We start from the raw sequence: 236960 nt of genomic DNA, 5'->3' as shown, positions 1-236960 counted from the left end.
TGCATGGTGCAACAATGCCCAGAAAATACAAATTAGAGGATAAGGCCTCATAATTATTTTTTTGTCTCCTTCGACTTCAAAGGAAGCTGGCGAGTGCGTGTACAAACAAACAAAACGCAACCAACCTCCCCACACCAACCGAACACCTGATATGTTTTATACGCCTTCAAATCTTTAGAACTTCACTTGCGACTTATTTCACCATTCTGCTTTCATTACAAAATGAGAATTATAGTGACCGTTTTTTTTTTTTTGGTGGGGGGGTTGGGGGTAATTTTCGTTACTTTCAACTTGATTTTTTTGTGAGAAAGTTCCAAAAAAACCTTTACTGGTAAGAAAACTAAGACTCTGTTTTCTTTTGTTCTTTCTTTGTTTCTTTCTTTCTTTTGAAGGGTAATGATTTTATTATAAAAGAAGAATAAAGGACAGAGCCAAGTCGGAATCCATCAACGATCTTTTGGCAGGGCTTGGGAAGGAATACTTGCTGCTTTCAAAGCCTATAAAAAGACGAATCTTTAGTACCTGCACCCCCTCTCCCATAAGACTTGCCTCATCCCAATTCAACAGATAAAACTTCTGCTTCTCTTATGCTCCCTGCCATAAAAAATCACGCTTTAGCCTCTCCAACCTGTCTAGCATGTGGATGTGTAGGGGAAGGTCTCCACCAAGGTCTTAATCAACAACGGGTGGCCCCGGCTTGTGAAGACAGGGAAGGTCTCTACCAAGGTCTTAATCAACAACGGGCGACCCTGGCTTATGAAGACACCAATGGTTGAATCCTCTAATTGTTGGAATGTGACAGAGAATTCATAATTGAGCTAAAAATTCTGAAAATGATAGAGATCTGCGGAGTCAAAAAGTTAACATTTGAAATGGTTGATATCAATAAATTATTTCACCCTCTACTCAAATATTTTTTTGGGGTATACTCTCGTCCAATTCTTTGCAATTTGGGTGTTGAGATCTCACCAACTTGATAATCGACTTGCACCATCCCTTCTGCTCTTTTTCTTGCCTCTAGAAGAAGAACCCACCCCATGGTTAATAGAAGACACGATACTTTTTTAGTTCTCTCCTCCCTTCTGCTGCTTTGTGTATCTGTCTCTAATTGGTTACCTAAGCCTTCTGGTTTCCCCTTTCTTCCACAAATTGAAACAGGACAATAAAGTCTTCCTCGCAATCCCTGAAGGAAACTCTGACCATCTTACTGATGTGCCCAATTGCCTCCTTGATCCAACATATATCCCTAGCCATATATATGACCTGCTTACCCCCGAATAGGTGAAGCAATCTCATTCAGGGCTATCTTCTTAACACTCCTAGCCTTCTCGCATCTAGCCATTCAGAAACATCTCCTGCATTTCCAGGACTCTCCAATAATCTGATCTCCATGATTAATTCTGCTTCCTTGGCCTTTCACTTCCAAACCTTGATTGTACAACGTCATAGGTCTCGCGATAGGGAGTTCCTTCTCTCGAACTTGCCTTCCTCTGAGCTTGGGTGAAGATGACCAAGGAAGCATGTGCTCTTGAAGCCACACAGGATCCTTCCTCATCTCTTTGCTGGTGAGCTCCAGACCAGGAAGTCTATCAAGGGGGAGAGACTTGTTGCCCGTTTCAAATAAAGGAGGTCTTGCACATGCTCGGACTATAAGAGACTCATCCACACAAATTTCGTAGCAGGTTAGTTCCACACAAGCAAATTCAGTTGCATGTGACTGGGACGTGTCACCAGGTCCGGGTTGTATTTTGCTCTCTGCACTGTCAATCTCCTTCCTTCAAATCAACTATCAGTCAACGTAGCAGCTGCCAGGCTCACCTCCTCTACCCTCTCCATTCTCACAAAAGCAAACCTACGTATTACAGCAGACCCCCTCATCCAAGGTGTGAGCACCTCCTTCACCTTCCCATTTCTATCAAAGATCTTGAGAAGATGCATTTCCAACCACTTCTTTGGAAAGTTCTCAATGTACAAGGTTGGGAGTTCTACCAAAGCACGGTTCTCTCAACCAGCTATACTCACTCCTGCTGATTTCCCCTTCCTCTTGGCCTGAACCCGACTCCCTCTCGTACCACTATCCCCTTTTTTCTGAAAGATTCTCACAACTATCACCATTGCCAGTAGTTTCCAGAATCCCTTGTCGCCGTTAAAAACATGCATTTGTCATCGTCTCAAGTTCCCTGTGTTGTTCATCTCAACCTCTCATTCGGTGTTGAACAGCTAAGGCCCTGTTTGGACGCATGAAATACGGTGGCTTAATCGGTATTAGGAGGGATGAAATTTGCTAATCCATGATGTGACGGCTTCAGAGCTGTTTGGATGGCCGACGTCTCTCCACGTCTTAAGAGGGACTGGCGTGTGCAGTGGAGTCGGTGGAATGTGAAATCCCACCGAGAAACGCCCTATCGCGAGGTAGAATTCATCAAGCAAGAAGAAACGAAGCTTTCTCCGGTGCCGTGTGAAACAATAGCCAATGTATCAAAATCTCTCCCATTCTCCCTCTTTTTATTTCTGCTCTGTTGGAGTATCTTCTCTACGCGATCAGCTCTTCTCAACAGAAGTGAAATCTTTTTGTACAAAAAGGCGACAGAAAGCTAAATACATTTATAATTTTACAAAATTCTCCAATGGCTCTTTTCCCTCATTGCCATTTTTCAGGTCCTTTTCGCCTTTCAAATCCATGGCTCAGGATAGTACCATGAAAGGCTCGGAGCCTGTTCTTCTTCAAAGAAATTGCAATGCTCATCTCCTCCAGTTAGGAGATTATTCTCTTCCATCTTCATCATCTGATGATACGCCTTTTGGGTGTTTGAAGCAATGCGAGGATGGTTCAAGAATTGAAGATAATTGATTGAAGAATGGGAAGAAGATGCACAGTCGAATCTGAGAATCGACGGAACAGGATGTTCATTTGGATGAAGAATTTCACAGGAGATAGCACTGTGTGGGACGTTATCTTCGTTTAAGATCGCGCTCGAATCATTGTCCGACGATCCATCTTTGAAGTCGCTAAACATCATGAGCCCGCCAACACAATGCTCATGGCTCTGATCAATATCGTCCTCCATCTTGCTCTGTTCCAATACCCTGCTTTTGGATTCAGATCGAATGATTTCCTGTTTCTCACGGCAGCCGTTCTCTACGTTCTTCACTCCGGAGAAAGCTTTGTCTTCTTCTTGCTCCCTGGTCGCCTGGAAACACGAGACATGCGTGAGAGATCTAAGCCGCTCATCATGCAGTCCTGTCTGTGCGCAATGATCATCAAGTGGACCACAGTTATAAACGGAATCACAATTTCTGTGAACAGACCATTCATCCCAATGCCGATACCATGCAATCAACGGCTCGGATCTCCACATTGGGTGAAGATGGAGGATGCATGTGACGGCACTATGTGAAATCCACTTCAATCCAATGGGTAATCCAAACAAACCCATATGGGATAACACATCGGATGATTGCAATCTCATGAAACCCAAACAGGGCATGTGTTGTGCATGGGATAAATGAGAACACGCAATGCAGCCGACCATCCACTGCAACTCATAAATGCAGTGGCGGCCGTAATTCCATCCTTCCTATTCCACCGTATTGCACGCGCCCAAACAGGGCGTAAGATATTTGATCTCAACCTCTTGTGGAATCTCATTCTGTTTTCTTTCCATTGGTGTTTCTCTTCTGTCTTCTTTTACATGTAGTTTCTCAGTTAAATTTCTACTGCTGGACTGCTGGCAGAACTTTCTTCTAAGAGGCTCTTGGCACTTCAACTAACCAGCACTTACGTGCTTCGTGCTTCCTTTATTATCCAAGACTTGCAAATGATTTATGTAAATTTGTTAAGACAATTTTTAGTTAGTTAATTCTCATTAGGATCTTTCTATTGTAATTTTGTTTTGGCTCTTTGTTGCATTCTTTGCCTTCGGGCAAAGGAGCCAAGGTGGGTTTCACCAGTAGTAGAACCTTAGGCAATGCAGGCAAATATTGGGGAAACATGGGGAAAATGGTGGAATATTTCAATGAAACTTCAGGAGATGCTAAAATACACATATTTGCATGTTTAGGAATAAAAAAATTTTGCAAAAAGAATGCATACATGATAAGTTTCCATTTAATGAGAGCCTAAAAGTATGTGATGTAGTAAGAAATCAGTGCAACCATCCCATCTATCCATCCAACCATCCAACCTTCCATTCAAACATCCATTGATATTTCAAAATAATCACAACATAAGATATTTCGCCGAGAAATCGTTGACAACCGGAAAGGAAATGAAAGATAGTGGTCTCAATATCGTCCACATTGTGATAATGATAATATCGCAATATTATCATCGACCATTTAAACATTGCATACAGCCATGCACCCATAAAGGAAATTTGAAGTGATTTTTTTTTAAAAAAAATAAACAAATTTTTTTTGGCGATATCGATACATTGGTGATATTCTCGAAATATCGTGATACACTGGCGACACTTGGTATTTACATAGTTAAAAATATTAGTGATACACTGGCGATACAAGTGACACCTGGAATTTACACAGTCGAGAATATCACCGATACTTAGCGATACATCGCTGGTACCTGAACTTTCTAATACTACAAGTGTTATCAGTATCGCCAAGCCAGAGATACAGATAATATCAGGGATATTTCCATAATATCGAGGACACTCTGAACAATGGGTTCATCAACCAACAAATTGGCAGTTAGAAGGCACACAGTTAAACCATTGGGGAAAGAAAGAGCAATAGGTATATGCTTACATGGATTGCTAAGCTGGTCACATCCTGTTTTGCTTTAGATATGTGCCATTGTACCTACCATGCATGCTTATGAGCCTCCCTAGCCTTTCTTATTCATGGTTAATTGAATCGTCGTTGTAAACGCTTTAAGGTTACTCACTTTAGAAATGATCAGATACAGCAGCTGTATCATAAGTTTATGATAGATCCATTTTTTTCCTACCAAATGGCCACACATTTGGAATCACCATCCGCACAAAAGGTTGGACACACGATTTTCACCTGATATGAAAATCAGAGGGATCCTTGTGTAGAGCAGGACACGGCATCAATATTAATAGACGGCCGATGATATGACTTAATGTACTGGTCTGGCCCACTCAATAAGTGGAAATGGACTGATGTTCATACCATTTGATCATTAAGTTTTGGCCACCAGGAAAATAAAATGTTAAAAGGCAGCTTGTCTGATTATTTCTCATGTCACATATGCATGATGATGCACTGGAGATCATTCCTCTTTAAATAGTTAGTGATGACTTAGAAGGCACTATCATAAATTATGAGTAGAGAAATCGATTTCCATTGCCAATATTTTGCTCATAAAGCTTAGATATCTATTTCCATTTTCAATATTTTGCTCAAAAACCTTGGATATTGATTTCTTTCAAAAAAAATGTTAAATGTAGATTTCTAATGTTATGAGAATAGTTCTTATCATGTGACCGTTGACCTTCTAACATTTCCATAGAAAATTGAACTCCAAACCAAACAATAGAATTACTCCTATTTAGATAAAGAGAATCCTATTTGACCACTGATGTAGGACCAATGCATGAACTCAAATAATATAAGAGATCAATCAGCAAAATTAAATTAATTGATGAAAATCACAAAGCTTGCTACCATCATCATAAATACCAAAATTCTAAAAGGATATCATGCATAGTTTAAGCCTAGGTTGTTAAACATCATCCTATAAGACCATTAAATATGGGAAACTATGATCTAATGGATGTAGAAACATCTACATAGCATGAAGTTAAGCTCATTTTAAAGAGGATAGTCTAATACTACCTAGGGTGAGATTCGGGTTTAGGGAGATTGGGAAAAACTTGGAAATAGGGTTAATAGGGTAAATTAGATTAATGGGTTAAAGGGCTTAGGTATTAGGAGAAAGGAATTAGGATTTTGGATGTAGGGAATGTAGGGATTTGGGTTTGATTGAAAGTTTTGAAGATATGGGGTTTGGTAATTTGGGGAAATTGGAATATTTGAGATTTTAAGGCTTAGGGTTAGGGTTTGGACAAGAGAAGATAGGGATTTGTTGTATGGGTAGTGGAAGGCCAAAGGAAAAAGTGTGGGATTGTATGACCAGCCCTAAGGGTTCACATGCGTGGGCTAGGTAGGGTTGGGTTTTGGATTTTTATGGTTCGGCTTGTCGAGAAAGGTATAAAGGAGGAGAATCGGAAGGTTATTGATGGATTTGGAGAAAGGGGAAAGAAAGAAAAGAAGAAACTTTTGAAGAAATACCTTGATTGTTGATGAAGAAATGTGACTGTGGGGATAGAAGGAAGCATCACACTTTTGTTGTTGAAGATAGGCCTCTCACTGATCTTCGTTCCAAGTCACGTGGAAAACATCATTGAATCACATGAAGATCAAGGAGAAAACAAGAGAGTTCTCTTTTTTTAATCAAAAAAGCAAGCACTGTCACCTCCCCCCATATACTTCAAGGCTTTTCCAAAATTACAAATTAAACCTTGTTTAATGACTTTTGACCAAAATAACCTTAAGTCTAATGAAAAATCAAATAAAATCGTTCATAAGGTGTCCAAAGCATAAATCAATCATAAACTAAATTCTAAAACTTTTTTTTTTTTTTTTGAGAAATAATTCTAAAACATTATTATGTCTTATGATGACAAGAATGGTCCATGATCAACGGCCCGATCGCCACGTCCCTTAAATCCAATAGTCCAAATCACTCCCTAAAGCAACCCATGTGCATCTTCCCAGTGTGGGGTCTTCCAGATCCTTGCACATGCACATGGGGTCTCTAACATGAACATGGGTACTCGCCTAGCCTAGCCACAGAGAAATCGGTGTCGTCCGCCTCCTCTGATACATATGCAAAGGTTTACGTGATATGATGTTCTCATCAACTACTTTCTATGGGCCAAGTCCAAGTTATTCCAATGGAAGCTAGCGGATCTAATGGACAAATCAATGCCCTTCGGGAAAATTGTGAAATATCTCTCGCAGGTTCCAAGAGAGGCAAATGGTGGGGCAGACGGCTATGCAAAGAGAAGTGCCTCTAGCAGAGCTTTCAATTTGAAGATAGGGCTGACTGAATCCCCATGGTGTCATTCCGAGTCTTTTGGCATTTTCATTTCCCCACTTGTGGTTATAGAGTTGTTGCTTGCCTCTATTGTAATGTTTGTGAGTTTTTAATCAATTATATTTCATTCATCAAAGAGGGAGGAAAGGTGGAAGAGAGTCCAAAATATGAAAATGGAAAAACCCTATATAATCCTTAGGAAATAGAAAATTGTGGAATCCAACAGTAATCCGTTGCTTGTTTACGAGCATTCTTTTCCAGGGTCAAACAGCGAGACCTATCACTCATAACTGTGGAAATCTACATTTAACGTTTTTTTTTTGGCCAGGCGGTTGAAGGGATGGTTTTACTCATTTTTTAGGAAAAGCTAGGAAAAGAAAATAAATCTTCCAACCCCATCCTCCCCCCCCCCCTCTCTCTCTCTCTCTCTCTGGCTTCACAAACAAATGAAACCATCACATCAGGGGATTTTGTATTCTTTCCATGGTGTTCCACCTTCCTGAACAGGTAGATCCTGCAGTTTTCCATTTCCCTAAGATTCTATAGGCATTTTCTGTGTCCATGTTTTGAGTTCTCTCTATAAAAACAGGCCAGGTTTTTGTTGTGTATGGCTATGCTGCCCAGGTCCTTTGCTTTGTCTATTGGAGATGCTCAGTGATAAAGTGAGGAGAATGAATGGTATTAAATAAGGTAATTCGCTAATATGCTCTTTTTTCTTCTTCTTTTTGAAAGATCTAATATGCCATCTTTGGCATCATATTTTTTCCCTGTAAATGCCTTTGGGACTTGCACTTTTTTGCATGTATTGATATCTACTGGTGTTGCAGTTTTCTCATGTTTGTAACTAGTCAATTCCCTGCTATGATCTTAAATATGTACCTGTCTTGCCAGGTATGCCTCCTTGGTGAAGGTGTCCTGTGAGTAGCTCGCTTGGCAAAATGATTTTATTGGTATAAACAGTAAGCCCCTCTGAAATGCTTTTTGGAAAGATTCTTAGATATTAACATTCAGGTGACTTCAGATGTTTATCCTTTGCGTGCTTCCGATCCATTTGAGAGAGAAACTAGAACACACTCGCTGCATCTTGTGTTTTCCCGACCCTCGATGGTAGCTGAGGCTAGGCTTGTATTTTTGAAAGAATTATAGGCTTTATTTTTACTGTTCCAATGTTTTTAGATCCAAGGTCCTTTCTTTTGGACTAGAAAAGAAATTCACAAATTACACCCTCATGGTCATGGGGAAGGATTATTTCTTTCAGGAATTCAGTTACATGATGAAACAGTCAAATCTCTCTCACATAGGATGTATTGTTAGGCTGTACGAACAAGGCAATTTTTGGGCTATGCCGAAGGAAACAGCAACCTATTCTGTTCAGCTGCACAACTGCAAGGTCTGTTCAGCCTTTTTATGCTACACCTTATTAGGAATGATCTGCTTTTTCTTGTTTTACTTCTTTTTTCTGTGCAGTGCATTTATGGAGTATGGCGGATTAGTATTTATCAATTTGTTCTTTTCTTTTCCCCTTTCTGTGGTGAATGTGTTAGCAATACATTCACTACTTTTGTTTTCTAAAACACACCACCCGACTAAAAAAAAAAAAGAATATAGAACCACATGTTCTAAAGAAAGAAGGCCAATTACAAAAAAAAATGAGTACAAAAGATACATATGCCACATAACACATCCACAAATGTGAATCACAAATGTAGGGAAATCCAAGCTGTGTATTAGGGTATCATAATTTATCACTAGTCTCAATGTACTAGGCGTCGTGGCAAACACGAAAAGCCATGTGAATTTAAGGGGTAGGAGTCGAGTGAGGTGGAGAGAGGGAGATGATGGTGGGCAATGGGATTTCAGGTAGTGGTGCTACTCGGTATTTTAAGTATTGACGATATTGACCAATATATCCCATGCTACATCTTGTATCCCACGTGCGATACAAAACTCGCTAGTAGTGGGATATATCTCACATGTTCGATTCGGTGAATATTTTTTATTTTCAATCCTTTTTTTTATTATATGTAACCTGATCTAGTGATTCTTCTTTTACTTTTGAATGTATTGCTTCTGTTTTCACACATCTTCTTACATTTGTAAATTATATGAATAGATTTTGAATATACTTTCATCAGTTCAGTTAGACAACACATAGATTAGGATCCCATATCAAGAAAACCTGTTATGTGTACTTGTTTTGTGTAATATTTTGATTTATAAGTGTGTATTGATGTCTTTTATAACAATCACTGAAGTTCATTGAAAAAATTGACCAATTTCCCACGTTTCCAACAACAACAATGCATTACGTGATACAACCAATATACCCCATGTGATAACCAATACATATTTGTATCCTAAGGCTGCAATACATAACGCGATACCGATTTTTTGAACACTGGTGGTACTTCAACCTTAGGAATGGTAGGGATGGTGGGCAATTTAGGCTTGGGATAAGTGGGCACCTCAGGCAAAGGTGCTAATGTTGGCTTAGGAAAAGTCAGCACCTCAGGCAAAGGAAATGATGGGTAGGCACCTCAGGCAAAGGAGGCATTGTGGGCTTTGTGAGGGTAGTTACCTTAGCCAAAGGAGGCAAGGTGAGCTTCGGCAATGTTGGCACCTCAGCCAATGGAGGCAATCTGGGCTTTGGTGATGTCGACGCCTCCATCAAATGGGCCAGTGTGGGCTTTGGCACCTCAGGCAGAAGAGGCTAGTGGGTTTCAGGCAGAGGCAGTAAGGTGGGCTTCAGCAATGTCGGCACCTCAGGCAGTGTAGGCAATGTGGGCTTCAGCACCTTAGGCAGAGGAGGAAAGCTGGGCTTTGGCAATGTTGGCACCTCAGGCAAAAGAAGCACAAGTGGGTTCCAGGAAATGGTGGCAACGTGGGTGTAGGAAGATCCGGAATAGTGGACAATGTTAGCTCTGTCTTCCCACCTAGAAATTTTTAACTCAACGGAGAGTTCTTCAGGTAGTATGAGGCAACTACAACAGCGTAGAGGGAGTGCGAGTCGTTTATAGAAGGGAATACATTGAAAGGGATTGACATTTGTCTTTGGTGGGTGTTGATTTAGAGTTCACGTGAGTTCGGGAAAGCATCCGGGTTAGGTGATAATGTGTTGTTAGTTCAACTTCTCTCTCTCTCACACACACACACACAAACACACACACACACACACACACACACACACACACACACCTGAAAATTTTCAATGGTGTGGTAGCTTAGGAAAGTATGGCATAACAAGTAATTAAAGGGAAGCTACTTACTTTTGATGCAAGTCTATGAACTTGTCAATGGTGTAACGTGAACCACATTGAGGAGTTGAGGTTATCCCAGCCACACACGTGGTGCGTCTGCCAATAAACTAGCAGCGAGAAGATGGACAGTCAAAAAAAATGAGAGAAGGGAGAGCAATGACCCGCATGGATAGCAGGGTAGTTATCATCATTAGATAACTACCCTGCATCTCCTACAATCCTCCCTTAGCTTTTCTTATTAATGGTTAGCTGAGTTGTAATAAATGCACTAGGATTACTCACTCCAGAAATATGATAAGATGCAGCAGTTGTATCATAGGATTATCACACAACCATTCTTTTTCCCAACAACTAGGGCTGTCAACAGGTCATGTTCGGGTAGCGTACGGGTCCAAGGGTACTCATACTCGGCCAGATTGTGCCCTGTGTCCTGTCGGGTCGGGTCCCAATGGTCTGGTACTCTATTTTGAGAATCCAGACATGGAACCAGGTGGGGTTGTGGTAGAGCTCGGGTTTGGTTCCGGTTCGCAGAATCACATTTTATTTTTTTTCAAACGATCTCAACATCCAGTTAGCACAATCAAGGTATCTGGACATGATATCATCTGACATGAAGAATAGCGCTACTGACAAGCACGATGCACTGTGTAATCTGTGCTGTTCATCAGGTGGTTCCCAAAATTGAAGCACGTGCAAAGCTCAAGTGGACCACACGGAAACAGTGAATCGAACGCCTGCCGTTGAAAAAACCTGGTGGCCACAGAAATTTTGGATCAATCTGATATTTGTGTTTTCCCTTCATCCATGTCTGTCTTAACTTATGAACAGGTTAGATGACAAATAAACATCATTGTGGGACCCTAGGAAGGTTTCAATGGTGGACATCATTATTCCCACGTTTCCTGTGGTGTGGTCTACTTGAGCTTTGGATATTATTTAATTTTTGGATCATGCCCTAAAATGATATGGAAAAACGGATATACGGCGTGTGTAAGACGTGCATCGATGGTGGGCCCCACAAAGTTTACTCAGTGCGCAATCCCACTTCCTTGACGGGGATGTATTCTCATGGTGGGGTCCACGTAGTAAACGGACCTTTGCAGCGGCGCTGAATGTACACGGTGGGGTCCACGTGACGAAGGGCTATTTGCAAGGAAAACATACCTTGGAGAGCATTGCTGATCGCCGCAGATTAGAGATGCCATGATGGCCGCGAGAGAGGCCCGCCTCTGTCACTGCACTCCAAGTGATGGACGCTGGTGGTTGATGTTGACTGGTGTTGATGGAAGGCGGTGGCGGAACTGCGGAAGAGAACCAACGTGAATGACTTCTGTACGCGTGTAGTGGGATTGAAATAGGGAAGCCGAAGAGCCGCGAGAGGCAGCGGAACCGTCACACCCAATCTGTGGGGCCCACCATGTTGTACGTGTAACATCCACTCCGTTCATCAGGTGAGAACCCATATGTTCACCGTACATCCAAAACATAGCCTGATACAATACTCTGTAGCACCATAGCACTGGGAACTTATATGAAGTTGCGCCTAAAACCTCTCAAGTTCTTGCAATGTGGCCTGCCTAGGTTTTCAAACAGGCTGATTTTTGTATTTTTTTTTTTTTCATCCATCCTGGTAGGGCACACCTGATGAACGGGTTTGATGAAATATACACACCATGGGTGACCGTACACAAACGTATGGTTGGCATTGCATGCCCATTGTTCCCTGTGGCGTGGCCCGCATAAGTTGTGGATCTGGCTGAATTCTGGATTGGGGACGGAGACATACTTTCTTTGAAACCTTCTTGGGGCCCACTGAAGTTTTGGATCAGGGCTGATATTTGGTTTTGCCCTGTCATCCTGGTGGGACTCACCTTATGAACGGGTTGGAATATAACATCGTAGTGGGGCCCAGGAAGGTTTCAATGGTGGGTATGTCCCATCCCCACTGTTCGCTGTTGGAAGGTTTCAATGGTAGGTGTTCCCATCCCCACTGTTCCCTGTGGTGTGGCCCACTGGAGTTTTGACTTGGTTTGATTTTATGGCACAAGAAGGTGGACGGAGCATGTCATACACAGCACGTCCCATATGTAGAAAATGTACGGTGAGCGTTGATGACCTGCTGTGAAAATCAGGACGATACACTCGTAACCATTTCTTTCTTAGCTACGTGTTGATTGGGACAATATCATCCATGTGACATGTTTAAAAAATGAAATTGATTGAATAGGGGTGCACATGGAACAAGTAGGACCGGTGAACCGGACCGACCAAAACTGGTTAGTTCAGTTCAGTTCTCGGTTTAGGGTTATGCAAACCAAACCGGACCGCGAACTGAACCATACAACCGAACCATGGAACCAGACCCCTTAGTTAATAAATATTTGAATTTTATTTTTAAAAAATATATATATAAAACTATACCATTTATCAAATGGATCACAACACAAACAAACATTGGCAGCAAGATCATTTTGAAAACCCATAAGGGTCATAAAAACAAACCATGACAAGATTACTCTATGTGAAAAATTTTAGTAGAAGAACTTGGGCTGAATTATTAAAAAAAAAAAGAAGAAGAAAGAAATCATGCAATTGGGCTTGATTATAAAAAGCTCGGAACCATAAAACTGAACTGAATTCGAACTGGTTTTTTACGGTCTAGTTCTAATTTGGTTATTGGGTGCAAACTGTCCGGTTCTGGTTCTAATTTTCCTGGAACCGTTGAGAATGATTAGGTTCTGGTTTCACCCCATAACTGTACTGAACCGAACCGTGTACACCCCTAGCGCCGAAAAGACTATTGTATGATAGAGTTATATTTCCGCAGGCCATGCCACAAGATGATGTGTGGATCTGGTCCACCCATACTCTGGCATTGAAGGATGGCCTATAATTTAAATTAAAACCCATTAGACAATCCTACCCACTATTTTCTCTATAGTTTATATATTGATTGTTAACTGTTGTTGTCATAACCGAAGGTATGCCCCTTGATGGGGTTGAATGGTATAACAGAATTCATAAGCTTACCCTAATTAATTGGGGCACCTGATTGAAGTCCCAGTTCATATGCCCCCTATAATGTGTGCGCCCAGTAGGCAGCCTTATCATGTTCCACTGCAACCGTCTCTACCATATAACTGATCTTTAGCTAACAAGTTATGAGGCTGGATTCTTTACAACGGTTGTAGAAAAAATTACTCTTGTGCAGCCTACTGTAGCATGTCCATGGAATTCAATCTATTCAAAAAGGGTCACCCAACATGAAAGTGAGATGTACCAGTAAATAAATAAAACCACTCTTAACTATCATGTGCAGCACCATATGAATTGAGATGTGTCTCAGACGTTCAACGGGAGACCTGCCCTAGATTTTCAACCATCTCTATCTAAGACCAATGAGAGATGTGCCCTATGTTTTCACTGATCTCCATTTCCTCCATCACGTGTGTGTGTGGAGTTGTGCATTATCACAACCCTACAGTGTGGGCTGACGTGAAAGTTCTTACCCTTCAAGAGAAATTGATAAGGAGAGGCTTCCTGGCTTCCTACATTTGAAGTTTATATTTTCTCTCTCTAGTTTGAAAGATCATCTTTGACAATAGTTGGGATTTTCTCATCGTGCATTTGGCTAAGTAAAATTAAATTCATTATTTTAATTTTGGTTATATAAATCTAAGATTATCAAAGATTCTAATCTTTAAATTTAAAATAAAATTTAAAAAATTTGAAAAACTTCAAAATCTGATATCTTTTCAAATATTTCCAACATTGGCTTGATTTAGAAATCCTATCATCATGATGTGCTGGCTGGATGCTGTGTTAAAAACTTAAAATAGTAACACCAAAATTATTACGGGATTAACCATTTTTACGAGCCCATATGACTTTTAGTTCACACAAGCACAAAGTTCAATGGACCTTTAAGGAGTACTTTTGCCATTTCATGAAATAGTGGCTTTTATGGTAAGTGATGCAGGGGAGGACGTGAGGTCGAGCACCGTCTTCCTCAGGAGGATAATTATTCCGAATGCATGGAACTTCTCCGGACTCCTTATAGAGACTTCTTGAATCCACCAGAAAAGAAAGCATAAAATAGAAATAAATTCTAATAAATTTGAAATTGATTGATGAATAATTAATGATTATATAATGTGTGTCCTTACATTATTAATGTAGAATTTCAGTAAAGATTGATAGGTTGTACGCTCCATAACGATTCCCGGATCAAAAGTTATGGTTAATTTACCGTCCATCTTCTTTTGGCTCAACCATGCTGGGAACGTATATGTGATACGTCTTGCATCAGTAACTTAGGTAGGAGTTAAGATGAGTTATTATTTTATAAAATGAAAAGGAGTTTTCTCTACAATATACACAAATGTATTATAATTGATCACATTGAACATTGTGATCTTTTATTACTGAACCATGTACCGTGAGCTTACAGTTTGGACGGTTCTAGCTGAGCTGCATATGGATCACATCTAGATCACGCTCCGTCAGATATCAGAATTTGCGAGTACTCGGTCTCAAAACGTTTTCCAGGGGAACCGATTCTCTTATCCGTTTCAACTTTCAAATAGCGAACCACGTTCTCTAATGTCCGATTGGCCTCCAATCAGACGGTTAGGAATCGAAACACAGCAACGGTCCATGTCCAGCTGAAAAAGTCGGGTACTTAGTTTTGGACGCGGATTGTCGTACTACCCCCGCCCGTCCCTAGCTCCGAACGGGCAGTTCTGTAGGCGGGCCCACCGTGATGTATCTGTACATCCAAGCCGTCAATCCCTTTTCTCAGATTAGTATTTTTTTTTATCACGGGGGCCTGTTTGGGCGGTGGGATTAGAAGGGATTGGTTTTGTGCCAATTCCACTCCATGAATGGGAAGAATGGAAAAAGTTGGAATTGCATTGGGTCCCATGCCAATCTCACTCAATGTTAGCAAGTTGTGTTGGTCCCACCATGATGTGTGGGCTATATCCACACCGTCCACCCATTTATCGTGACTATTTTAGAGCATGGGCCAAAAAATCAGTTAAATCTAAAGCACAAGTGGACCCCACCATAGAAAGCAACGGGAATTGAATACTTACTGTTGAAAACTTCTTTGGGGCCACATAAGTTTTGAATCTAACTCATTTTTAGGCCAATGCCATAAAATGAAATTACAAAACAAATGAACGGTTTAGATATAACACATGTGTGTTATTCTAGTAATTTCAAATAATGATGGGTATATCCATTCGACGTACCACTGTATTATCAATAAAGCATGGCATTAATCTTATCCCATGCGAACAGGGGACAATCCCTGTCATGGATAATAATTATGTTTTTTAGAATCCCATCCCACCCAATCCCTTCTAATCCCACTGCCCAAACCGGCCCTTAGTTTTTTGTGTTCCAATCCACGAGGGTTGGTGAGCAAGATCAACGGTCTTAATCACCGATGCCATACGCGTCACTGATACAAACTAATAAATACACGAGGATACCAAACGTTTACTCTTCTCGAGATCCCACAGTTCCAATCGAATTCGGGCGCGGATTAGATACTGACAGGGTCAGTATCCAAATTGCTACTGAAGTGACGTCACTAAGCGTTGTAGACCCCACCATGATGCATGTGTTGTATCTATACCGTCCATCCATTTGGAGAGATGGTTTTATAGAATGATAAAAATAATGAGATAGATCTAAAGTTCAGGTGGACCCCACCATAGAAAAAAGTGGGACAGTGACATCCACCGTTCAAAACTTCTTAGGGGCCACAGAAGTTTCCGATGAAGCTTATATTTTTGTTTTCACTTCATATATGTCTATGTTAACTTATGAATAGGTTGGATCTAAAAACTACATCATGGTGGGCTCTGTAAATGTTTCAACGGTGGGTGTGACTGATCCCACGGTTTTCTGTGGTGGGTCGACTTAAATTAATATTTATCTCATTCTTTTTCTCATGCCATAAAACCATCTCTACAAATGTTTGGACGGTATGGATACAACACACACATCATGGTGGGGTCCACAGAGCTTGGTGACGTCACTTCAGTAGCGTTTTGGCTACTGACCTTGTCAGTATCTAATCCGCGCCCATCGAATTCGGTTTGCCTCTGACCCGACACTGGATGGAGCGAGTCGCCGCTCAGTGGCGCCCACATGCTGAGTGCTCCGATGATCGGAGCCGTCCATGATTTGGACCATCACTGTCTGAAAAGTCGATTTTAAGCACGTGGACCCTAGTGGATGTCGACACCCGCTGGTCTTGGATTGCAAGGGAGGCAAAAGCAACTCATTCCAATGAGAAAGTGAGAGGTGGGAGAGAAGTCGCGCGCATATGAATCCACATATAAACGATGGGCGGGAAGCAAAAGCAACGCCTCCACCTTTGATTGAGAGGCCTGGTCCGATCTTCCCCAGCTCCTTTTTCCCATCTGCATCTCGGTACTCTCTCTCTCTCTCTCTCTCTCTCTCTCTCTCTCTCTCTCTCTCTCTCCTGTTATTTTCTCGAGTAGAAATGTCGAAATTGCAGTGGTATGTATCGGTCTCTTTTCTTCTCCTCTTCTCCCTCTTTTTTTTTTTTTTGTAATTTTTCTTAAATTTTTTTACATGCATTTGAATTCATTTTGGAGTTGTGTATTTAAGAATGATAAATGAGATGGATTTTGTGTATTGATTGATATTGAAAGAGAGAACCATTTAAAGAGTTTGAAAGATTTTGAGGCTACTGTTAGAGAGCAAACCAAGTAGTTTAATAGAATTGGGGATTTTTAGATGGATGCGCTAGTTTTGGCTTTTGATGCAGGAGAATATTCTTGACCCTAGGGTTATGTTGGGTTTGAGTAGAGGAGAAGCATTTTCCACAAGCTAATGAAAAGGCCTCCTAACCACTTGATATCTAACATGTCTCACATGCGTGAGATCCAGGCTATTTATCTTGCGGGTGCATTTTTTTGCATGCTCGGGCCAAAATTGGACTATTTCACTCTTCATGTGTGCCAAACTTGAGGAAAATGGATCATTATGAGAATAAAGGTCAATGGTCCATATTTGATGCGTGTGTGGCATAAGTGATGAATGGACGAGCCTAATTTTTGGTCCAGGTAGCTGATGCAACCAAACGGCCGTGCAAGCTGCTCCATCAAAGATCTGAAGAATCCAACCATTCAGGTTGTCTTGATTCAAGATCTGGACTAGATCTATATTCTATAGTCACCGTTGTTGCCATCATCACCATCATCTAAGCCTTGTCCCAATTAATTGGGGGAATAGATCTAAAGTCTAATGATAAATCTAATGAGATCGACGGTCAATTTGCACCGTGGGGTCATGGGATCAATCAAATATATATATATATATATATATATATATATGGTACTATGGGGTCGACCTCATAGGAACTTTCCATGCGGTCGAGCTGTGTGGGCCCTGCCATGATGTGTGTCAAACATCTACCCCATCAGTTAGATGCACCATTCCATGGTAGCCCATAGGCTTAAAAATCAAGTCAATCCATGACTTGGGTGGGCCACACTACAGACAACAGTTGAGAGGGGTTACCCTCCCATTAAAACATTCATAATCATTTATTGGGCCCACTGAAGTGTGGTTCACAAATTCAGCCCATCTATTGTGTGTCCCACTTGGATGAGGGGTCAGACCAAGTTTCAGGCACATCCAAAACTCAAGTGGGCACCACCAAGTGCTTTTATGTATTTTAGGCATGTCTTCACATGGTTTCAGATGGTATGGCCCACCTGAGTTCTTTATATGGCTGATTTTTGGGATATCCTATAACCTCAAGGGGACCCATCAAATGTACGGCATTGATGTTCGGCACACATCACAGTGGGGCCCACACAACTCGACCTCATGGGAAGTTCCCATGAGGTCGACCTCATAGTATCATTTCCCACACACACACATATATAGTCATAAGGTTAGATTGAGTGTTTAACAAGTCTCCTTTTGTATTTTCATCACTCCTTTGGTGGGCTACTTTTGGAGCACCAAACGATGTAAAAATGACATGAAATTGGTCCAGTTTGATTGCCTATTGAGTTAGCTCTCAAAGGATCTCGATATCATGCAATTTTGATGCCGTTTGAGTGAATTTTGTCCAATTTACACAAGGCCCATATGGTGGTGACAGGATTTTGAGGGCATTTTGGTCATTTCCTATTATATTAGGATTTTCTTTAGTTGTCATATTCTATATAAAAGAGCCTGTTATTTAAAACAGTTGATTATGATATTATGGGGTTCCTTTGGTTAGATTTGGTGAAAGAGAAAAGGGGTTGTGATTTCTACTCTAGCATTTCACTAGTGGATTGCTGGGTTCTTTCCTGCAATCTTGTTTTTCTTTCTTCGATCAATTTCCATCTCGTTTCAGACTGCGTTAAGAATGCTCACAGTGAACCACGATTGATTAATGGCTTGGATCTCGCACACATGTGGAATGTTGGCATGTGTATTGTGAACTCCTCGTCCATCTCTCACAAGCATGTACACTTCTCTCACAAGCATGTACACCTAGCATTTGTCAAATGTAAAAGGCATATGAGAGGGCTTTTCTCTTTGGAACCTGTGGAGGGGTTCTCTGTTGTTCTTGCAGGGTGGAGAGGCTATGGAGAGTGTTTTATATAGAAGAAATTCTTCCCATGTTTGCAAGGTGGAGAAAAGAGGTGGGATTGCATGATGGAGAGAAAAGCTGAAAGTCTTGTTGCAAGATGCAGAGAAGAGATGGGATTGCAAGATGGAGAGGAATGTCAAAGTTCTTTTTGTAAGGCGTAGAGAATAAATGTGATTGTAGGATGGAAAAAGGAGTTGAGGTTCTTGTTGCAAGGCTGAGAGGATACATGAGGGTTTTTCTCCTCCTTGCTTCACATGACGCATGAGGGTGTTTATGGCGCACCTAATGGATTGTGGATGTGGGCTACCCTATTGTACACCCTGCCTAGCTTCTTTTGATCCTATAATTCTTTTTCCTTCTTTTCCTTTTTTGGTCTCTCTCATCCCTCTTATGCTGAAAATCTTTTAAGAAATATAAGGTTTTTTTTTTTTGGTGGTGTTGGGCCTTTGTAATGGTCCATGCATGAGAAGGGGATGAAGTGTTCGTGATAATCACCTCGCATATGTGGGACATGTGGACTAGTTATTCTTTTCAAGTGTGGGGTGGCATATGTACAAGTTGGGTATTTGTGTATAGTGAAAGGTCAGCTCGTGTTTGTATAAGCTTGTGGTATTTATTCTAATCCATTTTTTTTTAGTGGAGATGAAGAGTGATTCGAGAACTGGATTCGTAAATCCATATGATTTTTTTAGGTGTCAAAATATCCTCTATTAAACTAAATGGAACAAACTATATTTAGTGGTCTGAATCCATCCAAGTGTTTTTAATTACCAAGGAAAAATTAAAATATTTGATGAGCGAGAAGCTTGATGAGTTAGTACATTTGATTAATGGGTCGGGGAGAATACTCAAATAATGACATGGTTGTGGAATAATATGAAACCATCTATTAGCGCGAATGTAATATTTTTGGATATTACAAAGTAGTTGTAAGATGCATTACGAGAGATGTATTTATTCAACAAAAATATTTCTAGTACATATCAATTATTTGAAGAAATACTTGAGCTTTAACAAGGAGATAAATTATTGGGTGAATATTGTTTAAAACTTGAAGGAATATGTGAGGAGCTGAATGTGTATCAAACCCTTACTACTGATTTAAAGAAGTAACGTCAACAACCAGAGAAGTTTTGTGCAACCACTTTTTTATCTGGTTTGAAATATGAATATAAACTGGTTTATATACAGATATGTTATCTTTGAACGATGTATCATGCATATGCTTGCCTCTAATATAAATTGGTTTATATACAAATGTGCTATCTTTGAATGAGGTATATGCTTGCCTCTAATGTGTATATCTTGACTCTACAAGCGGAGCCAATGATAGATGTGCTTTAAGATCTTTTAGTAGTTGAGGCTGAAGTGGTGATTGTGGTGATAGATGTAATCAAGGTAGTCATGGTGAAGTGGGAGGAGGTTATGGTAGATGTTGTGGACTTGGAAGTGCATCCATTGTGGGCTTACAAATCATTCTGTAAAAAATTATTGAATCTCCATAGAAAGCCAACATAAGCTAATCAATTGTTCCAAAAAAATAAAAATAAAAAAATAAAAAAAAGCCAACGTGGGCTAATCAGACATCTCACATTGGAGAGAGCAGTGGACCTTATCCGGTTAGTTTTGCTGTACAAATTAACAACCACATGTCTTGCGAAACAGTTATGCTTACTTAAGAAGAGTATTCCAAATTATTGAAAAGTCTATAGAGTTTGTTTGTTTGTGCTACTTGCACAGCTACTTTCACTCCTACGATTACATCTGTGACCTCGGGGTTGGCTTGTTTAGGATCGAAGTTCCTTGCTCCATAGGTCATATACTCCGGAGCATCTGACCATATGGCAAATGCGTCCAGCGCGTTGCCTTTATCAATAGTGTTAACAGGTGTGCAAACTGCGCAAAACAATTTATGGGTTGAAGCAGTCACCATGTGCATGGTTTGAAAATTTTAGTAAAATTGTGTTGAACTAGGGCTTTGTTCGAAGTCATGCTGATCATTCCGTCTTTTTATGAAAATACACCCCATGTCTTATTGTGTTAGTGGTTTATGTTGATGATATTATTGTTAGTTGTTACAAGAGGTGGCAATAGGGGGATTAAGGAGCTTAAGAAACAACTTCAAAGGCATTTTCTCACAAAAGATCTTGGTCAACTTCGTTACTTTCTTAGTATCTGAAATTGCTAGATCCAATAAAGGAATTTATGTCTCAATAGAAATACGTTTTGGATTTGCTCACAGAAACAAGTCTTCTTGTTACTAAGCCAATTGATATACCAATTGATCCGAATTACAAACTTGTTGGTAATCAAGGATATATAGTTGAAGATCCAAGGAGGTATAAAAGATTGATTTGGAAACTTATGTATTTAACTATCACTCGGTCAAACTTATCTTATGTTGTGAGTGTGGTGATCCAGTTTATGAGCCCTTGGATGGTACCTCACATGGATTTAGTTATTTAGGTTCTGCGTTATTGATGCAAGACAACTAACCACTTGCTTTAAAAGCTCGAACTGATAGAGAGTGGCGAATCAATCCCCCCACTTCACATGGGTTCTGCTTCACACGAGCCACCCACCCCGAGTGTGTCCCTGCATCCTACAGGCTACCTCACTTGAGCTAGGTGTGAAAATGCCCTTGCATTAATCACCTCCGGTGAGAAGTCTCGGACACAAGACCTCCCGCTCTAATACCAATTTGATGCAGGAGAATTAGCCACTTGCTCTAAAAGCTCGAACTGATAAAGAGTGGCGAATCAATCCCTTTATCTCATAGCCTAGGCCCCACATCACATGGGTTAGGACCTCAATTGAACCCCCTTGTGGGCCTTACTTCACACGTGTTTCGCTTCACATGGGCCACTCACCTTGAGTGTGTCCCCGCATCCCACAGGCTACCCCACTCGAGCCCGGTGTGAAAATGCTCTTGCGTTAATCACTCTCGGTGAGGAGTCTCGAACACGAGACCTCCTGCTCTGATACCACTTTGATGCAGGACAATTAGCCACATGCTTTAAAAACTCAAGTTGATAGAGAGTGGCGAATCAATCCCTTTATCTCATAGCCCAAGCCCCACATCGCATGGGTTAGGACGTTGACCGAACCCCCTCGTGGGCCCCACTTTACATGAGTTCCGCTTCACATGGGCTACCTATCTCGAGTGTGTCCTCACATCCCACATGCTACCTCAATTAAGCTCAGTGTGAAAATGCCCCTGCATTAGATATCTTAAAGGAGCACGAGGACAAGGAATTCTGTACATACAAACAATCATCTTTAGATCATATGGTATTTTGATGCAAACCAGGTAGGTTTTTTAATAGATAGGCGGTCTACTATTAGGTATTGCATGCTTGTGAGAGGAAATTTAGTCGTGTGGAATAGTAGGAACCAGAGTGTTGTAGCCTAATCAATTACTGAATTAGAATGTAGAACAATGGCTTATACGACTTGTGAGTTAATGTGGATCAAGAAATTATTGCAGAAAATGGGGTTTGCAGTTAATCTACATATGTGGTTGTTTTGTGATAATCAAACAACATTCCACATTGCAAGCAATTTGGTCTATCATGAAAGAGCTAAACATATTGAAGTCAACCGTCACTTTATACATGAGAAGGTTTCTGGTGATTAAATCTCTACAGCATATGTCCGAATCAACTTTCTGATGTATTCAGAAGGCCCATCATCACAATCAGCCTACACATATAATCCAAGCTTGGCATCAACAAGAAAAGTGGGAATTTTCCTTTGTTTGCATTTTTTGCCTTCTACTTCTACGTTATGCAACACTAGTGAAAGATACAGAATTGGAGTAGATTAAACTGAGGGTACGTACCGGATTAAGCTCCAAATTCTTCCAAAATTGCCACATGCTAAATTAATACAACAGATGGACTGTTTATATGTGAAATCAGCCTACTAGTATGCGCAAGTAAAAAAATTTGAAATTGATTGAAGAGGAGCTATGGATATAAATCCAAATATGTTCTTGTCTTAATCAACTAAAGAGTAATGCAGCACATTCTGAAGAGGGATAGAAGCAACACATGTTCAAAATTAGGGCCTTTAATGCTAAAGTAACTTTATTCGAGTCAAATAATCATCAAGTATTTGTGAAAGAGTCTTTATAGGAAACCCTAATATAATTTGGCCATCCATTATTTGTAATCCTAACCATCTATTTCAATAGAATATTAAAAATAGCTAAAATATCCTTGATTCCCATCACAAATATATATGCTTTCAATGTTCATTTTGGATATCTTTTGGTAGTTACATGTCACACCTGATGATTGTCTTATAGTGCCTACTACCTCGATGTTTGTGCTTTGAGCTGTTCTTTTGTTAACTAGTGCTAAATTACGTCTCTGTTGATTGGTTTGATAGTTCTGAGAATAATGTACACTTTAGGTTGATTTTTCTTCCTCTTCTTTAAACTATATGACAATTGGTGATTATTTCTTTCTGAACTTATTTAACATTTTCATTCTTCTACCAGATTTAAGTGAAAATCTATTTATTGGTTCAATAATGTATTTTCACTTTTCAGTTCAGGGAGGGTGATGTTTGCAGCACTTACTGTTGGGTGTAGGAAGTTGTCACATCAGCTGTTTTGAAGTGCAAATTCAAATATGGAAGTAAAACACCTCAAAAATGTTGGAAATCATGTTGGCAAGGATAGTGAGGCAGCCACGAAAGGTGGGGATGACAAATTGAGGAAGGAGTTCACATTGGGGGATATTGTATGGATTAAGATCTATGACTCTTCATGGTGGCCTGCACAGGTATGCAAAAGTTCTTTCCAGGTTGATAACTTTGTGATTCTTCTATCGCTTGTCATGATCTGATGATATCATTAAATGGGGAAGGATAAAAAAATAGTGGTAGGAACATCTACTGCAAAGGTGCAGTCCTTACAAGGTTTCCTTCACTTCTGTAGCCATTTAGCAATTGAACCATATGAAAATGCTAAAAAAAATTGTGGAATTTTTTTTCTTCTCATGGACATTTTCATCATTTTCAATGCTTAAGGATAGTTGGAAAAGCGTGTGTGGACATGGAAAAACATAGTGACCATCCAATTATTATTTCTCTTTGCACTATTGATATTTGGATTCTTTTTTGGGGGGTTGTTTGATTATGCTGCAGAAAACCCCGGTTCATTTGACAACAATCACCTCGTATGTTGTGTTAGAGAATTCTGATTGTGGATAAAGCCAATGATTACTTTGTAGGATGGTTTTCTGTTTATGTGAAAACGATTTCTTTCCCACACGGATTCCTCATATCCAAACACACCCTGAAAGACAAATGAATAAAGGAGAAATACGTAATGATTTATACCTTTGATGCGCGCGCGCACGCACACATATTTATGTATGAGAAATCCTCACACACAACTAGTTGGACCATTCAAATTAGTCCAACTAGCTTGCATTAAATAGCAAAAATCCCTCTCTTTAGCCTAATTCCCCCTCATAAGAGACTGTGACATCAAGCCTTACATAGCTATGATGGGAATACATGTCATAGATCCAAACCATTCATCAAATAGAGTCCATTAATTAACTTTTATATGTAAAAAAGTAGTAAATGGTCATCATCACTAGAGCCACACATGCTAGTTGAATCTGGACAGTTGGAATGGATTTCTAACATCCCACTTTTCTTGTAGAAGAGTATCCTACTATTGATCATAGAAAAATAATATTTTATACTTTGTACATACTTACAAAGTACCTTACCTAATTAACGAACCAATTTCTTACACATGGTGCATCGCACGAATACATCATATGTGTACAACTTCTACAATTATCCCATTTTTTAAAAAACAGGCCTCAACTCCTCTCTCTCTCTCTCTCTCTCTCTCTCTCTCTCTCTTCATTATGCCCTCTCTCCTCATTTATGCTCTCCTTCTCCCTGTATGCTGGGAAACCAGGGGATTGCCTACAAAAGCAAGGTGGGGCTTGCTGTGATGTTTGCGATAAATCTAGGCTGTCCGTCAGTTTTTCTAGATCAGGTTACGACATAGGCCCAAAATTTAGTCAGATCCAAAACTCTGAGTGGACCGCAAGACAGAAAAAGGTGAGCATAAAATGTCCACCGTTGAAACATTTTTGGGGTCATGAAAGCTCTTGATCAGGCTAATATTTTTGCATTTTTAGTTCATCCTAGTTGGAATGACCTTATGAACAGTATGGATGGCAAATAAACATCATCGTGGACCCCCGGGAGGTTTCAATGGAAGGCATTCCCCCACCCGCTTTTTTCAGTCGTGCAACCCACATGAGTTTTGGATCTACCTCTTTTTTTGGCCCATTTCCCAGCATGATCTAGCAAAATGTGGGCCCCACCTAGCTTTTGGTCTGGAAGTTCCAACTGAAGGCTTTGGCAGGCATTCCCTCTCTTTAGCTACATATAATTCTCCCTCATAAGAGACTGTGACATCAAGCCTTACATAGCTATGATGGGAATACACATCGTAGATCCAAACCGTTCATCAAATAGAGTCCATTAATTAACTTTTATATATAAAAAAGTGGTAAATGGTCATCATCACTAGAGCCACACAAGCCAATTGAATCTGGACAGTTGGAATGGATTCCTAACATCCCACTTTTCTTGTAGAAGAGTATCCTACTATCGATCATAGAAAAATAATATTTTATACTCTGCGCATACTTACAAAGTACCCTACTAATTAACGAACCAAATTTCTTACACATGGTGCATCGCACGAATACATCATATGTGTACTACTTCTACAATTATCCCATTTTTTAAAAAACAGGCCTCAACTCTCTCTCTCTCTCTCTCTCTCTCTCTCTCTCTCTCTTCATTATGCCGTCTCTCCTCATTTATGCTCTCCTTCTCCCTGTATGTTGGGAAACCAGGGGATTGCCTATGAAAGCAAGGTGGGGCTTGCCGTGATGTTTGTGATAAATCTAGGATGTCCATCAGTTTTTCTAGATCAGGTTATGACATAGGCCCAAAATTTAGTTAGATTCAAAACTCTGAGTGAGCCGCACGACAGAAAAAGGTGAGCATAAAATGTCCACCGTTGAAACATTCTTGGGGCCATGGAAGCTCTTGATTAGGCTAATATTTTTGCATTTTTAGTTCATCGTAGTTGGAATGACCTTATGAACAGTATGGATGGCATATAAACATCATCGTGGACCCCCAGGAGGTATCAATGGAAGGCATTCCCCTATCCACTTTTTTCAGTCGTGCAACCCACATGAGTTTTGGTTCTACCCCTTTTTTTGGCCCATTTCCTAACATGATCTAGCAAAATGTGGGCCCCACCTAGCTTCTGGTCTGGAAGTTCCAACTGAAGGCTTTGGCAGGCATTCCTCGTCCATTGGAAACTGGAGTTTTAGCCCAGTGGGGCTCGGATTCGGCGGTGACTCCTCTAGTACCGGCATAGGTACTGTTCGGTAATCGGCAGGCCTCATCATGGTGCAAGTATTTGATCCAAGTCGTCCATTCATTTTTATACCTCATGGTAGGGCATGTGCCCAAAAGTGAGATAGATACAAATCCCAGGTGGACCAAACCACAAGAAATAGGGGTGATTGAATGCTCATCATTGAGAACTTCATATGCCCCACTATAATGCTTATTTGCCATCCAACCTGCTGATTAGGTCACACAAGTTTGAATGAAAGGAAAACACAAATATCAGCTTCATCTGGAACTTTTGTGGCCCCTAGGAAGTTTCCAATGGTGGGCGTTCAATCACCACTACTTTTTTACAGTTTGGTCCCTCTGAGATTTGGATGTGCCTCATTATTTTATCTTATGCTACAAAATGAGATGGATGGTGTGGATGAAACACATGAATCATGGTGGGGCCCATAGAGGACCGATCAGCACCAACTGATACTGGGAAACACAGTGCTGTAAAAAACACTTTATGAGAAGGTCTCAAGAACAGGAGGATGGACTAGAATCTAAGGTCCAACTAGTCGACAACGCCCAACTGTTCATGTGTATATGACATCCAACCCGTCTAATAGATTGGCCGTCATGAGCATCACCTTTTGAAAACTGTAATAGTCACTCATTGAGTGGGTCAGACATGTTTTGCTATTTGAAATGTTTGAATGATATTTTAAATGGTGTGAACTATTTGATGTGGAGATATTACTGAGCATTTAAATAATGATCCAAATAGTGGGAGCCAACCTGTTGAAAGGGTTGGATTTCACATGCACTTCATACTTTGTAAGTTGTCATGTGATGGAGTGTAGCTTTTCATCCAACTAGTTGAATTTAAAAGCTCCTTTTGGGGAATGTAATCTCAAACGGAACACCATCAGCAAAAGGAACAAGTGGGAGATTGAAGCCAAGCATTGATTTTTTGACAGGCCCACCGTGATTGATATATAGTTCCAATCTGACCATTAGATGTGTAATCTCATCCTAGGCCTTGGGTAAAAAAAAATTAGATTGCTTGGTGATTCAAGTAGGCTATTGTAATTGAACAGTTGAAAGTCTACTTCAACCATCAGATGTCATGACAAAACTTATGCTTGGGGCCCAACAATCAGGCTCATTTGTGATGCAAGTGGGCCACACCTCTCTCTCTCTCTCTCTCTCTCTCTCTCTCTCTATATATATATATATATATATATATATATATATATATATATATATTCCTACTGCCAAACAGACCATTAATTGGCTTGAATACCAGTACTTTTTTGTGTTTATAGCTTTGACCACTGATATTGTAGAAAATATTCGTTGGATGCATTTCCCCCCTTTTGTTAGGTTGTAGACGAGAACACCATAGGTGGGGGTGAAAAGATCGAGAAGAAAATGGAGGGTGGAGTTCTCACTCGACTCTATGGAAGCTATGAGTAGTCAGTTGTCTTGTCTTGACTCGACTGTTTTATGTTTGCATTCATTGCTTCGTATGTATGTAATGCTTATTGGATTTTGTTCTTTTTTTGTTTTTTGTTTTTTTTTTGGCAGCTTGTATGTGGACCCCATGAAATACCACTCTGAGTTTGAGAATGTGGGTGCAAATAATAGCACATTGTTTTTAAGCAGTTAGTTATCCTTTTTTCCCCCCTTTTCTCTTTTTTCAAATCATCTCTAGTTTCTTTATTTGTTTTATTGCTGGGTTTTTTTTTTTTTTTTTTTTAAAGCTAATCGTTCTATATCTTTTTATTTTTTTATTTTTTATTTTTTATTTTAATTATTGGCCATTCTATATGTTTAAATTGTCAGGTTCTTAAGCAAAATAACTGTAGTGTCAAAGAGATTCTAAATAAAGCTTTGGAGCAGGTAATATTTTGTTGCCTGTCAGCGACAAGTTTCATGAGGCCCTCTTTTGTCTCTCAGGAAACAATCTTGTGAGGAAAAAGCTGATAGTTTATTCAATGATGTCGGGTAATGCCTATAGGATCTTTCTCAAATCAAATCTGGTGCTAAATCAAAGAGGAAAGCTTCTACACGTAAAGGTTAGCCAATCATTTCACCTACCAGAGTTCAGATGTTTTGTTTTGGCTTAACCAAATTTACTCTTTGCCTCTCCGCTGCTCCCTTCTTTCTACACACTGCATTTTTGGTTCATGTGAACATGTTTTTGTGGTTTATTGTTGGTATTCCGCTTATTTAGCAGTGGCAAGAGCTATTTTCTTTCGCAATAGACTTTATCAGTGCTTCTTGGAAATGATTCATCTACTATGATATATCACCGAAAGAATTCTAACCAGTGCTGTCATATGCGATCACATAAGTGATTATGTGACGCATACCATGGCTCAAATATCTTAAGCCGTGGAATCATGGCATACTTTAGTATGCTATGGCATAATGGCCAACAGTCAAATTTCTTGTAGATTGTAATAAGTTGTAAGTTATAACTTGTATTATATGCATCAACTCATCAAGATTCAAGTTATCAATATAATTTCTATATTTGTAGTCTTCAATAATTAATTCTTTCTCAGTGTAACTTGTTGATTATTTAAATTTGTTTTGTTATATATAATATAATATAACTCAACATATAGATGGTAATAGTCAAACTACAATGAAATAGGCAAATAAATCTAATCCAATCATTTACAATAATTATACATAGTTTTTCTTAACTTTTTAGATTTTTTTTTTTCTATTTTTTACATTTTTTTTAAATAAAAAAAAAAACCCATCAACCTGAGCAATCGCTTATGCAACTATGCGATGGCATGAGCGATTAGCCCAGGCTGATGGCTTATGCGATTTGACAACATCGATTCTAACCACACACAAGCATTTGATTGTTAAACTTCGTTATGCCTTGCTTCCGAGTGATGATTACTGTGAGTCGGTAGTCTCGGTACAATGTAAAGCTACCCATTTTCAATCAGGATACTGGCAACTATTCTTCTGTAATGCATCACTTTTTTCTTGAACCATTCAACCTACTGTATAAAATGTTTTGCAGACCTTTATGCATGGCTTGCTACATGGATGTGTGTCCTTATGTAAATGACCATGATTGAACATTTATTTGTAGGTTATTGGATGAGATCTAGCCTCTCTAGGACAGGCAAATATGTGTGTAGATCAAGAGCACTATAAAATATCAGATCCAAAAGCAAACAGGAGAGCTAAAGATGTATACCTACTTACCTTCAAAGAGAAACACAAAGAAGAAGATCCATAGCCACTAGTAGGGGTGCATATGGGATGGGTTGTGTCATGTCGAGGGGGTCCCAGACCCAGCCCATTTAATAATCGGGTCAGAATTTTGGTCCCAGACCCAACCCATTAAAACTTGAGCTGCTCCAAGTCATAAAAAACCAAACCATTTATTTAATTGATCAGGTCTGGGCCGGGTATAAAAATTACAAGTGGGTTGCACACAAATAATGTTCCAATGTGATTACCTCCCTAATCTTTCACTTTCCCTAGGTAGTATTAGTTAATCAACCAAATGCTTAGATTTTCCTATACTTATCTTAATTAACTACTTTTCCTAGGTTTGGGTTGTGTTTGGGCCTGGGTTGGGTCCATTTTATTATTAGCCCAAATTGGATTGATTTAGAAAACAAGTCCAGGTTTGGTTTATTTCGAGAGGTCCTGTGATGCAGGACAATTAACCACTTACTCTAAAAGCTCGAACTGTTAGAGCACACCGAATTAATCCCTTTACCTCATAACCTAGGCCCCACATCTCATGGGTTAGGACCTCGGCCGAACCTCCCTCGTGGGCTCCAAATCACATGGGTACCACCTCACACGGGCTGCCCATCCCAAGTGTGTCCCCGTATCCCACAGGCTACCCCACTCGAGCCCGGTATGAAATGTGCATTAATCGCCCCTGGTGAGGAGTCTCTAACACGAGACCTCCCCCGTGGGCCCTGCCCACCCCAAGTGTGCCCCTGCATCCTACAGGCGACCCCACTCAAGCCCGGTGTGAAAATGCTCCTGCATTATCCTGGACCTGGATCCATTTAGTAATTCAAGTTGAATTCTTGCACCTAGACCCATTAATTGCTAGCTCGGGTCTAATGGCTACAATCCACTTGTGTGTGTGCGCATGTGTGTAGTGCAAGGTGTTCTATAACAATAACGTGTGTAGTGCAAGGTGTTCCATAATGGTAACGGCGGTTGTAATGTCCACCACCGTTACTGTTATGATATGGGCCGTAAAGGCCGTTACAACTCTTTTTAAATTTTTTATTTATTTATTTTATTTTTATAAAGAATTGTTACAGGACCGTTACGGGCCGTTATGGCCATTTCGGCCTGTAACTCATAACGGTTATGACCGTTACCGTTACATAACCGATTTTGAATACCTTGGTGTAGTGGAAGTGTATGCTCTCTTGTTAAGACCAAAGAGCATTCCTTCATTGCGATCCTTGTTTGACGTGCCAACTGAACCATTTGTGCATACTCATGTACTGATGTGAGAACCCTACAAATGGCCAAGTCCTAGTCCATCGCTGGTATAGCTGTCATATGGTACCATGGTGACTTTCCTGATGTGCTTCCCAAGCTCCAAGCCCATCACTAGTCACGAACACTTTCCTGATGAAGTTTAATGGAAGGATGGTCTAGCTTGATTATTGGACCGTCCAAGTGTCCAAATCAATAATTAAACTGTAGATATATGTTACAAATGGTTGTATATGATCATTCGTCTTGAAGATAGCTATTCTAGATGCGTTGACATCTTTCTGAGGAAATATTGGTTAGAAAATGACCCTTTACTTGTACAGGTTATCAAGAAAACCCTCTACGCATCTGTTTTACACATGGGGTACAGGAATCACATGTGAGCAAATTTGTTATGGTTCCTGATAATACAACAAAGTCTTTTCCCTGCTTTTCTAGAACAGTTAGTGAACTTTGCCATGTTGAGTGTGGAAGTTTTTACATGGGAAAAAACCACTAAAAAGGGAATGAGTTTCCAACACAAAGAGCCTCATAGCTTAACCCTCTACTGGCACATTGACATGCCATTTGCCTCTTTCTATTTGCGCAAACAAAATGTTTAGCCTAGAGCTTGTATGTCAAATATCTTTGAAAACAAGTTTTAGTCTCCAAGCTCTTGCAATTTGTTGTAGTCATCAATGAGGCTACGTTCCTAAAGCCCCCTTTGACTATGGCAGGGAGAATTACTATGAGAAAAACCTCGGAAATTCCCCAAGGATCCTGGCATCAGCTCTTAGCCTTCCATGCAACGCATTGTGCTTTTAGACAGTCTGGCTGCTTTATGGAATATGTGCTTGGATACAAAATTGATGTGTTTTGTCCTTTCTAAACTACTCACATTGTAGCCTTGTGTAACTCCCATTTTGTCATTCTTGAAATTTCTTGACCTTTTATAGCACTTGCTTTTGAGACTTCAAGATCAGGTGCTTTTGCATTGAAGTCATGGATAATATTTTTATAAACTACTAGAGCTTCGTGATTGATGAAAATTGGATCTTTATGCACAAAAAGCTATAGTTGAAGCTTCTAGAGATAAAATGCCTAAGCAAGATAGGATTGAGACAACTCAGGCAATGGGTTCTTTAGGAAAACTGCAGGATGGAGTAAAGAGTAATCTCTTGGAGGCAAAGGCTAGAGATGAATCATGCAAGGACAAAATATCAGTGCAAGATGGAGTTAAGAAAAAGAAGAAAGCAGATGGCCAAGACTCTGTGAGTGTCGTTCCTATTTTATTATTTGTGTTCCTAATAAGCTTGTCACTCGCAGTAATATAGCTCATTGAGGTTGGGCTAGACTACTATACATGTTTTCTACCTCTTGAAAGGTGTTGTTTTGTCTGCTGCACATGTGGTGTACATATATGTCAATCCAGACCAGGTAAAACATGGCTCCATTGGTGGTGGTGCATATCCTAAAATTCACTTATCTGATGATCAGAACCAACCAATTGCTGGCCATCAAATGGGTTGTTAAAAGAAGAAGAACAAGAAGAAGAAAAAGAAAAATGAAAAGACAATTTCAGCAGTTCAAATTCAGTGTCATTACCAGATGAATAACATTGTTTGATCAGTGTAATTTTCAGGGTCTTCTCCATCTACAGTGCAGCCCACAATTTAGATAGTCTATATCAACCCTGTTGGCCGTGTTTGAGGTGGATGAGTTACCACCCTTTAAGAAATGGTGGAAAATGTACCAGTTTCTTAGCTCATTGAGGTTACTAGACTTGTTATTGCTAGGGAACTCATGCATGAAAATGCCAACAGGATATGCATGCTGGTAGAAAGAGAAAGCAAAGAGATCCCTCTGCAGAAAATGGTGTTAGTGTTGCCTCGAAAGCAGGTCGCCCAGGCTCTGTGAGTGTGGTTTCTGTTACATTATCCCATTAAAAAAATCAAATGCCATCATGGTTGGGGTTACATAATTTAATTGAGATAGTTTAGACATTTTATCAGCTAGTGGGCTCATTCGTCAAATGGCAGGATGTGCTTTTGTCGGTGAGAGTGAAGAAAAGAAATCTCTCCAAGGAAAGCACTCCAGGTGAAGCCTTGAAGAAGCCAAAGGAACGTAGTGTTGGGAAAAACCACAAGACAAATGGCCTGGATCCTATATGTTCCCACTCAAATATTCCATGTCCCTCAATAAGCTAATGTTCTGGACTGTTGTAGCATATGACAAATGCATGCTTGCGAGCGCCCATCCGCAAACACCAAACACAAGCACCCTGCCAATGTGGCACACAAGTGTGAAATCTGGGCTGTCCACAAATCAGGTCGCAGATCCCATGGGAAGGTTTCTGTTGCCCAAAAATCAGGTTGGGATGCTCATCAACCGGGGCACATGTATGTTGAAAATATGTGGCCCACTTGAAGGGTGGTGGACAAGCCTGTATGTTGGGTTGAACACCTTCGCTGCTGGACTTGATGAATGGCCCAACTCTCTCACACAAACACCATGTTGGCACGGGTGTTGCGCTATTGTTTGTCTGCTGGTAGTGTTCCTTTTAGACTTATTCAAATCTAACTTAAGACTTGCTATTAGCTTAGAAATTCCTTTGTAATATGGCAGGATGGGGTACAGAGGTCCACCACGGAAGCTGCTGTGGTTGACGTCTTGAAAACCCCAAAACAAGGGGATAGGAAAGACAAAAAAACAATCAGCAGCCCAATCTCTGTGAGTTTTTGCGTTCTTTTCACAATGCGTGCATTTCATTCATTTCGCTTTGTACTAGTACATTGAGATAATTCCAACCTGCTAACAGGCAACCAACTCATTAAAGTGCTCACAAGATATGAGCGCAAGGCGAATGCGAGTGATGCAGAGCCTTGGCTTGATTGCCCCATGCGGGTCCCCATTTCAAAGAGTTGGGCTCTGCAAGGTTGCATTGAGTCCATGATTCCCACCACAAACTTTTTTGTCGGTTTTGCATGTTCTTGGGTTCCATCGATTTTGTTCTAGGGTTGCTGAGTTCAGCGACTAACCCATTTGATGCCGATCGAAACAAAGCAAAGGGGGTAGTTTAGTGCGTCTCTCCCATGCTAGTGATGTTGTTGTTGAAGAGAGCAGCCGACTTCGGAATGCAATGGCTGCATGGACCATGACATTTCACAGACTGGTTTCTAGCAAGACGGGTGTTGTTGTTTGGATAGCAAGCTGAATCCTATATATTTCATTAGATAAGGATATATGTAATGACTACTTCGTGGAATCTTTGGTTTTAAATACATGTGGGAATGGCAGAAAATGACACTTCAAGCAAGGATGCATAGTTTGTTTGGACCACAAGATGTGGTGCATCTGAGACCCACATGTGATCTAGACTGATATATCCTAACGCTTCGATTGGCTGTTGCTTGTTCATTGATTACGATGGTGTGGCCCACCTGATAGAACATCCTGATTTTTTTTCTCAGGTGATCTTCATGGTGGGGCGTACCATTTTCACAGTAGTGGTGTCCTACACAAGTGGCATGTTGAGTACCACATGAGTTATGGTACCTTGCCGGTAGGTGATCAGTCTAATAGAAAAAACTTGTCTAAACTAAATTCAAAACTTCCTGTTCATCGGATGGTCCTGATTTTGTGACATGGCATCTCTACGGCTTGGATGGGCTGATTAGCGACTCTTTTCTGATACACGAGAGTTTCCTAGAATACATCCTAGACGTTGCTATTATGATAGGTATGACTTTAGCCTTTAGATCTGCGGTCATGTTTCAATTATCCAAACCGCGTATATGATGGTCCTCACCCTAGGTAGTGAGTAACAAAAAAATAAAATAAAATATGAGTTAGAATCTTCCAACCCATTGATAATTTGACTTCCATTGAATATGGACCGTCGCTTTAACCTTCGAATAATCCAACGGTTGAAGCGCTTTTTAAAGTGCACCCTAGCGACTGCATTCACAAGACAACTTACCAATTCGAATTGCCTGACTATATTACGTATAGAGGGCGTTACCTGTGAGCGGATTAGGTGCGGCCCCGACAGTCGGGCCCACCTTGATGTAGGTGTAGTATATCCACACCGTCCATACGTTTTTCTAGATTATTTTACGGCATGAGACCAAAAATGAAGCAGATCCAAATCTCAGGTGGACCACACTACAGGAAATAATGGCACAACATTATTTTTATTTGCCATCCAACCTGTTGTTAATGTCACGCAGACTTGGATAAGGGGGGAAAAAACAAATACCAGCTTTATCCAAAACTTTCGTGGCCCACAAGTACCGTTTCTTAGTGTGATCCACCTGAGATTTGAATCTACTTCAGTTTTAGTCTCATGCCCTAATATGATCTTGAAAAACGGATGGACTGTGTAGATATGCTACACATACATCAAGGTGAGACTCCACCTCACCCAAGAAGGTGCGGCCCTCACCGTAGGGCCTACCTTGATGTAGATTTAGTATATCCACACTGTCCATCTGATTTTTCAGATCATTTTAAGTTATCATCCCAAAAATGAAGCGGATCCAATAATCAGTTGGACCAGACCATAGGAAACAGTGTTGATTGAATGGCCTGTGGCCATGATGTATGTGTTTTATCTCGGCCGTCCATCCGTTTTTCCAACTCGTTTTAGGGAATTAGATCGATATTGAAGCATATGCAAAGCTCAAGTGGACCGCACTATAGAAAACAGGATAATGCCGTCCCTTCCTAGGGCCCAGAGTGATGTTTATTTGTCATCCAACCTGTTCATAAGGTCACATAGACCTGGATGAAGGGAAAACATGATCCAAAACTTCTGTGGTTCCCATGAATTTTCAATGGTAGGCATTCCATTCCAACTTCTTTTTTTGTGGTGTGGTCCACTTGATCTTTCGATATGAATCAATTTTGGGCTAATTTCATAAAATGAGCTGAAAAAAAGGATGGACAGCGTGGATAAAACACATACATTACGATGGGCCCCAGAGAGTCTTCAAGAGAGTCTTCACACCATGGTGAAGGGTGGGGAGCGCCTAACTACAAAACACAATCCGCGCCCAGTTCAACCAAAGTACGAAGGAGACTCGACAAATGGAATTTTGCTTTATGGGACTGAAAATTATTAAGTCATGACCCTTTATGTCTTCACTGAGAGAGTACCAAATAGATACACATGCATGTGACATTAAATACGTGGCACATACATACCTTAATCCAAACCGTCCAAATAGTGGGCTCCATCGTATCTGTGAGATAACAACAACAAATATGATCGTAACTGCTCGGTCGGTCTCACAAATGAATGGTAGAAATGAAAATCGCCACCAGCAAGAATTCAAGAAACAAGCGTCTACTAAGGTACAAATTTCCAGCAAACGTTATTTTGAGGCTGACCCTGGTATTAATTGGGCCACACGATTTAGACGGTAAGGATTGATGTAGATGTATTCCACGTGATCATGGCCGCTTTCAATGCGCATGGAATGGTTTGAATTTTTTAGCAACAGCTGTAACATTCTGGAGACGAGAAAGAAAATGCTGAAAAGGAGAGTCACGGAGCCTTTTTCAACTTTCACTATATCCAATGACCAAGCAGGGTAAGCCGTGGGGGTCCCAATCAGTGTGGGCCCCACGATATGTAGGGTAGGAAATGGACAACGACATAAAAGGCCTCCCCCCACGTAAGGCAGCTTCGATTTCTTTTGGCAGAAGGTGTCCACGGAACGAGACATTGCTGTCTTTGGGACTTGGAGAGGGTGGGTGATGTGGGTCCCATCCATCCGTACACCCAAGCTCTTCCGGGCGCACCATATTGTATGTGTGAAATTCACCCCGTCAAACAGGTGATAACCCTTGTGTTCACCGTACATACAAAAGATGAGCCTGATAAAAGACACGGATGGCCACACTCATGTGGACAATGTAAAATTTGTTGATTGAGTGACTTCAATCTGACGTAAATACAGGGATTATGATGTATGGATAGCAGCTTTGATTAAATTGAGAAAATTTTGATTTTTTTACTTAGTTCTCTGGATACTTTTGGGCATGTTCAATTAAATTGAACAAGTGTTGATCTATCAATGGTTCGCGTTAATTTTGCATAAGCGTGTGGTTTTGCTTTTTATTTTGTAAGAAAGTTATAATATGTTTAATACGTGATTGGGGTATGATTATTAGGGTATGAATCATATTATGCTGGAGAGAGCTAGATTATGAAAAGGGATTTGCTTGTAAAAGCGAGGGTTTCAAACCTGCAAGTTATTTGTATCTTGTTACTCCTTGTTTACGGTGGATTCATTATCACTCAGTATTGTGGTTTTTTTTTTTTGCAAAGGGTTTTTCACGGGAAATCTTTATGTGCTTTGTAATTGTTTGAACATAAGAAATTTGCGCCTAAAACATCTAAATCCGTGTCTTGTGGCCCGTCTGAGTTTCATATTTGGCTGACTTTTGTATCTTTTTTGTGAGTCACACCTCATGGATGGGTTTGATGAAGTATACACATCACTGGCACCCACACAAACCTATGATTGGTGTCTCTTCTCGATCATTTCCCATGGTGTGGCTCATTAGAGTTGTCGATATTATTGATTTTGGGCTTCAGGACCTATCATCAAGGAACACACCCTTATGCGTTGGAGTGGATTTCACATGTATACAACATGGTGGAATCTCACCAAATGAAATTGAGCAAGCTTAGCCATTATGATACAGAATTTCTTGTTTACAGTAGCCATTGTCAAGATAGATACGTAGCTATATATATAAGTTTACGTTAAGGTGTAAATAAATCAAACTGAACCAAAAGTAGTACTGCATTTGAGTTTGAGTTTGATAACAAAAATAGTGGCTTAGGTTTGGGTAGTTCCTAAATCTAACTGTTTGAGTTTGGTTAGTTTAATATTTGATAAGTTTGAGTTTGGTTTATTTAGGTTTAATTAGTTATAAAAACCAAACTCAAACTCAAATTAGGGCTTGATTTGAGTTTGATTATAAATTTAATTCCAGGCCACTTATTCAAAGCTCTTTTGGCTTAAGAGTTTTATTTAAAATATGAGTTTCATACCATTTATTATATGGCACAAGCCCTCAGTGGTACACATGGATAGCCATTTATAGATAGTTAAGATCATTTAAAATTATTAAATGAATAAATATTATTTATCTGACATAAGACGTACTATTTAGATGTTCTGAATAGCTCCACACATTGCCATGTGTGAGAAGGTGTAGACACCCCCACCTAAATCACAAAGGCAGTACTACTCCAGAACTGACTAGTTGAATCTCGATAAGATTGCACCTAGATTTGCACAAATCATGCTATTTAAGCTTAATTTACAATTAGGGCTTAGATTTTATTATGATCGTTCTCTCTAAGGGTGGGGATTTTCGTGAGGTGAGAGAGTTTCTGACACTTGTAAGGGCCTGTGAAGGGATTTACAGTAGTTGTACATCGCAAGGGGTGATTGGGGTATATCTGTGATCAAAAGAGGTGAGTGTTGTATAACTTAAAGATTTTGATTATATTGAATATTTATCGATTTGTGTCGTGGCTTTTTTTCCTGATAGGGTTTTTCACATTAAATATTGTTGTGTTCTGTATGGTTATTTTATTGGTTATTCTACTTTATTGTGATTGTTATATCTTTCGCAAAGTGCATAAATTGATGGTGGTACTATATATGAATTTCTAATACTTAGGATTGATCTGAGTTTATTGGGAGGTTTAAATCCCAACAACATATGAGACTATAATCCTCTCAAGGGGATATTGCACCAAATCCATGAGTGAACCAGAAAAGATTTGTCCTAATCTCTAATAGCTTCTCTTAGACAGTTGATCTCATCACACTCAATCGAGCATATTTAATTCCATTGTTGCACGCACACAAATCCTAATAGTTGATTGTAATGCACACTTCTCTACTTTTAAGAACAATTTGGTTTTATTTTTTCAAGCTTTAGTGATCAAAATTCATTGAAAATATTAATATGTAATATGTATACCAAAAAAGATTTGTCCTAATCTCCAATAGCTTCTCTTAGACCGTTGATATTATTACACTCAATCAAGCATATTTAATTCCATTGTTGCACACACACAAATCCCAATAGTTGATTGTAATGCATATGTCTCTACTTTTAAGATCAATTTGGTTTTATTTTTCCAAACTTTAGTGATCAAAATTCATTGAAAATATTATTATGTAATATGTACACGTTTCTTTTCCAAAATAGTTCGCAATGAAATTTGACCGTCCATTCGACCCAGTGTCGTAGTTAAGTCTCATGCGCATCATCACTACCATGTGATCTTTATAATTTTTCTTTATCCAATGTTCGTTAACCTGATCTTGATTTAGTCGTTTTCCTATTGTGCTTCTGACCTAGCTGAATTTGTACACATGGCCTTAAGAATGCACATCAATGTATCGTCACATCATAACCTTACTGTGCAATGTAGAGTAATAAGGACACACGAGTTGCCTAAAGGATAAGCATACTCGCATAACGATTGGATTGGAATCGATCTATCACTCATAGGAAATTATCATAGAAAATTAATGTCCTACCGCTTGGTGTGATGGCACATTTTGATGCATGCCTAAAATAGTTGATAGAATCATAGATTCATCTAAGTAATCCCACCAAGAATTCTTCAAGTGGCTCTCATTCATCTACATATGTCCAACTTTCTTTTGCATCTTTAAGAAGCACATCTTCATCTGTACAGATCCACCCTTCTTCCTAGAGATTTTAATACATATCTTCTTCAAAATATGATTAGCTAAAAAGCATCCAACTCTATGAGTTAGCTTCACCTTCTAGAATTGAGGCCTGTGATTTGGCATGAATTTTGTACCTGTTGAACCCTAAATAGACTGATTGTGAACCCATTTCATGGTCATGGGCCATTTATTGTTAGGATTATATTTACGATCCATGGCCTCGGTGAATCGATCAATCTTCTCTCATAAATCCTGCATTAAACAATTGCATTTCCAATAAAAAATCACGAACTCTACTCCCACTAATGCTTGATTGCCGAAACATTGATTGCTGGATTGTCGTCACCCAATTCACAATGGAAGCCATGACTTAAGGAAAGGCCTCGCTCTGATACCAAATAACGTGGCAGAAGTGTGGATAAAAAGAAATTGAAGATATTGAATTCGTAAGAAGAGAGAAATATCTTTAAAATGAAAAGTAAAATTAATATTATTGATGAAAAGTCTACTTAAAAGTCCTCTAATGTGACTTATAAAAGTCTTAAACCTTAATTTTATAACCTTTTCAAAATAATAAACTTTCAAAAATAATAAATTTACTTAAAATAGTAATAATGTCCAAACTTATTGAAACTCTTCCTGATGGCTCAAAAATAACTTTTAAGCTATTACAGGACTTGTCAAACCTTAAATCACCTTAAACACTCAATGACTTACTAAAAATAGTAAATTTTAACTAAAAACCAAAAATTAACACTTAAAATAGCTTATGGTGCACGTGTTAAACCCTTAGATCGAACTTTCCAACTTGAGTTCCTTCAATCTTAACCATCCATGAGATTGACCTTGACTTTGTCCTATATCAAAATGTCCACTAAATCAGTAGTCTGAATTATCTAGTTTGCCTGATTTTGAGTAAATGACCAACATATGGTGAGTCCACTATTTAGGCAGCTCTTAGTTAAAGGCAGATGCCATGTTTCAGACTGATTTCACACCAGCTAACCTTCGTGATGCGACATGTCTCTTTCATGGCTCAGATGTCGTGCACATGTGATCCTGGTGGGCAAACCAAATCACCTGGGTCAAACGGATTGATGGTTGGGCTGGAAAAGTCACCTTGGCAAACGGTTCTTATATTGACCTTAGGCCCAATAGGCCGCCAGTTTAGTCAAAGGAGACAAATCTATTTCTGGGGGCTTTTTGGGTTCGAGAATTTTTTGAAAAGATTTTAAATTTTGAGAAAAAATATTAATAAAAAACTCTATTATAAATTAATAAATTATTTAAAACTGAGGTCTCAAGTGTAACAAGTTGGACAACAAGTTATAGTCTAACCAGTAGATAACTTCCAACCTTTCACGTGCACGCTACATCCAATCTGTTCAATACGTTGGCCCCACCATGGATTGTCTTATGCAAAAATTAGCCACATCCACTCATTGAGTGGACCTTACTTGTATTTTTATATTTTTCAATGGCTAAATGTTGTTTTCTGTGGTGTGGTCCATGTGATGAGTAGATGAGGGATGATTTTTGAATTTCATGATTGTCATGTTGGAGATAGACTACTAGAAGGGTTGGATTTCACATTGACTTAACCGGTTGGAATATATCTGATGGGTGGACTATAACTTGGGGTCCTGCAAATTGGAGTTGGACCTTCCTATAAAAATTTTACATTTATAATCATATAATGAATTAGTTATAATTTTAAATGATTTTTGTGTTATTATTGAGATAAATTTGCAAAAAAATTGAATACCTACCAACATTTTTAAAATCTCGCAATAATGTAACATTAATGGTGTTTAGTTGATTTTCATGAAAAATGTTACAAGACTTCTAATATATTGGCACTATTTATTAGTGTTTTATTCCAAACCTATCTAGTAGTTGGTCCTTACAAGGAGCCTAGCTTGCTTGGACCGTGGGATTAAATGGTATGAAATTGCATTAGATGGAATTAACATCATTTTTACGCAATGATTACATGTCTAGAAACACCATGGTAATTTTAACAGTCCAATCCCACATTTGGGATCAAATTCCTCCCTTGACATTTGGGTTGGGTTGGGTTGGGTTGGTGCTCAACCCTAGCCCAATCCAAGGTTCCTATACCTTAACCCAATCCAACCCAACCTCGGGTTGGGACTTCTCAACCCAAGCCCAACATAAGCAGGCTCGGTCAAGTGGATATATGCTAATATTTTCATTATTCCATCGGTCTATTATATTTTCAATACACATCTTTTTTTTGTACCTATGATTTTATTAATTATATATGTAGTTATTTATCGTAAAAAACTTTATTTTTTCTAAACAAACAAGCTAAAATATAAGACAACTACTCCTTTAAAAGTTATGTTGTGTAGCATGCAATCTATTTGGTGGAAGAAATCTGACATATCTTGTTAGCTTGAGTCATTGGAAGTGACGTTGATTAATAAAATGTGACGGCTTTAGAATTTCATGTGCCTTCAACATGAACTATCTGCACTTAATTATAATTTATAAGTAACTTATAACGGGTTGGGTCGGGCAACCCGAGACCTCAACCCAAGCCTGACCTAAGTTTTGTCGAGTTGGTGTTTGTATAGCCCAAGCCCGAAACCAAACCTGACACATCCTACCGGAGCCCAACCCAATGTCCAGTCGGTCAGAGGTTGGTCTGATTGAACCCGACCAACTTTCAACCCTACCTGAGAAATACACTATATTAAGTGAAGCCTGTGTTTGGTGGACCATGGAACCACATTTCACGACTGATACAAGACATATATACACATATGAAACTTAAATGTCACGTGTAAAGGGCACATATGGATGGGAGTGTGAATAAAACACATGCGTCAATGTGGGACCACATATATAGTGGATTTTGAAATCCAAAAAAATTATACAATATCTACTATTAGCTCTAGATGACACAATACCGGGATTAATCTAACCTTTCCTGTCATTGCCAAATACCAGATGAAATTTGCACGGACCAAATGCAATTCCACACCACCTAATACCACACTCCAAACAGGCAAAGAGAAAAGATTAAGGATTGTTAGATGCACCCTCATAAGAAGGATTTGATGCTTAAATTGCATTTTGAGCCAAACTGCTCTTCAAGAGATGTCGTTTGGATGCACTTTCACAACCCCCTTCGCTCACCCATTCAATAAGATATGCACCAGAAAGCCCACTCGCTGGTTAGCGGACGTTATAGACCTTTTGCAGGTTGCATCCAAACGGGCCCTGAGTGATGCAACTATCGAAATCTTTCAAAACTTTTGAAAAAATTAAAAAGCTAGCTTACTAGAAGTTTAGAACATAAATGTGAAATGATTGACCATTAAGCTATCATTCTATCATGTTATCTGTCCATGGACCCAATGGTTAGAATCGTCTGTTTTAAGTCATACTTTGCGGATTCGTGATGGAATCTATCTCTTTAAGGGTCCCATCATCCACATGCAACATGCATGCATGGCCAATTACGAATTCACTTTAACAGTGTGTGTAAAGCTATGAGAACTGGAATAAAAAGCATGCATGCACGCATTCAACGGCGTGAAATTCAATTTCTAGGGCATGAGGCCGGTTCCTCTGCCAGTCCTTTTACAATAAGCTTATTTTACAAGGGTTTCACATGAAATCAACGGTGGTGTGTTTATGTTGTCCAACCTATCAAATATGATTTTCTTATTATGAAAGTTGGATGCTTCAAAAATCAATCCTATCCAACCATCATGTGGGCGATCACGTAGGCCGATTCTAAAGGTTTTTGGTTGGCTATTCATTTTATATGGTGCGTTGGATGGGAAAGAGATTGCATTCTGACAATGCCATAGTAGCAACTTGCAATTGGACAGGGCTTTTTGGAGCCCACCATGTTGTATATGTTTTATCCATACCGTTCGATCATTTTTCCAGCTCATTTTATGGAAGGAAACCAAAAATGAGACAGATGCAAATCTCAGGTGAGCCATACCACAGGAAAAAGTGGAGACTGAATGCCTACCATTAGAAACTTCTTGGGGGCCACCGTTGTTTTGGATCAAGCTGATATTTGTGTTTTCCTTGTCTGTGTGACCTAATCAAGAGGCTAGATGGAAAATGAACATTCCAATGGGCCCTAGAAAGTTTTTAATGGTGAGAAATTCATCACCACTGTTTTCCTGTGGTGTGGTCCACCTAATATTTTGATATGCATCATTTTGGGCCCACATATTAAAATAATGATCCAAGATTGATGAATGGTGTGGATATAACACATACATCATGGTGGGGCCTACAGAGCACCATTTAAGTAGCAACTTTGCTACTACAGTGTCAGTTTGCACTCTGCCGTTGGACGGTGCATACAGGACAAGGTTGCCGCGCATGTTCGACAAAAAAGGCATAAGCAAGTGAATATTGACTTTTATAAGCAGATGACTCAGTTGTAGAGAAACCAAGCTTTGGGAATATTGAGTTAGGAAACATCAATAGTCAAAAAACATGCGGATGAATGAGGTCAAAAAAACCCACTTCATGAATTAATTAGTAAAAAATCAATAATAAGAAAACAATGTGGATGAATCTGGTCAAAAAAATCAGAGGAGGATCCAACGGTGATGGGAAACGGACCTGAAAAATCCCATCAGCAACTGCAAATGTCAAAGTAAGTGGTGGTCGCTTGCCATCACCATCAAGATTGGACAGAGTATGGTTTGTGTTGTCTGTCAGGTTGTGATTTCCCTCTATTTAAATAACTATTTCATCACAGAAGACCGTAGAAATTATTTGGACGGTCAGCCTTTGGAGGGAGTACCGTACAAGTTGAAGGTTACTCAATCATCCCTATCGTCGTGTTAGTGGGACATACCTCGCATGGCTATGGCTCAAAAGTCTTCAAGATTAAAGAATCATAGTAAGGTTTTTATGTTGTAGATATATAATTATAAATGCCTCCCTTCTATTTTATTAAAATTGTAAATACCACCCATCTATTTTTATTTTTATTTTTATTTTGTCATGACAAAGACCACCTCTCATTCTTTAAATGCTGAGCTTGTTCAAGCTGGTATGGAATTGCATCTGGTCCAATGTAAACTTCATCAGGTGTTTAGAAAAATGGAAGAATTGGATTAATCCAGCTATCAATATCATCCAGTCCTACTAAAGAAATATATGGAAATTTTTAGTACATTTTGAAAGAGTGTGAATCATTTGTGTCCAAGGCATTGAAAATTCCAGTGCCATTGCTTCTCATTGGTCCACATCATTTCCAGTGACTCAACTTTTAACATGTGAAAATTGTCTAGGTCTTACCATAATTTTTGTATTAGATACACACAGTCAATCAATTTTTCTAGATAATTCTAGAGGATGAGTCCAAAAATGAGAACATCCAAAGCTCGTGTGGACAACGCCGCACATAACAGTGGGGATTGAACAAACTACTGCTGAAACCTACCTAGGTCCAACGGCGAGGCTTATTTTCCATCTAACTTGTTCATAATTAATGTCATGCATACCTGAGTGAAGTTAAAACACAAATATTGGCTTAATCAAAGCCTTCTATGGCCCCAAGAAGCTTTCAACAGTAGCGTTAATTTTTACTGTTTCCTGTGGTATGGTCAACTTTGGCTTTGGATCTACTTTATTCTTGGGCTCATATCGTTAAATGATTTGAAAAATGAATAGGTGGTGTGGATTTAAGAAATACATCATTGTGGGCATAGAAATTTCACACAACAAGAAATTCTGTGAGTGGTGCAGGACATTAAGGGAGACAAGAAAACCAGAAGTATTGGCATGTGGAACTTTTGTAGGCCCCATCATGATGTCTGTATCAGATCCACACCATCAATCCATTTTCCATACCATTTTAAGGCATGAGACAAAAAACAAGGTAGGTCCAAAGCTCAATTGGGCCATACTACAAACAACCGTGGGAATTTGACACCCACCGTTGAAAACTTCTTGGGGCCCATAGAGGGAACTGATCAAGCTGATATTTGTATTTTCCCTTCATCTAGGTTGGCCTTATGAAGAGGTTAGATGGCAGTGGACCCCAGGGAGGTTTTAACGGTAGTCGTTCAATCACCCTTGCTTTCTATGTTGTGGTCCACTTGAACTTTGGATGTACCTCATTTTTAGGTCATGATCTAGGATCTAACACATAAATCATGATGGGATCCGGAGAATTTCCACGCGTTATAAGTTGGATTGTGTAGTACACAATCTATTTGGAAGAGGAAATCAATGTATTTTGTGACATAATGTTATTGAAGGTGACGCTGACCAACGAGAAGTGATGGAAGTAAGTTTTTTTGTGCCTTCAACATAGATAATTTGCACTCATTTTAAAATTCATTACATTTGTAGGTCCATGTATGTGTTTTATATACGTTGTCCATTCATATGCACCCTTTACATGTGGCAATTGAGTTGTATATGTATACAAATGACCCCTAACAATTGTGAAATCTAGTTCATTTATTACAATTCAATGGCCCACCAAATACAGATTCCATATGATGCAGTGTTTTTTTTCCAACTATTTGGATCCCAACTGGAAAATTGGACAATCAAGGTAACATAGTATTTTTAGGCATATAACCATTGTGCAATAATAATGTTAATTCTACTTAATGCAATTCAATACCATTTAATCCTGGCTTCCTGGTCCAGGCAAGTTGTTGCTTTTCAAATTTTGAATTATTTTGGCAGGCTTATCATATCAGAAATTCAATTTCACTTGATGGTGCTTATCCATTGACAATTGTACTTTTACCTGCACAGGGAGTCCACTGTTATTGATAAATGACATTCAATTCATCTAGACACCCAAAAAATCAATCTAATCCATTACTGGATCAGGGCTCACCGCAGAAAATAATGGATAACCACCCAAAAATCGCTATTTACACATGGTAGGCCACTTGATGGTTGGATCAATCTGACTTTTGGACTGTCCAATTTGCATGGTGGGTTGACCAAGTTGAACGTTTGGATGATATCACACACTATAGTGGGCCCATGTATCTAAAACTAGTGTGTATGAGATAAGTAACACCATCAGCCGCTCAAGGACAATGACTTTAATGGACGGTGCGTCGGTGCGTATTTTTTGGGGAGTCTGATTCAATTCTTTAAAACATAAGGGGTAATCTGTAAAAATCCAATAAAAATGAGGCGTGCATATATAAGTGTCATGTTACTGAATGGACGTAAGGGGTGATGGCGGGCCGACTTGGGCCCTTGAATGTTAGGCCCAGTTTCTAGCGGGCCGGGCTTGGCCTGCCAGGGCCAATGATGAATGGCCCGCTCTTGTTTATGTGTTGAATGTTGATTAACCCTCCATTGGCAAGCTCTAGATTATAGAATTAAGATCTTGCAATCAAATCAGGACCACAGATAATCTAACATGACCCAAATTGATGGTCCAAATCAATCAAGATGGGGCCCATGTAATTCGAACCCGTCCAAAATTTGAGGCCACGTACCACTGGGAATAGCCTAAAACCAGATTGATTGGACGACTCTACCTTGATTTTTCTTTGAAAAAAGAAGAAGAAGAGATTCTAGCTTTGATTTACTGAAGGATTGTTTCTGGGACATGTCGACTGTTTATTATTCTAGCCGTCCATTTGATGGGCAATCGTCAGACAGTCAGGATCATCCCATCAGTATGACGTTTCACTGTTCTGGTCTTCACCGAGGAACGTGATTTGTATAATCTAGATTTAGGTACACATATTCCTGATGTACGGTTGATGTGTGCATGCATACGAATTGTCATTCTCTGCCGGATGATCGAGTACGTCCTCACCTGTGAAAGCAAGTGCCTGAGCAGTCTTGTACGCTAACATGCACCTCTACGCACGCGGCATGGGAAGTGGATTGCGTCTTACCCCGCCCGGACGATAATCAGTCAGGGCAGGGCTCTGTGTGGCCCATCCTGATGTAAGGGTTTTATCCACGCCGTTCATATCTTTTTTAAGATCATTTTACGGCGTGAATAAGAAAATGAGGCAGGTCCATATCTCCAGTGGACCACACCAAATGAAGCAGTGGTGATAATGATACTCACTGTTGAAACCTTTCTAGGGGCCACCGTGATGTGTTTTTTTTTTTTTTTTAATACTATCCAACCTATTCATATGGTCATGTAGACCTGGATGAAGTGAAAATACAAATATTATCTTGATCCAAAACTTCTGCAGCTCTCAAGAAGTTTTAATGGTGGGAGTTCAATCCCTATTTTGTGGTTCACTTAAACCTTGGTTCTGCCTAAGTTTTGGGTTCACATACTAAAATGATATGAAAACATGGAAGGATGGCGTGGATAAGATCATTACATCACAGTGGGCCCTACAGATCCCTGCCCGGACGAATTATCATCCGGGCGGGGTAGAACGCAATCCGCTGACCGCGGCAGGACGGGAATTTCTACAACATTTTGGATAGCCCACGTAACAAAAAGCTCTGTAGGGCCCACCGTGATGTGCGTGGAAAATCCACTCCGTCCATCATTTGAGCCAGCCCATGTTAGTATATTAGCCTAAAATTCAGGTGAATCCCATCCAACCCATTCATATGGTGAGTCCAAGTAGGATGAAGGGAAAGACCAAATATCATCCTCATCAAACACTTTCGTAGCCTGAAAATGGTTTCAACGGTAGACGTCTTTATCGCCACTTTCCCTGTGGTGTGGCCCATTTGAGTTTTGAATGGCCTTATTTTGGAATCACATACTAACATGCGATGACAGACAAGATGGATGGAATAGATGTCATACACTCATCACGGTGGCTCCACAGCCTTTTTTTTTTTTCACAGGCTCGCATTGACACGTGAATTAGGTGGGACGCACCTTATAGATGACGTGGCGAAATTTTTAATCCTCTGCTGTTTCATGCATATCTGGCCCACTTGATATGTGGTCTGGAATAATTTAGGCCAGATAATATGCACAGTGGGGCCCATGTGATGCACGGCTCGGGGTCCCCCAAAATGCCTGGCTGTCGTTGTGGGCGCGCGTTGAGAGGTGGATTAGTGCACAACAATGCTTATTACCTGCAGGGGGTAACAATGGGCCGGGCCAGTGGTAGGTCTTGGCCCAGATTTTGCACGATTTCGGTCCAGGCCAGTGCTAGTTAAAATTATGATTTTTCATGCTTGAGCCCGGCCCATTGGCTAGGATAAATGATAGGGCTGAAAGTCAGGCAGATTCAACCTGACCAACCTGTAATCGACCCAACATTGGGTTGGGATCGAGCAAGATGTAACGGGTTTGGTCTCAAGCTTGGGTTATATAAACACCAACCTGATAAAAGTTGGGTTAGGCTCAGGTTAAGGTCTCAGGTTGCTCGGCCTAACCCAAAGTCGATGGATATATAAGATACAAATTATAATTGAAGGTAGATCGTTTGTGTTGAAGGCATAGGCAGTTCTAAGGCCGTTGGGTATCTTTAGGCAACATCATTTCTGATGACTCAAGCTAACAAGATACGCTGGATTCCTCTCACCTAAATATAAATTTTAGCTTGTTTGTTTATTAAAAATGAAATTCTTTACAATAAATAACTACATATATAATTAATAAAATCACATATATAAAAATAAGATACATATTGAAATATAATAACAAAAATATTAGTATGTATCCACCCGACTAACCTGACCGAGCCACTTAGGTTGGGCTTGGGTTGAGAATTTACCGCCTGAGGTTGGGTTGGATTGGATTGAGTTAGGGTTGAGGTATCCTACCGTGGGTTCGATAAATAATTCAGTGGAGTGGTCTTCACCAACATCTACTGCAACCTAGCTTGATTCTACAATTTACCTTTGATGACCCACAACGGAAACCATACCACCCGAGTCATCTGATCCGTTGCCTTCAAATGGTCGACAGTAATAAACAGAAGGCTATATTTACGATATCATTTTTAAATGGACAAGATGGACAGTCCGGATCCATCTATTAGTTGTGGTTTAAGTGTCCCATGCAACTAGGCACGCTATAACTTTGAATAATTTCTCAATTTTCACACGCAACGTTGTATGTAATATTTGGACACGATGCTTTCTTTCCCGCCAATGGATCACTTGCATGGAAGATCTAAGCCCTGCAAGAGATGGGCCACGATCACAGGGGAAAACTAGGGTGGTCCAGTCATCATGCAGGCTACACCATTAAAATCAATGGACAGCTTAAAGAACAGGCTAGGCTTACCAAATGATGATTGATCCGACGCTCCAGATGAGCCACGAATGTGATTCCACTGATCAAAGAGATACAATCCGATACAGCCTTTTATTTCAGGCGATTGTGTCATACGTGCGGAAAATCCAATCGAAGTAAAAAGGTAGGCCACATCAGGATCATCAGGCCAATCCACTCACTCATATACACTGAGTAATACTAATGGCCATCCATTGATTTTTAACGGTGTGTCCCAATTGATAAATGGATTGCCCTGATTTTCACACCAGGTGTCCATGATGGTGCGGCCCTCCTTTTTCCCGGATTCGATTTTATACACATGCGACATGTATGGTACATACGCTGTATTGGATCATCTCTCTAGTGAAGAACATCCGACGCGGATGGGGCAAAAAAGCAATGGCTAAGATGCTCCGATCAGCATGATTTTTAATCTAAACTGAGGACCATTCCTAATACTGCCCACGACAGCTCCGATCCAAGTTCCCATTCCACGTGTACGGTGAGAAAGCAGATAGTACGGGAGGGAGACCATGCTACTGAATGGTATGGATAGCTAGCAGAAGATTGTCGGCTGAGGATCGACCGCTCTCTCTCAAACCCATTCTCCTTCAAGAAAAGCTGGTGTAGCCGCCGTCATACGCCGGAAAATGATTGCTCCACGTTCCTCTTTTGGGAATATTCTCCCTGTTTTTCTACCCCTACCTCTGTAACTTTCATTAATTACCTTTTTACCTCGCTGTCAAATAGAGAATCGAAATCCTTCATCGTTCCCGTTCCCACCTATTTCCTCTCCTTTTCAAACTCGTTTCTCTCTCATCTCGATTTCATTACTATAAATAGAAGGATTTGCATTTGCACTTGGCCTCCGTTGCAGAATCTCTCAATCGCGTATCTTTAGTTGTGATTCTCTCTATAAAAAAGAAAGATCGCATCAGAGAAAATCCCGCATTTCCCCCTTTAAATCGCTGCATTTACTCTTTCTGGTAATTTTTTCTTCCTTCTTTTCCTTTTTTTAAAGAGTTTTTTTTTTTTTTTGAAAAATCTTCTACTCGTGTTTTTCGTTTACTTTCTCGCTTTTTGACTTCTGGACGGGTCTTTTTTTATTGGCTGATAGAGAGAGGCGGAGGAATTGAGAGAGAGAGAGATAAAGAGGAGGAAAGATGCTTCCTTTCCAGAGCTACTACGGGTTTGGGAGAGGGGAAGGTTTGTTCCCAGGGATTGGATCGATAGAGATGGACGGTGGTGGTTCGAGTCTGGGTTCAAGATCGACCGCCGAGACGAAAGCGATGGCGGCTTGTAAGAGCCACAGTGAGGCGGAAAGGAGGAGGAGAGAGCGAATCAACGGTCATCTCGCGACGCTTCGAACGCTTCTACCAAACACCACGAAAGTAAGTTTCTTGAAATGTACATGCATGCTTAATGATTCAGTGGTCTGAAGTGCACGGAAGGTTTCCCATGCAGATGGTTGCATTTGGACTTGGTAGCACTCACACCGACTATCTGAACCGTTCATTAGGTCCACTGTGCAATCTCAGCAGTTAGACCTATCCTTCGGAATGATCCTGTTTATCCATTTTCGTATGCTACTTGATTGGATGGATTGGATCATCCGATCACCTAATTGATGCTCCAGATACATGAAGTGGATGCCAACAGAGTCCAAATGCAACTGTGTGCATGGTAAGGCTTCCTGCACACTTAGCAGGAGGTGGGCCCACCATGATCATCTCCTGATATGAAAATCAAGCCTATCCATTCATTGGGCGGGCCACACCAGTACTCTCAGCTTACCATGTCCGTTCATTGATTTTCATCTTGTGTCCCCATTCCATGAAATGATGGGCGGGCCCACCTTTTTCTCCGATGGGAGATTCTGGAATGTATCGGATCATTTCTTTCTTAAAATCGCGACAGCTCACGTGCCGTACACTACGAACTGTATACGTTATTATCTCTCCGATGTTTTTATAGATGGATTTGGTACTCTGGAGTAGTACCGAATCGGTTACACCGTGAAACAATGAGATCCATTATTTTATAAACAACACAACCTGGTGGGACCATCATTTTCTGTTTTAGCTATATATTTAACAGTTGCAAATGCCTCATTGGATCACAGGCCTTCAATTTTAGACGGGCCCGCATGTAGAGATGGTGCCACGATGGCAACCGTCTATTTTCTGGGTGCTAACATATGGGGAGCGGATGAATCTTACCAGTGAATATTGAATGGATATTATCAACTGTACGTAGTTATCTCTGCAAAACAATGGTCAGGATTGTCATTCTTTCGTTATGTTTTGGATGCATCCCAGTCAAACAGTACCCATGAGATGGACGGTTCCTGAGTCGCGACACAGGCAAAAGGTTTTTACTAGACATTCCAGTTCCATCTGTACGTCATTTCCGTCATTTTCCGTCGCGTCTGCAGACAGATAAAGCGTCGTTGCTCGCGGAGGTCGTCCAACACGTCAAGGAGCTGAAACGCCACGCGGCTGATGCGGCACCGAGTAGCAGTAACAACATCTGGCCGTTCCCTGGAGAAACGGACGAGGTGACGTTGGACCCGGACCCGCGTTCGTCTCTCATAAAAGCATCCGTCTGTTGTGACGACCGGCCCGACCTGCTGTCTGATCTTAACGGTGCGATCCGCTCGCTGAGGCTACGAGCTGTGAGGGCGGAGATCACGACGGTCGGGGGACGGACCAAGAGCGTCTTCCTGATCGAAGGTAGGGGAGGAGACGACGAATGCTCGACCATCCGTCGCGCTCTCAAGGCAGTCCTCGAGAAGCGCGCCGCTGTTTCTACGACTTCTTTGTCCGCCTCGGGCGCGATGTTGCCGGGGAATAAACGGCCCCGTCTCTCACGCCAGCTCGGCGTTAGTGGTTTTTAGGGACAAGAGAATCAACGGATGATGTTTGTTGTCTACGGGTGGGATTTGGTGTGGAGATTTGGGTTTGACTAGGATGGTAGTCTACTACCCCTTTCAAACTGATGATGGCTTGTTAATGTACACTTCAGGGGATTCATGTATGGTGATCGCGCCCGTCAACGTTGTGGATGATTGAAGAATCTCAACCGTTTGATTTTATTTTTTTTCAGTGTTGACACCCTGCCTGTTTAATTTTCAACCATCCATTTCATGGCCTAACTAATTGGACCATTGGGATCGTTCAATCAGAGTGATTTTAAAACTATATTCCGTCACTTTGGACCGGCGACGCGGATTTCTTTATATATTCATCGCCTACAAATTATCAAGGAAGTCTCGCCTGCTGGAAAATTTACCTGAGTAACGTGTTAGTGGGTCTTGTTCTGACCGTCGGGTTCACCTTGATGTATGTGTTGTATATCCACACCGTCCATTAGTTTTTCCAGCTCATTGTCAGGCATAGTTGTCAAATGAAGCAGATCCAAATATCAGGTGGACCACACCATAGGAAAAGGTGGTCATTGAACGCCCACCATTAAAAGCTTCCTAAAGCCCACAGTAATACTCATCTGCCATCCGCTCATAAGGTTACGTAAACCGGGATGAAGGGTTGCTTCCTATAGGGTGGTCCACTTGATATTTGGATCTGCTTCATTCGCAGGACTTTGCCCTAAAATGAGTTGGAAAAAACTGATATTAGCCACGGATAAACACTATATATATATATATATATATATATATATATATATATATATATATATATATATATATATATATATGGTAGTGTGTTGGGCATGTCAGAGTCATACTTGGCTTTAATTGATTGAATGCCTGTGAAGTGTCAAATTAAAAATATGATTAGACTTGTAAAGGTTGATGTGGCTGTCTAGCTACCAATGTACAGTGGAAGGTTAGTCAATTTGAATGAGATATTTTAGATTTTTCTTTCAATGGCAATCATGGTATTCAATTTTATCAAAGAATGTAATAATGGATAGACAATTAACAATAAATGTTAGTTTGTGGATTTTATTGATTTAAAATTAAGACCGGTATAATCACTGGGAACATAAAATAAACAGAGAAAAAAAAAAAGAAGATAAATAACTTACGATTGTTTGTGTAAACAAACAATTAATGTAGATGGTTAACAAGATGTGATTGAAGTGATCTTTCAAGTATGCACTCAATTAATCAGGAACTCGATGACAGTGGTTGACTAATCATGGATGCATACACTACTCTGATGTGTACTGCAGTGATGATGCTAGATAGTAGCAATCTAAGATATATTAAACTCTGAACTTTTCTGTAATAGAGTTAGGCCGTGTTTGTTAACGCTGAATTTTTGCACTTAACACGGAATGGGGAAAATTTTTCGTGTTTAGTGGTGTTTGTTAATGTGTTGTTAACGCAGAAGACGGAAAGCGCTAAGTGGTTTTTCACTGAATTCTTTCTGTGATAGGAGTCTGGCTTAATGGTGAATGCTGAATGCGCTCCGTGATTTTTCATTAAACAAAAAAATTTTGCTTTCAAAAGTACCCCTTTTCAAGTTATTACGGAAAATTTTTCTTTTTAATTGTTTGCACAATACAAAATCAACCTTTAACCTGTGAAACTTCTTTATGCCCTACCATGATTTATGTGTTTGATCCACATCGTTTGTCAACTTTTTGCAAATAATTTAAGGTGTGATCCACTAAAAAAAGCAGGTCCAATGATTAATTGGACCATAAGAGAGGGATTGAACGTTCACCATTAAAAACTTCTTGAGAGCTGGAGAAGTTTCGGAGGAAGCTGATATTTGTGTTTTCACTTCATCCACGTCTACATGACCTAATGAATAGGTTGGATGGTAAAAAAAAACATCACAGTGGCCTATGTAACTTTGATCTCTTTGAACCGTTAGTACAACAGATGCGGATTGCATACTACCCCTGCCCGTCCCTAACTTCGAACGGGCAGTTCTGTGGGTGGGCCCACCGTGATGTACCTGTACATCCAAACCCTTTATCCCTTTTCTCATATTATTTTAAGGCATCAGAACAAAAATGAGTTAGATCCAACAATCAAATGGTCCACATCACAGATGACTCTTGCATTTAATCCAACTGGTGCATTTTAATGCAACCAAGATTATTATTTGGTGTGGTCCACTTGAGCGTTGTATATGCCTCATTTTTGTGATCATGCCTTAAAATAATCTGAGAAAAGGGATTAACGGTCTGGATGTACATATACATCACGGTGGGCCCGCCCACAGAACTGACCGTTCGGAGCCAGGGACGGGCGAGGGTAGTACGCAATCCGTGTCCTCGTTAAACACGAAGAGAACGGACTGGCTACTCCACTGCCACCGGCCAGTGGCTGATGGTCGGTGCTCTGTGGGCCCTACCATGATGTATTTGTTTCATCCATGCTATCCATCTATTTTTTCAGATGATTTCATGGTATGGGACAAAAAATTAGGTATATCAAAATCTCAAGTGGACCACGTTACAGGAAATAGTGTTGAATAGTGTCGACCATTAAAAACCTTTTGGGGACCATAAAAGTTTGGATCAAGTTGATTTTTGTTTTTTCCCTCCATCTGGGCCTGTATGACCTAATAAAAATATTGGATGTCAAATAAAAAGTACAGTGTGCCTTAGGAGGATTTTAATGATGTATATCCAATCATTATTGTTTTCCTATGGTGTGGTCCACCTGAGATTTATATCCCTCTAATTTTTTGGGTAAAGCACTATAATGATCTATAAAGATGGATGAACGGAAAGGATGAAACACATATATCATGGAGGGGCTAACAGAGCACCGACCACGGTGGCCGGTGGAGTAGCCGGTCCGTTTCTGTCTCGGACTGGACGCGGATTTCCTGCAAAAACCTTTCGCAGCAAGGAAATAGGATTGCTTGGGCCTACTATGAATGTATGTGGATTATCCACGCCGTCCATCCGTTTTTACATATCATTTTAGTGGTTGATTCTAAAATACAAGCATGCTCAAAGGTCAACTGGACCACACCAAAGGAAACAGTGGGAATAATGACTTCCACCGTTGAAGCCTCGCTAGGGCCGACGGTGATGTTTATTTGTCATCCAACCTGTTCATAAGATCACATAGACATGGATAAAGGGAAAACTCAAATATAAGCTTAATCCAAAAATTCTATGGGCCTGAGAAATTTTCAATGGTAGAATTTTAATTCACACTGTTTCCCGTGGTGAGGTCCACTTGAGATTTGAATATATTTCATTTTTTGGCTCAAGCCATAAAATTATTTTTTAAAATGGATGTATGGAGTAGATAAAATATGTAGATCACAGTGGACCCCACAGAGTTTACTCGCAATCCGCTTCCCCCGGCAAGTTCCTACATTGGGAATGCAGGTGGGGCCCATTAGGATGTTTATGAGAAATCCTAACCGTCCATCTGTTTTGTGAGTTCATTTTAGGATGTCCAATATGCAATAAGTAATTTCTGCCACACTTATACATGCAAATTATTAATTTTTTATCTGTTTTTATAAATAATGATATTTTAATTTTCTATTAAGTAATTTATAGTTTATTTGAATTAAATAGAATAATTTTATTTTCATTTAATAAAAAATAATTTCTTTACACTGTAAAACATTTCCAAAAAGGAAATAGGGACAAATATGTTAAATTAACATATTTCAGACATTTCAGGTGTTTGTTAACAAACAAATTATTTCAAATTTAGTACTTAATTTTCAGACTTCAGCCATAATTACTAAACAGGTTTTTTGACTTTAGATTTCATATTTAGGCTTCAGTTTTCAGATTTAGCTTCAGATTTCAGATTCAGGCTTTAGGCTTCAGATTTAACAAACGGGGCCTTAGACATAAGTGGAAGTCTTTAGTCTAAAATTAAGATAGATGGCATTGTGTTAAAGGAGAGGTTTTGTGTGATGGATCAGTTGGTATTGGAGTTTTTCACTAAGTGCTACTTTTATAGGCTTAAAGAGGTAATAGTCATGTTAAGGTTTTTACATCATGAGAGATTTAGTTAATAGGCCATGCAAATCTCATTGATTTTCCATGTAAATGTAATTAATTATATCATGTCAAGTGTACAAGAGATCACATATGCTTCAGTCTCCACATAATTGGCCTTTTGTATAGAAATATTTACTAGAGTCATCACGTTACTAGGATCTTACATTTATAGAGTTTTTTTTTTTTTTGATGGGACTATAGAACTTGATTAATGTTTGCATAGACTTATTTTAATAAGACTAGCACTTAATACCGCAGATCAATACTTTTGATAGAATTCTAACATTTAATGTTCGTATGTGTATACATCTCTTACTCCTCTTGAAGTCCATCTAGACCATGTGAGGCATGACTTTCATGTGACACCTTCCGCACTGTTTAATTTAGTTATGATTAGTCGAGTATAAACACCTGGGTAAACATTTAATTCACTCTCAAAATTTGGGGTCATTTGTGTTATTGTTACGTGAGAAGCGGATTGGCAATGACTCTATGGAACCCACCATAATATATAGGTTTTGTCCATGCTGCCCATACATTTGTCCAGATTATTTTAGGGTAAGAGCCTAAAAAATGAGTCAGATCCAAGGCTCAAGTTGACCACATCATAGGAAGCAGTGGTGATAATAACGCTTACAAACCTTCCTAAGGCCCACTGTGATGTTTATTTGCCATCCAACCTAATTATATAAGGTCACATAAACTAAACTGGTTAAAAGGAAAACACAAATATCAGCTTGATCAAACAAAACTTCCATGGCTCCCACGAAGCTTTTTATGGTGGCCATTCAATCCCTAACATTCACTCTAGCCTTGGATCTACCTCATTTTTTGCCTCATTTCAAAAATGATAGGGTGCTATGGATGGAAAACATAGATATAACTCATCAATGTGGCCCCAAGGAGCCAATGAGTTTGCCCCAACAAAAGCAGGATGCAATCTGCTTCTTATGTGGCTACTGCATTGCTTGTACATTTATTAATAGAGAGAGTTGATTATCTACCAACGCTTGTACTACCAACCAAATATCAGGAACAGAGCTTAAAAGCGCACGTGGCTATTTTAGGACATGAGCTCAAAAGAGAGGTAGATTGAGGGCTCAAGTGGACTACACCACAAGTAGGGAGTGGAGGGCTCAAGTGGACTACACGATTGGAAGCCTTTTGTTGAAAACTTATCGGGAATACAAAAGTTTTGAATCAAGCTAATATTTTTGTTTACCCTTCATCCATATACATGTAACCACCTTTATGAATAAGTCCAATAGCAAATAAAGACCATGATGGGCTAAGGAAGTTTTCAACCGCAAGATTTCAAGTCCTATTGTTTCCTATGGTGTGGTCTTGAGCCTATGCTCTGCCTCCTTCTAAGTTCATGTCCTAAAATGATATGTCAAAATAGATGGATGGTGTGGGTAAAATATACACATTAGAGTAGCCCTGCGAAGCCCCTAACAAGACCATCCATCTCTAGTTGAGTACTGGTGGGAGCAGTATCCAATCTCAGATGAGAAATGACTAGGTACTACCTCCAATGCCATCTGCTCGTCCAGCTGTGCATTCTTTTCTGCAACTTCACGTATTTGAGAAGCTCAAGCAAACCAACTACAACAGGGATTAGGTAGTGACTACCGTTGAGAATTTCTGAAGGCTTTCAATGACGCTTGTTTGTCACCCAACATACTTACTAGGTTATGAAGACGGGGTGAAGGGAAAACACAAATATCAAGTTTTTAAAAGTAGGTTTTTAATCCCCTCTGATTCCTCTGGTGGGTCCACCCGAGCTTCAGATATGCTTCAATTTTCAGCTCATGTTGTAAAATGAATTGGTAAAACAGATGAACAATGTAGATTAAAAACATATATCATGGGGCCCACATAGTCCTGACAACAGCATAGATCTTGCAGTGCAAAAGATTGGCCCATCATGAACAGCACGTGACATGAAAATCAGGACCGTCTATTCATGGGGTAGGCCATTGTCGGTTAGATGGTTGGCTTTTTATTGACGCTGAAGGTGTGACCCATATAATGTTTAGATTAGTATAGTTGTCACATCAGGTTATCCTCTGCAATGATCAAAACCTTTTTAATGGCTTGGATTTCATACCCATGTAAGAAATTGACCAGAACGAATGCTTATTAAGGTAAGCTTACGGTGCAGGAAGCAGTACCTGATCATTGGTCCAATAGGGATAGCATTGGTCCAATAGGGATAGCGTCCCAACACGAAGCTAGAGTGCATGGAAAACATCTCCACCGTTGAAAATTAATGTAATAAATTCCTAATCTAGTCAAGGTTTTAATTAGAAAGGAAAGCTTGGAAAATAAAATGGAGAGAAAATAAAAATAAAAATAAAAACTGGAGACAGCTGGAATTTTCTTTTTCTAAAATTTTCTCAACCTTGGAAAATGCTTTCCACCAGAAAAGTGAAGTCCCAATCAAAATACAAGGGCAAATGTCATTTTCTACTCAAGTACTTTCCAAGCTTCCAATGAGGACAACGAGAAAAAGGATTAAAAGACGAAAAATCAGTTTAGAAGAAAAATCACACCTTAAGAGGGCTTTTCACCACTTCTTTTTCAGCCCCCTTTCAAAGCTTCTACTGAAAGTAACAATTCTATGGAGGGAATCCCAATGGAAACATATTGGGTGGTCTTTAGGTGGGTCCCACATTGGAAGTGAGACCGACAAGAATACATGGTGGATCATGGAATCTTACAAAGCATATGATTTGGAGCTGTTGTTTTGTTTTTATTGTTCCTAGTTGCACTTGGAGACACTTGAACAGTTAAATAGATCAATCCTGACTGTCCTTTCCATGCAGCAAACATTTATTGGAAAATATGGCATGCATCGGATTATCTGATCCACAGGTAGAGCTGTATATGAGTGGAACCGAGTCGACCTTGGCATATCTCAGCTTGGCTCGGCCAATAGCTAATCCTAGCTTGAAATCAGCTCGGCTTGTTTCGATCAGTATAGCTTGGGCAAATCAAGCTGAGTTCAAGCTTTTGTGACATTTTTTCGAACAAATAAAATGCGTCTTTAATTTCTCACATAATGCAAAACAATAATAACTTTTTATAGGTATTTTATCAAATACTCGGTGAGCAAAATCAAAATCAAGATATGATGATAATTTTATAATTTAAAGTTTTTTCTTATTTATAATGATTTGTTTTGTATCCATTCCTTCCTCACCACCATTGATCTCGCGAAAAATGTACACACTTTGAAACAAGACTTCGTTGAGTCATTTCATCAAACACTTGGTGAGCAGCATCAATATCAAAATAATCGAATCACTAAGCTGATTCGATCTGAGTCAATTCGGGTTGAGGTTCAATCCAAATTGAGTTGAGCTCGAGCAAGCTTGAACTCTGGCTTAAAATTTTTTCAAGCTCCAAAAACCAACTCAACTCAGTCTAAATCCAACTTCAAACCGAGGCAAGTCGAGCTTTTCCAAGTCGAGCGAGCTGACCGACCTAACTCAGGTTTGGACCACAGGTAAGTTGGCCTTATTAGTTATAGCCATTCATTAGAGATGGATCGAGTGCTTAAGATGATTTGTTAGAAATGATTCACCCATGAAATGTATGCTGCACCTTATTAACAATCCAGATCAATCAATTGCACTACTATGCATTGGGATGAAAGAAATGGGTCTGGTCCATCCGTGGGTTGAATCGATTGACGTAACCCTACCCAAGGCTATCAGTGGGCTTAGTCAGATGACTGGACCGCACCCAAATCACGGAAAAAATTTAAAACATCTGAGCCATGAATCTCTTTGATGGAAAAATGTTCACATAGAATATTATACTGTATTGCATGTGAACTTTTCAGGTGCTTTTTCTTTTTTCAAATGTATCACTTGTGTGGAACATATGAACCATGTAAAAGGTGGTTTAAATATTAATATCATGTGATGAGAAAATCACGGCGCTAAAATCATTACGTGGGCTGCACCATAGAAAATTAATAGGTGCGTACTGACGACTTATGCAATGTACAGGTATGGCCCACCTAACAAGGGGATTGACCTAGTTTTCAACTTATGCGGTTGTGATGACACGGCCCATCTTTTTCACCAATGAAGATTCTTCAAACAATGTATGTGGACATGTCACCTCCAGAAGTAGTGATGCTCCTTTGCCACTTTTGCTGCACCACTAGCTGTTTTTAACTAAGGGTCCATTTGGATCTTGAGTTGCTTAAGATAAGTTACTTATGTTACAAGTAACTTATCTTAGTTTCTATTTACTAAGTATGTTTGGTAAATAAACTACTTAGCTTTTTCTCTCTTTAGTCTCTCCTATTTATTGGCTTCTCCTCTCTTTCACAACTAATGAAAAGTAGAAAGGTAAAAAAAATTATCTGAAGTGATTAAGTACTTGTAAGTGAAATTTTTTTTACTTATACCTAATCATAAACCAAACTTATCTGAAATAAGTTACTTATTTACTGTTGTAAGTAGAAAAAGTAACTTATTTCGTAGTATACAAACGGGCCCTAAGAAACTGAAGAGATATTGGTGCGTATTTTTCATTGATGACATGTGTTACAAATGACTTAGAATTCATGCCATTGATTTTTGTTGTACTCACTACGGATGGACCGCGGCAATAGTTCTTGGTCCATTTAATAAAATGGGTTGCCATTGATTTTTGTTGTACCCACTACTGATGTACTGCGACAATATTTATTGGCCAGTTTAATGAAATGGGTTGGGCTTTGGTTTGACTGTACCTAATCAGACACTAACATGATGTATTAAAATCCTTTTAGTGTACCAGAACCCTTTTTCTCTTTTAAAAGATCAATAAAAATTAAACAACTCTTCTACAAATTGGGGCTTTCAAGGCAGAGACTTCTTTAATGCTGTCCCTGTTGCTGGGGGCTTGTGACTTAAGAGTCTAAGACCATCCGTCTAGTGGGCCATGCCATGGAGAGGCCAACAGCTCATGAACCACAACAATGGGATGATCCTTGCCATCTCTCGTCCACACATTTTCCCTGCAAAAACTTAATGTGGAGAGGTATGTCAACGTGATGGGCCTGGGCTGGTTTCGGCCCGCATTTTAGATTGTTTGAGCTGGGCTTATTTAAAATTTTGATTTTGTCTGGCCTAAGTCCAGCCCATGGACAGGCCCAAGTGTGGAAATGTCCAATTCTAGTGTAGCGCATTTTTCTATTCTATTTATAGCCGATCGATGATTTGGTTGTAGGGACCTGATTTTTGAATAGGGGCTGCTGCATGGTCCCATTTTTTCTTTCATTTCTTTGGGTTTTATGGAATTTTACAAAAAACTATGAATTAATATGGAATTTACATTCGGATACCATTTTCAAAAGGTTTTTCAAACGGTCACTTCATTAATATATATAATTATCATTAAACTACCTTCCATGAATGTCGGGTGCGTACAAATGGTTGTATAGCTTGGGTGGGGCCCACTGAACAAATGGTTGTATGGCTTAGGTGGGCCTCACTGTGATGCTTATATAAAATCTACCCGAATCACGAGGAGTGTCACTTGCACTTGGCCAATGGCACAGAAATCTACTCCACTTGTGATTTAGGTGGATCATGTGAATTACATGTGTTTGGGCGACAGGTCTAAATCTTTTTGTGGAATCTAATGGTTGAAGTGATTTTCATATAACTATCATGGTAGAGTCTGTAGAAATCAAGAGAGGACGTCTATCTTTCAACTATTTTCTTGGGTGTGGCTGACCAGAATCATAATATGGGACTAAATTTCTAATAGTTAAGGTGGATATTATGTAAAGATGGGCTCAATCAGAATCAAGATTAGGCTTTCCTTGCAATTCGTTTTTTTTGAAAAAATAATTCCTTCAACAAATGTAAAAGAGGCTAACCCTTTATATTTTTTGGGTGTGCACTGAGATGTATACAAGGAATCCACTTCAACCATTAAATGTGTAATCCTAGTTTTGGTGTAAAGTTTTTTTTTTTTTTTTTTTTAAAAGGTAACCAGTAATTCAGGTGAGCCACATCAAAGAAAATAATTTGGGAAGAAACGTGTTCCTTAAATTTTTAGGAGCCTTACTAAGATGATTATATGAAATCCACCCTACCTATTAGATTTTATATCAAAACTTAAACATATTGCCTGAAATTAGGTCCATCCGTGATTTAGGTTAGCCATAGCAAGGAAATAATTCGAAGGGCACTCGTTGCCCTTCACATTGTTTCTAATCACCTGGTCCACCCCAAATCACAGATAAAGGTTATTTTTTAGCCCTTGGCCTAGCATAAAGTGAAACACCTGGTGATGATTTGGGTGCATTTTACATGACCCAAGTAGCGAATTCCCACATCCTATCTAAGGGACCATTAAATAAATATAATAAAAGGTACAGTTAACAAATATAATAGAAGGATAATTATCCTAAGACACTTTTTAAGAACTGTTCAAAAAAATATTAGAATGCAAGTTTCATGTTAATTTGGTATTTATTTTTTCTGAACTTTCTCCCTCTCAGGCGGTCTCCTGTTTGGCCAGGCGAGTCCCATGGGATTAGGAGGGATGGAACGGATTTTAAGGTAATGATGGTGGTGTCAGTGGATTGGTTGAAGATCCATGGGATTGCTATATCCCTGGACAAATTCTTTAGGTCTGTTTGGCACACGCGACATATCCCGGGATTTTACCTTCCAATCCGTCCAACCAAGGGATGGAATCAATTTTAAGGTAACGAATGGTGATGCCAGTGGATTTTTTTAAAATCCATGGGATTGCTTATATCCTGGGACAAGTTCACCAGGTCTGTTTGGCTCGTCATGTATATCCCGAGATATCGGGATCTCATCCGTCCAAATACCGTGGGATTAGTCGGGCCAAACATGCCCTTATCTTCCCCCGTTGCTTTAACTCTCTCATCAAGAACGTTTTCCCTATCTAAATCTAATCAATCTTGATAGTCCCCATGCTGAAGAGATGAAAAGGCAAATATAATAATCCATCCAGCCGTAGTTTGAATGTTCAAAATGATAATTCAAACTTTTTTAAGCAAAGCGGTAGTTGAACCTGAGATCTATAAAGCTCACATACAAATGTTGTGTGTGTAACATCCACTCCGTCTATCAGGTGAGCCACTCGTTATTTGACTATCAGGCCAAAAATCCAACTGATCAACAGCTAAGGTGAGCCACCATAAGAACAATATGAAGAGAAAGCTGACCATATATTTGCGTGGGATTCTTTAAGGTCTTTAGGTTTCATCCAGCACGTTCATCAGGTGAATCTCACTAAAAAAATCACAATCCAAAAATCAACCTTATCCAAAACCCAAACAGGATATTCCAAAAACCATCCTGATCCAAAACTCAGGTGGGCCACACCTACAACAGACTTCCTACTAGTTTACCACCAAATACAAGGTCACACTTCACATGCCCCTTCACATCGACTGTGGAGACGGTTGCCGTATTCATGGTAGTTAATCCAAACTCCACCAAGGTTGCCTCCTTAGGACAGCCCTTGATCAGATCAATCCAAAATCATCGTGATCTACGGCAATTTCGGCCCACCTGCTTCGTGATCTACGTCCCAAATTTCCCATAGCAAATCTCCTCACGCCAGCTGAGTCGGTCGTTAAAGCAAGAACTCCTTCGGTTTCTCCGTCGTTACCTCATCTTTCCCAACAAACCAACCGTCCGCATTCAATCCGCTTCCGCATGATTAAAACCGCAACTTCCATTTCCACGCCAGCAACACGGAAATGGCAGCCCCCTTTCCAGCTCCGTACAACGACTCCGTTTCCTACACAACCTCGGCGCATCCTATCAATTCCCTTGCGTCTCTTCCTAAAACAGCATTCGGAACACTCAAGGTCAGTCCTCTCTCTCTCTCTCGCATATCTCTTTTTCTTTTTCAAGAAGCTCGGCAAGCTAGGACTGTACAGGTGGGGCCCACAACTTACCTAAGCTGGGCCCACCATGGAATTGGACCATGCTCTTATGTCTCTCCTCTTGGGTGATCCATCATCCGATGAGAATGGACAATAGCGACGTTTGGTCCATATTTAGCGAGAGCGAAATCAGACGGTTTGGATCATCTGATGGGGGAGAATTCTTCGGTATCACCTGGTCCCAGCAAAAGTAGGCTTATATGTGTTTTGTTTATACGGGCAATGCCGAACAAATGCTTGATCTGACGTTTTGTATTTTTGTCCATTTTTTATCTGTGTATACCATTCGGTGTGCTGCAGATCTGCGGCTGGAAATCGTCGAAAATTGAGACCCATTTGAGAATCATGGGTTCTGCTGGGTGAGTGAGGTTTTTCTGTCCCCTTTTATTTTTTTGCTTGTCTCTGCAAAAATGAGTTGCTTGCGTGAAAATTCTATCGGATCTGTTAATCTCTCGTGTGGTAATTTGTGAATTTATGGTTTGTTTTGTGATGATATGGAGATATTGGTGCGTTTCTTGAAAATGGGTATCTGAATCTAGGCATTTGTGGTTTGGAGCTGGGGATCTGTTAATGGGTGCCGTTAATTCTGGAAAATTAACTTGTTACAGTGCATGCAATACCATTTAGCAAAGAATATCAACCCTAGAAAGTCCTGATCGATGCACTTTGGTTATGGATCTGGATTGTCCAATTTGTGGACAACTTAAAAAATGAGCCATAGTCCAATATGGTCTTTAGGAACTCTGAAATTTGATCTGCTTGAAATCTTGGTGAGTTGAGTGGATAGGTGACTCGTCCAAATCGACTTGCTAGTCAGTAATGGTGCATTCTAAGTAAGGAATGGCCTGGATCTTGCCCATGCATGACTTGTTCACACCTAAGCCATGAATTCCACACATCTGAGTGCATGTAGCATTCCTCTTTCTTGATTGGTGGGTTTCCTATTTCTGAGAAGGTTGTGTATGGGGTTTCTATCTCTGAGAAGGTCGATGTGTGGGTATATCTATTTTTTAAGAAGAGAGAGAGTAGGGGTTGATGTGTTACAGTCTCTAATTTTGAAAATAGCGAGTTCAGGTGCAAGGGCACCTTTTTTTTTTTTCCTAAAGGAGAGAGAGGGAGAGTGTGGATTGTCCAATCTTCACGAAAAAATCACTTGAGTTTTTTGTGCCGCATGGTTGATTCGTTGTGTCAACAAGCAATCCAAAGGGGAGCACTTTTTCAGGCAATATGACTAGGAATCTGGTCAAACCCGAGTGGATCGGCTGATCTCCAAATCTGATCAGCGAGTTTTTAAACGTTGGTCCAAAATCTTGTTGATATCGAAATTCATAACTATTTGGTCCGTTGCCAATTCTTAGGGAGAAAGGGGCATATTGATTATGGAAATTCATAACTATTTGGTCCATTGCTACTTCTTAGAGAGAAAAGGGTATATTGAATAAATGGTTGGAAGTAAACCACATACCTGTTGTGTCCCATCAGTTGGTTGGTTTGGACTAGTTGACATTGTGGACGGATTGAGAATGGAGAAAAGAGAAGAAAATTACAAGAAAAAAAAAGAGCCTGAGAGAGAGAGAGAGAGAGAGAGAGAGAGAGAGAGAGAGAGGATTAATGTCCTCACCTCTCTCAAGTCTATTAACATGTTTTCAATATTTACAAAAATGCCGTTAATAACAAAAGCAAAAATATCCATTATGTCATAAACCTAGATGGGCCTAAGAATGGGACCCATATTTTCATTCGATAGTACTCTCCCTCAAGCCGGAACATATGTATCATGAATGCCCAACTTGAGAAAAAGAGATTCAATTGAGTATGACACAAAGCCCTTGTAAATATATTTGGCAGTTGATCTTGGGACTCGACAAATGGCATGCAAATTTCATTAGTTGCAACTTTCTCTTGGATGAAGTGGCAATTAGCTCTGATGTACTTGGTTCTCTCATGATAGACACAGGGTTGTTGGCAATATAAGAGGTTGTTTGATTATTATGGTATAACTTCATAAGAACCTTAACTATAAACCCAAGTTTACCCATTAATGTTTTTAGCCAAAGAAGCTCACATGTTGCATAGGTTATTGCTTTGTATTCCTCCTCAACACTTGAATGGGCTACAACATTTTGTTTCTTACTCTTCTATGTAACAAGATCACCACCTACAAAAGTACAGTAGCCAGATTTAGAATGCCTATCATATGGAGAACTAACCCAATTTCATAAGAATATCCTTCCACTCAAAGATGGTCATTCCGCTTGTAGTGGATACCATGACCATGAACTCCCTTTAAATACCTGAAGATACAAAGCATGGCCTCCATATGAGGAATCCTCTGCTTAAGCTAACTAATCATGCAGATAGGATATGTAACATCAGGTCGAGTAATTGTTAGATAAACTAATTCCTACAAGTCAATGATATCTTCCTCGATCATCAATTAATTCACCTTGATTCACACTATCTTTCTGATTTGTATCCACGGGAGTTTTGGCAGGTTTGGCTCCTAAAATATTTGTATCTTCTAGTAGATCCATCACATACATGTACTGTCACTGCTTGGGACAATGATGTTGTCTATATATACAACCAACACAGTAGTACCTATCTCACTTTGTGAAAACATAATGGTTGGCCTGGCTACGTTTCATCCCAAACTCGAACACCACTTTACTAAACTAGTCAAACTAAGCTCTTGAAGACTGTTTCAACCTATAAATTGATTTCTTGAGATGATATACCTTATCTAACTTTCCCTTTGCAAGAAACCCAGGTGGTTGCTCTATATAAACTTCTTCAACTAGATATTCATGAAAAAGAGCATTCTTCGTAAAGTTGATATGATGGTTAATCCAAATTTAGAGTAGTGGAAATAAATAGTTGCACTGAGTGATGTTTTGCCACAGGTGAGGTCTTTGAGTAGTCAACTTCAAAGGTTTGAGAGTATCTTTCAACAACTAACCGATCTTTTAAATGATCCACTAAATCATCAGGTTTGAATTTTATTATGTACAATCATTTGCATCCAACTGTGCGCTTTCCAGGAGGTAATTCAATTAATGTCTAAATTTAATTATGATACAGTACAACCATTTCTTCTTCCATAGCTCATCTCTATCTATCAAAACTCAGAGCTTCCTAAAGAATGATGCATACAACAAAGATAAAGCAAATTGTCTAAATGATGTGGATAGATAACTGAACAAAATAAAGTTGGAAATAGGATGTTGTGTATATGAACGAATACCCTTATGAAGAGCAATGGGTAGATTACCTTCATTTGATGGTGGAGGCAAGGATTCAAAAGAATGACGATCTTCTGATGGATTGATAGAAGTCATGATCATATGTAATCCATCTCCGTCTTTGAGAGATAGGGTTATAACATTTGTATCCCTGTTTAGTACGAGAATGCTCAAGAAAGATATAATCGATAGCCCTTAATTCACGTGTACACACACCACAACAAAATTGGGTAGTAGAACATATGAATCATCATTTACTTGAGGTTACTAGAGTTTTGTTATTGAAGAAGTGTTAACTGCATGCTACTTAATAAATTGGATGCCTGAGATAAAATGCATGAATTAAATTCATGAAGTAGATATTTTTTTAGCATTATCTGAATGAAGAACGCAAACCTTAGCATTGAATTGAGCCTGTGCTTCCATATGAAATGCTTTAAAGCAAGAAAACACTTCTAATCGATCTTTTATCAAATATAGCCATGTCATATGAGAATAATCATCCACAAAAATAACAAAGTACTTGAAAACAGATAAACTAGTAAGATGAACTGGATCCAAAATATCAAAATGTACTAAATAAAATTGTTTATCACTTCTCTTGTCTAGATGGGGAAGAAAATATGCTCTATGTTTACTCAACTCACAAGCTTCACACTCTAACCTAAGCACATGTGACAACAATGTGTCTAGAATCTTCAAACTACTTAAGGATGGCCAAGCCTAGAATGCCACTGATGAGGAGAGATGTATGTCCACAATACATCTCCAAGTATTCCATGATCGAGGTAATAGAGTCCATTTGCTTCATGTCCTCAACCTCCCATTCGTCTTTAGATATAGAATTCACAATAAGAATGATAAAATGTGATAAAACAATTTAAAGACTTGGTTAGCTTTCTCACTGATAACAAACTCAAAGAAAATTTAGGAATATTAAGTACTGATGACAATAAAAGCGATGGGGCTAGGATAGGCTGTACCCAACTTGGACACACAAGTTGAGGTATCATTTACTAATGTGATAGAGATAGAGATATAGATGGCGACTGTACTAACCAAGAGCACACACTATGTTTATCAATGATATGATTGAAAGCTCATGAGTCAATGACCCAGGGTACACACTATCAAATGATGCAAGACAAGCGGTACTTGAATGCGTAAGAGTAGTTGTGGGTGATGATGCGTGGGTGGATCTATCCTTCAGAAGTTTGGCATATTATTCTTTGGACATGGTAATTGTATCACCTAAAGTACTGGGCTGAGAAGTGGAGGAGATAAGCTTGGAGACATAACACTCAGCGCCATTATCACGGGAACAAACCTAATTCGCCCAGGCAGGCTTACTAATAAGATCCCAACATGTGTCTGCTGTGTGGTTATTGAGACCACAATGAGTGCACCATCAATTGCCATGGTTAAGTTCTTTTTCCCGAATACATCTCCTTTAGGTTATCCTAGAGTTGCTTTGCTGTCTTGAAAGAGATAACATTTACATTAATATAAGGATCCATACTATTCCATAACAAAGCCCCAATTGGGGCATCCTCTAGTACCCAATCCTTGTACTCTATTTAACTTTCGTCAAGTTTGGGGGAAGTCAAATATATTAATTTCCTTTACCTGTAAGGAATACCTCTATTGATGTTGCTGCCCACTGTAAGTAATTTGCCCCATTGAGTTTAGTTAATGTAATTTAAAAGTTCATCGACTCAGGTGGAGACAAAAGATTTTTAGCTTCATTCTTGATCTTTTTAAAAACATTTCTTGGCTTTATTCTTAATATTAATTGATTAAGGAGAAATCAAACACCCAAGGAGGAACAAATATCTTTAAACTTATCTCGCGCACATTTTAGGAACCGATGTATATCAATGAAAACTATCACTTAATGGAACTTTTTGTTTCAACACATACGTTGATTCTTTGACCCTTGCAATGCTCACCTTCAACACATATTTTCGATCTCCAATCCGATCACAAATCTGGCCATAAACATACGATGCCCCACTGTTGTGCATCATGATGGATTTATATGGAAGTAGGCCTCACACACAATCATAAGACACGATTACACGGTACATCATATGGTGGTTGAGAGAGATTTGAGTAGATCAACCCCTAGCGACCTTAGATTTTTACCTCAAAACAATGAAAGAAAAAATAAAAGAGAAGAAACATTGAAGAAGAAGGAAGAGATCGATGCCTGGATCAATTTAGCTTAGATACCATGTGGACGGATTGAGAAAGGAGGAAAGAGAAGAAGAAAAAGAGATGAAAGGAGAGAGTGAGGATCAATGTTCAAATGTCCCCACCTTTCTCAAGTCTATTAACATGGTTTTCAATATTTACAAGAATGCCATCAATAACAAAAGTGAAAATACCCATCACGTCCTATACCTAGATGGGCCGAAGAATGGGCCATATAACAACCCACATTCACGTTCGATAACTGACTCATTTGAAAATCTTACTAGTTATATGCTTGTTATCGTTTGCTAAGTGGTATTAGTGGCATGTGTATCCAACCCAAAATGCATTACTGACTTGTATAGCTTCAGCTGGAACTTCAATTAAAGTATAATGTTGAAACATCCATCCATAGTGATACAATATTTTGTGATCGAGTTTTGGAATCTTGATTGTTACATTTTATTTTTCTTATTCAATTAGTTGGTTTTACTTGTTAGGTACTTGGATGAATGGAGTGTCAAGCTTGTAAGTTTTAGTGTTAGTGAATGGACTTATTGAAAAGATCTTACTGCAACGTGAAAGGCCTTTGTGAGACTTTTGGGGCTGAGTCGTCTAACCTTGGGAACTAATGGACATATTAATTGCGACCCCTTTTTCTTTATTCAATCAGTACTAAGCATCGGTTGTTGAGGTTCAAATAGGGAAGAAAGGTGATTATTTTAGTTGGGACATTCCCAACCTACAATCATAGGCTTCTGCAGTGGTATAGCAGACAATGCTTTTATGGCCTCCTTATTGCAGCACATGAGGATTGTGTGGGGGGCATAGAACTGGTCCTCTTCAACAATGTCATCTTCTTCTTTTTTCTTTGAGAATTGAAAATTTGTGTCGAAAAAAAATACAACAAAAAGGAAGACAGAAAGAACTACATGAGAACAAAGAAGAACTTCAGGAGAAACAAAGAGGAAAACTAAAAATACAACCTGCCCCGGCCATTAGGAGCCCCATTCCCTAAAAAACAAAAACACCTTGCTAACAACAACTTCTAAGGGCTGACATTTATCCCTAAAGAACTGTTCATTCCTTTCCAGCCACACAATCCATAGGGTAGCTAGTAAAGCGAGAAGCCATTTCCATTTCTCCTTAGAGCTAGGGCATCCTTCATGCGAAGACGGCAACAAAAGCTCCATAGAGTTTGGCATCACCCAACAAACTTAAAATAAGACAAAATGTTGCTCTGCACCCCTGAGATAAAAGGGCAGTGGATAAACATATGAACCATTGACTCCTCATCGTTCTTACATAAGAGGCAAATATTGGGCAAAATCAACCCTCTCTTGCGCATGTTATCAACGGTCAATATTCTATTCCTGCTTGTAAGCTAGGCACTACCTTTAGGGATGTTCAATAGGAGTATCATTTTAAGGGATGTTTCAGTTATGGTCCTTCCATGGTGTATGTCAGTATTCATTATCCCAGATCATCACAACATATGACATCTTTCATGAAGTCAACCACTGAGGAAAGAACCTTATTAGGACATCAGTTTATAAAATAATTTGGTAACCCCTGATCTTGCATTTTTTGTAATTGGGAATAGAGCTGGGCATCGAATTGAGTCGGATTGAGTTAGGGCTGTCCCGATTTTGAAATAGACCTGACTCGAACTCGACCTAACTCGGTACTGAGTCCAGCATGCCTAACCCGATCCGAGTTCAGGTTTGGCCTAAACTAACTCGGATTGAGTCTAACCCGGTCACTGGTACCGAGTCGGGTCGAGTCAACAAAGAGTCAGGTTTAGTGCGACAGGTATCTGCGGGCTGTAATCACATATCAAAACCTAGGTGCACCTGCTAGAATTGCAACCAAGGTGTCCCGTATCGGTATCGGTTGGCGTAACGGTGACCTCCAAAACCGATACGGATACGGGGGCGTAACGGTGATACGGGGGCGTAACGGCCCGTAACGGCGCAAAATTTTTTTTTTTGCCAAAAAAAATGAAAAAATATGGATTAAATCCGGAATATTCTAAGCATTCCAAATATGCATTCATTTATAAATTGGAACATGTTTATGGTGGTATAACGGTCCACTCTTTAGTGAGAAGTTGTATCGGACTGTCTGATGAATTTATGAACCAGATAACTTGAATTTGACTACAAAATTCATATATTTAATTTTTTAACTATCTACTATCAATGATAGATATATTAGAATGAATGTAATATGAAAATATCTAACATTTAGGTGTTTGCAATTATTTTTGAGGGCCAAAATTCATGCGAAAAAAAATATAAAATGGTACCCCAAATATGTAAAATGCACATTAACATGTTCTACTATGATTAACACATCATATGGCATCATTAAAACAGCAAAAGAATCATTAAAAAATGATTTTTCGAATTTTCAAAAAAATGGCCGAAAAAAATGCGTAAATAGAAAAAAATAAAAAATATATATAAAATGGCACCCCAAATATGTAAAATGCACATTAACATGTTCTACTATGATTAACACATCATATGGCATCATTAAAACAGCAAAAGAATCGTTAAAAAATGATTTTTCGAATTTTCAAAAAAAGGGCCGAAATAAATGCGTAAATAGAAAAAAATATTAAAAATATATAAAATGGCACCCCAAATCTGTAAAATGCACATTAACATGTTCTACTATGATTAACACATCATATGACATCATTAAAACAGCAAAAGAATCATTTAAAAATGGTTTTTCGAATTTTCAAAAAAGGGCCAAAATAAATGCGTAAATAGAAAAAATATTAAAAATATAAAATGGCACCCCAAATCTGTAAAATGCACATTAACATGTTCTACTATGATTAATACATCAAATGGCATGATTAAAACAGCAAAACAACCATTAAAAACTGATTTTTCAAATTTTAAAAAAGGGGCCAAAATTCATGCGTAAATAGAAAAAATATTAAAAAATTATTAAATGGCACCCCAAATCTGTAAATGCACATTAACGTATTCTACTATGATTAACACATCATATGACATGATTAAAACAGCAAAATATATTAAAAAAAGTATAAATACCTATTTTTGACGAATTTCTGAAAAATGGCCCACCGAGCTTTGATTCAAAAAAATCTATAATATAATGTGTTTTTCTATCAAATACCTAGCTAAGGTTGGTCGAAATTAGTAGTAGAAGGACTTAGAAACAGTTTGGAAGCAAGAAGTTTCAAAAAAACAGCAAAAACAGAGCTAAAAAAAAAGTTACCGTTTCGGGCCCGTTACGCCCGTATCGGTCCCGTATCGGCCGATACGGGTACAAAAAATCGAATCGGCCGTTTCGGCCCCGAAACGGGTAACGGTTCGCACCGTTACCGTTACGTATCGGCCGATACGGCCGATACGTAACCGATTTGGCATACCATGATTGCAACCTCTCCATCAACTACACGACATCTCATATATGAAACGTCCAATCTAGGTTTTTTTTTTTTTAATGTACGAGTCAGGTTTCGGATTGAGTTGAGTTAATTCCGAGTCAGATTTCGGGTTAAGTTGAGTTACTAGGTGACTCAAACTCGACTCGGTTTGAGTTCGGATTGGACGAAGTCTACTCAGTTCAGATTGACTCACCCACTCGGTTTGGGTCGAGTCGGGTCTGAACGAGTCGGACGAGTCGAGTCGTCCGGTGCCAAGCTCTAATTGGGAAAGACAAAATTGTTCTCCATATTCTCCTACAAAGCCAACTTTGCCTTTTCTTCCTCTCTCTCTCTCTCTCTCTCACTCTCTTTCTTCTTCTTCTTCTTCTTTTTTTTTAATACATTATTTATTTAAATTTATTTTTATTACTTTGGTATTCATTTGGATGTTTATGGTTTAATTGAAGATACGGTCTGTGATAGGGTGGAATGGCAAGATCGGATTCGTGTAGCTAACCCCTATTAGTTGGGAGAAGGCCTAAATGATGATGATGATGGTGGTGATTTACTCGTAACTTCAATTTGCTAATTCTTTATATGGCACATACAAATGAGAGAGTGAGATCCCTGGGGATTATGTTCGATGCATATGTTTTCTTGTGTGTTCTCACTTTTGTTGCTCGCCATTTGATTTTTTGTTCTTCTCAATGGCTCCACCAACGGTTTCTTTTGAGCGTCATGAGGTCTAAGGCAGGGCGATCCTTTACCCCCCTTCCTTTTTGTGGTGGTGACCGAAGATTTTAACAAAATATTGGAAAGGGCCTAGTCGGTTGATCAGCCCAATGGCTTTAGGGTGGAGAATGCTAGCTTCAAGATTTCACTCTCCAGTTCGCCAACAATATGATTCTTTTTCGTGGTGTAGATGTTGAGATGGTGGATAATCTTAGGATGATTGTGAGGTGTTTTGAGGTGGTGTCGGGATTTAAAAGTACATATTTTGAAGAGTGAGATGATGCATATCCATACATCCAAAGAAGAGGTGAAGAGGTTAGCGGAGGTCTTTGGGTGTCGGGCTGGGTCTTTTCCTTTATCTTGTCTTGGGCTTCCCTTACGCATTGGCAAGCCAACCAAACACTTGTGGGATAAGGTAATTGAAAGGGTTGAGAGGAAATTATTAAGGTGGAAGAGGCATCAACTTTCTCTAGGCGGAAGACTCACACTAGTTGATTCAGTATTGTCTAACTTGCCAATTTATTCTATGTCATTGTTCAAATTTCGAAGGAGGTGTTGGAGAGGTTGTATAGATTGAGACGTAATTTTTTGTGGCAAAGCGCTGATGTCAAGAAATAATTCCACCTTTTGAGGTGGGAGGAGGTGCATATGTTGTACCAAGAAGGGGGTGTAGGGATAAAAAGTTGGAGCAAACAAACCTAACTTTACTTAGGAAATGGCTTTGGAGATTTGGGGTGGAAGAAGGGAGGATGTGGAGGGAGGTAGTTGCTTGTTAATATGGTGCTCAGGAAGGAGGTTGGTAGGCAAGGACTTGTCTTTATGTGGAGCCTCTAGGGTGTGGAAAGTAGTTAGTATAGTGTTGAATATGTTTAAGGAGTGGGTCAGGTTTTCTTGCGTTGACAGGGAAGAGCATTATGGGTTGGTGAGAGGCTTCAGGAGGAGTTTTCGTCGATTGCTTCTCAAGCTTTAGATCGGGATCCCTCTATTGTGAGTTGCTTTTCCGTTTCCGGTGTTTCTATCATGTGGTCTCCCCGTTGCAGGAGGAACATGATGGATGAGGAGGTGGAATGCTCGTCTATCTTTTGGATGTTAGACAACTCACATACCTTGTATAGTTTATTTCCATAGGTAGAGGATTCTGAGTTTATTGTTTTCCTTGTATAGATGGTTGTAATCTCTATATATTCAACGCCATTGGGTTGTCTCAAATACAGAAAAGCTTTCAGCTCCTCTTGGTTTTCATGGAATCAGAGTTTCACTGATCCAAAACCGGCACCACCTGTCAGATCTGACCGCCTCTGCCCCTCTGCTCCCCTGCATTTTCTGGCCCCTCTGTTCCAGATCCAGCGCTCCTTTGTTTCGATCCAGATCCAGTGCCCCTCTGTTCCAAATCTACATTCAGCACTCTCTGTTCCACATCCAACGCCCCTCTGTTCCGATCTGTCTTTTCCCGATCCAGAGCCCATGTTGCTGTTGCTATTTCGCCAGATCCAGAAACTGCAATCCCTTGGGTATCTCCTGCTGTACGGTACTTCTAAGACTTTCTGTGCTTTCCATTACTTCAGATCAATGGACAAATCACGTACAGAGGCCCCACGTTGTAGTTTTAATGGTACCAACTATTCTCTATGAGCCATTTATTTTAAGAATTGCCTCAAAGGTCGTGGTTTGTGGGGACTACTGGATGGATCTGTTGCTATCCCCACTTCCACAGAGGCCGACAAATTAGCAGATTGAGAAATGAACAATGGACAGATTATTACTTGGATTCTCGATTCGGTCGATCGCTCCATTGCTGTTGGCCTCACACCTCATCGCACTGCTAAGGTGATGTGGGAACATCTTTAGACGATTTATCAACAGAGTAATGCGGCCTGGTTATACTGCTTGGAACAGGATCTCGTTAACCTTACTCAGGGTGATGACAATATTCAATCATTTTACTCCAAAATTGTCACAATTTAAACAGAGATGACTATGATGGATCCAACATTTCCTCATGACTTTAAAATATTCCAAACTATGCGCGAGAGTGCGCAAGTTCGTCAATTCCTTATGAAGCTACGTCCGGAATTTGAGCATTTTCGAGCTGCTCTCTTGAACCATAGCCCCACTCCTTCATTGAATTCGGTTATTAATGATTTATTGGCTGAGGAACAACGACTGAAAGTTCTCTCTTCCTTCCTCAACTCCAGGCTCATCTGATATGGTGCTTGTTGTGTCCACCACTTTACCAACACGTGGTTCTGGTTCCTTTCCTTTGACTTGTCACAAGTGCAACAAGGTGGGTCATGTTGTCCCTCAATGCAAGGAATTGTGCGCTTATTGTCGACGGACTGATCATGGTATTCAGGACTACCGTATACGTGCCTATGTATCTTCTTTCGGCCGTGGACGTAGTGATCGTGGTCGTGCTCTTTCTGCTACTGCTGCCACTATTTCTTCCGAGCCGTCTGTTAGTGATTCTGCATCTACTGTTTCTGCTGAAGGTCTTTCATCTCCGTTAACTCCTGCGATGCTCCAGCAAATCGTTCAGGCCCCTTCTGCGGCCGGTATGTTAGGTATATCCTCATCTTCTGCATGGTTCTTCGATTCGGGTGCTTCCAATCATATGACCGGTGATGTATCCCATCTTCATGACATTCATCCCTACATCGGCAATCGGGCTATTTCTACTGCGGATGGCACTAGACTACCTATTCAGTCCGTTGGATCATTGACTTTCTCTCCTTCTGCTTATCGCCAATTCACCCTTTGTGATGTGTTTCATGTCCCTAACCTCCCATCCAATTTAATTTCAGTTGGTTAACTCACATCCAATAACTGTTTAGTTATATTTATTCTACACTGTTATTTTGTACAGGATCTGGATACGGGAAAGGTACTTGGGACGGGTAGGCGGCATGGTCGTCTGTACGTGCTGGACTTTGATCCATCTGTCACTCCGGCTCGTTGTTTCTTTTCTCCATCTTCATCAGATATTGTTCGGTAAATAAATTGTGGAAACTGTAGCACTTTCGCCTGGGTCATCCGCATTCCGATCGGTTACTTCAGTTAATTTCGTCTGGCATGTTAGGGAATATCTCTCTTAATAAAAATGATTTGGATTATTCTTGTTCTTCCTGTTGTCTTTCAAAAAGTAAGTGTATTCCCTTTTCTCTAAGTACTACAAAATCATCTTCTATGTTTGAACTTGTGCATACGGATGTCTGGGGTCCTTCACCAATTATGTCTCTCTCTGGGTTACGATACTATGTTATATTCATTGATGATTTCACACGTTACACTTGGATTTACTTTCTGCAATCGAAGTCACAAGTTTTTGAAAAATTCAAGTTATTTCACTCTATGGTGGAGACTCAATTTCGAATTCCAGTTCAAACCCTCTGCTCTGACTCAGGAGGGGAATATCTCTCAACCGATTTTCGTACATTTCTTCAAGGTCATGGGATTATTCATCAGACCACCTGTTCTGATACTCTACAACAGAACGGGGTGGCTGAACGAAAAAATCGCCATATTGTTGAAACTGCCAACACCCTGATGACAATTATGAGTGTTCCTCGTTCTTTCTGGGCGGAAGCAATGTTACATTCCGTCTACTTGATTAACCGGATGCCAACCAAAGTTTTGAACAGTAAATCTCCCTACTTTGTTCTCACCGGCTTACTTCCTGCATATTCCACATTTCGTGTTTTTGGTTGTATCTGTTATGTTTACCTGACTTCACATGAACGTAACAAACTATCTTCAAAATCGGTCAAATGTATGTACTTGGGATTTTGAGAAACTCAGAAGGGTTTTCGATGTTATGATCCGGTTTCTCATCGTGTTCGGGTTTCACGACATGTAGTTTTTCTTGAACACATTGCCTTTCATTCATCTCTTCCTCCTCCGCACACTCCAAACTCTCCTGGTCTAACCGCCTTTCCAGAAATTCCGTCTGTCTCAAGTACTCTCCCTCGTCCGTTGTAGGTTTACAAATCCACCACCTATTACTCAACCCGAACCTACTGTACCTGTTGCAGATCCCGAACCTACCTCGATACGTTGTTCCGCTCGTGAACATCGAGCGCCTGATCGCTTGATATGCTCTATGTCTGCCATGAATGCTACTCTGGATACTGTTTCTATTCCTACTTCATACTCTCAGACAGCCACTCATGATTGTTGGAAGAGGCTATGACAGAAGAACTTGCGGCATTGGATGATAATCATACGTGGGACATTGTCACTCGACCTGCTGACCAATAGCTAATTGGTAGCAAATGGATTTATTCTATCAAGCTCAAGTCTGATGGATCATTGGATCGATACAAGGCTCGACTTGTCGCTCAGGGATACAAACAGGAATACGGAATTGATTATGATGAGACTTTCGCTCCCGTGGCTAAAATGAAAACTGTTCGTACTCTTCTGGCTATATCTTCTGTTTGCTCATGGCCACTTGCTCAGATGGATGTGAAAAATGCCTTTCTTCATAGGGATTTCCATGAAACCGTATATTTGAAACCTCCTCCTGGCTCTTTAATCCCTGACAATAAGGTATGTCGCCTAAAGAAAGCCCTGTACGGCCTCAAACAGGCCCCCCGTGCCAGGTTCCATCGGTTTTCTTCACAGCTCTTACAACATGGCTTTCTCTGTAGCAAGGCCGACACAAACATTTTGTTCGCACCTCTACTTCGGGCATTATTGTTCTTCTCCTTTATGTCGATGACATAATCATTACTGGAAGCGATGTAGCTGGTATCCGCTCGCTTATTAATTCTGCACTCATCCTTCAAGATGAAAGACCTCGGTCATCTAACATACTTTCTTGGACTTAAATTTTCACGTTCCAACCGTGGGATCTTGGTCAGCCAGCGTAAATATACAAAGGATCTTCTCGCCTTGGCATCATTGACGGATCAGAAGACAGTTCAGACTCCCTTAGAACTTAATGTTCACTATGGCCGTGATGATGGTGATCTACTTACACAGCCTGACTTATACCGCCGTTTGGTTGGGAGTCTGGTTTACTTAACTATGACTCGCCCTGATATTGCCTACGCTGTCCAAATCACCAGTCAGTTTGTTTCTGCTCCTCGGACTCTTCATATGATTGCGGTGTTGCGCATCCTATGGTATCTTCGTGGAACTCTAGATCGATCCCTGTTCTTCTCCTCCACGACGACTCTGGACCTTCGTGCTTATTCGGATGCTGATTGGGCCGGTTGCGCTCTCACACAAAGATCTACCACTGGTTATTGTGTTTTTCTCGGCACTCTCTCATCTCTTAGAAGTGTAAGAAGCAAGCCACTGTTTCCAAATCGAGCACAGAAGCCAAGTATCGAACGATGTCTGTTGCGTGTAGTGAGCTCGTCTGGTTACGTGGACTTCTTTCAGACTTGGGCATTCCTTTACAGAATCCTACTCCACTCCATGTCGATAATCTCAGTGTCATTCAGATTGCCTCTAACCCGGTTTTTCATGAATGGACGAAGCATATTGAAGTTGACTGTCACTTTATCCATGAGAAATTTCAGTCTGGGCTCATTTCTCTTTCACATGTTGCATCCCATGATCAGATTGCCGACATTCTCACCAAGTCCCTCACTTCTACACGTCACTCTTTTCTAGTTGGCAAATTATTACTTGTCAATGAGTAGCATTAGTTTGAGGGGGGATGTTAGACAGCTCATATACCTTGTATAATTAGTATACCTTGTATAGTTTATTTCCATAGGTAGAGGATTCTGAGTTTATTGTTTTCCTTATATAAATGGTTGTAATCTCTATATATTCAACTCCATTGGGTTGTCTCAAATACAGAAAAGCTTTTAGCTCCTCTTAGTTTTCATTGGAGTGGTTTCTCCAAGTCAAACTAACTGGTTGTTGAGTAGGAAGGATTTGATGGTGTGGCCCTTGGTCAAATCCGACAAGTTCTTCATGTGATCTTTCTATAAGTTGCTCTCCAATAACTCTTTGGGTGAGAGGTGCGCGATCACATCTCATGTGTGGCCCTATGGGGTGCCTCCATAGGTGATGGTGTTTGCTTGGTTAACTGGGAGGAAAGTGGTGCTTGCTTGCTATAAACAACTTGCAAAAGAGGTTGATGGTTATCCCAGTTGTTGTATCAGGTGTATGAAGGACGTGAAGACAGTGAAACACTGTTCATCCATTGTGTGTTTTCACGCAAGGTGTTGCATAGGTTCCTTGTCCTACTTAAGACCTCTTGGGTGATGCCAAAGTCCATTTGTTAGGAGTTAAGGAAAGATGGTGTGGAGGTTAGGTTTGTTGGTGGTCCTTCGGAAGTTATGGTGGGCGGGGTTGTGTTGAAGCCTCCGACCCTGGTGATTGGTCTGTGATGGCTAGGTTGTTTGTGTAGCTGTTCAAGGGATAGTGGTGCGCCAAATTGTTCCATCCTATGATATTGCTTATCAAAACAAGTTTTACCAAAAGTATCCCTCCAGTTGAGACCCTGGGACTCTTGGTGGTGCCTCCTAGGGGCCAGGTGGCTAGCCGAAACTCACATTGAGAAGGATAGATGGGGCATTCTCCAAATGAAGATGATATGGCAATCTTTTGTTGCATGGGTCTGATGGGAATAATTGCTGTGGGGGCAGAGGTTATTGCTCAATTCTCAGTTGCTCTACAACAATGAAGTTGGACTCCTTGTTGAGTTGACTAGTCGTAATGTCGACTGAAGGCAATTTTCAAAGCACAGTATATGGGCTCTCTTCCTCATTGGAGGCACTAAGATTTCTGGGAAACGAGGTTCTCCTTTTTTTTTAAAAAGCAATGTTGGTTGGATCTCTCACACAGAGTCTAATAGTTTAATGAATGCATACAAGTCTTGGGATTATTGGTAGTTGCGACCTAGCCTTCTATGCTTAGTGTGTTGGCTGGTACGCTTCAATGTGATTGCATATGAAAACATAATACTTTTCCTTTCCCAGCAATTATAGTTTTTTTTTTGTTCACCTGTTTCATATGTAGTATTTTCCCCCCTTCATCCATTAAAAGAAAGATTAAAAAAAAAAAAAAAGGAATAAAAATACCTAAAAAAATTTCAATTAATTTCACTTAATACATCTGAATCTTTTGGTCATAGTGACTATGAATCAATGCGGACAGAAGTACATCATGTTTTGTCCATGTTTCTTGAACTGTGCGTTTTTTCTGTTTTAGATTCTTAGAACTTTTAGTGAAAGTTCCACTTTGTGGTCCCAAGCATTTGATTTTGGTAATTTGTTTGCAATAGTTGATTGTAAAGGTTTCTCCATTCGCAGGAGAAATCCTACAAGATTAGAGGCTTCCAAAGAGCCTCTGGGTCTGACCCAAGAATTTACCAACACTGAATTGGAAAGAGTAGAGAAAATTGATCGTGGTTTGGATCTTTTTGGGGAGATGAAACATCGGTTCCTGAGATTCAAAAAGCATCAATTCCTGTAAGTAGCAATCAGCATTACACTGAGGTTACTTGACAGAATGATTTGTTTGTCGGTTTATTGAAATTATGACTTGAAACAGGGAAAATTCGGTGCATTTTCAAAACCTTGCCCAATCACAGGCACCTAAGGTGATAAAACAAACTAGGTTTTCACTTTTCAGTTATTGTTGTGTTTCTATTACGGTTTGAATATATTTATTCATACTTCAGAGTTTAGACTTTAGAGGCATTATCAGGTCCTGATGCATCAGGATTTGAATGGTGTCCTGATGATGCCAGTCTGTGCAAGTGGACATCCAGACCACCAGTAAAATGGTCCCCACCAGGCATGGGGAATGCCCTAAATGTCTTCCAGATTTTAAGATCTTAGAGATCCATTCATGGACCTTTGCTGGATTTTTTCCAATTCTATTTATAGGCCACTGATCGAACAGTTGGGAACTTCCACTTTGGGAGATGTTTGGGGCATTCCCATCCACAGTGGAGTGCATTAGATCAATGATCTGGATCACCAAATCATCAGTACCCCTTGTATGGACTGGGTGCATCAGGACACTATTTGTGACCTCATGCATTGGGATCTGATAGATATTGACGTCCTTAACCTTAGGGAGACCATTTCCATTTTGCCTTTGATTTCTTTTGATGTGTTACAATACAATTAGGGCATCATGCTTTAATTGATTTCTGCATCATTCTATTTCACATAACCTATTTTCTTGTCAACTGACAAGTTCAATTACAGTTCATGGTGATTGCATGTGCAGACTCAAGGGTCTGTCCTTCCAGCATCTTGGGGTTTCAACCTGGGGAAGCCTTCACTATCCGTAACGTGGCGAATTTGGTTCCCCCATTTGAGGTATTGCTGATGATACAAAATTTCTATCTTAGGCCCTGTTTGGTAGACGCCTAAAAAAGAACTAATCTTATTTTAGTTAACAGTATGTATTAGAGATGGCAATCTTATACACCATTACTGTTATCATGAACTCATTGTGTATCAGAGATCAAGATCTCTAGTACATAATTACGGTTAACTAAAATGAGATGAACTCATTTTTAGTCATCTGCCAAACAGGCCCTTAACATTTTATTTAATATGTGCTTGAAACTTTGGATGCCACCAAATTGACAAATTTGTACTTAGGCCTTCAAATTTCTTGACTAGCATTGGCCTTCACCATTTTTCTTTTTTCTTTTTTCAGAATGGCCCTACAGAAACTAATGCAGCACTTGAGTTTGCTGTAAATAGTCTTGAGGCTAGTTCTCTCTCTCTCTCTCTCTCTCTCTCTCTCTCTCTCTCTCTCTCTCTCTCTCTCTCTCTCTCTCACACACACACACACACACACACACACACACACACACACACATGTGCACATGCACATGCATGCACACATTATTGGAATTTACACTAGCTTGTACCCAGACAGGCTAAAGGTGGTTGTGGGGAGCCAGTTGTTGAACTTCTGCTAAGCTACCATGAGAATAAGCTACCCTAAATAGCTGCTGCAAGGCAATGATGATGATGAAATACACGTGAAGTTTGCTAAGTTAATATGCATTTCTAAGGTAGCCCCTCTACATGCTCGCACATGTGCCAATATGGTACGTGGCTACTAGACTGGAACTGTCCCTCAGGTGGGTCCATCGAGCAGATGCACTGCTGAAAAATTTACACTGGTTGAAATATCAGGTGGGCCACAATTTGCAAGTCAAGTGCGTGGCCAGAAAAGTTTGGCCAACTTTTCATTGGACATCCTTTAAAAAAAAAATTCTAATATCATGGCTCATCAATGACTGGAAAGACCTTAATTTTTGGACCATGGAATCTATCTTGGTAGGAACTGCCTGATGAATTGTTGGATTTCACTCACATGTGCCACCTCAGCACGTGCAATGGCATGTAGAGGGGCTGCCTCATAAGTGCATGTGGGCTTAGCAAACCTTGCATAGTGAATGGATATTTGCAGCCTGCCTCTTTGAAAGACATGGTTTATCCACAAAAAGGTCAGTATCAAATAGTGGTTCCTGACACCTGCATAAGTACTTTGTTTGAAGGATTACACACAAACATAGAGATCATCTTCATCATCATAGCCTTGTCTGAGCTAGTTGCGGTCGGTTCATTCTTATGGCAGCTTGGCAAGAGTCTGGTGATTGGCTGCCCACCTGACATCAACCCTACATCCAAGCTGGGGACAGCAGGTGCAAATGCCACTGGGTGTGATTATCAACATATTAATCTGCACTTTATTGAAAATGACAAATGTTTATTGTTTTTGTAGGTTGGAAATATTTTTATCATCGGGCACAGCTGTTGTGGAGGCATCAGGGCCCTTATGAGTATGCAAGATGAAGTTGATTCTAGGTAAATATAAACTCATTTTCTTGAGGGGTTGTTCTGTCTGCATTACTCATTTCAGTTTGTATCTGTGTGGCAGCAATAGCTTCATTAGAGAATGGGTGATAGTGGGAAAGAATGCAAAGTTAAGGACAAAGGCTGCTACTGCAAATCTCGACTTTGACCAGCAGTGCAAACACTGCGAGAAGGTGTACTCCCTACACCATGCTCATCTTTCATAGATGTTCTCCATATCAGCTTCTTAATTATTTCCCTTCCACATGCATCTCCATCTAAGCATTTTGGAAATACATTTTGCATTTCTCCCTGTTTGGGGTATCTCAGTCATTATTTCTCATGCAACTGTAGTTTGGAATTATGCTCATGGAAATAATCAAATACGTTTTGCACCCCCTGTGAGTTAGATGTTCACTCTTATTTTTACACAATGGCAGTAGAGAGGTTGCTGTGTTTCCTGGGCCATTTGTAATTGAGGACCTTTTTGTATTATCACTTGTGCACTTCTGCTTGAGGTCTGTAACCCTTGGCTGCATGGATGGTTGAACCAGAGCATCCATCTGGTGTTGTCAAGTAAAGATGGGTGACTCTACAAAATCACAGCGGCTCAACAAATGTGTCCATCTGATTTCCTGTTAAATGTGGATTGTCGACTTTTTTTCTTTTTTCTTTTTTTTGGTTTTTTAACATATTAGTTGGACAACTATGATTGCTTGAACGACGTGTTTTTTATATACATCTATTGGGGTCCATTATGATGGATGGGCCAAGCAATGGAGACAGGACATATCCTCTTTGTCACATACGGGTTTGGCACAGTCACCTGGGTTCTCACCTGCTCTACCCATACTGAAGTGCAGTTGTATGTTCTATGTTACAGGAATCAGTTACCAGGTCGTTGCTGAACTTGCTATCGTACCCATGGGTAGAGAAAAGAGTGAGTGAAGGGATTCTCTCCCTTCATGGTGGCTACTATGACTTTGTCAACTGTACTTTTGAGAAGTGGACACTCGAGTATAGAGGACGGATTCAGGATGGTAGTGTGGAATACACCATCAAAGATCACTCATTTTGGCGCTGAATCCCTCTGGGGAGTGCGTGATATCCTGATCCGACCAAGGCCTGCCATGAAAATGCAAGTAACTTCCACGTCTTGGGAAATAAAGTTATCCCCACAAGGAACTTTCTGCATCCATGTTTTATGATGTATCTCTATTGTAATGTATCCGATTCTTGTATTCCTATCCAATAAACATAAACACAGACATATCTTATTTCATAAGTTTCCTTATGTTTGTGGTAATTGAATATAGAAAGCACTAGTGTTTGGAGATAATCTTTTTGCTGCTCACACTTGGTTTTTTTTTCTTTCCCTGATGACAATGACAATGGTTTCTACATCATATTTAGAACTCACCCCGTGAACAATCGCCCAGAAACAGAATAATGCCAGATGCAGTCTGTCTGGATGCCTTGGAGCCTTGCTTGATTAAATCTAGCTTCCTTCCATATGTAAATACATGCAGCACCCATATATTTATATAATTGGAGGGCTGCAGAAGAAATGGTATGTATTCATATTGGCCGTGGTCATTTGGGTGTCTTGAAATGGTGGGTATTGCACAAAGCTGGGGTAGTTTGCTTGCTCTCGACTCCCATTCATTTCTGTATGAGTTGCTTTTTGAGTCCTTTTGCTGTAAATTCTCTGCAGAAATGTATTTGAGATACTTCCAAGCGGAGCCTCGTTCTCTCATGAAGGCTGCTGTCTTGCACATCCAACGTGTTTAGGTGCCACTGCGAATTGAGTTTCAATGCAAATTTCTCCCCACAGGTGCTGACGACGGTGTGGTTGTTGGAAGCATACCAACGGCTGGATTTGTGCTTAAGATTACGGCCCACTCAAGTGACCAATAGGACTGAAATTTCAGCGTGATAATGAGTTGGATGAATGGTTTCAATTTTCAGGCATAAGGCACATGTGAACACGTGTGTGAGAGATGGTTGATCCTGGTTTCTGTAGATTTAATGAGAAATGAGAAACAGGAAGCGTAGACATTCCCGGATCGATTTTTGTTGCGTAGGACATCCAAGGATACCCTTTCCTCATGACCGCATCATTTTATGATCCAGGTGTCCCATTAGCAATGGGTCACTGTAATAAAATCACAGATGATCCTGACCTTCTCATATATGGCATTTGAATGGATGGCTCCAAGCAGTAGAAATCAATGATCCACGTTCAACAGGAAAATATCGATTGATCAGGGTACTAAGATTGTTTGGACGGCATACTGCAGATCATACACAGTATAGCCTATCGTGTGGACAGTTTTGCTCATCCAAGAGCCTTTGCACATGTGGGCCACCCAAGCAACAAGTCTCAAGTGTGATTGGTGCAAAACAACTTCAAAAGAAGAGGTGGTTCAGGGAGCGGGTGGACTTTTGGGCCTCCATTCATTATCGCCACATACATGTGGGAAAAAAAATAATCCTGATCGGACTATCCTAGCCGTCACAATAGTGACTGCGAATGGACCAAAAAAAAAAAAAAAAAAGGAGGGCCCACATTCAATGGCTGAAATTTTACCAGTTGGATGGTTTGGATTCTGAAATCAGCATGAGTGTTACGCAAAGGCCTATCCACGTGGTAGTCCTCTAGACCAGCTGACCTGATTAGCTTGATGGGAGAAGCCAGACTCCCCTCTCATGGTCCTCATCATGTAGATCCCTGTCCCAAGTATCAGGTTGATCAGTTCATCAGTGGTTAACAATCGTACAATGAGATGGATGGATAGAACAACAATGGACTGACTGTGTTAGATAGTGGCCTACAGGATGAGAGGCCTGTTTTGTTTTGGTCCCTGGCATATGCAATTATTGGCCTGTGCTGATGAGTGGCTTGGATTTCGCACAGGTCGAGTGGATGCATTGCAATAAATGAATGGGCATGCATCTGACATTGGACCACTTAGTCGGATCTGGTCCGAAACACGGCCAGATGTCAGTGGAAGCTCTCAAAAATGAACTGACGCTTGGATATAAATTTAAATGGATCATGTCTTGCCTCCCTAAAATGGATGAATCTAAACCCTATCACCTACAAATGATCACAATTAAAGTAATTCCCACAGTTTAAAATAATTAAAATCAATCAACTTAACCATTGTTTTCTGTGGTGTGGTCAACCTGAGATTTTGATCTGCCTCATTTTTGGGGTCATGCGTTAAAATTACTTTGCAAAGTGGATGGACGGCATGGATAAAATTGAGGACAACCCGTTATTAATGGGTCCAGGTCCAATATCCCATGCTCGTTTAGTGATTAGGACAGATTAGGTAGAAAATCTGCGTCTAGTCGGGTTGACCCGGTTGACAATTAAGCCGGGTCATGTCCGATGGGTTTAGTTAAATTTAATAATAATATCATATTTCTCGAGTATATATCAGCTATTCTACTAATGGAATGGAATGAGTATCCAAAATCCAATCGGATAGAGGTCCAGCCGTCCAGACCTAATAAACAACATCTCGACCCACCAAAGGATCCAACTGGGCAAACTTGTTGTCAGAAGTCTCTAATCTGAAATTTTCTGGGTTGTCACGACTGGTCGTGGGAGCAGCTCGACTAGTCGTAGCCCGCTCGACTCAAAGTCCAGCGAGCCATGTTTTTCATATCCGGACCCTTCGACCAGTCGTAAGGATTGTTTGACTAGTCGTAGTTTGACCAATCATAGCTTCCCTTCGATTAGTCGTAGTTACGTAGATTCATTCCGCGATTTTATGGATTGCGGAAATATGAGTCCTTTCGCAACTAGGATGCGAAAGGGAAGTTGCATAAACTATAAATAGGTGTTCCTAGGGCTTTTTTAGGGATGAGAAATAATTCTAAGGCTTTCTAAAGGGGTTCTAGGGAAATCAAATGGTATAGCAAGGGTGAGATTCGAGGTTGTTCGAATCGGGTAAGTCCTCTCTCTTTGTAGTTTTTATTTTCATAGTGGAGATCTGTCATTTTGTACCGTGGTTTTTTCCCGTAAGGGTTTTCCACGTTAAATCTGTGTTCTCTTGTGTGTGCTTAGTGTCATCGTATTACTATCCTAGATCTAGATCTGTGTGATTCCGCAACAAAAATCCCAACAAGTGGTATCAGAGCAATCGTTGGGGCACAGATCTGAATCTGAGGGATTAGTAATAATGGGAAGTACTAGGTATGATATTGAAAAGTACTCAGAGAAAAATAATTTTGAGTTATGGAAGATTAAAATGATGAGTTCTTTAATCAAGCAAGGCGAAGATGGTGCTCTTGAGGAGCGAAAGTTTACTATGACTGATGATGAATGGATATTCTTGATAAGAAAGCTTTATCATCGATCCATTTATGTCTCATGGATGAGGTTCTCTATAATGTCTTGAGGGAGAAAACTGCGGCTAAGTTATGGGCAAAGTTAGAGGATGTCTATGCGAAAAAATCCTTTGAAAATCGCATACACTTGAAGCGACAGTAGTATAACTTCAAGATAGCAGAGGGTGGAGATCTGGAGGCTCACATCAGCAATTTTAATAAATTAGTTTGCAAATTGCTGGATTAGGAGGAAGTAATGAAAGATGAATAACAAGCATGTATGTTGCTAAATTCTCTTCCGGCGTCATATAAGTCATTCAAGGACACCATGTGCAGCACGAATAAAATCCTGAGTGTCGACACCGTTATCTCAATCCTTCAAGGAAAGGCTATGAGAAAGCTAAACGACGACATGAGAACATCTTCTAATGCACTATTTACAATGAATAAGAATTTTGAACAAGGTACGGGTTATTCAGGTTATAGATCCAAATCCAAGGGTAAGGGCAAAAGAAATATAAAGTGCTGGAATTGTGGGAAGAAAGGACATGTGAAGAAGGATTGTGGAAATCCTAAACCGAAGAGAGAAGATCCTGAGGCTTCGTACAAGGAGGCCAATGTTGCCACGTCAGATGGATCGAGTGGATGTGATGATGATGTTTGATTTGTGTCCACTATCAGGCGGCCATACGGTGATCATAAGGACTGGTGGATGCTAGACACAGGGGCATCTTTTCACATGATTCCTTATCGGAGTTGGTTCGCCAGCTACAAGGAGTGCAATGGTGGACAGGTGTTTATGGGTAATGGCTTTGCCTATAATGTTGTGGCTGCTGGTACAGTGTGCATCAGGATGTTTGATAGGGTGGAGCGTACCCTGACTGATGTCAGGCACGTTCCTGATTTGAAGCAGAATCTGATTTCTCTTGGTGTACTTGAGGCAAAAGGATGCAAGTATACAAGAATTGATAGTGCTCTTAAGGTATCTAAGGGGGCACAGGTAATCACGAAAGCGCAACGACTCGGTAACTTATACAGGTTGATCGGGAGCACTTCAAAAGGTGGAGCTGCAGTGGATGTAGCGGATTCCACCTATGCATGTGTGTGGCATGTTGGGCATGGCCACATGAGCGGGCAGGACAGGAAGGCTGAGATGTGCGGACAGGGATACAGAGCAGGTGGAGCAGCCACCTGTGAGAAGAATCATACGGCATGATCGCATGATATCGGCGTGGTACATGGATGACTCCAATATCGCAGGGGATTCATTTTCTATTTTGATGGCTCTAGGTGAGCCTGGTGCTGAGAAGTAGAAAGTGATTATGGGCGATATGATGGATTCGTTGTACCAGACCGACATATGAGAGCTAGTGGAGCTTCCAATGGGCCAGAGAGCAGTTGGATGCAGGTGGATCTTCAGGACGATACAGTATAGATACAGGACGAGGTTGGTAGCGAAGAGTTATGCTCAAAGAGAAGGGATTGGCTTCTCAGAGATATTCGCACCGACGGTATAGTAGGTGTCTATTAGATCTGTGATTGGCGCTGATTGGCCAATGTGATCTTGAGCAGGAAAGATGGATGTGGAGTCTGCACTTCTGCAAGGGAAAGTGAAGAGCAGATCTACATGAAGCAACTAGAGCAGTTCGAAGTTAAAGAGGCTTAGAAAAGACTTTGCAGGAGGTCGTGGTTTGACCTATCGCCTAGGCAGTGGTTTGATTCCTTCATGGTGAGTCAGGAATTGATGACATGTAGATCGTCAATTATGACATACCTGAAATCAATGTACTGAAGACTCGGTTAAGTGGGACATTCAGGATGAAGGATCGGGGGGCTGCAAAGATGGTTCTCGGCATTAAGACTGAAGGAGGAGTAGGTTTTGGTAATCACAGGAGGAATACCTTGTGTGTAGTTATTGATCAAGGATGTGATGAGCCAGGTAAAGCTGAAGAGCGTTCCCTACGCGTCTCTCCTCAAGTTTTCCTTAGGACATGTCCTAAAACAGATGAGAAAAAACAGGATATTTTATGAGCCTTATTCAAATGTGGTTGGCAGTGTATGTCATGGTCTGGATTAGACCGGTTATTTCACAGGCTATCAATGTTGTGAGCAAGTACCCCGGCAAGCAATATTGGGTAGCGGTGAGATGGTAAGAAGACTACGTCTTTTCTTTTGGGAAGATAAGAGCAAAGGTGGCTAGGCATGTGGATTTAGATCCGACAGAAATGATCAATAAAAATGTTCCTGTAGAAAAGTTCAAGTTCTGTACAACTTCTTTGAGCTTGGCGATGGCGTAAAAGAAGGACGAAGTGTGCACAAGAAGCGTTGATTGAAACTATGATGCAATGAGGAGATAAGAGAAGAGGTCAAGAAGCTACACGGTTGAAGATCGAAGACTTTGTGGAAATTGTTGTCAGAAGTCTTTAATCTGAAATTTTCTAGGTTGTTGGACCGGTTGTGGGCCAGCCACGACTGGTCGTGGGAGCGGCTCGACTCAAAGTCCAGTGAGCCCTGTTTTTCATGTTCGGGCCCTTCGACTAGTCATAGGGATTGTTCGACTAGTCGTAGTTACACAAATTCGTTCCGCGATTTTGCGGATTGCGAAAATCTAAGTCCTTTCGCAACTGGGATGCAGAAGGGATGTTGCCTAAACTATAAATAGGTGTTCCTAGGGCTTTTCTAGGGTTGAGAAATAATTCTAAGGCTTTCTAAAGGGGTTCTAGGGAAATCAAATGGTGTAGTAAGGGTGAGATTCGAGATTGTTCGAATCGGATAAGTCCTCTCTCTTTGTAATTTCTATTTTCATAGTGGAGATCTGTCATTTTATGCCGTGATTTTTTTCCATAGGGATTTTCCACATTAAATCTGTGTTCTCTTGTGTGTGCTTGGTGTCATTGTATTGCTATTCTAGATTTAGATTTGTGTGATTCCGCAGTAAAAATTCCAACAAAACTTCGATTAGATTGATTTAGGGAACTCTAGCACCCGACTCGACGCCGACCCGTTGACAGCCCTACGGGCTACCTGACTCAAAACTTCGATTAGATTGGGGTGAAATTTTGGACCCGATTATCAAACAGGCTGCTAACACAACCCGACCCGACACAAGACTTTTGCACGCGCACATACTCGCACGCGTGGCCAACCCTACAATGGAGGCAAGTGCACTCGTGTGAGTCGGGTCGCATTTCTCGTCCTTTCTACGCATCGACACGATGCATCAGCTCTGATTATCAACCAGATCGGAAAGAGAGAGAGAGAGAGAGAGAGGTGCTGAAGCCATGATATCGCAGTTCTTCGTGCTCTCGCAGAGAGGCGACAACATCGTCTTCCGCGACTGTAACTTCCTCTCCATATCTCATTCCCTTACTTGCATGTGGCTTTCAATTCGTTTTCTTATAAACTCCTTATCTGTGAATTTCAATGTCTTGTTTCTTTGCATGATCTCATTAATCTCATCACTAATTCTTAGGCCCTGTTTGGTTTCCACTGAAAAAAGAAAAAAATAAAAGATTTCTATCTCATTTCAGTAACAGTACTTATATATTAGAATCAAAGTTCATATAGAAGGAATCTGTAGCTAACAAAATTGCTACTCGCACTGATCTCATGATAAAAAATGACATTGTCGCTAGAGTTGCTAAGATCGAGTAGTTAACAGATAGAAGCATTAGCTGTTTGTGGTTTGGACCCTTTTGTGATGAGTTTGGATGCATGTGAATTGGATTGCAATGGTTTACTCCGTAGAAAATGCCTCAGTTGATGATGTTTTCTTGTATTTATTATGAGGAATTTAAGCACTCAAATTGCAGTCAGATTCCTTTCAGTTCTGACTTGAAAAGTAATTTTGATTTGGAGCCAAGTCCCTCAATCTGACTGCTAAGGAAGGTATCTACACTTTTGTTATACCCATTTTACTGGGCTAAGGCCATGTATTAGGCGTCTACCAAACATGGCCTTAGCCCAGTATTGGAGATCAAGATCTCTAATACATGATTAGTGTTGGCTAAAATGAGTTGATCTCATTTTTTTAGGTGTCTACCAAGGGCCTAATAATTGCCATTTAGTTTAATTCTGCATCCAATCACACCTTCAATATTTGGATCTAACATATACCCAGAGACTTGTGGTCTGCAATCATGTTATTTCTCCCTCTTACATGCACATATTCCTCAAGTGCAGTTTTCTTAGCTGTAGAATTGTCTCTTCTCCTGTGTTTGGATGCAAAAGTGAATTGAATTTCTAACATTCAATTTGGTACATTTGGACGGATGTGGAGTACCGAGGTATTCCAGCTCCTCTACTTGGTGCAAGGGTAAATGCTATATTGGGAGAAAATACCATGGAATACTGTTGTATTCTACCATTCCAAATGGTCTCTTATTGAGGAATTAGCCTAAAATCGCAGTTACTTTCTCTTGGATCCAACTTGAAATTAAAGCCATTGATATTTGGAGCCAAGGCCCTTAAAATAACTCTCCAAGGAGATTACAATTTTGTTGCTTCCACTTCCTATAGTGATATTTTCAATTCAATTTGATAGTGCATCCAAATGCACCCTCCGGTTTCTGAGTGCATCAGCTGATACTCTGTTTTCATTTTTATTTTCTTTAGAATTTGATCAAGGGCTCTTGTAACATTTCTGTAAAGCTATATAATGTTTAAAGTAAAGGGCCTTTGGTCACATGAATGCAGATCGCAGTGAAGTACCAAAAGGGAGTGCGGAGATATTCTTTCGCAATGTGAAGTTTTGGAAGGGAGATGAAGGGGAAGAGGCGCCACCTGTCTTTGTAGGTATTTGTTTCCTGAATGCTGATTAGGCTGGTAGATTTTGGTTTCTGCAGGTAGAATGCTAAGTCCACTTGTGCCAGTAATATCAGTTTCCTACTTGAGGGCACTAGTGTATGAGATCAGCATCACTCATCAGGTGGGCCCCACCATGCAATTTCTATGGCCCAAAGCTTAGGCTGTTGAATGGTCAAGATCTTGGTCACATGTGCTCCACTGGCTCATGTGCGTACTTATGCGGGTAGCCTTGACGTCTCTTTACCTTGTGATACTTGTTTTTCAATGCCCCTCCTAGCAAATTGGAGATGGAGTTTCTCACTCAACAAAAAAGAAAAAAAGAAAAAAAGAAAAAAGAAAAAAAGAAAAAAAGAGAAAAAGAGAGAGCTATTTCTGCCTTCTTTCCCTTTGGGACATATTTTTCTTCAATACACATGTACTGGCTGTAGGAATTGATTTATAGGGCCTTGATCCTCAGCAAATTTATAGTTTGCTGAGACAGAGGAGTTCATTCATGTGCCCATGGTGTGGTGATCTGGACCATTGATCTTATGGGTTGCACCATGGAGATGGGTGCTTCACAATCTCCCTGACTGGAAGGTCTCCTAACGCTTCCTGCAGTGGCCTACAAAAATACCATTAGGAAAAGAATTACAACAATTCAATGAAAAGAGGCCAAATGTTGAAGGATTAGGTTCTGATGGATTTTCAGGCTATCCACTGTCCACTGTGGACGGCGTCAGATCAGCGATCTGAGTCTGAACCCTAGGCCCCACATTACTGAAGCTTGCATCTGAGAACTGTGCATTTGCTTAGGATCACAACCTATAATTCCTCTTGTTTTCTGATAAATAGCAATGAATTATTAAAAGAAAAGAGCAAGGACACTGCCAATCAAGGTAATGCACAAATGTCACCAACATATGAGGACTGTCTCGCTGCACAAATCTCTCTCTCTCCTTCTCTCTCTCTCTCTCTCTCTCTCTCTCTCTCTCTCACACACACACACACACACACACACACACACACACACAAAGTTCACTGATGCTTTTTTCCTTTGTCCATAGAATGTGGATGGTGTCAACTATATGCATGTGAAGGTTGCTGGATTGCTGTTTGTTGCAACCACAAGAGTTAATGTATCACCTTCTCTGGTTTTGGAGCTACTGCAAAGGATTGCGTGTGTCATTAAGGATTACCTTGGAGTTCTCAATGAAGATTCATTACGGAAAAACTTTGTGCTCGTATATGAGTTGCTTGATGAAGTCATTGTAAGTACTAATGCCTTTATAGAACATTGTCATCTGAAAATTCATTGGTTGTCTGAAGGAATGTAAGTTTGGATGCTTACTGACATATTAGCATAGGCCCAAGTGTAGTCTCAATGTTTAAGTATTTTTCATGGCTTTCTCAATTTTATGCTGGAAAATAATTCTGGGGGTAATTTCATCTGCTAAGACAACTTCATTTTTGCCACATTGCTAAGATCATTTCTGCACAGTACTATGGACATGCATGTTATTATATCATTTCGGCGTAAAATATCTTATTCCACCCTTTTTAGGGCCAGTCAACATGTGCCAGGTGCAATAGCAACCTTGTCTATGAGACAAGCTATATGTCTCGAAACTGTATATATTTATGTTCATTCTGTTGTCAATATCGAGAAGTGATAGTTGAATGTGGCTTTATACTGTCACCATCAAACAGTATCATCTGACCTTTAAAAAAAAAAAAATTCAAATATGATTGCTCCTTTTCTCCATTAGCCATTTTTAAATGCTATGATCATGACTCTAATGAATGTACAGTTACTACAGCATTTTTATGTAAAGCACGATAGAAGCTTAATTGTCGTTGTAGTAAAGTATAAGTCTTATCATTACTCATTACTGGTCAGGAAATGGTTTTCTATGAATTTCATTATCTACCTTGTCCATTTGTAGTACGTGCAACCTGATTATCTTTATCTGTTTTTAGGACTTTGGATACCCACAAACAACATCTACTGAGGTGTTGAAGTCTTATGTATTTAATGAGCCAATAGTGGTTGATGCTGCACGTTTGCCACCCCTTGGTCCTGCTGCCATGTTTATGGTATCTGAAAATCAACCATACCCAAAGCTTGTGTTTCATTGACATCTTAATTTTATTTTTGACTTGAATTTATGTTGTAATTGACTGCTGGTAATTGCATTTCTGCAGCAAGGATCGAAAAGAATGCCAGGGACCGCTGTTACAAAATCTGTTGTAGCCAACGAGCCTGGAGGCAGGAAGAGAGAGGAAATCTTTGTTGATATAATTGAGAAAATAAGCGTTACGTTCAGCTCTAGTGTGAGTATTTGGGCAGGGTATTTTAATCAATATTATGAATACCTTTTACTTTAATGACATATAGTTTAGGATGTTGAGTTTTTAAATACTACTTTGATTAGCAAGAATGTGTTGCATATGATTTAGATGAGGATTCTGATATTGATATTGTAAATGGGATTGTCCTGGTAAAGAAACATACACATCCTTTGGGGCCTATATAGTAGAACTTGGGTTTCTATGCTCTCCTTGTAAGCAGGACCAACTACAAGAAGGCTTTTCTAGGTTCATGGTATGTGCAGGAAAGAAATTCAGCTTCATGCTTCACCATCTAGGCTGGGTTGCAGCATCATCTGTCATGACCACTTGTCACCTGCTGAAGATGTTTTGTTTTCCATAGGTCTAAGGGAGCAGGCCCTGGCAGATACAGAATTATATGCTATTGTTATGAATTCTGCACTTCTCTGGAAACTGCACATACTTTTGCTTCCCGTGATACAAGTATTTATCTTATTTAATTTCCTCGTGTGTTTTTCTATCTGTCTTTCTTATGTACCAGTTGCTTTCTCTAGTATTCAGCTTCAATTTCTTGCCTGTTTGTTTGTCTTTTTTTTTTTTTTGGGCATGTATCTGAGTTTTTTAATTCACACCGTAAATTTTCCTGGTTATATGTGTAGAATTTCACCAAAAGATGCACCTTCGTAGCAGCATTCAAATGTGATTATGTCAGAAAACAACTCCTCTGTTTATAAGAATCCACCGATAAGAAACTTTAGTAAGACCACTGAACACACTAGAAAGAAATGATCAATTAATGACTCTGTACCATCAGAATAGATGTTAGGGATTTTTATTTTTATTTTTCGAAAGATAAAATCTTCATTAAGGAGCTGCAACCACTATACACAAATATACAACATATACAGGAAAAGAAAACAAAAACTACTGCCACCCCACCAGGAGTTGGGACGAGATATTTGACCCCGGCACCCACTCCATTACAAAGAGTTTAACTCTCCTAAAAACATCCAAAACTCTCCCATTTTTGTTTTTGAAACATCGATCATTTCTTTCTAGCCACCCTATTCATTGTCTTCCCTATATCCCCTCTATGCCATGATAAGAAAAAATTATCTATCGAACTCTGAATCACCCAATGCACTCCAAAAAGTTGGAAGAAATGACCCCTCTTGCAAAAGAATAATGAAGGAACAAATGATTCACCGATTCTGCATCTTTGAAGCAAAGCGGGCTCACATTTGAAAGAACCATATTCCTCTTAGAAAGGTTGTCTATAGTTCACAACTTATTCCTCCCAACAAGCCACCCAAAAGCCACCACCTTCAATGGGGCACCATATCGCCATATGAAAGTCGTTGGAGACATCCCTACATTTACCTCATTATCACTTAGAACCCAACATAGAGATTTCACTCGAAATTTACCAGATTTATGTTTAACCATTTGAGCGAGTTTGAGCTTGAAACTGCAGAGATGCCTTCAATAACACCTTGAGAAGATCTACCAGTTCTTGAACTAATTCATCGATTAGATTCCTTGGAGATCCAAATTACTTAACCATCCTTGTAAAACAACTACCCATCTTCACATCTACTTCCCTAGCTAACCCCCGCCAGCCTTGGAAACCTATTGCTTAACTTGTTATCTCCAACCCACATCCTTCCAAAATTGAATATTTTTCCTGTCTCCCAAGTTAAAACATATCCCTTCCCACACCCTATGTTTTTAAGGACACCACCGACTTCCACAAGTAAGAAACTCGATGCAAGAAAGAGGATTTGGTCCACCACCTGCTATCATCTACCCCATATTTCCTTCCTATCAACTCCCTCCATTGAGATCCCCCTTCTACGCTAAACCTCCACACCCATTTCCTAAGTGGCTTTAAATTCATCTCCTCTAAGGCTATAACTTCCTAAGACTTGTTCCTCCTTGGTCACACAGTTTGCACACCTCCTCCCACTTCAGAAGATAAAACTTGTGCTTCTCTTCCAACCCTCTCCACAAAAAAATCCCTCAGCTTTTTCAAAACATTTAAAACTGACTTTGGGCATTTGAAAAGCGACATAAATTAAATTGGAAGGTTCGACATTGATGCTTCAATCAAAATCATTCTCCCACCCATTGATAGATATCTAGATTTTCATTTGGACATCTTGCTCTCGCACCGCTCGATCACTTTGTTCCACGTGTCTTGCTGGTCTACCAATACAAAGTGGGCATCCAAGGTAAGTAGTCGGAAAGCACCCCTCCCTACAGCCGAAAACCAAAGAAAAATTCCAAATTTCTTCATTTGAAAGACCAACCCCTAAAATCTTGATTTTGATAACATTCACCTTCAAATCAGAGGCCGCTTCGAAACTAATAATTATCGAACGGAGGTTTTGCACTTTGAAATCGTCTGCCTTACAGAATAGCAACGTATTGTCCGCATACTAGAGATGTGAAATCTGAAAGTTCGAATTGTCTACCCCCAAACCTTCCACCAACCCTACCTCTTCTCCTTTCTCAATCATTTTGCTAAGAGCCTCCATAACTGTTATGAATAAGGATGGAGATAGTGGATCGCCTTGAAACAACTCTCTAGAGGTTGAGAAGAAACCATTTGGCGAGCTGTTTACCAGATTCGAGAATTTACCCGACCTCGTGCACATTTAGGAAATTAAATAATGAAAGGAAAAAAAAGAAAAGAAGAAGGATCAATGCATGAGGATTCAAGAAAAATGCTGATAAATTTCAAGTTTACTTGATACGTATAAAATTGATAGAGGTATCATCCTTGCATTTAACATTTCCAAGCATCCAATTTCATGAAAGACCCTAATTCAAACATCTTTATGTAATTATAGTTCACCAATATAATAATGAAGTTAGAAAAGGCAATTCTTTTTTTGCGTGCATACATAAACACATGCATGCATTGATGCACACCATGTGGTTTCATTTTTCCAGCCAATCTTTTCTCAGCTGTCTAGTTCAAATCATGGTTTCTGTTGACTAGGGTTACATACTGACTTCCGAGATTGATGGGACCATTCAAATGAAAAGTTACCTCACTGGCAACCCAGAAATCCGTCTAGCTCTTAACGAGGACCTGAGCATTGGCAGAGGTGGAAGTTCTCTCTACGGTATCCTTCTTGGTTTACCTTATTGCATTCCATCAACATGATTGATCCAGTATAAGGATTAAAAAAATCCAAATGTGGCTATGATTCTTGTATGTTAGAAGTCCTTTTTGCATATTTTTATTCTTTTAATATTAGGTGGCTAGCCTTGTTCAGCTGTTTTTCTGAGGTTTCATGCATTTTCCAATTCTTGCAATTGTTGTTTCTTGCACACGGTTGCTCCATTTACTAGTCAATATTTATTTATAGTTCTTTGTTCTCCAGAAGTTTTGAATACTGTCAAAGGTTTCACTGGACAAGCATCCATTGAATCTTCTGAATTGCCTCCATTCAATCTTGTGAATGCTTCCCAAATTATTATTATTATTATTTTTTTTTGCAAAGAGTTCTCCTCTTTCCCATTGAAAGAAGGCTAGCTGTTTTCCATTTTCATAAATTAACTGTAACGAGTAGGCCTACGGTCTTATATTTACGAGGTTATCTCTACATCAATCATGGTTTAGCATGTCATTAATGATCTGTGCTTTGATGGAATTTTGAATTTTATTGATGTTGGGTGATTGACAATTAATTCTATATTGGATTTTTTTGTTGGCTATCTGATGTATTAAAAACTGGTTTTCTTTATTAATTTTATTAAGAAGTTAAAAAACTCTGGCATGGTTTACAAAATCACCAAAGAGTCATGGGGTAGGATTGATTTCAATTGACAGTGGGGATTTTGTAGGAGGTTCTAGGTTAATGGGGGTTGAAAATGCATCCATGTTTCTTTGCTACAGGGCTATAACATGCAAAGTTGAGACATGAGGTTCAGAGCTTTTCTCTTGGTTCTCTATTGATTGGCTTGGTGCATGATTTTCAACTCAAAATTTGAGTCACAAATTTAAAGATCAATATAAAATGGAAAAAAAGAAAAAAAGAAAAAAGAAGAAACAATCACCTATGAAATTCAAACAATCGATGGGTGGGCAAGAGAATTCTTGTTGTCTTTTTCTTGTGAACAGGAATCAATTGACCAAATTCTTACACCAGATTCAAAATTCTCATTCAAAGAATTGCTTAAGCCTGAAGATCTATGCTAATTTCATGAAAAATATCTTTTATTTTTTGGAAAATATTTCATCATTTTTTTTTTCTTCTTTACAATAGATAGGTCAATATGTTTATAATCCATGTTCTGTATGCATTTTTTTTTTTTTGGCCCTGTTCTAAACATCATCTTGTGGATCAGCAGGAAGTTAACGTAACCATTGCATTTAGCAGTTTAGTTTCAAAAAATCTTTGTCATGATAGGATCATTGCTTTTTCATATCTTTCATGTCCATGGTAAGGGAAAGTTGGTATTGACAAGTTGGGGAGTTTTGGGTTTTCAGTGGGAACAAAAAGCACGATTCTGAAAGCCGAATGTTTAGGGGGTTGTATGTGGATCCAAGGCTGCCCTGTGCTCGTGCATTTTGATACAAATTTTGTAGTCATATGTTGTGGCTGAATGAACTTGGCTGCCATTCTTTTATGCCTGCCACGTATCCTTTATCTGTAGCCATCTGCACCACTCCCAACTCTGTCTGGTTCCATGTTTTGTGAAGCTGCGAGTTACAAGTTACAACTGATTGATATCAATAGAAGCCTGCAGTTAATGCTTCGTTGTCTTTCTAGCATTGCTGTTTCTTATTTGAGAAATAGAAATATGTTGAAATCTTACCAAAATAAAATTTAAGATCCACAAGCCTGATTTTCCAGAAATCTAAAGTGCTTTAGCTGGATATACTAGCTGTTACTGGTCTGATTCCTTTGGTCGTTTTGTCATCTTGATATTCTTATCTTACATCTCAAAAACGAGATGTCTAGTCTCTCTTTTGTTATTTACTGATGCAAGTTATGATGACTGCATAGATAATTAAATCAATGTTTCATTTATACTTGGTTATCTTATGGAGTTTTTGTTTTGGCTATAGATTATCGTAGTTCAGCTGGAGCAGGGGCTGTTATACTAGATGATTGTAATTTTCATGAATCTGTCCATCTTGACAGTTTTGACGTGGACCGAACATTGACACTGGTAAGTGGAGATTTACCGAGTTATCGTCATTTAGGATTGGATACAAACTAAAGCCCTCTTTGGATGACAATACACAAATAAGTTTCTGAAAACTTAATTATATGAATGCAGTTCTGGGAACACAGTTTTTTAAAACTCAATTTATCTGAAATTGTTTTTTGGATGACAATTTATGTTTTTCTAATTTTCTTATAATGTTGTTTGGATGTCTGAAAATCATCTTTATGAGAAGTTACTGTAGCATAATGAGTCCACATTATGCACCTATCTGATGATTTCCACATGCACCTGAGCTAGCAGATAATATAGCAAATATACTGGCCTAATTTAAGTTTCATAAAACAATCTATTTGATTTTGCACATGGGTGGCCAACTTGACGAGTGGACTGATATGATTGTCGAGTCATCTTTCTAGTGGGGGCCTCCTTATGCACGTGTAAGATGTCCTATTGATGCAGGACAACTAACCACTTGCTCTAAAAGCTTGAACTGATAGAGCATGTGAATTAATCCCTTTTCCTCATATCCCAGGCCCCACATCCCATGGGTTAGGTCCTCGGCCGAACCCCCCTCGTGGGCCCCACATCACATGGGTTCCGCCTCACATGGGCCACCCACCCGAGTGTGCCCCTGCATCCCACAGGCCACCTCACTCGAGGCTGGTGTGAAAATGCCCCTGCATTACCTATGCATGTGCCATTGCCGCAGGCAGATGGTGAGGGCTGCATTTTTGGCTAGCAAACCTTCACCTATGTTAATGCTTGGACTATACATCCATGATTGTTCACTATTTTAATAATAGTCAAGCATTATACACATGGCATAGTTGTATGGCAATCCAAACTGTCCGAATTGCTGGCCCAATTGTGGATGGAGCATAACCCAAAAATTATGCTAAGCAGATGATAGTAACCATATGATGCCGTTGGAATTTGAGCCACTCACTGTTTCACTTTTAACCATCCATTTGATAACCATCAATAGGATGGTTAAAATCAGTTGATCAAAGTGATTTTTGAGAAATGCTCTATACACAACTTGTACCACAATATGGATGCTCTGAATGGCTGTACAGTGAGTGCCATGCATGAGGATGAGTCGACACCTTTTTCAAAATGATGGTAAACTATCATAGGCGTCTGCACTCTCTACAGTATCAAATCACTCTTGTTAAAAACTGTTGCTTTGCCGAGTGTACGTTCTGCTCAGTCTGTGTGATTGAGATATAATCTGACGCTCATGTTTGTATAAACTACGTTTAGGAAAGCGTGGCATCCAAACACACACAAAATGGATATTTCTGACCAAAACGGGCATTGAACTCTGTTCAGCGCCAATTGAGGCATCATCTAAACATGCCCTAAAGATTGTGTTTTAAGTTGTTTAGTTCATTTTCCTCTCGGCGGTTTATAATCTTTACTCCATGTTTTCTCACAGGTACCTTCAGATGGGGAATTTTCTGTCATGAACTATCGTATGACTCAGGAATTCAAGCCTCCTTTCCGTGTTAATGCATTGATTGAAGAAGCCGGAGCGTTCAAGGTGCATGCAATATGATCTTTTCGTGTTTTCATGGTTGAGTACCACTTTGGCTTGAAAAGTGAAAACATTATCAACAATCTAAACCAATCCAATTGCTTTCACTTTACTGTGGCTGATTAGGCAGAAGTGATTCTTAAAGTACGTGCTGACTTCGCCCCAACTATCACTGCAAACACAATTGTAGTACAAATTCCACTTCCTACATTTACTACAAGGTGTTCTTTTCTTCTTGGTTTCCCCCCTGCAATCATGGTTGTCTGTTAAGGCTGATTGGCAGAAATCTGTTGTATATCTGGCATTTGAATATGTCATTTTGCTTGCAATGCAGTTGTCTTTTTTTTTTTTACCCCCTTTCTTGTTGTTGTTTGGTTGGGGGTGAATTGTTTGTTTTTTGAGTGCCATCCTAGCCTTCCCTTAGCAATTATTAAATGTGAGTAATTGGTTTGATGTATTTCAAACCGGTTATCAACTTAGAAAGCAATACTAGAACTGGCTTGCAGTTTTATCCATTTGTGTTCCAAATGGATTTTATGCAATAAGATATTTCATATTTCTATTGCTCTTACCTGCTGATTATTTAATATCTTTCCGTGGAGAATTTTGTGGTTAACTGTTACCATTTTTCCAGAATTCTGATTGATCTGTTTGTTATCCTATAAGAACAAGAGTAATTCTGACTTTTCAGGCCTAGCACATTGAATACTAGCCAAACTTTCTCTAATTAATTCTTTGTTGGTTGATTTCGCACAGGGTTAGTTTTGAGCTGGAACCTGGGGCAGTCGGAAACACAACTGATTTCAAGGAAGCAAATAAGAGACTTGAATGGGGATTAAAAAAGGCATACTTTCTTACCTCCATGCTCAAGATTTTCTTTTTCTTGTGGTCCAATGGTTAATCTATTGAAGAAATTCAAGTGTGACTCGAATATATACATTGGATATCTGATTTCATCATTTGTATAGAGTTTTTATTGTTTCATGATACTAATGATTTAGCGGATGTGAAATATTTCAGATCGTTGGTGGATCTGAACATACTCTACGTGCAAAACTCACATTCTCACAAGAATCACATGGTATGACTAAGATTCCAACCTATGACTTTGTAAGCAAATATATGAGCTGCAAGCTTCCATGACACTTCTTGTTTATTTTCATATTCAGAGTACACATTGGCCTGATTAATTTATTTTTTTGTTAATATTAGGAAACATCACGAAAGAAGCTGGACCTGTAAGCATGACTTTCACCATACCAATGTATAATGCTTCAAAGCTTCAGGTGAGGTGGTCTTTTGACTATGAAGGTGAATTCAACGTGTTTATTTTTTCTTCATTTCTTTCTTCTTCTTTTTTCTTGAGAGGTAAGCCGAGTGAACCATGATCGATGTTGAAAAACACCGTCTACCAAACACTTGAGTTACGGTCCCGAATCGTTCTCCCATGCGAATCAATCCCTTTATCTCATGGTCCAGGCCCCACTTCACATGGGTCTCGCCTCACACGAGCCGCCCACCCACTTGAGCCTGTGTGAAAATGCCTTTGCATTAATCACTCCCGATGAGGAGTCTCGAACATGAGATGTCCTGCCTTGATACTACTTTGATATAGGACAATAACCACTTGCTCTAAAAGCTCAAACTGATAGAGTGGCGAATGAATCCCTTTATCTCATAGCCCATGCCCCACTTCACATGGGTCAGGCCCTCGGATGAACCCCCCTCGTGGGCCCCACTTCACATGGGTCTAACCTCACACGAGCCACCCACCTCACACGGGCCGCCCACCCCGAGTGTGCCCCCGCCTCACACAGGCTACTCCACTCAAGCCTTGCGTGAAAATGCCCCTACATTACCGTCCTATTCTTATGGTACAGTATATCTATATTTTCTTGAAACTGTCCACCTATGTAGGCCATGAGTACCGTGAAAATGGTAGGCCCACCATGAAGATTACTCTTTTCGAAAATCAGGCCGATCTGCTCACTAGGTCAGCCACATCAATATGTTGAGTCCGATTGTCGGTTGTCCATTGATTCCTATGCTGTGGCCCACTCAATGAGTGGATTGGCCTGTGTTTTAGTCAAGTTGGCTTTATGACGGGGCCTGATTTTTGGGAAGGTTTCTTCAAGCTATTCAGAATTGCATGCGTTGTTCCAAGTTCAATTAGACAGTTTTTCCTGGCTTGGCATGAAGGCGGCAAAAGTAAATCTGGGAAGTGGGTTTGGCACCTGTGTTTTCTAGCACGTTTATAGAATATTTGGTCGGAAAGCAACAATCGTTGTTTCAGAAACCAAAGGGGTTTCATGGCGGAAGTTTTCAATAGGGCAAAATTGAATGTTAAGAAATGGGCGCAAGCATCGAATGTATTTGTCTCTGATCAGTTTCCTGCCTTGTGGTCAGAATTGTAGAGGGTCTTATGGATGTAATTTTATTTTTCTTTCTTTTGTATTCTTTGGCTTTGATCCTTTCTAATAAATTGATTATTGTCTCAAAAAAAAAAATGGTGGGGCCTGCCGTTCTCATGGTACTGATGTTCTACACAAGTGGCATGTTGGCAGGAAAGATGGTACCTTACCACAAGTTGTGGTAACTTACCTGCAGGTGATCAGTTCTATATTTTCTTTCAAAATATTTAACTCGAGCTTTGCTGGTTCAAGTAGGCAGTCTTAGGTCTCTGCAAATGGGCAGATTGGCCTTGTGAACATCCATTTATGGTGGTAATGATGTGGTCACATCACCTCCCTAATGGTACTTGACTTGGGCTTATCTTCTAGGATCTTTTTAGCTCTCATGTGCAACTCCATTTTTAAGCAGGGTAATCGGCGTACTTTTTGCGCTTACCCTTGAGATTGGGCTTTTGTTTTTTGTTTTTTTGTTTTTTTTTGTTTTTTAAAATTTTTTTTAAATTTTTTTAATTTGCATAAAATGTAATGTTTCATTTTAACCAAAATGCGTTTGGATGCTAAATTGAACTGAATTTCAAAAGATGCAATTCAATATAGAAACAAAACCAGTTGCTGGCCTGTTGGGTGAGCTGGTAGAGACGTGTTGCCACAAGGGACTGATTTGGGCTTTGAGTCCGACGTACCTTACCTTGTCTTACCACCTTGGAGGTCCCCCGATGACATTGGTGGCACCTTTCAAATTCATTGTGATGACCACACCCTTAATTGTGATTCCATGCGTTTCGAGTTGGAACCAAATCACAATTTGGGGGCTAGTCACTCATTTCAAATGCAGGACTAGCCCCATTTTCTTTCTTTCTTTTTCTTTTTCTTTTCTATATCTCTTTATTGAATTGTATTATTGCTATCCTCGTTCAACTGCAATCTAAGCATACGACATTTCAAAGTGCTGTTTTGAAGATTTTTGAGCTCCCTGTTAAACTACATGAGCTTTCTCATGATAAGGCTCTCCTAACCTTCTACATGAGATGTCTCTGAAGATGATCATTTGTCCTTGGATGCAGGTAAGATACTTGCAAATAGCAAAGAAATCCAAGACACACAATCCATACCGATGGGTGAGATATGTCACACAAGCAAATTCGTATGTTGCTAGGATATGATGAATTTCCAATACCCTTTTTATTGTTTCTGTTTAATTCCATCAGGAGAGTTAAAGAAACTCATTTCTTGAGACACTGTAAGTGGTCCTTGTTGTATGAATTACAATTTTATCAGTTAATCTATGTTTTGAAATGATCGACTGGGAAATTTGGATAAATGTCGAAGCTCGTTCAATTGATGTGTTTGCATGGCCTAGTCATGGTTTGAAATCTGTGGCAGCTAGTGATTTTGGTTCGGTTTCCTTGAGCTTGAGCTGTCTTTCCAACCCTCTCAAATGCACAAGGACTAGTTTCCTTCACCATAGATCCTTGAGGGTGGAGCAGAATGCTGTTATTTGTCATCTAATACATAATTGGTCAGGAAGATTCAAAACCACCACATCAGCAGGCCTTTGAGCCTGATCTCCCCTCTAGAAAGCATAGCGAGTGGCAGCCTAATACATCATGGGTGCATTTATATGCACTACTGAATTGAATTGCTACTGTTAGTCTAATAAATGGAAATGACCAGATTGTAATGTCCTTTTCTAGCAATCATACTGATAGCCCTGGGCCCCAATTTGAAATTACATTGCTTTGAAGTTTGATGCAGATACAGCAACCATGCAATGCCTGAATGTTGAGAGAGGGCTGCCTGGGGGAATTGATTGATGGACCACACAAAGACGGGCATGAGTTGGGTAGGTTCCCAAGTGACAGGAATCCAATTCTCACTTGCAGGAATTCTTTCCAAATTACCTTGTTCCGACCTGATTTCCCTTCTTCACTCTCAGGCTGTGTTTGATTTGGAGTGGTTTTTGTTGAGTCAGAAAGATTGAATCTACTTCAAATTTGGACTTGAAAGAACATTTGCAGCCTAATTCCAGATTAATGGTCAGGCACTGCCTTTGTTTCAGAGCCTCCTTTGCCGGAGGTTCTAGCCCTACCAAAGCCCACATTGCCTGAAACCCAGATGCCTCTCTACCTGAGGTGCTGATGGTGCCAAAGCCAACATTGCTGGAAACTCACATTGATGCAGTGGGGCCCACAGCATATCAGTGGGGCCCACTGCATCAATTTTGGATTCCTGTACTATTCACGGCATATCAGTGGGGCCCACAGCTTCCCCTACAGGAACTTCATGTCTCATGTTGGCAGCTGGTGTAAAACTGTTGCCATTTTGTGGAGAATGCTTTTATCATCATGACAAGGCAAGTAAGATGAATGGACTGGCTGACATATAGACCGTGGGCCCTACACAAATCCGGTGGTGGGCGTTCCATAGCCTGAGCCGTCGGAATCCCAGAGTTTAAATTACTATTCCATCAGTATCGTATTCTTTACCTTTCTTACCATACAAATGTCTATGCACAGTGACTTGTATCTGTGCCCTTGTTTGATACCCTTTATGTAGGACATCACTTCAAAAAATTTCCCTGTGGGGTTGAATATGTATCAGATCCATACCTTCCATCAGGTGTGCCGCCACATTTTCACCAGGAAATCTGAAAAATCATTTCAATCCAAACTTAGGTAGGCAACCCCGTAGGGAATAGTGTAAAATCATGTCTAAAAACTCTATAATCATATGGTGTGGCCACATGAGTCTTGAAATGTCCTTATTTCCAATGAATCCATTCATACTAGTGGGGCGCGTCAGATGAGTGAATTGGATGGTATTAAACTGCACAGTGGACAGTACCATAGGAAACAATGTAAAATCATATCTAAAACTCTAAAATCATGTGGTGTGGCCCACATGAGTCTTGAAATGTACTTATTTCCGACGAATCCATTCATAATAGTGTGGCACATCAGATGAGTGAATTGGATGGCATATACACCACATGATGGACCCCACACAAATTCTACGACCTAATTTTTGTGCCACGGTCTAAACATTGGGTGGCACGCGTGATGGACGGGGTGGATCTCATCCACATGAAGTCCTCCATCCAAATCAGAAAATGGTCACGCTCCCATATGACCACCCATCTAGGCCGGGCTCAGTCCGTGGGTGTCAGGCAGAAACTGTCCCAATACCCTAAATTTTGAAAAAGAAGCACCGGAGCCGTCCATGCAGAGGCAGATGGAAGGGACAGTCCACAGCACGCGTGTGCACGATCACAATCAGATTTACTCATCATACGGGATAATGACATGGTGAAGTAGTAAATTCATCAGGTGGGCCACACATGTAGTAGGAAAAAAAAAAACGGAAGGTTGAAAAGATGAGGAATATCCCAATTGATATGTGTGGCCCACCTGATAAGTTGATTACATGGAGCGTTCCAAGTCCCACCCACAAGTGCCACATTCGTAGATGCACCGGGAGTTGAGCATGCAAATAAAATCAATTTGTCTTCGTAATAATTTAAGGGAAATGGTACCCTGAGGTCGACCTCATTCGAACTTCTCATGAGGTCGAGCTGTGTGAGCCCCACCGTGATATATATCAATCATCTACATAATCAGTCAGATTAACTATTCCATTGTGGGACATGGGCTTAAAAATAAAATAAATCAATGGTTTGGGTGGACCACACCACATATAACAGTTTATAGGGGTTACCCTCCCATTAAAACATTCATAATCATTTATTGGGCTTCTTAGATGTGTTTCAAAATTCCATCCCATCCATTGTACGTGTCTCACTTAGAGGAGTTTTTATACTATGTTTCAGCTGCATCCAAAACTCATGTGGGCCTGACAAAGTGCTTTTATATGTTTTAGGCATGTCTTCACGTGGTTTTAGATGTTATGGCCCACCTGAGTTCCGTATATGGCTGATTTTTGGGATATACTATAAAGTAAAGGGACCCATCAAATTCACGGTATTGATGATATACAAACATCACGGTGGGGCCCACACAGCTCTACCTCATGGGAAGTTCCCACAGGATCGACCTTACAGTACCATTTCCCATAAAGCATCATGTAATAATCTTTCTAAGCAACATCATCTGCTACATGCCAAGGACCTTGGTATACGAGCCGTGGCTCGGACTAACCGAGCACCACGTAGGGAGTGTGTGCATGAAATCCACCTCATCCATCAGGTTTGTGCGTCATTTAAACCCTTGATCTAAAAAAATCAGGCAGATCCAAAACTCAGGTGGGCCACCCCATCAGAAAAAGTGTAAAATCATGACTAAAAAACTCTAAATTCACGTCCTGTGGCCACTTGAATATTAGAATATCTGATTTTTTGGGGTGTCCCTTCATCCTGGTGAGACACGTCATATTAGTTGATCGGATGGCATACACACACCATGTTTGATCTCATAGATAATTTGCACGGTGTTAATGGTGTGTATCCCCATCCAAACTAATCCCTCTAGTGTGGCCCACTGATACTTAGATTAATCTGATTTTGGGCTCATTCCACAACCATGGGGTATCTCACCCGATGGACGGTGTGGATCTCATGTCCTTCTCTCAACTACCACAAGTCAAAGTGCATAACGTGTATATTAAATAGTCCCCATGCAAAGAATTTCGTGTACTGAAACCTAGTTTGACATTTTCAGGACGTAGATAGATGAGAAGGTGACCAAACACCCCAAGAACCTCAAAAACTTCTTACTATCCCCAACCAAACTGAAATCTTGTAAACCCTTCCAACCATCATATCCTCATATAAAAACCCAACTCCACATATTTTCCATTCACCCACAACTCCTTTGATCAAATCATTCATAGCCCTTCATCTCATCTACCCATGGCTTCCTACCATTGCTCACTCTTAATTTTATTTCTAGCCCTATCTTCAGGGACCAATCTGGCCCATGGGGCCCGCCATCTATTAGATACCCCAGCGCCAGTGGGCCCACCTACAACACCAACATTGCCTACAATTCCAACACTTCCTCAGCCCACATTGCCACAACCTCCTCCATTGCCGACCGTTCCAACCCTTCCTCAGCCCACATTGCCACAACCTCCTCCATTGCCGACCGTACCAACCCTTCCTCAGCCCACGTTGCCCACATTGCCTCCATTGCCCACCTTGCCCACCATCCCTACTATTCCTACTCTCCCTACATTTCCTAAGTTCACATTGCCACCTTTGCCCGCTACGTTGCCTTCTATTCCAATTACGATTCCGACGATCCCTTCGCTCAATTTCCCATCTATTCCTTCCCTCTCGCCACCTCCGTCGACTCCTGGAAGCCCATGAAAAGCCCATGTAGTGCGATCGCACCGTGCAATTGTTCTCCTTCTACCTTGATTTTTATGTGTAATAGTAGTATGGTTTGTATTTGAGTTTGATTGGGACATTGTTATTGTCTATGTATTATTTTCATTTGTATTTGTTATTGTCTATGTATTATTTTCATTTGTGTGATTAATGAATTTTCTTTTACTTGAGAATGTTTTGGAGACTTTTGGATCTGTTTTATTTTCCATTTTGTTGATGCTTTAGGTTTATTTGAATTTGTTAGGCTATATGTTGCATGTGGTTGATAATGGGCTGGGATTATGGGCTTAGGCCCAGAAGATTCAAAATTTTGAATGGGCCGTGTCCTGATGGAAAAATGGGCCAAGATAGCCATGGGAACCACTTGAATAGACTGCAGTGGCAAATTGAGAAGAGGAGGTAGATCATGCAAACGGCTTTGGTGGATCCCTGACTATGGAACCTACCTTGATGTATATTCCTTACATCCATTCCGTTAATCCGTTCTGAAAGTTCATTTTAGAGTATGATGAAAAAAGTGAAATAGATAAAAATATCAGATGGACCACACCAGAGGAAACAGTGGTGATTGAACATTAAAAACTTCTTGTGGGCCATACAAGTTTTTTTTTTTATTATTCTTATTGAGATGATATTTGTGTGGTTCCTTCATCCAGGCCTTTGTGACCTTATGTACAGGTTGGATGGAAAATAAACATTCCGGTGGCCCCCAAGAGGTTTTTAATGGTATCACCACTGTTTCATGTGGTCTGGTCCACCTAAGATTTGGATATTCTTCATTTTTGGTATCATGCCCTAAAATGAGCTGTCAAAATGGATGGACGGCATGGATTTAATGTACATGCATCAAGGTAGGCCCCACAGTTAGGGATCAACTCGTCAGCGTGCGGAATGTCACCTTTTACAAATAGGCCTGGCAATGGTTTGGTTGGGGTCGGGTCAGGTTCTCAGTTCTTGGGCTGTTTACTAAATGGCCCAAGAAATCTGACCCAAATCTTATCCATGACCCATTAAAACAAGGCCCAGTTGGACCCACTTAAAAATCATCAAGCTCAAGCCCAACCCGATCTGACCCATTTGATTATAGTGGTCCAGGTTGGGTTCGACCAACCAGACCAAGCATGACCAAACTCAGATTTAAGAATGGATATGAAGCTGAACTTATGCCAGCCCAGTCAAATTAGTGGATATACATATACATACATATATACATCATATGTATATATCCATGGCCCAGCGATGTAGGGCCATGGCTTTCGGACCAAACTCATGCAAGAGGGTGGGGTCCAAGTGGGGCCGGCCCAGGTGAATGATGGAGGGTCTAGTTCAATCATCAACTGGGAAGCCATTATACAAAGGACTAGATGGTTTAAAGACGTTATTGAACAGTTGTAATTGAAATAAATATGCAGTTTAAAAGCACTCTTGGACAGAGGGTTATTTTTAGTCCAGTTAGGGTCAGGACCTAGGAAATTCGGGCCAAGCTAAGGGCCAACCTGGTCCTATAGGATCAGTTTGAGTAGTTTCAACAAAGGCTAGCCCAAGCCCAACCCACTAGCTATATAGCTTGGCCCAAACCAGCCTCAAAAGTGGGGTCCACTGGACCCGTTGCGACTGGACTCATCCAACTCATTCATATCTGACTCGATCCAAACCGAGTGCATGAGTCGGTCTGAATTGAGTTGACTTCGTCCAATCCGAACTCAAATGAAGTCAAGTTCAAGTCTCCCAGTAACTTGACTCAACCCGAAATCCAACTCGGTACTGACTTGACTGGTGGGTGTGTGTGTGTGTGTAGCTTAGATATGATGCTTCAGATTTGAAATACTGTGTAGCTTATGCAGAGGTGGCAATTTTGGCAAATGAATCTGGGTTTTGAGTTGTGATTTCAGACCGTGGATACCTGTTGCACCCGACCCGACTCGGTGCTGACTCGACCCGACTCGGTACTTGTAATTGGGTCGGACTCGGTCCAAATTAGTCCAACTCAGACTCGGACTTGGATCGGGTCTGGCATGCTGGAGTCAAGTTCAGGTCAGGCCTATTTCAAAACTAGATCAAGCCGAGTCAGCCCTAACTCAGTCCCACTCGACTCGAGCTCTAGTCAGGACCTATGAAATTCGGGCCAAGCTAAGGCCAAACCTGGCATGACTACAAAGTTGGCAGATGGGAGTGTCATTGGGCCAGCTTCGGGCCTAAAATAATTTTGTATAGCCCAGGCCTGGTCCGTTAACAGACCTTATAGGGCTGAGCTTAATCAGCCAAGAAATAGATCTTGATTTCGGGTGTGCAGTGGACCACAAATCACATAAAGAACTGAAATGCAATACCCTTGCATGCAAAATTAATATCATTGGAGCCCACAGTTTATTAATCTAGACCATTGATCTTATAGTCAATGGTATGAATGAGCCATGCCCTGCAAGGGGACAATGATACCCTCTAATCGGACTTTAAATGAGTGGTTAAGCACACATGGACAGAAAAGTAGCAAAAGTTTGGAGGGCTACTTGAATAAGGGAGAAAGGCTGGGTCTAGTCAAGCCTTGGATTTGCATGCCAAGTTGCACACTTCAACTCCTTATCATTCAATCAATTGATGCATATTCTTATGAGTAAAAATGGTCTAACCACTCAAGGAGTCAACTCGGACTCACAAACACGCTTCTAGACCAAATGGCTCCTAAACGATTGTCTAGTTCAGACCGATCTGAAGGAGAGCAAACACTAAACTCCAGGCCTTGCCCTCAGCACCATACTTTTCTGAGCTTCTACCAAGCTTATCTGACCTCAGCTCAGCCTCGGCCCGATTGATTGAAAGCTCGGCTCAGCTCGACCTCAACACTCAGCTCAGGATGACCTTGACCATCCATTGCATGATCATAGGGCCAATCACGTCAACACTTATCACCTACGCAAATCTCATGTAATGGTTGAGAAACGTACACAAAGACTATGACTGAGATCAAGAATTGTCTCTAGCCCATCTACACTATAAATATGGGATTTGTCTGCACTAAAAGATATGCAGAATCTCTAACCCAAAGCCTCTCGATACTACTAGACCTAAATTCCTAGCTTGACTTTGGCATAGGAGGGTCCCCTACTCTAGCCAGGGTCTCCTTTGTCTTCTTCCTATGCAGGTACTCGAGGGTCTAAAAAGGGTGGATCAAATTTTTGCATCAGCATATATCATCCATCGTATAAATTCCAGCTTCCATAGTCCATTTCAAAGTTCACTCAATTTTAAGAAATGTATAATTTATATTTATTATACTAAAAAATGGTCCAAATGTCCACCTGGATCATCCACCATCCATATTTTGTTGCCCAACCAGCTTAAAAAATGATTTAGCTCATATGGTCCTAACTACCCAATCAATGGTTAAGAAATCACTCAACTAATATGGCCCTAACTGCCCAACCAATGGTTACAAAAACAGATAAATCATATTGATTAGAGAAACAATCCCATCATTGGTCTACATCATTAAGACATAAATCTCACCCTTGGTTGCCTATCCCTTCCAAAAAAATCACTTTGGCCATTTTTTAGTATTATGAATATTGGATTTAGATTATCCATACTAAATCGCACGGACCCCATCTTTGATTTCCCATCCCTCTCAAGAAATCACATTGGTGGAGTGATCTTAACCCTTCAATCAATGACTAGGAAAGTAGATGATCTATATCACTATAAATAGTCCAATCATTGATTTAGATTATCCATCACATGGATTACACATTTAGTAGGACAAGTAAAATCACCTAATATTCATTGTGATTTTTAGCCATGGACCCTTCATATAGGTATACCCACAGAAATAAGGCACGTTTGTGCCAATCCGTCCACTAGATTGGTTTGACCAAGTTGATCTCCTGGTCCATAAATCAGGCTCGTCCATGTTCAGGTGGGCCACAATAATTATAAAAGATAGGCAGCTGAAGGAAAGAAAGGGAGAAAGGGAGAGGCCTTACCTTTTATAGTGTAGCTGTTCTTTTTGGCCGCTTTAGCTAGTTATGACTGTTTACTAGAGGATGGTACACCATGATTTACTTCATGCTTTAATCATGCATGCCTTTGTTTTTAAAATGCAGCCCACCTGAAAAGTGAAAGGAGCCTCATCTTTTGGCTCTTTTTGTGCTAGCATGTGTGAAAGGTCCGGATGGGTGGGCCCATACATCTAAAGATATTTACAAGATCTGCACACAAAGTCTAATATGGAAAACCCGTCCAATGGTCCACCTATTACGGGAGTGAAGAGGATCTAATCACCTATCTAATTCTATGATTAAAATGGATCTAAACATGATTAATAATGGTTTAGATCATCCAAAAACCGCCTTAGTGACAATAAGTATTATTTCATTTCTATTTTTTCTTTGAAAATTCTCTCAGATGGGATGTCTTTAACTAGGGTGTGCCTCCTTTTATAATAATTAAAGAAAAAAGAAAAAGAAAAAAGAAAGGAATGAGCAGATTAGGAAAGAATTTGAATGCAATATGACAAAATCCTTACCTTATTCGTTCTCTTTCACACACACACACCCCACACACATACACACACTCATACCATAGTGGGATTTCACTGTGTACTCAAACTCTTAACTTAGTGTTGAAACTCTTGTGAGTCTACCATGGGACAAGAGTTTAATCTGGCATCTCACATGCTAATGGTGGAGATGAACTATCAAATAATCCACCTACTTGGTTGTTGACATATAATTCGAAATATGGTAAAATTAAGAACATCAAATCAAAATATGAAAATATTGCAATTACACTAATAAAGGATGAATAAATATTCTTTTGTTTCTGGCCCATACAAAGATTCGGAGTTCCATGTTTCAAAGTTAGAACTACACCTTTCCTCCTCAACGCAGACATGTGAACATAGTTGTAGAGAACCAACCACAAAGGCATACCAGCAGAAAGAATGGCTCTGCAAGCATGTATCAGATTTTCTCCTCACTCTTATATATATATATATATATATATATATATATATATATTCTAAGTTTAAACACCTAACTCTAAATGGGTAATTATTGGTGACGATTAGAGTCAAGGTTGCCATGTTGGCCTATGCACATTCCAGTTGAGTCAATTATGACTCCACCCTAACTCGAACCCATCTTGCATTGTGTTGCAAAAAGGAAATTTATAAAATCTCAGTAGATTGAGCAAAGGTATACTAAATTTAATTGCATAATAATAGCAATTTTAATCTCATATTCTATAAAAGATATTAACTAAGACAATAGGAACAAATATAATAATTTGTCAATTTTAAGACATTTATAATTTATGTTTACCGAATATTTTTTTTGTGAAAAAAGTAGCCATCTTCAAATATCATGAAATTTTTTAGACAAATTATCCAATTTATTTTTCACTATTTATAAGTACTATTTCAACACTCTTAGTCTTTAATACTTAATTTAGTTTTCAGATCTTATTCTTTAGTTTATCGAACGGCACCTCAATGACTTATGATCCATCCGTCGCCTTTGATTGAGTGGAATAGCAAAACAAGAATTACGTAGCCAATAACAATTAATTGGGATTGAGCTCAGATGATGATGATGATTAGAGCTGTATACAAGTCAAACCAAGTTGAGCTTGGCACAGCTCGACTCAGCTCGGCTTGGTCCTTGAGCTTAACTGGCTGGCTCGACTCGGAGCGGTCAATAGCTCGGCCCAGTTTGAGCTGAGTTTGAGCGTGTGCGACATTTTCTCAAACATACGAAGTGCACCTTCAATTTCTGACAGTATGCAAAACAACAGCAACAATTTACAGATATTTCATCAAATACTCGATAGGCATCATCAAAATCAAAATACAATGATAGTTTTATCATGTAAAGTTTTCTTTGTAGTGATTTATTTCATATTCATACCTTCCTTGCTGCTAGTCGATCCCGCGGAGAATATATACACCCAAAACAATACTTCGTTGAGTCATTTCATCAAACACTTGGTGAGCAAGCTCAATATCAAAATAACCAAGTCATCAATTGATTTTATATGAGTTCGATTCGAGTTGAGGCTTGATCTAAGTCGATTAGAGCTCAAACAAGTTCAAACTTAGTTCAAAAAAATTTTAAGCTCCAAAAATCAGCTCGACTCAGCTCGAACTCAATTTTGAACAGAGTCGAATCAAGCTTTTTCAAGTCAAGTTGAGCTAGTTAATTGAGCTAACTTGGTTCACATACAACTCTAACGATGATGATGACTAATGTGATGATAAACTAGACAAGTAACAACAAAGGTGCATGTGTACATAAAACACTTATTTAGGTGTGTAAAATCAGTGATTTTATTGCGTTTACTTGAAGACATGCATGCCCAACTTTTACGTTTTAACATGTTATACATGAGAAGAACTTATTTATGAAGAAAACTATCATTATGATCTGTGCATGGATGGATGAGATATGGTCCACTGAAACCAATGGACACAACTAACAAGGCATTCCTCATTTCACATGAACACACATTCACTCGTGTTAGTGTATAATGTAACACCTAATAGTCTTTGCACACAAGGGCTATCAGTTCCGGGCACCTGATCTGAAAATCTAAACCATTTGGATTTTTGGACCATAAAATGACAGTTAAGAGGACACATATCACAACAGTCCACAAAAAAAGTAACCAGATTCGGGGCTAGGATCTTACAATCTGAGGTATATATGTTTGAGACATGGCCCATCTGTACCAATGGTCTGAATCAATCAAGCATAAAACCCACTTGTGAGAACTGAAAACTGCCTGGATTGAGGATCCTATCACTTCCAAACAGTGAGCATGAACTATGCAATGCATCAGAACGTGAGTTTAAGATGAAGGAATCACACCAGGGTCCATAAGATGAGGCCCACTTATTGAAACTATAACCCATAATAACAATGTACATTACTACTCTCTTTTCCACGTACCGTACTAAATTACCTGACCTTTTGTCTTCTTCTTTCTTTTAAAAATTAATAAATTAAAAATTAAAAAAATTAAAAAATAAAAAAATCATAGCTAATGAGGTAGCTGACCGATCGACAACTTAGTCAATCTGATCATGGTCCACTCAGCAGCGCTGGGTATGTATCATCCCACAACTAGTTGGAGAGTATTGGGAATGTGTGTACATAGATATGCAGTGCCATCCTCGCATATCGGACGGTCCCCACTTTATAAAAATCTCATGTCTAAATGATCAACAGTTCAAATTCCATGTACACATGCAGCCTAACCAAGTGATCAAATTACCCTGATCTTATACACATGAATCAACACGGTGAGGATTGACTATTGAGTGGCACTGATAAAACACGTGTGCCTCTTTCACATGTGTGTCTCAAGCGTGTGCACTACGCATTTATCTGCTGTCATGAGTGACATGAAACATGATTTGTGGAAGCACACGTGAAATAAAAGCTGGTAGAGAAATTAGAGAAATAAAAGCAGACGCCGGATTAATCGGTTCAGACACACGAAAAAAGAAAAAGAAATGAGTGTGTTGGATCCAATCATTACTTACCTTCTTCGCTTGCCCTGAAAGGATGCAATTTCCATACTGATTAGTGATTATTTTACTTCTGACGGTTTCCAAAAAGAAGATTCTTTTACTTGTTTTATTTGTGGAACGATACTCAGCCACGTTTGTAGATCAATAAGCTTATCCTATATAACTCTTTTGTGTGAGGCCTATCTTGATTTTTTTCATGGCATCTAACCCCTTCAAAAGGGTTACCCCATTATTAAATTGGAGCCTCTCAAAGATTAGTCTGATAAAACAATCATGTGGGCCACCATGTTGGAGGTTTTTGGATGGTTGTTCATTGACTTCTATGGTGTAGCGCACTGTTTTTTTTTTTTTTCACGCCATCCAACCGACAAGGTAAATCCTACCATGATGATGAAATTTCCAAAGTATCAGGCTTATAAAATCTTCAGGTGGGCCAGACCATTGGATCAACACCCAGATACCTTCAAACTCACATGGTGGCCTACACATTAGTGGATTACTGTGATTTTTGGAGTATTCCACTTTTATAAATTGGGTGATTCTTCTAGAACGGTCTGATGACATGCACTTCAGTGGGCCCCACCTGCAATGTTTGTAGTGGTTTTCGGGATCGTTCTTGGTGCCAGTCTTAAGGCCTGTTTGGCTGGACGGATCCCATGGGATTAGGAGGGATGAGATGGATTTTAAGGTAATGATGGTGGTACCAGTGGATTGGCTTAAGATCTGGGATTGTTATATCCCGAGAATCCCGAGACAAATTGATTGAGTCTCTTTGGCAGACCCTGCATATCCTGAGATTTTACCTTACAATCCCTTCCATACCGTTCAACCAAACATACCCCAGGCAGGGTTGAAAGGGATTAGGAGGGATGGGACCAATTTTAAAGTAATGATCGTGATGTCAGTGGATTGGTTTAAGATCCATGGGTTTGATATATCCCGGGATAAGTTCATGGGTCTATTTGTCTCGTTTGGCATATCCCAGGATTTTACCATCCTATCTCTCCTAATCTATCTTAATCTGCCCAGCCGGCCCTTAGGAGTTTCAACACCTGTGTATGCGTGTGTAAAAAAAAAAATAAAAAAAAAAAATTTCATAAAAAACAATGAAATGACATTTCACCCTCCAATCATAAACTATAGGGGACGAGCACACAGCAAAAGGGAATGTTGGAGAGGCTTGAATGGGTTGTTGGAACGGCAAATACTTGTCTCGGATCCGTCTCTTGCGTTCACATGAGAGGGAGAACTGATTACCTACAGCTCTGCTGCATTCTAAAACACCTCACTTACCATGCAACCCCGTCTTTTCTGCCAAAGTTTCAGATACGTAGCCATCTCACATGATACAAAAGGTGGGCCCCACCATACAGGCATATATACGTTGAGCCAGAGCATTGGCTGTCTATTGATTCCGTTGGTATGGCCTACCTGATGAGTGGAACGGGTGTATGTTGGCAGCAAAGATGAGGCTGCATGCTCACTTAAACTGCAGCTAGCTGTAGGTGATCAGTTCTGGCAGTGAGAATAGACCAACGGGGCTCACATTTGAATCTACAACCATGTGATTGTTGGACCGTTTAGGCCCTTTGAAAGGGACCTATTTTAAAAACGTGTCTGCCGACCTCACCAGAGTAGGTTAGGAGATGCTTTGCTTTCCATCTCAGCATAGCGTGTTAAGTGAGAATTCCATGTTTTGTAATGGGAGTCAGAATCCCTACTTACAGGTAGGCCAAACAAGTGAAGAAGCTTAAAAAGCACGAATGGTGCCGAGAGGAACGTTGATTAGGTGATGACCCTGTTACCTTAATATGGTAAGATTTGATTGTGCCACCTGCTAAATAGAATTATATATGCTGGCTAGGTACTACACCTGCCTATCCTAAGCTCCGCATAGGTAGGGGCTATGATGAGCCACTGCAATGTAACACCATCTATTCATTTTGCAACTTTTGTAGGGTCGATGATCTTTTATTTTTATCCAGAGGTTATATATGCCTCAATGAAGAAAAACTTAAAAAATCAACTTGATCGAAAACTTAAGTGGTTGCCAAAAAGTTTTCAACCATAGACATTTCATCTCAAATGTGTGGTCCACTTGGGAAACGGATTGGCTTCTCCCCTGCCATCATCATTGGCTGGTGGTTGGTACTCTGTGGGCCCCATCATGATGTAGGTCTTTCATCCATGCCAACCATCTATTTTTCTAGATCATTTCATGATATGAAACAAAAATGATATATATCCCAATCTCAGGTGGACCACATTATAGGAAACAGTGTTGAATGAACGTCGACCATTAAAAAGTTTTTAGGGGCCATAGAAGTTCCAGATCAAGCTGATCTTTGTTTTTTCCCTTCATCTGGGGTTTGTATGACTTAATCAACATATTGGATGTCAAATAAATAGTATAGTGGGCTTTAGGAGGATTTTAATGGTGGATATCCAGTCACTAAATTTTTCCTACGGTGCAGTCCACCTGAGATTTATATCCCTCTCATTTTTTAGATCAAGCTCTAAAAAAATCAGTAAAAATGGATGAAACACATGCATCATGGTGGTGCAATAGAGCACCGACCACCAACCATCAGGCTGGTGGCGGGGGGGAGTAGCCAATCCGTTTCGGTCCACTTGAGCCACGACCTACCTCGTTTTTGGGCTTATACTATAAAACAATATAAATAATGGCTGGACGGTGCCGGAAAAACCGCTTACACCATCACGATTGCCCCTCAAATGCTCTACCGATGCGGAGCTTAGGATAGGTAGGGATAGTACCCAATCAGCATCCGTTTGAAAGCTGCTAGGTGACTTGATGGGACATGTCTAACAGTAGCACACGGCTCATTCAAATCGCATCACATCCGCTCACCATGTAATTTATGCATATTTTTCTTTTATTTTTCCATTTAATTTAATTTAATTTTTTATAATATATACACCCTCACACTCACACACAAGGTGCCCAATGTAGCTTACGCTCAAGAATAAAACTCTCCTCTACTATGGATATAGATTATCAGGTGATTATCTTACTATAATTTATTTATTTGGTAATGTGATATGGCCAGATTTGATTGGGTATGATAATAGATGAGGGTTGCAAAGGGCTTTTAAAAGTTGTTAGATACAGTAGCTATTCAACCGGGGCCATCTCTAACCGCACCATTCTCTAGGTAATACTCTTAGTATGAGAAGGCATGCACATGTACCAGGAAAGCACTCGTGTGTGAAGGTGGTTATTCATCAGGTGTGGCTGCAGTGCCTTAGGATATAAGTCTGGCCCAGTTCCAATTCAAATTACAAGTTTTTACAAACCTGATGATAAGATGGGCCTGCTCTTTCCGTCAATGGCACGTATCTAGTACGGTTCTTATGCTGATTGGCCGTGATCTCGCTTCAGGAAGCTTGCCTAAGGGCCTGTTTGGCCGGACCGATCCCACGGTATGAGGAGGGATGGGATCGCAATATCTCAGGATACGCATGAGGAGCCAAACAGACGGGGTGAACTTGTCCCGGGATATAAGCAATCCCATAGATCTTAAAACAATCTGCTGACATCACTATTATTACCTTAAGGGCATGTTTGCCAAGCAGATCCCACGATACTAGGAGGGATGGGATGGGCAATATCTTAAGATAGGCACGACGAGCCAAACAGATTTGGTGAACTTGTCCCATGATATGCGCAATCCCATGAATCTCAATCTCAAGACAATCCACTGACATCACCATCATTACCTTAAAACTGATCCCTTGGTTGGATGGATTAGAAGGTAAAATCCCAAGATATGCACGGCATGCCAAATAGACCTAATGAACTTGTCCCAGGATCTAAGCAATCCCATGAATCTTAAGACAATCCACTGACACCACAATCATTACCTTAAAATTGATCTCATCCCTCCTAATACCGGGGATCTGCCCAGCCAAACAGACCCTAAATTGATCTCAACCTTTGGTTGGACGGATTGGAAGATAAAATCCCCGGATATACCAGGCGTGGCAAACAGAACCAATGAACATGTCCCGGGGGATATAGCAATCCCATGGTTTTTAAGATCCATCCCATCCCTCCCAATCACAGTGTCCTGGGATTCGCCCCGCCAAACAGGCCCTAAGGGTAGGGCCATAGATCGGAGTTCGTTTTGCCTCTGTCGAAACTGAAAATCCAGCGTGTGTCGCAGCCCAGAAGGGATTCACATGCTGAGTTGTTCAATGATCGGAACCGTCCATGTTGTGAATCTATACGATATGTGTAATTAAAAAAAAAAAAAGCTGAACCGATGATTGTGAGCAGCATTATCTGTAGATATTTTTAGAATAGCTTATCTATGGTAGTAAATAGCATATGAACGGTTAAAATCATTGGACCATCTCATCATGCGAGCCCGGTGGGTGGTGACACGTGCTATACCTGACCCGCCACATGAGTAAAAACGATAACTAGGTGGAAGGTTCCAATGTACCACATACGGGCTCGACGCAGCTGACATTCCGTTTCTTACAACGTAGCATGCAATCATATCCAAACGAAAGCGGATCTAGTGTTACGGGTAACATGGCAGTGGATGTCCGTGCAGTCCAACCTTGGTATATGTATTGTATATCCACACCGCCCATCAGTTTTTCTGGCTCGTTTTAGGGTATCGCAAAAAGAAAAAAAAATTAAAGCAGATCCATATCTCAAGTAGAACACACCACAGGAAAAATTAGTGATTGACCATTAAAAACTCATCTTGAGCTACAAAAGTCCAGATTAAGGTGATATTTGTGTTTTTTCTTGCCTGTGTGGCCTCTTCGACAGTTTTAATTCGGATGCTTTGTTATTAGCAAACAGAAAATTTCTATCACTTAACGATGATATTGGGCCACCTCATCACTGTCTGTCTACATTTAATGCAGCAGATAACGTGGCACAATCAAAATCAAGGAAATGAAAATTTACCTTTTGCCGGGAACAGAGAATCCGGCCTCCAATGATTTGGGTGTCAAATAAGACATAAGCGTGGGCATTCGATGGCCATTGTTTCTTATGAGGTGGTCCACTTAAGACTCTATATGCTTCATTTTTGGAGTGATAGTCTAAAATGATCTAAAAAATCTGATGGATAGTGTGGATATACAATGCATACACCTAGATGGCCCCACGGTCAGTGATGTCCGGATAACACCTAATCCGCTCCCAATCCAAACAGCCTAAATGGTGGGACCCACCGCAGATTGGTTAGAAATCAGTTCGGACAAACAGGCCTCTCAACTATGAGGCTTGTTTCTTGAATCTAGACGTTTTATTACCGTCATTTTGGTCCAGAACCCGCTTAGAGCGACTCCCGCCATTTGGTCGGTTTGGATTTAGACAACGTGCCACGTGTACGGAAAGTATACATCCCATCAAAGCCCATAGATGGGGGGTGGTGACGCGTGACCCTGAAATCTGAAATTTTCAGATAAGGGCACAAGAAAGTCCAAGGTGCAGCCTTTTTATCTGATGACCCAATCCGATGCACCGAAAAGACACAGAAGGAAGTGGACCCCACATGATAGGTGGACGGTGGACCATGCCTTTTTTTCAAACAGCTGTCTTCCAAAGCAGGGGCACCTACGCGAAAGTCCTTGTCATCCAAAATCTAGACCTCTGTCGTTTCCTTTTCCTTTTCCTTTTTGTCCTTACTGGTAAGGAGTAGAGATTATATGGTTGCCGACTTTCTTCCATTAATGTTCACACATCACGTTTTCCACCGCCCTCTCTCTCTCTCTCGTCTCATCTTGCCCATCTCAGATCTGAACCGTTAGTTGCCATGTCCGACCAGGCCTTTGTTCGTGTGCACATTTGCCCCGAATGGAAAGATTGGATTGGATGTTTGGACCCCACGCCCATACGTAACCTTGGAATGCTAATAAAAAGGTCCCAAAACATGCCATTGGACCCGAGTTGATAATAAATGGGTGTGGATTTGAAATTGGACTCGTTGTGGGTTAGGTCAAGGTCCTAAACAGGGACTCATATTTGTTGAGTCTGTAACTCAAACCTAACCTGGACTAAACCACCCAATGGTCTCGGATAGGGGTAGTGTAGCACACAGCACTGGCACTTGGGTACTGTGTGGTGCTGGAATTGAGGTAGATCCAAATCTTAGGTGGCCCATACCATAGGAAACGGTGGTGATTGAACACCCACCATTAAAAACTTCTTGGTAGCTGCTGATATTTGTGTTTTCTCTTCATTCAGGTTTGTGTGATCTAATTAATAGGTTCTATTACGTTCCAGGTATGTGATATCTAATTAATAGGTTCTATTACAAGTAACTATTAATGTATGTCTTGGAAAGTTTTTAATGGGAACATTTTTACCATTGTTTCCTACCTTCTGGTTGACCTAAGATTTTGATTTGGCTCGTTTTTTGGCTCATGCCCTGAAAAACTCACCTGACAAAATAGATAGACAGTTTGGATAAAAGACATACATAATGGTGGGTCCCACACTTTTTTTTTTTGTTAAATGTGTGGTATGACCATTATCTCTATAGCCATCTATTTTCTTTGGACATGCATGGTCTATTAATTATTGGATTGGCTTGATTTTTATGCTATAACATTTGGACAATCCACCACACATGGTGAATGGTCTAAATCTTACACGTATGCCAAGTTCACACATGCAACTAGTGGATCTTTCTTTAGTTATAACAGCTATATATATTCACAGCTATTCTCTTTTCCACTAAGAACAACTAGCCCACCTTATCTGCCTCATGTTTTATCCATCCCATGCTGGGTCTGTTTAGAGCCGTGGTCCCATTACAAATGTGGGCTGGGGCTCACTTCTCGGCACACGCACAGTGAAACCACAAAACCAATCGCAGTTGCGAATTAAAATACCATAACTGAAAAAAATAAAAAATAAATCAAACTAAGCTTTTTATTTACAAGTGCTAAAAATCATCACATATTGTTTAAAAAGATAACAGAGAACAATCTAACACCCTTGGTTTTGGAGGCAATTATGTTATTTGCTTTTAGAAATTTAGTAAAATACATGACATGTTTGTTACCCACTGGATGATCAAATTACTGAAAGGGCTTTGCATGAACAACTCAAAGGATAGAAAATCATGATGATCAAGTATCTTTACTATTTTCTTTTAAGTTCTTTAATAGGTGAATATAAACATTTAAAAACAAAATAAATTTATTTATGAACTTAGAGAACAAGAGACATTTGATCAAATGCATTTGAACTAATTTCAGGAAATCAGTACACATCTCATACCGAAGAAAATACAAATTGAATTTTGAAACTCAGTATTAATGGTAAAGTCACCAATCCATTAATCCCTTTGCTGAATCCTATTATATCTAGAACCCAAAATCACGAAATTCAGAGTTCAAATAATCGAGAGGTAAACACAAAGTACTTGAAAGTTAGTGTCAAAGAGAGAGAGAGGGCTTGCATACCACGCAGAAGCTTTGAGGTTCTACGTCCCTGTGGAAGCTTGAGATTTGTACAATCAGGAGTAAATGACGATGAGCGCAAGAGGGTAAGAAGAGATGAAGTGTTTGAAGGGTCATTTGGGTGCCTATGAAATCCTTTAATTGTAGAGGATTAATGAGTAAACATATCATAATAGATGTTTAGATTCGTGTAATTGCCTGTAAACCTTTAATAGGTTAAAAAGGTTTTTTAAATCTGTGTATTTTGCTATATTTTAAATTACAGATAATTCAAATACAGGCTTAACAATCCATATTTATTTATTACTATATATTGTTAACTTTTTAAAAGAAGCTTGTAGTTAACTCTTTGTTTCTTTCTCCCTCTTTATGACTAACAACTATCATTAACATTCACATTTATAACTAAGAATTAATATAAAATAAACTTAAAACATTTTATACTTAAAACTCTTCTAAAAATAAAGTAATTTAATTATTTTATAGGTATTCAAATAATCCCTAACTATAAATGGGAGAAAGAAAGAGAAAGGCATTTTTCGCTGTAGCAAAAAGAAATTTATAAAAATGATTTAATCAAAGTCAACGAGATAAGCTCAACAAAAACCTTCAGAAGAGCCTACTTTTACTCATCTGAAGTGACTTATCTGTTGAAGGAGAAAATAGAAGCACCTCTAATGGTGTGACAAAATGCATATTTACTTAGAAATAACGCACTTCTAGAATGGATTAAAACCAATAACTTAACCAAATTCGGATCCTTACTCTTGCTCCGGTGGTAGACTCTAAGGAGTATCAACACCTGGGTAAAGGGTTCGAGTATCCATAGGTGGTGAAATCCCAATACGGTGTGATTGTGTGGGTGAGTATGTGTGCGTGTGTAAAAAAAAAAACTTAACCAAATTCATGGGAAAGAAGGTCATGAGAGATATAATCCACCTAAACATAGATTCATTACATTTATTTTTATTTTTTGTGTTATGTCTAGCTATTGGATTGCAACCTAATTTACTTGCTTGCACCAAAAATTTGGATTTTACTAAACCCGTTGAGAGATTATACTCAAAAAAGTTGGCAATGAAACCATTTTAATCCTTTTCAGCTTGATAAAAAGCTGATTTTCAAAACAATATTGTGTTATTATTATAATATATTTTGTAAAATTGATGTTAAGCGGCATAGTAATGGGGTTGCCTAGGAATGTGCTACCATGAGCAGCCTTTTGCTATCGGCATGCATCATGACCATCTAATGCAGGATAATTAACCCTCCTTGTGGGCCTTGAATTTATGGGTTCCGTCCTACTCGAGTCACCCGCGTCACACGGGCCCCAAATCCATGGGTTATGTGGGCCGCTCACCTCACGTGTGCCCCCGCATTCCACAGGCTAGGGGTGCACATCAAGCCAGTAGACTTGTGGAACCGGACCAAAACTGATCCAACAGTTCGGTTTGGTCCGGTACTACACTGCACCAGTTTCGGTTTTGGTTCTAAATTTCCAAGAACCGTTGGATACGGTTTGGTTCCGGTTTAGAGTCATGTAAAACCGAACCGAACCGTGAACCGAACCGTGGATCCGAACCGTTGATTTGAATCGTGGCCCGAATTGTGGATTCGAACTTGAGATTAAAACGAAAAACCCTAATTTGTTTCACCCTACTACGTGGTGCGTCTCCCTCTCTCTCGCCATTTGCGTTCTATTGCCCAGGACCCAATCTCTCTCGCCCCTGCCCTCTCTCTCTCTCTCTCTCTCTCTCTCTCTCTCTCTCTATCTGGGTGCTGCTACGGTTGCCCAACCCCTAGTTAAACCATGCACTTATCCGCAAGTCTCTTAGATATATACAATTAAGCAAATGTATACATGTTGGCTACATGTTTCTTCAAGATGAAATTATTGGTGTGATTCTAGATTCATAGGTTCCTATGGTGGCGTTTCGAAGTTGGACTGGGAGACTCGAATGAGAACAGCTATGGAAGCAGCCAGAGGCCTAGAATACCAACATGAACATGTCAACCCTCCTTTGATTCACAGAGATTTCAAGAGCACCAACATCTTCGTGGACAAGAACTTCCATGCCAAAGTTTTAAATTTTGGCTTGGCCAAGCTTGTCATCCCTCAAAAGTGCAATTTCAGATTTTAAGAGCAGCAACATTTGCTGGATTTTTATAAGCCCAGAACTGTGGAACTGATCCGGAACTGAACCATTTTTCACGGTCCGGTTTCGGTTTGGTTCTAGGGTGCTAACGGTCCAGATCCGGTTCTGAAAATCGTAGAACCGTTAGGAACAGTTCGGTTCCGATTTCACCCCAGAACTAGACCGAACCGAACCGTATGCACGCCTTATCACAGGCCACTCCACTCGAGCTCGGTGTGAAAATACCCTCGCATTACCATCGTATCCAACAGTTCTGATCTTTGACTCTTGTATTTAATTATAAGTCTTTAAAAAGTTTACTTTTCCATGTTTGGTATTCATTTTCATATACTTTTCCAATGTTAGCTTATGTGGCATAGAATTTAGAAAATGAACAGTTTGGATCATCATATAGAATGCAAATGGTACAGCATTAGAGGGCACTGCATCCTATCACAGCTCTGTTTTTCAAATCTTCTAGCTTGGAAATCAGACCATCTCACTCCACCGGTGGGCCACAATACATGTATATGGATGACTAGAAAATATGGTTTTAGCCTCTGTTTATTTTGTACAAGGTCACCTCACTTTAGAGGAAACAACGGCTGCAATGGGAGGGATGCCCACAATAGAAATTTGCAGGCCATATGTGGGGGCCCAACTAATGTCTATATGCCATCCTATCCATTCATCAGACGTACCCCAGCAGGATGAAGGGACCCAACAAAAATCAGGCCATTTTAACTCAGATAGACTGCACTAGTGAATTTAGCTGTCTTAAGCGTGATTTTACAATGTTTCTTGGAGCATGCCCCAACTGAGTTGTGAAACATTCCTAATTTTTGAGATGTTTAGCAGAGCAGCTGATGCACGGTTGGGATTCCACATAAACCTTACGCTGGCCCTCTTAAGCTCCACCTTATTGGAACCAAAGAACGGTTGAATCAATCCCATGTCACTTCTTATATCTGTGGTGTGAGTGCGTGGGGTGTGTGTGGGGCTGAAATTGCATTAATTGGCTTTTTGGTTCTTAGAAAAACAGCCGATCCAAACCATTGAGGGTTACATACATCACCGTTAAAATTTACTAGATATGATAATCTTAGCTTATGAATATGTGGACTTCAAATACATGGTTAGGAAGAAAAATAAGGAATCATTCCATCCAAGGTGTGACCCAATAGACTAACGGTCTAGATCACCGTAGCATGGGCTCCACTTGCATAAACTGAATGCCCCAACATGCTGTGCACATTCTCGGGTCCAAAAAAGGGACGGTTAAAAACAAAAGTAGTGTATGCTCCAACTTGGAGTGCACCATTTGATGGTCCAGATCATCTCTTCAGTGTTATTTATAATTTCTTTAGTTAGAAAGTCGTGAATCCCGGCCGATGGGCAGTATCATCTCAGCCGTAAGTTGTTGAACACGGCGTCATTATTTCTGGCCATGAATATCCATTTAATCAGATCTTTGACTTCTATGCAAGTCGTCGAGTATTTTTATAATTTACTCGATTAATATTAATTTTTACTAGAATATTGAATATCAACATATGGTTTATTAAATTAAATTAAAATATGTGGTAACGTTGTTGTTGATCGACTTATCTTTTGACTTCATCCTTTATCGAATTTCATAAATATTTGATTAAATATTTTAAAATTTGTGGCTTAATATTAATTAATTATATTACAAATTTATTTATTTTTATATTTTGGGATAATTTTTATTAATTATATTAGCCATTTAAACTTTTATTTTTATTTTAGATATTATACGGAGACTGCTTTGTGGGGCCATGTATGTGTCTTATCCACTCCGTCCATCCATTTTAAGAGTTTGTTTTAAGCCCGAAGCCTTCTTCTAGTTTTTGAATTAGCTTGTTAGTACACACCTACACGTCAGTACACACACTCCATGTTAGCCACCCCCACTAGGGATCGATACCAGGAACTCAAGTGTTGAAACCACGTATGTGTGGCAGAAGCCTAACACTAAGGGCGTGTTTGGGCAGTGGGATTAAAAAGGGATTATGTGGGATGGGATTCATCTTGTCGTGTGCCAATTCCTCTCCATGTTTGGGGAGAATGGAAAAGCTTGGAATTAGATTAGATGGAATTGCATTGGTCTCGTCCCAATTTCACTCAATTTTAGCAAGTAATGTAGGTCCCACCATGATGTGTGGGCTATATCCACACTGTCCACTCATTTTTTGAGATTAATTTAGAGTTTGGGCTAAAAAATCAGACAAATCTAAAGCTCAAGTGGACCCACCATAGAGAGCAATGGGGATTGAATACTTACTGTTGAAAACTTCTTTGGAGCCACATAAGTTCATAAGTTTTGGATCTATCTCATTTTTAGGCCCATGTAATAAAACAAGGTTACAAAATGGTTTAGATATAACACGTGTGTTATTCTCAGTAATTTCAAATGATAGTAGGTCTAACTATTCAATGTACCACCGTATTACCAACAAAAAGCATGGCATTAATCTTATCCCATGGCAATGGGGACAATCGCTATCATGGGTAATAAATATGTTTTCTGAATCCCATCCCACCTGATCCCTTCTAATCCCACCGCCCGAACACGCCCTTAAAACAATGGGTGGACGTGAAAGCGACCCATGGGTGCAAGGCAGGGGATATTGATTCCAAAGCTCAAGTGGACCCTACCACATAAAACAACGGGGATATTGATTTCCACCGTTGAAACCTTATTAGGGCCCACCGTCTTATTTGTTTTCATCCAATCTGTTCATAAAGTTACATAGACAAACGGAGGCAAAAAAAAAAAAAAAACAAATATAAGATTTATGCAAAGCTTTTGTGGCCCAATGGAAGTTTTCAATGGTAGGAATTCAATTCACACTTTTTTCATGTGGTACGGTACACATGAGATTTGGATATGCTTAAATTTGGATTCATGCCTTAAAATGAACTGATAAAACGGATGGACGGCGTGGATAATACACATACATCACGGTGGACCCCACAGAGTTTACTGTGTACCATATAGTGTACTGAGTTAGTCAGTACGCAATCTGCTTCCTACGATATCCGATATATATTGGGACCGTTGACGGCCGTCGGAGTCATCCATCCACTCGTGCTCATACGTGGAAGCGACCCATGGGTGCAAGGTACGGGCCCTTTATCAAGCAATCCCTGCCGTTTATCGGGATCCATTGGAAATTCTTTTAACCTTTCATTCGTTTGTACCGTGGTGTCGACCTGATTATCGAATCGTTTGTCCACGTTGTGACCATCAGATCATTAGATAGTCCTGATTTTCACTCACGGCGTCTGAGGAGCGGGTTAGATCTCGCACAGGTGTTAATCGTCTCCACGGATTCCAAATCACACAGGAGAATGCAGAGATACGTGTTTGGCTATTAGACGCGGGGTCTGAAACTTTCTGCCTCCAACTTTGAATTTGGGTAGCTTGGAAACAACTCCGACGTGACATGACCGTAGTATGATATAAAAAACGGATACTCTGGCAGAGTATGACCATCCATGCACTTGCACTGAATAAATGCATACGTTGTAGTCGATGTATATCAACTCAATCCCTGAACCCCAGATGAGGGACATTGAAAACAAGATCGGATTAAGGAGGCAATCCTGGGCACGGCCTGGGTGGATCCCTGAATGTAGGGCCCACCGTGATGTATATGCCTTAAATCGACGCCATCCGTCCGTTTTGATAGCTCATTTTAGGGCATGATGGCAACAATGAAGCATATCCAAATCTTGGGTGGACCACGCCGCATGAAATAGTGCTGATTGAATACCCACCGTTGAAAACTTCTTTGGGGGGACGGGAATGTTTATTTGCCATTCAAGGTCACAAAGACCTGGATGAAGGGACCGCGAGAATATTAGCTTGATCCAAAACTCTTGAGGGCGACAAAAATTTTTTAATTATTAATTATCATTGTTTTCTATGATGTGGTACATCTGAGATTTGGATCTATTTCATTTTTTTTATCATGATATAGAATAAGCTTTTAAAACAGATGGACGGCATTGATGTAAGGAAAATACATCAAGGTGGGCCCCATAATCAAGAACCCACCGAAGCCCGGCCTGGCAATCGTCACCTTCAAGCGTCGGTATGGGTTGATGAATTTGGACCCTTGACCTGATTTTATTTAATGACAGCTAATTGGACGGATAGGATCATGCGTTCCGTCTATACGTGAACAAACCACAACAGCAACGAATGGGTTTCGTTAACGGTACGTCGCGCGTGTAGAGGCATTCTGCAGGCGTAGGAGTAATCATACTCTGCCGATGTATTTAATACGCGTCGATGGTCAAGTGGCTTGCAGTCCACCGTTGCAGTCCACCGCTGTGTTGATCCACAGGAGTAATATGATACTCAGGCTCTTGGAAGTTTTACACATGGCATATACTCACCGAAAGAATACCGATTATGTCTTAACGTCAAAACCCCGAGATTATATTGGTTGAATATACCAACCTTGAATGCGCGTACATTTTCTTGTGTAAATAGGATCTTCGAATATTTTTCATTTTTAACCGTCCAATGAATGTCCAACAATCCTATATACACACACACACACACACAACACTATTTACTGTCTAATTTGACAAAACTCGTGCAATTTCTGAGTGTCTGCGTATTATCCATAATACTCTGCGAGAGTATCAAAGTATTTCTCTTTTACACTAGTGGTGTCAGAGAAGTGCACTCGAGCGAGTGCACATATTCGGAATTGTGTCCTCTGGCGCTTGGAAACTTGTTATGTTTCTTCGCGATCCAAGCCGTTCATCAGGAAGATACCACTGTACAGAAGCCATATATAAAATATCATATATAAACGGTGCCCATTTGAAGATAAGCGTGTAACCAACCTAATGTTTATATCTGCCTCATGTTTTGAAGGTGGCATGCACGTGTAACCCGTTTGATGAGCGGCTTGGATCTCTCGAGATTCTACCTGAGAAGAGAGCGTGGAAAATGTGCATTCGCTAACGTTGATTGAGTACCTACTGGAACAGATGAGCGACTCAGGATAACGTTGCCACGTGCTGAGATGGTCTCGTTATTTCTACCGTCGATGTTCTCCTACCACCCTAAAAATAAGATGTTCTGCTGCATGAAGCTAGGTGGGGCCCACTTTGATGTTTGTAAGAAATTCACTCCTTCCATCCGTTTCTGCAGATCATATTAGTATATGAGACCAAAAATGAGGTCGATCCAAAACTAAAGTGGACCGCACACGAAAGGAAAAAGTGGGATGAGAAATATCTACCGTTGAAACCCCCCGGGTCCACCGTGATGTTTATATGACATCGACATAGTTCATAAGGTCGTTACTACTGGGATGAACTGAAAACAAACAAAAAAAAAAAAAAAATCGTCATCCGAAACTTCTGTGGCCCACGAATGTTTCAACGGTGGACGTTCAATCCTCACTGTTTCCTGTAATGAGAACTACTTGAGTTTTTAAGCTACCTCACATTCCGCCCATTTAATACCATGATATGGAAATACGAATGGACGGGTTGGATTTCTCACAAACATCACGGTGGGCCCCACGTAGCTTCGAAGATCCTTCCAAAGGCGTCCGGTGAGATTTGAGACTTGAAAATTTTCTTTTCGATTTTCGAAATTCAACGCGGTCAGCGTGTAGGTTCCAGCGGCGGCTACAGACGCTTCTTCGTAGGGCGCCACGGAGGCAAAACGATGACTGCGCTAGCCTGACTACGCGTACTCACGGGAACGGAATGGCTGCAACGAACTGAATACCAGCAGTAGAGATGCATCGTCATCAGACGTGTCACCATATTTCACCGTTGATAAGTCTTAAAATCTCCACCACACGTCAGTTCATCTTGGCTTGGCATAGTCGGATGAGTGGATTGGATGGTGAGATAGCTGATGGACCCGGTAGATCTCATCCACATAAACTCCATGTCTGCGGATTGGTGAGACCCTGGACTCATCCATGATGGTGTGGCCCTTACCGTGGGGCCCACTTTGATGTATGTATTCTCTATCCACGCCGTCGATCCGTTTTTCCATATCATTTAATGCATTATCCCAAAAATGAAACAGATCCAATCATCATGTGGATCATACTATAGGAAACAGTGGTGATTGACCATTAATGAGCCACCAAAGTTTTGGACCATTAATACGCCCCCAGGAAGTTTTTAATGGCAGGGCGTTCAATCACTACTGTTTTACGTGGCATGGTCCACCTGATAATTGAATCTGCTTCATTTTTTAGATAATGCCATAGAAGAATATGGAAAAACGAATGAACGGCATGCATACAAAAGACATAGATCAAGGTGGGCCCCACGGTAAGGGCCGCACCACCGTCCTGGGTGAGCCCGAGTCTCACCTAGAGAAATGCATGCCGCGTCTGTCATAGATAAATGGGATATGCTCCCACACGTGGCATAGGTGTAGTTTGATGCGACTTATTCTACCCAACCACTCATAGGCGCACATGCGGTTAATTCAGACATCCATATCAATAGATCCAAAGTCTCTTTGACTCGAAAGAGACAAATGCGTCATTCACAATCATCCTATCAGTGCATTGTGTGGGCCATTATTCATTCAATGGACGGTCCAACTTGACTAAGCTTGTGTACCAATCGAATGGTAGATAAAGTTCCAAAGCCCCATATTTGCCCAATTAAAATTTGCTCGAATTTATCCAAACACTACTCTAAGAATGCCCAAAAATAGAGGAATCGCATATATCACGCTTTTGGCACAACTAATCCATATATGTTACGCTTAAACAGGCGGTAATCGGTCCTTAGTCATGCAATCATGCCTCAATTGTAGACTCACAAAAGTTTCAACATGAGGTCATGGATTCGAGTACCCATTGCTGTGAAATTCCACACAGGTGTGGGTTTTAAAAAAAAAAAAAAACAATTAGAAGAGAAACTAAGGGTTCATTTGGCATCATAGACTTGGGAGATATGAGGGAATTTGATTCCTTGCATATGTATGGAAATTGTTCGTTAGTCACTTGAACATGATCTTATGTTTGTGGCACATTAGAGATTTGGAGTTTTATCATTTTCACCAAAATATATATTAGAGAGGGCTTGTTATAACCATTGTGTCAAACATTACAAACTTTCATTAATTAGATATATTAAATTAATTTAGTAATTAAATTCAAACCCCTATAAATATATCATGTATAATTACTTTTGGTTTAAAGTTGATTATAAATTTAGGGTGCCAAACATAATAGGAAGATTTCAAATCAAGGGTTCCAAAACTAAGGGATTTCAAATCCACGCCCCCAAACAGACCCTAAGAGTTCTCTCTCTGTCGCCCACCTTGATATTTTTTTATATATTCATGTTGTCCATCTATTTTTATAAATTATTTTACAACATGAGCTAAAAAAGAAATAGATCTAATTCAACAATTCCATAGCTATGAAATAGTATTGTCCGTTAACAGCCAACAAAAGTAAGGTGTTCAATTACCAATGCTCCAAGTAATATGGCTCACTTGAGATTAATTTGGATCTTCTTTATAGTATAGTCCACCTGATATTTGAATATTCTTCGTAGTATGGTCCACTTGTGATTTTCTAGGTTCTTACCTTAAAATGGTTTGGAAAAATGGATGCAATGGATACAAAATAAATATATCAAGGTGGGCCCCACAATAAGGGCCACACCTAATCCGCTCTCTTCTCTCTTTAGGCTAAACTCCTTTTTAGTTTTGCACCTCTTAAAAGATAAGACTCTTTAGACATGCCATGGCACAGCTGCATGGCAATCTAGACCACCGAACAATGGATAGAGCATAGACACAAATATATATATCACAATTGGAAGATAATATGATCCATCTGATTTTTTCCTTTGCATTTAGACCAATTGCTTTCTTAATTTTTAATCATTTTTTGTAGCTATAAATTAGGTAGTTAATTAGGAATATTGCTTGATCAGTGTGATTTACAGATATGTCTCATCCACATTAGGACCTGCAATTTGGATGGTTTAAATAATACATTAGTGCAAGATCTAAGGAGGATGAGTCACCCAAAATTTTCAAATGGTGTAAACTAACATCAGACCCTAGGCTCTTTTTTATATGATATATGTTCACATCCTTTCATTTTTTCAATGATTGTGCTCGCTGCATCACCAGACCATCAAATTTCAAACCTAGGCCATGAGCCTGCGAGTAGGTGTCATGAGTCTTGGCCGTGGTCCAGAACTTTGAAGAACATAGTCTAAAATTTTTGGAGATTTCCTTATAGACAACCCAAATGTGCCCCTCCATTTTTAAAATGTGTCAAATGAACATGTTCCACATTACCAACTTATAAATACTTCATTTTCCCAAGAGTTCCTTTTACCTGTTTGTTGTTCAAGATTTTGTGGGGCCAATGCAGACATGGATTGATGACTGGAACCATCGATTTTCTTTGTGTCTGAATAAATGAATTCTAGTGCAATAACACACTTCAAAAATGACACTGACCCTCAGATTAATGGGTTGCATGTGATCATTTCAAAATGTTTTTCATTTTTCCAATGTTTTATATTCATCCATGCCACTGACAAATGAAGATGAGACTGAAAAGCGTGTTACACACACACACACACACACACACACACACGGTTAGCTGGTTAGGACACACCCTACTATTAGCACAAACTCCACTATTAGCCTCCCCCACTGGGATATCCATACTAAGACCTCTGTGTTGAAACGATGTATCTTCACTTAGTCTACCACTTCAGCTATGGGTCATGGTGAAAAACTAGCTATTTTCACAATGTATCAACTCAGCGAAATTATTGCAAGATTTCAATAATATTATAAGCTCTTTTTTCTACCATTTTATCAAGAAATTTATTTATAATTTTATCTTGTTCAATATATAATTAAAATTTAAAATTATTTTATTAATTTAGAACAAATATTTTATTTTTTAACAAAATGTTATTATTCTAAAAACCTTAACATTTAAAAATCTCCATAAAAATTCTAGAGGATAATGCTTGCAAGGATGACCTAAACATATTGATGACCAAAATAACCAACTAAGCATAAAAGTTTCTCAAGTCGACTTTTATAGAGTAGAACAGAAAACATAGACACATACATCATCTAACCATTCCGGCAATTAAGCTCTAAATGTCGATATAATAAAATAGATTGGCCAACCTAGCTTAAACCATGGCTAACATAATCTCTCTATAATGCATCAATAACCTTAGTTATAAAACTCTAATAAACCCTAACATGGCGTAATAAAAAAGTGTACAATACATGCATTAGACATTCATCCTACATTGAAAAGGACATAAATTCTTACATGGCCTAATAAAAAAGTACCAAAGCTGTGGGCAACATTATCATTTCATGCAGGCACTTTTAGCCCCACCTGAAGTAGACATGTGGTTATTTTTCATTGGCCCACGTCAGGGTTAAGCCCCTCTGACCCCTGGTTAGCAATTCGTGTCCATTTCTCAGACAAAATAAAAGAGATTGTGGTCCTTGGGGTCTATTCATGGTTTAAAAAGTCATAGTGGCTGGTAGAGCAAGAACTACTCTCCAACGGCCTGTCGTGCTAATAACGACTGTTCCACCGTTGCTTTCTAATCTAACAACATTGCATGCCTAGGCCAAACGGGAAAAGATGAAAACTTTAATACCCTTGAAGAGTTTGATGGTGTGTAGGCATGGACCGTTGAATCATACATGTGGCGTGAATCGTACACCGTCCATATGGTGGTCCCACTTTGAATGGGCCATATGGCAAATATTATAAAGAAATGAATGTCCTGCCTTATTGAATGAATAGCTAGTTATTCGAATCTAACAAGCAAATATTCATTGATAAGTGTTTGGGTTTGTTTAATCAGTCGTGGCCCCATCCTAAAGGTGGGCCCAAAGATCAGACACTTGCGAGAGAAGCTACTTTTTTACAGCTACGGTGTATACTCTACACGTAGGATTACAGCCCCTTCAACAACTGGAAGAATGCTACCCGCCTCGCACATGCTCATCTACGGTTGTAAGTACAATTCAATCAGAAGTCTGATCATACCTTATAAGAATTGCACTGACTGGACAATCTCAGCCATCAAATCGGAGGACTTTTTCCTGTTGAATGTGGACGGTTGCTATTTTTTTTAATTTTTGAACCATCTATTGGTAGGAAGGACACTGATCGGACAGTTAGAATGATAAGCTTGTATTATATATGGGCCATTTGAGAGAACCTATTCAAGCGGTTCAATCAATTACACGTGGACATATTGTGGTGGTGGATGGTGGGTAGTGGGGCCCATGATATATCTATGTAAACAAGCAAGTTCGGTAGGAGATTAGTCTTTATCTACTGGGACCTAATTCTAAGAATGGCATTGAGACCTTATAACAGCCAATGGGCATCAACGTCATGCAATGAAGAGGGCCAAAGACCGGAGGTGAGTTGCGTGTAACCTGTGTTATACGTAGCCCGTGCAACCCAAAGCTCTGTGGGACCTACTGCAATGTTCATGTAACATCTACTCCGTCCATCGATTACTTCAGGATGTAAGCCCAAAAAATGAGATGGATCCAAATTCAAATAGGCCACACAGCAGGAATTGTGGGAAGGGAAATGCCGACCATTGAAACCTTCCTGGAGCCCACAGTAATTTTTATATGCAATCTAACCTGTTCACACGGTGAATCCCATCAGGATCTAGGGTAAAGAAAAATATATATATCATCCAGATCCAAAATTCCATGGTCCAGATGAGGTTTCCATGGTAGGAATTCAATCACTACTGTTTCTTGTGGTGTAGCTCGTTTGAGTATTGGGTCTGCTTTATTTTTGGGCCCACACTTTAAATTTATCTAATAAAGCTGATGGACGGAGTGGATGTACTCAAAAATTACTATGGGCTCTGTCTAGCAGGGGTTGCACGCAACCCACATCCACATGGATAATGTTGCAATGAAACAACGAGTGGCTTTAGCAAATGATGCTTCATGGACTTAGTAATTGTAACCATGGTCCGCGTGCCATTGAAATTTAATCGTCCAAAATGTGGGGTCCACCGTAGGTAGCTCAAAAAAATGGCACCAATCCAATGATCAAAACGACCCCATCTACAGGCTTCATTGACAGCCGTTTGTTTATAATAACATACGAGGACCATCTTAAAACAACCTACAAACCGTTGGATTTGGAAATGTTTCAATCAGTCGCGTGAACCCTGCTGTCTACGTGGACAAATGGTGCTGTTTTGGACGTCTTGGATCCATTACGGTACAGATCCCGAGAAAATCCAACGCCTACCCCGCTATCTGGAATGAGAACTGATCGCCTGCAGGCAACTGTACCACAACTTGTGGTACGATGCAAACTTTCCTGCCAACACGCCACCTCTTTAGAAAATCAGTCCCATGAAAATGATAGGCCCCACCATAAACATCAGCTTTTTCGAAACTCGTGCTGATCCGTTCACTGGGTGTGACAAGCCCGAAACCGTCGGTTGTCGATTCATTCCTTTAGTGTGGCCCACCTGACCGTAAGATCGTCCTGATTTGCGTCCCACTCGTTCTTCACGGTGGGTACTGCCTCTTTAATGGTAATGATGTCCCAAAAAAATGGAGTGTTGGGGGTAAGATTGTACGCTACCAACAAGTTGTGGTACCTTGCTTGCTGGTGATATGTTCCAACATGGATTATGGACGGTCCAGGTGGAAATCATAAATAGATGGGAGTGCACCCAGGGCAGTCGTATCGCTTGCAATGACTCGGCTGCTTGAGAGTGTGGCCACGGATCCGACTCTGCACACACGTGCCAATTGGAACACGTGTGCAAGATCTGCACCATCATCATGTACATCGGAAGAATCAGGCCCTTTCATCTATCGCGTGGGCCACATGTCACCAGAAACTGTTAGTCAATTCCTTTTCACCGTCCATTTTTTATCTGATTATGTTTGGACCACCTCAGATTCAGATCTGCCCAATTTCCATGCCTAGCAACATAGATGGTGGGGCCTACCAGATGAACGACTCAGATATCGAACCCACTCACAACATTGCCGCATGTGGTCAGAGTTGGATTCGGATAGCACATGTGACTTAGCGCACCCATCTTTAAGTACAAGAGCAGAAACAGTGACTTTATCCTCGATACGCCAATTTTCAGTGTATAGCATTATCCGTCACCATCAGAAATGACCACATACAAGCACTGGACGTGGACTTTATGTACAGCGTTGTCTATTATGCTAACGTGTCGATTATGCAGAACATCCGTACCACGCGGGTGGTGGGCCACACCATGAACGTCATGTAGGAAGAGGCATTATAGGATCTGGACGTATCAAAACGTGAAGTGTCCTGATTCAGCTATCCGAACATATGGGGCCAATGGTTCAATGAATCCGACGGTGATCTGATTAATCTACCAAAACTAAAAGTAAGCTAGGTTCATCCCACATCCTCAGTGGGCCAGACATGATTAACGGTCTGGATCAACGAAGACATGGCCCTACTAGTAAGTCCAGTGCAATAGTACGGTTCGTCGACCTTGTAGAATAAGGTTATCTTACAACTGCGTGTTTGGGGCCCAGTAACGTGTGTTTATGAAATCTACTCCATCCATCATGTGTGACCTCCAATGTTCTCCTTGGAGGTGAAAAATAGGGACAACCCAAAAATCAGACGAGTCACACCATGTAAATAAAATCATACTTAAAACGACTACAATCCCATGGCATGGCCCACATGTGATCGGAGTGGTTGATTTTTACGAGGTGTCCATTCAACCTGGTGGGGCCCATCGAAGAAATGATTGGATAGCATATAGAAAACACGATAGCACAGGGAAGGTTCTAGTGGTGGGCGTCACCAACCCAACCATTCCCCGTAGTCCTGAAAGATAAGACTTTATGAAAGGAGTGGATTTGGACCCTACATCACGGTGGGCAACACACGTAATTACAGAAGAAGCTTACCCTACAATAGCCGTTGAGAGACAGGCGTCCAGACGAAATGTACAAGAAAATCAAACGGAGAAAATAGTGTAATCTTGCAGCAAAGGACGAATGGCAGTGAATGAGAAAGCAAAGAATGTTAATTTCCGTTCAGAGCACGGGGAATTGCTTTTGGCAGAGAGGGATGGAGGGAAGGGAAGAATACTGAGAAGATAGACCAAGTACACATGCAAATAAAAGTGAGTTTTCTTCACTGAAAAAGAGAGGGCCCAGTCCATCGTACGGTCTCAAACGCTCGAAAGAGAGAGAGAGAGAGAGAGAGAGAGAGAGAGGCTCTCGCGTGAGCATCTTCCTTGGCTTGCAGACCTGCTAAAAACTGCACCGGTGGAGCGTGGAGAGACCCTAACCACACCCTTCTCCTTGCCTATGGTGATAGTTCACTGCCATTTTCTAACCAAGTATATTTCTCACAAAAATTTTAAATAAAATAAAAATAAATAAAAAAATTCTAACCCATATGTGGGCCTCATTTCAAAACCATCCCACCTGAATTTAAACCATCGGCAATAATAACTTCTAGCTAGCCAATTTGGGCTATACTCCAACCAAAGTGGTCCCCACGAATTGGATGTCTAAACATCATGGTGGGTCCCAGGCAGGTTTCAATAGTGAGTGTCTCCATTCGGTGGGGCCATCCCTCGTGTTTGGCCTCAACGAAACGGATGGACAGTGTGGATACAACACAAACATCGTGGTGGCCCCCACAGAGCTTTGGGTTAACCAAGCCAAGCCGAGAAAAAGACAGATGAGAGAAGAAAATAACATTCACGTCCTCCCACTGCACTGTATCTCAAAATCCAATGCACCTCCATTATCTAAACCCCACAGAACAGAGAGAGAGAGAGAGAGAGAGAGAGAGAGAGAGAGAGAGAGGAACTTCAAAGATAACAGAGAATATCATCCAAGGAAAAACCTATTCTTTGAGTTTGAGCATTTCTCCTAAAAACTACACCATTTTGATAGATACACGCACCCTTCTTCTTTTTTTAAACTTTCGACTAGACAATACTACAAACAGTACTGCTGTATTATCAGAAGTAGAAAAAAGAAGGCGTGTCTATCATTCAGGTGGGTGTGAATATCAATCCCCTACCTAAATCCTAATCCATTAATAAAATTCCAAAAAAGTAATTAAAAAAAAAAAAAAACTGAAAGTAGAATGAAATTACAGAAAAGCCACTCCTAGTAGTGCGGTGGAGGAGGTTGCTGTCTTGCAGTAGGTGCCCATATAACATGAGATGGAAGATGAGAGCTGTATATAGACATTGCGCCACCACCACTACCACCAGCAGACTCCATTGTAGGTGTTTGAAGAATGGCGGTGTCAACAACAGCAGTAGAAATCCCCGTTGTAGTAGCTGAAACTTCATCTTCAATCGGCAAGCGATGAAACGTTGGGGTTGTGAAAGCAGCAGCGACGATAATCACAGTCCCAGCTGCGAGTAGAGATCCCACCACAAATCCTCCAAAGATCTGGCCCTGGGCCCCAGCAAGCGATATGGAGAAACCGTTACCGTCCAATGAGAAAGGAGATGGCGATGATGATGATGATGATGATGATGATGGAGGTAGGAATGTAGCAGAGAGGGAGAGAATATCGAATCGGCCATGGAATGTGACGGTGGCTCCCGGCGTTGTGGATGGTTGGCGGAGGGTGACGTTAGCGACGGTGCCGGTGCCGGTGAGGACGCAGAGGCCGATGCTGTGGCGACGGGCGAAGCAGGAGATGGCGTCGACGACATCGATTCCGCCGGGGATTTGGAGGATGTGAGGTTGGAGGGCGGAATCGGCGTCGCGGGTGATGATGATTGGGGGTTTGGGTTTGTTCTTTGAGCCTGGAGGACGGCCTCTTGGCCTGCGGACTACCTCAATGGTTGCTCCCTCAGTGCCGCTTCCTTCTTTCTTTGTTTTCTTCGTGTTGGTGCCATTGTTTCCTCCGCTGCTGGGGCTCTCTTCTTCTTCCGAGGTTTGGCATTCTCTAATTGGGTAGTGTTGCTGATGCTTTGATAAATCTCCTTTCATTCTCACTACAAATGAGAGAGAGAGATAGATAGAGAGAGAGAGAGGTTTGTTTGGATGGGGTTGATGGAATTTCTTATATTATTTAAATATCATATATATCCGCCGGGGGCGGCGGATGTGGGTGAGCTTTGAAACCAAGTAAAGATAGATCAGGAAAAGTGATGTGGATTGGAGGTAGAGTGATTTTTTTTTTTTTTCTGTCTTCTGCTGTTGTTAGCTCAACTTCACTACACCGCCCATTTCTCTCTCCTATTTTTTCTTCTCTTTCTCTCTCTTTCTCCCTCTTTCTTCTTTCTTCTTTCTTCTTCCTCTAGGATCTGAAATGGAGAGAGAGAGAGAGAGAGAGAGAGAGAGATAGAGAGAGAATGGGTGTGTAGGCCGACCGGGTCGAGTGACAATGACCAGAGATGTCCTGCTTTTGAACCCTCTCTCTTCTATCCCTTGCTTAAAGTAAAATCGCCCACATCCTTTGACGAAAAGATTATACTTGATGAAATCTGTATTTTCTTCCTCTTCTCTCTCTTTTCCTTAGCCACGTCTGCTTTTCACTCCACCAGGTTGTCGTTTCGTGAGGTTTATTTCTGGATGAGAGTTGGTGTGATAGTCCGCAGGATTACTAAATTATGTAGCCCTCAGGCTCCAACAGGCTATGTTTAGCAGCCCACTGGGGCCATCCATGGATGGACGTGTCAGGAATCCTTTTTTGGCACACATTAGCGAGCATGGCACACGATTGGGATCCACGCAGTTTATGTCACCGAATAAGCCTCAACAATCAAACACATGGTAGGGCTGTAAACAAACCGGGTTAGCTCGGTTAGCTCGCTCGACTTGACTTGAAAAAGTTTGATTCAATTGGGTTTGAAATTGAGTTTGAGCTGTTTTTTAAGCTAAAAAAAAATTCAAACCGAATTTGAGCTTGTTCGAGCTCAACTCGACTTAGATCAAACCCCAACTCGAATCGAACTCAAGTCAAACTAGTTTACTGACTCAATTACCTTGGTATTGATGTTGCTCACCATGTGTTTGATGAAACGACTCTAGTTCAGTGACTCAATTACCTTGGTATTGATGTTGCTCACCATGTGTTTGATGAAACGACTCGATGAAGTGTCAGCGAGTGACAAGGAAGGTATGTATATGAAACAAATATCCTTTTTTTTTTTAACTTTATTTTGATGATGCCTACAAGGTGTTTGATGAAATACATATAAAATCGTTACTATCGTTTTACATACCGTGAGAATTTGAAGGTGCAGTCTATGTGTTTGTGAAAATGTTGCATTGGTGAACTTAGCTTGAATTGGCCCGAGCTGTTGACCGAACCGAGCCGAGCAAGCCAATCAAGCTTGAGGACCGGACCGAGCCGAGTCGAGTTGTGCCAAGCTCGACTCGTGTACACCTCTAACACATGGCCATATGTATGATGAAGAGCTTGAATTTAGATTTCATGTGTGGTTATGATTGTGTTTGTATGCTAGAGTCACACTCAACTCAGTATTTAATTGAACGCTGATGACCAGTGCTAAAATAAATGTGCAGATTTGATTTTTAAAATTCAACTATGGAATCAATTATTGATTGTGATCCGCGATCAAACCATTTAGGAAAGGGCAGGGATTAATCATTTTTAATAAATTACTTTTGCTCTGTGGCTTTAGGACTTTTATTTTATTAGCAATTGCAATTTAATTCTCAAAAAAATAAAGATAAGTAAATATTAATAAATAAATAAAAGTAAACAATGTTGATAATATTTGAATATGTAATTACTACAATTGATAAAATAAAACATAAACTAGAAAAATAAGCAAACAAGAGAAATACTTGGTTCAATTGAGCGAATGGTCAACATGATATAATGAGAGATACATGATCATCTAATTAAAATTCAATTGATTGACTTCTAACAACTTAGAAGTGTGGACATTTAATATAATTATACAATACTGTAGCATTGGCATTGGACAATAACAATCTATTATAAGAATTAGTTAGTTACATAGTCATGAGGACTACCATAAAAGTTGGTGGTGGGTCCAATACTCCTTCGAAAATACGCTTTGTCAATGAGTCGCCTCTCAAGCCGATTTTCTGCTGTAAAATGTAAGATTGGGTCGGATGTTTGTGTCTTCCCTCTTAAGAGAATTGATATAATACATCACGCCCTACTGTAATTTGATAACCACAAATCAGGTTACATCCATGACGTTTTAAAATCCAAAAATAAATCAAATTAAAAAAAAAAAAATTCTATATCTAAACATTTGAATATTAGAGTTGAATGCGACAATTGAAAATCTTCTTCTCATTTTTTGCTGAAAATATATTTATATTTATAATTAATGCTCCTTAAGACTATCATATCTTTTATAAAGTAAAATATATATATAAATAAATAAAAAAAGGATTAAAGAACACTTTAGCTTTTAAATACTTGAATTTTCCACAAAAAGTCTTCTGCTCTTTAAATAACACTTATGTCTTGAGCTAGATATTGATAGTCAAAATCATCTATTCAGCATTGTTTTTGTGGGCTGCGTATCATAGTCTACAATATTTAACGTTTTCATCATTGGACCAGTCAGATGATGGGCCTAATGGGCAGCTGCACGCGCTTCATTATAAATAGAAAACGAAGCCAAGAGAAATGATTGTTAGTTATTACACATCTTGAATTAGGGTTTACATGGCCTTCATCATCACATGGTAAATACCATCAAACGGCTGTTGCATGCTACAATTGCCTACGTGATATGGACGTGCATGTGAGGTATAGGAGCCATTCATCAGGCGATGAGATCCTCGCCATCCAAGTTTGTCCAAGAATCAGGCTGGTTTGACCATTAGGCAAGTGCCATGTGCACGTACGTCGAATCTGGACCATGCTCCATTTCTCAACGGTCCTTTTTTCTTTTTATTTTTCATATGCATGTGGCCCACCTGACTGCAAGACCGGCCTGATCTTACCTGGTGGGGCCCACCAGATGAGAAAGGAAAATTGGCGCGTGTGCAGATACAAGGAACCTTGTAATGCACGCATATCCCTAGCATGGAGTAGGGTCTATGGAAACCCCAGCCGCAGTTTTTCCACTTGAGAAACGATTACATCTAGCTATTGTACGTGACCTTTCGCATCCATCCACTTTAGTCTCGTTAATATGTAACTCGTGTGGAACATCTGATCCGGGAAAAAAGTGAACCACACCATGTTGATCACATGTTACTATGATCAAACCGATCTACTTATTAGGTGGCCCACAACAGTGCACTGAGTCACCATCAGCTGAGCATGATTTTTAAGTTATATCCGGTGCGATGAATGGATCAGCGTGCAATCACCATGGGTTGGCCCACCTTTTTAACAATGGGATGTCCCATACATGAGACAGATGGGCAGAAAAGAAATAGGTGCAGGTGAAGCTCTGGTACATATGCTGTACGTAGTCATCTCTATTTCCACGTTCTCAATTGTGCTGGTTTGATATTTGGAATCATTTGAATAGCCAAAGTCAAAGGTTTTTACGAGTGCATTGAATCGGGACGGACCGTCACCGTAAAATCTAAGGTACAATGAGACATGGCACTTTTTTTTTTTCTTCGTCTTTCGGACCCGACAAGGGGTAACCATTGAATGAGATGAGAGGAATCGAATTTGGTGCACACTCCCTAGAGTGTGGTGAGGCTGAAGAAGATGTCACATGCATGCTAGGGGTTATATATGTTAGAATTTGATGTTTGAATACACTGAAAAATATAAAAAATAAATTTATGGAAAATTATTTCACTATGCTGTATCACGTATAAAATATGTTTTCCTTAAAGCGTGATTCACCCACTTATCAAGCCAAAGTCAAAAGTTTTTATGAGTGCATTGAATCGGGATGGACTGTCGCTGTAAAATCTAACGTACCGTGAGACATGGCACTTTTTTTTTTTTCTTCTTCTTTTGGACCCGACAAGGGGTAACCATTGAATGAGATGAGAGGAATCAAATTTGGTGCACACTCCCTGTAGTGTGGTGAGGATGAAGAAGATGTCACATGCATGCCAGGGGTTATGTATGTTAGAATTTGATATTTGGATACACTGAAAAATATTAAAAATAAATTTACGAAAAATTATTTCACTATGCTGAATCACGTATAAAATACGTTTTCCTTAAAGCGTGATTCGCCCCCTTATCAAGCCAAAGTCAAAAGTTTTTATGAGTGCATTGAATCGGGATGGACTGTCGCTGTAAAATCTAAGGTACCGTGAGACATGGCACTTTTTTTTTTTTTTCTTCTTCTTTTGGACCTGACAAGGGGTAACCATTGAATGAGATGAGAGGAATCAAATTTGGTGCACACTCCCTGTAGTGTGGTGAGGATGAAGAAGATGTCACATGCATGCCAGGGGTTATGTATGTTAGAATTTGATGTTTGGATACACTGAAAAATATAAAAAATAAATTTACGGAAAATTATTTCACTATGCTGAATCACGTATAAAATACGTTTTCCTTAAAGCGTGATTTGCCCCCTTATCAAGCCAAAGTCAAAAGTTTTATGAGTGCATTGAATCGAGATGGACTGTCGCTGTAAAATCTAACATACCGTGAGACATGACACTTTTTTTTTTTCTTCTTCTTCTTCTTTTAGACCCGACAAGGGGTAACCATTGAATGAGATGAGAGGAATCGAATTCAGTGCACATCCCCTGCAGTGTGGTGAGGCTGAAGAAGATGTCACATGCATGCCAAGGGTTATGCATGTTAGAATTTGATGTTTGGATACACCGAAAAATATAAAAAATAAATTTATGAAAAATTATTTCACTAGGTTGAATCACGTATAAAATACGTTGTCCTTAAAGCGTGATTCGCCCCCTTATCAAGCCAGAGTCAAAGGTTTTTACGAGTGCATTGAATCGGGACGAACTGTCACTGTAAAATCTAACGTATCGTAAGACATGACACTTTTTTTTGTTCTTCTTCTTCTTCTTTTGGACCCGACAAGGGGTAACCATTGAATGAGATGAGAGGAATCGAATTTGGTGCACACTCCCTGCAGTGTGGTGAGGCTGAAAAAGATGTCACATGCATGCTAGGGGTTATGCATATTAGAATTTGATGTTTGGATACACCGAAAAATATAAAAAATAAATTTACGAAAATTTATTTCACTAAGCTGAATCACGTATAAAATATGTTGTCTTTAAAGCGTGATTCGACCCCTTATCAACTGCTGATGGGTTACAGCACGCACTTTGCAACACGATGCGCACGTGTGAAGTGCAAAGTGCGTCATCTAGAGCCACTATAGCCACACTGCCCTCGCCCACGCCCGTGCCTGAGCGCACGCGTGCATGTGTAGCACTGGAACATGCAACCCAAGTATCATCTTCTCCAAAAACTCCAAGTAAGAATACTCTTCACAAGATCTCATATAAACCACACAACTTTTCTTTACATTTCTGATGTGGGACAAAGCACACATACCACACTTTTTAATTCAAAATTTTCAAAAAACGTTTTGGCGGGAAATTCCTGAAATTTTAAAAATTTTGAATTTTCATTTTTTTAAAACCACTGATTTTTAACAATGCAAACTAAGATTTAGTTGGTGCACATGCACCTTTCCTATAGTGCATATGATTATCGGCTAAAATTATTGTCTGATGTCTTAAATATGTTTGTAACTGAGTTTGTTGATGGAATTAACGGCCACTTGATCCTATTGAGAAAATTTTCATTTTTGGGATTTGCTCGACATACATCGATGACACTCGATATGGTTGAGGCTCTCATTGATCGACTGACACAATTTTGTAAAATTGTGAGTTTTGTTTTCTATTTTGATTTTTAACATATTAATTAAAGGATTTGTAATTGGGAATTATGGTAAAAAGAAAAATGTATCTAGGGCTTTTGGGGAGCAAAGGGAGTTCAAAATTAGGTTTTTTGTCATATTCGGAGTATATTATTGATCAGTGAGCTTTTCCATCTCTTGTCAGCATTGATTTCATAGTGGATTGACAGTTGCTTTGTGCCATAGTTTTTTTCCCGTATAGGTTTTTCCAGATAAAACCTTGTGTTTTGTTTATACTTGGTTTAATTGATCTCTTATTATTTGATTATAACTCGGGATTAGTTTCACATGTTTCTCAACAAGTAATATCATAAATAATGTTGAGGCTTTTGAGTTTATTGAATTTGAAAACATGTTTTCTAAGAGATCTAATATTAAGTATGAAAAGAATGACTTTACTCAAAGAAATAATTTTGAACTATAAAATATTAAGATAAGAGATCTTTTAATTTAACAAGGATTGCAACATTCTTTCCTTGGCAAGGTGAAGCGTCATGTATTTATGATAGATGAAGAATGGAATGAACTAGAAAACTTGATACAATTGTGTCTAACAGACAATATCCTAAATCAAAATATTGCCACATATTTATGAACGAAACTGGATAGTTTGTACGTGAAGAAATTCCTGGACGATAATTTGTATCTTAAGAAACAGTTGTACAATCTCAAGATGACAAATGTATCTAATGTTAACGAACACATGAGCACATTCAGCGAACTGCTCTATAAATTGATGAATGTAAAAATTAAGATCGGAGATAAAGATTAAGGCTTAATTATGCTGAATTCACTTCCTACCATCTTATGAGAATCTTATATACACCCTGATCCACTATAGGAATACCATCGATATGAAATTTGTCATCTTAACCACTTATGAGAAGCAATTGAGAAGGAAAGACAATAGCGAGGGTACCTCTACAGATTCATTAATTATCAGGGGAAAACATGTTAATTCTTTATTTTCGGCAAATTATACCTATTATTTATTTACCTTTTGTAATTTACACTTACTATAATTTTTATAGACTCTAATTTTTATAGACCTTTTGAAATAACTTATAATAAAATTTTTGATGGAGAGAGGAGTACCGTTGCTTTGTAGAATAATTTATAGTTAAAATTTATAGGCATAAAAATGGTACTTCAGATATCTTTCACATAAAATAAGCATACTCTCTCATGGTCTCTTTTTACTAAGGGCCAATTTGTGTTTCAATTTACAAAGAAAATGTATTGTAACTAATATTTGTGTTTTACCTCATTCATGTATGCATGACCTTGCAAAAACTGTGGGGTCCACTATGACATATATTTCATATCTATGTTCGTCCATTCCTAAATTAGGGAGATTCAAAGCTCAAGTGAACCATACTACGAATAAACAATAGGAATTGAATGGCTGTTGTTGATAACATCACGAGGTTAAGGATGTTTTGGATCAAACTAATATTTGTGTTTTACCTCATTCATGCATGCATGACCTTATGAATAAATTGGAGGATAAATAAATATCACAGTGGGCCCTAGGAAGGTTTCGGCTTTTAACCACTAAGGTCTGTTGAGACCACCACTGCAGTTTCCTATAGTGTGTTCTATTGGAGTTTTGGATCTACCTCATTTTAATACGCATGCCCTAAAATGAACTACCTAAATGGATGGATGGCATGGATATGGCATACACATCATGGTTGAGCCCAAAATTTTTACACGTGGAGACACAGGAGAGGAAAAACACGGTTTTTGAGGAAGTGTTTCCTTCCACAAGCAAAGCGGGGAAAAAGGTAATTATTACTCATTTACAATAATTACAAAGGATTAGTAAAAATCAAACGAGCCTAACTGTAATTCCCTGTTACAATTTAAATTGGAAGTTGCTTCATTTTATTAAGAATCACCAAGATTCACAAACAACGGTCACAAAGAACTACTAAGAGCCATAACCAAGATTTTATTAGAGAAAATTAAATTTAAAATTAAAAAAAAAGGCAACCCCTTACAACCTGAACCATAGATGGATGGTTCAAGACAACTTGCCGACAGTCCACATTTCACGCAGCTAATTTTTGTGCCAGATCATGAGACCTGAAAAGGCAAAAATGCATATGGATGAGCAATTACCATGGAATACCTTCGTTAGTTGCAGAGGCACAGAACAATCGCGAGCACAAGATCCATCCATTCATTAATCAAATCCCACCATGGATGTAACAATATATATATATATATAGAGTCCAGGAATATTGAACGGTTGATCCATTCTATCAACCATCCTTTTTCATGAAATCCGGCAATCAAGATCGTCCAATATTTCATGAGAATTGCCCAGTCCATGCTATTTTCGGACTATGGAGGGTTTCCCATAGGATCCTTATATTTCTAGTTCCCCACCTTGCTTTTAATTTTCTTATTTCGAACTGAATTTTAGCCACGGTTCCAACATGGATAATCGAAAAATGAGTATCCACACCGTTAAAAGGTGGGCCACACGTTGTTATAAAAGCGCCCACAATTAGGGGTGTAAATCGAGTCGAACCAAGTCGAGATGGCCTCAGCTTGACTCGGCTCGGCCACTAGCTGACCTCAGCTCGAACTCAGCTCGGCTCGGTCCTCGAGCCTGACTAGCCAGTTCAGCTCGGTTTGGTCAGCAGCTCAGGCCAGTTCGAGCTGAGTTCCCCTGTGCAGCATTTTCACAAACACCTAAACTGCACCTTCAAAATCCCACTATATGTAAAACGGCGGCAATGGTTTTACATGTATTTTATCAAATACCTTCTAAGCAACATAAAAATCAAGTTTTAAAAAAAAAGGATATTTGTTTCATATACATGCCTTCCTTGCTACCAGCCACACTTCGTTGAGTCATTTCGTCAAACACTTGGTGAGCAGCATCAATATCAAAGTAACCGAGTAACCAAACTGGTTCGATCCGAGTTTGATTCGAGTTGAGTTCGATCCGAGTCGAGTCGAGCTGGGGCCAGCTTGAACTCAGCTCAAACTCATTTTCGAGCTCAAAAAATCAGCTCGACTCGACTCAAACTCAGCTTCGAACCCAGTCGAGAGCTAACCGAGCTAGCTCAGTTCGCGCACACCCCTACCCACAATAGATTTTGCCCCATTGATGTTTGCACTTTCACCACATAGGTGCATCAAGTATCTTCAAAAGTTCCCAGTACTCTATAATATAAAAAATAAGAGGCCCATCTAAGATGGAAAAGCTTCTCAATTTTTCAACGGAGATCCATTGAAGGATGGCCCACTCAAAAGATCATGTCTTGCCTTAAAGGTCAAAGACATTTTCTTTGTATTACCAACCAAAACACCGCCTTCAATTAGGGCTGTCATTGGGTCGGCAGATCCAGTCCATTGTGGGCCCACAGTTGGAATTCCCTGTCGGATCCAAGTACGGTTCCTCGGATCCGATTCCTAATACAATATAGAGGCCCACCTAAAGTACCATCGCAGTCTGCAGTTTGTATAAGTAGGGTCCATTGTTCAGTGATCAAGACCATTGATATTATGGGACCCACCATGGAAGGCCCATGCGGCAAAACTCTCCAAGATTAACATTGCTATCTTCAAGATTAGATCTAGATATTGGACAAAACTTTGATGTGAACGGTCAGACAGAGGCCTTGACCCACTAGAGAGGCAATGAAATGGTCCTAAAATTACCAAAAGATTTGGAAATCGTGACCACCAAATGGACGACTGGAAGGAAATTTGTCCATTTGGAGTACCAATCCGTGAAAGTGGACACTTTAGTTCGTCTTTATCTTGCTATTAAAAAAGATTTTGAAACCATTCAATTTGGAATACAGTAAAGAGGATTAGAGATGAGAAACTACCTCTTCATCCAATGCAGTTGCTCCATCTGTTATGTTATTACTATTGTTCTGGAGATCTATAATTTCTGCTCTTCAGTCAAAACTGTAATAAAAGTTCTTTGATTCTTTCTAGCTTATTCTGACACAGAGACAGTGGAAAATGTGGCCCCCCCTCCAAAAAAAAAGAAAAAAGGATGGGTGTCCGGTATGGAAATATTCTGGGCCGTTCCATCAATTGTGGGACTGCATTTGGATGATTTGGATCAAAACCATAATTCGAAAATCTGGAAACTGGGTTGTGTTTCTAGTTCAGTCAGGGATCTTTCAAATATGATAGAAACACCAACATAGACATTATGGGATTGATGACTCATACACATCAACAGATGCGGCTGAAACCCAGCATCTTTCCGCCAGCGTCCTCTGCTGCGTTTCCGAAGGAATCCGCTCTATCCAATCCTTGACACGAAAAGTGCTGCTATTGTTAGACAGACTCACATATATCTTATATAGCTAGTATACCTTTTATAATTCGTTTTCATAGGTAGAGGATTCTGATTTTATTATTTTCCTTGTATAAATGCTGTAATCTCTATATTTTCCTTCATTTTATTATTTTCCTTATATAGAGGCCCCACGTTGTAGTTTTGATGGTACCAACTATTCGCTATGGGCCATCCATTTTCAGAACTTCCTTATGGGTCGTGATTTGTAGAGACTAATTGATGGATCTATTACTATCCCTACTTCCATAGATGCCAACAAATTGGCTGATTAGGAAATGAGCAATGGACGAATTATTACCTGGATTCTCGATTCGGTCGATCGGTCCATTGCTGTTGGCCTCACACCTCATCGCATGGCTAAGGCAATGTAGGAGCATCTTCAGACAATTTATCAACAGAGTAATGCGGCTCGGTTATACTGTCTAGACCAAGATCTCGTTAACCTTACTCAAAGTGACGACAGTATTCAATCATTTTACTTTAAAATTGCCACAATTTATACTGAGATAGCTATGATGGATTCAACATTTTCTCATGACTTTAAGATTTTTCAAACTATGCGTGAGAGTGCGCAAGTTCATCAATTTCTTATGAAGCTGCGTCCGAAATTCAAGCATTGTGGGGTCGCTCTCTTGAATCGTAGCCCTACTCCTTCATTGAATTCGGTTAGTAATGATCTATTGGCTGAGGAACAACGACTGAAAGTTCTATCTTCCTTCCTCAACTCCGGGATCATCTGATATGGTGTTTGCTACGTCCACCACTACACCAACACATGGTTCCACTCCTTTGACTTGTCGCGGCTGCAACAAGGTGGATCAGGATGTCGCTCAATGCAAAGAATGGTGCACTTATTGTCGACGGACTGGTCATGGTATTCAGGACTGCCGTACATATGCCTATGCATTTCTTTCAGCCATGGACGTGGTGGTGGCCGTGGTCGTGCTCTTTCTGCTACTACTGTTATTATTTCTTCCGATTCGTCTGTTAGTGATTCTGCATCTTCTGTTGAAGGTCTTTCATCACCTTTGACTCCTGTAATGCTCCAGCAAATTGTTCAGGCCCTTTCTACGGCCGGTATGTTAAGTATATCCTCATCTTCTCTATGGTTCTTTGATTCGGGTGCTTCCAATCATATGACTGGTGCTGTATCCCATCTTTGTGACATCCGTCCCCATACCGGCAATCAGGCTATTTCTACTGCGGATGGCACTATACTACCTATTAAGTTCGTTGGATCATTGACTTTCTCTCCTTCTGCTTATTGTCAGTTCACCCTTCGTGATGTGTTTCATGTCCCTAACCTCTCCTTCAATTTAATTTCAGTTGGTCAACTCACATCCAATAACTGCTTAGTCATATTTCTTCACAATGTTGTTTTGTTCAGGATCTGGCGACGGGGAAGGTACTTTGGATGGGTAGGCGGCATGGTCGTCTGTACATGTTGGACTTTGATCCATCTGTCACTCTAGCTCATTGTTTATTTTCCCCATCTTCATAAGATATTTGTTCGGCAAATAAATTGTGTAAATTGTCGCACTGTCGTCTGGGTCATCCACATTCCGATCAGATAATTCAGTTATTTTCTTCTGGCATGTTAAGGAACGTTTCTCTTAATAAAAAAGATTTGGATTATTCTTATTCATCTTGTTGTCTTTCAAAAAGTAAATGTATTCATTTTTCTCAAAGTATTACAAAATCATCTTCTATGTTTGAACTTATGCATACAGATGTCCGGGGTCCTTCACTAATTATGTCAGTCTCTGGGTTACGTTACTATATTATATTCATTGATGATTTCAGAAGTTACTCCTAAATTTACTTTTTGTACTCAAAGTCACAGGTTTTTGAAAAATTCAAGATATTTCACTCTATGGTGGAGACTTAATTTCGGGTTCCAGTTCAAACTCTCCGCTCTGACTCAGGGAGGGAATATCTCTCAAGCGATTTTCGTACATTTCTTCGGGGTCATGGGATTGTTCATCAGACCACCTATTCTGATACTCCACAACAGAACGGGGTGGTTGAACGAAAAAATCGCCATATTGTTGAAACTGTCAACACCCTGATAACAGTTATGAGTGTTCTTCGTTCTTTCTAGGCGAAAGTACTGTTACATTCAGTCTACTTGATTAACCAAATGTCAACCAACGTTCCGAACAGTAAATCTTCATACTTTGTTCTCCACAGCTTCCCTCCTGTATATTCCACATTTCGTATTTTTGGTTGTATTTGTTATGTTTACCTGGCTTCACGTGAGTGTAACATACTATCTCCCAAATCGATCAAATGTATGTACTTGAGATTTAGAGAAACTTAGAAGGGTTTTCGATGTTATGATCCAATTTCTCGTCGTGTTCGGGTTTCACGATATGTTATTTTTCTTTAACATATTGGCTTTCATTCATCTCTTCCTCCTCCACACGCCCCAAAATCTCCTGATCTAACCACCTTTCCTTATATTCCTTTTGGCTCGAGTATTCTCCCTTGTCCGTTCAGGTTTACTCGCGTCGATCGCGTATAGCTCCACCACTTATTACTCAACCCGAACCTACTATACCTGTTGCAGATCCTAAACCTACCTCGATATGTCATTCTGATCGTGTACATCGAGCGTCTGATCGCTTAATATGCTTTATGTCTACCATAAATGCTACTCTGGATACTATTTTTATTCCTACTTCATACTCTCAGGCAGCCACTCATGATTGCTGGAAGAAGGCTATGGCAGAAGAACTTGCGGTATTGGATGATAATCACACGTAAGACATTGTCACTCGACTCGCTGACCAACAGCTAATTGGTAGTGAATGGATTTATTATGTCAAGCTCAAGTCTGATGGATCATTGGATCGATACAAGGCTCGACTTGTCGTTCAGGGATACAAACAAAAATATGAAATTGATTATGATGAGACATTCGCTCCCGTGGCTAAGATGAAAACTATTCGTACTCTTCTGGCAATATCTTCCGTTCGCTCTTGGCCACTTGCTCATATGGATGTGAAAAATGCTTTTCTTCATGGAGACCTCCAAGAAACAATATATTTGAAACCTCCTCCTGGGTCTTTAATCCCTGACAATAAGGTATGTCGTCTAAAGAAAGCCCTGTATGGCCTCAAACAGATACCTCGGGCATGGTTCTAACGCTTTTACGATGTTGTTACCAGTGCTGCCTTTACTCAAAGAAATCATGAACCATCCTTATTTTTACGCACCACTGCTCGCGGAATTGTCATTGTTCTCGTCTATGTTGATGACCTACTTCTGACTGATAGCGATGCTACTGACATCTCGGTTTTAAAGGAAGTTCTACAATCCTCCTTCAAGATGAAAGACCCCGGCCATCTCACATACTTTCTTGGGCTTGAAATTTCACGTTCTAAACGTGGGATCCTGGTCAGCCAACGTAAATATACTAAGGATCTTCTCGCCTTGGCATCATTTACGAATCAGAAGACAGTTCAGACTCCCTTAGAACTTAACGTTCAATATGGCCATGACGATGGTGATCTACTTGCACAGCCCGACTTATACCGCTGTTTGGTTGGGAATCTAGTTTACTTAACCATGACTCGCTCTGATATTGCATACGCTGTCCAAGTCGTCAGTCGGTTTGTTTCTGCTCCTCAGACTCTTCATATGACTGTGGTGTTGCGCATCCTACAGTACCTACGTGGAACTCTAGATCAATCACTGTTCTTCTCCTCCACGGCGACTCTGGACCTTCGTGCTTATTCGGATGCTGATTGGGCCGGTTGCGCTCTCACACGAAGATCTACCACTGACTACTGTGTTTTTCTTGACACTTCTCTCATCTCTTGGAAGTGTAAAAAGTAGGCCATTGTTTTCAAATCAAGCACAAAAGCCGAGTATTGGGTGATGTCCACTGCGTTTAGTGAGCTTGTCTGGTTACATGGACTTCTTTCCGACTTGGGCGTTCCTCTGCAGAATCCTACTCCACTCCATGTTGATAATCTAAGTGCCATTCAGATTGCCTCTAACCCGGTCTTTCATGAACGGAAAAAGCATATTGAAGTTGACTGTCACTTTATCCGCGAGAAATTTCAGTCTGAGCTCATTTCTCTTCCACTTGTTACATCCCATGATCAGATTGCAGACATTCTCACCAAGTCTCTCACTTCTGCATGTCACTCATTTCTAGTTGGCAAACTATTACTTGTTGATGACCCGCATTAGTTTGAGGGGGGATTTTAGACAGACTCACATATACCTTGTATAGCTAGCATACCTTGTATAGTTCGTTTCCATAAATAAAGGATTCTGATTTTATTATTTTCTTTGTATAGATGCTGTAATATCTATATATTCAACCCCTTTGGGTTGTCTCAAATACACAAAAGCTTTCAACTCCTCTTTGTTTATAGCTACCACGCGGAGAACTTACGGTTGATTTTCTTTCTTCCCAATAAAACCAGCACAAGTACATTACATACAGAGCACCCGTGTTATTCCCCTTGTTTAACTCAAATCCCCATCAATAAAATGTTGAGTTGTTATTTCCTGAAGTCTGGTAAAAGATACACCTGAATTCTTGTCGCTGGATTAACCCAGCCTCAGTCAGTCTCACAACTGCTAGCATGTTCTGTTAGCTTGCTACGCTCCTGATGTCATAATACACCACCCTCTTCCACTCATCTCTTGAAGCGGCCTCTGCTACATCTTGACCCCATCTCCTGCCTTGACAGAATCCATTCCATTCCTGCAAAGGGTGTCCCCGCCTTGCCATGAAGAACGTAATTCGAAATTCAAATAACCATAATTCCTAGGAGGTACGTCTAAACTGTCTGGAACACTAACGGGGCTGTTGCTCCAACTGAAAAGACCCAAGTCTCCAAATATGTATGCAGAATACTCGTCAGTGCTGCTCGAGTCCCCGCAGCTCTCGGGACAGCATTACCCTTTATCCAAGGAGCTGAAATGCGACGCATCATCGCTGGACAAATCTGTTTTTGGAATCCTATACACTGGGAAGAATCTTCTGTCAGTGCCATCTGGAGTCATCCAATATGGAATATCTTCGAGCCTACTAAATGCTGCAGGAGGCTGCCTTTCAAAACTGAAAGTTCAACCTCCCCTTGGGAATACTGTTTACGGTGTGGCTGGAAGGAATGTCTTGCATGCATCTGCTTCTCACGTTTTTGGTGTAGTCACAGGGCATTGCATTCTATTTTTGTACTTGGGGCACATGGCCAGCACCTATCAGCGATAATTGAGGATGTTCATATGCAAGCAAAGCACAAGAGGATCACAATTGAAAGTGAGAATCGATGGGTGGTTACCTTGAGTAGAAGAGCATGCATGCCTCTTTTACAAGACCTTCTCAAGCTCCATAGGTTTTTACCTACACATGGCATGACCAGCAAGTACAAGATGATGTGCATGTAATAGCAGGAACGAGACAACAAATCCACGTATGTTTCAATGGGGGCTGCTCTGATCAAATCGGATAGGATAACATTTCGTTTCAAGTGGAAGAAATGGAATAATTGGAGAAGGTGTGTTTTAGCACTTTCTCCACTCTCCCGTGGGGTATTTTGGAGACTAGAAATTCATTTTTATTCAAGATAAACTAAACTCTTAAGGTAACAACTGAGAGATTACTATGTATTTTTCCCACCATTTCTAAAATGGTGGGGACTCAGCCACCAAACATGTGGCCTAGATGATCAACCCAAACTGCTCCAACTAGGGAAAACGCACACCTCAAAACTCGCACAGACTAGATGATCATCGCCTCCCTAAGAGACAAGTTGTTGCAACCTAAAAAATGACAAATACATGACAATAACATTGCCCTATGAAGATCAGATGGGGATGAGTGCTCTTAAGTTGGTGAACTCAATGCATAGGCAGTGATTTACAACAAGCCACCCCAAAGAGTTATAGAGAAGCATGACTTGGTGGGCATTTCCTACATACATGAGGCATGGGAAGACTTGAGTAATCCAGGATCTTCGAGTCATTCTATTCCCAGAGCAATATAACATCATACTCTCACATTTTGGCAAGAAAGGATGCAATTCACAAGTACAAATCAGGTAATTTGGATGTAATAGACAAACTTTAGAAACTTCGCTGTCATAACTAGTGTGACTCATTAGTTCCTATTTAGTTCCGTGATGACTGAATGAAGCTTAGTTCCTAGATAAAATACCTGGGGAATTAAGCTTAGCTCCTTTTCCACAAAACAAAAAAAGGATATGACAATTCATTTAAGAGGACTGCCGGTAGTAAATCTATTGGAGCAAAGGAAATGGGTATTGTTTCCATTTCCTTGAAAGTGAAAGGAGATCTATTAAGCAAAGAGTGAATCCAAGCATGCACCTTGGTCTGTGAAACAATAAGAAATCAACTTCAACTCTACATGGATATGAGAATTTTGAGTCTTCCCTCAATCCCATGTACTTATAGAACTAGCAATGTGCCAGACCAAACTGGGAGATGACATTGCTGGAGTTCTCCATCAATCCAAAAGCTTATGAGGTGGTGCAAGGACCAAAAGGATAGCCATCAATTATGCCTTAGTCAGGACCAAAGACACCAACTGGTGGCAAGGAAACATGGAAGAGGAGAGCCATTTTAATTTTATATGCTTATATGAAGATCCCTCTGCATCACCTACTGCATGGTTGTCAAAATCCTACAACTTATGATTAACGATTTACGATTTGAATCAACTCTTAGTAAAAACAATTTAAATCCCACCTTGATTCCTTTTTTTAAATGAATCCTACGATTTACTATTCACATCCTGATTTACGATTCAAATCATACTTGTTCTCTTCTTCTTCTTCTTCTTCTTCTTCTTTTTGTTTTTATTTTATTTTATTTTGTTTTTTAGTTTGCTTTCATTTTATGTTTTTAAATTTGTAGGGGTTTAAAAATCATTTTTAAAAAGGTCAATTATTTTATTTTGTTCTTCATAACAGAGGAGATTTGGGGATTTTGATATTCAAAATCCCAAAACAAAGGAATCAAAATACTTCAGTACACAAAATTGAATGCCCTTTTTCCAATGGATTTCTACACTCAAGAAGGGTAAACTTATTAAAGGACATTTGCACATTTTTTAAGCTAAATTTCTTGAAAGATAAATAATAAAGGAAAGACAGGAATCTTTTAACACCATCACGATAACTATATCGTATACAAGTTCTCAATTGCCAATATCACTACATGTATTACTTTTCTTGGTGACCATTGAAGAGAAATGGAGAATTGGTGAGTTTTTTTTTTTTTTTTCTGATTTATATAATTTTTTTCTATTTTTTTAAAGAAAATCAGAGAAAATCATATGATTTATGATACGATTCAACCCCTATAATGATTTGCGACACAATAAAAATTTTGACAACATTAGTCCTATGGTTACATTTGCCACAGCTCCTGAAAATTCCTTCCTAAATCAGTTGCATGTTTTTTAAGCCAAAAAAGTCTGAATTCATGGCTTCAACTTTCAGTTACCAATACTAAATATCAACAACTAATGCTGATGATATTAGAACAAAATGATTTTATTTTTAATCAGACAGATCAGAGGGAACTTTTATTAGAGGAAGAAGAAAAGTAACAGATCTATAACAACGGGTAGAGAGGAGCCAGCTAAGAATGACCCCCTTGTCACTCTTTAACAAGAGTATCAGCTACCTCTTTCATATCCCTCAATTCATTAGGGAAGGAAAAAAAAAAAAAAAAACCTTCGATTCAAAAATAAGAGTTCGATCATTTGACATAACAGTTCTGAGATGGGGAAACCCAAAATCCTAAAATCTACTTTTATTGGTTTGATTATAGCAACTGACAGAGATTATGCTGAAAACAGTGTACATTGGATCGTTAAGACTTTAATGGACAAAGGTCATCTTAGTGTTGTCTGGCAATTTGCAGGAACAAGGGAAAACCACTACTTTTTTTCTTTTTTCTTTTTTCTTTTTTATTTTTCTGAATGGTGGAAAACCAATGGTTATCCCCCAACCCTAGTATATGAAATCACACCTAAAACCAAAAAAAGCATAAAAGAAAAAAAGAAAAAAAAAGAAAAAAAAAAAGTGCAATGTAAGGATGTAGTTGTCATGTGAACACAATTGGGTTGAATTTTCCTCTCAACAGAGCTGCTTATTTCATGTCCTACAGGAAATGAGCAAATTATTAACATTGGGCAGGAAAGGCAGAAAAACAATAGTCCAGCCAATGATGATTTCACTTGCCATGGCATGCCGGAAATGTGGTTCGAGAGAATTTCAATGCACCCTAAATCTTTATGCCAAAATTTCGAAAACCAACCTGCCATATAGGCACTTATTATCATTGCCTAGGATTTCAGTGGCTGTAAATTGTGCAAGTGCTTCTTCAAGAGTTGCAATGTTCCCATGTATCTCAATAATAAGATCCACCATCCATTCATGGCACTCAGACTGGCCATGGCATTTCATGTACTTCATCTGCATTTATCAGCCATCATATTTCTACCACTTATTCAGCATCTAGAAACAGATCCTATAGAAACCCAGAATAAATAAGAAGACAGTATGTGATTAAATGGTTTCTCAAGGATCAAGTACATTAGAGCAAAGATGACATCCAAAAATCATCTGTATAAGGGTGGTTTCTTCTGCCATTGGGACCGATGCATTCATGCCAGCTTCCTTAAGGCACACAGATTGCATTGTATCAATTGCATACCTGCCAAAATCACTCATTAATTGAATGGAAATACATGTGTCCAAGAAGATAAAAAGGTTGGAACTAGATGGCTAGATGGCAACAGTATAGAAACCATGTAACAGAGAAACAGTTGAAATCCAGCTCACCTTAAGAATTCATGGGCATCTTCTTCTCTCCCATGACTCAGACAACTTCCAAGGCTTTGTATTTGGGGGAGAATCCCGGTTGGTGTTAGGGGAGATTTCTTTTCCTGTCCCCTCAAAACAAGTCTCTCAAATTCACAAGTGAAACACCACCCGGTTTTTGGGCCCAAGGAAGAACAGTGTTATACGATGTGAGAAGTCATCAAACATCCAGTCTGAGAAAAATAATTTAATCTATACACGAATGAAAAAGAAAGATGGAGAGGGATTAGAGAATAGAAACGTGCATGTTTTGCTATGGAGTCCTTGAAGAAGATAAGAAGTAAGCGGCAGAGTGAAAGCCAAGCACTGGAGCATGGCATTAGCACAACAGCTGCAGGAAGTTAAAGTAGATATATCAAAAACACCAAAGGACTTCTTATATGTGATACAATAATACACCTCTGGCAAAATAAATATCAAATGGATTGCATGGTCATAATATCCTAATATTATCCAGAGAGGGAGAAAATCCGTAAGAAGAACCGTAGCAATGTTTCTTCTCAAGCAAGTTCTTGTATAAAATGAAAAGTAATTGCTGGATGCAATTACCAAGGAATTATGTCTCTATGCACGTGGCCTCTGTTGTACAACAATATTGCTTCTTCAACATCATGGTGTCTAAAGACTCCGAACTTTAGCCCAGAAATAAAGGTAGAATTATAAGTATCAAGGACAACAACAGAAAATTGAATTGCAACAATATGTTTGCCAGGACTCCCTGATGCAGTGACCTAGTTAAATAACAAAAATAGCTTGTTGCAGAATTGCCGAAGATGAAAGGATAAAGTCACATTACATATGCCTTCAAAAAAAAAAAGAGTAACACCATACACGAGAATTAGAGCATGCAAATGGATATCATATGAAGCAATTGTTTCAATACAGTAAGCATACCAGCACATCATCGATATATTACATGACAAAAAATATATATACTATCAATGTTGTAAGAGTGTCAGACATAGCAAGAAATACCCAGGAAATGATCCAACAGCTTTGTTTCGAATGAGAGCAGAAACAAAAATAAGCAGATTCCCATGAACACAGAACTAAATGCAAATGAAATGAGACCAAGAACTTATGAAGAAAAACACCACCAAGACACCAAGTGCACATCCTAGAAGTCCACAGATGTGCATGACATTGAAAGAATTTCATGTGTATTTTGATGAGAAGCAACCAAACTTCACCTGTTCCTGCAGTTTATGAGACCGCATGGGCGCAGTTCATACCTGCCCTAGTTGTAAAGTTTGATGAACAGATCATATAGAAAGAGCATCTTACAAAACCAAATCAGGATGAAGGCAGCAGATATCACAATATTCCTGAATACCATGCAATTAGAGTACAAGTGTCAAGTGCTATACAACTGAAAAATAATAAAGTACCTTGTTCTTTCCAGAAACCACACTCCCAAACCCTAAATGGTAGTGCTTTGAAAGCTTTGATGCTCTGAACAGCTGAAGAACTTTCTACATGGATGTTTTCAATCCATTACTACAACTTAGTGCAGAAATCGCTGTCTCGGATGAACTAGGCACTGTGTGAACAGCATTGACCGAAGACATAACATTCAAAGAGAAAGCTCCATTGCTAGTAGATGGATGATCAGTAGGAGAACTAGAAGATATAACCTTAGTCCTCTAGACTTCAGTGAACCCTCGTCACTACTTCTCTCCTTAGCCACAGAAGATGATGTTTCAGAACATGACCTTTCAGAACCCAAAGATGGTAGGTTCTCAGTGACTAAGTTCTTCAACGGCACAACTCTATGACCAGGCATTCCATTACCAGCACGGGAGCGTTTTGCATCATCAGTTGTATGGATCTTGTGATTGGAACTTTGTGAAAACTCAAGAGGGAACAAACTGATGAAAGACGTTGAATGAGACCCAAAATCAGATAGAATGCTATCACCTCTTTTCTGAACCTGGACTGAGTGGGATCATTGTGATCAGTAAATCGGGCCCTGCTTAATTCAAAAGTAGCTTCCAGAGATTCATGGGCTATATAAGGTTCAGCAATTGTACGCTCATCAAATGCTTGAGGGTGAAGAACTACTCACTCTGCCATTGACCCTTCCAGTACTGCCACCAGGTCTCTTCTTCTTTAAATTACTTGAACAAGGACTCTTTCCAGGAGCAATTGGACCATTCAACTCATATGAGGGCTATTTAGCAAGGTTGGACTAATCAACATTGGCTGTGTATCTGAGGACATCACAACAATATCATCAGATGACAGCCCCTCAGATACAGCAGAACGGCTTGAAAGAGGGGCCTCAGTGACAGGAATACGAACCAATCGATCCATGGCTGTAGTGGATGTATAGCAGCCAGTTGATGATGAAACAGTAGAAGGATCTGTTCCCATGGTAACTTCAAGATCATCCTTCTCACCTGGAGCATCACTTGGTTTAGAATGGAATCCATCTTCAGTTTCCAAGTTCGTCTTTTAATTCAGATTGTCTGCGACACAATGCCACATTTAAATCTAAGTTGCTCTTCATGCCATTAAACTGGACCGTGGTGGGCAGAGGGTGACATTCTTGTCAAATCACCACTTTCTCTAAAAGCTCGAGCCGTTAGAGGATGGCGTATCAATGTATATCAAGGGACTTTAAAACTCCCCCACACGTGTGGGGTGGAACTCCGCATGGGAATATACTAGCAAGGGTGGAGGGACACTCACACCATAAAAAAGCTGGCTCGATTTCCCGATCCGTGGGCCGAACGTGATTTTCCTGACCCTGTGGGAGAATATATTCTCAGGATTTGAACACTTTACCTTCCACTCTGATACCATGTCAAATCACCACTTTTTCTAAAAGCTCGAGCCATTAGAGGATGGCGTAACAATGTATATCAAGGGACTTTAATAATTCTTCCTCGTGGCCTTGTCTCAAGTGAATAATTTCGCACTTTCCCGAGCCGCAACAAGGTGAATTCCATGTTAGCAGTAGCACGTTCCGTGTTTGGTTCAGTCCTACATGCTACGACTATATTGTTATAGGCATGTAACCAGCATTTCAAAATATTCATCTGCCCAATCATTCAGAATGCATCTGAAACATATGGAGATTCCTGCTCACACCAACATATTCCTTGATTAATGACATCCGTCCATCTTGGAGTGTCCATTAACCCTTTTGAGTTGCCTAAAACCGTTCAACTGACTCACAAGCATCTCCTTTTACAACCACACTCCAAAATGCAAACCACAAGGTCAAAATCACAGTAGCTCATTGATACTAATGCAGCCTTTCAAGAGTGACAACCATTCCATCTTCTTCGACCCGACGGCCCATACACATCTTCTACGCCAATTCATAAAGGCTGGAATAGAAAGAAACGGAACAATCCCTAGAATTCAAATTCATAAAAAGGGAGGGCGTTTCAAATTCAAATTCATTTACCAGTGCCGGACCAGCTTGCACTGGGAGCACCGGATGTCGTGAGGCGATAGCAAATGGCGCACTCTGGCTGCTGCCGTACTCTGCCGCGGTCTCCAGCTCGGCCATCGCGGCCTCCTCGGAAGCGAGGACCGCCAGTTGCATGATCTCCCCCTTCCGGGCAGCTGCGTTCCTCCATTTCCGATGGACGACCGAAGCGAAGATAGAAGCGGAGAGAGAAGGAGGAGGTGTCGGATCAAGCAAGGAAACCCTACATCCTGGGAAGGAAGGGCATTTATCCAACCCCAAGAACGCATCTAGGGTGTGTGGAACCAGCGTGGCTCGCGGGGTTATAAGATTCAGCGTCGCTACGGTGTGGTGGTGATGTCTGGGAGGTGGGGGTATCAACGGGCCGGCCGGGCCGGTTCCTGCTCGGCCCGCATTATCGTATATAGGCCCAATACTGTCCTGGGTCCAGGGCAAAAGGGTCCTGTTCACATGTTTTTGCAGTGTCCGAAGCCCGAGTCTCAGAAAACCCATTTTCTAAAAAAAACCAACCATCTTCTTTAAGCAAAATCTAAGAACACAAATAAGGTTAATGGTCGTTTGGATGCCTATAAAAACCTTAAGTTATACAAGAATTATATTTAATCAGATTACCGAGGTTGTTTGGATGCATATATTTGCCTATAAAGGCTTTACATGAAATAAACAGATTGTAGTTTTTATCTGTAATATTAGACCTAATAAAAAGTCATGTTTTATACTACAGCTAAAATCTTTATAACTAAAAAAGCATTATACATGTTATAACACAATGGTTAATATACACTAAAAAATCCAATCCTTTTATCATGTAGTTCACCCATTATCAAATGAACTACATTAGAAAAGGATGGGATGTCCACCATTAGAAACTTCTAGATTCCATTTGAAGCCTATTGTGATGGGTGGAAGACATTCAATTCATTTAGCATGTGCATGCTTTAATGCTCCCTTAGAGCTTTTAAAAAAATCAAGTCCTTCTCATATGATTTGTGAATTTTGGAATGTTCACCGTCCAAGCTCTATAGTATGAATATCTATTTTATTCATTATAAACTCTTAACAGGCTAGCCAAACGGACAAAATGTTTACTTATAAATAAATTATCACTTTAAAAGCCAAACGGAGTAACATGTAAACCAGTGTAATGTCTTTACAATTAAAAAATTTACAAGCATCCAAACAACCCCTAAAGGGAGTGTTGTACCAATTAATGTGTTGGATTTCCTTCCAATGATAATGCATTGCTGCTAGAGTTGAGAGAAACTGAGATGGTATGCAAATACCAAAGTTAAGATATAGAGATGGAGCCTTGATGCTACTCGAGTTGAGAGAGAAAGGGATGGTGCACTGTTGTTGGAGTTGTGTGTGTGAGAGAGAGGGAGGCATGGTTTCTTAGATTGAATTGTAGGGAAAAGGTTGGAGGATCATTCTCTCTCTCTCTCTCTGCTTAAATCTAAGAACTGGGGTATATGGTGCCAAGAAATTTCATCTCTTCCCATCAAATGGGCCATTTATTATTATTATTATTATTATTATTATTATTGGAGTTTGGAGATAAAGAGAGAAGCATTGAAATTGGTAGAGTAAAAGAGGAGGGTTTAAATTTGAATATTTGGAAAAGTAGGAATTAGGGAAAGATGAGCTTATTATTTGAGAAAAGGAGAAAATTTAAGTTTAAATTTTAAAATTTTGAAAGAATTGACGAGCGAGCCAACTGGCTATTGGAAAGCTAAAACTAGAGAAGTAGGTATGAAGTTTATGCCTGAATTCGGCCCTCGGGCTTGATACTTCAACCCAAGCCCTGCTCGAGGCAGGGCAAACTCGTAAGTCTATTGGGTTAGCCCTGCCTATGGACAACCGTACTTGAGATGGTTTCAATGATCTGCAAATCTATGAATAATAAGGACATTGATTATTAATGCAATTGCCCCATATGGCACATATGCACATTCTGCAGGTGTTCACAAGAAAATACCCACTTAAATTTAGGATGTTCCTAATTTCCTTTATATGATATTCCTATGTTAATAAATTGTATCCTTTTTGAGAAATAAGTATTATTGGATTTTTCACTTAGAGGTTTATTATTTTAAAGATTTTGGTTGAGTAAGGGATCTTATTTTTAGATTCATTATATTATGTTATAAATTGTTTAAAAGATATCCTTGTAAGCACTCATCATAAATAAGACATAAGCTCTATAAACAAAAACACAATTTAATAATATTTTCTTTGAGTAAGTCCTATTTCTCTACTAAATAGAAAATTAGAGGATTGTTGACCTTACATCATCTTTCTTTTTTACTCAAATTTTAATATGATATTGTAATTAGTTTTTTCTTTGATCTAGTTGCATCAATCACAGTCATGATGGTAATAACGATGAAGTATGGTAAAAGAGGAGGAAACGAGAGGTATTTTGAAGAAGTAAAAGGATTTCCCAAGGAGTTGGAAATGTAACCGCTGTCAACCATTGAATTTCGAGCCCGCTCGAAAAAGATTGCAGGCATTCGCAGAATACAGGTGGTAGATGGGATCTTTAAGGGTGTGGCCCACCAATAACATAGAAATCAGGGTGGTCAACACGTGATCTCAGCCATGCATGTATGATAAACCCATGAAGTTGTAGAGCTACTTGATCATTACTTGTGAAGATCCAACTCATTCATCTAAAAAAAAAATGTCTGATGTGTGCTCTCATCCTCCTAGTAGAGTCAAAAGCAACCGCCTAGACAAGGCATGTTCTAACCCAGCATCATGCAACGGTGAGGATTATGTACATTCAAATTCTTCCCATGTGGAGGCCAATCCGGGAACATCTAGATAAACGGTTTGGATCATCATGTATGTGATGGGGCAGGGGACTTGATTGGGCAACTCTTCTTAGTGAACTTTTGAGTACTTGTGTTTGGTAATGAATCTAAATTGGATGATGGTGGGAAATGTTAAACACTTTGTGTTTGCCAACTCCTATCAAGTGTGACAAATATTGTCTACATTTTGAAAATCTTTCATTGTTATCCTGAAAAGTACACTAAACATAGGGGATTTTCGGAATTCTTGCAGATTTTTAAATTTCTTGTGAGAAATATAAATCCCTTAGGGTTTGTTTGTTTTCCAATTTTCTACTAATTGTAAAGTAAATGAGCTATCATTATTATTTTCAAGTATTTGTTTAAAAATGAATTATAATCTTAAATTAAGAGTCAAATACACTTATAAAATAAATAAATAAAATTATAATTATTACATTTTTATATTATAAAACTGCTACTTTTACATTGATGCATAGGTAAAACAATTCAATGTAGCAAAATCATTTATTATAGTTAAATATAATTGATGTACCTACAAAATTACATAAATAAATAATCATTATCCATTTACAACCATTTATCGTTGTAATTCAAAAACTAAATAGGCCCTTAAACAATTTGTTATATAAATAAATAAATTTAAATTTAAAATTTTTTACTACAAAAATTCCTCAAAGAATTTTCTTTTACCTAATAGCACCTCCAATAACCAGTCTTCTTTTAAAAATGATAAATACATTAGTCACCTTTTACATTTTCTTACGAGTGGAAATTGAAGTTGTGGGGCTCACACAGTATGTGCGTCATATCCAACCTATTCAAGAGATGTACACCTACATTATTATTAAATGAATAAAAAAATATAGTAGATCAATAGTAAGATGGGCAAACTATAAAAAATAATGTACAAAATTCAACATATACCACTTCAAGTGTAGCTCATCTAATAACATGATTGACTTGTTGTTTTGTTCATGTTATCACCATGGTGGTGCATAAATTTATTAATCCCATGGATCTTAAGACAATCCACTGACAATCCACTGACATCACCATCATTACCTTAACAGTGATCCTAGCCCTTGGTTGAATGGATTGGAAGGTAAAATCCCAGGATAAGCAGGGCGTGCCAAACAGACCCGGTGAATTTCCGAGGGATATAAGCAATTCCATGGATCATGAGACAATCCACTGACACCATCATCATTACCTTAAAATTGATCCCATCCCACCAAATCCCATGGGATCGGTCCAGCCAAACACGCCCTAAAAAATAATGTACAAAATTCAACATATACCACTTCAAGTGTAGCTCATCTAATAACATGATTGACTTGTTGTTTTGTTCGTGTTATCACCATGGTGGTGCATAAATTTATTAGGTTGGACATTATACACATACCATGCGGGCCCCACAACTCTTGAGTTTCACTACCTTTTATATAAAAATAAATAAATAATGAAGGCATTATTTGGTAAAATATAGATTCTTCAAGAATTTTTTTTTTAATAATAAAAATTCTTAAATTTTAAATGATTTATTAATTTATAATAAATATTTTTTACAAGATTTTCTAATAATATGCTACGAAAATTCTTTGATTTAAAAAATCTCTGAAGGCATTTTGGTGCTAAGAAATTATAGATTTGTTCATCCAGCGTGTGATGCAGCGCCTAGTTATCTTGTCACTCACCAAGATGCTTATTCCACACGCATGTGGAGCCATATCCAGCCACAAGCATGCATGCATGCCAATATTTATAACGTGTGAGATCTGATTTTTCCATTTGGTTGAAAATAATGAGTAGATGACCTGCTTCTGAAATCATGTTGTTTTACTTTTTAACCAAGGCATGATGTAAATGGGAAAGGGATGGATAACACAATTTCTTTTATTTTCTGTTTGTTTTTTATTTATTTTTTATTTTTTTATTTTTATATTGTGTACCACATGACATTTCTAAGATAAAAAGGTAAGCAATGAGGCCCACAAAAAGACATATATCATCGAGTTTCATTTTCGCACAAATTGCCACTGCAATCCCTTTCGTGGGCCATTGATAAATTGTCATGTGGGCTTATCAAATGCAAGCTAAATTAAAAACAAGGATTTTCCCTTGAGAAAGGGTGGCTTTGTCCTTTTCAAAGTGCAAAAAATAAATTCATTTGTCACGTTTTCATTGGGCAATGTGAGAGGTGAGAGCGTTTGCCTCCAGGATACTTCAAGATGGGTACATGGTATAAGCTATATAAGGCTTACCCATGTATGTATTTTATCCGTGACATTCATTCATTTTACCAATTAATTTTAGTATATAAGATAAAAAAAAAAAAAGAGGAAATCCATTAGCTTATATGAACTATACCATAAGAAACAATGTGGATAATGACTCCCCCAATTAAAATCATTTTACACTCGCCTTAATATTTAGTTGCCATTCAACTAATTTATAAAGTTTTTGTTTTGCATACCCGTATGAAGGGAGAATACATATACTATCTTGATCTAAAACATAGGTGGCCTCAAAAGTTTTCACTGATGGTGTTCAATTTGGACCATTACCTGTGGTGTAGTCAGCTTGTGCTTTGCTGGAAAAATGGATGGACGGCGTAGACTCCAGCTTTGAATCTGACTCATTTTTGTCTCATGTTTTAAAATGGTCTCTTAAATGGATGGACGGTGTGAATACAAAACATACATCATGGTGGGACCCACAGAACTTGGTGACGTCACTTCAGTAACAGCCTCGCTACTCAAACTGTCAGTATCTAATCCGCGTCCAGCCACATCTATGTCAGCATGACATCTTCTGTCCGTCGGTTTGACCAGATCATGCTTACAATGGGAGCTGAAAAATCTAAGCAGATCCAAAATTCAAGTTGGAAACGGTATATGAATCAGTGGAGTTGGAATCTTTGGGGGCCTATAGTAGTTTTTGGATCCGTCCAGCATTTGTATTTTTCCTCCGGGAATTCACTTCATGAACGGTTTGGATAATATATAAACATCACGGTGGGCCAGGAAGGTTTCAACGGTGGATGTTTCTATCCCTACTTTTTCATGTGGTTTGTTTCACTTGAGTATTCTATCCGTCTCATTTTTGGGGTCGCACCTTAAAATGAACAGGAGAAACTGATGAACGGAGTGGATTTCGTACTGACATCACGATGGAGCCCACAGAGCTTTTGGAGGGACTCCTAAAACGGGTTGCAGGAAACTCGCCTGCAGACTCACACGCCTAAATCCCGTCGCTGTCTCCTCAGTACTCACCCTTTCCACTTCTTCAAGTGTCTGCATATATCTTGAACGAGTCAAAACTCTACGACCCCTCTCTCTATCTCTGATGGCGGGAAAGCTCAGATGCGTCGTGGTAGCCGTTGATGGAGGCGAGGAGAGCATGAGCGCCCTTAAATGGGCCCTGCAGAATCTACGGCTAAGATCTCAATCAGATGACGCCGAACCCGGCTCCTTCGTAATCCTCCATGTTCAATCTCCACCGTCCATCGCCGCAGGCCTCAATCCCGGTGCTATTCCCTTTGGCGGTCCCGGTAAGAATCTCCGGCCTCATCATCTTTTCTCCTCAGATTCTCCCCGATTTCTCATCAAATTCTCACAATCTCTCTCTCTCTCTCTCTCTCTCTCTCTCTCAAAACATCAGCTGATGTCGAGGTGCCGGCTTTCACGGCGGCGATCGAGGCCCACCAGAAAAGAATCACCGAGGCGATTATAGCCCACGCGCTGCAGATATGTGCGGAGAAGAACATCGTGAGTGTTGATCTGGACCGTTGATTGGCTTCTTCTTTACTTCTTCAGCCATCTCACTTACGGCAGATGAATAATGAATTGCAGGCGAATGTCAAAACACAAGTAGTCATTGGCGATCCAAAGGATATGATTTGTGACGTTATTGCCAACTTGAACGCGGATCTCCTTGTAATGGGGTGTCGCGATTCCGGTGCCATTAAAAGGTAATTTTTAGTTAATGCTTTGTTCTTATTTTCAAGCTGAATTGTTGTTTTTAGGTCATTTGTATGATGCCAGTGGTATTGTCCAAATTTCTAGTGATCCCTTTATTTACTCAGAATGCTTTGAAAATGGATGAATTGGTGTTGGTCTTGAATTCAGCCATGCAGAACACGTGTGAGGATTGCGGGCGTGCTAGAACGGATTGGGTCTGATTCAAACTGTGACCACCGACCCTTGGCGTTGAGATGGAGCAAAGTCCGGTCGTCTGCCTTACCATTCATCTATTCAGCCAACTGTCGCGCTCGTTACTCAAGCGACTAGTGGAGTTCGGGGCTTTTCTTCCAATGAGTTACTTTTTGCCTTGAAAATTCAAGGACTTTCAAAAGTGCAACAGTTGTATGGTCAAAATGGAAAATATTGGAGAGAGATGGATGCGGAGAAGGTCCCGTGACTTACCACTACAGCAGGATCAACAGCCTAGCTGAGAGCAGTAGGGTGCTTCCAGGAGCAGCGTGCTAATGAGCGAGGCAAGGGCAATGTTGGAGATGACAACTAAGGTTGGCCCTGCGTGTGAAAGTAGGCTGACGGATTCCTAAGCTACAGTCTTCCTTCAGATCTGACATGCCAACTCCGGGATGCCAAACCTATGAATAATGTGTTCTTGAATAAATTCAATCACATCAGTGTGCCTGCCTTCTTTTATAGGCTTAGCCTCTACCCACTTTGTGAAATAATCTGTTGCAACAATGATGAATTTGTTCCTTTGAGGATGGAGGTTTTATCATACCGATCAAATCCATGGCCCAGCCCTGAAAAGGCCACGACTTTATGATTGGATTTAATTTTGTGGCGGGCACATGTTGCACAGGACCATGTTGCTGGCAAGGTCGACAACCATGCGCATATCTGATACAAAAGTCTGTCATATTCGATCAATAATACTCGCATTGCCGAACCAACATTCTCATTTTTCTGCCGGCCTGATAAGCCCTGCAAATGTCTTCGTGAGCTTTGCCCACAACTCTCAAATGTTTATGCATTTTAAGAGAATTCTGCCATATCCTTTTCGAAACAACTCATCATTGATTAAAACGTAATTATGTGCTGTTCTTTTAATTTTATGATCAACCTTCATATCTAGATTCTGTGAGTACCTAATCATGGGTAATCACCAATCGTCTGGGTCGACCTTTACTTTGCAAATCCTTAAGCAAGGCTTCCATTCATTTATGGATAGTAGCGATCATACTTGAATTTTCATAGTTCTTTCCACAATCCCTTCCAGAAGTCTAAGACTTGAAGCTAGTTGCGCCATCTCATTGGCATCGACATTGTCTTCCTTTGGATGGAATTTCTATTGTGGCTTCATCGAAACAGTATAATAATTTTCTAGCCGCCACCAAATATGGAATCAATCTTTCACTTTCACATTTATATCCCATGTTGACTTGATTAATGATTAGTTGGGAATCTCCGTAAATGGAAACTTTTCGAACATTTAGATCTCTCAATATATCTAGGCCGATAATAAGAGCTCCGTATTCGTCCTGATTATTAGTGTAGTCAAATTCTAATTGGAAAGCAAATTCTTGTCTTTCACCGGTAGGAGCGATAATAACAATCCCCGTTCCTGCCGATTGATATGTTTTTGAACCATCAAAAGAGTCCACACGATGATATATCTATACGAAATATCTCAACTACCTCTTATGGCATTATCATATTTTTAATTGGATGATCAGTTAAGAAATTGGCAATAACTTGCCCTTTGACAGCTTTTTCGGGAACATAACTAAAACTAAACTTAGATAAAGCCAGAATCCATTTCTCAATTTGGCCTCTTAGAATAGGCCGTGTGAGCATATACTTAATGACGTCAATAGAGGTGATTACATGAATTGTGTTAAACATGAAGTAATGTCGTAACTTTATAGCTGCGAAATACAAAGATAAACACAACTTCTCCACTGGAGAATATTGAGTTTCGGCATCATTTAATCGCCTACTTAGGTAATAGACAACTTGTTCCTTTCGATCGTCATTCTCATGTGCCAGCAAAACTCCAATTGATTCTTCGGCTGCTGAGATGTAAAGCTAAAGAGATCTTTCTTTGCAAGGTAGGATCAAAACTAGTGGCTTTGTTAAATACTCTTTTATTTTGTTGGAAGCCTGCTGATAATATTCCTCCCATATTAACATTTCTCCTAGTTTTAACTTAATCAAAGGAGAGAAGACGTTAGTCTTTCCTACCGAGTTTGAAATAAATTGGAGATAATTAACTTGACTAAAAAACTATGCAAAACCTTCTTATTTTTTTGAGGTTGTGCCTCTATAATAGTTCGAGCCTTATTTCGGTCTATTTTGATACCTCTTTGACGCACTAAGAACCCAAGGAAATTTCCTGCCGAGACATCGAATGCACACTTCAAAGGGCTCATTTTTAATTTGTGCAAGAGCATGCGCTCAAATGCTTGATGTAAATGGGCAAGATGGTCAACCAAATCATACAATTTGACCACTATATCATCAATATATACTTATAGAATATGGCCGATCATATCATGGAAAATAGCATTCATGGTTCTTTGATAAGTCACCTCGACATTCTTAAGTTCAAACATCATCATTTTCCAGTAGAAAGTGCTGATAGCTCATGGACATCTAAAAGCTATTTTTGCAACATCCTTTTCTGCAATATCGATTTGATTATAGCCGGAATAACCATCCACGAATGATATTATTGTGGCCCACAGCCCGATCAATCAGCTGACCGACAAAGGGCATAGGGTACTCATCCTTTGAGGTTGTATGATTTAGATCCCTGAAATCAGTACATACCCGAATTTTCCTTTCTTTTTTACTACTGGGACTATATTAAAAATCCACTTGGCGTACCTGATCGTCTGGATAGAACTTGCTTTCAAGAGTCTTTCCACTTCTTCTTTGACTTTAACTATGACCTCCATAGTCATTCTGCGCGGGGCTGCTTGACTTGTCTGAATCCTTCTTTAATCAGCAATCGATGCTTGACTAACTTCCGGCTTAGACCTGACATTTCATGATAATCATATGTAAAACAATCTTTGTATTTCTATAGGAGTTCGATCACTACCTTGCGCTCTTCCGGCAATAAGCAACCACTAATGTATGTCGGTTGGGGGTAACAATCATCTCCCATATTAACTTCGACCAAAGGATCTTGGACATCTGCCCACATATTGTCAAGTTTTCCCTAGGTAGCTTTTAAGTCTTCAAAAGATATGGCGTCTTTGGCAATTTCGTCATATTTTAACAGACACTCGGTTATATTGATGAAACGGACTCTTCCTACTTCATGATTGTCAAAAGCTTGCCTTATTTTAGCATACCAAGCCGTGAGTTTAGCTACTTCTTGCTGTTTCTTTGGGGTCATAACTCGTAATCATGGCAATTCTTCGATGATGTAAGATAGCCCTAGCCGATACACAACTAATGTTTCGGCACAGCTATTCCTTTCTTGGCAGCTAGACCTATATATTTCACCTTAATCATCATATTTTTGGACATCGAAGCTCCAGTTGGTTGACCAAGCCGATCTCGACCTGTGAAAATCACAAGCCCGACATCATCGTCATAGAGGTAACCCTTTCCTGTATTAGATTCCACACGAAAAAGGCTTACTATCAACTGGAATTATTTCGACTTTCCCTTTGTTCCAAAAATTTAGGAACTAACGAAGGGACGATAGAATGCAAAAATTTACATGAATCCAATCTTGTCCAAGGAAAGTGTTATAGTTCGACATTTACGGCACCAAGAAGAAGGCCATTAATGCTCTTTTACTCTTGATCGCCAGTTCAATTGGCAAAATTCCTTCAGCATCTGTCACGCCACCAGTGGAATCAGTTACAGTTACCTCTATAGCGATTAAATCAGAATAAGTCTTTACCAACTTCTTCAACATGTTTACCGGAAAAATGTTAACTGCTGCTCCATTGTCTATCGAGATATGGGGAACGGGACACCCATTCATATGTGTTGATATGATCAGAGTTTGAGATGCTGTGACATTGCATAAGAAGGTTGATTGAAGACTACATTTTCTACATGCACACTTTGTTCAATAGTGGTAGTAGCCGTACCCTCGCGGCTCGTCGGTCACTGGGTGGTCGTTTCGTCCTTGACCAGCAATGCTCTTGTTTCTTCAACAACGCCTTCGATGCTACTCGGTTGACCTAGTTTAGCCAAGAAATTAAGAGGAAGCATGAACACCATGTTGCAATTCACTTTCAATGGTGGGAGTGATCTAAATGTGATGGTTGTCGGCATCTGTTTGCTGGATTCTTTGCCATTCTTTGAATTTGTCGTTTGCTGGAAATCGACCTCTTCTTCCATTTTTTTATTATTTTATTTTAAAATTAAAATAAATAAATAAATAAATAAATAATTAATTAATTTTTGCATTTGCCAATATTTCTTTAATTAATAAATCATTTTCTAAGGAATTGTGGTCATTTACATCTTCTTCCAAGGAGCTTTTTTGCTTGGTTTTGACAGTGGGTTTTCGCTCATCTTGGTCAGTTTGCATGCTTGGACTTGGAGTGACTACTTCGGCTTTTTGTTTCTTGTTCAAGTTATTAGTCCAAGTCTAATTCCGACCAACAGCTTGTCGATCATACATAGCCGGTCTCTTCTCGGTTCGATCCCTTTACAACCATATTCACTTTCAACAGGCCGATCCTAAGCCAAATCTTTCTTTCCTGTGGAATTATGTTGCTCCTCCCAAAATCGTTGCCTTTGGATGACTAGTAGGGAAAAAGAAAATATTAACGGTAGACAATCTGAGGAAGAGAGGGATGATCATCCCCAATATTTGCTTATGCTGCATGCAATCCAAAGAGACTATCGATCATCTGCTGCTGCACTGTCGCTTCGCCCAAGCCATTTGGGCTGACATCATGAACAACTTTAATCTTTCTTGGTGTTTCCCAGGTGAAGTTACTCAATTCCTTCAAGCGTGGCACGGTGTTCATCTAGGAAAGGTGAAGACAGTCATTTAGAGGATGTAAATTCTTGATGTCAGTTGGTCAGTTTGGGGAGAAAGGAATAACAGATGTTTCAGGAATTACTCCTCGCCGACCGGGACTGTAGCTTCAAGGGCCAAGCGTCTTATGATTGAGTGGTTCTCTAATGTCAAGGATCTTTTAAGCCAGGATTTTTCATTTTTAGGGGTGTAATGGCGGTCTGCCTCCTCAGCAGCCCCTCTTTTGTCTGCGTTTGCTCTTTTTTTGTTTTTCCCTTCTGTTTTTAATGATATCTTCTTGCCTTTCAAAAAACATAGCCGGTCTCTCTAATCTATTATGGGTCTGATTTCGCTTTTCCACGAACTTTTCTGCTGCCCTTTGTTATTGCTAACAGTGTTTTTGAGTCCTTGTCATTTCTTGCGGGTATTGCAAAAATTTGGGATGGACAGCCTTGACCCATCGGTTGACCTTAGACATGGCTAGTTTGACCATTCTTGGTCGTTTTCCATCATACCTTTTAGAATTGTTCCACTGCTTCACATTTGGGATGGTCTTCTCAATGTAACTAGTTTTATATTTTCGAACAGTGTTATGACCGTATGTGTTACCTTGTCTCTTCGACGCACAAAATTCTTTTGCCAAATGCTATTGTTGAATATCCTCGTGACATCTTTCGCACAGTCTACTTTTCCTTGACTGCTGATTGATTACCAGAAAAACCTTGCCCCCTAGTTTTTTTTTTCGGGCTTAGCTGTCTTATTAGCATAATTTGGTTGATGACCATGTTGCTCCTTTGCCGATGCAAGATCTATTTTCCATCTTAGGGCATTTATGTTTTTCAGATTTGTGGTGAACATGGTCGGAGGAAATGGGTCGGTATCGACTAAACATAGCCTCATTCTCCCCTTTTGAAAACTTGAGCATTCCAGAATCTATGTTGTCCTAGATCATGTTCCTGAAAGCAATACAATTTCTAGTTGAATGAGTTCGTGAGCCTTACCATTTACAATACTCTATTTTCTTCAATTCTTTTGCCAAATGAATTCTTTGCTTTGACGAAAGTTTTATGATTTTGGTGGCTAATAAAAGATCAAATATTTCATCGAATTTAGTAATATCAAAGGAATATCGCCTATTTTGTTCTGCGATTCCTTTGACTGGATTGGGGCCTTGATGAGATGACTCATCATTGGCTTTCGTTAGAGCCGTACAAATGAATGGTTTGTTAAGGTTTATTTCGGCCAATGGTATCTTATAGTTTGGATCACGATAATAAGTTCCCGATGATGAATTTTTCTTTTGGTTCTCTTCTCGTAGAAGCTATTCGTATCTGGTTGTTCTTTCTGATAAATCGACTAAATCTTTAAAGTCCATTCATTCAAACTTTTTCTAAAGCTCATTGTCAGTCCTTCAACAGCTAGTTTGACAAACCGAGCTTCTGGAAGAAATACTCGACACTTGTTCTTCACCTTTTTGAATCGCGTTATGTACTTATCGGCCAGTTCGCCGGGTAGCTGCCAAAGGTAAGATAAATCGGCCAAAGAAAATTCAGGTTCAATCTGATAGAATTGAGCATAGTACATTTCTTCCATATCTTGTCAAGACTGAACTGAATTCGCTGACAAATTAATGTACCATGTAAATGTTGTGTCAGCAAATGAATTTGTGAAGCATTTCAATTTCACATATTCATTAGCCGAAAATTCACCACATTGCATAGTGAAACGACCAATATTCTCTACTGTGGATTGACTTGTATCTCTGGAGAATAATGAAAACTTTGGAATTTTTGTACCTCTCGGTACCTCAGCAAGCCGATCAACCTAGTTTGGGTACAACTTACGATAAATAGGTCGGTTAGTGCAAAGACCATGGCGTTAGTTGGTCACCTTGTTTATCAAATTGATCAATTATTCCCGGCTTGCTAGAGGGAGTCCGGAGTTGATCATTGGAGGCAACTGTATACCTTGGGCAGGTTGCTCCACTGGAACCTGCCCCCTAAGTGCTTCATTGTTCGGCATGAACGACCCTGCAGTGGGTATGCCATGGTTTATATAATTTTCATTCGGGTTGTTGAAGTGGCCGTTTTTTCAATTCCTCCTGATGCCTACCTGAGGTGGCATATTTTGACCTACCAAATCTGGGTTTGGCCGTATATTACATGAAGGGATAAATGGCGGCTTCAGGGGAACATTACCAAATCTAGGTATTTCTTGATTATGCTGATGGTAATCGGGAAACTTGTCATAGGGAAAATTACTAGCCTGTTTATAGCTTCAGTATGAGCCCTAGAGTATTCGTATTGCACCCTTCCTTGTTCAGTTAGTTCTCGTAAGCAAAACATTAACACTTCCCAAAACTCTATTAGAATCTATGGAGTTGTTTTGGGATGATGATCCTACCTTTGGAATGGCTGGAAGTGGAGGGTTAGGGATTTCTTGTTCGACCTACATTGGAAATGCTTCGGGGGTCTGTTAAGATCGTGTTCTTCGATATTCCGACTAACTCGAGTAGATCGCCTACTCATGTTGTTAAAAATTTCAATTAACAACTACATGCCTGTCCCATCGGGCGTGCCAAAATGGCGTTGGTCTCGAATTCGGCCATGTGGAACACGTGTGTGAGTTGCGGGCGTGCTAGAACCGATTGGGTCTCATTCAAACCATGACCACCGACCCCTGACATCGAGATGGATTGAAGTTCAGTCATTTGCCTGTCTGTTTGCCTATTGAGCCAACTGTCGCGCGCTTGTTACTCAAGTGATTGGCGGAGGTTGGGGTTCTTCCTCTAACGAGCTCTTTTTTGCCTTAAAAATTCAAGGACTTTCGAAGGTGCAACAGTTGTATGGTCGAAATGGAAAAGATTGGAGAGATATAGATGCATAGAAAGGTGTGTGACTTACCACTATGGCGGGATCATCAGCCTGGTTGAGAGCAGCAGGGTGCTTCTGGGAGCGGCGTGTTGATGAGCGAGGCAAGGGCAATGTTGGAGATTACAAGTAAGGTTGGCCCGAGCGTAGGCGGACGGATTCCTAAGCTACGGTCTTCCTTCATATCCGGCATGCAGGCATAGATGGAAGGGAATTACAGCTACTGGTTACAGCTAAGAGTTGGTCCGACGTATGCGTAGGGACGGATTAAAACTAAATTTACACTAAGGGTCTGCCGCTGTTGAGTAGGGGAGAACTAAACCTAGACAAACAACATTGTGCTGGATTTGTAGTTGGGTTTTGGATTCAGAGAGATCTTGCTCTGGATTTGCTTTTGCTATTTACAACTTTTCGGGAGAGATGGGGGAACAACTGCTCGTTCACGTGGCGCTTCAACATGTAACCAGCTAGGAAAAAACAGTTACATTCATCGACCATGATCTTATCTTTGTTGGACGCTTAGAACATGCCCTAGGGTTGACGAGGTTGGAACAATTGCTTACTCTTATCCGGAGAAAACCTAAATATTGAAAAAAAAACCCTGAAAAGATGACTTGTCCTTCAAATCTTTGCGCATGCTTCTCAAATATCTTCTATTTCACGTGGCTTAATTCGCACTGCTCATTTGGTCCGGACAAATTTTGCTACAAACAACGTTATGCTAATGCATTCACTCATCATTTTATTCACAAGAAAGCACTGAGTATAGGGTAATTGAAGAGCATTTTGTTGACAAGTATTGTAGAAGTTATCACCAAATTCCCAGTAGGGTATGGGGTTATGAAAAAAAGGGATCTTCTATGATGTCATCATGTGGACCCCTCAAGAGCCAACTTTAGTTATGTGGTTTGGGAAAGTTTTCCATGTTGAGTTACGGCTTGGAGTTCAAGAAAGTTTCAAGATTACTTTTTAAGTCAGTTCTGAAGTCAGCCTGGTTAGCAAGTTATCCTGTTTAAGAGTACGTAATTAGTTAGGATCATTAACCAAATAGTGTTTTAGTTCATTCCTAATTGGGAATGGTTGGTTTTAGGAAAGTTTTAGCTGTTAAGCAAGTTTTACAGCCAACTTTATTTTTGGGATGCAATAGGTTTTATTCAAGTCCTCTTATGATTGTAGGTTGAATTAGCATTGTTTTAGACTTTAAAAATTGGGTTTTATAGTTGTCTGGGATGCAAGTACTCTAGGGGAGCTGCTAATTTCAACATGATATTTTATGAATGAATGAATAGAAGTTCTTTTATCTTCTTGATCCGACAACTGGAATTTGATTGAGAAGAGATTCCTCTCATACGGTGAGAAGCCATACAGAACAACAGTTCTGGTGAGACTCCATTATTGGGTTTTTAGTCAGTGCTGCGACATCACCTCTTCCTTATCAATTAGATCAAGTCCTAGTCTCAAATATGGGTATGCCACTCTTTAGATTATTTTGATTGGGGTCTGCATCTGCTTATTTGAATTTTCAGTTTCTTGTGTATATAACCCACAAACATAGTTTGGAACTTCAGAGACTAGGGTAACCAACCTGGGAGTCACCCGAACACAAAAGTTAATTTCTGTCAAAGGCCTTCAGCTTGCCGTGCTCTCTTGGATATATTCACCAACTTTCCAGAAAAACTCTGCAATCAGCATAAGTTTATGAAGAATGTGGAAAGGTTAGGCAAAACATTGGGCAGTGCATGTGATCACCCACATTTGTCTATCAAATGCAAGGACAAACAACATTGTGACTGTCCCTCTTCCAAGAAGAAGTCATGTTTCCAGAAGATTCGGCATCCTTTGGTTTGAGAAAAACGCTACCATAAAAGAAAGAAATGGAAGTTCTTGCACCAAAAGCCTGTCTGTCAAAAGGCATCAGAATGCTGTTGTCTCTGCATTAGAAAAGGACACCTTGCAAAACAATGTCCTAGAAGGAGGCGTCCCAAAAATGCACAAATGATCCAGCAAGCCACCGCTCTTGTTGTTGCGGACTTTGATGATTTGGGATCAATATTTTCGCTCTGTGATGAGTATGATCCAGAAGCCCTCCTTGGTATTGAATATAGTTCTGAGGACCCTGATTCTGGAACATCCTCTGATGAGCAAGATGAAACTCTTGGAATTAACGGGCTATTTGAAGTACTTCAGAAGCCAGAAGTACTACCACTTCAACCTTCTCCCCTAATCCAAGTCCATCTTCTTCCTGCCTTCACTTCTTTCCCTATTCCTGTCATAGCTCTTGTTGATACTGGTGCCTCTGCGACAATCCTAAAGCCAACCATTCTTTCTCCCTCTTTCTAGCAACCTCATTCTCAAATGTTTCGAGCTGCAGATGGAAACATTTTCCATGTTGACAAGATCAGCATTCCTGTTGAGTTACTCATTTTTACCTCTCTCCATGTTACCCATAGGCTCCTTGGTTCCCCTCTTTCTGGTAAAGATTTGATTATAGGATTTGATATCCTTCACAAAATCCAGAATCTCCATTGGACTACAGAGGGACTTCGACTCCAGTCCCATTTCCTTGGTCTCCAATTCCCAATATTCATCTGGTCCAACCATTTGAAACCATCCAGCAAAAGCTTTTCCACAATTGCTGTGCAGCTTCACATTATGAATTTTCACAACGCCACCTGTGGCCATTGCAGACCCATCCTGAATTTTTCATCCAACTTCCTTTCAAAGAAGCTCTTGCAACCACTCCTACCAAAGCTAGTCACCAAGCAATGAACCCTGAACATCTTCGCCTTGCTCAAGAAGAATTGTTAGCCTTTCTTTCAGAGGGACTTATTGAGCCCACAATGTCTCCATGGGCGTGCGAAGCATTCTTTGTGAATAAACATTCAGAGCAGGGTAGAATAAACCCAGACTTGTCATTAATTATCTGCCTCTCAACAAAATTCTCAAAGATGACAAGTTTCCTCTTCCTTGCCGCTCCACTTTCCCAGCACATCTCTGATGCTCATATTTTTTCAAAATTTGACTTGAAAGCTGGATTTTGGCACTTCGGTGTTGCTCCTGACGAACGGTTCAAAACAGCATTTACCGTCCCAAATGCACACAATCAATGGACAGTAATGCCGTTTGGTTTGGAAACTGCTCCGTCCCTTTTCCAAAAGGCTATGGTGCAAATCTTTCAACGCATCCTTCATCATTCTCTGATCTACATTGATGATGTTCTTCTCTACTCTCCAAAATTGCAGACGCACTGTGAGCTTCTACAGAAATTTCATGACATCTGTGTTGATTATGGAATCATGCTTTCTGAAAAGAAAATGTAGCTCGCTAAGAAGGACATTGATTTCCTCGGCATGTAAATACAAGATGGCAAGTATGTTCCCCAACCACATATTGCCACCGATCTTCTCAAGTTTCCTGACAAGCTCACCAGCATTAAGCAAATTCAACAGCTTCTTGGCATTGTCAATTATATCTCAGATTTTGTGCTGCATATTTCAAAATTCAGAAGTCTGTTGGCACAACTCATTAAGAACAAGCCTACTCCTTGGATAGATCAACACACTGCTGCAGTCTAAGTCCTCAAAAAGATTGTCCCTCAGTTCCCTCCATTAAAAATTCCAAGTACACATGGATCTTGTGTCTTGCAAACTGATGCTAGTGATACACAATGGGGAGCAATGCTACTTGAAGAAATTAATGGAACTTGATATGTATGTGGCTACAAGAGCGGCCAATTCAAGCCATTTGAACAACACTATCACTCGACATACAAAGAAATCTTGGCAGTTAAAAATGGCATCTCCAAGTTTCAGCTCCATCTCACAGGACATCACTTCACTGTGGAAATGGACGTGTCCTCATTCCCTCAGATGTTGCATTTCAAGCAAAAAATGCTGCCTCAACCTGAGCTTCTTCGATGGGCTGATCGGTTTTCTCAATGGAATTGTCATGTCACAAAGATCAAAGGAAAAGACTATTCTTGCAGATTTTCTCTTAAGACTACCACAATGGAAACCCTCACCCACATTCATCCATTTAGTTACCTTCCCTTCCATTTATCCCCTTGGCCAGGCCCATCCAGGTGTCGGTATTTACTCATCTTGGATTCTCGAGTTGACATGGGACTTGTTCGACCCAGATTGGTTGTGACAAGCAGTGTTTTAAATATTGACGATATCGGCCGATATATCCCACGATATATCTTGTATCCCACCAATGCACAAGTAGTGCAATATATCTCACATGTTTGATCTGGTGAGTATTTTCGAATTTTGATCATTGTATTTTATGTAAATCATGTTAAATTAGTGTCAAATTATTACAAATCCATGATTTTTTATTTTTTCATTAAAAATCATGGATCAGGAGCTTCAATTTTGAGATTTGGAGCAGTTGGCCGAGTTAAAGAAAATTGGGAAAAATAAAAAATTTCCAATTTCTCACAAATCTTTTGCAATCTGTGTCCAAACATGTATGTAACTTAATCTAGTGATTCTTCTTTTGCTTTTGAATGTATTGCTTGTGTTTCCACAAGACTTCTTACATTTTTAAATTATATGAATAAACATTGAATGTACTTGCATCAATTCATTTAGACATCACATGGATTAGAACTCTATACAAAGAAAACCTATTATGTTTACTTTTTTTTTTTTGTAATGTTTTGATTTATAAGTATGTATTGATGTCTTTTTTAACAATCATCATTGAACTTTCATTGAGAAGTTCAACCAATTTCCCAATGTTTCCCCATGTTTCCAACAACAACGATACATTACAATATACAACCGATATATCCCATGCGATAACCGATATGTATCCGTGTCTCAAGAATACGATACGTAACGCGATACCGATATTTCGAACACTGGTGACAAGTCCATTGAGCTTGCGAAGAAGGTTTTTAAAAAAAAATATCTTATATGATACTTTCTATTCTTATTATAATATGTCCATATATATATATATATATATATATATATATATATATATATATATATAGTAAATCACTTTCTTGGCCCACATGGTTGACCCATAGTGTTTCAGGTTGACATGACCCAATGAACAACAAAATCTAAGTCAAATCTTGGTATTTCTCACGTCAATATGGTATCGGAGCAAGTTCTTTCCTTGGATTGGTAAGTGAATTGAATGGTAGAATTTTCTTGGATTTGTGATGGCTACAAAATATCTTCTGAATTCTTCGACAAAGAATTGCAGAATCCTTGGATTGGGATGTAAGTCTGGATTTGTGGTACTATTTTTCTCTGCAACAACAAATCTTGCATTTGAGTCGCGGCTAATTTGTGATGAATATTCAGAGGATAATGATTCCATTTTAGTTGAAAACATGGATTTAACTTTTTGGGTTTTGTACAACAATGCAGCACTTGAAATGGTTATTGATAAGTTTCTGATTTTATACTCAAAGAATTGCATGGAATAAAATTTGAGACTGTCTTAATCCTATGGTAGAGCTGGAAAAGGCTGATGAATCAAAAACATACAAGCGGATTTCCCCATCAGGGTATGTTTATCTACTTTTGGAAAGGTTGAGAACTTTTCAAAAATGAGATCTATGATGTTTTTTATTGCTTCATACTCCTTATAAGAGTCATAAAAGATTAATCAGAGAGTCCATCTAGGAAAATTCAGAGAGTTTTTCAGATTGAAATTCGGGACATGTTATTTTCCAATTGGGAAGAACTAATACACAGCAAGTCTGAAGAAAATGAAGAAAAAAGAAACAAGAGCAGGCATCAATGTACTTGGTTTGATGGAAAAGGAAGCCCCAGTACAGGATGCCAGCTCAAAGACAAGCTCTCTCCACGTGGGAAGAATTGATCTAAGAGCATTTTTGTCACTTGTTTTGTGGGCCACTTTTGGGTGCAAATGACATCCAAATGTCACAAAAATTTGCATTAGTGAATAGCCTAGCAAGTAATCTTTCCAACTGGCACAAGAATATGTGGTTCATACGAGTATTGATGAAGTTATGATCAAATTACCAATAGGGTAAAGGGTTATGACGAAACTAGGGTTTTTTTAGTGATGCCATCATGTGGGGTCCAGCAAGAGCCAACTTAAGTTAGTATCATGGTTTTGGAAAGGTTTCCATGTTAGCTTATGCTTGGAGTTCTAGAAGTTCCGTAATAGAATAGCTTTAGTTTATAAGTCTAAATTAGTTAGTTTTATTGATCAAATTTTGGTTTATTTTTAGTTCAATTTGTGTCTTGGTTGGTTACAGGGAAGTTTTACTTGTAAGCATGTTTTCCACCAATCTAGCTCTACTTTTCAGATGTAATATGTTTTAAAGTGCTCATGTGAAAATAAGAGTAGTTGTGTCGTCATAGACCTGGAAAGGAAAAAGTTCTTTCATTAACTGAGTTGGGAGACCAACCCCCCCACACAATTCGTGCTTCTGGAACCTCACACACGAACCATCTCAAATGTGAATAATTGGTTGGGAGTATGACTTTTCCACCCTACATACTGCTTCCCATAAGCCGGGCACTCTATATTAAGAAGAAGCTCTCACATACCATGCCCCTATGTGGAACCCATATTTCCTTTTAGTTGCTTGCTTCCATGGACTTCCATCCAAAACCTCTAATCTCCATAGCTACTTCCCTAGTAATGCCCGTGTTCATATCTTTTCGAGATTTTACCCATCCCCACTCCTCATTCGGTTTGCATACCACTTACCACTCTTAACAGATGGAATTTGTGCTTTTCTTCTGCTTCTTACCATAGAAAATCCATTGGAACTGCCTCAGAATCACACTAGTTGGACATTGGAATAGGGACATAGAGTAGATCAGCTTATTGGAGAACACTGGCTTGAGTGAATTTTGAATAGTTTAGTGAACTTAAAAGTTAGTCAAATGTCTTCAACATGCTCTTGGCAAGTTCCTAAGAAATTAGTCAGAATTAGGGCAATCTTTGCAGTATTCTCAATACAATCAATGTGCTGCTTTTGATTCCTCATTGGTAGATGGAATGATTAGTTTATGATTAAGAGTGTCATCAGAAGTTGGGAGATGTACTTCTATTTGAAATTATTTCCGGCAATACATCTTATTTCACTGCTATCCATTACTGCAGATGTCTATTTGAAGCAGATATTCATTTTGGGGGCATACTTGAAAATGCTTGTGAATAGTTGATGTCATTGCTCGTTCCTTTTTACTGGATGACATTTGCATATCAATATAATTCTCTAACACCACTTCATTAGCTGCTTTCGCACCACCTGGGCTTCATAGCACCCACTTTAGAATCTTCTGCAATACTTGATTTCTGTATGAAGCATCCTATTATACTGCAGGCTGAGTTCACCGAATTGTCTTTCATTCATGTTAGAAATACACTACCCATTGAGTTATTATTGTTTTCTGAAAACCTTGTTGCTGACTAGATAATGTTTGTTTTTTTTTTTTTTCGTTCTCAATGAGAAGCTTATAACTGCGGCTTCAACATACAATGAGAAGCTTATAACTGCAGCTTCAACATACGGCTTTTCCACTTCTCCCCCACTTGTGAACTTTAGGCTATGTTTGGAAACCATGGATTCCATGCCAAACAGCGGAAAAGGGTTCTCCTTTGACACGATGATTTGTGTTGCTTGGGTGGCAAAGAAAGTGGTGGATTCCACCAAGCAATTATTACACTTTTTCATTTCGGATTCTTGGCATAAGAAACTAGGTGAGTATTGTGAGCAGAGTATGAAATTTCCAGTTGCTCCCTGAACAAGAACTCAAAATTGGAATCCATGTTTCAATAATTCTCATGAAAATCATCTTTGGATAATTACTGGTTTTTTATATCCTTTCTTTTTCCTTGGATTCCACATGTCCAAACATACCCGTAGTCTGTCACTGTCTTGAGGGAACTTTGATTCAATCACATGGCCAGTTATGCTGGCATGTTTACTGCAGGCCTCTTGTCTAGTCACATGAGAACTTTATTGAAAATGGATCTGTTTTTAAATATTTGTGGAATATGATCTCCTTTTACTGATACAAGCTAAATTAGTTACTTGGTTTAAATCCTAACCTTACCGTCTCTTTCTGTTTTGATTTCGCTCAAGATGATTGGTTTCATCTTATGATTACAGGATGCTTTTGGGAAGTGTAAGCAACTACTGCATCAATCATGTCCAGTGCCCTGTTGTGGTAGCAAAGGGTACTTGATGAGCTACTATAGTGATGTCTCTCCCTTTTCTCTCAGCATCAAGCAATTCTCATGGTTTGTTGGTTTGTGCATGTAAAAATGCTGTTTCTTGTCCACGGCGTGCATCTTCAATTATTAAAAGGGTGTGGGCTTGGCTGAATGCTGTGGTTGTTGACTTCTTGTTGTTAATATTGAATTTTCATCCTTGTATTTGAAGGCCGATTGCTTGCTTTCGCTCTGCAAGTGGTCAGGTGTGAGGTGTTTTGGGGTCTTTTAATCTTTTGTTTATTTATTTATTTATATTTAGTAGGTTTGGGGATCTTTGAATCTAAAGTCTTTGTGGTGTTGTTTGCTGTCCCAATAAACTTTTGGACGGTCCTCATTTGTTGACTTTGGATAGGCCATGGTTCATGTAATAAAAATCTTGTGATATTTTTCTCCTTAGCTTCGAATCTTAGCAATCATATTGAATGGACACTCTTGTTTTGTCACATTTTATGAAATTGAAAATGATGGATACAAATTCTTTGAAGAAGAGTCAGTGCCGACACCCATTTGTGGGTGGGGCAGTGCCTTTAATTTTTGGTGTTTTTATGGAGACTGGTTGGGACTGGTGGTGGCCCAGAGTCATTGTTGGAAGCCCGAAAAACTCTACTCGACCTGATGTGTTAAATAATTTTTGAATGGTCAATAGAACCATGAACAATAGTCCACAAAGGAGTCTGTCGATTGGATATCTAGCCTCTCCATTTGATAGATGTCCCAACGGTTGATAGTCTGGTGGCCATGCACATGCACTTATGTAAATATGTTTTTGTGCGAGCCCAAACACCTTAACCAAACAAGCTTGGCCAACCTATAACAGTGAAGAAAATATCAGCCGCTAGTACACATTCAGTGGATGAAAATTGCACTAATCAAAACAGTTAAGATCATCCTATTACGATGGTCTATCCACATAGCAGCCCTCAAAATCATCATTCTCGGTCATTGCTGCAATGTACATTTTCTTTTCTCCATAACATTCCAGAGAGTAGTCTCACCATAGCACAAAAATCACGTCTGATACATTCATCAAGTGGGCCAGTCGTTTAACGGTGAATGTGGACCATGGCCATTCTATTTATAACTGTCCATTCTTTTTGTACAAGGGAGGACCACTGACTGGTGCATGTGGTCATATTGACGGTGGGAAGGATCCTGTGGAGCTAGCAAACCACATCTGATTACCTTTTAGGCTTTTACCTCCATATCATAGTCGTACCTTTCTTTGAGTGAAAGCGATTTGAATTTTGGAGAGAGGGATACAGTCATACAGAAAGACGCCCATGGCATGAATAATAAAGGCTCGTGAGCAACTGTCTCTCTGCCTTTTGACTCTGGGAACCATTTGTCTCGACTCGCTGGAGAAAAAGACGAAATGGAATTAGAGAGTTCGTCTGCTTCTACCACTTACATCCAAAAGTTCCCAATCTTTTTTTTTTTCAAAAAAAAAAAAAATTTTAAAAATTTAAAATCCAAACAATCTGATTTTGGTGGTTACAAATGGACAATTAAAAATAAAATGGCCAGTGGCCCAAATCCAATGCGTAGAGTGGTTAAGATCCTATCTCATGTTTCAAAATGTTTAGATTAAGTGCAGGTATGTTCACTGCAGAAGTGATCTGATTTTTCTTGAGAAATAATAGGGCACTTTGGGCCCTCAGTAGAAATTGTTTCTTAAGAAGGGTATGATTATTCAAAATGATTAAAATTGTTTCTTAATGGAGAGCACCATTTTAGGCACCTCTGGGATCTAAACCCTCACATTTTATATATCCAATATCAAATAGGCCATGGTCCAAAAATGACAATATTGATTTGGTGGCACATGAATAAATTCAAAGACGAAATCAGCAATGGCTCCCATTACACGACGAAAGGTCCATTTATTAGATATTTAAGAATGTCCAATCATAGCAGAATTTGGTCACGGGCCAATCAACGACTTTTCCCACAGGATGTGTGGTTTGGATCATCATACATATCTGCCAATGCATGGAACACAATTTAGCGGCACGAAAATGCAACGTTGTGGTATAACGACATCTTTTATCTATGTTTTCTGATTAATCAAACCATTACTTGACATTCAAAAGTCTAGAACAGGCTTTTTACTAGTAAAAATGGAATTATCTCTAACATACTGACATTACGTTGTGGTATAACGACATCTTTTATCTTTGTTTTCTAATTAATCGAACCATTCCTTGACATTCAAAAGTCTAGAACGGACTTTTTACTAGGTAAAATGGTCAAAATGCTGCTTCTATATATTTTTGTTCCAAACGGCAGTATAGACATATAGTCGAGTATTGTGGGGCCCATGAGGCATGTGCATGACGTCCTCTAAATCTTTATATTGGGAATCAGCCTGTTTTTTTATTCACCTGATCATCATGGTGGGCTCCACTTGTAAGACGGTTTACTTTCATAAGCATATCCACCACGCCTTTTTTTTTTTAATAGAATAAAAAACCGAAGGATTTTATTTATTTCACTCCAAGAAAGTGAGCTCTAGTGGGTAAAATAAAAATTCTTGAGGAATGTTGTGGTAAGCATTTCTTACTTCTTAGTGGTGATGGTGCTCCATGCATACGCCGTGACCATCCCTTTAATAGTCACGAGGATAAAGTTGGGATTTTAAATGCATATCAAAAGTTTAAAATTATGTTGAGGTAATTCTGTTTATTTGAAAATGTATAATAAATAATAATCTACAATTCAAATTTTATCAGAAAAAATATTTTATAAAACCTATTTAAATACTACTTAATAAGTTACCTTTTCTACTTAGCAGAAAAGTAACTTATTTCAAATAAGTTTGGTTTATAATTAGTTACAAATAACCTTTTTTACTTAAGTAAAATTTTTAGCTCTTCTCCTTTTCTTGCATTGCTGAAGAGAGGCATAAATAACTTATCTTAAGCGACTTAAGATCCAAACGCTCTCTAATGATTGAGATTTTTTTTTTCTTAAAAAAAATTTAATTGTTAATAATCTTCCATGCATCTTTATTTTCTCTGATCCCAATTCATAAGTTTGCTGGCCCCAGCACCTCTTCACACGTGCCTCTTTACGTGTGGTATCACGTGAGCCATGTGTAATGCGGGCTTCAAGGGTAAGACGACCGACGGGTGTGCCAGACACGTATGTCATCGTTAGCAAGTTTTCCATCCACTGTTTTTATACCAGTGTGGACCTCTTGATGAATGGACCATCGTGACTATTATGCCGAATCATCTGAATGGTGGGGTCCCATCTCATGAACGGCTCACATATTAACGTACGTGTAAACATAAGTGATAAAGAGGAGAATGTGTGGGAATAGAAAACAACAACTTTTCTATCAGGAAAATACTGGAAGTGGACTTTGATACTCAAGACACTAAAAAATTGTCCACGTGGCATATATTATTATCTTGGGATGTATGTGCCTTACATCCACGATATCCATCTATTTTGACAGCTCATTTCTTGGGCATGATCCCAACAATGAAGCAGATCCAAATCTCAGGTGGACCACACCATAGGAAACAGTGGTTCTTGACCATTAAAAAATTCTAGTAGGCCACAAAAGTTTTAGATCAAGCTGATGTTTGTGTGGTCCTTTCATCCAGTTTTTTGTGACATTATATTGTATGGAAAATACAAATTCCCGTGGCCCCCAAGAAGTTTTTAATGGTGGGTATTGAATCACCACTCTTTCCTATGGTGTGGTCCATCTAAGATTTGGATCTTATTAATTTTTTAAGATAATTCTCTAAAATGAGCTGTAAAAATGGGCCGACGGCGTGGATGTATGGCACATGCATCACAGTGACCCCCAGAGTCAGGGATCCACCGACTTGGGTGGATCCGGGGATCCACCGAAGTTGCACCCCATCATCTCAAATTAAACTGATTAAATTGTGGAGACCACTGTAAAAAGCCAATTCCCAGAATCAGATAGTTGAATGATCCTAATCTAGCCGTTGATAAGTGTCCAAACCAATCCTATAATCAGATAATCAAATAAACTTAAATTTCGGATTATGATGGATCTAAAATGTAACCCATAATTTGGACGGTTTAATTTTAATCATTTGTATATATGCCACGGATTCAATCTCAATTTGGACAGTTTAACTTTAGTTACTTACATTCTACGTATGCAATTTCTAGAAAATCTCTAAGTGCCTGCGCATCATCATCAGACACGCCAGTGTATCAAAGTCCTATCTTATCCATTTATCTCGATTAAATAATGCTAGCAAATCAACTTGTGACTTGTGAGGAATGAGTCCACCGACACAGTCGCACCGGAATTTCCCATCTTACCCTTTGCTGGTTGCTGCCATCTGTCTGTACTCTCCAGTTTTTGTAGAGTGAAGGGTATTGCGGTCATTTTACGAGGAATGAGAACTATGGTAAAGCTCAGGGGCAGTTAAGGAACTCGGGATTTATCCAAATGGTGTGGGGTCCACCGAATGACGTGGCAACTATAATGGTGGAAAACAAACAAGCTTCCGGGAAACTGATCTAGATCGCCGGGACATGTCAAGCATCTTCGCTTCTCCTTACGCCCGTGACCCTAGTACGGCCAAGAGACCACAGGCACGTGACAGGCCTGGAGCGTTCACGGGCAAGATTCTTCTCCACCTCAACCCAACTACCCCTGCTTTTGGCAACATCTACGGGCATGACCTCCTGTAACAGGCATCTAGCCATCATCAATCACCAGCAAGGGGAATAAGCGACTTTAATACCACCCCTAAGAAGCTCTGTGGGGCCCACCACGACGTCCATGTGAAATCCACTCCGTCCATCAGTTTCTCCAGTTCCCTTAGGACGTGATCCCAAAAAAATGATTAAGATGGAAGACTCAAGTCGGCCACACTAAAGGAAACAGTCGGGATGGAAACACCAATTGTTTAAACCTACCTGGGCCCACCGTGATATTTATATGCCATCCAACCCGTTCAAAAGATGGCTCCCGCCACGATGAAGTTAGAAAAAAAAAGAAGGAGCTTCTGTGGCCTCCAGGAGGGTTTCAATGGTGGGCGTTCACTCCCTACTGCTTGTTTTTGTGTGGCCCACATGAGATTTGGATCTACCTCATTTTTAGGCACTCGTCCTAACATGAGCTCCCGCAACTGATGGGCAGAGTGGATTTGATACAAACATCATGGTGGGCCCCAACATCATGAAATTCGCATCCTTTGCGACCTTGATTCCTTGATCTGGTGGGCCACCGTGTGAATTGACCATGGCCAGAAATAATCAGTGAACGGATAAGACTAGGTGTCTCAACGGTGCAAGATTTTTCCACTGAAATCATGCTTTCTATCAGCGGTCCATTTTCAGGCCACTAAAAGATTTTCTGACCGTGGCCCAGTAACAAGGTTAAGAGTCCGATCCACATTGGCCATTTGCCACGTGTACGGTTGAGATGGGAGAGAGGGAGAGCAAAATGCTTGATCGGCGTTGGTGAAATGTTTTCGAACGTTGGTGCGAGAGACTAATTTCTACCAATGTATCTTGGATGATTGGTGGTGGGCCCTACTTTTTGCCCCACCGCTTTTAATTAAAAACGTAAAAGAAGGAGGTGTATCACGTGAGAGTATAGGGTCGAAGGGACTCATTTGCAATAATATAAGAACATTCGAAGCGGATTGAAGGCAGCACAGTTGTAAGATTTTGGCTTCTTGCGATTGTAAATAACGCGTGAGAGGAATCCGATTTGTCTGGATTAAGGAATTATGAAAGGTAGCAGAGCCTTCCAACTTCCGACCAATACATGAAATTATTATTATTCTTATGATATTTGCATGTATGCATGGAATTTCATGATTGTAACAGTTATATGTAGTCCACCTAATAAATAATTGCTAATCTTGTGTTTGTGTGTCTGCACATCCAACCCATAGAATAGGTTGTTTCAATTATTGGGATTAGTTTTAGCAAAAATCAGCTACATCCACTTCTCCAGTCGGCCACACTTGTATTTTGTTATTTATCAATGGTTTGTAGTTATTATTATTATTATTTACTGTCTCCCACCCAATGAATCGATGGGGCAGATTTTTCCATAGGGTAATCCTCATGATAGATGAAATGTATTGAAAGGGTTGAATTTTGAGCAAACATGTTAGGTTGGAAGTTATTTTCTAGGTGGACCATATATTATGGTCCAACTGGTTGGACTTGCAGTATTCTGTTTCTGCACACACCCAGATCTTGAAATACATCAATTTATTAAAAAAAAAAAAAAAACGTTTTACAAGGTAAGATAACCAGGATCAATTCTAGGATCATTCACAAGCTCTACATTTTCTCTCCCAGCCCTATAAATGACTAGGAAATAGCAAACAAAAATTTCAATGGTAAGGTCCAAGGGTCTGTTTGGGTGCCACTTAAAATCGGGTTCATCTAATTTCGCTGAATAATAATTACGTATTTGTGATAACTAGCAACCACGGTGCCTAGTACATAATTATAATTAACTAATGAAATGAACTAATTTTAAGTGGAACCCAAGGAGGCAATTAGTCTTAGAAACTACAATAGTCAAACAAGCACCTCCATGTCACCCTGTCGTGTGTGGAAAATCTAACTTATCCGGAAGATTAGGCTCTTCCATGAAAATTACTAATGCAAAACTTAGGATAATTCACACATCAGGTGGTAACACCTTAATAAAACAATGAACAACTGCCTACCTAGCCTAAAGTAAACCTTAGCTAGTGTAGTAATCTATAGACCCAAGCAGACTTGCCGAGGCTAATAACTTTTCAAAGACGACAGCTAACATGGCTACACATGCCAACATGTCAGGTGCATTTGACATTCACGCCATCAGAAGGTGCATGTGGGTCCCACTAAGGCTAGCAAATAACAAGAAATTTTTCTTTAGCACTACCTTTCTTAAATTTAAAATACAAGTATAAGGTGATTATTGGTATTAGAGTTTAAGACTAAAACAAGTACCAAAAATATAAAATTTATATTTTTAGTGTATTACAAAAAATGCAGATGAACCCCACACCAAGGGCATAATACCTATCCTACCTGATTAGTCAATAAACAATCTTTGAGTCATGAAGTTTACTTAGTGGGGCCTACTTGCTAAAGGCTGAGGATCTCCTCCACGTTCCAGTTGGTGGTTTCTGTGGCCACGTGTACAATATTTAGCTAATTAAATACTATGGGTTGATTATATTGATGCCCCCCACGGACACTCCATTAGCCTATTGATGTAAAGTTCCAAAACCAGCTCAGGGAAATTTGGAAAATTGGTTATACTATTATTTGGAATCCAATCACATTCTACGCTTAGAATGTCTTATTCCTTGGAATCGTTATAGGAAATGCTACATTCAGATGGCGTAGAAGCTTACACCCAAGAAATGTGCCTTGTTTTGCGGAATCTAGGAACTATGTCCAACGCTTCTATTCCATGGCTACTTCTGCACCCTGTGGCCATTATCAAATGCGTTGGAACAACATACGTTCCAGCTTGTGGGGCTCACTTGTTATGCTTGCGTGGAATTCAAACCGTGAATATGGTTTTCTTCCTCATCAGAACCGTACATCTGAAGAATCATCCCTATCAAAAACTTAGGTGGGGACACCACAGGGAACAATGTACGCTTAGAACATAGCTGGTGTAGCCATCTAACCCAGTGGTGCGAACCTGATTGCTGGGTTTGACGACATAAAAACAACATGGTGGACCCCACATTCCATTTGAAAGTTTCTATAGCCCACTGTTCCCTTTGGGGTGTCCCATCTTAATCATGGATTAAGCTGGATCAACGAACCACGGAAATCACTGGTCCGTCACGACTGCATCAGTAGATTTAAACATCAATAAAAAGGTCCCTCTTTTCCTATTCACGTATCCGTGTCGGACCCAGTCTTCCATTGATTTTTATGGTGTGGCTCATCCAATCAGTCAATCCGCCTAATATTCATTCCAGCAGATTTCCATGATGGGTCCAACATTTTCCACGGCTCAGATTTCTTACACATGATAACTTGGCAAGATAAAGCCGCAGTACCATTAGCTTATCTACTACCGCGGGGCGGTACCTGAGCATTCATCTGATAAAATAAAATAAAATGCATGCCAGAAAGACAAAGGCTATTTACGTAATTTGACATCATCCCTCATCTTTATAAAACGGCATCACAACTCACACCTCATCTCATCCAACCGACTCCAAAGTCCTGACTCAGGAACTGAGTCAAATGACTCACCGAGTCATGGCCTTATCGACTATCTTCCTCTTCCTCCTCATCTCCACAAGCAATGCCATTGATCCCTGCACTTCTCCACCTTCCCAATCCGACGGCTCAGATCTCTCCATCCTCCACATCTACAGCCCATGCTCCCCTTTCTCTCCACCTAGGCCCACCTCATGGTTTAACACAGTACTAAACATGGCCACTAAAGATCCCAACCGAGTCACCTACCTATCTTCCCTCGTATCACAGAAAACATCCGTCCCAATCGCATCTGGCCAACAGATACTACAAACTGCAAATTACGTCCTCCGAGTCAAACTCGGCACACCGGGCCAACTCATGTTCATGGTCCTAGACACCAGCAGCGACACTGCATGGGTCCCATGTTCCGGTTGCACCGGTTGCTCATCGACCGTATTCACACCCACCACCTCATCAACATACCAATCCCTAGACTGCAACGAGCAACGGTGCACCCAAGTCCGAGGCCAGTCGTGTCCCGCCACAGCATTGGGCCCATGCTTCTTTAATCAATCCTACGGCGGAGATTCTTCGATATCAGCATCACTTGTACAAGACTCACTGCGTCTGGCTCTCGACATCGTGCCGAATTACGCATTCGGCTGCATAAATGCTGTCGCCGGTGGTTCGATACCGAAACAAGGGCTACTAGGACTGGGCCGTGGGTCTCTGTCATTGATATCTCAAACGGTCCCATTATACAATGGTATCTTCTCTTACTGCCTTCCCAGCTTCAAATCCTACTACTTCTCTGGCTCGTTGAGGCTCGGTGCTGCCAGTCAGCCGAAGATTATCAAGACCACACCATTGCTCCAGAACCCGCACCGCCCGTCACTCTACTATGTGAATTTGACCGGCATTAGCGTCGGGAAGAAGCTCGTCGCCCTTCCGATAGACATTCTAACATTCAATCCAAGCACTGGTGCAGGCACCATCATCGATTCCGGAACTGTTATCACACGTTTCATCGAGCCTGTTTATGCAGCGGTGCGGGATGAGTTCCGATCGCGGATGAATGGGACAATAACGTCGTTGGGAGCGTTCGACACGTGCTTTGATACAGAGGTGAATCCGGCGGCGCCGCTTGTGACGCTGCATTTCAGTGGGATGGATGTGGTGCTGCCGGTGGAGAACACGCTCATACATAGCAGTGCAACACCGCTGGCGTGCTTGGCTATGGCGTCGGCGCCGAATAATGTGAATTCGGTGTTGAATGTGATTGCGAATCTGCAGCAGCAGAACCATAGGATTCTCTTCGATCTTGTGAATTCTCGTTTGGGAATTGCAAGAGAGAACTGTAACTAGTTTCTCTTTCTCTGTTCTGTTATGTTATTTATGTTCAGATCTGCTCTGTTCTTCTTCTTCTTCTTCTTCTTCTTGAATTTTTGTAATTTTAAATGTTTGAAGATGAAAGATGTAGGTTAATGGAAGAGATAAGTGATTATTGTTATATTATTAATAAATGCCGGTTATGGGCGATACATTGTGTTTAACCTTAGACTCGGTGACTCGGTCCGATTCGTCTGGTCTTGTGTCGAGTTACAATATGGAAGTGGTGACTCGGTCGATTCGCCTTTGTTTTCCATTCTGAAAAGTTCAATTTGTGGGGCCAACTTTAGATAGGTCGTCGTTCCACAATCTTAACCGTTGATTGGAAGACACTTGTATGTTGAATTTGGGTCATTGGATATGTTTCATCTAGACCGTCCAATAAATGTCTCACAATCGACCATTTAGGTAAAAACAATTGGCAATATTGTTGGGCTATGATCCATCTTAGGTGGGGATCGCCATTTGTATGGTTCAGTTTTGTGTTACGTGTGGAATTTCTTAGTGCCTGCTCATCAACCATCACACATTGTCGAGTATCAAAGTTTTTCTTTATTATTATTATTATTATATATAATTTTTTTTTCACGTTCACTTATCTGGAAGGGGTGGTTGGGTTTGGTCTGGGCTCAGCTAGACCCTGGCCTGGATAAACACTCAAGGCCCAAGGCCCTACGCTGCCAAGCCGACCTGCCACATTAGGCCCAATCGGAGCCCAAAAAATTTGTTAGAGCCCTGCCGAGCCCAACATGGTCCAAGAAATGATAAATTCCCTATTCCCACTGGAATGTTCCTAATCCATTGATCAAGTGGGCCAATACAAAGTAATAAGCATTTTTTTTTTTTTTTGGAATGTTCCGAATTAGAGCTAGGCATCAAGTCGAGTCAGACCGAGTTAGGGCTAACAAACTCGACCCGCTTTTGAAATAGACCTCACGTGAACTCGACCCGACTCGGTACCAAGTACAGTATATGTTTCCTGGACTAATCCGGACTGAGTCCAACCAAGTCATAGGTATCGAGTTGAGTCAAGTTAGCACTGAGTTGTGTGCAGCTGGCTTCAACGGGCTGAAATCACAACTCAAAACCTAGGTGCACCTGCTGAAATTGCAGCCTCTCCATCAACTACACGGCATCTCAGATTTGAAATGTCAAATATATATATATATATATATATATATATATATATATATATAAAACAAATGCACTCACATCGCCGTGGATTTTCACCGCAATGAGTACTCTAACCCATGAAATCTCGTTGAAACTCTTATGAGTCTACCACTGAATAAGGATTTAGCCTAGTTGAATATTGGAATTGCATATTTGCACGATAATCTAACTATGAAATTGAGTTGGCCTGGGATGGGTTGGGTACAATGACCTGAGTCCAAGCTGAACTAAAACATTGATAGTCCAGGCATGCAATCTCTAAACCGGGCCTACAGACCAAGCTAGTAGGTCCAAGCCCAGACCAAAGCTGGGTCGGCCAGGGTATCTGGCTCATTGCCACCTTGCCTATTTATGGTATTTATTTGGAAGAGAGGGTCGCACTTGGGAGCGGATTAGGTGCAGCCCACCTCACCCAATACGGTGCCCCTTACTATGGGGCTCACCTTGATGTATATATTATAAATCTAGGTCATCCATCCATTTTCCAGATCATTTTAGGGCATGAGCCTAAAAAAAAAACAAACGCAAATATTAGGTAGACCATACCATAAGAAACATGGGTGATTGAATGCTACACCATTAAAAACTTCCTCAGGCCCACTGTAATGTTTTGGTAATTTTTATTTGCCATCCAACCTGTTGATAAGGTGACAAAAAACTGGATGAACTGGAAAAACAAAACATTAGCCTGATCCAAAACTTTTGTGGCCCACAATAAGTACAAGAATTTTTTAATGGTTAATCTTCACTGTTTCCCATTGTATGGTCCACCTGCGATTTGGGTCTCCTTCATATTTGGGCTCATGACCTAAAACTATCTGGAAAAACAGATGAATGGCGTGGATGTAGAATACATACATCAAGGTTGGCCCCACCAGTAAGGGCTGCACCATCTTGGGTGAGGCCGCACCTAATCCGCCCTCATATGACGTGGGGACATGACAACCTCTACTTTTCAAGGGGAAGAAAAATGGCTGGTGTAATATAAAATCTAATCGGGGTTGCATGAATGGTTCATATTTTTCAAAATGAAAAACAAAAATCATCTAATCAAAGGTTCAGGACTGTCTGATCGATGTGGCTTTTGTGATATGACCCATCTAAGTGGAGGAAGGTTTGACAAGTGGACCACTCTGGTTTTTGGACTAGGCATGATTACAGTGTGCCCATCCAAGGCTGCAGAGATTGTCTTGATGATTGTCCATGTAATTTTCTGTTGTTGGCCCATCCAAGGTAGAGATTATCTTGATGATTGGTTTATATGTCTCACACATGCACTCCAGGTTTCACACGTACGTCTGTGTCACTGCCAACTCAGCGGTGAAAAAATTCCACAAATATTCAGCTTTTATGTGGTGGATGAGGCCCAAAGGCCCGGTCCTCGACTCGGCCCTGTTATTCACTCTTCAGACCGAACTTTTAGACCCGATCCAGACACCATCCCATATCTGAAACAGTGCCCTTCAGCTGATGTGTTGAGGATCAACCCAAGCTCAACTCAACCGTTGAGGATCGGTTCCTGATGTAGAGCGGGTCGCAGATTGTTTCATGGCCAAGATGGATCAGAAAAGGCCCGGTCGACGACAGAAGTGATCCGGACCGTCGGACCTTAGATCGGGCGTATCTCGCAATCTGGAATGAGTTATCTGACGTAAAATATATGATTTTGGGGTAGAACGAGCTACTTTAGCCAACCAACCCGCTACGCCGGGTTGCGCAGCCTGGAATTGCGAAAAACCCCTTGATCGACGGTCATTTCCCTATTTTAATTTCGTTTTTATTATAAATAGTAAGTTTTAGTTTGATTATAACTCTTCATCCGTCGGCCTTTAGGAGTTGCGCCCAACGTGAAAAGAGCTTAGAATAATTAGGAGAACGGTTTGGTGAAGCCAAATAGGACACTTTCTATTTTTGGCCGAAAACCTTGCGCACTAGTAGACATCATGACCGCTTATAAATAGTAAGTTTCTTATTTATAATAAGTCATGATTCTAGGAGTTTGAGTTGTAGTTTGATTCGATTTCTTTCCCATAGCTTAGTACCCTTATTTAAAGGGTTGTGAACTCGTTTTTAATCATCAATCAATTAATTTCGAATTTATTAGAATTTATTTCTATTTTCCGCTTTCTTTCCTCGTGGATTCGAGAAGTCTCGTGAGGAGTCTAGAGAATTTGTGGATTCGAATAGTTATCCTCTTGAGGAAGACGGTGCTCGACCTCACATCCTCCCCTGCATCGGTTTGGTATCAAAGCGAGGTTTCTCCTGGATTGATGACTTCTAATGACGGGTCGGCAACAATCCCATGGGCGGTGCTCAGAGAATTTACCTTTAACGGCGCCAGCTTTCGAAGCAGCACGGCGAGAGAGCCATGCAAGGGCTGCAGACTTCCATCGATCGCATGAGCGGATCTCTTGGCGGAAAACCTAAGGCAACTCCGTGTTCTGGTGGCAATCCTCCACCTCCAATTAATCGCCCGATCGCAGGATAGTACCGACAGTGCATCCAAGGGTCATTCCCGAGGAAGGGGGCTCCAAGTGATGAGGAAATCGACGACATAATCTTTCAACACCCCGGACATGGCGGTGATCGAGTAGATCGAACGGATCGAGAATTCAAAATGAGGGTTGATATTCCTAGTTTCAATGGCCAACTACATATTGAGGATTTTCTCGATTGGCTTTCTCAAGTTGATGAGTGTCGAATGTTGCATCTCAGACCCCCTTTTACTCGATTTTACGTACATGATAAGGTTTAATGCCATATTTTAATCGTGTTTTTATTACAGGATGAAATCAGGAGTGTGTACTGAAAGATGATGTTAAGAACATGGATTTGGCGCTCCAAAATTACCAGAGCACGGGATGGACTCCAGAAAACCAATAGTGAAGATTTTACACGCCTGGGATTGAGGAAAGCAAGGCAAAGGGGCTCGAAAAGGGTCCAGAATGCAAGATCACATGTTTCCCGCCATCCGATCAACTCGAAACTTCATACACGTGATGGGGACCATAAATTAACCGTACATATTAAATTTCAGCCATTGACGATCTCGGGAAGTGGTCTAACGGCCAGATCAGCCCCTTAATTCATTAAGTGGGGCCCGCTGGATATCTGGATATACATCAATTTTGGTCCTGACGGTGGAAATAATATGAGAAAAAGGATGGACGGTGCAGATTTCTCAAAAACATTACAGTGGGCCCTGTGTATGCAGAGTGTGCATCGTGCACACTTGCACCAGCTGTGCACCGTACCCGTATCTCGGTCAGCGCCAGCGCTGACTCGCAGTTTCTTCGTCGAAAACGGCAGAGCCGTCCAGCGTCTCCGCAAGCCGACCGCGGTCGTCGGTTGTGGGGCCCACCTAGTGTCCAAATGGACAATCCAAACCGTCCATCCGCTTCCTGGGGCAGTTATAACCATCGCCTAGATGTCCGTTTGGTTCCATGCATGTGTACGGACGTTGATCGCTGAAAAACGCAAAACGGACGGTGAGTTCAAAACTCTGTGGGCCACCGCAACTCTAACTCGAAATTGGGCATTCCTAGCCGTTTTTTCATCCTCCATGCAATGGACGGAGTGGATTATTGAAATAATTATCAAAATGGGTCCCACCATTGCCACGGAAGTTGTTTTCGCGTCCGCGTAAAGGACGACCGCTGGCCGTTTTTGCGAAGGATTGTGGGCCCCGTACGTCACCCGTACGGCCGATCCGAGCCGTCCATCGTGTAGATGGGTTCGAGAACTACAAAACCATGCTGATATTCCACTCCCATGCGGACACACGTGTGCGGTACAGAGGCCACAAAAGGGCTACCCGGCGACGTTCAAAACTGATCTTTTTGTATTTTCTTCTCTGGGCCGTGTCAATGGACATTCAAAACCACCCATTCTTGACTGAAATTTCGTCCTGAATCCAATGGACGGGGTGGATTTTCCAGAAAACACCTCTGTGGGGCCCACCGATCACGGCTGCGAAAAATTGCACTTCGAGTCCTTCTACGACTCTGCCACCGACCCCAGCCATCCAGCAGCTATAAAAGGGGAGTTTTGGACGTGGGAAAGACATTCAGAACCAGGGGATTCCAGATCTGGAGCAAGGGAGAGAAGAAAGAGAAGAAAGAGAAGAAAGAAGAGAGAGAGAGATTGTTTGGTTTGACGTTTTTTAATGAATTTTATTTAATATTTTTTATAGATTTTATGGGTCACTAATCTCTCAGCTAGGGCTGAGATGAAGCCCCTAATTTGATTAGCTCTTGTATTGGTTGATTTACTTTGAATTTCAATTAATTTATTTCTTTCTTTAAGTGGGCTTTATGGGTTTAAATTCTATACTTCTCCATCTATGAACTTGACCAAAGTATATATATGGATGTTGTTTGGATGCTTATTATAGATGCTTGTGTCTGATCAAGAACATGTTTCCTATAGAGGAAGAAACAGGATGCTTTAATGAATTGTACATCCCTTATACCCGACCAAGGATATGGGATATGTCATTCATGGCATTGCTTAAAGGAATTAGACAGTCTGTATGCCCGATTAAGGACACAGATTGTGCTTTCTCTATTTAAGTGGTATCAATCTAGATCAAGGTGAATCAACAGACAAAACAAGGGTTAGGATAATTAGGGGTGGATTCGAAAGTCCTAGTGCTCTCTTTATGATTGAATTCTCTTCCCTGTTCTTAATTGTTTTGTTTCCCTAAAATTGTGCTTAGTAGTTCATTCCATTATTTGTTGGATTAGTTAAGGAGAGTCATAGATTTGAATTGTGACGACCAGTCCTCGTGGGAACGATCTCGTAATACGTACGGTACTACATCCGATTCGTATACTTGCGAGTTTAAATATCATTTAAATCGTGTTGGTTTAAACAAAACAACAAGTTTTTGGCGCCGCTGTCGGGGACTTTTCGTTCCAAATTGAATTTGAGATTCTCTCTTATCATAATTCATAGCTTAGGATTTTTTCTAACTTAGAGTTCTTTTCTTGATTTTAGAAACTAACCTATTTCTTGTTTTGTAGGATTCTGACATAAATTTCTAAGTTAGATTCTAACATAGATCTCCAAATTGGAAGTGAAGGAGGAGCTCCCTATTCTTTACATCAATCATCTCCTTTTCCGAGTTCTTTCTTCCCATTCTTATTTACATAGTTTTAACTTGTTTTAGAATCTCATAGTTCCTAGGTCTAGTTTTATTTCTCTTAGGTTGCTTCTTAGTTTAGTTTTCTTTCGTACATTACAATAACATAGTTTATGCTAGGACGTAGATCTCTGAATATAGAACTAGCACCGTTTGATCATGAGATTGAAAGAACAATTCGTGAAAGATTGAGAAATAATCCTGTTGAAATGGCGAATGAGACTGAAGTTAAAGCTCTCAAAGATTATTCAGCTTCTGTCCAATTTAATGCGCCTTCATGCATAGTGTTGCCAACCACTACGGCAGCACACTTTGAACTTAAACCAGGAGTCATACAATTGTTGCCATCCTTTTATGGATTGGACAAGGAGGACCTATATCATCATGTGAAAGAATTCTTAAACATTTGCTCCACCTTTAAGTTCCAAAACTTCTCCGACGATTCGATCCGCCTACGCTTGTTTCCTTTTTCTTTGAAGGATAAGGCGAAAGCATGGTTGAATTCTCTGAAGTTGGATCTATCACTACATGGGACCAACTGTCTAAGAAGTTCTTAAACAAGTTCTTCCCCGTTCACAAAACCAATGCCCTCCGTAGAGAAATTACTAACTTCACACAAAAAGAGGGCGAGCACTTTCATGAATGTTGGGAAAGATGGAAGGACTTGCTTCTTAAATGTCCTCACCATGGTTTTGAGAAGTGGCAACAAGTTCAATACTTCTATGACGGCCTGACACCCCAAAACTGTCGCATGGTTGGCGCCACCGGTGGAGGGTCATTCATGACCAAAAGTGATGTCGAAGCGTGGAACTTCTTTGAAACCTTGTGCGAAAATTCCCAGAAATGGGATTATTCAAATAGAGGTGACAAAAGTCCCCAACCACAAAAGAGAGGTGGTATATATGAGATAGGAGTCATGCCAGAGCTGAGCGCCAAGCTTGATAACCGACAAAGAAAGTTGATGCTCTGGTATTAAATAATGGACCACCACAAACAACTCAAGTCGAGGCATATGCCACATGTTCTAGTCCGTCCCATCCTATGCGGTCTTGTCCATCTGGTGCAGCATTCCCAGAACTTCTCTCTGAACAAGTTCATGCTATGAACACTTTTCAAAAATTTGGGAATGATCCTTACTCGAACACATACAACCCAGGGTGGGCTAGACATCCAAATTTTTCTTGGGCAAAAGAACCACAACAAGGAGTACCATCTGAAAATCCTCCCATGCAACCGCACCTCCAAGTTGGCAGTCAACAACTTCAACAGTTCCGCAATATCAACAACTGCCTACACAATCAAGGAAACCATCTCTTGAGGATATACTCAATCTTTTCATGCCGAGTTCTCTCCAATTCCAAAAAGACACCCAACAAACCTTATTGGCCACCAGCAAAGCTTACATGCAAATGTACAATCCATTGCCAAGTGGAAGTACAAATGGGTCAACTAGCGCCACATTGAGTGAGAGAGAGAAGGGCAAGTTCCTAGCCAACCCGAGGCTAATCCAAAGGGACAGATGAGATTGGCTCTAATTCCAACCAAGGGCAATATCATGAACAGGCCAAATCGATCACTACCCTTAGGTCAGGCAAGCAGATTGATAATAGAATAGAGATGCCTGGGGATGAATCAAATTCTAAAACAGAAGATCAAGATGAAGCAGAGAGCCATACCAATGCATCCAAAGTCCAAAAGCTCTCGACTCTCCAAGAGCCACTAATGTGCCACCTTATGTGCCCAAAGCACCCTTTCCTCAACGTCGGCACCAATAAAGAAAAGAAATAACTTTGATGAAATCTTGGATGTGTTTCAAAAGTGCAAGTCAACATCCCGTTGCTTGACGCTATCAAGCTGAAGTTGAGCAATTTTTCGACTATATGGACATCCTTGAAACAAAGAAGGTCAAGCTTGTGGCCTACAAGTTTAAAGGAGGAGCTTTAGCTTGGTGGGAACAATTGCAACTCGCACGAGGCAGACGAAAGCACCAATCCACACATGGCAGTGAAGCAGGTACTACGTGCCCGATTCCTCCTAGCGATTACGATCGGATATTATTCTAAAAATACCAAAATTGTTGACATGGTAGTCGGTCGGTGAGAGAATACGCAGAAGAATTTTACCGCCTGGCGGCGCGTAACAATTTGGTCGAGACTGAATTGAAGCAAGTCGCTCGATTCAACGGTAGATTGCGTATGGCTATCCAGGATCAGGTCCAAATGTAGTCCGTCTGGACGATGAATGATGCGATCAAGTTAGCTACTCAGGCAGAAGTGCAACTTGAACGTCCTAACACACGGATCTATCCTACTGCAAGGATCCTTTTAGCAGGTCTGCCCCAGGGAACTGCACAGCCTAAGGGGAAGGAGCCAGTAGGAGCACGCACTCAACCTCCTATGTTTGAGAACCGATATCAAGGAAGCGAGCAAGCTAGACCCCAAAGGGGCGTATCGACTGCTGCTGGTCCAAGTAGAATCTCGAACCCCTATGCTCGGCCAAGGCTCGATAACTGCTATCGTTGTGGCCAATCAGGCCACCTATCAATTACTTATCCCCAGCGAAAAGTGGCAAACCTCGTCATCAATGATGGTAGTGCTGATAACGCTTATGAAGATCCAGATATTGAAGAACAGGAGCATACCATCGAGGACGAGGCAGATGATTCAGGTTGGGTTAAGCAAGATCATGGTGAGTCGCTCGTCGTGAGGTGACTATTATATGCGCCAAGAAAAGAAGTACATCCACAACGGCATAACATCTTTCGAACTGGGTGTACGGTGAATTGAAAGGTTTGTGACGTGATCATTGACAGTGGAAGCAGTGAGAACATCGTCTCCAAGGTCATGGTGGAAAAATTGTAATTGAAAACGGAGCATCATCTCTCTCCATATACAATCGGTTGGATTGAGAAGGCCAGCGAAACAAAGGTAATTGAACGGTGCAACATATCCTTTTCAATTGGCAAACATTATAAGGATGAAGTAGTATGTGATGTGGTTAATATGGAAGCATGCCACATACTACTCTGTCGACCCCGGTAATCTGACAGTGACGCCACTCATAAAGGGCGAGATAATATATATGTCTTCGTCAAGGACGGCCGGAAGACCATATTGGCCCCTATGGATCCAGAGGGACCACCTGAAACTTCTAAAGTGGAGGGTCATTTTCTTCTAACCATACGGGACTTCGTGGAAGAATCCAAAGAAACAGGACAGACTTATGCATTAATTGTAAAAGGGGAAGAACTCGAGCCTACCAACATCCCTTAAAGACTAAAACCCCTGCTACATGAATTCAAAGAAATCTGGCTCGATGACCTTCCCGATGGGTTACCCCTCATGTGGGATATCCAACATCATATCGACTTTGTCCCTGAGTCCAGTTTACCTAATCGTCCCCATTATCGAATGAGTCCGAATGAGTGCGAGATTCTGCAGGGACAAGTAGAGGAGTTGATCCATAAGGGTCTTATTCGAGAGAGCATGAGTCCATGTGCTGTACCAGCTCTATTAACTTCAAAGAAAGATGGGAGTTGGCGCATGTGTATCGATAGCCGAGCCATCAACAAAATCACCATAAAATACAGGTTTTCTATACCACGGTTGGACGATATGCTGGACATGCTAGAGGGCGCAAAAATATTCTCTAAATTGGACCTAAGGAGCGGCTACCATCAGATTCGAATACGGTCGGGTGATGAGTGGAAAACGACCTTTAAGACTAAGGAAGGATTATACGAATGGATGGTCATGCCCTTCAGTCTTTCGAATGCACCTAGCACATTTACGAGATTGATGAACCAATTTCTGAAACCTTTCATTGGGTGGTTTATTGTAGTTTCCTTCGATGATATTTTGATATACAGTCAAGACGAAACCATTCATATGGAACACCTCAAGAAGGTCCTTCAAGTGCTTACTAAAAATAAACTGTATCTCAATTTTAAAAAGTGCAGCTTCATGACTGATAGCCTATTATTCCTGGGTTTTGTCGTAACATCCACGAGCATTCGGGTGGATGAGGAAAAGGTGAAGGCAATCAGAGAATGGCCGGTTCCTACAAATATTCACGAAGTGCGAAGTTTTCATGGACTGGCGACATTCTATCGTCGGTTCGTGAAAAATTTCAGTACCATTGTATCACAATCACAGATTGCATGAAGAAAGGGCAGTTTCAGTGGACTGAAGAAGCCGACAGGAGCTTTGCCGAAATCAAGCGCAGGTTATCCACGACCCTGGTTCTTGTACTTCCCAACTTCGACAAACTGTTTGAAGTCAAATGTGATGCCTCATATGTTGGAATTGGGAGAGTTTTGTCTCAAGAAGGTAGGCCGGTAGCCTTCTACAGTGAGAAACTTAGCGATGCACGTAAGAAGTGGTCTACATATGAGATCGAGTTATACGCGGTGGTCCAGGCACTGCGGCATTGGCGACATTATTTGATTCAAAGGGAATTCATACTTTACACGGACCATCAAGCTCTCAAATTCATTAATAGTCAAGCTAACATTAACCGTGTGCATGCTAGATGGATCTCGTTTTGCGAGAAATTCACGTTCGCACTAAAACATAAGTCGGGATAACGAACAAAGTAGGCGATGTATTGAGTCACCGTGCAACTTTATTAGTCACTATGAGCAATGATGTTGTCGGGTTCGAGTGCCTCAAAGATATATGCCGATGACGACGACTTGAAGGACGCATGGGTTAGATGCCAAGAAGGTCATCCGGTGACTTACATATGTAAGACGGGTTCCTTTTCAAGGAAAATCGATCGTGCATCCCAAACAGTTCGCTAAGGAACGGATAATCCAAGAGCTACATGGAGGTGGCCTTAGTGGACACCTTGGCGAGACAAGACGCGAGCTTTTGTGGAAGAACGGTACCGGCCGTAATTGGTACGTGATGTGGGAAAGGCGGTCCAACGTTGTTATATTTGTCGGACCTCGAATAGACAATCTCAGAATACGGGCCTCTACACCTCATACCTGTGCCTGATGACCCTTGGGAGGATTTATCTATGGACTTTGTGCTTGGTCTCCCACGAACACAACACGACATGAATTCAGTGTTCATGGTGGTAGATCGTTTCTCTAAGATGGCGCACTTTATCTCATGCAAGAAGATTCTTGATGCAACACACGTGGCGAATCTATTCTTCGGAGAAATTGTGCGGCTACACGGGGTTCCCAAGACTATTACTTCGACCGTGACACGAAGTTCATAAGCTACTTTTGGCGAACTTTGTGGACTCGATTTGATACACGACTTCATTCAACGGCGCCTACCACCCACAAACGACGGTCAAACCGAGGTTGTGAATTGCACGTTGGGAAACCTCCTTCGATGTATTTCGGGAGAAAAACGAAACAGTGAAATTTGACATTGTCTCAGCGGAGTTTGCATTCAACAACATGGTGAACCGCTCCACAGGGAAATCCCGTTCCAAGTTATTTATGGATGAGTACCTCGCCACACACTAGACTTGGTCCCTCGGCCCAAGCTCCCAGGCATGAGAATTGCAGCGGAATATATGGCTGATAAGATCATGGGCATTCATGCGGAAGTACAAACCAAGTTACATGCCTCGAATGAAAAATACAAGGAGCAAGCCGACAAGCATCGGCGACAAAAAGTGTTCGAGCTGGGAGACCAAGTAATGGTCCATCTGCGTAAAGAACGTTTTCCGACCGGGACGTACAACAAGTTGAAAAATAAGAAGATTGGACCGGTACCAATCATCCGAAAGATCAATGACAACGCTTATGTTGTTGATCTTCGAGATGACATGGCAATCTCACAGACTTTCAATGTCACGGACCTGACCAAGTATCATGAACCAGAGTATGATGAGAACTCGAGGATGAGACTAATGCAGATCGGGTCGCGGACAGTTTCATGGCCAAGATGGATTAGAAAAGGCCCGGTCGACGACAGAAGTGATCCAGACCGTCGGACCTTAGATCAGGCGTATCTCACAATCTGGAATGAGTTATCTGACGTAAAATATATGATTTTGGGGTAGAACGAGCTACTTTAGCCAACCAACCTTGCTACGTCGGGTTGCATAGCTCGGAATTACGAAAAACCCCTTGATCGACGGTCATTTCCCTATTTTAATTTCGTTTTTACTATAAATAGTAAGTTTTTGTTTGATTATAACTCTTCATCCGTCAGGCTTTAGGAGTTGCGCCCAACGTGAAAAGAGCTTAGAATAATTAGGAGAATAGCTTAGTGAAGCCAAATAGGACACTTACTCTTTTTGGCTGAAAACCTTGCATACTAGTAGACATCACAACCATCTATAAATAGTAAGTTTACTATTTATAGTAATTTGCGAATTCTAAGAGTTTTTTTTTAGTTTACTTCTGATTTCTTTCCCATTGCTTGGTAGCCCTATTTAAAGGGTTGTAAACTCGTTTTTAATGATCAATTAATCAATTTCGAATTTATTAGAATTTATTTCTATTTTCCGCTTTCTTTCCTCGTGGATTCGAGAAGTCTCTGTGAGGAGTCCAGAGAAGCTCCGTGGATTCGGAGTAGTTATGTGTTGAGGATCAACCCAAGCTCAACTCAACCGTTGAGGATCGGTTCCCCAAGCCCTTTAACCTAAACGACCTTGAGTTGGAGGATTTCCAATGTGAGCTCAACCCGACTTCAACCAACCCAACCTAGATCACCCGGCCCGACAATGAAGTTGCACCCTTATAGCTGGACCTAACCGACCTTTAACCTCAGCCCAACTCGGCAAGATTGCCTGCAACACTTAACCGCAGGAAGTTCCTGCGGTCAGAAGCTAGGTTCCCACCATAATGTTTGTGAGAAATCCACCCCGTCCATCTGTTTTTCTAGCTCATGTTAGGAAATGAAACAAAAATGAGGCAGATCCAAAACTCAAGCGGGCCACACAACAGGAAACAAACATTGGGTAAGGCCAGTGTGACTTAATTAATAGGTTGGATGACAAACAAACATTATAGTAGGCCTTAGGAAGTTTTGACGGTGGGCATTCAATCACCACTCTTTCTTCCACATGAGATTTGGATCAGCCTCATCTTTAGGCTCATTCCCCAAAACGAGCTGCAAAAACGGATGGACAGAATGGATAAAACACACTGGTGGGGCCCACAACTCTTGACAAGTACTGAGGTCTCTATAGGGAAGGGTTGCTATCCAATCCGAGTTTCTTCTGGAAGATCATAGCAACATATGTTTATGATTTTACTATCATAACTTAATAACTAAGTAGTGACCAAATAAAAATTTTAAAACTATTTTGAATTATAATCTTAAGTGTAATGACCTAGAATTTTAGTTAACTCTAAAATTATAATTAATGGTTATAAATTTAATTTTTAGAGTAAGAATAAAATAAATCACTTAACTGGTTGGTAGAGACACTCTCTTGAGAGAGAGAGAACAAGGGATTGACTCATGCCATCTTTGGATGACCACGAATATCGAAATCTTCCAATTTAGGGTTGTTACACAACCCACTTGGTGTATTCATGCATCACATAACAATCATATATTTTCTATTTTATTTATGACGTGCATGAACTATGATGGGTTCACCCATTGGGCTTGACCAATTCACGTTGTATTGATGAAAAAATTGTACATATTTTATGGAAGATGTGATAGTTGCTCAATTTCAAGGATAAGAGATTGAATTGGTGAATGATCTACAAAGGTAGTGTAACCCTATATTGAAGAAGATGAGCTGAACATGCTAAACCATTAACATGTTTAAATGAAATTCATGCTACTTGCTTTGTAATTTATATTAGGAGTTTATTATTGTCTAGCAACTTTAAGTTTAAAACGATTTAAAATATTTTATTTTTAGTAAGTTCAAAGTTTTGAATATGTTCACGTGAGATCCTAAATGGATAGACTTATTGGACTAATTAGTATTCTTTAGAATCGTTAGAGATGTATACAGTTGAGAGTTTGTGAATACTAGTGTCAAATGATGGTTATTATGTGTGCATGATGGATGTGGATGAGAACTTAGACGACATAAAATTTTATGACTCTGAAAAATAATACGGATACATGATTTTAAAAAACTCGATGTACAAGTCATTTATACCATAACTCGGATATTACGGTGCACACTATGTAACCGAATTTCAAGGCGCGAGATAGCCAAATGGCCAGCATTACATTTAAATTTAAATGCACCATAAACATAAGCAGATGATACATTAGAAAGATTATAACTAAAAAATAATTGGTGTCTAAAACATCAATGCTAATGTTAATAACATTAGTGGGAATCTCATAAAATATCTCCATCCAAACTCACCCACAATCCCTACTACAATAAATAAATATAAGTACGATTTAAAAAAAAAAAAAAAAAAAAACCTATAAGACCTCAATCACAACTCCCATCACCTTGTTTTACATGCATGCATTTGAAACATGCTATCACTTCCTCTCTTAAGCACACACGCACATCACACATACAAACTCTCTTCTCAACCCCACCATTGATGAACAGCTACGCCCTCATCTCTAAGCTTGCCGTACAGAGCCAGGCATTCCCAATATGCCCTCTTGCTCTTTTCCATATTCTTACCTTTCTGGCCCTGGTGCTTGCATTCCATGAATAACTCATCTACAAGATAAATAACTCTACTTTTCAACATCTCCTCTACCGCCTCTGCTTCTGCCTTCATAACCACATACTCATCTTCCTTAATATTCATCCTCAACCAATCCGACATCCCAATCGGCGGCGCCGCTGACACCACCTGCCCTTCTGAAACAATCTCCATCTTGTAAATTTCAAAGTCTCGGTTTCTCTTCGGGTAATGCTGCTCAAACCACATAGTGCTACTGCCTCTACCAGACAAACCCACGTCAATGAAAACACGACGTGGATACCCATCTAGTGAATCACCAGTTAAATCAGGCAGATACTTGGTTTTTTTGAGGTAGCCATTTGATCGCATTGAAGAAGTCCGTGGTGGTTCTAAGAGCACATCTTCTAGGCTATTGAGTGCTGCTTTCCTAGAATCAGATGAGATCGACAAAAGCCTTCTGTTAGTTAAAAGCCTTTTGCTAGTTGTTGGGTGCAATGCCGCTTCATCAGCCTTACAAATTTTCCGCATCGCTACAACCGTGGCTTCGAACTGTTGAACATAAACGATTTTATAGTTAAGGGGCACACGGAAGTTTTCTACAGGATCGCCACTCATTTGGATGGCTACGATGCCATCGTTCTTTAGGGTGCGGTCGATGAATCCTGCGGCGGAGAAGCCATCAGCGAACATAAAGTCGAATGTAGCAGTGGGGATTGATCTCTGTCGTACAAGATCACGTTCAGAGATCACATCCATATCTTTCTCTTTCAAGAATCGGAGACGGTGGTGGGTCGCCTCGCCAACGTAGACAGCACGATCATCTGGTTTAAATAAACCCAGGTCTGATAGGTCTCCAAAAAGCATGGGTAGGAAGAACGCATCATCGCCCGGCTGTGGCCGAGTAGGAATGTAAGCAGTGTTGGTGGATCTAACCACTGATACGATCCAAGGGAACGTGGCGATGACCAAAGCAAAAAGAATAGAGCGAGCGATGATACGTAAGAATCGGCAGGGTAGTCTGACTAGAAGCCGGTTATTGGTAGATGGAGTGGCAGTGGCTACTCTGTAGAAGTTTTTCATTCTGAAATGGTTCTTGGGTCGAAATCCATGAGGCAAATCCAAATCCATTCCTTCCTTTTCTGTTAGGAATCACGATTTGAAGATGTAAAAACGGGGCCAAATCAAGTGAGATTGTTGGAGAGTAGGAAGATAATTAAATAATAAAGATGAGAGAGAGAATTCGAAGGAGGCCGGTGAGATAGAGGGAAAGAGAATTAGCGAGTACAGAACCGAGAAGCGGTGTGATTTCCACCCACAAGAGCTACTCGTGTGCTTAGGGTTCTTGACCAGAGGAGCAGTAGCAGTTTTATTCTCTGAGCCTCCATTTCTACGAATCCAGATCGACGGAGAGGATGATGCAAGACCGAGGTCGAGTTCGGATCAGGTCAAGATCTCCATCGATCGAGGATGGGAAAGATGGAGATAGAGATGGAGGTGGAGATGGGAGCGAGGAGATGAGAAAGAGGCTTTTATGAGGAAGACGTGGGACAAAATTAGCATTTTCAGGTTGAATGGTAGAGGTTCGCTGTTAACAGTTTTTTTTTTTTGTTTGGCGGGAAACGTGCTATTCCATTGGTACGGTTTGTTTGGTTGTTGGCATTGGCTGGCTATCTTTTCTTCAGAAGCGGATTGGCTGATGTACCACACACCAGCTATATAACTGGTGTAGGTACGTGTCGTGCGAAGACGATCTCCGACGCTCCTTGAGCTCCGAGTTATACGAACGGTTCAAAGGAGATCAAAGTTACATGGATCCAAAATGATTTATTTATTATATCTACACCGTTCATCAATTTTTCGAGATCGTTTTAAATAATGAGCCAAAAAAAAAAAAAAAAAAAATCATATCCAAAGCTTAAATGGACAACACCACAAATAGCAGCGGGGAGAATGATTTTCACTGCTCAAACATTCGTAGGGCTCACCATAACGTTTGTTTTCCATGCAATCTGTTCATGAGGTTACAAAGAAAAGTATGAAGAAGAAAAACAAATAGGATATTGATCCAAAACTTCTCCGACCCCCAAAAGGGTTTCAATGGTAGACGTTCAATCCCTCACTGCCTTTTGTAGTGTGGTCCACTTGATCTTCAGATATATATTATTTTTTGTCTCAAGACTTAAGACGAGCTCTCCAAATAGATGGACAGTTTGGATATAACACATACCTTATGATGGGACCCACAAAACTTGCTGACGTCAATACACCGGATAAATAGATGGTGTGTGGTACCCCACTCAATCCGCTTCCGCTACCCTTTTCTTTTGAAAAATTTAGCATGGTAGGCAAGTCCGTACTATACCTTAAAAAAAAAAAAATCACCCTAAAGCTATCTCACCAAAGTAAATTTTTACAGTATAGAGATAGATTTTTTAACAAAAATACTTCTACTTCTCCGGGTAAAGTAGCATGTAAAAGTAGGAATATTTTTATTTTTCTGGATTCGTAAATATGAACGAATGAAAAAGGTAAGTAGTACGTTGGTACGTTGGGTCTATACTAAAAAAAAATACCCTTCTCTTTCTTTCCTTCTCGGGAGTGCAGCTTAAGTGAACACCAGGATCTAAAAGGAGGGTGGGATCCCTGACTGTGGGGCCACCTTGATGCATGTTACTTACATCAACACCGTCCATCTGTGTTGAAAAATTATTTTAGTATATGATCAGAAAAATGAAGCATATTTAAGTCTTAGGTGGATCGTCCACAAGAAATAGTCTTGATTGAATCCCTGCAATTAATAACTTCATGGGGTCCACCTGAATGTTTGTTTTCCATCCAACCTGTTGATAAGGTCACAAAGACCTAGATGAAAACACCCAACAAATATCATCTTGATCCAAAACTTCTGTGGCTCACAAGAGATTTTTAATGGTCAGCTACTTATTGTTTTTTTTACTATGGTCCACCTGAGATTTAGATCTGCTTCATTTTTTGGATCATGCTCTAAAATAAAATTTCAATGCAGATGGACAATGTAAGGAGAATACATCACGGTGGTCACCATAGTCAGGGATCCCACGCCTCTTTCTCGTACATAATCGTCGAGGACACCTTTTTAGACGGCGCGTAAAACACGAACACGAACGAGAAGGAGCTATGAGTGGCCACCGTGATGTATGAGTTTTATCCACACCGTCCATCCACTTTTGTGTCATTTTATGGAATAGGACCAAAAATTAGGAAAATCCAAGGTTCAAGTGGACCGCATTAAAGGAAGCAGTGGTGGCAATGATGCTCACGGTTGAAACTTTCCCAAGGCCCACGGTGAAGTTTATTTACCATCCAACCTATTCATAAAGTTACGTAGACTTGGATGAAGGGAAAACGCAAATATCAGCTCAATCGAAAACTTCTGTGGCTCCTGCAAAGTTTTCAACGGTAAGAGTTTAATCCTCGTTGTGTGGTCCACCTATATCTTTGATCTGCCTCAGTTTTGGATCTATATCCTTCAATGATAGGGATAAATGGATGGACTGTGTGGATAAAACCCATAGAGCTCCTGCCCGTTCCCAGCTGGAGACAGGCAGGTTAGGACGCAATCCGCGTCCCTAAAACACCTAACCATGCGTAGATTTCATAATCTCGATTAAAATGTACATGTTCTACACCACCCATGGAACAATGTAGAATTGCTCCTAGAACTGCTAGGTTCGTGTTGTGTGGCCCGCCCGAGTTTCTTTTATTAGGATGGTATCTGTTGATGCTGTTTTTGGCTTACCCCCTTTGTGGCCCGCCTGAGTTTCTTTTATTAGGATGGTATTTGTTGATGCTGTTTTTGGCTTACCCCCTTTGTGGCCCTTTGGACCTGCACAGGAAGAAGGAGAAAGGTGACCCTAACTTTACCAGGAGACCCTTCGAAGCTTAAGTCGGAATATGGGTCTTAGAATAAAGGTTTTAGGGCAACAATTTTCTATGTACCTTTCACGATGAAGGTATTATTATTTATAACGGTGTAGTACCCTGTAGGGCTTTTGTAATTAGAATAGATTTCAATCTCTTAGGACCCATGATCTTTGATGTTCCTAGATTTTTGGGGATCTTAGTCTGTCTCCCGAAAATCTTGGATGGAGATCCAAAGTTTTAGTAGGTAACTTCCGGATCTGGAGCAGTATAGCTCGACTGACTCTTATCTCTTTAGCACGGTCGTGCTGAGATAAGTTTTACAGCTAATCTCCGCCCTCTCTATTAGCCAACCCAATTTATGGGTCGAACTAAAGCTCGGGCAGCTATAGGGCCGACTGATCTTAGGTTAGTTTGGTCTTTTCTCTGTGAGGCTTTTGATTGAGCATTGAGGTGCACTTCCTCTCTTAGAGGTTTCGCTTTATGGCTCAGGATATTCAGGCTACGGTCAGGTTAGGCGCCTCACGATCCGAATAACGTCTCTTCATTCAGTGTTTGGGGGCTTCGGGTTTTATTCGGACTCGATGCCCAATGAGTCCGAGCCATTGCTTCACTGACTCTTCTAACCCTCAAACTGACTCAAGGACTTGTCATATTTTTCCCCCAACAGTATTCATATATTTCTTCTTCCTTATGAGTTCGACATGATTAATGGGTTTGATGAAAGATACGCCGCATTGTGGGGTGCCCCACGCACGGACATGTTTGGCATCTTATTTCATATTCCACGTTTTGTAGCCCCAATGAGTTACGTATCTAGCTAATTTTTGGGTTGAGGGCCTAAAAAGGAGAGGGGACTCTGATGGACGGAGTGGATTATACGTTTACAATATGGTGGATCCTACATTGCATAAAAAGGATCGTAGAGGATTCCTGTCACTATCTTTCTGCACTGGGTGTAGTTTAGTATTATTACTAGTTTTGGAGATTGAGATTATTATTACTAGTTTTGGAGATTGAGATGCTTATGAGTGTGGGCACTATGACTGTAATGGTGTTAGTAACTATGCGGGAGAGTGGATCTTTTGTTCAGACTACCAAGCCTAAATTAATGGCCAACATGCCCAAATGCAACTGGTGAAACAAAAATAATTAATTTTATTTTATTTTTTATATTTAGGTATTTCCAATATATTTCCTAACAAAAGAGGAGTTCTAGAGGATTCCAGTCCCCCTCTTTCTCAATTCAGGGGAGGATAAGTACTCTGTATTCCCTTGCGTGGAGATTGACAAGGACCCAGATTGCGTGGGAGTCGCCTGGCAGCGTTGATTGTGTTTGCTCTCGGTTTATTTTTTGTCACGTGTGGTGTGTGTGGTGTGACAGTAACAATCGTACGGCTAGATTTAAACTGAACAACTTTGACCTCAAGCGCCGAGATAGTGCGGTTAGATTCAAACCGATTGTGCGGCTAGATTCAAACTGAACAACTCCGATATTTAGATCATGGGCTAGGCTCGAACGGGCCCTAGCCCAGCCCATATAAATTGCCCTTCTTAAATACTTACGAGGTAGCTGTTTTCCTACAGTAAACGTGGCATTCATGTATCTCAGTCCACATTATCCAAACGTCCGGCCTATTTGGCATTATATGTGATCACACTGATCAGATCTCAACCATTGATTTCAGTGATGTCCTGTTGGCCATTTTCTTTTGAAACCATCAAATTTATGGCCATCCATTGGATGGTTAGGATCAAAGCACTTGGACACAATAGCTATCACCTTTGTGTGCACCAATTCAAGCTACATTGGCCACAACGATTCATTGTCTTCTGCATCCTGTACAGCAGGGGCCAATGGGCCGGACCCTAGCTCGACTCTGGTTCTATAAGCTGGGTCCTGGCTAGGAATGTCAATGGGCCGGGCAGCCCAGGGTGGGCACCTAAATTTCACCCAAGGGTGGGCCTATGCTTGATCTAGGTCGGGTATACGGCTGGAGGCCCAGTCCAATCATAGAGCCTAGGAAATGATAGGGAGGGGTGAGTACTGTTTTGAGGTGTTTGTCTTTGTACCCACTAAATTACAATGGAAACATGTACTATTACACCACCAAATAAAGTGAAATCTCATCTTAAAATGATAGAGTTGTGTAGATATCTAATACACCAACAATTCCAGATTATCAAATTGTTTAGCGTGTGTTTGGTTGAACCAAATATCATGATTAATCAGTCTAATTTACTATGAAATTTCATTAGATTTCATGAAATTTGGTGCACCCTTATCAAATAAAGTTTAAAATTGTTTTGGATTAATAAACTACATTAAATAGAGTTGAAGTTTTTTTTTTTTTGGCCTCCCACGTGGATTGCTTGCCATAGGCCTGTGACTGTGACGTAATATGATGAAAGAGCAATATGATGAAAGAGTTTTTTTTTTTTTTTTTTTTGTTAGCTTGTTAGTACACCCCCACTGTCAGTCAATCCCACTAGGGATCGATGCCCAGACCTTAGCGTTGAAACGAGGTATCTTTCACTCAGTCTGCCACTTGGGCTATGGATCAGGGTGTGATGAAAGAGCTCCATACACGCCTTTCAGACTAGGTCTGTACTTAAAAACAAAACTTTCTTTTGCCCTTTTCACCTTAAATAAAGATTTCCTGATGCTTTTGTCATGCATGTCTAATGATGGAATCCGGATCCCGTGATTGCCACAAATAGAAAAAAACTGATTTGTTGCAATATGTTGGCCACATCATTGGAGACGGATTGGCTACTACCCCTGTCACCATCCAATGGCTGGTGGTCGGTGCTCTGTGGGCCTCACCATGATGTATGTGTTTCATCTATGCCGTCCATCTATTTTTCTATTTCATTTTATGGTATGAGACCAAAAATGAAGTATATTCCAATTTCAAGTGGACTACATTATAGGAAACAGTGTTGAATGAATGTCGACCATTAAAAAAATTTTGGAGTCATAAAAGTTTTTTATCAAGCTTATCTTTGTTTTTTTCCCTTCATCTGGTTCTGTATAACCTAATCAATAGATTGGATGTCAAATAAACAGTACAGTGGGCCTTAGGAGGATTTTAATGGTGGATATCCAATCACTATTGTTTTCCTGTGGTGTGGTCCACGTGATATTTATATCCCTCTCATTTTTTATTTGCATTTAATGCTGCAGTAGTGCTGACAATGTCAATGATAATTGATAACATCAGCTGCAATATTTGGACTATGCTAATAAATAGCCTTGATTAGAGTAAGCAGCTTCTATGATTAGGAAATATCCAAGATGACCTAAATCTTCTATTTCAAATTGGTCACTAGGTTGCTTTTTCAGAAGACAATAACAAAATCTTTGTCAGTAATAATCATAGGATCGACGTACAAAAGTAGAAGAATCCATCTATGTGGTGATCAAAGTAAAACAGTGCAATATCATGCATACTTCGAAAGAATCCAGCCAGGTGGGCAATACTGCAGAATTTTCTAATCAGGCTGGTGGTGCCTTTTTAAGGCCATAGAGAGCTTGACACTATCAATAGACCTAATGAGGATTATGATGACCCCAGAGGAGGACACATTTCAACTTATTCAGAAAGGTTATCATTCAAGAAAGCATTTTTAACACCTGTCTGATATCAAAGCTATTGTTTAATTGCAATAAAAAAGATTAAAACAAGGACATGATATTTTGGCCACTAGTGCAAAAGTTTCTTCAAAATTAATTACATATTCTTGAGTATATCCTTTTGCTATAAGTCAAGAACGAATTTTTTACACTTGTCTGATATAAAAGCCATTGTTTAATTGCAATAAAGCAAGGACGTGATACTTTAGGCACTGGTGCAAAAGTTTCTTCAAAATTAATTACTTATTCTTGAGTATATCCTTTTGCTATAAGACAAGTCTTACACTGTTTCAAGGATTCATTAGAATGGGTTTTGATTTGGTAAACCAATCAACAGGTAGCAGCCCTTCCTTCTAGAAGAGAAACTAAATCTCAAGTAATAGTTTGTTGTAGAGCTGGTAACTCACTCTTTTGTCCTAGCTTGCTGCCACTGAGGAACCAAACTGCCTCTTTATTTTTTTTTGATACAATTCAACGGTGAGACATGGGTGTGTCATTACCTACTACACAATAAGACATGAGGAGGGATCACCTACATTTCAATTAATAAAGAAGAGCCTTTGTTTGTTCCCTTAATAGTAGTGATGCTACTTCGGCATTTTGAGCAAAACCAGTCCTCCTCTGGGACTGCTTCAAGTGGGGGGTTGCAACAGTCTTTAATTAGGGTACCTTCCTTCTGTCTCTTTAAATGACCAAGGTTTAGATAAAAGAGTGAACAAAGGCAATAAAAAGCTCATATGCAAATGAGAAACAAATGGTGTAATCACGAACGTAAATATGAGGACAACATATATAATTAGGGTACCCTCATTCTGTCTAGTGGCACCAAGATTAATTAGTATAATCTTTTCCTTCTTGTCTTCTTCCCTGCCCAAGGTAGGGGCTTTTTCTCCTTGACTTCTTGACGCAGGGAAGGATGTGATGAGGTCGATCACCGTCTTCCTCTGGGATAACTACTCCGAATCCATGGAGCTTCTCTGGACTTTTCACAGAGATTTCTCAAATCTGCGAGAGATGAAAATAGAAATAATTTCTAATAATTTGCAATAAATTAATTGATGATAAAAAAAAATTACAATCTTTTAAATAGTGAACTCAAACCTAGGATGGAGTTTTAGACTAAAACTCCGACTTGCTATAAATAGTAAACTTACTATTTATAGATGGTTATGACTACTACTAGACTTTATGGTTTTCGGCGAAAAATAGTAATGGTCTAATTTAGCCTAACCACATTATTCTCTTAATTTTTAGAAGCCTTTTTTATGTTGTGCACAACTCATACAAGTCAAAGGATCAAAAGTTATGATCAAATTAAAACTTACTATTTATAATAAAAATGAAAATAAAATGGACTTTCAACTATCGATATAATGGATTCTTGCAAATCTAGCATAGGCATCCCTGTATAGCTGGGTTGGTTGGTTAAACTAGCTTCTCTTACTCCAAAATCATATATGATATGTTGAAAAACTCATTCTAATTTGTTAGATACAATTGTTTTGAGGTTTTGATAGTCCTAATCACTTCCATCTTTGATTGGGCCTCATCTAGTCCATCTTCCATCTTTGATTGGGCCTCATCTAGTCTATCTTGGCCATGAAAGTGTCCACGACCCACTCTATATCACTTATAGGTGTCGCTAATTTTATTTTCCTTGACCGGAGTGTGGGCCCTTCTATATTCTTTAGGCTGCATGCCCTCTTAAGGGAAATAAAAGTCTTCTTACTTACCGTTCAAAAATAATAATAAAAAAAAAATAAAGGAAAAAAAAAAAAACAAAGACTTGGCAGGAATCTAAGAAGCTTGGAGTGTTTACAGATACCAAGCTTCCAAAGTCATTTTGAGATGCTGAGTTAACGTTACACTCATGGTACGCACACTCGGACCTCGCTCATATTTCGGACTGTCACAACTTGATTTGGGACTCGGGCAGTTCAACCTAGGGCTTTAAAAGTTAATCTTTTAATTATATTTATTACAAAATTATAAAAATAAAACTTTAAAATTCAATAAAATCTGAATAACAAATATCTATGAAAAGTTGCCAAGTGTATTGTTGCATGTGGCACTAGATCCAAGCCACCCATTAGGTTGGATCTGCAATGAAGCTACCTTCGATGAAACATCAGGCCAGCTGATTTGTAAAATTAGAAAATAAATGGATGTTTATAACTAGAAGTGACTGTTTCTGAAGTTGTGGGCCATACAAAGAGCAGATCATCTACATGGTCAGATCCATCAAACGGACGGTGCACATGTCACGACGTGTACACGGGATGCCTTGTATGCATTAGCAGCCATAGAAAATTTCGGAAGTAATTAGAAATTAGAGCTTTTTCACATACCTCATTGGTGAAAGTGAAAGAAACCTAATGTCTCCCAAGAAACTTTTTAATATTATTTCCTATATTTTCTTATCAATGGCGAAGATATTGGGATCTGTTTAAAAAGAAGTTTGGTAAAACAAAATTTTCATGAGAAATTTTCTTTGGGAACCTCACTTTCAACTGAGACAGGTTATTATTCTATTAATGGGCGTACATTTTGAATCTATTAAGTGAGGTCCACTTTCATTATAGCAGTTGTAAAATGTTTAAAAACTGTATTTCATCCCCTTAATGTTGGATCTACTAAATAAGCATATCATATCTCATGGACTTATTGTTGGAATTATGAGCCATATATAGCATATTTTCATATGCTAATGGCAATGTAACGGTTATGATCAATTACATGACCATCAGAGAGGGGCCTGCGCTTAGCGCATGTATACAGTTTTATAATGCATGGTGCCATCTACAACCCTTTGATAGAGTTGTACTGGGAGTTAACCTCTCCTCTTTCCACCAGGAGTAAGGACACCCTGCTGTAGATCTGCCTCATTTTTTGAGAAGCGTATTGGGCAGTGAGTAACTCACTACACGTGCTTAGTAAACTCTGTGAGGTCCACCATGATTTATGTATTTTATCCGCTGTGTCCATCCATTTTAACTGATAATTTTAAGGCTTGAGTTCAAAAATAAGGCATATCTAATCTTCCAATGTCTACCATTAAAAAATTCCTGGGGGCCACGTAAGTTTTGGATCAAGCTTATATTTGTGTTTTCCCTTCATCCATATCTGTATGAACTTATGAACAGGTTGGATGACAAATAAACACTAATGTGAGGCTTATAAAGTTTTCAATGGTGGAAATCATTATCCCCACTATTTCCAGTGATATGATCCACTTGATCTTTGGATATGCTTAAATTTGGAATAAACCCCTTAAATTAGATGAAAAAAATGGATGGACAGTATGGATAGACCACATACATTCAAGGTGGGCCTGACTAAGTTGACTCAGTACCATTACAATAAGAGTGTACAGAGTAACTCAGTAGGCAGTCCGATTTCCTTTTTTTAAAAAAAAAAATTTCTGGCTAATGCACTAAGATGAGCTATCAAAATGGATGGACAGTGTGGATAAAACACATACATCTTGGTGGGGCCCACAGAACTTTGACACCAGCTAGCCGGCTGGTGTTGGTTCACCAGCCAAACCGCTTCCGTTTATCCTATACAAAATCTAGCTTGATCTAGAGCTTTTGTGAGTCAGACCACGTGTAACAGTATAAAATCACGTGGAAAACCTTTCAAGTTCACGACTGTGATACCCGCCTAAGTTTTGGACGAGGTTGATTTTTGGAGTGTTTGTTTATTCTGGTAATGGACGTCAGATGAATGGATAGGATGGAATATATGCACGATGGTGGACCCGATATGTTTGGCATCCTCTATCCATTGTTCTCTCAAGTGTGGCCCACTTAAGTAGAAATAATTGGGGCTGATTTCAGCCCCTTCCCATTAAATGGAGGGGCGCACCTTATGAATGGAGTGGATTTTACACCGCGATGGAACCAATTACGTGGTGCTCGGTTTATGAAAGTTAGCCAGCTCTCGCCATACACACAACTGCAAGTGATGCATGCTTTTACAGAAAGCGAAAAACTTTGATAAGTAGAGGGTGATGGACGATACTCATGCACTTTGAGATTTAATAAATTGCATACGTGGTGGAAAAATAACTCATATCAACCATCCACTTGTTCCCGTTTTAGATTCATGAACTGAAAATTATGGTTTTTATCATCTAACTATCAAATTGGTTGATGATTATTCCACGCTTGAAAATGAAAATTATCCAGTGGTCCTGTTTATGACGAACAAGCATCAATCAGAGACTAGGATTGTTTAAATGATGTGATTTAGCAACAATGACTTCAATAATTTAGTTGGTCTAAATTTACTTTAATGCGGATGAGGATTGCATCCTACCCACTCCCGTCTCTAGCCATAAACGAGCAATTCCGTGGGTGGGCCCACCATGATGTATCTGTTTATTCATGCCAATGCCATCCATCCTTTTCTCAAATCATTTTAAAGTATGAGCACAAAAATGAGGCAGATCCAACACTAAGTGAATTGTACCAAATAATAAGCTTGGTTGCATTAAATACAAGAGTCATTTGTGGTGTGGTACACTTTAGTGTTAGATTTGCTTATTTTTGTACTCATATCCAGCGTTAGATTTGCTCTCTTTTTGTACTCATATCTTAAAATTATCTGAGAAAATGGATAGACAACAGTGATAAGCAGATACATCACTGCGGGAACTGCTCGTGACCGGAGATAGGGAGGGTAGGACGCAACACGTGTGCCTTTGTTGCATACCATTCATACAATTATTGACACTTGCTCATCAAGCGTCAATGTCACCCAAACATCCGTTCTGTCAGCTTATTTTGACATGTACTAGGAGGAGAGATTTGTTCAACTAATTTGATTTTGGACATGTGACTTAGCTACAGTGGGTCACCCGCTCGATATAAAATATTTTCAGCACTTGTGATTGACATATGATAATTTTAATGACTTTCACTGATTCAGGTCATTTGACAAATCTAACTTATTAAGTACTTGTTTTTTTTAAATATAATTTTTTTTTCAACTCATCTCTTCGCTTAATGTTAAAGGCTAAATGTTAAAAGTGATAGTGTATTAAAAAAAAATAATAATAATAAAATATTTAATTAAAATATTTTTAAATTTTTTATTTTTAAATTAAAATATTCTTAAAATTATTTTAAAATTATAATTCAGCACTTAAAGTACTTTTTCCAAGCTTATCAAAGCTCACTTAGTTTAACTTGAATTAATCTAATGCCAGGTGAACAATTAATGAGGGCCTAGGCACGCATAAGTATAATCTAACTCCCATTTCTTTAAAGCCCATGCGTGGACAGCCCTTTTGATGTACATTCCAGTGCACATGCTATTGTGGCATGCATGCATGTGCAATAGACTAATTCATCAAGTGCGCTATAGTGGACTGATTCTCTGGCTATAAAATCTGGTAGGTTAACTAATTAGGTGGGCCCAATGTAAAAAATAAAAAATAAACAAACAAACAAACAAAAACAAATGAACGGTTAGGAAAAAGCTTATTCTATCTACATTTTTTTCACACTGTTGGCCATTTGATGACCGGAGCTGATATTTGTGGCCTAAATATCTACACGTTGTGGTCCACCTGATGGACCGTTTGGATCTTGCATATGTTCACCAGAGTGATGCATACGTTGGAATGTACTTTAGCAGTACTATCACATCTATGGGATTATCAAATCTCATAGATGGGAAAGAGCATATCTCCGTATCCCCTTCCAGTCCATTTGCTAGATACGCTGGCCCACCAGATCAATCCGGTTTTCCTTTTTCTCCTTTTCATCTTAATGAATTTCAAAAAAAAAAAATAAAAAAAATAGTCTCCGTCAATTTAATTTATTAAGTAACGTTGGAGTAGAAAGCCCACCATTTTCAGACCACCATTGACTCTTGGTAAACATTTTCCTCCTTAATTTAATCACGATGAAAACGACTGCAAATACTAGAGATTTGTATCTGCTTTATTTTTGAGACTATGCCCTAAAATAAGCTCGCAAAACATATGATGCCGTGGATATACAACACATACATGGAGGACTGCCCAATGGTTAGGATTACACCCAATGACTAGATCTGGAGTTGTAAATAATCAGCATTTGGTATCACCTAACTTTTAGGTGGGTTTTTTTTTTTTTTTGTATAAGAGAGCATAAATTGAGATCGTTAGATACATATAAAAGGGGAGACCTAAATGTATTTATAATTATTATATTTTTTACATTATAAAATCTCAATCAATACAATTTTACATGGCTTATACGAATAATATGGTCAAATCTAACTAATATTATTAGATAAATTATTAGACAAGTAAAATAATGTAATTATTACCTATTTTCTTTTATTTTTAAAGGTAATTGGAAAAGGAAACACTCCCCTAACCAATGAGAGTGATATAGAATAACTCTACAGACCAGGTGCAATGAATTCCAAAAGGGACAGAGTAATAAGTAGGGGAAGAATCATTTAAGTGTTTTGGCCGGGTTATCAAGTTTGAAATGTGGGATTTAATCTATATGCGGAATAGGCCCACGGATCTGTCTGTGCATGGGACATGGCGATCAGGGGTCGGATAGCTTACCTAGCTGAGACGCTGCCATGGAAGCCGGATAAGAATTCCAGAAAACCTGTAGAGCTTAGGATCTTCCTCTCCTTCACACCCTTTCTGCAATTCACAAGATGGGACTCGAATTTCTGCTGTGGTGTAGGATTGGGGACCCAGCTCTCTTTTATAGAGTCTGTGGAGAGAGAGTTTGAAACCCATCACAACTCTCTCTCCCATGCTCCACGTTGTAGCATCCTAGTTCAACTCAAACTGCTGTCTGCGTGAGACAGCTATAGCATTCCAGCCCTAATACGCAGAGCTGCGCAGATAGACTGCGCAGCGCATCACCTGAAGTGGGGCCCACTGGTCTACTCAATCATCTAGTCCAACTGTATAACAATCCAGACCGTTGATCAGTGAGGCCCACTAAATAGAGTTCTTACAAGGCCCATCTAATGGACATAAATGTCAGGATCCAAGTAACAAAATTTGTGGATCATTCAATACTATATATCCATCGTGAGAGTATTATAGACTAGACTTATTGTACTCATTGATAATGACCAGATAATATAAAGTCTTGACTCGGCCCAACTGTAAACCCACTACCCATCATTAAGGGTCTTATAAGACCATTGGATTATAGAGAGTGAAACATATACGTCTGTTTCTATCAAAAGTTTCTATATTGTCCAATGATCAATATTGACCATCCTGTGGGCCGTATCAAACTAATTTAAGTATAATCCATTGAGAGGCAGGATTATAATAGCAATCCTAAAGTCTATATTTGTAGATTTGGATTCGGTTGTGTTAGCCACCATAGTGACCTCAATTGATGAAAACTTTACAAGTACATACTTATAACATTGGGATAAGAGGATTGCTTACAGTTGTGTTCACATTTTCATGCGTGCGGTAACGAAAACACAGACGATTACCGTTTGGCAGTCATGTGAACGAGTGAAGTAAATGGTGCTGGTAATGTAAAGCTGAAAGACTCATCTAACCCACAGGTGTTGAGTGTCTCAGATTTACATGACTGACATCACTTAGCTTCATGTTAAGGAGGATCGCAAGCATGTTATTATTACCACCCACAGGAGGAATAATAATGATGTAACAGATTCTCATTAAGATGTGATGGTTGGGCCCATCTTCATCTTGGATGATTCAGTCAATGCCTCCCTTAGCAACTGAATCAGTTATATTTGCCTGATATTTTGTTTACTAAACTGTTTTGGAAAATAATGAACTAATGTGAGTATATGTGTATCTCTTATATTTCAGTCTCAATTCCAACTAATACGCATCAAGTCTCTGCCTTAAATGGATCTAATTATATTCAATGGAAGAACGCCATTGAAGTTGTACTGGGCTGTCTTCAATTAGATCTTGCCCTAATAACACCAGAACCGCCAAAGCCATCTGATAATGCCACTGAAGCTGAATATAATAGATGGGTTACATGGTTTAGATCGAATGATACATGCCTGAAAGTCATTAAATATTCAATTTCTGAATCAATGAAGGGTGCCATGCCTGAAACAGACAAGGCTAAAGTTTTCCTAACTGAAATGGGAAAACGATTTAAGAAATCTGATAAATCTGAAGTGGGCATTCTTCTAAATAAATTGACTCGCTCATCCTACGATGGAAAAGGCAACATCCGTGAATACATTGTAGAGCAGATCGAAGTTGTTTCTAAGATCCGTGCTCTAGGGCTTGTACTCACTGATGATCAACTGGTTCATTTGATCATGAACAACCTACCTCCCCAATTCGGCACGTTCCTGGTAAACTATAACACTCTGAAGGACATGTGGACATTGGATGAACTCATCACTCAGTGCGTCCAAGAAGAAGACAGGATCAGACAGATGATAAAGGTTCAAAATGTTAACATGGTGACTTCAGGACAAGGGCATGGGCAAGGAAATAAAGGTAGAAAGAAGAGGAAACAAGGTTCTAATAATGGATTCTCTGGTCCTCCATCTGGAAACCATGAGAATCAATCTGGAAATGGATCTAAACGCAAACGGGTTAAAGGCAAACCGTGCTTCTTTTGTAAAAAGACGGGTCATCTAAAGAAAGACTGCGAAGGTTTTAAGGATTGGCTCATAAAGAAAGGTAATCATTCTGTTCTTGTTTGTTTTGAATCTAATCTGACCGATATGTCAGTAGATTCCTGATGGATAGATTCAGGAACTACTATTCACATATGCACTTCTATGCAGGAATTACTACAGGCCAGGCCACCAACTGATGCGGAGCGCTCAGTATACGTAGGCAATGGTGTTAAAGTTGACGTGGAGGCAATAGGAGTCTATAGGCTTAAGTTGAAGACTGGTCATTTTTTGAATTTAGTAAATACATTCTGTGTGCCGTCTATAAGGCGCAATTTAGTTTCAATTTCCTGTTTGGATAAATTGGGATATTCGTTCCACTTTGGAAATAAAAGTTTTAGTATTTACTTTAATTCGATTAAAGTTGGAACCGGCTCTTTAGTAAACAACTTATACCAGTTAGACTTGATTGCCTCTCACGTCTATAATATTAATACCTTGCATGGAAATGTAGTGGGATCTAAGCGAAGACTAGACTATGAGAATTCCTCCATGTTGTGGCACAGGCGGCTATGCCATATATCTCGTGAGAGATTAGACAGGCTTGTGCGAGAAGGAATTTTGCATTCTCTGGACTTTTCTGATTATAAAGTATGCATTGATTGCATAAAAGGCAAACAGACTAGAACGAGAAAGAAAGGTGCAACCAGGAGTGTAGATCTATTAGAGGTTATACATACAGATATCTGTGGACCATTCCCTACAGCCTCATGGAGTGGCCACAAATATTTCATTACCTTTATAGATGACTACTCTCGCTTTGGGTACCTATACCTTTTCAGTGTGAAAAATCAGATGCCCTGGATGCTTTTAAAATCTATAAAGCCGAGGTTGAAAATCAACTCGATAAGAGAATTAAAGTTGTCAGATCTGACCGTGGTGGTGAATACTATGGCAGATATGACGAATCAGGACGCAATCCAGGGTCATTCGCTAAATACCTGCAGGATTGTGGCATTGTTGCTCAGTACACTATGCCTGGTACTCCAGAGCAGAATGGAGTTGCTGAGAGACGTAATCGCACCCTTATGGATATGATGCGAAGTATGGTCAGCAATTCAACATTACCAGAATCTCTGTGGGGTGATGCGATCAAAACCGTAGTTCATATATTAAACAGGGTTCCCAGCAAAGCAGTAAGCAAAACTCCTTTTGAGTTGTGGAATGGGAGAAAACCAAGTCTCCGATATCTACATGTTTGGGGTTGCTCTGCTGAAGCCAAAATTTATAACCCGCATGAAAAGAAACTTGATCCTAGAACCATAAGTTGTTTCTTCATTGGATACCCAGAAAGATCAAAAGGCTATCGATTCTACTGTCCTTCCCACTCCATCAGGATTGTTGAGACTGGGAATGCCAGATTCATTGAGGACACTGAAAACAGTGGGAGCACAAACATAAGAAATTTTGTATTTGAGGAACAAAGGACTGTGACTCCTGTCATATTCAATCCAGATCACGTGGACATTAATAATGCAGTCGATCCTGCAGTCACTGCAGAGCACCACGTAAAACCTCATATACAAACCACTAATGAGGAAAATCAAGATCAGACCCAACAAGCTGAACCTTTAAGAAGATCTGAAAGAGAGAGAAGGCCTGTAAATCGAGACGATTACATCGTATACTTACAGGAACACGACTTTGACATAGGGGTGGAAAAGGATCCTGAATCCTTTACACAAGTCAAACAAAGTGCTGATCCTTCTCGTTGGTTTAATGCCATGAAAGATGAGTTGAAATCCATGCAGGACAATAAAGTATGGGATCTTGTAGAGTTACCCACTGGAATAAGGCCGATTGGTTGTAAATGGATATTTAAAACCAAACGGGACTCCAAAGGTAATGTCGAACGATATAAAGCCAGACTTGTTGCCAAGGGTTTTAACCAACGTAAGGGCATTGACTTTAAGGAGACTTTCTCACCAGTATCAAAGAAAGACTCATTCAGGATCATAATGGCTCTTGTAGCTCATATGGATTTAGAGTTACATCAGATGGATGTAAAGACTGCATTTCTCAATGGAGATCTAAATGAGAATGTGTACATGTTGCAGCCCGAAGGTTTTGTAGCTACTGGCGCAGAACATTTGGTTTGCAAACTTAAGAAGTCCATCTATGGGTTGAAACAGGCATCGCGGCAGTGGTACCTTAAGTTTCATGAAGTAATTTCTTCATATGGCTTTGTAGAAAACACTGCAGATGAATGCATCTACATTAAAACCAGTGGGAGTAAGTTCGTTATGATGATTTTGTATGTTGATGACATTCTATTAGCTAGCAGTGATACCAGGATGTTGAGCGACACCAAGAAATTTTTATCTCAAAATTTTGAAATGAAAGACTTTGGTGAAGCTTCTTATGTCATTGGCATTGAGATTCGCCGTGACAGAACACTTGGACTGCTCAGCTTGTCACAGAGGACCTATATTACTAGGGTACTCGAAAGGTATGGCATGCAAAATTGTGCTTCAGGAAAGTCGCCCATTGTGAAGGGCGACAAATTTGGTTTATTTCAGTGTCCAAAGAATGATTTAGAAAAGAATCGAATGAAAGAATTTCCGTACGCATCAGTAGTAGGGAGCATCATGTATGCTCAAGTCTGTACGCGACCGGACATTGCCTTTGTCACTGGAATGTTGGGAAGATATCTATCTAATCCAGAAATGCAACATTGGATAGCTGCAAAGAAAGTATTACGGTATCTTCAGAGAACGAAAGACTTCGGACTCACATACAGAAGGTCTGATCAGTTGGAGTTGATCGGATATTCAGATGCAGACTTCGCAGGCTGCGTTGATACTAAGAAGTCTACTTCAGGATACATCTTCATGATGGTGGGAGGAGCTGTGTCGTGGAAAAGCGTGAAACAATCTACAACAGCCTCATCCACTATGGAAGCTGAATTTATTGCTTGCCATGAGGCATCTAATCAGGCACTATGGTTACAGAGTTTCTTCTCAGGTTTGCGGGTACTGGAGCATATCCCGAAACCGTTGAGAATATTTTGCGATAATTCGGCTATTTCCTTCTCTAGTAACAACAAGCATTCGTCAAGGTCGAGGCATATCGACATCAAGTATCTTGTTGTAAAGGAAAGGGTTCAGAATCATCAAGTGTCCGTGGAATTCATCGGCACTAAGCAGATGATTGCAGATCCGCTCACTAAAGGGCTCCCTATCACGCCATTTCAGGAGCATGTAACATCCATGGGAGTCATTGATCCCACAGATGTTTTCAGTTAGTGGGAGTTGAGCGTACTTTGATTTTCACAGACACTTAGAGATCTCGTTTTATACAGTTTGTTTGGATGATTTTGATATAAAGATTTATTTCTGCTTATTTATATATATGCGCAAATTTTGAATAAGTGGAACTACAGTTGTGTCTCATTGGAGACATGAAAAAGCTTCAGGGCCTCTTAAGGATAGGCACATATTATCACACTAAAGTGTGTAATCCTTATACCACATTTCCTAATTCGTGATCTATGTCGTTAAGATTGAAAGTATTTGTGATCGCGCTTAGACTCACTTCGCCTAAATTAAATGTTGTGATGACTACCGCGTTTTGATACTGAGTGTTTTGATGGACCAGATTGAATAGCATTACTCATATTGTCCAACTGTTTTCATTGGTTAACCATTTAGATACTTTCTTAAAATATCAAAACTTGTTTACAAAATTATTATATATATGACTATCATTGACGTTGCTCAATGAGGCCCAAGTGGGAGAATGTAAGAACTCTATTTAGTGGGCCTCACTGATCAACGGTCTGGATTGTTATACAGTTGGACTAGATGATTGAGTAGACCAGTGGGCCCCACTTCAGGTGATGCGCTGCGCAGTCTATCTGCGTAGCTCTGCGTATTAGGGCTGGAATGCTATAGCTGTCTCACGCAGACAGCAGTTTGAGTTGAACTAGGATGCTACAACGTGGAGCATGGGAGAGAGAGTTGTGATGGGTTTCAAACTCTCTCTCCACAGACTCTATAAAAGAGAGCTGGGTCCCCAATCCTACACCACAGCAGAAATTCGAGTCCCATCTTGTGAATTGCAGAAAGGGTGTGAAGGAGAGGAAGATCCTAAGCTCTACAGGTTTTCTGGAATTCTTATCCGGCTTCCATGGCGGCGTCTCAGCTAGGTAAGCTATCCGACCCCTGATCGCCATGTCCCATGCACAGACAGATCCGTGGGCCTATTCCGCATATAGATTAAATCCCACATTTTGAAAATGTACCACAATACACATGGTGTACACAAACTCCAATATAATCCATCATAGTTACCACGTCTGATCCAGAGACTCAGATGATTTAACATAATAGACCAAAAAATTTTCCGAACCGAGGTTCCCGTGCCCGTGTGATCGCACCATTCGTGCGTGCTCTCTGGCTTCTTGCACATGCATGATTGATCCCCACGTATGTGTGCCCCAATCCCCATGCGTATGCATTCATACCCCCCATATGTGTGTAATCAACCCTCCCTATATGCGTGACCGTACCCCCGCACCCACATGACCTCACACACGTGCAAACCCGTGTGAGCTAGTTCGCATCCGTTCATGCTCTTGAGGAGCAACAAAAGATAAGACCATTGACGTCAACACCCCACCATGATGGGCCAGTGAATTCTACTTATAACTCGAGATGAGTCTTTCAAACCTTCTTCTACCCAGCAAATCGGATAGCACTTGTGCAGTTAATCATACCTCTATCTTAAGGTAAGCCACCGTGATCTTTACGTAATCAACTTGCTTTCGGATGTGCATAGCCAATCACGTTTTGCTATGTATCATTGTCAATCACTGCTGTAGCTAATTGTGCACATTAGAACCTTTCACTTATAGCTTCATGCATGTGAACTGTGAAGCCACATGGCTTTTGCCTTGTATCATGATACATTCTCAATAAAGTGGACTTTTAATATTAAAGTTCTTACAAATGACTGAGGTGAAGAATACACTTCAAAGGACTTTTAATATTTCTGCGAATCTAATGAAATGATTTACAAGGCTACAACACCCTAGAGTCATAAAAAATGCAGCAGTGGGATAACAAATAGAACATTAATCAAGATCGTGAATACAATGCTGCTCGGTGGTGACCTTCCTTTTAGCTTTTGGAGAGAATATATTTATTCTTCATGATACATTCTCAACAAAGTGCTTACTACTGAATTAAAGATGATTATTTACAAACTGTGAAAATGAAGAAAACTAAATTTTAATTTTCTTAGATGAGATCCTAAAAGATCCAAACTATGAGTAAGATGATTTGTATCCATCATTTTTGCATCGTAGCTCTTTGTCATGCCCAACCTTTATTTTTTAAAAATAAGTGGGGGATTGTTGGAGTATTTGAAAAAAATAAAGAAATGGAATTTTTTTTTTTAGAAAACTACATTTTCACTTTTTGAGTGCCAAAGTTTAGTCCCACATCGGATGATGAGAAAAGATTTAAAGAGTTTATATAGACTTCTTTTCCATGGACTTCTGAAATTGTACTTAATTATGCTCTAACCCATACACGTGCCTCTTCTAATCGGCTTGAGTGAGTCCCTCTCTTTGAATCAAGATGGGCTTGGTTTTGCCAAAAAGTCTCCACGCATGTGACATGAATGTGTGTCATAATCACATCCTAGTAGGATTAGGTCTCTCTTTCTCTCTATAGATAAGGGTTTCATCTTTTAAATCCTTTCTTTTTTCTGAAAAATCTTTTTTCCCCTTCTTTTCTTTCCGCATGTGAAGAAAGTGTGGAGGTGATTTTAGTATTGGATTCCGCACCATAGGTGTACACTATCGAGACCATACGTTGAGGAATTGTATCCTGGGGATGGTGCACTGCAAACTTATTGCATTAGAAAAATTCTTCTGAGAGGCGCGAACTATTTTAAAGAGAGCAATTCTAGCTATCACTTTATATTTTACTAATTTATTCTAATTTGAATATTTTCAGGTCATTGTTTTCAAGATGTTGCATATAATTCATCAAAATTTTCAAGCCCTGTGATTAAATATAACAACTACCTGTATATCTTATCTTTTATTCATTTATAAAATATAATTTTTTAATCAAATCAAAATTATCAACTTTATTGTACGTGCTTTTCTCCTCAAATTGGAATGAAATTTTGAACAACCTCATGACTGTCACATACTACAATTGTATTTTTCTTTTGCTTTTTCACTTTTGGATAAGTGATCATAGTATATTTTAAACTCATTTTTTTTTTCTCTAAGTACATTGAGTTTGAGGAGAATATTAGAGTATATTAGTATATTTCCTTATTTGTTGAGATGTGTATTTATTAAGATCATTTTACAACATAGACCTCTCTTCTCTTTCATAAATTCTGATTATTCTTATTCAAATAAATAAATTATAGTTTCCACAATATAATCTGATATAGTTTAACAAAAGATGTACAAATTTAGTTTATCATTCAATGGAGAATTTTTATCTTTTTATTTGACTAGAATCTCTATGCATTACATATAAAGGTTTACCATAACAAATGCCCAATGTGTTACATTTTAATGATTTGCATCATGCGCGTCACCTTAGAAGCTGGAAGTCCAAAAAAAGAAAGAAGAAATCACCTAATTCAATAGGAATATTTTAATCCTTTGGCTACGTAACTCTCTTCGATAGACTGTCTCCATCTAGAATAATCATAGGACTAAAATATGAATCTGAAACGGGTTTTTTTTTTTTTTTTTTTTCTCATTTTCATTTCTTTTTCCCTTATGGTTGTCTCGTCACACAAGGTTAGGGTTGGATCCTTGCTCTTGCTCGGGTGGTAGACTTCAACACCCGGTCTAGGGTTCAAGCATCCATAGGTGGTGAAATCCCACTGCAGCATCAGTGTGTGTGGGTGTGTAAAAAAAAAAAAAACGAGTTAGGATTACTTAAAAGGGATTTGCCGCAGTAGATACAGGGCTTGGAAGAAAAATACAGCAACGGTCCAATTTCAACTGAAAGGGGTCTTAATATTCACCTCTTACTTTTAACGTAGAATAGCTCCGAGTCATCGTCTAACCATATCCGCATTCAGAAGAAAGAATAGTTTTGATTATAGAAACATTAAAACCGTGTAAAATGTGAAAAATGCTAGCCGCAATTCCAATAGTCCATCTACTTTATTAAGTCTTGTGTTCCAACATAACAACCACAAATCTTGTCTTGTATCTATTTATAGAATATTATTTTATTAATCAAATTAAAATGACCAGTTTTATACGTGTTTTTTCTCCTCTAGCCGTAAATTATGAAAATTTGTACAATTACCGTTACATTCAACTATAGTACACGTGTCAGATATCCGAGCCATTCGTCAGGTAGAGTATGATGTGAACATGACATAAATAAAAAATAATGTTGGTACAGGACAAGGATTAGCTATTGACAGTTTCAGCCGAGAGTATATGTACTCAAGTGACGTCACCAAGTCCTGCAAGCCACTATGATGTATCTGTTGTATTCACACTGTCCATACATTTGAGAGATCATTTAGGGCATGATCCAAAGAATGAGGCAGATCCAAGGCTGGAGTGAACATACCACAGAAAACAGTGGGGAGAGTGACACCCACTGATGAAACCTTAGGAAGGTCCACCATGATGTTTATTCGAGATCCAACCTGTTTATATGTCAACGCAGACATAAAAGAAGGAAAAACACAAATGTGATCTTGGCCAAAAACTTTCGTGGCCCTTAAAACTTTTTAATGGTGTGTGTCACTCTCCCCACTGTTTTTTGTGGTCGGTCAACTTGAGCTTTGTATTTGACTTATTCTTTGGATAATGCCCTAATATGATCTCTCCAAATGGATGGATGGTGTGGATACAAAACATACATCATGGTGGGGCTCACAGAACTTGTTACCGTCACTTCTGTAGCTAGTCTCTCGCTACTCAACCTATCAGTAGGTAATCTGTGCGTCCCTTGATGGAAGCGGATTGGGTCTACTTATGACGTATGTGTTATATCCAAACTGTCCATCCATTTGGCGAGTTTGTATTAAGGCTTAAGATGAAAAATAAGAAAGATATAATTATCAAGTGGACACACTGCAAAAACCAATGGAGGATTGAACGTCTACCATTGAAATTCTTTTTAGGGTCACAAAGATTTTGGATCAATATGAAATTTGTTTTTCCTTTTCGTTTAGGTCTTTGTGACCTTATTAACAGATTGGATGGAAAATAAATGTTACGGTGGGTCCTACAAATTTTTTAATGGTGAAAATCATTATCTCCAACTGCTATTTGTGGTGTGGTCCAAATGATCTTTGGATATGATTTATTTTTTGGATAATATTCTAAAATGAACGCTAAAAATAGATGAACAATGTAGATATAATAAATACATCACTGTGGGGCCATGTAAGTTTGATCTCCTTTGAACCGTTAGCTTGAGGAGCGTCAGTGCACGTCTTTCGCACGACACGTACCTACAGCAGCTATATAGCTGGTGTATGGTACACCAGCCAATCCGCTTCCTCCGTTGATGCGATGCCAGAAGGTAAAATGGGACGCGGATTTCGTAAGAAAGCCTTTGCATAAAGTTCCTACGCTGCAAACTTAGATGAAACCTACCATGATTTGTGTCAGATATCCACTCCGTCCATCCGTTTTTTGAGCCAATTTTAGTACTTGAGCCAAAAACTGATCAGGATCGAAGGCTTAAGTGGGCCGAAATAAAGG

General features: G+C 40.0%; 8 protein-coding genes, 2 long non-coding RNA genes and 1 other non-coding gene across 36 annotated transcripts; 6 read left to right on the top strand and 5 right to left on the bottom strand.

Moving 5' to 3' along the window:
- Positions 1-16442: 16442 nt before the first annotated feature.
- On the top strand, positions 16443-34184 carry LOC131235330 (histone H3-lysine(4) N-trimethyltransferase ATX1-like). Of its 17 annotated transcripts, none has more exons than XR_009166099.1 (11): positions 16443-16788; positions 23532-23766; positions 27764-27855; positions 27968-28010; positions 28226-28282; positions 28401-28458; positions 31940-32139; positions 32692-32745; positions 32908-32965; positions 33494-33598; positions 33687-33828. XR_009166099.1 is itself a non-coding variant. In XM_058232475.1 (10 exons), the coding sequence occupies exons 2-10, from the start codon at positions 23614-23616 to the stop codon at positions 33819-33821; spliced, it is 933 nt and encodes a 310-aa protein (XP_058088458.1). In that variant the 5' UTR covers positions 16443-16788; positions 23537-23613; the 3' UTR covers positions 33822-34184. The 17 variants fall into 17 exon arrangements, 11 of the variants coding, with proteins under 11 accessions (XP_058088458.1, XP_058088504.1, XP_058088478.1 ...); XR_009166095.1 differs by having other exon boundaries at positions 32692-32781; XR_009166101.1 differs by lacking the exon at positions 32692-32745.
- Positions 34185-50898: 16714 nt separating this feature from the next.
- LOC131235320 (transcription factor bHLH30-like) lies at positions 50899-52911 on the top strand. Its single transcript, XM_058232461.1, has 2 exons — positions 50899-51201; positions 52245-52911. The coding sequence occupies exons 1-2, from the start codon at positions 50974-50976 to the stop codon at positions 52704-52706; spliced, it is 690 nt and encodes a 229-aa protein (XP_058088444.1). The 5' UTR covers positions 50899-50973; the 3' UTR covers positions 52707-52911.
- An 11276-nt stretch (positions 52912-64187) lies between these two features.
- LOC131235291 (beta carbonic anhydrase 5, chloroplastic) lies at positions 64188-85412 on the top strand. Of its 2 annotated transcripts, XM_058232435.1 has the most exons (9): positions 64188-64631; positions 65010-65068; positions 81557-81715; positions 81798-81846; positions 82463-82576; positions 82923-82976; positions 84003-84085; positions 84159-84267; positions 84957-85412. In XM_058232435.1, exons 1-9 carry the CDS (start codon positions 64521-64523, stop codon positions 85155-85157), a joined length of 939 nt encoding a protein of 312 aa, XP_058088418.1. In that variant the 5' UTR covers positions 64188-64520; the 3' UTR covers positions 85158-85412. The 2 variants fall into 2 exon arrangements, with proteins under 2 accessions (XP_058088418.1, XP_058088424.1); XM_058232441.1 differs by lacking the exon at positions 82923-82976.
- LOC131235313 (uncharacterized) lies at positions 77501-154373 on the bottom strand. The gene is made up of 2 exons (XR_009166054.1): positions 154264-154373; positions 77501-77643 (listed from the first exon to the last, which is right to left on the bottom strand). It is a non-coding gene; the product is annotated as an uncharacterized LOC131235313 (long non-coding RNA).
- LOC131235270 (AP-4 complex subunit mu-like) lies at positions 91588-105986 on the top strand. 3 transcript variants are annotated; one of them, XM_058232414.1, is made up of 13 exons: positions 91588-91753; positions 93110-93204; positions 94267-94470; positions 95180-95296; positions 95405-95533; positions 98535-98643; positions 100614-100717; positions 102156-102260; positions 102381-102475; positions 103011-103098; positions 103275-103335; positions 103467-103540; positions 105730-105986. In XM_058232414.1, the coding sequence occupies exons 1-13, from the start codon at positions 91696-91698 to the stop codon at positions 105826-105828; spliced, it is 1338 nt and encodes a 445-aa protein (XP_058088397.1). In that variant the 5' UTR covers positions 91588-91695; the 3' UTR covers positions 105829-105986. The 3 variants fall into 3 exon arrangements, with proteins under 3 accessions (XP_058088397.1, XP_058088392.1, XP_058088406.1); XM_058232409.1 differs by having other exon boundaries at positions 98535-98661; XM_058232423.1 differs by lacking the exon at positions 91588-91753 and having other exon boundaries at positions 93110-93208; positions 98535-98661.
- LOC131235304 (AT-hook motif nuclear-localized protein 17-like) lies at positions 141026-142665 on the bottom strand. Its single transcript, XM_058232448.1, has one exon. It carries the CDS (start codon positions 142189-142191, stop codon positions 141352-141354), a length of 840 nt encoding a protein of 279 aa, XP_058088431.1. The 5' UTR covers positions 142192-142665; the 3' UTR covers positions 141026-141351.
- Positions 154374-156783: 2410 nt separating the features above from the next.
- Positions 156784-165032, bottom strand: LOC131235257 (uncharacterized). 3 transcript variants are annotated; one of them, XR_009166029.1, is made up of 5 exons: positions 163554-165032; positions 161214-163462; positions 160687-161085; positions 157683-157744; positions 156784-157599 (listed from the first exon to the last, which is right to left on the bottom strand). It is a non-coding gene; the product is annotated as an uncharacterized LOC131235257 (long non-coding RNA). The 3 variants fall into 3 exon arrangements; XR_009166028.1 differs by lacking the exon at positions 163554-165032 and having other exon boundaries at positions 156787-157599; positions 160687-160844; positions 161214-162057; XR_009166023.1 differs by lacking the exons at positions 160687-161085; positions 163554-165032 and having other exon boundaries at positions 156789-157599; positions 161214-162048.
- Positions 165033-170734: 5702 nt separating this feature from the next.
- Positions 170735-188010, top strand: LOC131235229 (universal stress protein PHOS34). 5 transcript variants are annotated; one of them, XR_009166016.1, is made up of 5 exons: positions 170735-171057; positions 171168-171274; positions 171359-171477; positions 171635-172479; positions 187464-188010. XR_009166016.1 is itself a non-coding variant. In XM_058232381.1 (5 exons), exons 1-4 carry the CDS (start codon positions 170853-170855, stop codon positions 184836-184838), a joined length of 447 nt encoding a protein of 148 aa, XP_058088364.1. In that variant the 5' UTR covers positions 170735-170852; the 3' UTR covers positions 184839-184874; positions 187464-188010. The 5 variants fall into 5 exon arrangements, 3 of the variants coding, with proteins under 3 accessions (XP_058088364.1, XP_058088374.1, XP_058088356.1); XR_009166019.1 differs by having other exon boundaries at positions 171592-172479; XM_058232381.1 differs by lacking the exon at positions 171635-172479 and adding an exon at positions 184823-184874.
- Positions 188011-195734: 7724 nt separating this feature from the next.
- On the top strand, positions 195735-197175 carry LOC131235219 (aspartyl protease AED3). Its single transcript, XM_058232367.1, has one exon. The coding sequence runs from the start codon at positions 195791-195793 to the stop codon at positions 197111-197113; it is 1323 nt and encodes a 440-aa protein (XP_058088350.1). The 5' UTR covers positions 195735-195790; the 3' UTR covers positions 197114-197175.
- A 6864-nt stretch (positions 197176-204039) lies between these two features.
- LOC131238104 (small nucleolar RNA R71) lies at positions 204040-204146 on the bottom strand. The gene has a single exon (XR_009167519.1). It is a non-coding gene; the product is annotated as a small nucleolar RNA R71 (small nucleolar RNA).
- A 7459-nt stretch (positions 204147-211605) lies between these two features.
- LOC131226609 (uncharacterized) lies at positions 211606-213546 on the bottom strand. Its single transcript, XM_058222186.1, has one exon. The coding sequence runs from the start codon at positions 213175-213177 to the stop codon at positions 211942-211944; it is 1236 nt and encodes a 411-aa protein (XP_058078169.1). The 5' UTR covers positions 213178-213546; the 3' UTR covers positions 211606-211941.
- Positions 213547-236960: the final 23414 nt, after the last annotated feature.

The sequence above is a fragment of the Magnolia sinica genome, chromosome 2, assembly GCF_029962835.1.
Source record: "Magnolia sinica isolate HGM2019 chromosome 2, MsV1, whole genome shotgun sequence".
Lineage (NCBI taxonomy): Eukaryota > Viridiplantae > Streptophyta > Magnoliopsida > Magnoliales > Magnoliaceae > Magnolia > Magnolia sinica.
The sequence above is the reverse complement of the archived record's forward strand: the minus strand, read 5'-3'. Positions and strand labels throughout refer to the sequence as shown.

Coding starts and splice junctions, on each gene's coding strand:
- LOC131235330 (XM_058232475.1), top strand. CDS start 23,614: ATGGAAGTAAAACACCTCAAAAATGTTGGAAATCATGTTGGCAAGGAT. Junction 23,767..27,763: donor CTTCATGGTGGCCTGCACAG/GTATGCAAAAGT, acceptor CCCTTTTGTTAG/GTTGTAGACGAGAACACCAT. Junction 28,459..31,939: donor GAAAGCTTCTACACGTAAAG/GTTAGCCAATCA, acceptor ATGCACAAAAAG/CTATAGTTGAAGCTTCTAGA.
- LOC131235320 (XM_058232461.1), top strand. CDS start 50,974: ATGCTTCCTTTCCAGAGCTACTACGGGTTTGGGAGAGGGGAAGGTTTG. Junction 51,202..52,244: donor TTCTACCAAACACCACGAAA/GTAAGTTTCTTG, acceptor TCGCGTCTGCAG/ACAGATAAAGCGTCGTTGCT.
- LOC131235291 (XM_058232435.1), top strand. CDS start 64,521: ATGGCAGCCCCCTTTCCAGCTCCGTACAACGACTCCGTTTCCTACACA. Junction 64,632..65,009: donor CAGCATTCGGAACACTCAAG/GTCAGTCCTCTC, acceptor GGTGTGCTGCAG/ATCTGCGGCTGGAAATCGTC. Junction 84,086..84,158: donor CAAGATGAAGTTGATTCTAG/GTAAATATAAAC, acceptor TCTGTGTGGCAG/CAATAGCTTCATTAGAGAAT.
- LOC131235270 (XM_058232409.1), top strand. CDS start 91,696: ATGATATCGCAGTTCTTCGTGCTCTCGCAGAGAGGCGACAACATCGTC. Junction 91,754..93,109: donor CAACATCGTCTTCCGCGACT/GTAACTTCCTCT, acceptor ACATGAATGCAG/ATCGCAGTGAAGTACCAAAA. Junction 94,471..95,179: donor AGTTGCTTGATGAAGTCATT/GTAAGTACTAAT, acceptor ATCTGTTTTTAG/GACTTTGGATACCCACAAAC.
- LOC131235304 (XM_058232448.1), bottom strand. CDS start 142,191: ATGAAAGGAGATTTATCAAAGCATCAGCAACACTACCCAATTAGAGAA.
- LOC131235229 (XM_058232373.1), top strand. CDS start 170,853: ATGGCGGGAAAGCTCAGATGCGTCGTGGTAGCCGTTGATGGAGGCGAG. Junction 171,058..171,167: donor TATTCCCTTTGGCGGTCCCG/GTAAGAATCTCC, acceptor TCAAAACATCAG/CTGATGTCGAGGTGCCGGCT. Junction 171,478..187,463: donor GATTCCGGTGCCATTAAAAG/GTAATTTTTAGT, acceptor TTATGATTACAG/GATGCTTTTGGGAAGTGTAA.
- LOC131235219 (XM_058232367.1), top strand. CDS start 195,791: ATGACTCACCGAGTCATGGCCTTATCGACTATCTTCCTCTTCCTCCTC.
- LOC131226609 (XM_058222186.1), bottom strand. CDS start 213,177: ATGGATTTGGATTTGCCTCATGGATTTCGACCCAAGAACCATTTCAGA.